This window comes from Lepidochelys kempii, chromosome 4, assembly GCF_965140285.1.
Source record: "Lepidochelys kempii isolate rLepKem1 chromosome 4, rLepKem1.hap1, whole genome shotgun sequence".
NCBI classification, from domain to species: Eukaryota; Metazoa; Chordata; order Testudines; family Cheloniidae; genus Lepidochelys; species Lepidochelys kempii.
The window spans coordinates 17,058,941-17,303,390 of record NC_136383.1 but is presented as its reverse complement, the minus strand read 5'-3'; the positions used below and the strand labels follow the sequence as shown (position 1 = coordinate 17,303,390).

General features: G+C 41.3%; 1 long non-coding RNA gene across 2 annotated transcripts; it reads right to left on the bottom strand.

Annotated features, from left to right (window-relative positions):
• Nucleotides 1–1,120: 1,120 nt before the first annotated feature.
• Nucleotides 1,121–150,773, bottom strand: LOC140909937 (uncharacterized). Of its 2 annotated transcripts, XR_012158385.2 has the most exons (5): nucleotides 150,667–150,773; nucleotides 145,868–145,982; nucleotides 48,931–49,072; nucleotides 32,698–32,815; nucleotides 1,121–1,515 (listed from the first exon to the last, which is right to left on the bottom strand). It is a non-coding gene; the product is annotated as an uncharacterized LOC140909937 (long non-coding RNA). The 2 variants fall into 2 exon arrangements; XR_012158386.1 differs by lacking the exons at nucleotides 1,121–1,515; nucleotides 32,698–32,815; nucleotides 48,931–49,072 and adding an exon at nucleotides 141,325–141,343.
• Between the last annotated feature and the right edge of the window lie 93,677 nt (nucleotides 150,774–244,450).

Genomic DNA, 244,450 nt, shown 5'->3' with positions numbered 1-244,450 from the left:
TAGATTGTAAATTCTACTTAGACTGTAAACTCTTTGGGGCAGGCAACAACTTTTAGTCATCTGTGTGTTCAGGACCTGGTATAAGCCCCATTGTGACTGCTATGCAGTTAAAAATAATAAGCAGATTGTTTGCTCTGGTCTGAAACATGAGGCTCTGGAAGCAAAATTTTGTGTGTTTGGAATAATATGCTCTTTATTTCAGGGGTATTATAAGGCTTAAAATTAGCATAAGCAATCTAGAGCACAGGGTATGTGTGTGTGTGTAAAGGTTTGCAGGGTGAGGAAGTGATTCTGAGAAAATCCACAAGCAGATGATGATGGCTATTACTTCTGAAAATGGCTCAGGGGTGTGTGTAGTCTTGTCAGATCATGGGTGCTGAATCAACTGCAGTTGGATCATGCCTCAGTTTGCCATTGCTTGAACTTCCTCATATGTGTTATTACTAAGGCTACATGTGGCATCACACATCTATTTGCGAAATGCAAATGCAAAGTCTAGTAGTAGGGCACAATAAACATGGAACCACCTACAGCCATTTTCACAGTGTCACTGACTGGGGCTGAATCACACTTTAAGGTCTTCATTCACCACAACATTACAATAGGTAAAACTGATATAACCTCTCTGACATCAATGGAATTTCACTGGTATGCAACTGGTGTAACAGAAGAGAAAATCAAATACTATGTATTTTTTTCTTCTAAAAGGATTAATATGGCCTTGAATATCCTCGCACCATGGAGAATTGAAAAAATGCACTATCAAAGAAATTCAGTCGTGGACCCAGTTCAAGTCCAAGTTAGAAGTGACTGAAAGTCATTACTAAGTGATGGCCCTTTGATGGGCCACATGTAATGACCTGGTGGCCTCATCTAAGGCTTTAACATCACAAAAATAGCTGTATCAATTTACATTAATTGGTCCCTCCAACTTGGACTGAAACTCTCTGTGCCATATTTGCTCTGTGGATAAACAGAGGACAAAGGTCTCTAGTATTGTCAAACCAGCATCTTTCATAAGCTCTAAATTTACATAAAATATTTAAGTGAATATTTTAATTTTTAGGTGGATTATTCAACTGATCTTTAAAAAAAATAAGCATCTTCTCACTGATAATCTGCTAAAGAAAAGCTTTTAAGAAACATCTGTACCGTTTTGACATTGGACCTTCATTTGGACAGCAGATATAATATGAACCAATATCTGTTGTATTGTATAATTTATATTGCAAATCAATTGGGATAGAGTCTGTGTCTTCCTTCATATATTGTGCAATGCTGAATGCACCAGTGGTGCTCAATAAATAATAAATCGTAGTGATTTGACCTTGAATATTAAATGGTGATCTAAACAATTCTTTGCCTGCCAAAGAGTTCAGAGTTCTGTTTTCCCCAGAAATGCTCCCACAATGGTTGAAATGCAGATATGATCAGAAACCTGGCTACATAAAAGTGGCACTTCTTACCTGATACATCTGTTCCATGTCTGTTTTTGAGTCATATCTGTTTTCTTTGCTGAAAAAAAAAATGTGTATTGAGTATTGCTGTTAGCCTTGAACAGCTATTGCAGTGGTAGGACACCAAGTGGATTCTTTGCTGTCTCCCAGCTCATCAACAGAATTGTCAGCTAAGTTCAGATTACAAAATCTTTGCTGGTAATGCTATAAAAGGCAGGAAACTCCCCCCACAACTTGATTTTCAGGTCCCAGGCTGGCCTCGCAGACTGAGCCTATTTGACTGAATGTGATGGTTTCTGGCCATGAGTTCAGCTTATCTAACTAAGCTACAGTATAACCCCCCAAATCTGGTACCTCCCCATCAATTACAAAGGAAGCAAGCCAACCTCTGGTGAGTCCAGGATCAAGTCTTCTTAACATTCTTGGAACAGGTTAGTTCATTATGACTGAGTATGAAATAATTTCTCTGTTGGTTAGAGAAAGAAAGTAATAAGATATAAAAACACTTTCTACTGAACACAGCTGTTTGACTGGGTGGCTACCTTTACTGAGGCTCGTTGAGAAGGCACAATCTATGATAGCCATATATAAATACTTAAACGTCAAGGAGGGAAAGGATTTATTTAAGGTGGTACCAAAGAATATCACTAGGTATTGACATTGAGCAAATACAATTAAACACTAAATATGAAGAAACTTCCTAAGTGAGACCTATTATACTGTGAAAAATCCTGCAGAAAGGAAGACCCAGTGCTTGAGTTATTTAAAACTAGAGTGGACATACACTCCTGCACCAAAAAAACCCAAGGACAAATCATACATTGGCAGGAGGATGGGTTAGGTGACATATTTTCCATCTTTGCTTTCATTTATTCATTATGCCTGTGTGAGCCCATTTTAACAGTTATGGAGGAGCGAAAAGGGAAGCATCCCTAATTCAGATGGAGACTAATACTGTGTCAGGTTCATAGGTATCAAAATCATAGATAAAGAAGTGAGGTTTTTTAATGCACGATAGTGTTTACCAAGTGATTAGTATGGTGATTAGAGCTGTGTCGAGAATAAAAATTCTGTTTCATGATGAATTTTGAGATTTTGGAATTTGTCTTCATTTCTATTAAGCACAAAAGCTGAAATTTTTGAAATTCTCCATGAAAGAAAATGAAAAAATAATTTTGGATCAATCGAAACATTTAGTTCCAAAAACACTAAAGAGTTTTGGTGCCATTCTGTCTTTTTAAATGTTTATTTTATATTATATCATATAATACAAAATAAAAACTAAATAAAAAAAGTCACTTCAAAATGAAAAATTGAAATGTTTCATTCTAAAAATGGCAACAGAGGATGTTTCAACAGTTTCTGAACTTTGGGGATTTTTTCTCCTAAATGGACTTGTGTCCAAACTGACATGGTATCACAAAGCATATCAAATGTGACATAATTGCATGCTCTGGTGGAAAATGGTACTGTCAAAGTTTTTCCGACCAGCTCTATTAGTGATATTTTCCTTCAGGTTAAAAATAAAAACCCTGCAGAAATGATCAGTGATTGCTGTGAATGTATATCATTTCAAAACTGCTCCGTCCATCATTTTTTTGGAGACATCATCTAAGGAGGGATGGAGTTAAGCAACTTGCACTGTACACAAAATGCTGGAGTTGCCTCAAGGGTTTTGAGAGCTGTACTAAAAGAGGCCAAAGGAAAAATGGAATACAGCATCCACAGAGCCATTATTAATTTTGCTTCACAACTCAGCTTATTGGAAAGTTTGTGACTGACTGAGCAGGCCTGTGTGGTCAGGCAGAAAACACAGCTGAGCAGCAGGGCTTTGCTACCCCTCCATCACTGTCAATAAGCGAAATGGAGAGCCCTTACATCATTTCATTTACTATTTCAATGATTACATAGCTCATTGCCTTCCCATTGTTTCAGTGATAGATTTAATTAACTTCCAATTAATCATAGAGGGTGATATTTAATGCTCAGCCCTTTGCTGAGCTCAGTGTCACAGACCAAAGAATATATTTTGAAGGCTTCAGTAATCAAGAGGTCATGGAAGATAGATGTTCTTCACCAAAAGAGAGAGAGAGAAGATAAATTTGTATGTCCACTCTGCTCTGGCTAACTGTTTTAGGATAATTGTTTTGCATCCAAATTATAACTTTCCAAATGGTCCATCCATGCACAGAGCCAGTTAAAGAGAGAGAAGGAGGCAGACAATAGGATTGTGTTACAGAGATTTCATATGGCTATAATTCCCATCTGAAGCTAGAGGTGACGAACTCATCATAGGATTGTTTGCAGTTATTAAAGCCCTACTCAATGAGCATAATGAAATTTCTTGTAAAGAAACCTTCACTTAGATAAAAAGACTTGGAAAAAAAAGACAAAAAGAGGATTTCACTGGTGGTGATTACAAATAACAGAGATTAAAGTAGAGACCTCAGGACCCAAATACTATCATATTTTGGCATGGGTATTATCAGTGTTTATATCATAAATGCAGTCCGGGACTTTTGGAAAAATGTCTGGCTAAATGTTCTTCTTGCACAATAATGTACCATGTCAATGGAATCTAGAAGTGGAGATCATGCCACTTGTGCCTGTGGGCAGGGACCAGACATCAACTTGGTGCTTGTGCTTCTGGCACACAAAGATCAGGAGAGTCTAGTGATGACAATGTTACTAAAAATCCCCTAATGGGTGAGACAAAAATGGGACCATGGCCCTGCCACTCTGCTGTGCCTCAGACAGCAGAGCTGGGCAATCACCAGTGTCAGAGTAATTGCTACAGCACAGACTTCCCCAGTGTTTCCAGAGGCATTGGGCCCACCTTCTATCTGTCAATATTGCCTTAATCACTTGGGAGTAGATTTTCCAACATCCCTAAAGAGCTGGGATCCTAATTCCCTTTGTGCCTTGGAAAATCTCCCCCTATGTCCGTACTATATGTAAATACATTAAGAAAGAAAATCCTGAATCTGTGTCCACTCATTTCTTTCTCTTCCAACAAGGATTGAATCTACTTCTGTAGTCCTAAACTTTTCTGACTATTCTGAGGCCATGACACTGAAACACACCTGTCTGTCTCACTGTCTCTCACACACATGCACAAGAGAGAGAGAGCTATAACAGAAAGCCTTCTAATGAAGGCAGAGTATAATTATTTCCTTTCCTTTGGCTAATCTGTGAGTGCTGAGTAATTATCTTTCCCATGACTTTAAATCTCTCTCTCTCTCTGGTATATTCTTGCCTTTCCAACACGTCTTTACAACGCCTTCAAATGGCACGCAGCTGGCATGTCTCATGGCAGATTCCTCTAAAGAGTGACTTAAAGTTGCTTTCCATCAATATAAAACCAATGGACAAGAGAGTCTGCATTGAACAAGAAACATCTTGACACACTGAAACTGTAAGCAACACACTTGGTCAGCTGCATACGAGAAAGGCACCCTGACTTAAAGCTTTCCAACTGTTCTCTTATAGCCACTTGCGAGAGCTCGAAGCCCAAAGAAGCTTGTTTAATATCACCTCTTTCCCAGGTGTCTCTTTTCAGAAACACTCTCCACCCTTCGTATAAGACTGTCCATCTTAAAACTCTGTCTCTCCTCCATTCCTCCCGCCCCCCTTTTTAAAAGATACATCCAGGATATACCCTGTAGGAATTTCAGGTCACAGAAAGAGCTGACTAGTTAGTTATTTATAGACTTTTCTGAGACACTCATCGTTACAGTATCTCAGTGCTCACAAATATCAATGGGCTTAATTCTGCTCTCAGTTATATCAGTGTAAATACAGAGTCACTCCATTAACGTCAGTGTAGTGACTCCATATTTACCTGAAACTCAGCGTTTCAGACTTATACTGGCATAACTGAGAGGAGAATTTGGCCCTACCTAATTTATCTTCATGATTCCCCTCTGAGGTAGAAAAGCCTGAGCATAATTGTTCCTTCAGGTCAACATTTTCAAACATGAGTATCTAAAATTAGACTCCTAAAGCCACATTCAGACATGTGAATATAATCAGCCTGCTTTTCAGAAATTATGAGCGAACACAAGTCCCTAAAGTCAACAGGAGCTTCAAGTGCTCAACACATTTGAAAATCAGGCCTAAATATGGATTAGGGGGTAGACTGAAAAGGCACAAATGGCACTGAGGCAGCTAACTCCCACTGAAGGTCATTGGGAGGTAAGCATCTAAGTGCTATTTCAGCCTTCGAAAATCCACCAGTTGGAGCGTAATTTTAGACATCCAAGTCTGAATATTTTGGCCAAAGTATATTCTCAGTACAAAGCTTTTTGGAACAGGGAGCAGCTTTTTGTTATGGGCTTGTACAGCACCTGGCATAATGGGGCTCAAGCTGCCAGGTGCTCCCACAATACAAAGAGCAAATAAGAGTATTGCCTGCAAAGAGGCTGACAAGCCCTAGAGTGATGGAACATGGTACATCATGCAAATCCCCATTAAAGAACCACTGACATAATCATGGACTGGCCATGTACATTTTTACATTTCCTTTCCAATCACTCCCGAGGATTAATTAAAAATAAACATTTTCTGCTTTGTAAGCCTCCTGCTCTTCTTGCATAATTCATTCACTGATGCCTCCAAAATCCACTGTTTGTAAGAAAAATAATAATAAATTTTATTTTATGATGCTTAAAGCACTCCAGGTGCTTCACAACAATAAAGTTAAAACCATTTAAACATAAAAAAGATAAAATCACATAAATAAGTTACTCTTAAATCACTGAGCCATGACAAAAGCATTCTCTGATGAAAAGTTCTTTATACCTCTTTGAAAATTAACCAAATCAAATTTCAAAATAAGGCAATCTGCAGACCTGAGGCACAGGGGTATAAAGATACAACCTTAGCTGGTAAAAATCAGAAAAACTCTATTAGGCAGCAGATGAAGATTTAGCCCATACACTGAATTAGTCTCTCCCTGCAAGCCCTAGGTACCAAAACTTCCTCTGTCTCCCATCTTAGAGGGTCAGAGATAGCACTCAGTGACATTTTTTGTGTGAAAATTTTTTTCAATGAAAAATGCAGATTGGGTCAAACAAAACAATTTGTGATTTCAGATCAATTTCAGCAAATTGCTTCAACATTAAAAAAAAAGCTTTGGAAAGCAATTTTTTTTGACATTTCACTTCAGAAAAAGTTTCATTTTGGAATTTCCCACAACTTTATTTAAAAAAAAGCATTTAAAATTAGTTTTTCAGGACTTTTAAAGTAAACATTTTATTTCGGTTGAAACTAAATGTTTTGTTTAACCCAAAATAATTTTTGTTTTTTATTTTTACATTTTCAGCTGGCCAGCGGAGCTCTAGTTAGATGGAATACTGGGCATCAGAGGCTTGAAAAGATATCTGGGACCTAATAAGGTACATTTGGGGGCTGTAAGTGTTAAAACTAAAATATTAACTTGATTTGCAAACAGCCAGCCAGCGCAGCATGCAAAGCAGCAGGCTGAGAGACTCCATCCCTGCCCAGACCTGCAGTAGTCAAGCTTTTGGATTCTACACCAGCTACAGGAGGCAGATCCCCTTCCGGAGTAGCCCACTAATACAGACCACATTGCAGAAGTCCAGGGGCTATGTTATTAGGGATATGCAAAAGATTTGATCCCTCTCAAAATTAAGGTGAGTTTGAGGTTGTATTGTGACCTCAAATTTTAGCCCAGATCCTCTAAAATCTGCTAGACCTGGGCTGCTGAAGTTTCCATAACCCATATCATCCCTACCCCTCCAGTCTCTAGATAACTCTTTTCCTCCCAGTTCCCCTGATTGTATTAATGGGGGGAAGGATTTGATAGACCGTCTCTCTTCCTGCTCCCTCCTGGAGTCCAAAGGCAACTCCCTCATCAGTATCTTTGGGTGGGGGTCACCAGGTAAGGGCCTCTACCTTCCAGATCCATGCATATCTTCAGGAGATGGGTAGTGTATGCGCCCCCCCCCCACCCTCAGGGCAGTGGGAAAGGTAAACATTCCATCTCTTACTGCAGCCACTGACTGTGCTGAGCAGGCAGCAGAGAGCAGTGATGCTAAATAACGTTTACATGGTCTGTTTCTCCCAAGGCATAGCATCTCAGCCTATGTACCAACCACAGAGGCAAAAGGCAAATGCTGAATGTGCATTTGTGCAAACCAGGAACACACAAGGAATCACAAAGTATAAGCCAAACCACAGCCTGCAATTATAAACAAACAAATATAAACCCCCTCACCATCTGACCTACTACCCCCCATTACAGAACAGTGAGACCATCCCTCCGAAAAAAAATCCCTCTCCCAATTGCTGACCAAACCTGCTTATATTTGGGGAAGAAGGGTTGTTATGTTGTATGTACATTGACTCTGTTTGGCTGAAATCTGGTACCGTGTCCTGAAATGGGAAGAAGATCCTGGGGCAGGAAATTACAGTCGTGCCATAAGGATCTAACTGAGCTTGGGGATCCATGATCCTAGATGCTGAATGATCAAATAGTGAGGGATGGACCCTGCCCCAAACAGCTTGCAGTCGAAATAAACAAGGAAGGCAAATGGTAGAAGGAAAAGCAGATACAAAGAGGAGAGATGTAGCTCACTAAAGGTCACACAGCAGGCCAGAGGGCATGCTGGGTATAGAGCCTAGGTCCCATGACTCCCAATTTAATATCCTGTTCCCTGGATCATGCACCATCCCAGACACTGAAGACATTAACAGCTTCTTGTATTAGAACCCAAACATACCTTCTGCACATCCCCATCAAACTGTGCCAGACATGAGCCCGACAAAACTTTACATTCTTACAAGGGAAAGCCTATTATGCACTGCTCTCCTGAAGAGCTGTGGTGCTGGACAACGCTAAAATATACAATATACCGTACCTGGTGTTATTATTATTTAGTTTTTGTATTAAAGTATTACCCAGAGACAGCAAATGATACTGGGTGCCCATTGTGTTTGACACTATACAGACACTTCCTGCCCTAAATAACACACTAAAGAGTGGAGGCGTGGGAGAAAAGCAGTATTATCTTCCCTTTTCTCTTTAAGCACAGGTGTGAAATTGAGTCACGGAGAGATTAAGTGACTTGCCTGAGATCACACAGAAAGTCTATAGTAGTACAGAAATAGAATGTCTATCTTTTGAGTCCCACTCCAGTACCTTACTCACAAGACCCATGTCTTTCAACAGGCAGAATCAGGAAACAATCATGCAGCTAATAACTTAAAAGGCACAATATGAATTCAAATTGAAACTGGATATCCATCCACCTTGCATAAAATGGTATATGGGGAATTGCGCTTAATATACTGCAAGGACATTAGAATGGGATGAATTTATTACAAATAACTGCTGAGGCCTGTGCTAAGGTTGAGTTAAATCATGTTTATTTCTTGATACTGACTAGGATTCTTCTCTGATTAACTTTCTCTTTTGCTGACCAAGAGACCAGAACAGTGTATAGGGATACATCCAGGTCATGCTGTCTGAAGCCAGATCAATATCTCAATCAGAAACAGGTAAAATCTGAGGAGTCTGACATTCATGTGGAATTTCTAAATAAAACTGGCATGTTTTCAGAATGATCAAAGCTAGCAAATCTCAGGAGTACTGTAAAGATGTGCAAAACAGACATTCATCTTTGCTCTCATTGCAGTCAAACTCATTTTGGCTAATATCTCTGAAAAGGGCTGAGACAGAAATTTAACATAGAATTATCTGGAATGGAATCCAGCTAAGTATCTGAGCAGATAGACTCTGACTCAATAGTTCTGCATGATTGTGCCCAACAGTACTTAAAAGTAATCCTGACAAGACATGTTGCTCTTTTTTCTCTTCCTAAGTGCACGGAGATATTTAGAAACATTTGATGTTTGAGGTTGGTGCCTGATGGTAGCTGGGGATAATTCATAGAGAGGGAGACGCTCATAGAAATGGTCATCATTCAAAGGTTACAAATAGGGATAAGTAACAATGGCAAAAGTCTATTCTCATTTACACTGGTGTAAATCAAGCATAACTCCACTGAAAGTCCTGCACCTCCCTCTGAAGCATCTAGTGCCAGCCACTCTTGGAGAGAGGAAGGTGGACCATAGGAATCCCTAGTCTGATTCAGTGTGGCAATCCCTAAATTCTACCATTTGTCTGTTCCTTCATTTATATTCAGAGGTTATAATACATCCAGGGGATGAGGAATTTGATTCTGGAATCTTCCAGTTCCAGACATAGACACACAGACTATGAGAGTTATAAAGAGAACTGAGGTTAATCTTAAGAAGCTGGTTAAATGGAACAGCACAAGTTGTGTGGTGTCCTAATTTGGCATTGGAAATGAAAGAAATGACACCTTTGCTAAAACTCAAACACTGGTGTTATTGGAAAAATGCGAGTGTCAGGAGAAGTCTGCTAAGATCAATTTCAGTCCAAGAATTTTGCTAGATATCAGTCCACACACCTTTAAAAATCTGGTGAAAGAGTGAATAGCACAAATAGAAGAAATCCTGTAACTGCAACTTATATTAGAACTATTTAACAACAACCATTAGAGTTCCACTTTAAATCTCTCTCTCTCTGTAGATCCTAGAAGTGCACAGAGGTAAGAGCACTATGTGTCCAAGGTGATTAGGCTCAGTCCATCCTCAAGGTACTGTTCATTATAAACTACAAATACAAGTCAAAAGGGGCCAAATCTTGGTGTCCATCATCAGTGTTGATTCCAGGGACTTCAACAGGAGTTTACCTGAATGAACACTGATTAAAAATTGAGCAAGAACATCATGGGTTAGCCCAGGGAGAAATTAAAACAAATTTATTCTAGCAGTTAAAAATGATCAACTAATTATATAACTATGAAAGAACAGAGAATAATACATGACCTTGAACTTTTTATAAAATGAAAAACATTTTCTATACACTGTGCATGAAAAAGTATTTCAGCATTAGTGACCCTGATCTAAACTAATTTCTACTGAAAGGATTGCCAACAGACTCATACGTATTCTTGGATCATCTAGATGTTCATTCAGTATCAAGACAGATAATCTGATGAAGCCCCAGTGCTCACCTCCTTTTCTCAGATAGCAGATGTTTCAGCCTCAGACTCCATCCTTCCTCTAAGGCACTTTATTCCCTCTCATATTTTCACAAACATACCTTCCACCATCCAAAGAATCAGGGCATACCAAAGACTTCTTTGTTCTGAAGTATAGTGCTTTGCTGACTTATGAAACAGAGCACTCCTTCTCCTCAGCTCCTCTGCCAGGTTTAGTGTCCAGACCGCACCTCAATTTCAAAGTTAGCCCATAAATACAAGATGCACATAGAATGTGCGTTTCTGTTGCCTTGGAGATGCCAGGAGGACACCTTTACAGGGTTCTACCCACCCAGCTGGAACTCTCTGACATCATCAGCTCCAGAGTTTAATTTCCTTGTGTTCTTAAGAGGGTGGAGTTCTGCTTGACTACATCATGCAACTCCAGTGAACTAGGACCTTTTATTATGGTGCACTTGTTATAACAAAAAAAGTAAATACATTTCTATATGTTTTTTGAACAACCCTCTTAGCAAATAACGAATAAGCAAAGAAGGCATCTGTCAACATGTGGATGGATTTTGTCTTGCAATCTCTGTGTTTCTGTCTCTGTCTGCATCAGCTCCTTTGGCCTAATTAACCTGCATTTGCCTTGCTCAACAGAAATCAGCACTATGAAACAGATGCTGCTTGCAGATTGTGAGAAAGGCTTTCATTGTGAAATATGAATGAGTATATGATCAAAGCCAGAACGAAACAGCCTAAGGAAAGTCCAAAATGGATTGGTTACAAATTAAAAGGGAATTTTTGAAGTATTTTTTTTCAGTTCACTCCAGTACTTAAATATAATTTGACTGCAGAAATCTGGTGAAGCGTTATCAATATTTGCATAAGGATCTCCCACAAAGATAAGGAGTACTTGTGGCACCTTAGAGACTAACCAATTTATTTGAGCATGAGCTTTCGTGAGCTACAGCTCACTTAGTCTCTAAGATGCCACAAGTACTCCTTTTCTTTTTGCGAATACAGACTAACACGGCTGTTACTCTGAATCCCACAAAGATGTCTCTTTTTACCCTCTGATGAACTTGGGAACTAGGGGTGTAGGTGTATGCAGAAAGGAGAGACTACAGTATGGAGCATTCCACAAGCAGAAGAGTTCTCACAACAGAAGTCTTTTTTTGAGCCCCAAGGATAAGTGATCTCTGGCAGGGATGATTTAGCAGTGGCCAGAGTGGGAGCTAAAGTACCCAACAGAGAAATCAATAGGACCTGTTCAGGCAATTCTAAGAAACCTGCAGCCAGATAAGACTCATGGTGGGTCACCAATGAAATGCTAATGTGATGTCTATTGATCATACTGTAGTATCACAAGGTGTGGAATATAAGGTGTTTAAGGCTGAATTAGTGATGCTTACTTGAATGCCCCAGATTCATGACGTTTCCCTGCAAGTTGGTGATGTAATCTGCTGATCCATCAGCAAACACTGATTGGTGTTACCTAACCCTGGATCAGTTGTGGATTTGTCTCTCTGCTGACACAACATAAGTCAGTGCAGAGTTTGGCCAAAGAGAGAAGTAAAGATGTCAGGAAAAGGCATTCCTCAAATACTTCATTGCTGTAAGGGCATTCCAAGGGAGACACTAAACACCGCAATCATAGAAGGACACCTCTTTTAATTAAGTTAAGTAAGAAACTGGGAATGTTGGTTTTCTAGTTAATGAACAAACTCTGATGCTCCAAGAATAGTTTCAGTTCCCTCAGTTGGGATGAGATGCTAATAGAGCTTACTTACAAAAATAGTCTGCAAAAGACCCAAATACGTGACTTACATTCAATCCAATGAAAGGGTAAGGATGATGCGGAAAAATCTCTGTGCTCCAAAGAAAACCTTCTGCTTCAGTATTTGTGGATTTAAGAATACTATCAGTATAAAAATCTTCACGGAGTCTCAGCTATCCAAAAAAATAAAAGAGCAAACTTGCTGAAAAAATTAATTTCCAGTGGTTCTGTTCTATTCCCCTGAGTCTTAAAAAATTTCAGATTGAAATGGATGAATATGCAAGTGCCACTTATTGATGGCCTCCCATAAGCAGTGAACTCCTTTGAAATCATTGTGGAGGTAATTGTAAAAGAAGTTATATGCATAAAATTACTTCTCTGGTGCAATAAGGATCATAAATCAGTTCACAATCAATTCATCTGCAACTCTTTCAGTCTAGTGGATTTCAAGTATTAAAAAAAGTTAAAGATGGGTAACTAAAGGGCATGTGATAGAGAGATGTATTTGTCTCTGACGCAATGCTGCATGTAGAAGCTACATACAGTATTTTCATATCCATTGTGTTTAATACACGATGAATATGAAAATACACACTGTCAGCCAATGAGTTTCATCCTTAATTAGCTGCACCATCAGTATAATGCAAATGCTTGGGCAACCTTAACTATAGCTGCTGCTAGTGAAAATCTGAGCCACACTGTTTAACAGGAGATACAAGGAATAGCCCAGATAGGTTTTGTAGGGGAGAGGGTTTACTCTTTGCAAGGGCTGAAAAGTCAAGAGGGGATCCCCATTATAGCAGTAGGGAGGTGCTTTCACTCTTCTCCCCAGCACAGGGAGAGGAGGGAATTTGGTACAGGGCAGATGGTAGAAGTACATGAGGTGCCCGACAAGTGGTGTCCTCTGCTCCACAATGGTCAACTCAGAGGAACCTTGGCAGGGTCTAAGTTGAGGTGCTAACAATTTTAGCCTAAAACCTCTGATCAGTGTACTAAGGGGTAAAACTGATCCATTAGGGATTTGTCTTCACTGCAAATAAAATGTGTTTTTTATACTGAGACAGCTAACTCAATATAAAACCCGAGTGGAGATAAGCCACACAGGTAATTTTTTAATACGTAATTGTAGTTGGTTGAGATCAACACTATACCCCATGCCCAAACTGAGATTTACCTCATCTAGCCACATCAATATAAAAATTACAGTGCCTTTTCTCAACTGGGATTTTACACTGAGATTGCTAACTAATGGAAAAACCGCAAGAGCTGTGCAAATAACTGATTTTCAGTTCACTTGCCAAATTGAAAAAAAAAATCTTTTTTTTTGTTTCAGGTTGAATGAAATATTTTACTTCATTTTTGGGGTTTTAAAAAATCTTTTGTTTTGAATAAAATTCTAAACAAAAAGTCGTTTCAAATTAAAAAAATTGAAATGTTTCAGAAATGTCAAGGAAAGTTTTGATTTTTTTTGGATTTTTTTCCCCAGCTGAAACAATTTGGCAAATCTGTCATAAATTCACAAAATGTTGAAGTCCACCTGAAGCTGCATTTTAGGGAAAAAAGTTTCATCTCAAAAATGTTGCCCAACACCAGTAAAAACACATTTTTGGAGTAAAGACTTTGCCTAGGAGAATAATAAATGAGAGCACTTCATTCTCCTTCAAATAAATTGCTTTTTCTGTTCAACAAACTAAAACATGTTTTAAAAAACCCAACAGAATAACCCTGACTGAAACAGACCTGGTATAGGGATGTTTCTGAAAGGGCAATGTGAATAGGCATTGAGCAGTTTCTACTGTGCTCAGATACTAAGAATAACAGTGGGTGAAATACACTATTAGTGCCTATTGATGTTGACTTATACACTTACCATGGGTAATGTTTATGACTAATGAGCCCCAGAGTAGGCTCATGTGACAAGAATTAACACCATTATAGTGGCAAAGCAGCAGTAGCCAGAATGAATGGGAGACTACAATATAAAGCTGGAAGTGGATCATGCTTACATTTTGTTTTTCTCCTTTAAAGAAATTTGTTTTTAAATAATAAATGAGGGCAGGAGCCTGTGACCTCAAAATGGAATGACCTCTTCATTTCTGAATCTTCTCTTAGTAAAGATTCTAGGGAAGAAATGTAATGAACTAATTCCAGTAATATTTTTGGAGGTGGGGGAAGGGGAGATAAGATGTGAACTCAGCGCCATGTCCATCAGTACAATTCTATGTCACCTTTTGCAAAATCAGTGTGGTGTTAATTCTGTCACCCTAGCTAAATTCCAATTTGGATGATTCCCTACCAGCCTACCTAAAATTCCCTTGGGCAGTTCCAAGTTATGGTGTCCTAGGTGCAATGAATGGGTAGTTTTGGGGTTTGTCATGGTAAAAGGGTTGACAATTTCTGTCCTATCCAGGTCATTACCATAATTTTCTCCTGAAATTAGGGTGGGGCATATGAAGACATGGTCTCAGACGATCACCATAAAAATGCGGGGGGGCAATTGTCTAAAAAAAAAAGTGTACAAAGCTTTTTTTAATTTTTGTCAACATTATGAAACTTTCCAATCAGGTTTTGTCATTAAGTACAAGTTTAAAATGCTCCTTAGGCAAACCAGACTTTGATTTTATTACTTTATAGGACTTTCCAGTTATACAAAGAAGAATCTAAGTGGTCAGATCAAAACTAACTAGAGGTGGGGAGAGGAAGAGCTCCTTAAACACTGAACAAGTATAGGCCACAATGGGATAGATATAACATGTTTCCTTCTCCACCACAAAGCCTATCTACAATTGGCCTTTTGTACCAGGCTCTCCATCAAAAGATTACCCCAATATGTTATATGGGGGCAACACACAGACTCCCAGTTTCAGTGATGAACGAGTGGTTTCAGAGCTTTGAGGTCAAAACTTGGAAAATAGTGAGGACATGTGCATGACTAGTTCTCTATTTCTCCTAACCAATCATCTCATTTCTCTCATCTGTCTTTCTCATTCCCACACACTATAGTATTCAGAATATATTTCTTTAATTGCTTCACACATATTACCTAAAAACATTTCATGCATCCATGGGGAGAAAGCAGGTTCAAAATGTATCTGATTTTATCATCATGAAAGAGATTGTGAATTTAAACAGCTGTAAGCATGACAATGAAATTAACAAGGCAAATTATATTAGCTCTTTCTATCATTTTGCTTTGATTGACAACACTACCCACCCACTTGCTATTCCCTTAATGGAGAAGAACAAAAACCTTGGGTTGCTTAAAAGTCTGTAATTAGTACAATTTAAGAATTATAAATTCAAGAATTGTTACACCACCCACCCAGTATGGTGGCTATTCACTGAATGAAAACAGGAAAGGCCTGGGATGTAAAACAGAGGATGTGTGATTGGAATGACCAAACTTTTTGTAAGAGCCGCATTGTACAGTTTGCTGGATATTTCTGTTGTCAAGTCTGGCTGGCTTCTTTATTTCCATTGATGTTCCCTTTAAAAAAGACATCGCCTTCTATGGTATGCACCTGATCGTCAATGGAGTTACTCATGTCAGTAAAGGTTTGCAAGACTGGGCTCTTAGCCCTCAACCACTCTGTTATCTGACAAAACTTTATAAAAATGAAATAAAGGCTGAGTACTGCTCAGTAACTTAAGGGCTAAAAAAATTACAGGGATGTTGTCATTATATCAACAACAAGCCATGCAAACCTAGGAATTTTGAAGTTAAGGTTACTCTTACCAGAAATCGAAACATGTTAAGCAGACGTGGTCAATAATTTCCCCTCCAAATTGGTTCTTGATGAAAAACTGGGTTTCTGACTAAACAAAAATGTTTGCAGAAAGTGTCTGCTTTCTGTGGAAGACTTTGATTTTGTCAAAAACCTGAAAATGTTTCAGTTTTTCAACTAAAAATAAAATTTTCTGTGGGGGAAAAATATAAATTCCAACCAGCTTTTACACATTTTGTAGTTTCAGATTCGATTAAATTGATTTTTAAAGACACAGGGCAGATTGTTGTAAATCAGCATGGCTCCCAATGAAGTAAGTAGAGCTATGCTGATCTACACTAGCCCAAGGATCTGGCCTACATGATTTTCCCCCCTGTTTTCTTTCTTCATGGTGTGATTAGAGAGCATTAGTCAGTTAAGATAACTTGGGACACAAAAAAAAAAAAGAAGAAGAAAAAAAAGATCTGACACCAGTGCTAAATTTCTTGAAGTATCCATTTTAAAAATTTTTTTGAAACTCAAACTAATGAATGGATGTACTTGTAAATTCTCAGAAAATTCATTCTCTACTCAAAGGGTAAGTGCTGTAGTTTTGGGGAGGGTACAATTCATCCTTCATACCTAAGAAAGGGTACATCTACATTGCAGTTGGGAGGTGTGATTCCCAGCAAGGGTAGACAGCTAGCATGCTAAAAAATAGTGGTGTCGATGTTGTGGCACGGGTGGTGGCTCGGGCTAGCCACCTGAGCTCAGATCTGGGAGTTAGGTGGGCTTGGATTCAGGCAGCTGGCTCAAGCAGCTGTCTGTGCTGCAGTGTTCACACTGCTATTTTTAATCACAGTAGCTGGAGCAGAATCACACCTCCAGGACGCAGCGTAGTCATACCCAAAGAGGTTGAGTCCCTACTTCAAGCACATAAGTCAACTTAAACTTAATTACAGAGTCATGTTCAGCTCCGCCATAATAATGGTCTGGACCAAAACTCCCCATCTGAGCAATCTTGGACTTCTGAAATCTAATTCTGCGTTTGAATATTTCGGCTGGGCCTGTCTCTTGTTCTCAGATGAAAGGCTCACTGTGCATTTAGAAACAGTGCATTTTGAAATAGGTCAAGATGTAGCTCATTGGCAAATAGGTTTATTTGTTTTGGGGTTTTTTACATGGCTAATATGGAGCCACAAAGATTTTGTAAAATAAACAAAACAAAAGATTTTTTCTTTTAAATAGAAGATTTTATAGTGACAATTAGCTGGCCATGGAACTTTTACTTTAAAAAGAGACACTAAAAAGGAAGTGTCTGTTTATCCAGTTCCTGGGAAAATAACTAAATGCTGCCTGGTATTTATTCAGCTGAGTTGTTAGAATAGTGCTTGCTGGTGTGGCTATATTTAAGGTTGTCTCAGCATTTCCATTATAAAACCTACCACTCATGGGTATCAACCCAGAAGCAAATTTGTTAATACATAAATAAAAATAACCTCAACAAACCAAATTAGGTTTTTAAAAATTATTGTCAGTAAAAAACACACTTTTAAATAATCTGACAACTCAAAAACAAATTTAAACAAAAGAACTTCGGTAGCCATCCATCCCAGAATAGCTTCAAATTGCTTCCAGTGGTTATAAATAAAAATTAAATGAAATGCCTAAAATATACAAGGATGAGAAGTGGTTACTGTTCTTGCTCTGTAAATACCAGATCTCTTGAAAAACAGGATAATTATTTCATGCATAAATTTTTGTCTGTTATGCAGGAACTTGAAATGGATCCATCTTCTGTTTTTCATGAAATTTTCAGCGATATTTTTTACAAACATTTTATCAACATTTTGTGTTTACTGAATAACTGCTTTTCATGAAGAAATTTTAGGAAATGGAATATTTTGAAAATGATTTTGGTAAAAATGTCAGACGTATTTAGATAACGTTGACACTGTTTTGTGAAAAGCGTTGTCTCAGAAAAGGCCATTTTTAACAACAGCCCTTTTTAAACAACAGGCCTTATTAAAAAAAATAGATTTTCAATCCTCATACCCAGATTCTCTAAGGACCCTATCCAGGAACCAGTGTATGTAATTGTATGCACATTACTAGTTCCATTGACTGCAGAGGAACTACTCATGTGTGAAAAGTTTTTTGCAAGACTGAGGCCTTAATTTATAAGATTGGATAACTGCAGACACTGCTACAAATTTAAGCTTTATAAATAGACTGGATCTCATTTTGAAAACTGCCCTCCCATTTTGTACCTGCAATTCTGCCGCTACAAAGAGGCACTGCGGGTGCAACCAATGGCAGTTAGGATGTCCTGGTTTGCTGGCACAGTCAGGCAGTTCATTTGTGCTTGTAATTAGTCCTACCTGCAACACTGCACTGGCAGTTACTTGCAGGAGCAAAATGGGAGGCTTGTTTTCGAAACAAGGCTCAGCATGTCCATTTGCACCTTGTGATTCAGCTGTGCCATGCAGTTATTGCAATACCAATGAATCTCAGTGATGGGGATTTTTTGGTTTTAGAACAAGGTCTACAAAGCAAAGTCAATAGTTAAATAAAAAATGTGCATGTCACCACTGAAAAAGGACATCCCAGTAAGTATTTTAATGAGGTAGGAAGATCTTATAGCAGAAGTGGTCATTGACAGACTCACCCTTCTAGTGGCTTGCCATTAAAGAAGTTCATTGTTTAAGGTGGTCTGCTCTGAGAGGGCCGAATGGGTCAGTGGATTGCTGAAGTAATAAGGAGCCTTTCATCTCTTTTGAATCCAGTTTGCACAGGCAATGAACGCAAAGTATCATCGGAGAGTTTTCCAGTGGTAGTATGTGACAGACCTTAAGGTCAGAAGAGACCATCGTGATCATGTAGTCTGACCTCCTGCACACTGCAGGCCACAGAACCTCACCCACTCTTGAACTAGACCCCTAACCTCTGGCTGAGTTACTGAAGTCCTCAGATAATGATTTAAAGACTTCAAGTTACAGAGAATCCACCATTTACAGTAGTTTAAACCTACAAGTGACCTGTGCCCCATGCTGCAGAGGAAGGTAACCCCCCACCCCAGGGACTCTGCCAGTCTGACCTGGGGCTACCTTCATTCCATGGGCATCCTTTCTCTCTTTGGGGTACACAGGTAGCAGCAGTCCCAGTAGCTCTGTGGCGTCCCTGTCGGCAGGCAGCTCTGGCAGCTCCTCCGAGTCCTCAGTGCTGCAGAGGTCCTCTTTGGGTTCCCGCTCCAGCGACAGGTGAGAGGCATCTGTGTCCTTCGCTGGTTCTGGCCCAGCTGAGCGGCAGGGCCTGCCTTTTATACTTCGTGTCCTGCCCCTCTGCTTCCAGTGGGGGTGTGTAGCTGTCCCAGCTCTGCCCACCAGGGGATGGGCGGTGGTTCCTCCCTGTCGGTCTCAGAGGGAGGCCACGCCCCCTCACTACACACTGTTGCATATGTGTGCTGTTATTACTGATAGCATGACTATATAGCTTAATGTAAGGTATATGCTCCTATTTCTAATAACATTTATATAAACATTCATGACATTGCTCCTGACATCCTTGAGATCATATTTAATGCGGGTGGGACCTAAAGTGACCCTTTGATACACGATCATGATGCTTTGCTGTTTATTTATTTATTCTTCCTTATTTCAAATGTGAAGATGATTAATGCACCTACCTTTACTGCACTGACCTCTGCTTTCTGGGGGATGTCCTTGAAGGATATCCATTTAAAAAAAAATGCTGATAAATCTAATCTCCTCTCTTCAGGGTATGCAAATGATGGTACTGTTGGAACCTGTGAATTCCTACTTCATAAATGTGAAAAGCAGCTGGGTATACTCCAACTGATGCAGCCTTTTTATAAGGGTGTATAAGTAACCCTTATAAAAAGAGTGCTCCTGTATTCCACAGTATTGATCTAAAACACTGCACCTTCCAACAATGATACTGCAGAATTCAGAGCAACTAATAGAATACCCCACTATGTACAAGGGAAAACCCTGGATTTTGGTAAACTGGCTTAAAAGGCAAAAGATAAGGGAAGTATTTCTGGAGAATATATAGAATGGATGGGGCAAAACATCCATGGGCATTTGCAATTGGTAGGGGTCACCATGTCTGACAGATGCTTCTTGAGAAAATGATTCTATAATGTCCATTAGATCTGGACAGATATTTCAAGGCAAATAATGTATTAGACCCTTTCACCATTCCCTGCACCAGCCCCAATTTGCAAACAGATTGCAATTTTGTTGAATATATTCATCATTCAAAATGATTCACCAAATAATTTCTGTGAATAATTCTTGATGTGTAGATCATTTGTGAGCAGCTCATTATAAGTATTCACTATTGGAACTCTGAGATGTGTGATCAGTCAATGCATGGCTCCTAGCATCAAGTTTCCTGTGTGAGCGCCCATGGAAAGTGCATTTGAAATTTGCCATCTGTAAACATTCTATCTATCTAAGGGGTTTTATACTTCTGCCCATCACCATAGTATTTGAGAAACTTCCATGTAAAATCATTAGCAACGGTGAAATCCCTAATGGAGTCTTTGGCACGTCTTTCTTTTCAGAGTCAAAACTCTGCATGGTTAGGGTTGGAGGGTTTTTTAAAAAGATTTTGTTAATTTACTTTTTTTTTTCATTATCAGGATTATATGTAAAAGGAGGTGTCAGTGTTGTGTAATTCTTACGGGGAAAAGGCTTTTTCGAAGAGGAAGGTTTTGTACCATTTCTTAAAGACTGGATTAATTGATCTCCTCTGGAAAACTACAGCATTTACTTACAGGTTAAGACTGTCACTTGCCCAGTTCACCCAAGCAGGGCAGCAAGGGTTGATTTAATCCAAATCAGTTCACCAACTTTAGATGTGGGTGGGGGAGCAAGGGAAAGATTTCCAGGAATGTTGCACAACATGGGGGCACCCCCCAGTGCATTAATAGTGTGCACTCAAATGTTCTGAAGTGATTGGGTTGAACCACTTGTGCCCAGCACAATGCACCTGAAATGGGTGTACTAGATGGGGGAGGGAGGAAGGGAATATATATATATATATATATATATATAGTATACTATATACATATTAGGGCTGTCAATTAATCGCAGCTAACTCACTTGATTAACTCAAAAAAATTTATCGCGATTAACACAAAAAAATTAATCGTGATTAATCACAGTTTTAATCGCACTGTTAAACAAAAGAATACCAGTTGAGATTTATTAAATATTTTGGATGTTTTTCTACATTTTCATATATATTGTATTCTGTTGTAATTGAAATCAAAGTGTATATTATTTTTAATTACAATTGTAAAAATGATAAACAAAAGAAATAGTATTTTTCAATTCACCTCATACAAATACTGTAGTGCAATCTCTTTATCGTGAAAGTGCAATTTACAAATGTAGATTTTTTTGTTACAGAACTGCACTCAAAAACAAAACAATGTAAAACTTCAGAGCCTATAAGTCCACGGCGTCCTACTTCTTGTTCAGCCAATGGCTAAGACAAACAAGTGGACTTGCAGGCTCTAAAATTTTACATTGGTTTAAATTTGAATGCAGGTTTTTTGTACATAATTCTACATTTGTAAGTTCAACTTTCATGACAAAGAGATTGCACTACAGTACTTGCATTAGGCAAATTGAAAAATACTATTTCTTTTGGTTTTTTTAGAGTGCAAATACTTGTAATCAAAAATAAATATAAAGTGAGCACTGTACACTTTGCATTCTGTTTTAATTGAAATCAATATATTTGAAAATGTAGAAAACATCCTAAAATATTTAAATAAATGGTGTTCTATTATTAACAGTATGATTAATCATGATTGCGATTATTTTTTTAAAATATATATAATAATATGTTATATATTATATAATATTATATATATTATAATAAAAGTTTTATTTGGTTTGAATAAAATTTTGGACAACAGATCTAGCCGGTCTATATAGAGAACAGTCTGGAATCCAATAGTCTGGAAACTGAATAGGAGATTTCACCAGTCAGGTTCTCCTGAAGAGCTAGTGCTACCTGGGGTTGACTATACTGGAAATACTATGACCAATACTATATAGACCAGCTAGATCTGTTGTCCAAACTTTTATTCAAACCAAATAAAAATTTTATTATAATATATATATTAGGGCTGTCAAGCGATTTAAAAAATTAATCACGATTTATAGCGCAATTCAATATATATATAGAGAGAGACAGACTAGCTAGATCTGCTGTCCAAAATTTTATTCAAACCAAATAAAACTTTAGTGGGGCTGGAAAGTTTGGTTAATTATATTATTAGTTTCTAAATTATATTATTTAGTTTCTACATGCCTCAACTCTTCCCAGCTTCAGCTGGAATTTAAGAGTTGAAACACTATAAGACAGATTCGCAAAAAGAAAAGGAGGACTTGTGGCACCTTAGAGACTAACCAATTTATTTGAGCATGAGCTTTCGTGAGCTACGGCTCACTTCATCGGATGCATGCCGTGGAAACTGCAGCAGACTTTATATATACACAGAGAATATGAAAAAATACCTCCTCCCACCCCACTGTCCAGCTGGTAATAGCTTATCTAAAGTGATCATCAGGTGGGCCATTTCCAGCACAAATCCAGGTTTTCTCACCCTCCACCCCCCCACACAAATTCACTCTCCTGCTGGTGATAGCCCATCCAAAGTGACAACTCTTTACACAATGTGCATGATAATAAAGTTGGGCCATTTCCTGCACAAATCCAGGTTCTCTCACCCCCTCACCCCCCTCCCAAAAACCACACACACAAACTCACTATCCTGCTGGTAATAGCTCATCCAAAGTGACCATTCTCCCTACAATGTGCATAATTAAGGTGGGCCATTTCCAGCACAAATCCAGGTTTTCTCACATCCCCCCCACCCCCATACACACACAAACTCACTCTCCTGCTGGTAATAGCTCATCCAAACTGACCACTCTCCAAGTTTAAATCCAAGTTAAACCAGAATATCTGGGGGGGGGGGGTAGGAAAAAACAAGAGGAAATAGGCTACCTTGTTTTTTCCTACCCCCCCCCCCAGATGTTCTGGGGGGGGTAGGAAAAAACAATTATTCTTATGACAATTTTCTAATAATAGAGGTATTTATTGAATTCATATGTGTGTTACTTGTTTTGGCCTTACATGGTAGGGTTCTTGGAGCAAGGACTTTCCTTTTTAAGTATTTGGAAAATACCTACCACGTAGTGGGTGCTACCACAAATTAATAAAATAAATAATAATAATGATGTGTGTGTTTTGTTAATTTTTGTCTGAGAATGTTTTTTGTTAAAGAGATATTGAAAGCAAAGGAAATAGTTACTTTTTAAAAATCTGTCTTATGGATAATTGCTGTACTTTGTACAAAACAAAATTATGATGTAGTAGCCCAACTGAAAACAAAGTCATTCAAGTACAATAAAGAAGGAAGAAGAAGCTTATATGAAAAGAGGCAATGTAGCAGTAGCTTACCTTTCACCATGCAGAAGTGTCCACTGCCTCCATTTCCCTCTCACTGGTTGAGTAGTTCAGTCCTACAGCTAAATATAAAACCTCACTCCTTCCAGGACAAAAGTTAGAAAATAAGCCAATCGTACACAGTCTCTCTCATGGCCCCAGTTCTTTCCCACTCTAGACTAGAATCTCTAGCTCTGGCGCCCCAAGAGAAAGAAGCAAGAACCTGGTCCGGTTATTAAAATTCCTCTTCACTGTCTTGCCCAGGGCCTCTTCCTCTGCTTGCTCTATCAGAACTCTCCTCACTGGAATACCGTATACTCTGCTTAAGGGTGCTACAATTACACCTTAAATTACAGTGTAGGCTTACATGGGGACTTAGGGTATGCCATCTTTTGACTTACATGGTGCACAGTTCTTGCGCTGGCCCTCTGCTTGGGGTGAATGTCACCTTTTATCTTTTGGGAATTTTGTCAAGGGTGCCTTAGCAGAATCTAGATTTAAATACTTTAACAACTGTTTTTTTAAAGATGTAGTTTTCTAGGAATGGACTTTACACGTTTGATGATTTACCTCGTTATTTGGAAAAATGAATTACCTTTCAGGGATGTGCCATATAGATTTTATCACCACAGAAGAACTATTTTTAAAATACTTCTAGATTATTAAAATTATCCTTCAAGAATACTTCAGAAATAATTTTTCTGCCCTTTAGCCTACTACGGAAATCTTTCCATCATGCCAGCATTATCCTCCAGGAATGTAGCTTTACTCACTTTACTGTCCGTTTCATTACTATTGAAATCCTTCCAGAATGCTAAAGTTAACCTTCAATAAGATGCCAGAATAACTTTCATGTTCTGGAAGGGTTTCAATAATGATTTAAATGATATCAAAAGGCTGTTTTATAGATAATTTTTGTTTTGGTTGCAATGGTGGTGAAAAAGATGTATATGTTGATATTGCATTTTGTTTTGTGTTTTTAAATAAATGTATAACTACTTAAGCTAGAGTGATAGTGGTCCTGGAACCTGCGGGAAGTTATTTTTTTAAAAGAGCTTTTAAAAATTGCCAAAGCATGAAGTGAGGGTTTTTTTAAATGGACCTACAAGCCAATTCTGCTGATCTTTGACATTGAAAGTTGAGGGGAGTGAGCCATCTGGCTGGATTCAAATAAGAAAGATCCCAAACCTTTGCCCCAAACTCTGATTGAACCCAAATTAAATCTATTTTGAGATTTGAAAAGTTCCATTGTTTTTATCACTCTGGAGCTCTGCCTTTCTGGATTCCAAGTAGGACCTCAAGGACAAGTGCTTAAATACATAAGCAAGGCAGTTCTTGTAGTATTTACAGCTTGAAAGGACCAGAAAATACCAGAAATACCATGTGACATTTCCAGCCCCAGTGATGTACACTCAATAAGTTCATATAGTCCAGATAATGACCCAACGCTTCAAAATGCATGAACTTCTAGCACTCATGAACTTCTAGGGCAATAGAGGGCACTCAGCTCCTCACAGGATCAGACCCAAGCTTTGGATAAGCATCCCAACTTTGAAACTGAACACCACTTCTGAATCCACTTGGACTATTATATTCCACCAATCAGGTCAAACAGAATCTTTGGGCCAAAATTCAGCCCTGATATAAAAGGACCAAAGTCTATTGAAATTAGTGGAATTGTGACAGGACTGAATTTCTCTCTTCCTCTAATATCTGTTTTCCCTTTATCTTATTCCAGTTCCAACTGAAAAATGGAACAAGCCACCTAAACATCCCCGTAAACCAGGGATGGGCAAATTTTTGGCCTGAAGGCCACATCTGGGAATAGAAATTGTATGGCAGGCCATGAATACTCACAAAATTGGGGTTGGGGTGTGGGAGGGGGTGTGGGAGGGGGTGAGGACTCTGGTTGTGGGTGCGGGCTACAGGGTGGGGTCAGAAATGAGGAGTTCAGGGTGCGGGAGGGGGCTCCAGGCTGGGGTCAGGGAGTGGAGTGCGGGGGTGGGGGGTGAGGGCTCCAGCTGGGGGTGTGGGCTTTGGGGTGGGGCTGGGGATGAGGAGTTTGGGGTATAAGAGGGTGCTATGGGCTGGGACTGAGGGGTTTGGAGAGCAGGAGGGAGATCATGGCTGGGGCAGGGGATTGGAGTGTGGGGAGAGGCTCAGGGGTACAGGCTCTGGGCGGTGCTTACCTCAAGCAGCTCCCAGAAGCAGCAGCATGTCCCTTCTTCAGCTCCTACATGGAGGCATGGCCAGGTGGCTCTGCGCACTGCCCCATCCACAGGCACTGCCTCTGTAGCTCTCATTGGAGCGCCGGAGGTCAGCCATGCTACGGCTTCTGGGAGCTGCGTGGAGCGGCCCCCAACCCTGTGCCTGCGCTGCAGCGCCAGAGGGGGGCCATGCGTCTGCTTCTGGGAGCTGCGTGGAGCGGTCCCCGACCCTGCTCCCCGGCTGGAGCTCTGGAACGGGGAAAGCCCCAGAGCCCGCTCCTCAGTGGGAACTCAAGGGCAGGTGTAAAACAGCTGGAGGGGTGGATCTGGCCTGTGGGCTGTAATTTGTCCACCACTGCTGTAAACTATATAATAATTCATGAAATTGTTCAGTTTGAATAAGAGACAGGAGAAGGGGAGATACTTATTTTTTGTTGATGCTTCTCCATATGCAGCAATTCTAAAAATACAAGCAATTTCAGAATGATACACACTACTTATAAAAAGTATGCATTTGTGGAGGTGGAGGGAGAGGAGACCTCACATGGGATAAATAATGCTAATTATTTTTTATTATTTCTAAAGCACACATCACCAAAGTATCTAGCTGTCACTACATGAATGCAGAAATTATTGGATGAGGTTCTTTGACCTGAGGTCAGACTAGATGATCACAATGTTCTCTTCAGGCATTAAAATATGACTCTACAAAATTAGAAAAACAAATTGATAGTGAGGAACAGAGCTCTTAGTTTCTCCCACTCAAAAATAAAACCATTACTTGACAGAATAATTCTGGTGATTTTTTGGCATTTAAGAATCCAGGGGTGAAACTGTTGCTCAGCTGACATCCAAAGTTGTGACCAAAATAAAACAAAACAACAACAACAACAAATGGTGAATGCCAGAGCCCTGACTATCTCAGGTTCTTTTCTTCTATCTCTTCAAAGATATTTCTGTCTATTGACTTTTCCTTTTTTCTATGCAATTAGATCCACAACCAGAGGAGATCAGCTATACCATCATTTGGACCATTAGGTCATCTGAGCTCCTCAGCAAGAAGGGTGAAGGGTTTTAATTTGAAACTGTCTGAATATCACATAAGAAATGTCATGTGTTTTTTGCAACATATAATTTTATAGTCATAAACATATAGCATAGACATTAGATATGACCAGCTAAAAGCTTTGAGAGATTGCTTCTTTCTTAAAGAAATTTCAGGAAATAGATTCAACACAAAACTTCTGAAAAGATCGGATACGTCAATAAAAAGTCTTATTAAAGTTTCATAAGACACTCACTGTGTGTTTTTAAAAGAGTCACCAGTGGAAGAAAGTAACAAAAGTAACATAAAAACACCATGATGTGCTTTTCTGGGGGGGAACATTTTAACGCGTATGTGCTGGTACAAGGCTTGGACCTACAACATTTGAGAAACATAATCACTTCTCCCTTTCACTGTCTTCTGTTACTGCTTAGTTAGAATGCTGATAGGTTTGATACATAAAATGAAGGCTATGTCTTCACTGCCCCAAAAGATGTGTTGTTACAACAAAATAACTAATTTGCATTAACTATCCCACTCTAAAATCCTACTGAATACAAGGTTCTGTAGTTTTTCCCTCTATGTAGCTAGGTGAGGTCAACCCCAGGTGTGGATGGGGTCTGGTGTTAATTTCACCTAACTACGTTTGAAGTAAAAAGTGTCTGTCATTCAGATCGCAAATGTTGCCACTAGTACTCCTTTTCTTTTTGCGAATACAGACTAACACGGCTGCTACTCTGAAATGTGTGTTAGTTATTTTGCTGTAAAAATCACACCTTTCTAGCAATGCAGTCATAGCCTAAGATAGATCCCTAGTAATTACTAGTGTTAGAAAACAGTAATCAAGGTTAGATGTTTCAGTATGATTAGGATACTGTTCCTGTAAAAACCACAAGCACATACCAGACTTCAAGCACATGAGTTAGCCCCATTGATTTCAAGGAAATACTCCCATTCTTAAAGTTACACATTCTTGTAAGTGCTTTGCAGGATTGGAGCCTCTAAAATAAATAGGGGTATATACCATGGGTTCTTCTGCCCAGAACATGAGAGTGAGTAGTTTATTGAAGGTGACCTCGCCATTGTCTAGTTAATTTCTTAAAGCACATTTCATTGTTGGAGGCATAAATATTAATGAATATTTGACTCAATTTTTTCCTTGCAGACTATTGAATCCCAGATATATACTTTTAGGGCTGCTGAGGGAAGCTTTAGTGTGAAGTAAAAGCAGCCTTGTGAGCCCCCCGATGGATTTACATCCTTTCCTGTGATTCCTGCACTGGGTGCCAGCTCTTAGTTGTCATACTGGGACCCTTATTACAAGAAAATAGTATTTTAAAGCTGTATTAACTGTAATTAGAAGTGATTGAGTGTTATCAGCTAACACAAACTGTGGGATTCAGACTTGGATTTCAGTTGGTATTTTAATTAAGTGTGCGTTAACAACACAAAATCTTCTGTCACTCTAGCAGCTGAGTTTCATATACAGACCTTTGATAGGGAGACCATGTGTTAACACTCAGATGCTTCAAACACATATGCTTGCACACTAGCACTTCACAGATCCATTACCCAGGCCAGTTTTCGCTCCCTCCCCCCTCAATGAATGAGGTAATGTGGTACAATGGCTTAAGATTTTTCATTGCTCATATCTCCCACTTTCTCATCACCCCTCCCCCTGCCCAGTACACCCTCAAAAACATGAGCTATAGGAAGGGTTCATATTGGGATCAGTACGGTTCCCATTGAACTTAAGAGAGTTTTACTACTGATTGCCCTGGATGGCAGGGTCATTCCCAATGCATGGGAGCTGGGAGGGGAACTATGCCTCTTTAGTTAAAATGAAGACTTTTACCCAGAGAGATAATGTAGAGAGGGAAACAGAGTTTCCCTTTGTTGAATGGTTACCGCTCAACCCCCAACATGTACCTTTTTGCAGTACATTTTCCTATTAAATTATTTGACTTCTGATTTAAAAGCATTTAAGCTGCCAAGTAAGAATCAATGGTGCCAAGTCTGATATTTCTTGAAGGGGGGCAAATTCTGGCCCACACCCTGCCACCCCTTCTGCTCCCTGCTCTTCCCTCCCCCACACAGCAGCCACCTCAGGTCTGCTTGGGCCAGGGAATCTCTTACCCACATTGTACATGATCTGTTTTCTCAGTTTAACAGTACAAGGCAGCAGAAGGAAAGTGGGGTTTTTTGAGGGCTGGCTGTAATCGTGGGACCCCTCAGTCAAATGACCCAAAATTTGGATCACTAACATTACCATGCACTTCAATGAGGCACACTATGTTTCAAAGTGATCTGAGTAACCATTTAGATTTTACAGCACTTACAAGAGTCAAGCTTTCGAGCACATAAAATGGTAGGAATGGAAACCCTCTAGCCATTTTTCAGTCTTGGCGCATGTGCACTGTAAAAATCTGTATTTTCTTAAGACCATTCTCAATTTGGTTTTCCCAAAGATGTAGTGCATGCCATGCACTATCTTGAATAAAACTTGATAGATTGAGATAATTTTTACTCACTTCACAGAAATAGTTTGATCACTAGCTCTGCCCAAAAACCAGCCCATTTAGAAACTTTTTGAAAAATTGATATTTTAGGGGGCTTATATTTCCACAACCAGTACATCAAATGACCCCAAATTTGTGTCACCAACCCTACCCTTCACCTCCTTCAGGCACACCAAATTTCAAAGGAACTTGTTTTAACATGTCCAGAGGACTTTTGAAATGTTGACTTTCAAACCGCAGTTGTGATGTAATCTTCTTAACTATAGTGGTGTTGCCGTCCAATATAATAATAAATCTAGTCTACTTTGTGTAGGCTACGGGTATTTTAGTATAATAATAAGGGCTACACTGAACTTCACTGCCATCTTATAGGCACCTTGATTGGGAAAAAAAAAAGTAGTTATAAGGAACAGCCTGGAACAGATACAGAAGAGTCTCCGTGACACTGTGCAAGGTTGGGGACCCCACAGAAAATGAGAGAACTTTGGGTTTTCTTGGAGATTTTGAAGGGAAATATCTGTAAAATTTTATGTTTAAAACTTTAAATTATAACAGTGATTTTAAATCCTTCCCATCACCTATCAAAACTATTTCATTTCTCTCTTTCAATTCATTTGGGAAAATCCATTACATGTATGATTATAAACATCTTTCTTTTTCACCTCTGGACCATGAAAGACTAATAAACCAGGACAGGAAGAGAAGAAAAGGTGAAATTCTATTTTCAAAATAAAAAGGGTTGTATAATTCCAGAGACATCAAAAACCAGAACTGAACAATGGAGAAAAAGGCTATTTGATTCTCAGAGTGCAGATGTAGTCCTTTGGCTTTAAACTTCTGTTTTATATCCAGCTAAACCTCATCTTGACACAGATCAGTAAAACCAAATAGACTATAGTTTTGATGAATATTAGGCTTTTCTTTTTAGACAGTTGACCAGAATGGATCCTGTGAGCTTGATATTGAAGATGAACTACGAAGTTCATTGGTACAACAATTTGATTAACTTTGAATTCATTATCTGTAGTATTGCTATTTAAATAATTACAAATTATGCCAGGAGAAGCAATATGACTTTGTTCAAGTTTAAGCTTTGCTCTTTATAGCTGTGAGCTTGGTGCTGAGGATGAGCTACTCAGTTGAATGCCACTGTAATCTGATTAGTTTAGAATATATGCCTGCCATATCTGCTTTCTGAGTAATTGTAAATGAGGCTAGGGAAAACCCCCTTTCATTTGTTTTGAAGTCTCGTGACCTATTCTGTTTTGTTCTAAGCCCCAGAGGTCTTTTTGTTACCTCTTCAGGGCCCTAAATAATTTTCTTGTACATGCTGTTAAAAGAAGTGTTTTTCCTTATGGACTTTGTTTCACTCATTGTTACGGAAGGATGTGTGATGAAATGATTAATAACACTTAAAATAAAGAAAGATGCAGGAGCTAGGGGCTGGCCGTCAGAGACCATTTAGAAATTGCCTCATTATCTGGCCCTGATGTCATGTCAAGTGAGATTCTGACATAGTCTCATTATGGATAAAACTGAAAATAGAGAAAAACCATTATTGCACAGTGATGTCTAAGTCTTCATAGACTTCTGTTTATCCCTATACTTTGCATCAGAAATCATGAAGGTGTCTCCGATCCCATCATATAGTAACTATGGTAAATGTTGACTCTCTGTCTCTCTACTTTTATAGTCCCCATCACCATAATATCAAAGCACCTGATAAACATTAATGAATTTAACCTCACCAGACCCCTGTGAGGAAGAGAAGTTCTATTATTATCATCCCTATTTCACAGATATGGAAATGAGACACGAACAGATTAAGTGACTTAACCAAGGTCATATAGGAAGTGAATGGCACAACCAGGAATTCAACTCAGGTTTCCTGAGACCCAATCCAGTGTTTTAACCAGAAGGCCATCCTTCCTCCACTTTTTTATGGTGATGACTGTAGAGAATACAAAATAACTGTTGTCTGAATTCAATGGCAACAAGCCTCCACAGCTGATTGGCTACGTCTTCATCCTCCATTTACAAAAAAGGGTGGCTTGGCTCTTGGAATGCTCATTGGTCAGCCCTGAACTGGGAAAACCCTTATGCCTTCTCACTAGGCAGGTTTCCTTCAGGCCCACTGAGCTCTATACAAAACAGCACTGTGATCTTGCTAAGTATTTTAGCCACAAAAGTGTGGATCATCAGGGTATCCATGAATTTTTTTTTTAAGAGGTAGCTGCTCAAAGTTAGTTGCGGGGAAAGAGGGGCTGAACTTTACAGACACATTTTTAGGTGCCTAAGTTGGTGCTCAGATACTATAGTGATGATAGATACACAAATACTTGATATGCACACATTTATATATATGCAAATACATTATTTGCATGTACACGAGATATTTGCACATGTGTAAACAAGGCACAGATCAATCTGTCAAATTTATTACACCTAACTATGAAAAGCTGATCGTTATCTGTTTATTTGCTGTGCAATGTCCATAAAAATGTCATTTGTGCTGCTAAATGGTCCAAAGGTGGCCAGAAAAAAATTACTTGCTGACAATATGCTGTTTATTTCTGTGCTTTTCATCCCACAGAGCAGGATACTTTCAGGGCTGCTTGCTTCTATTGACTGCCTCTATAATTTAACAGTCACCATGTTGCCACTGTAATTTAACTTAACCAGTCAGTTACCTGCTTTCCTGTCCATCTCGCATGATGCCTTTTAAATCTGTTTTCCGCTTCCTGCTCCAGGATTTTAAGTTTAGAAAAAACAGATAGCACTGAGATCACAGAGTAGCAAATATTTATAATGAATAGTTTAGTCAAAGAATTGTAGCTCTTTTTCCTATCTGAACAGAATTGTTATTTTCTTGAATTTATTTATTCAAAATTACTCAGTATCCTTGACTCTGTGGCTTGATATTCAAGCAGTGTTGGTTAGGTGTAATTGATTAAGGATATCACATTATTATTTCTGTTCCCTGATTGAATAAGTTTAACTCATAATCAAGTTCCAAGTGTGAATGCCTGCAGAAAGAGACTTGGGAAACCTGTTTTCTGTAAGAACAAAAATTCATGTTTATACTGGCAAAACTTGACTGCAGGAAGGCTCGCCATTGAGCTGCATTCTGGCCGTAAGGGGCCAGCTGAGAATTTCTATGGCAGGGACAGAGAGCTCTCAGATGGCATAAAGCTAACATTGTCCTAGCACCGCATCTGTCTTGGGTACCAATATGACCCCCCATTACCATACTATCTATGCAACCGATGCATCACCATACTATGACATGCATCCGATGAAGTGAGTTGTAGCTCACGAAAGCTTATGCTCAAATAAATTTGTTAGTCTCTAAGGTGCCACAAGTTCTCCTTTTCTTTTTGCGGATACAGACTAACATGGCTGCTACTCTGAAACCAGTATATTGTATATATCCACACACATATGTGTCTGCCTACTTACATATATTGAAATAGATCCTACTTTTTCCAATGCCTTGGACTCAAGCTCTGCGTTATCCAAAAGTCATACTGTTGCTGAATTCCTTTTAGAGGTTTCTGATTTCTCTTCCTCTTGGTCTCTGAAAAATAAGTCAATTTAATTCAATATGTGCAGTGTACTAAATGGATCATCAAGGGTTAAGTGCCCAAAGTTGTTACAGAAGGCAGACAAGATTTACACAGACCAATTCCTGCCAATAACAATGTACAGATATTTAGAGGACATATTCTTCCCTCAGGTAAATATGTGCAATTCCAGTAAGCATCAGTGGGAACTGTGCGCAGGCATTTCAGGGGAGACATTTGGACCTAGACTTGGGTCTATGCACTACTTCAAAAATACCTATCACAAATAGCTTAAGATAATGAAGTGACATTGTGTTTCCTATTACTGATGGGTGGCTAAATATTTAACAGATAATGCAAGACAGTTTCTGGGTTTACAAAATCCCCAGGTAATTATCCAATCAAATTTATCTTCTTATAGCAATTATAAAAGCACTGATCCAGCGACAGCTTCATACCTTTACGTCTTACAGGGATGCAGCCTCATGGAGTCATATTTTCAAAGATATGTAGGTGCTTAGTGATGCAAATAGGAGCCAAAGGGATTTACAAAAACTCCCAATGGGAGCTAGGCACCTAACCTGCTTAGGTGCTTTGGAAAAAAACACTAGGCAGCTGTCTGCATCTTTAAGTGTCTAAAAACCTTTGAAAAAAATCTGGCTCACAAAGTCCCACTTTTCCAGTTGAACCTTCCCCCCACCCAAACACTACAGTACCATACTCTCTTCCTGATAATCCATATTCCATTTGATTCTGGCACCAGCAAGTTAAATGTCCTAAAAAAAAAAGCCTGTCAGCTGCAAACCAGCTGAGTGGAGAACAGCAGAGAGGCTAACAGAGGGAGTTTGCCTGGGGAGAGCCCACTGAGGCTTACATCTTGCAGGCTTCTCTGAGTAGTTACTACAACTCCTGAGGAAGCTCGTAGAAGGAAGGTAATATGGATGGGGAGCATTCAGCTGTTGTGACCTGCACTGGATGTGCTATGTTTGTCTTTCTTCCACAGGACAGAAGCAACTTTGTCTGTACAAAGTGCAAGCTGGTCTCCATATTGGAAGAGAAGGTTCAAGATCTGGAGAAACAAGTATCAACCCTGTGTTGCATAAAAGAAACTGAAGATTTCCTGGACAGACATCAGGATATGCTTCTACGGACACAACATTCTGAAGATTCAGAGCAGGCTGCACTGCGGGGACAGAAGGATGGTGAAGAAATTTGACAACATGTGACCTCCAGAAGAAGAAAGGGGAAAGTCCATGTACCAGCAGTGCAGGTACAGGTAAGCAACCGTTTTCATGTTCTCTCCACAGGTACTAATGCGGAGAGTGGACTAGATGATACATCTGAGGGAAGGGAACAGAAAGAGACTCCGCCGATTGGAAGGCATGAGATGCACTGTCTTAGGGATGTGGGTTGCACGACCACCACTCCCGAGAGAAGGAGGCGGGTGGTGGTGGTTGGGGACTCTCTCCTCAGGGGGACTGAGTCATCTATCTGCTGCCCCGACCGGGAAAACCGAGAAGTCTGCTGCTTGCCAAGAGCTAGGATTCACGATGTGACGGAGAGACTGCCAAGACTCATCAAGCCCTCAGATCGCTACCCCTTCGTACTTCTCCACGTGAGCACCAATGATACTGCCAAGAATGATCTTGAGCGGATCACTGCAGACTACGTGGCTCTGGGAAGAAGAATAAAGGAGTTTGAGGCGCAAGTGGTGTTCTCGTCCATCCTTCCCATGGAAGGAAAAGGCCTGGGTAGAGACTGTTGAATCGTGGAAGTCAACGAATGGCTACGCAGGTGGTGTCGGAGAGAAGGCTTTGGATTCTTTGACCATGGGATGGTGTTCCAAGGAGGAGGAGTGCTAGGCAGAGACGAGCTCCACCTAACGAAGAGAGGGAAGAGCATCTTTGCAAGCAGGCTGGCTAACCTAGTGAGGAAGCTTTAAACTAGGTTCACCGGGGGAAGGAGACCAAAGCCCTGCGGTACGTGGGGATGTGGGATACGAGGAGGAAACAGGAGCAGGAAAACACAAGACGGGAGGGCTCCTGCATCATACTGAGAAAGAGGGACGATCAGCGAGTTATCTCAAGTGCCTATTCACAAATGCAGGAAGCCTGGGAAACAAGCAGGGAGAACTGGAAGTCCTGGCACAGTCAAGGAATTATGATGTGATTGGAATAACAGAGACTTGGTGGGATAACTCACATGACTGGAGTACTGTCATGGATGGATATAAACTGTTCAGGAAGGACAGGCAGGGCATAAAAGGTGGCGGAGTTGCATTGTATGTAAGAGAGCAGTATGACTGCTCAGAGCTCCGGTATGAAACTGCAGAAAAATCTGAGAGTCTCTGGATTAAGTTTAGAAGTGTGCGCAACAAGGGTGATGTCGTGGTGGGTGTCTGCTATAGATCACCGGACCAGGGGGATGAGGTGGACAAGGCTTTCTTCGGGCAACTAACGGAAGTTACTAGATTGCAGGCCCTGGTTCTCATGGGAGACTTCGATCACTCTGATATCTGCTGGGAGAGCAATACAGCGGCACACAGATAATCCAGGAAGGTTTTGGAAAGTGTAGGGGACAATTTCCTGGTGCAAGTGCTGGAGGAACCAACTAGGGGCAGAGCTCTTCTTGACCTGCTGCTCACAAACCAGGAAGAATTAGTAGGGGAAGCAAAAGTGGATGGGAACCTGGGAGGCAGTGACCATGAGATGGTCGAGTTCAGGATCCTGACACAAGGAAGAAAGGAGAGCAGCAGAATACGGACCCTGGACTTCAGAAAAGCAGACTTTGACTCCCTCAGGGAACTGATGGGCAGGATTCCCTGGGAGAATAACATGAGGGGGAAAGGAGTCCAGGAGAGCTGGCTGTATTTTAAAGAATCCTTATTGAGGTTACAGGGACAAACCACCCCGATGTGTAGAAAGAATAGTAAATATGGCAGGTGACCAGCTTGGCTTACCAGTGAAATCCTTGCTGATCTTAAACACAAAAAAGAAGCTTACAAGAAGTGGAAGATTGGACAAATGACCAGGGAAGAGTATAAAAATATTGCTCGGGCATTCAGGAGTGAAATTAGGAAGGTCAAATCACACTTGGAGTTGCAGCTAGCAAGAGATGTTAAGAGTAACAAGAAGGGTTTCTTCAGGTATGTTAGCAACAAGAAGAAAGTCAAGGAAAGTGTGGGCCCCTTACTGAATGAAGGAGTCAACCTAGTGACAGAGGATGTGGAAAAAGCTAATGTACTCAATGCTTTTTTTGCCTCTGTCTTCACGAACAAGGTCAGCTCCCAGACTACTCCCAGGCAGCACAGCATGGGGAGGAGGTGACCAGCCCTCTGTGGAGAAAGAAGTGGTTCGGGACTATTTAGAAAAGCTGGACGAGCACAAGTCCATGGGGCTGGATGCACTGCATCCGAGAGTGCTAAAGGAGTTGGCGGATGTGATTGCTAAGCCATTGGCAATTACCTTTGAAAACTCATGGCGATCGGGGGAGGTCCCGGACAACTGGAAAAAGGCTAATGGAGTGCCCATCTTTAAAAAAGGGAAGAAGGAGGATCCTGGGAACTACAGGCCAGTCAGTCTCACCTCAGTCCCTGGAAAAATCATGGAGCAGGTCCTCAAGGAATCAATTCTGAAGCACTTAGAGGAGAGGAAAGTGATCAGGAACAGTCAGCATGGATTCACGAAGGGCAAGTCATGCTTGACTAATTTAATTGCCTTCTATGACGAGATAACTGGCTCTGTGGATGAGGGGAAAGCAGTGGACATGTTATTCCTTGACTTTAGCAACGCTTTTGACATGGTCTCCCACAGTATTCTTGCCATCAAGTTAAAGAAGTATGGGCTGGATGAGTGGACTATAAGGTGGATAGAAAGCTGGCTAGATTGTCGGGCTCAACGGGTAGTGATCAATGGCTCCATATCTAGTTGGCAGCCGGTATCAAGCGGAGTGCCCCAAGGGTCGGTTTTGTTCAATATCTTCATTAATGATCTGGAGGATGGCGTGGATTGCACCCTCAGCAAGTTTGCAGATGACACTAAACTGGGAGGAGAGGTAGATACACTGGAGGGTAAGGATAGGATATAGAGGGACCTAGACAAATTAGAGGATTGGGCCAAAACAAATCTGATGAGGTTCAGCAAGGACACATGCAGAGTCCTGCACTTAGGACGGCAGAATCCCATGTACCGCTACAAACTAGGGACTGAGTGGCTAGGCAGCAAATCTGTAGAAAAGGACCTAGGGGTTACAGTGGACGAGAAGCTGGATATGAGTCAACAGTGTGCCCTTGTTGCCAAGAAGGTCAATGGCATTTTGGGATGTATAAGTAGGGGCATTGCCAGCAGATCGAGGGTTGTGATCGTTCCCCTCTATTCGACATTGGTGAGGCCTCATCTGGAGTACTGTGTCCAGTTTTGGGCCCCACACTACAAGAAGGATGTGAAAAAATTGGAAAACATCCAGCGGAGGGCAACAAAAATGATTAGGGGACTGGAACACATGACTTATGAGGAGAGGCTGAGGGAACTGGGATTGTTTAGTCTGTGGAAGAGAAAAATGAGGGGGGATTTGATAGCTGCTTTCAACTACCTGAAAGAGGGTTCCAAAGAGGATGGATCTAGACTGTTCTCAGTGGTAGCAGATGATAGAACGAGGAGAATAGTCTCAAGTTGCAGTGGGGGAGGTTTAGGATGGATATTAGAAAAATCTTTTTCACAAGGAGGGTGGTGAAGCACTGGAATGCGTTACCTAGGGAGGTGGTGGAATCTCCTTCCTTTGAAGTTTTTAAGGTCAGGCTTGACAAAGCCCTGGCTGGGATGATTTTGTTGGGGATTGGTCCCGCTTTGAGCAGGGGGTTGGACTAGATGACCTCCTGAGGTCCCTACCAACCCTAATATTCTATGAACTATCCTTCCCCAGCTTTGGAAGTCACATTTTAGCTCCAGCTTTTTGATCCATATTGGGAGTGCCCGAAGGTGTTCCCCTACCTCCCAGTCTCAGGCTTCACAAAGAAGTAAGGGGAAGGACAAAGCCAGGGTAAAACTATGGACAATATCCTCTAGTCTTTCTAAAACAACTGACTATATTTACTTTACTGTTAAAACAGCTAGGTTCTCCCAATAATGAATCTAACCAAAATGAAAGAAAATACACTTTGAAAAAATACCAGCCAAACAAACTAGTGGATGCACTTTGTAATCAGCTTCAGCCCACAAGAAATCTGGCACTTTATAGAAGCAAGAGGCTCAATTTTAAAATGTTTTGCTTTCGTGTAAAATAACAGCCATAACCAGAAAGAACATACATATAAAGAATCAAATTATTCTAAATGAGAAAATAACACCATTGAAAAAACAGATAAAGGCTCAAAGTAAATGAGAATCAAAAATGGATATTGAAAGGAATCCAAAGCTAATTTTAAAAATGAGTGAATTTTTTCAAAAGTAAAAATTAAAAACCCCACAAACAAACTACCAACCCAGAAAAGGACTCTTAAGATCAGAAGCCATTATATGTATGATAAAGCCTTTCTTTCCTTCAGAGAAGAAAATTCTCATTAAGGAAGAAAAATGCCCTGAAAATATGATGTAAGTGCAGAAAAGTGGTGTTTATCTTTGGCTTGTGATGCTAATATCAACAATGGGGCTCTCATGTTAACCCACTGCACTTATCAAAATAAACAGAAGGGCACTTTAATCATGTTGTTTCTACTTTTATCTGGGATTAGACCCTTTGCTTTGCTTTGTTTTCTCATTAATTGTAGTTCAACATGTGGAAATTAAGCAAGAATTATGAGTACTTTTTAAAGGACTAGAATTTTATGTAAATCTGAGTTTGGGCTATATGTCAAAACATGTCAAAGTGGCATGAAACCTTTCTGCCATTCCAGCTTTATTATAATGACTAGCTATTGCATTTAACAATAAAAAAATGTATTTATATTAAAAGTGTAACATATTGATGCTTTGATAGTTGGGGCTTTCCAGATTGAAGCTTTGATTCTATGCCATTGCACATAAATTTGTTCTTGGGACATTTTTCCCCTGGAGGTCAAGTGTACAGTAAATGTTATGTGAATAACAGCTAGATTTTCAAAAGAGCTCAGCACCTGACTCTGCTGAGCCCCCTGGAAAAATCTTCCCATGTAGGCCCCAACCCAGCACCTATAGAAGTCAATGGAAGTTTTGTCCCTAATTTCAAGGAGGTTTGATCAATTTGGTGCCTGAATCGTTACTCAACTTTTGAAAGTCTGGCCTGAAGTGTAAAATTCACCCTTTGGCAGAGGGCCAAAACAATGCGTACGCACTACTGAAGTCCAGTGTCAGTCCTTCTAATATGTCTTAAAGAGGACTTCAGCTGGAACTAGGCCCCTTTGTACAGGGCTGAATGTCACCCCAGCAGAATATGCCTGCATATGGCTATAAATTTTACAACTGAACAAGACACTGAGCAATTTTGAACATGGGCAATTAAACCGTTCCAACCCATACTGCATGCCCAGTCAGTTTGCAATCTTTTATAAGGATAAAAATGCCCTTTCTCAGGCAATGAAGATCAAGTAAAAGCCTAAAAGAGTCACTCGTTCACCACTCAGTCTCGAGGAGATTTCCATGCATCCAAATGTGGGAATCAACAGCAGAGATGAAGAATGAGTGGGAGAGTGTTCTGAAAGAGTTACAAACACCTCAGTTAGACCTGCACGAGCTAGTCACTATGAGCAATTTTCTTGTCACATGTAGCCCTTTTCCTGTTGGAGAACTGTCATAGTAGAGATCATTATTTCTGCTAACAGTCATAACAAGCCATCTGAGGATTCACCTTTTGAAAGGGGAATTCCTAGAAAGCCAGTCTATGCCACATACCCCACTCAACTCTTGACACCAGGGTGATCCAACACATGGAACAGAAGAGAATTTTGCCCTCAGTTTTTTTCTTATATGATATTCTTGAGTCTTGACACTGCAGACTGGCACTGGCCCCTCTGGTATTTCCTTTTGTTTTCTTTCACTACATCTGGCTGCTCCAATTATTTGTTCCTTTCTTTGAAATTCTCCATTGACTTTAAGCAAGGTTTCTGATGAAGTGGGCTTTTAAAAAGACAAAAATGAGCTGGTCCCCTCCAGCCTGTTTTCTTTAATCCTCTATTTTAAATATTTCATCCAAAAACCCTGAACCACAATGAGGACTGAAAGGTTAAGTGACTTAATCACTGGAATTTTACATGTAAAAGTATACACAGGATAAGTGGTTGCCATTCACTGATGGAGTTCTGCCAGTGTGCAGCTAGAGTTGTTTATGAATGGCAGAAAAGTCCCAAGAGTGAATTCAGCCACATATTCCTAATAGAATTAGTGTTATCTCCATTCAGACCAATGGAAAGTGACTCACTTTACTGGGCAAGTCAACAGAGCAGCTTCAGCCATCAGGACATCACCAGCAATGCAGCCGTGCTGGTGCAAACCCCTACTGTGGATGTGCTGCAAACTGGAGCAAGTGGACTGGCATAAGTCACTTTTTTTACACTGGAGCAGTGTGTCTACTGTAGGAGTTTGGCATGGTGCAGAACCTGTGCAACTAAGCCAGTGGCTAAAGCCTCAGTGTAGACAACTCTCTAGAGCACAGTGGGGTTCAATGACAACAACATGTGTTGAGGATAGGGGTGATTTGGTGGCTCCTTTCGAAAGAAAGGGACAGAACAAGGTGTTGTAGGCTAGTCACAGCCTTAATGTCAGTAACCCTCAGGTTTCAAGAGGCTGGTACAGTCTATCCATATATCAGACTATGGGCCAGATCTATCAGATATGGGCCAAGCTATCCATATATCAGATATGGGCCCGGCTATCCATATATCAGATATGGGCCATATATCGGATATGGGCCAGGCTAGTCACTGCCTTAATGTCAGTAACCCTTAGGTTTCAAGAGGTGGTACAGTCTATCCATATATCAGCCTATGGGCCAAGCTGCACCTACTGCAAGAATGGAGGGAGAGGGCAAAGCTGACCCGGAACTACCTTCACATTCCCTTGTCCCTGGGGCAGCCTTAGGGTAAATTGAAGAAGGCTCTGGTTTGCTCTACCTTATCCCTGGTTTGCTCATACTGCTAAGGGACTATGCTGGCAGTTCAGGGGTGCCTGGGGAGATAGACACCCCTGGGTAACACTCTCTGTGCTGGGAAGTGGGCTGGGAGACATAGGAATGACTGCTACAGCGGTTCTACATCCCCCAGTGATTTCCTTTTGTTAAACTGGCTTTAGCATTGCTTTGTGTCTCTGAAATAATACAACACAGCCAGAGCAGGGCTGAGGATCTGGCCCAAGATTTTTAGAAAACATTCCACACTGTGTTTTAGGAACCACTCCCCCTCCTCTACCCACCACACTGCTGTCCACATCCTGCTAAAACTGCAGTTTGTTCCTGAGAGCCTGATTTACTTACACAGCCTTAGACAATGTACAAAGATGTGCACAGCCTTAGACAATGTACAAGATGTGCCTGTACAAAGATGTGCTAATCCACAGATACACACCCTCTTTGTGAGGGTTTACTGTCAGTAACTTCCTGCTTGCTCTCCCCACCTTGCTGGAAACAGGTTAGGGCAGATAAAAGATGCGCTTTTTTCAAATGCTGGAAAGGTCTTTGAAGACAAAAGTATAGCAGTGAAAGAAGGTTTCATCTCCCATCAGCTAAAGCTCCTGCAGCTCATTGGAACTCTTCTTCCTATATGCTCAAGCGTCTCTTGAGGGTTCAGAAAGCTGTGCATGAATATGTAGGCATGCACAAGACAAGCAGGGCAGATGTTGCATTGATCTCTACTGGGGCATTTTAGATCACAGAAACTAACATATAGCATCTTTTCTGGCTGCCAATTTAATCCTCCCACCCCCTCCCAAAAATGTACAATTCTTTCTTTCTCTCACTGCAGTACAGAGCAGCTTGGTTACAGGCTGCTGTGCTCGGTGCATCCAGAGCAGGGCTGAGGGCAACCTCCGAAACGTTTTATTTAAAGTGGCCCCATCAGCTGCTGTGGGAAGTATATCGAAGGCATGACATGAGGTAGTACTAGCCGTGCTATCAGGCTGCATTGCAGGGTATTCAGAATAAAAAAATAAACGCCTCAGAACTCATGAGGGATGCCTGATTAACAGCACCGGTGATTGAAGTCCTCAGTTTATCCCTGAACAGGTACAGTATATGCAGCTGCTGTGGAAGCATGTCTATGCTGCACTGCCAACGTGCCTCAGGACTGACTGGGAGAATCTGCCTCTAGGACTCAGAGGAAGAGCTGGGTGAAGTTTTTCAAAGAAAAAGGCTGCTTTGGGTCAATGGAAATGTTTTGTGAATTCATGTCGAATTGACTGAATTGTTTCGGCCAACCCCCTCTCTCCGAAAACACAATTTTTTAAAAATAAAAGGTTTTGTTTCTAAGTTTCCATCAATTTTCAATGCAAAAAGAGACCCCAAATCAAAACCTTTCATTTTGGGGTGAACAATCTGTTCTGGGTCAGACCAAAATAATATATTTTTTTCCAGAACTGCCAGAAAACAAACAAACAAAAAAACTGGCGATTCTCACAGCTCTAGTTAGGAGAGTGATTAGTTCTGTGCCCACTGGATCCTGGGTTTATCAATGGGACTGCTAGTTAATGACACTTCCAGTCACTTATCTTCTGGGGTCCAGGCTGAGACTAGACTCATGTCATAACCATACAGCTAAGGGTAGCCTAGAATTCCTCCTTAGCTGTAAGTGGGTAAGAAGCTCAAATAACCTGGTTGGCACCTGACCAAAAGGACCAATGGGGAAAGAAGATACTTTCAAACCTTGGGGGAGGGGGAGGCTTTGTTTGTGTGTGTTCTCTTGGGAAGCAGAGAAGCATCAGGTCAGAAAACTCCTTCTCCTATAAACCATCCTAAAAGTCTCTCATATTACAAAAAGTGTAAGTAAAAGCCAGGCAAGGCATGTTAGATTATCTTTTGTTCTGCTTGTGAATTTTTCCTTTGCTGGAGGGAGGTTTATTCCTGTTTTTTTGTAACTTTGAAACTAAGCCTAGAGGAAGTTCTGCTGTGTTTTTGAATCTTTTGTTACCCTGTAAAGTTATTTTCCATCCTGATTTTACAGAGGTGATTTTTACCTTTTTTTAAAATAAAATCCTTCTTTTAAGAACCTGACTGATTTTTCTATTGTCCTAAGACCCAGGGGTTTGGGTCTGTGATCACTTTGTAACAAATTCATTAGGATATTATTCTCAAGCCTACCCAGGAAAGAGGGTGCAAGGGCTTGGGGGGATATTTTGGGGGAAGAGGAACTCGAAGTAGTCCTTTCCCTGATTCTTTGTTTAGAGTAGCAGCCGTGTTAGTCTGTATCTGCAAAAAGCAAAGAATTTGTGCCTTGGGGAAGTTTTAACCTAAGCTGGTAGAAATAAACTTAGGGGGTCTTTCATGCAGGTCCCCACATCTGTACCCTAGAATTCAGAGTGGGGAGGGAACCCTGACAACTCATTTCACACATGGCATACCAAACAGCCATCTAGTGTCAAGAATTTTCCACACTGAATCTGAATTGATGTTCTAGAGCTAAAAGGATCTATATCCTGCTACCACGTCCACCCCCATGGCCTCCACCCAACCCCATGGCAAACAAATTTCAGGAAGAAGCCATGCTGTCAAGGTTCCTTCCCCACTCTGAACTCTAGGGTACAGATGTGGAGACCTGCATGAAAGACCCCCCCTAAGCTTATTTGTACCAGCTTAGGTTAAAACTTCCCCAAGGTACAAAGTCTTTGCTCTTGGATTAGGTAAAACGCTGCCACCACCAAGTGTTTTAGACAAAGAACAGGGAAAGGACCACTTGGAGTTCCTATTTCCTCAAAAAAACCCAATCAGATTCTTAAAAATCAGAACTTTATTAGAAGAAGAACAACAACAAAAATAAGAGAAGAACTCTGTGAAATCAGAATGGAAGATAATCTCACAGGCAGTCAGACTCAGAACATAGAGAATCCCTCTAGACAAAACCTTAAGTTACAAAAAGACACAAAAACAGGAATACACATTCCCTCCAGCACAGTGAATTTACAAGCCAAAACAAAGAAAACTTAATGCATTTTCTAGCTAGATTACTTACTAACTTTACAGGAGTTGAAGGGCTTGCATCCTTGATCTGTTCCCGGCAAAGGTATCACACAGACAGACAAAAGTCTTTCCCCCCGCCTCCAGATTTGAAAGTATCTTGTCCCCTCATTGGTCATTTTGGGTCAGGTGCCAGTGAGGTTACCTTAGCTTCTTAACCCGTTACAGGTAAAAGGATTTTGCCTCTGGCCAGGAGGGATTTTATAGCACTGTATACAGAAAAGTGGTTACCCTTCCCTTTATACTTATGACACATGCCATTGTTGTTATAGGGCTCAAGGGTGGCCTTTAATTACTGGCACACGTACAGGAAAAGGTGCAGAATCACACTGCCCAGTGGGATGGCCTGGAGGGATTGTGCCTGAGGGTGGGGCTGCATAATCCATTCTGGAGCTCCTGAACATGCTGGAGAGCACACCCATTTCTACTCTTCTTTGGGTCCCTGTGCTGAACCTCCACTAACCTGCAGCAACCACGATGGTGTCCAGTTACTGTGTAGGCGGCACAAGGTGGAAAGACTTCTTCTACCATCTCATTCTCTTGCACATCTATGGAGCAGCCAGACACAATGTGGCTCACAGGGAGCATGAACAGTTCTCGCTGATGCATACCTTTCCCACAGAACTAAATGGGACAAAGACCTGCCTTCAGTGGGTTACCTTAATTGCTAGGTGTTGGTAAAGATGACGGTGAGTGGACATAAAACCTAAGTCTCTGCAAAAGAGCGGGAAGGATGAACGTTGCTGGTAATGGGAAAACCAACCCTTTTCATCTTCTGCCACCCTATTTAGAAACCACCTCCACATAAAGCAGACTGCAATGTCATCATAGCTTAGAAAGCACCATGGTTTTTAAGTACAATAGCTCCTCACAATATGATACATCCCTCTTGCCCTTTCCTATTCTCATCCCCAGTAATACAAACTATAGTATTTTCAACAAAACAAAAGGCATGCAGTACAGTAACCTACACAACGCAAGTGCCTAGTACTGTGTATGGGAATGCACCAAAAGGGTTGCATTAGGGATGCAGTGAGGATATAAGATTTTTAATAAAGCATACAAGCTGCTGGGGTTCTCCAATAGTCAAGAGCTTGCAGAGTTGCTAGACGAGAATGTCTCTTTGTTCTGGATGACATGTTGACAGATAGTGTGTCTTTGATAGCTCAGTGGCGGAAGAAGGTTTTATACTTCTATAATAAGGCCATAAAAGAATTTGACAATAGCTTGTACAAACAGTTGTGCTGATACCATTCTCTGTCCAATGATGACAATTAATGATAATGGTGAAAATTAAGCAAGGAGGATAAAATCAATTAGGGTGCAAGCGCAATTTAAAAACGAAACAATGACTTATACAGATTAGAGACTTTCATGAATCCTAGTATTTTGGGAAGACACTTATTTGCTAGAATAAGATTGAGATTTTCAAAGAAGCCTATGGGAATCAGGCACTTAGCTCCCTTTGTAGTTCAATGGGTGTTGAGTGCCTAACTCCTTTAGGCTCAGTTGAAAATCTTAACCTATATTCTCTCTTGTATTATTATTCATGACTGTTATTATGAACATTTATAACTTTCAGCTTTGGGTTTAGAAAAATCAAAGCAGTAAGTGGAACAAAATCACAAACTTGCAGTTTCCTGTCATGTCCATCTCCTGCTTATTCCTTTGCTATGGGCATTCTTGCCTGGTTAACAGCAGAGATAGCTAACCACACATAAATACATTGGCCAGTGTGTTTTGTCCCACTCCACTGACTGAATCATGCAAAAGGTTTATTAATCTGCTACTGTTGTTTAGCTCAAGTTGTACAGACTTATGTTTTAAGATCCAGAGGTCCCCGGTTCCTGGGGCAGGTTTTCATTTATACTAAGGGGTATTTTTCTGATTCAACCTTTTGCTTGTAAGCTTGTGTACTAGGCAGTTTACATACGTGACTTACATTGAAATTTGGAAATTAGCTGAGTGTTCAAGTGCTTTAATTTGAAGTAAATTTCTTGAATAAGAACATCACTAACATTATTTGTTGTCTTACTGGTGTGATCCTCCAGGTAACCTTTACCTTCTACAAAATGGTAGGAAAAAATATGGTTATTTAGAAGTTCCAGGGGTGACACCCTGACTCCACTGAACTCAAAGGTAAAACTCCTATGGGCTTCAATGGAGCCAGAATTGCAACCTTGGACATGAAAGCAACCACACTGGTAATTGCTTAAACCATGTTTTGTCTCAATCTCGAAAACAGAGCAAGAGCCACATACTAGAGTACTTTAAAACAAAACAAAACAAACAAAACAAACAAAACAAACGTAATTTGGCACATTTAAAATGACAGTACATCTTTTATATTTAGAGCATGAGAATAATAGTAACAAATAGGTTATGTTTTTTCGCCCTGGCTAAATCACAGCAGATAATTCCAGAAGCCAGCATTTTCTGACTCACTTAGCCCATCCTAGGCAGGCATAAACTATGTGCTAATGCAGCTGTTTGAAGGGGGGAAAGGCTGTATTTTCTCAGGGCTAGAACAAGGAAGTGACAGGCATTGAGATTTAAATGACAGTGTGTGACATTAGGAGCCACAATTAAAAGTCATTATGGGTTTCACAGTAACAAATTATCATTGCATGCCACTCATCAGGAAAGGATTAACAGACCAATAGATAGACCAGTGACTGGCAAGGGAACCTGGGCCCACCTTCTACTCTGGGTTCAGGGACCCTCTAACCAGCAGTCAAGGTCTGTTTCCTTAATCTAGACCTTACTGCCTTTCCCGGACCCCTGTCCTACCTTCCTGGCTTTCCCCTTCCCTGGGTTTGCCAGCCCTAACAAACCTCCCTTCTCCCAGGGAATGACTGTAGACTTTTCTAATAGCCTCCTTCTGCTGCCAATTTGTTGCCTTTATAGCTCCAGCCAAGCTCGTTCCTCCCTAATTGTACTTCCTCACTCAGTCCGGGAATTACTTCGCCACATGATTCCTCTCAGCTGTGGCCTGTTGAGTTACTTAGCCCTTTTCTTAGTCTTCATTAGCCCTTTCAGGACAAGTGTGGAGTGAACACCCCATCATCCCCCCGAGAACGATTATATGGGTGAAACCAGACAATCATTACACTCTCCAATGACCTCACATAAGAAAATAATGAAAGACAACACCACTATATCTTCTGTGGGTGAACACTTTTCACAAAGCAATCACTCTATAGCAGGGGCAGGCAAACTTTTTGGCCTGAGGGCGACATCAGGTTTCAGAGATTGTATGGAGGGCCAGTTAGGGGAGGCTGTGTCCCCCCAAACAGCCAGGCGTGGCCCGGCCCCTGCCTCCTATCCAACCCCGCCCCCTTTCTCACCCCAGGATTCCTGCCCCATCCACCACCCCCTGCTCCCTGTCCCCTGACCGCCCCCGGAACCCGTGCCCCTGACTGCTCCCTGATGCCCCACCCAACCCTGCCCCCCCGAGATTCCTGCCCCCTGTTCCCCACCCTCTAACCGCCCCGACCCCTATCCACACCCCTGCCCCCTGCCCACTGCCCCTGAACTCCTCTGCCCTGTATTCAACCTCCCCCACCCCCTTACCGCGCTGCCTGGAGCACTGGTGGCTGGCGGCACTACAGCCGTGCCGCCCAGAGCACCGGGTCAGGCCGTGGCTCTGCAACTGCGCTGCCCGGCCGCCCAGAATGTTGCGCTGGCGGCGTGGTGCACCGAGGCTGCAGGGGATGGGGAACAGCAGGGGAAGGGCTGGGGACTTGCCTCCTGGGCCAGGAGCTCAGGAGCTGGGCAGGAGGGTCTGGCACATCCGGCCCACGGGCCGTAGTTTGCCCACCTCTGCTCTATAGCTAACCTATCAGTTCTCCTCTTCAGAGGAAACCTCCACAACACCTTCAGAAGACAAGTTTGCGAGCTTAAATTCATTACTCTGCAAGACACTAAAAATTATGGTCTGAAAGACACGGTATTTATGGTTTATTACAACCCACTAACCCTCCATATTGTCTTATGGCCATAAGGGTATTAATAGGCCACTTCACCTTGACTGGTTCTTTAGAATCTGTGCTAACTACTTATGCTAAACTATCTATTTGATCTTGTATTTAACTGTGACACTCTTTAGTACCTTTTCAAGACCTGAAGAAGAGCTCTGTGAACTCAAAAGCTTGGTCTCTCTTACCAACAGAAGTTGGTCCAATAAAAAATATTACCTCACCCACCATGTCTCTCTAAAAGGTGAGAGGAGAAATATAGGGTATGTGAACATTGAGGGAAAAACAAAACAGTCGAGGAGGCAAGTCTCCGAACCTGACTCTGCAGACTTGGGCTCATAGGGCAACAAGAGCAATGTATGTAGAGGTTGCTGCTTGGGCTAGAGCTTAGGCTCTGAAGCCTGCCTCCCCCAGGTTTCAGAGATGGACGTCCAGCAACTACACTGCTGGTTTTGGTGCTGTAACACGAGACCTGTGAGCTCGAGTCTGTTGACCCAGAGACTTGTTGCTGTGGGGTTTTTTGTTTGTTTGTTTTTCAGTATAGGAGACCCACTATGTCTCATTGTGTGTCAGAATCTAATGTTATACGTCACACACTTAAGATAATCTCCATTTTATTACTGTATTTCACTTACATAGCATGCATGTTTGTCTTTGTGAAAATCTGAATATACGAGATATTAGGTTTAACATGTGTGATGCATTCCATGTCTGACTACTTATCTGCCTCTGAGAGATAGTGAGTTTGTGTATGTCCATATATGTGCACGGAAAAAGAACATGCCACCAGCTCTATGAATCTAGACACTCTGCTCATCAGTGGAATAAGAAGGCATGCGTTGCGCTTGAGAGCAGGGGAACAGAACATGCAAAGGCTAGCATGGTATGCAAGAAATGGATTTGAAAAATGGCTGGACAAGAATTTATAAATTGCTTTATTCTGCTACAGGATCCTGTAATCTGTGGGGATCTTGAAACCCTTCCCACCTCCTTTGTTGGCTGATTTGAAAAGGCACTCTTACCAGAATGTCTTATGAGACAGCAAAGTGTTTATGTTCTGGTTCATTGGTGAAATCTTTTCTGTTCTCCTATCCTGGGCAGCCCTCAAAGCACTCCAGTAAAACAAAGTTTGCAGATCACGGCAAGCATCCGGCTCACAAACATCTGGAGGGGGAAGGAAAAAAAAAGATTTTTTTTGAAAGCTGTTCCGTTCTCAGAAACCTGACGCTGGGCTTACATTCTTGTCTCTCTCTCCCTTCCCCCCTTGCTCGTCACACATTCACACCCCATGTATTATTCTTTTTTATCAGGCAAGACAGCAGCATTTGGAATAGTTCAAACTGGTATGTTAATCATCAAGAAACAACTTGTAATTTTTATGTGGTGGATCTGTACTTAACTGCTGAACACACATGCAAGATTCTAATATGAACAACAGACTATGAAACCACAACCAGCACATATAAGACTGGTATCACAGAGATAGCTGCTTAGCCTGAGACTCCTATGGCCTTTCCTTTTTATCTTTGTTTAAACCAGAGATGCTGAGACAGAATCCTTTCCTTAGAGACACTCAACACATCCTCAATCAGATGCCATGGGACATCAGTAATATTTAAAAATTACTTTTCAGCTATTCAGATGAATCTTTAAGCTATAATGTGGTGTATATTGCTATGTACATGTAAGGCTCTTTTCTATGGGCTTCACCTTTAAGCATATACTTTGCTCCTGTAACCTATCTGCAAGGGCATTCCCTTTGTGACACACCAAGATGGCGGCTTTGACATGGTGAATCACACAAACTGTGCTTTGTCATGGAGACAAATCTAAGTGATCCAGACTGAAAATACACACTTGATCTTTGTCTATGGAGAAACACAATATTGATCTGCAACAAATCAGGTTTCAGTGTGAATCTTATCAAACACGAAACCATAGATTTGCTCTCTGCAATAGTCGCAACTTCAAATCTGTATCTTTCAAGCTGCTATGATAGGAGTAACCTTCCTTAAAATGTATGCTTTTCAGCACAAAACAGGTGGTTTGATATAATATTTATGGGTTTCAGCCACTTGAATTATTACTGGTTGACATAAAACTCTAGAAAAAAGAAAAGGAGTACTTGTGGCACCTTAGAGACTAACCAATTTATTTGAGCATGAGCTTTCGTGAGCTACAGCTCACTTCATCGGATGAAAGCTCATGCTCAAATAAATTGGTTAATCTCTAAGGTGCCACAAGTACTCCTTTTCTTTTTTTGCGAATACAGACTAACATGGCTGTTACTCTGAAACCTGTCATAAAACTCTAGGTATATACAAGTTTGGTCAGCAAAACAAGTTTAAACATTAAACTATTATGGTCTGTGTTATGCAGGAGGTCAGACAAGGTGACTATAATGGTCCCTTCTGGGCTTAGAATCTAGGAATTTATGATTTTAGAAATAAGGGAGTAGAATATTACACAAATATTATACCCCAACCCCAGATTTTACACTAAATCTTTTCACATCTTAATGAGAAGTTGTGCAGCTGAGAGATGAAAGATTAAGTTGTCCTTGTTGGCTGTGGGATGTTTGCCAAACTCTCCTGAAATAATTGAGAGTAGATGGAAAAAATTGTCTCACATTCTGGTCATATGAGTGATGAACAAGAGCTTTTTCTGTTTCAGCTCATTAAAAATTAACAACTACAAAAACAATAATGATCAGGACACATAATGGTCTGAGTTACTAGCAAACAAGCAAAGGAACTAATGAAAAATACACAGATGACATATTTAATCATGTTGTTCCTAAGTCCTTCTGCTTCTTTGCTGCTAGCACTGGTGTTTTTCCAATTGCCAGTGTTCCACTGGAAGGTCAACAGGGATTGTACAAGAATTGGCCCTGAATGTGTATTTGGCATTATGTATTCATGCTTCCAAAGCCAAGTAATAATGCAAGGGACATTCTACGATGGTCCCTAAACTGGGACACTAAATAGGAGTGCTTATAGAAGACATATGGTGTATACCAACACACCAAGGCAGGTCAGGCGTTACTGTTTTTGACTGGCTGACTCAAGGCCTCTTGGGGACATGGATTTCTTAAGATAAATTAATTCCCTTGTCCCCATTCTCCTCCCGGGATCATGTCCCATCACACAAGATGATCCAATATGACCACAGGCCATCAATACTCATGAACACATACAACCATGAACCAGACTCTGTGAACTCCCCTTCCTACTGTGACTATGGGGTTTATGGTAGTTTAAAGATGGCTGGGGCAGTTTGACACTATGATTGCCTTTAGTCACTGTGATTACATACGTTTGGTCTGGGACCTTCAGAGAAGCTCCTTTCAGCCACCCACCCTCTCTATTTACTCAGGCCATAGCCCTTATTCTGACCGCGATTGTTAACTGTGCATAGCTGGTGCAATGCTCTCCACACAGTCAGGGCCAGCTCTAGGTTTTTTGCCCCCCAAAGCAAAAAAAAATTTGGCTGCTCCCCCTTCTTTTTTGGCTTTTACACATATTTGCACTTTGCAAGGTTTTGGTTTTTTTATTATTATTTTTTTTTTACTGTTTAAAATTTTAAAAAATGAAAACAGAGAATTTGTAGTTAGTGAAATAAAACAATTTCCTACTAGTGTATTCATTTAATTTTAACAAAATCACAATTACAAACAATTTGGGTTCAACTATACACTGTAATGAAAAACATTAGTGTCTTCCGGTGCCCCAGTTTTTCATAAATTAAAAGAATTTATATGAACTGAATTTTTCTGGTTTTTATACTTGCGTAGTCTTTCAATAATTCAGTGAAATCTAAATTTTTTTCATTGGTACTTTCAATTGAAATTAATGCGAGTCCTGACAAACGATTTTGAGACATAGCTGACCTCAAATAATTTTTTAGTAATTTCAGTTTTGAGAAACTGCTCTCACCAGAAGCCACTGATACTGGTAATGTTAAAAGAATGCATAATGCTATAGCAGTATTTGGAGTGCAGTGCTCGGGGCTGTACATCCCGCCCGTGGGCCCCCAGCCTGATCTCAGATGCGGACCCACCCTTGCAGAGGGGACAGTAACCGACAGAGCGGCTAGGGGGGTGGGTCCTTTTTTTCCCCCCGGTCCACTCAGTAAACCAATGAGCCCCTGCGTGGGGCGGGGTGGTGGGCTCAGCGCGGGGAAGGGGTGGACTGGGGCATCTGCCCAGCACCAAGCCGCCCGGGGCAGCAGGTCCCTTACCAGCCGCGGGTCCTGCCCTGATCCCGGGCTACACTCTGCTCAGCTCCGGCTCCTCTGCCGCTTGTGACATGTGTGGCGGGGCGGACGGGGGGGAGGAGCCGCATCGCCCCGCTCCCCTGGTGGTGAGGTCAGGACCGGCTCTAGGCACCAGCAAAGCAAGCACGTGCTTGGGGCGGCACATTTCCAGGGGAGGCATTCCAGCCATCCTTTTTTCCCCCCCGGCCCGCCTCAGTCAACCAATGAGCCCCTGTGTGGAGTGGGATGCTGGGCTCAGTGCAGGGGTCCCGGCCCGGGGGCGGTCCCTGCCCTGGCCCCGTGCCGCCGGGGGAGTGGGGCGATGCGGCTCCTCCCCCCCGACCGCCCCTGCCACACGTGTCACGAGTGGCAGAGAAGCTGGAGCCGGAGCCGAGCAGAGCCCAGAATTGAGGCAGGAACCGCGGCCGGTAAGGGACCCGCTGCCCCGGGTGGTTTGGTGCTGGGCGGGCGCCCCTGGTCCGCCCCCTCCCCACACTGAGCCCGCCGCCCTGCCCCACGCAGGGGCTCATTGGTTGACTGAGCGGGACCGGGGGGGAAAAAAAGTCTGGTGCCACCCCTGGAAATGTGTCGCCCCAAGCACATGCTTGCTTTGCTGGTGCCTAGAGCCGGTCCTGCCCACAGTACTGTGTTCAGAAGGAGGAGGGGGTGCATTATTGTGCTGACTGTTGAGTACTTTGGGCTCTTTGTAGGCACTGGTGTAAATTACACCCTTTTACTCTGCTGGGGGTGGGATAATCAGGTATTGAGTTCCTACTGATGGGCCAACATTTTGCATATGATAAATTCAAAGTGACAGTACTCTAATGCAGGTATGGTATCCAGTGAAGAAGCATGCACAGATCCAAATTCTGATCCTGGATCTTCCAAGGGTATGTCTACACTGCAATTAAACATCTGCAGCTGGCCCATGTCAGTTGAATCAGGTTTGTGGGGCTCGAGCTATGGGACTATTTAATTGCAGCGTAGACATTCAGGCTCAGGCTGGAGCCTGGGCACTGGGATCCCACAAGGTGGGAAGGTCCTGGAGACTGGGCTGCAGCCCGAGACAAAACACCTACACTGCAGTTAAACAGCCCTATAGCCCAAGCCCCATGAGCCCAAGTCATCTGACACAGGCCAGCTGCAGGTGTTTAACTGGAGTGTAGAATTGCCCTGAGTGGCTATAGCTCTGTGACACTCTGCAGTTTTGGTTCACAGGGGTTTGCTGAAACCTTTTCGTTCTTCATGGGGCATTTGCACCATGAGTTTTGCTTTAGTTTGGAGTTTGAATTTGAATGACCCACATTTTAAAAAATCCGCACTTGAAGTTTGGCTTGATTGAACTTGACTAATCTTTTGGCAAACCTCAACCAAATTTCTATTTTGTAACAAAATCTCAAACCAAGCAATGTGGCTTCACAAACCTCTGCAAAGTAGCCCCACTAGCACTCATATGAGCATCTGATGACAGAAGACCCAATCTCACCACCTTTGGGAAGCGACTCAACTTGTACGGTGCTTGGCTAAAAAACCATTCCCCACCCTTGAAGACATAAAACTATGTAGTCATAGTGCTCCCAAATCGAACCAGCCTGAAGTGCAAGCATCATTCACAAGTTCTTCAGTTCTCCTGGGCATGTGTGTTACAGTCACACACAACTAACTGAGCTGTCAAGCTGTCCAGAGTAGAGCTGCTTTTTAAATGGCTTTAAAGAGTATTGCCAAGAAGTATAGTAACATTATTTAAAGACTTTTTAAAAAGATCCCTTCCCCTTAGTACACTCTTGGCTTGTACTTTCATTTGGGGAAAAATGCTGCTATATTTCTTAATGACATTATTTAAAATCCTTTTAAGGAGCAGTTTCTCTTCTTTTACCCAAACGATTGATACCTGTGATAAGATTAACATTTCTGAGGTGGGGATGTGGAAGAAGACTGCTCCTTAAAAGGATCTTAAATAATAGGGCAGCAATATTTCATAACAGCATTGTCTAAAAGCCTTTTTCAAGCAGGAAAAACCAGTGGGTTCTCCTTTCCCCAGATGTACTTTCATGGCTTGTATATTCTTCCTGGTGTTTGTCCCACTAGCTTGGATGGCTACACATGGTCCCACTGCTGCACCTATAATTCAGACATAATGAAACTAATGGAATGGCACTGCAGCTTAAAGCTACATTTTAAAAAGCAGTAGGTGTGATTTAGCAATGTACAGTATATGGATTTACCTGTGCACAGGGATTTACAAAATGGTGCCTGGGGAGTTAGCTGCAGGACTTCCATTAGTTGCTTTGAAAAATGATCTTCAAGGACCACTCAGTAAAAAAGAAAACACCTGCAAAGCATAATTAAAAACAATATAGCAGGTCAATGGAGACTTTTACCTCTAGGGCACATGCTGAAGTTCTAGCCTAGAAGGGGTGGGCTAATCAGAAAAAAAATGTATTTTGGCTTTGAGTTACATGTGTACAAAGCAGAAGACTTCCTGCCAGATTTGTCAAGCAGGCACCTTTCATGGTACTGAAGTCACCTAACACCTCTCTGAACCACAATAAAAAACCAAGAGAGAAACTGTGGACACATTGAAATCAATGGCAAAGGAAGTCAACTATTGACTTCAGCGAGGTCATGATTTCGCCCCTCCTTTTTAGAAACTGTTATAGTAACAGTTCTCATGCTGCACAAAACTTACCAGGGACCATGTGTCAAATGAATTCACACAATAAAGGACACAATAGAAAAGAGTGAAGGAGGAAGCCTGAAATGATTTGAGATCATTTAAAATATATATAATGTGACTATTACAGTTTCATTATCCACTATTTCTTAAGCCAATTATTTAAGCAACAGAAAAATGGGAAAACAGGAGACCTGCATAGAATGAAGATAAATGTGGTTCTCTGCAATGAAGAAATCACTTGAAATAAGAAGCAACTGAACAGTATTGTCTATGCCCCTTTTGTGACATATGTGGTATGCTGTCATGAGCCAGCCATTTGTCAGCCACCTGTCTCAAGAGATGGCTATTTCTAGGAATATTGGTGCTGTGGCTAAGAACTCTTAAAACCTCTAAGTTATTATTATTATTATTAATTATAGTATTTCCATAGTGCCTAGGAGCCCCAGTCTTAGAATAGGACCCCACTGTGTGAGGTGTTGTACAAACACAGAACAACAAGATGGCCTACTGCCCAAAAGAGCTTATAATTGAAGTAAAGTTAACTGATTTGTTCAAGCCCCAAAGCAGCCTTTCCATTTGTCACTCTAGTTTTGCGTGTGCAAAATTTTGGCATAAAATCTCTCTTAGATTTGCATGCATGCAAATATCATTTGCATATACAGATTGGCAATACTTTTCTAAAACCGCCTCTGATGTTGAGGGGGTCTTCAGTTTTGCTTGCTTAGCTTTAAACACCTACGCCAAAATTTTCAAAATTGGGGGCCTGAAGTAAGGTAGCTTGAGTTAGGCATCTAAATAGGTGGCCTGATTTACTGAGGTTCTGGGTCACTGATATAAGTAAAAGCTATGGGTGCTGAGCAATTCTGAAAATCAGGCCAATTACTCACAGGCCAAAATATACTTTTAGGTGTCAAACCTTAGGCCTTGTCTTCACTGAAATTGCTGCTCCAGGCTGCTGTGGTGCCAGGGAAAGGAACTGAAAGCAGAGGGACTGTCTCTCCTGTGTCCTCAATGCTCACCCTGTTGTCAGCCAGGCGGCATGGAGAAGGAAACTGCCTGACTGGAATGCAGATGGGACAAAAGAGAGGTCTGGGAATATGGCAAAGGAAGTAGACTGGAAACTTGCAGCTGGGGAAGAGACAGATTGTAAGAGCCAGGGTGAGAGTGGGAGAACTGTGACTGACTAGACAAAGAGATTACTGGGACAAGAGGTGTGGGGGGAAGACTGGGACTGGGTAGGCAAGAAGACTAAGACTAGGATAAAAAGCCCAGTATAGTGGAGACTGAGGCTTCCTAGGCAAGTAGACTAAGATGAGGAGCTGGGGACAGTGAAAGAAAGAAGAGGACTGAGGCCAGGACAGGCTGGAGGGGACAGGTTTGAGAGAACAGGGCAGAAGATCTGTGGCCACAAGAGCACACTCCCTTCCAGAACCTGGAACTGAACTCTGAATTCCTGAGTCTCAGCATTCCTCTGCTGTCAGTAAAAGCTGTGAAGCCCATTGGCAAAGTCTCTCTCTCATTCCCCTCTAGAGCTGGTCACCATGGGGGATGACAACCTATTACTGCTACCAGAAAAATCTAGGAAGTCACACATAAAAAACTATGTTAAAAGAACATTTCAGTTGTTAAGTCAAGCACTCAAAAATGAGGAAATGCTAACATTAAGGCTGCCTGAGCAAATCAGACCCCTTGTGTGTTTCCACTGATACAGTCATTAATTATAGGATCCCTTACTATTTTTTTCCACAGGACTGCCTCATTCAGTGCACAGACTGGACCTGCTCTGTGGATCAATCAGGACTGCAAAGTGACAGAAGCTGTTGTCTGTAGGACCCCTGCCTCATTTGTCACAGAAGTTGGAAGACATGTAGTGAATGAGGCAAGGGATTGCAGGAAGAGAAAGAATGGACTCATAGTTAAGGCACTTGAATGTTGTCCAGAATAATTATATTCTACCTCTGCCACAGAATTCTTGTGTGATACTGGGAAAGTCACTTAAACCAACTTTTAGCAGGTAGTCACTAATTTCATGTTCCTCATTTTCTGGGTGCTGGACTTGAGATGCTGGGGTCTGATTTGTAGAAGCTCTGAGCACTCACAATTGCAATTGAAGTCACTGAGAGCTGTGCTTTGAACATATAAAGTGCTATATAATGCTAATTATATAAAAATCCGTCCTAGGTGTCTTGACACCCAGTATCAGTGGCCACTTTTGACCTTAATCTCTTTTTGCCTCCATTCCCCATTTGTAAAATGAGGATAATAATATATCAATATCCTGGCAAGGAAGTTGTGAAAATACATTAATTAATGTTTATTTCATTAATGTTTGAATAGTGTACAGTAAACATAGCATTTTGCACAGACAATTCCTGCATTTCCTAACTTTTGAATGTTTGACTTTGAAACCTTAACATTTTTAATGTAGTTTTTTATATGTAACAAACACACGATATAAAGGTTTTATAGGGCATGAGTTTTGAAATGACTGTGCATTAGCCACAAGAGAGAAGTTTCTTTTTTTCCCCTTTCTCTTTCTGCCTTCACCCCCCAAACAAACATTGCCATGTCACAGGAAAAGAGCAGGGCAGGGGAAAAAATGGATGAGGCAGTTGCTTCTCGGCTGGAATCATAAACCATGAACATAATCAGAAAGGGGAGAAACACTCAAAGTTATAGTAAGTCAGTCACATTTTCTGCCAGCTCCTGGCCCTCCCCTAAAGAATATGGTATAGGTTGTACATAATCTGGTTGGCAACACCCCTACAGCAGAAAAAAAGAGGCAAATCACTTGTGTTCAAATTTAAATGCACCCCACGCCACTGTATGATGGATTCTCCACTAATATCGTTAGCTGCACATGCTACTAATTGTAGCGGCTTCTAATCCATCTGAGCAGCCAAAATGATATTAGCTTTCAATAGGATTTACATATATTCAGTCTTGTGTCTGCATCAGCAAGCAATTAAAATTTAAACTGTTGAACATGCAGCTTGCTGTAGTCTAAGTAATATTTAATAGCATTAACAATGCACTCCCCAATCAGCCTACGAATCTCTTTACAGGCTCATCAATTCACTAGCACCTCTGTGTGGCACAACAGGCATTCACTCTTATCCTAACAGCTTCCAGAGGAGGGCACTGTCATGTGAAACATGATCTAAAAGCCAGCTACACTGTCTGTGCCAGCAGAGTACTCTCTGTCTCTCTCATATAAAAGGGAAGGCGGAGGAGTTGGCATTTCTATGCCAGAGCTCAATGGGCTCAACAAAAGTTATTTAGAATAAAACAGCCATGAGAGTATGAAGAAGAGGTGCAAACAGGTGCAAGTGGCCCATGTAGTTAGCTGGTGAACCACCTGCTTTGGGGAGTGTTAGATAGCGCCAGACTGCACAGCAGTCTCTGTCCCATTCTGTCCTAGCAAATCCAGTTGGATCTCAACCAGAGATGTGCTGATCAGTGGTTATCTGTTTGTCTCCACCAACTAGTGGAAAGCTTGAGGAGTACTGAAGTACTGAGTACTGAAGCCCGGTCAGATGAGATTCTCCTTAAAGAACCAGATGGATCTTTATCAGAAACATATTTATTTGTAGATTCAACTACACTGAAATATTTGCCAATTCGTATTGTGTTCGCTAATTGTTTTGGTCAAAAGAAAAACAAAAGCAAAACCAAACCAAACAGAAAACTCCCCAACATCAAAATGTTTGTTCTGACACTTTTGAAACCAAATGTTTCAATTTTTCTGTTCAAAACAACTCTTCATTTTGAAATTGTCTTCAATTAGATTTAAAACATTTTTAAAAGCTAGAAACCAAAATGAAGCATTTAGTTTAGGGTTGACCAAAATATTTGTTTTTTTACCTCAAACCATTTTTTCTCCCAACTTTTTGATTCTCTGAATGTTTCAAAAAACTTCAGTTTCAGGTCAGCTTGAAATTTTTTTTTTAATTTTTTTTTGCAAATGCCATAAAAGCAAAATCTTTTATTGCCTAGCTCTAATGGTGAGTAGAAAGGATTGGGCTGCAGGTATTTACACAGCAATGGCATTTCTATTAGTGACCTGTTTTTCCATTTTAATGGCAAATCCCAATGGACCTGCTGAGTGCGCGTGAAGCCCAGCCAGAGCTCTCAGGCTCAGCCAGGCTCCACCATAGCAGATTGTGAGGGGGAGGCCCCTCAGCAATGTTTACCGTGTTCATTTATGGTCAACCAGCCCCTTCTTGAGGTAGAATTCACATGTGAGATTCTCGCATCCAGCTCCTTTACACCAGGAAAAGGGGTAGGAACAGCAGAAAAGGGCTCTAAAAGTTTGGATCAAGAATTCACCTGGTGCAAACACTGCAGAAAACAGTCATAAGGCTACCTTCTGAGGATCCCCTTTGCATGCCTGGGTGTAGGGGATGTGTGAAGGGCAGGGCTGATGGCATGAGGAAGGGGCTTTCAGCAATGCAGTGTTAGTGCCATAATTTAGACAGGTCTTGGGGGCTGTTAAAATTATTCCAGGGGCTGCTTAAAACCACCATAGTCCATTTTGCTGCCCTGGACTATGTGTTTTATGGTGTACTACTCAGAGGCACAACGAGGAATCTCACTGAAGCTAGAACTGATTTCCCATCTGTGATGCTGTGTGATTGAATCCGACCATTTATATAATTGATATTGCCACTGTTATACAACTGCAACAAATCTTGTACAAACCTGTCTCTTCCATATATAACAGCAAAGGGGCAGAGTAGCCATGTTGGGTGAGAAATGATACCTCCCTCAACATTCCTAAGTGGCCAGTTGGCGAGATCATGATGGAACCAAGGATGACCACCAGAGATGTCTGATGCCTGCTGACAGCTTTATCTAGAACTTTGTTTAAATTCAGAAGTCGACAAATAAGGGATTGGAATATCATCTGGAGCTCGCTGAAGAAACTGCTCAAACCTGCTGTCATTGACATCAGTGGCAAAACTCCCGTTGTCTTCAATGGTAGCAAAAGTGAGTGGGACTTAAGTACAAGCTTAAAGATAAGCACAAGTGCTTGCCTGATTAAGGCTCCTTTCCTGAATCAGGGCCAGAATCAGGTTTCCAGTGCAAATATGATCATGAATTTGAAATGTGCTTTTTATGAATATTCTGCAAAATTTCTGTTCCCACAAACATTTGTATTGTAAACTCTGTGGCTAGAATATTCAGGGAGAGGAAACATAAAAGGGCACTCACTTAGTAGCAATGAAGTCATTAAAACTGAATGACTCAACTGAATCTGAATGAATATTTGCAAAATTCCTTTTATAGTATTCACTCTGCTCTATCAAATAGTAAATTTCATTACTGTAAGGGTCTAACACAGTTGCTCCCACAGTAACATATTCATCCATTATTATATCATTTGCTCTTCATTTTAATTGTCTTGGCAACAAAGATCAGGTCTCTCTTTAGTGTTTTATACTCTGATATATCAGCATTTAAAATGTTGGAAGAGGAAAAAAATGCCAACTCTAGGTGAGGGCTATTAGTGTTGCTTTTTTCAAGTCTCTTGCTATGTGATTTATTGTGTCAGTTAAACAAAACAGAGTTCATCTGACTTGAGACAAAGTAGTCTGTTAAGGAAACAGACACGTAACAGGAATATATTTTCTAAACATTAAACCAAACATATAGAGAAATTTGAGCAAGTCAAATATCTTTTAAAGGAATAAACCATTTCAAAAAGTTAAATTTCCACTGCAATAGAATAATAAATAATAACACTTAGTTCTCAACAGAGTACTTTTCATCAGTAGATCTCAAAGTACTTTGCTAAGAGAGGTAAAGTTATCTTGCTCCTTATTTTATAGTTGGGAAAACTAAAGCCCAGAAAGGTGAAGTGACTTACTCAAAGTCACACAGTAGGTCAATAGACTAGGTGGGAACAGAACCCAAGTTTCTTGCCTCTCAGATCAGCATCAGTGTGATGACAAAGATCATGAGCACTGTGGTCAAGCGGTTAGTGCACGGGGCTGTGATTCTGGAGAGATGGTTTAGATTCCCAGCTCTGCCACTGACTCATTCTGTGAGCTTGGACAAGTTACTTTGACTACGTGGGCTTCAGTTTCTGCATCTGTAAAATGGGGATAAAAATGTTTATTCATCTTTGTAAAACTCCTTCAAACTCTAAAATGAAAATGTTCCATCAGCAGAAAATATCATTATCATCATCAATGAAGGAGACCTGCATCTGGGAGCAATGCACACTGGGGACCTGGAGACTGACGGTCACAAACTGACATGTTTAGAAGTTAGTTGAGTTCTCGGATGCAGAATTTGACCATTGGCCTTCAGAAGGAAGATGTGAGGAAGGAAACAGACAAGAAAAAAGATGCTGGTTGCTTGTTTCCAGAGCATCTGTTACAGTATAAAATATCCAAATGTTGGTCTCACCTTCTGGAGGTTATTAGGGGGCAGAATGGGACCACCTGGTCTCTCTGCTACAATGGGAAGGCAGGGATCAGCTGTGAAAAGTCACACCTGTTGCTTGAGGGACATGGATTCATCCAATCACTAGGGCCTCATCTACACGAGGATTTATCAGATCTATGGTTCCCAGTGGGTTCAGCTCCAGCAATGATACCACCAGTGGAACCTATAAAGCAGACAAGTCTCTCAGGAACTCGGGCTCTAGATGATAAAATGGCAAAATCATATGATCTTTGTCTCAGCAGTAGTTTCCATTGCTGCTGCCCCCAATGAAGCTGCAACTGTTAAGAATTACAGCTAGAGCGGGATGAAATTTTTTTGACACCCAAGTTTTGTATTGAAAAAAAAAAAAAAGCATTATTTGGTTCCTGAAGCCTAGTCGTTGAATTCAGTGAAAGAGTCTAAAATCATTTAGTTTGGAAAGAGTTGGAACGTTTCATTTCGACTTTTCGATTTGAAATGATGTTTCAAATAAACATTGGCCAATTTAAAAAAAAAAAAAACACCAAAAAACACCCCAAATGGCTAATGTGAAATGACCCTCCTCCCGCCTCCAATCATTTTGAGTTGACTTGAAATGACTTTTTTTTTTTTTTTTTTTTTGGAGTTTTTGTTTCAATGAAATCTTTCAGGAAGAAATATTTTGGTTTGAATTGAAATGGATTATTTTCGGATTTTCGGTTCGGCCCCCACAAACCAAAAAAAAACCCCATTATTCATTCAGCTCTGATTACAGGTCCAGAAATAGCCACGGTCTGCTTCTTTCCTTCTGATCTGCACTCTGCTCCCTCGTAAGTTTCTCATGTTATTTTACAGCTATATGAATACAAAGGTAGGCATCTATAGTATTCATAGCAGCTTATAGAAGATTGTTCATAGAGAGACTATGTGGGGAAATACCGTAACCAACTGAAACGGATATCCATATTTTGACAGGCAGAATAAATGACCCATGTTGAAATTTGGTCAGACAACTGGACCAGAATCAACACCTACTCTTATGAAAGTGTCTTGGAATCTTTAATGACCCTTGGTGATCAGGACCTTGGCTTTATATCTCCTATTAAAACTGTACTGCAGCAGTTCAGTGGCACCTAACACCATGCTGAAACAAAGATTAATTACTGACTCAGTGGGGTGTGAGATTTTAGTAGATCCCTTCCAACGGAATCTCAGCTTTCTTGTCTGCACAGTATTTTTTATACTCTATAATTCCAGTGGGGAACTAAGACCTCTAACAACCCCACAGAATCACAACAAAATTATGAATGCTTCATTTTTAGTGTGTCTTTGACTTTCAGCAGCCCCTCTCCCCAACCATATCAAAACAGTATTAGATAGGTTAAGCAAATAATGAGTTTTTCAGTTCTGTTTGAACCAACACTGATTTTTTTTCATTTTTTCCTCACTAAAAGAAAGAAAGAAATTTCAAGTTGAATGAAACATGTTGTTCAACCCAAAAGAGATTTTATTTTGCTTTTCGTTTTGTTTCAGGTGTTTTTCACCCTTTTAAAAAATGAAATGAAACACCATATCAAAATGAACAGAAGTACTTGTGGCACCTTAGAAACTAAGAAATTTATTAGAGCATAAGCTTTCGTGGACTACAGCCCACTTCATTGGATGCACAGAATAGAACATATAGTAAGAAGAGATAGATATACATACATACAGAGGAGGTGGAAGTTGCCATACAAACTTCCAAAAGAGGTTTCAGAGTAACAGCCGTGTTAGTCTGTATTCGCAAAAAGAAAAGGAGGACTTGTGGCACCTTAGAGACTAACCAATTTATTAGAGCATAAGCTTTCGTGAGCTTCTTGTACTGTCTTCTTGTACTGTCTAAATGGGCCATCTTGATTATCACTACAAAAGTTTTTTTCTCCTGCTGATAATAGCTCATCTTAATTAATTACAGGTTTCAGAGTAGCAGCCCTGTTAGTCTGTATCCGCAAAAAGAAAAGGAGAACTTGTGGCACCTTAGAGACTAACAAATTTCTTTGAGCATAAGCTTTCGTGAGCTACAGCATCCGATGAAGTGAGCTGTAGCTCACGAAAGCTCATGCTCAAATAAATTGGTTAGTCTCTAAGGTGCCACAAGTACTCCTTTTCTTTTAGCCTCTTACAGTTTGTGTGGCAACTTCCACCTTCTTTGTACGTATATATATATATCTTCTTACTGTAAGTTCCATTCTATGCATCTGATGAAGTGGGCTGTAACCCAATGCGCTAATAAATTTGTTAGTCTCTAAGGTGCCACAAGTACTCCTGTTCTTTTTGTGGATACAGACTAAAATGGCTGCTACTCTGAAATCTGTCATTTCAAAATGAAATGTCAAAACATTTTGTTTCAGAAAAGTGAAAACAAAACATTTAAACATTTCCAAACAATTTTTCCACTTTTTCCAGCTGAAACTATTTGCTAAATTCACCCAGAATTTGTGAATAGCTTTGATGCTCTGAAAAAATGTGTTTTCCCACATATTTACTATTCACTGAATTTTTCCTCCCAGCTGTATTATCAGGGTCACATCCTTAGCTCAGGTAAATCAGAAGAGCTCCATTGAAGCAGATGTCCACACTGCAGCTGAGAGGTATGTTTCCCAGTGCAGGAAGACAGACTCCCGCTAGCACACTAATAATAGCAGTGTGAATGTTGCAGCATGGGTGGTGGCTCCAGTGAGCTACCCCAGCGCAAGCCCACCTGATGCCCCGGGTCCAAGTGTGGGTGGCTAGGCTGAAGTGCTGCCTGTGCCACAACATCCACACAGCTATTTTTAGTGAGCTTGCTCAAGCTGCGCTAGTGAGAGTCTGTCTGTCTGTCTGGGCCGGGAATCACAACCTCCCAGCTGCAGGGTAGACATACCTGAAGCTAGTTGCGCTAGCATACCCCAGACGAGGCTCTTAAAGTATAAATCTTCACTTCTGCTCTGTGCGCTTGTCTCTCTGGGTATATGGCTCCGAGTCAGGCTGGACACCGGACAATGTCAATTTATAAGCAAGATAAAAGGTAGATGAATGGTTTTCTCTACACTTCTTTTTGGCTAGATTAGTCAGGCTCCAGGAAAAGCTGAAACTTGTCATTTTGTCAGGACCGGCTCTGGGCTCCAGCGAAGCAAGCACATGCTTGGGGCGGCACGTTGGCAGGGGCGGCCTTCTGGCCGTCCTTTTTTTTCGGGGCACTTGCGCTCTCGGAGCTGCGCCACTTAGACGGGGCAAGGGTGCCGCGCCCCCAGCTGCAGCGGAAAGGGGAAGCCCCAGCCCCGGGAGGCTGAGCTGCCAGGGCCCAGCCTCTACCTGGGGAGGAGAGGGCGAGTCCTGCTGGGGCTGCACCGCCTCCTCTGCACACTGGCTGCTGCGCTGCCTTGTGCCACCCCTTATATGGGGGCTTCTCTGTGCGGCCGGGCGGGGGAGGAGGGTAAAGCCCCTGCAGGCGCTGGGAGAAGGTGACATCACTCCCTCCACTTCCCGCGCCGCCTGCAAGCTCCAGCCCCACCTGAGCTTGGGGGGGCAAATTTTTTGCTTGGGGTGTCAAAAAACCTAGAGCCGGCCCCGCATTTTGTACAAGATCACTTAATAAACTGATCGGCACCTTACTGCTGCCTCATAATCACTCTGCTTTTAGAGATGTCCAAACAGATTAAATATCAAAAACAAACCATGAAGGACAGCCTCGTGAGAAGTGGATTATGCTAACTGAAGATCAAAGAAAGCTAACTCACGGCTAGCCCTCGGGTTCATTTGAAGACATAGCAGAGAAAGGTAAGTTAGGAGACCCTAGCTGACCAAAATTTCTTTATTCATCAGAATGACTCAGGGGTGGTGGTGACACACAGCAAATCATAGTTCAGACAATACCGTTCTTATAACAAGATAATTCGCCTCTCGCCATATGAAGTGCCCTGCAATCGAGCGACCTGATGTTAACTTTATTAAGGAAATTTAAGGGTATGTCTGACAAAACTGTGAACAGAGGGGAAAAAAAGCACTGGAAAGTATGCATAAACCATGGGATATGAGAAAAAAAGACCATGGATCAATGTTCCATAAGATGACATGCAGTTTATTTCCCAAATCATTCTTGTGGAGCTCAGACACTATGTTGATAAGTGCCTTCTAAATGCAGTAAAAAATAAATAAAATGAGTAAATATAGTGCAAAAGAATATTCCAAACAACACCACTCTTTAGTATTTGGGACCTTCCCTGAAAACCTATTCTCCTGCCCATAGTCCCATTTAAGTCTATTCCAAATATGGTAGTCATAAAAATCTTCCTAAATTTTCATTTATATGAATTTAATAAACAGCTGTACTTTCAGTTCCTATTTTTTGTACTGGCAGATTATTATTATAGGTTAATGGGATTACTCATATAATTTCATTGGGATTACTAAAATGAGTCATGTTGGCACAACAGGACCGGGACCTTTGGCAGTTACAGGCTTGATCTTGCAAGATGTTGAGCATTCTGGTGCCAGTCCAGCAAAACACTTAACTTTAAGCAGTAGAGTTCTCCCATTAACTTTAGTAAGACTACTCGCATGCTTAACATTAAGCATGCATTTAAGTGCTTTGCTAGATCAGGGCCAGAGAGCTCAGAACCTTGGGTAGTCTGCCATTGACTTCGGTGACAGTTGTACTTGTCCAGCATTTTTGCAAATCAGCCCACTTAATTAGATGCCTAAGTGTATGCACCCACATTTAAGAATTTTGTCCTATGATTCTAGTCCTATGAGCCACTTACCTACTGGAGGACTTTAGGTAAGTCATGTGTTAATCCTTTGGGACTCAGTAAACCCAGCTGGTAAAATCCAAGGGCCTAACCCTGCTCCCATTAAAGACAATAGAAGCAGGATTGGGCCCTAAATCTTCACTGAAAACCAAATATTACAATCAAAGTTTTCCATGTAAATAAATTACTTTTTTAAAAAATCCCCTAAATCCAGCAATTTTACTTAAATCTGTATACCTTTTAGATGAACCACGTTAAAGCAGGTTTATAGACAAAATATGTATGCTAGGTCCTTTGTTGTATACAGATGAAACATTGTTAGTATCTATACCCACTTTTCTCTGCGTACAAACATAAAAGAAATAGACAGAAACAGACATTTTAATGGGAGATTCTATAACCAGGGTCATCAAAACAAGATGAGAATGGTAGTGGCCAGCTCAGGGTGTGCTATCCATTAGCTATATCAAAAAAACAGACAACAGGAGGGGTGTTAAACCATGGAATACTTACCTTCCTTGGACTTCGGAGTCTCAAAGCCTCACAAGAATTTCTCATCAAATCTTGGGGTAGATTGTGGTATATAATTCATTTGACTGGAGCCATATAAATTCTGGCATAGATTATTCACTGGACTGGAGGTCAATACATTTAGCATGGGACAAGAAATTTGTTCATTAAGGGTCTGATTCTAAGCCAATTGCAGTCAATGGAAAGACTCACATTGGCTTCTGTGGGCTTTGGATCAGGCCTTAAATAGACTGCCAGCTGTAAAGGCTGACCTTGTCTGTATGCATAACTTTTATCCTGCATAAAGCATGTGTTCTGAAAATGTTTTGGTATTTAATTTACAAACTCCCTTAGTAGAAAACTTGACTCTCATTCCTACAGCATTTTTAACACAAAAAGCTATAATCTTAGTTAATAATGAACACAGCAAAAAAATTAAGATAAATGCTGATTCATTTTTAAAAGCACATTGGGGAACACATGGTAAAATACTACAAATAAGCAGAACTCATATAGTAAGAACATGATTTTTTTAAAAATTAAATAATGACTATTGAAACAATCTATTGCAGGAAATCTCCTGACTTACGCTGGGAGAAAAAAGATTCATGTTATTTAGGATACCTTCACCTGATATTTATTGCAAAATTTACAGTAACACTTTGAACAGGGTTTATATGACAGGATGTGCTGGATGCTATAGAGCAAATTTGGCTTGAAAAAGTAGTGAGTTCAGTTTTTGAAAAAGCCATCCCGGGTCATCTGCCTTCCTGAGTTGTAAACCTTCTTGACCATTTGTCGATGTAGACACTGAACTGCTCCAGCAAGGTGACTGCATTGTACGTGGCTCTGAGACTCACATAAGTGCAGAAAACCATCAAGGGAATCCAAGGCTGCTTTTCACTTGGCAGCAGTTCAGTTAGTTTGTCATCATGTTACTGGGCACCTGTCTCATCTGATTCATTTTCTTTTTGCACAAAACCAACTCTCTATCTTCATCTCTGCAATCTGAAGAAGTTTCCATTTTGTCTCCTGCCTTCAGGTGCCTTTGACCTGTAGCAAGGCTGTACGCTACTGCAGCCATGGTGGTATAATGAAACTGCCACAAGAGGGCAGTGTTTCAGAACATCATTGTTACGTTCAGACATGCAGCTCTTTATATTCATTTTTCAGTGATCTTTCAGGATTTATATATATTTAAGCTCAGGCGTAGTTTATTGCTAAGGGAAGAAAAGCGCAAAAGAACTAGGATAAAGAAGGTGGGCAGCACCATTATCTGTTGTTATGTAAGGTCAATTCTTCATGTAAAATCACGTGCATTTGCCTCATATCTGCCCTTGACATTTCTCATCATAACAGACACTTCATTTTCATTCATCTCTTCTGCAGCATTAGTGTCAGGAAGCTTAATGTGAAACCATGTTACATTGCAAGAGTGTTTTAAATGATTGTGATGCTGTTCCCCCTAGATATCATTGTCAAAGCTGAACATTTTGATCCTTTTACAGTGAATGACAAAGCTTTTGTAAAAAAATATTTTTAAAACTATAAATAATCCCAAATAATTAACAGAACATGGGCCAACCCCATCCTTATCCAAGGGAGTGGAGAGGTGGGCAGCTGAGCTGTGTCAGCTATACATCTGGTATCAAAGCTATTCTGCAGTTGCATATCGGAACAGTTCAGGGTCAGCAAATACAATGGACCTGGGTCTCTCAAGAGCACTTGTTTCACACTGGTGTCACTCCACTGATCCCAGTGGAGTTACTCCTCATTTACACCACTGTAATGAAGAGATCAGTGCTTCTTACTGCTCCTCTGAATGAGCAAGTGCTCAACTAATTCATGGGAAAATTTCCAAGAAAGCCTGTCAGAAAATGCTGATTCACTGAAAGCAAAATGCTTCATAGAAACAAGTCAATTGTGATGAAATTTCACTTTGGGGGAAAATAAATTAAAACAAAGCATTTTTAAAATGTCAAAACATCCCATTGAAATATTTCTGGAATAAAACATATTAGTTTTTCATTTTGGAATGATTTTACATTTCAAAATTTATTTGATATAAAAACATTTAAAAACTCAAAATTCAGACTGAAACATTTCAGATTTACCTAAATGAAACATTTTGATCAACCTGAAACTATTTTATTTATTTATTGGAATTTTGTTCTGTGGGAAATATCAAAACTTGTTTTTGTACTCTTTCAGAATGAAAAAAATTACAAAATTGTAGAATTCCTTGCAAAAAGAAAAATCCAGTTCCCACACAGCAACAGTGCTAGCCCATGGGGAGGCTGGATGTGCCACCCCTTAGCTCAGCAAAATGCAAAGCAAACATACCATCAGTGTGAAAAGGGTATTTCAGTTTCAACAGTCTAGAGTGTTATTAGTAACACAGAGTATTTTTTTTTATTTATAGCTAGGAGTGTCCTTTTACTTTGTCATTTTATGGACAGATTTGGGAGCTCCTGGGTGCAGAGCTCCTTTGAAAATTGGGTTCCTTCACCTAAGTACCTAAATGGGATGTGAGCAATTTTGAAAATCTGACCCAAGTGGTTGGTGTTGAAAACATTTGCTAATCTGGCTCTTAAAGTCTACACTTATTCTGTTGAGGGCAGGTTTTGCTACCCTTAAAAGGGTTGAGGAGTACTTTCTCCACAAGAAGTCCCCTTGGAGAAAAGAGCATGGGACATTTGAGCAAAGTCAGATGTTTACAATTTAAAAGGTGAAATGCAAAGTTTTAAAAAACCATATGTGAGCTCTGAAATCATTAAGGGATTGAATCAACTCTTGTTAAAGTCAATGGAGAGACTCCCATCAATTTTAAAGAGCTCCGGATCAGGCCCTAGGTTCTACTTGCAGAATCTTTATTGTTGGTGATGTGTGAGCCAAAAAGAACACAGCTTGACTTTCAGCTTCCAGGCTGAGTGTGTGCTGCTGACAGGAAAACCATCTTATTACTTGTAACTAGTCAGATTTGATATGACGACACAGAGAGAAAAGCTATAGAAGCCCACGATGCAGTTTTTACAATCACATTTCAGAGTTAGACCAGCATTATAAAATACTCAGGACTCTGCTTTCCCATCACTACACTGGAGATGTAATCATATAAATCTTTTGTATTTTAATCAGAATGATGCTTTTTATAAAAATCACATTGTTTTCTTGTGCCAAGGAGGCCTGCTATTTGATGTCCCTGCAGTATTATTTATGGGTATTGAGAAATATAACTGGAAAATCACTCAGTATTCTAAAAATATCCCTTCATTATCATTAGCTCTGTAATGCCCTTTCATTAGTGTCTCTTTCTGGATCTTTCCTGTAGAAGTCATATGTAAACAGCACGATCAAGGCTCTTCTCCACCACCTGCTTTTCTATCAAGCTTTTTCTACTCACAGGCTTCTGGACATACTTTAGAAGTGCTGTTCCATGCTGCCTAGTTCTTTCATATAGTTCTGATTTGTTTCACAAAATGTATTACACCTCTATTAACCTCATGACAAATGCTTGGTGTACACATTCACCAAATATCAAATAGATCCCTTTCTATGGTATGTAAAATATAGGGAATAAAATCATGAATTTTCTATATAATTTTTGAATTAATTAAAAAAATATTTCCCCCCTATTTGAAATTTATGGGGCTGATGAAAACCAGAGGAGGGGGCTTATGGCATGGAACACTCAGTGAGGATTTCTTCCTTAGCACCCTTTGAGAGGGTGGTCTGGCTTTCCCTGATGAGAAGACCAAATGCCCCAAGACTGATACCAGAGATTTCATACTAGAGACCAGGGCCATCCACACAGAGATGCAGGGCCTCAGTTACTTGTGGTCCCACTAGCACATAATGACTTATGAGTTGAAGTCAAATTTCTGGACACGTGTCCACCCTCTGGATAACTGAGAGTGTTGATTAACTGGGGTTCAGGTAATCAAAGTTTGACTACACTGACAAACAGAAAAGACCAAGGAAAATAATAAAACATGGCCAAAGATAGACTGAGGGCCAAATGTTTGGTAACTCTGGTGTAACTCTGTAACTGAATTGGTGTAACTCTGTTGTAAATCCTCATATCAGCTGAGGAGTGGGGCCTAAAAACTTGCCCTAGGCAAACACGTTTAGATGTGAACTTATTGCTTACCTTGTCTGGTGCACTGAAACACAAAGGCCGAGGTTTTCAGGATTGCTCATGGACAAATGTACATGTTTGTAGTAAGCTACATGTGAGAAATTATACACGGGCATTTCTGGGTATCTGGGACAAAATATATAATTTAATACTGTGGTTCTCAACCTTTCCAGACTACTTTACCCCTTTCAGGAGTTGGATTTGTCTTGCGTACCCCTAAGTTTTACCTCACTTAAAAACTACTTGCTTACAAAATCAGACATAAAAATACAAAAGAGTCACTGCACATTATTACTGGAAAATTGCTTACTTTCTCATTTTGTCTGTATGAAATTTTAGTTTGTACTGACTTCTCTAGTGCTTTTTATGTAGCCTGTTGTTAAACTAGGCAACTATCTAGATGTGTTGATAAATACTCTGGACAATCTCTCTGTACCCCCAGGGGTACACATACCCCTGGTTGAGAACCACTGGTTTAATACAATGCACCTTGTTATTGTAACAAAGAGATGAAGTGGCCACAAGACCAAGCACTCTGACTAAACTGAGTTTATGGTTTTTCTTCTCAGCTGGTGCAGTAGGCAGCCAGATGAATGAAACACTTACCCTGGAGCACTTCCTTGGCATTTGAGAGAGAATTAGGGCCACGTTCCTCTGACAACTGGAACGATACAGACCACTTTGGCAGAAACATTTTCGCTTCCTGTCTGTCTCTTCTGTCCTTCATAAGAATGTGAGTACGTCTGTAGTTATATAGCTTTTTTGGAGTGATGCCGATTAGTTTTGGCTAACTCAAATATACGTTGAAATACATTACAATAGAGCACGCTTCCAAAGATACATTGAATCTCTCTCTACTCCATTCCAATTCATATAATTGCACGCACACACACACACACAGATTCTGCCCTCAAGTTCATGACCACAGCTCCTGTTCACTCCTATTGCACCCATGTAACTGAGGACAGAATTTGGTTGGATGGATAGGTAGATAATATTGGCTAGTGATTAGAGAAGGGGAATGCCAGTGTGCCCACCTGGGTTCTAATCCTGATTATCAGTCAGAATATGACAGTTGGGCAAAACATTTGGGCCTTATTGTGATCTGACTGATGCTGATCTTAGATTGTGGTAACTCCAGTGGAGTTACTTTGGATTCCTGGTCTGAGATCAGAATCAGGCCCTGAACCTTTATATGTGACAGCTCTTCGGTATCATTTCCCTATTTATAAATTGGGGATAATTATTACCTAACACAGTAAGTCATTTGGAGATCCTCAGATCAAAGGTGCTATTCAGACTGTGAGCTTCCATTCAACACCTCACACGACTCTTTTTGGGTAAATTCTATGAAAGCAGTGTATTAGGTTGAGTGAGTTTGTCAGGCAGATTGGACTGGCTGTTACAGAACAGTGAACTCTTTTCCAGTAGGCTTTGTGGAGTTTTTAGGATCACAGGCAGGCATCTTTTTTGTAATGTGGTTAGCACACTTTTGGCACTATGTAAATAATAATATCAGTTAAGTCTTAAACAGTGTTTATTGATACACACACAACTTTCCCCTATAGATGGTTCTATTTTGATGTCAATGGTCTGTTTCTTGCTAACATGGGTCTAGCACTTGCCTATCATTTGCTTTTCTCCAGTCTCCATTTTTCAAAATTCCCCCTTTGCTCAGCTTTTGAAAGCCAAACTCACATTTAGCAGCTGTCTGTCAAACTTCAGAGTCAAGCTTTCAGACACATACAATCTGATGACTGTGTATTGTTGGCGTCCAATGGATGTCATGTGTATCCATGTTTGCATACATACGTACACTTTATGGAAAGTGACATGCATTGGAATTTCTGTAAATAACCCTTTTTAATAGTTCATTCCTTTGCTTTGCATCTGTAGATGTTGACAGTGCAAAGACTGAGGGCACTAGGGAAATGAGTAGGATGATTAAAACAGAATGATCAAATGTGACCATGCAGAATGGGTTTTACTGCTTATTGTGGCGTTAGAAATGATGAAATTTTATTGCTATTAACCCAATCTTCACATTTGTGTTATGAGACTGAACCATATTCTTTCTACTCATGTCCTTTATCTGCAGAGTTGGAGATGTTGGGAAAGAGCAACTGTTTTTAATGAGCTCTTCATTCCAGCTCTTGACTGGGTCACAACATGGGTCTAGGGTGATCTTGATTGAATAGCAAAGTTGAGCATTTCTCATTGCTAGTCATATACTGTAACTCCTGCAATTTTCTTTGAATGACAGTTCTCAAACTATGGTCTGCAATGGTTTGGTTTATCAGATTAAGAATCCATTGAAACTGCACTGAATGAAATTACAATAACGGTATGCCAAGTACTTTTGAGTTTTAGATATGGTGTGCTTGGTCCTAAACTTTGAGAATCACTCTCTACATGGTGTTTATAAAAGCTGTATACAGTTTAACTATGCTACTACACTTAGTTTTCAGAAAACCACTCAGTAAGTAGCAAGATCCTTATTTGTGGCTGTGGGGTTTGTTTACATTTACACATTAAGAAGTCCATAACTGGAGATCTGAGGAATTCGTATGACTGGTTTAAAGATATTAGCAAACTTCAAAGTAAAATAAAATATATCCAACTCTCAAAAACAATGGGGTTTTTTTGGGGGAAAGATAACCTGAAAACTTTTTATTAGACAAAAGAGCAAAATGCTCTCTGAGGATTCACTGGATTGATTTATGCAAGAGCATATGAAAGGCTAGATAGAGAAAGTTTTTTAAAAAATCACCAGCAATTTAGAGATAAAATTCTGCTCTCAGATCTGACACTCAGCTCTCTCTACAGGTAAGAGATTTAAGTCAGTTAGGTTTTTAAATCAGGGCTTAAGTATGACTTAGGTGGAGCATAAGCCTAGTTTTGGACCCCTGTGGGAGAACGAATTTTGTCCTACATGCACAGAATTCCCATTTACACAAGTGAAAGGTTGCCTGTGTCTTGAGCCATAATGCAGATGTGGGAGAAGAATATTCCCCACGTGCAGAGGTAGTGCTGCTATTGAACAAAATAAGACAGATAAGTGTGCTTTGAGTGGACTGTTACTGTTTGGTTTTTTTCGAACTACTTCTGTGGTGCACCAGAAATCTTTATGAAATTACTTGCCATTCCCTGGGGATATCCCCTCCATTGAATAGCCAAATCAAAGGTTTTCCCCAGAGAATCCTTCTCACATTTTAAACTGAGCCCAGTGCATGCTGGGACAAGCCTTTGGGAATTTTGTCTATTCTGAGTGAATACTCACGCAGTACAGAGATGATAAAAAATGCTCATATTTAAACTTACATACTCACCCTTCTATTTCAGTGTTTTGATCTAAGGAGCTCTCTATAACCTGAGATGTAACATCATTTAAATAAAAAATCCAGAAGACTGAAATGTGTCAATATTAGGGTGAGTAAAAAATTTTCCAACAAAACTGTGTTTTGACAGAAAATTGGCTTTTTGACGAAACAACATTTTGTCATGAAGAGAATCTGCTTTCTGAGGAAAAATCAGGATTTTTCTTTGAAAAACTGAACACATGAAAACTGAAAAGCTTTCAGCCAAAACCTAAAATATTTCAATTCTAAAACGTCACCATGATATCTCATCGGTTTTGTAGTTTGGTGCCTCACATATGTCCCTGTTCTGTATGGGCCAAGATCCCCAGCTGGACTTCATATATCATGGTACACTACAGGCATGAAGCATCCCTCCTCCCCCTCACGATGGAGAGAAACCCAGCTACATCATGTAAAGTGTAGTCCAACGAGGAAGCCCAGCCTACAGAGGAGAATGGAAACATAGGGCTCCACAACTATAATGCCCATGAGGCATGACAGCAGCATTCAGAATTGAAATATTTCAGTTTTTGGCTAAAATATTTTGGATTTTGATTTTTCATCAATAACTCAAAATTTTACATGAAGTTTTTTTTCTGACCAGTTCTAGTCACAATGCATTTCCTCTTAGCAACATCTTCTGAAAACAGGGGACCAATATGTTTTTTCTTTATCATTTCCTAGTCACCTTGGCTTTTCTCACTTCCAGCCTTTTCTCATTCATTTGTGTTTACATTTATTCCTTCAGTAGATGATTTTCCAGCTTGCTTCAATATTTACACACAGGCTGATGCCTTTCTGCCATCAACCAGAAATAATGAGTATCTGACAGTATGAACGCCATGCCATTTATGAAGACTAGTTTCACTGGATAGCAGTGTATAGAAACATAATTTATAATCACGAACACATTAACATTCCAATAAAAAGTAGTGTTCTCTGTACTTCTGAAGTACACAGCAATAATATTATCATCATAATAGTTACAGCATTATCTAGGCCTACCAGAATCATTTGTTTACAATCTGCAATGCTACATTCAAATGCCCTTTTTATTCTAATATACTTTTCAGAGTAATTAGTTGTAATTTAGCACTGGGTTCATATTTGTAAATGGTTAATTCACATTCTGTTTTCTTCCCTCATCCTTCTGTTCTCTGGTGCATGGAGTTTCACCAACAGTAGAATCTTTGCTACTTTAAGACCTGATTCTGCAATTGAATCGGCAGGAGTTCATGCTAGTAGATCTAGTTGCATGATAGAGCCTGTGACACTCTGTACCTTGGGGTAACACCCCCATGTTTATCTTTATAAAATGATTGTGTGGTATCCAATGCAAAGTTTGTCATGTTGGGTGTCTCTGAAAGACTCATGATGCACTGAGCATAATTGTTACAGTGATGTTATAGTAATTGTTACAGTAATGTTACAGTAATGTTATAGTAAGGTTATAGGTTATAATTTCATGTATACAGTTATGAGGCTAAAAATGTAACCTCATGGCTTAAAGCAAGCCCATGCAAAAACTCTCCAGGAGCAGAGAGGCAGTTCACACCTCATCAGGGCATGGATGGGACAAACGCAGCCCAGCCTCACAGGAACAATGGACACTGGCTTAGGCAGCAAGAAAAGAATCTGTTAGATCTTTGAGGGAGTCACCCCCATTCCTTTGGTCAGTTTGGGACTGCAATGAGGTAATGCTCACCTGACTCTGAAGGGGGCGGGCAAAGCCAAAAGGAAAGAAAGGACATGATAAAAGGGAGAGACATTTTGCCATGCTCTCTCTATTCCACCTACATCTAAAGACGCCACCAAGCAACTGAAGCTCTGATCAAAGGGGAGACCCAGACTGAAAAGTAACCAGCCAGCTTGTGGTGAGAAACAGCTAAGTTTGTAAGAACATTGAAAGTGTTAAGATCATCTTAGAATGCATTTTGCTTTTATTTCATTTGACCAAATCTGACTTGTTATGCTTTGACTTATAGTCACTTAAAATCTGTGGTTACAGTTAATAAATTTGTTTGTTTATTCTACCTGAAGCAGTGCATTTGGTTTGCAGTGTGTCAGAGGCTTCCCTTGGGATAACAAGCCTGGTACATATAAATTTATTTGTTAAATTGTTGAACTTATATAAGCTTGCAGCATCCAGGGGGCATACCTGGACACTGCAAGACAGAGGTTCCTAGGGTTGTTTCTGGGACCAGAGATATTGGCTTGTGTCATTCACTTGCAAGTAGCTGGAAGCAGCTTACATGCCAGAGGCTGTGTGTGAATAGCCCAGGAGTGGGGGTGCTCACAGCAGAGCAGGATAAGGCTGGCTCCCTGAGTCAAGGATTGGAGTGGCCTAGCAGATCGCCAATCCAGATAACAGCAGAGGGGAACGTCACAGAGGTATTTGAATGTATCCAATCTATTTTGTCTAGCTATCATCTGTCTAGGTTCTTATGTACTGTGGTATCCGACCACCCCTTGGAAATGAAAAGACAACTTTAGTCCTGGTGTAAGTGGGCTCAACTCCATTAACTTTAATGATCTTGTTCCAGGGCTGGATGTGGCTCCCTGTGTCTATTGGATGACAATGAAATCTACGTGGCACTGCTCCCAGTTGTGAATTAAGACAGGATCAAATGGACCAGCTGATCTGGTTCTCATGGTCCAAAATAATTTCCCCAGGACCATCCACGATAAGCAGATTTACTGGGTGCACCCAACCTTATTGCTAGCGTTTCCTCCCCATTCCTACCCAGCAGCAGGTTTGCAACCCCATGTTATTAGCTTATCCAGGCCACATTTAGCTCTAAGGAATCCCTTGTGCCATGGACATGCTGCTGATTCAGGAGTTGTGTTGGTAGTATGGGGAAGGAGAGCAGCACATCTGCTGCACACTCCAATCCACTGCAGAGGAGACTACAGAGCTCCAATGACCCTCTTTCTCAACAGGTGTTGCTGGTGATAAATTTCAGTATGTTAAACAAAGAGATGGGTTTATGTTGGAGAAAGAGCAAAGGTAACTCAGTTTTTAAAAACCCTAGTACTGTAAAAACATTGCTGTCCTTTTAATTTAATAACGAGGAAGTCTTGTGATTAGGGCACATGCTGGGAGTCAGAATTCCTGAGTTCTATTTTCAGTTCCATCTGCGACCGTGGACTGGTCATTTCACCTATGACTCAGTTTCCCCATCTATAAAATGAAGATAATACAATACTGCCTCTCAGGACTGCTGTAAGGCTTACTTTTTAAAGAACATGCTTTGTGAGTATTAGGCAGTGATGAGAGGAAGCATGGTTGTGGAGTAAATGCCCTGGACTGGAAATCTGGGTCTGATTCCTGGCTCTGCCACATACCTCCTCTGTGTCCTTTGGTGAGTCACTTAATCTCTCTATGTCTCAGTTCCTAATCTATGAAGAGCAGATAATCATGCTTCCTTTCTCTCACCCTTTGCCTATCTTATCTATTTATATTCTAAACACTGTGGGGCAGCAACTGTCTCTTTTATTTAGCCCCTAGCCCGAAGGGGCTCAGAGATTGTTGGGGCCTTTAGATGCTAATATAATAATAGATAGAATGTACTGTATTAATGTACAGTATTGTTACTATACAGAACTCAATTGCTAGATTGGGGAAATTAGCTGGGTAGAAGTATCATAAATAAGTGAAATGTGGAAACATGAAACACTTAGTGCAGATGTGTGAAACTTCCCTCCCCACACCCCCCCATGACAGCAAAACAACCCTTGAGATTTTTTTAGTCTTTCCCACCCAACATTAAAGAGAGAAAAACACATGGCATTTAAAACACATTTAAATGTTTGTTTTTTAAATATATGTGGATTCTCTCACCCCCCACCAACGCAGAAGCTGTATGGCCACAAGTTTCCAGAATAATTGGGTAACAGACTCTGAGGCAAATATCTCAAATGATATGCATACCAAAGGCAACAATCCCAATCCAAGTAATGTCTTCAGGAAAAAGACACGGTAAATACTGCCTAAAATAACCTGGAGAGTTGGCAGACCTTGGCCCCTATGAATATTCTAGGCAATTTCATATTTATTTATCTTCTATCCAATGTCATTTATTCATCAGGAGCTTAAGGGACAACTTTTCCAAGGGAAACCTGAAATTTAGCCTTGGTCTACACTTGTATAATTGATTGGTTTAATTACGTTGGTCAGGGCTGTGAAAAAGCTACATCCTTGAGTGGCGTTGTTAAGCCGACCTAAGTCCCCATGTAGACAGCGCTAGGTCAATGGAAGAATTCTTCTGTCAACCTAGCTACTGCCTCTTGGGGACGTGGATTGCCTACACCAACAGGAGAACCCCTCCCTTTGGGATAGGTAGAGTCCACATAAATGTAGACAAGCTGTTAGTCATACACAATTGCTTTAACAATCATGAAGTTGCAAGGTACCCCCTGGGTACTGAGTGTCCTGAACTCCCATGGCCTGAAGGTGCTCAGTGTGTGGAGTAGCTGTCATTGTTGTGTAATGTGGTAGGGTGTGACTGCAAAGACCATAACATACCATCTCGCAGGATTCAGCCCTGAGCGAGTAACCTTACTAGGACTGTATTAAAGCAGTGCAAGGTCCTAGACACCCCCACATATGGGGACTCTCCTAGTTTGGTGACAGGGCCATGCCCCTCCTTAGATGATAATGGAATGGCCTCTCCTCTCAAGAACCATCTTCTGGGATGAATGAGGGCCCACCACCACTCCTCTTTGGGCAGGCTGGGCATCCCTCCTGCCCGAATCACTGCTCCTTGACTTCAGATGGGCTGAGGTCAACCTCAAAGAACGGAGGACTCAGGCTCCACCCACTTGAGCAAAGGATTCCGTGTGTGAGTTTCCCTCCCTATAGAATCATGGAGAAGTGGCAGCAGCAAGGGCCCTCACCCACAGAGTCCGCTGCTGGTGTAGTGTCACTGAGGGTCCTTGAACAGAGAGTTAACAACCCATGAAGATGAAAAGGGCAGTTTACACTTCAAAGCTATTTTTCCAGGCTTTCTGCGGACTCAGGCAGAGACTGATACATCAGTTACGCTTGGAGCATGGTTTGAGGTTTTCTTTGCAAACATGAGGGTTAGAAGCATTTAAAAAAAGCTGAGATTCTTTCATAATCAATTGACTCCAAGAGCTAGGGCAGCAGGCACGTGTCAGTAATATCTATGCCACAAGCTGCCCTGTTTTTAAATGTTACTAAACTTTCCTCAAGAGTTTTCTGTAGCAATGAGTTCTAGAGGTAACTTGTACAGAGAGTATCATAAAAAAGTGTTTCCTTTAAACCGTTTTATTGTAACTAGCATGCTAGTGGACCATTATTTTCAAAGCAGGCAAAGGGATTCCATTATAACTGCTTGTTCTCTGTTGCTTGTAGTTTTTCGTAAGTTTCACCTTCAGGCTGAAATTTTTCATTCCTGGGTGAATTTTTTGGAAAGTCGGAGAGATTGTCTTTTCAGTTCAGTGGTAGAATTTTAAGAAGGATCTCTCTCAAGTCCCCTGCCATAACACATGACTAACCCTTTCTCACCAAAACTAAGGCCAACAAGTATTCAAGCACCTATTATTAGGACAAAGATATGGAAACAGGGCAAAGGAATTATTTAACCAACTGTAGCCTCAATAAGATATTAGATGCACTAGGCTAAATTCATGCCTGGTGTGACACTGGCAGACCAGATGCTAGCTCATGCCAATGGCCCTAGATCTCAACTGAACACTGATATATACATAGCTGGAGCCAGTCTGGCTCACCTGTGTGTTAGTGTTGTTACAATAGGTATTAGAATTATAAGACTGTGTTCAGACTCTATGAAATGCTTGTAAGTTGCTGCATGCATTAATCTCACTTATAACATCTGTATCCCATGTTATAAAGTAATATTTAAGTATGACTGTAAATCACCAGACAGGAGAGAAGCATTAACCAACATGAAACACTAGTTTCCAACAGGAGGTGTTATCTCTTGTCCCCAAAAAGGTGGCCCATCAACACCACACAAACTATTGTGGAACATCAGAGGACAAAAGACTTTGTTGATTGCTATTCCCTCCTCCCCTCTCCATGAAGAGTAGACATGCAACTGAATTCGTCCCAGGAGATGAATGTACAACTCGAAGCAGAAGGGGGGGAAGAAATAAAAAGCCCTAACAAGGAGGAACTCTATCTTTTATGCTGCTTGGACTCTGACGGTCAAAAGAGCCCCAGTGCTTGGCCTGAATTAACCCTAAAGGACATATAGCGTTTGCTTATTATAGAAGCTTCTATTATTTTTTGAAACTTAAGATTGGAGTTCATTTGTGTGTACATAGGTTTACCTGCTTCAATCTTGTAAATAACTCTTATATCCTTTTCCGAGTTGAAAAATCTTTAATTTGTTATAGGATTGGCTACAAAACACAGTCTTTGGTGTGAGTTCTAAGGTGCGATTAACTGCAACTAAGTGCCTGGGAGTAACCTGAATATTGCTGTGCTCTTTGGTGTAAGGATCATCTGTCACAAAGGTAAGCTCACCTGGGTGGCAAGATAGATCGGAGTGCCCCAGGGGACTGTCTGTGCCTCCCTGTTAAAGCTATCATCGTTCTTGAGGAGTTTACACTTGAAAATTGGTTGCTGAAATTTATGTATAGAACATGCAATCAATTGGGGGTTTGTGTCCTGCTTCTTAGCAGTCTACCCTGAGGTTGGGACTCACGATCTTGAGCCACTGCAGGACAGCTTGACAACTGGTGTAAGCCGCTGTAACGCCACTGAAGTTAATGGGGTGTCACCAACTTACACCAAGGCTGAGTGCAGCCCACATGCTTCCTATCACTGAGCACGTCAGACTTTTCCTCATTGCTCAGTGTTATTTAAAGAATTTTTTTTTTATCGCTGGCAGAATTTCCCCTTTGAAGCATTCCATCCACGGAGAGTTCCCCTACGGAGAGTTCAGAATGTTTTAGTGCCACACAGACTGCCATCCCTCCAAACAGGGTGTTAGGCTTCCATGAATACTCTCTCACACACACATATGTATGTCTCTGTTCAGCTCTAATCGCTGTTGTTTCTGCATTCATTACACAGCCCCTGGCAGAGTTGCTGTCAGCAGCTCAGAAAAGAAAGTGGGAGCTGGGGTGGTGATGGGGGGGCAATATAAATACTGTATGGAAAACAAATGGAGATAAAGGGAGAATGAAAGGGCAAAACGGAGACACCGTCCTCAGCAGAGCAGAGAAAACTGTGAAGCAATAAGATGGGTGAGTGAGAGGCAAGAGACATAGGTAAAGCAGAAGCATCGGAAACAAGACATGAGCAGGCAGAGTTGTGTCAAAGGTCTATCTAGAACTGGGCGCGCACCTGAAACCAGAGAGGGTTTGATGTTTGTGGCTGTGTAAGAACACCAGTCATGTTCCACAAAAATAAGTACACCTGAGGTGACAGAGATCACACAGCCAGATATCCGCCCCTTTCCAGCCAGGCCTTCAGCCCCCACACCTCTTCTCTTAAGTCCTGGTACTCTCTACTTACCAGTTGTCTTCAAGGGGGCTTGGCAGCCTTACCTCCCCCATTCTGCTGCCTTGTACAGTAGCCCCAGTGGTTAAAATAGACTGAAATAGGATTGGGAGCTCTTAACACACCAGCCAAGGAGCAGCATTGTGGTAGCTCTCCCCCACCCTCGAGACAGAGAGAGGGATGAGGAACTCTCTGCTTTCAGCAGCGGATGGGGAGTTGTGCTGCTCTTGCTCACTGTTATTTAACTACTGTTTCTGGTGTCTTCTGGGGGACACTGTTTGGCTACCTGCATATTTACTTCTGTGGAAGGGAGGGGTGGTTTATGGCAAATCCCCAAATCCACCAAGGCCATGATTCGCAATTGAGAGGAAGTGATTTTCATCTTGCCACTGACTATGGGGGTGTTAGGCTACTTCCTTTACCTGAAATAATGAGGGTGGCAGTAGCCTTCGCTGGTTCTACTCCCTCTGGAGATAGGGAGGAGTCTATACCTTCATTCCCCCCACACCTCCTGTGCTTCTCTGAACTGAACCCAGATTCCATAAGTGTTGGATTTTGAATCCAAAACTTGGAATAGGTACAACTGGCTAATAATACTTATCACTTATCTCGGCCTTTTCATCAAAGTGCTTGTCAAAAGTCAGTTAGCATTAACATTGCCATGTTACAGATGAGGACACTGAGGCAGAGAGAGATTCAGGGTATGCCTACACTACAATCAGCGGTGTGTTTGCCGCATGGGTAGACATATCAAAGCTAGCTTTAGTCCACCTAGTCTGAGTACCAATAGCAGTGAATCGGCAATAGCATGGGCTGTACAAGCCTCTCCGGGAACCTAGGTAATTACCTGGGTGGCTAGTCTGTGCTGAAGTCATTGTTGTCGGTACCCAAGGTAACTAGATTAACACTAACTCAGGTTAAGTCTACACAAGAGGCAATCACACCCTGTGACTGCAGTATAAACATACCTTATGTGACTTGCTTAAAATTTCACAGCAAGAGGGAAGAAGAGCTAGGATACCCAGACTCTCAGTTTGGTACTCTACCCACTGGCTCACAAAACAGATATAATGTTATAGGGCAAGGAAACAGGGTAATATGATGGCAACCCAGTAGCCATGCAAGACTATGGAGGCCAGATTGAAAGGATTTAGAGCCTAATCCAAACCTCAATGAAATTAATGGGAATCTTTTCCTTCACTTCAGTGGGTTTTGGATCAGGCACTCTATGCATTTGCACTTTATAAGCATCTTAACTATACTCCAAAGGGACTCCCCCATGTTTAGAGATTAGTGTATACAGAAAAAGAATCCCGAAGGAAACACATGAGCTACCTGTTTCCCCAGGTCAACAGGAGTGAATTTTGGGCCTTGCTTTTTTGATCATCTGTGGCTGCATTTAGCTGTGATCTATCCCTCCATGTGGGTGAAGAAAAGGGGAAAATGAGGAGTAATGGTGTAGAAAAATCTAGCATGCGACAATTCACTATCCACTTTATCCCAGACTCAGTTAATTGGGTACATGGAATTAATTGTGAGAGGAAGGTGTGTAAAGGAAAACTCTATTTTCCTAATGACTAAGGGCTTGATTCTGGTCTCATGTAAGGATAAATCGGGAGTAATCAAAATGTAAAACCAGTATGAGTGAGATCAGAATAAAACCCTCTGGCCCTGATCCTGCACTCTTCACTCAAGCACTGAAGGCAATGGGAGTTGTGCTAAAGAAAGATTGCAGATCATATCCTAAAAACCAGGAAGAAGAAAAAAAAAATCTTTTGAACAATGGCGTCCTTAAAATGAGCTTAAAAAATTCCTTTGAACATTTTAGTACTCCTAGGAGGAAAAGGAGTATTCTGAACTCTTGCAAGCCTCAGCAGCCACCAGCTGACATTAGAAAGGAACTGCAGCAATGTGACAGCACAGTGAAACGGGAAAGGGAAATTCAACTACATTGGAGTTTAAGGACTTTTTCCAATCACATGATGAATACATAGCATGGAGCAGCTGAACTCGAAACACTGGGGATTGGGTCAGTGCCCCACAGTGAGAGTGTGTGTGTGAGCTGAAGGATGTGAACCAAACAGCAAGAGCCACATCAATCCAGAGAGACTTTATTGGCAACAACAAGCTAAACCAGTGCTGCCAATATGTAAGACAGAGGCAGAACCTTTGAGCATCTGTAAGAAGTAGGCAAGATCCACCTACAGTGGGGCTAGATATAGTGTTTGGGGCTTGACTGGGACTTCATTTGTTGGTAGTGCCTGTTCCTGCTACAGGTCAGGTTGCTATGCAGTGCAATGCCACCATTGCCTTCTCTAGCTCTTGTCACAATTTTTCCTTGTTGCTTTTTGCCCAGAAGCCTTTTATGATTCCTGATAATGTGAAGAAATGTCTCTCCCATGCTCCCTTGTATTTCAGATGTGAGAGTAGAAAGGGCCTCTCTTTCAGTCTTGCCTCTGTCACAATGGCTGCACGATTGGTCTTTGCTGGATTCAAACGGTGCTTTGTGTCTTTTCATTTCTACCTCTAGTGTATGGTCACTGATGCTAAATTTGGTGAGAGTGTGCCTTAATTTGCACATTTCACTAAACAATCTGCTAGTATGATAGTTCAGTGTAGAGACCTGCATCAGTCTAGCTTGATGCTCTTTTTGATTTGTTCTTTAGTGACTTGTTTATTGGTATTTTACATACTGGTCTAGCATCCTGAATAATTTTTGCTTTTGTGTATGTGTGTGTGAGGAATTGACTGCTGTGTTGGTCAGGAAGTGAGAATTGTGGGATAGCTCAGGGGTTTGAGCATTGGCCTGCTTAACCCAGGGTTGTGAGTTCAATCCTTGAGGGGGACATTTAGGGAACTGGGGCAAAAATTGGGGATTGGCCCTGCTTTGAGCAGGGGGTTGAACTAGATGACCTCCTGAGGTCCCTTCCAACTCATATTCTATTAATTATGAATTGTGGAGCCTGGGGGTAATATTGATATACAGATGTATCATGTTGGCATTTGGATTGAACTGTTGATCCTACTGCTTTTCAGTGGAGGGAGCATTTGCTGCTTTGACGAAAATAACGCAGAAATTGAATATTCTGTTCTGTATTTGATAAGCAGAGGGAACTGGTTCAATTCTGCTCTGTAGCCATGTGCCAGCAATGCCCCTCTGCCATGTACATTGGTCAAACTGGACAATCTCTACGTAAAAGAATAAATGGACACAAATCAGATGTCAAGAATTATAACATTCATAAACCAGTCGGAGAACACTTCAATCTCTCTGGTCACGCGATTACAGACATGAAAGTTGCGATATTACAACAAAAAAACTTCAAAACCAGACTCCAGTGAGAGACTGTTGAATTGGAATTCATTTGTGAATTGGATATAATTAACTTGGTCTTGAATAGAGACTGGGAGTGGCTAAGTCATTATGCAAGGTAACCTATTTCCCCTTGTTTTTTCCTCCCCCCCCCCCGACATTCTTGTTAAACCTTGGATTTGTGCTGGAAATGGCCCATCTTGATTATCATACACATTGTAAGGAGAGTGATCACTTTAGATAAGCTATAACCAACAGGAGAGTGGGTTTGTGCTGGGGGGGAGAAAACCTGGATTTGTGCTGGAAATGGCCCAACTTGATTATCATACACATTATAAGGAGAGTGATCACTTTAGATAAGCTATTACCAGTAGAAGAGTGAGGTGGGGGGAGGTATTTTTTCATGCTTTGTGTGTATAAAAAGATCTTCTACACTTTCCACAGCATGCATCCGATGAAGTGAGCTGTAGCTCACAAAAGCTTATGCTCAAATAAATTGGTTAGTCTCTAAGGTGCCACAAGTACTCCTTTTCTTTCTGTAGCCATTGTTGTAGTTCTTGTGTACATGTGAACTGTCAATGCAAGTTTTCTCTTGGGGTTTACCTTCATCCGTGTAATCTATTGTTAAAATCCAAACATCCAGAACTTTGGCAAAATTTGGATTCAGTGTAGAAATTTGTAGCCTTATGTCAAAAATGGTCTGAGTGAACATACCAGATCAAAATACATCTAACCTTTGTGAACGTCTAGATCTGAACCCCTCCTCCCCGACACCCCCAGGGGTTTCACACCATAGCAAATTCACACACACACCCCCAAGGGGTTTCACACCATAGCAAATTCCCCTCAGGTAGATTATTCTTATACGATAGATTTTTCATATTTCTGGATGAGAAGCCAACCATGATCAAACAAATGCCATGGGTTCATAAACATTGGTGTGCTTCTCCATAGCCTGAGTACTTTTTTGTCACTTTGTACATTCTAATCCTGCCCTTGGTTACTTCAGTTGACTTCAATGGGAGATGCATCACTATACTTGAATGAAATTTGGGACTGCTAGGAGTATTTTAAGGTTCACTACTTCAGACCATTAATACTTGTTATGATAATTTTGTGCTAAATACCATCCATCTCAGTCTGGCCACACCGAACTCTCTTTCCAATCAGAGAGACCACCTTTAATATTTGCTGTTGGACATGTTGTTAAATTCATGTCATGAATACTGTATTATTTGCTTTCCAAGTGTGCTCAGCAGTTTGTGAATTGAGATGTTGTAGGGTTCAAATGTCTGGGTTTGGAAATTCCTGGCATCTTTCTCTGTGATCAGACCATAGGACCACTCTCTCTCCCCTTCTGAAATATTAGTTTACAATAAAGATCCTTAACTACAGGGATGTAAGCAAGCAACACAAACATATGCAGTCTCTTCCCCAAATTTAAGGAAGAAAGAGAATATTTAAAAGGGTTCTTCTATCCTTTTTCCTCCTGCTCACTTGACAACCTTTCAGAAGAATACTGTATGGAACATTAACTTGAAAGAAACTCAGACAGATGCTTTGCCTAAAGAGGCTCTGCTGATCCTGAACCTGGGAACATTTGAGTTAATGGGAAGTAGTTAACACTTACTCTTGATGAAGTGAATGTGGCAGTTTATGCTGCCAGTTTAAAGGAAGCTTGTGCAGTCTCTGAGACAGTTATGCTGCTATCAAGGTAGAATAACGTATGGTCTCAGACGGCAATACCTGAATGGAAGGAAATCCTGATTATATCCAGAACAGTAAGCGCAAAAGCCTAAACAGCTTTTGATTAGTAGTAGAATCTGCCCTTGACTTACAACTGAGCTTCCTTTAACTATTTGTTGTCAGTTAAAACACTTAGCACACCGGAAAGAAATGTAGACTAGCACATAGAGTAAGGGACAGCAAGTCAAGAATATTGATGTTCCAGTCCTAACACTAACACTGACCTGTTGTGCAACCTCCAACAGGACAAGTGACATCTTTATGCCTCATTTGTCAAGCTGTAAAACAGATATCAGAATAAACTGAGAGGGTCTCATGAGGCTTAATTAAAGTGTGTAAAATGCTTTGGAAATATCTGTCTAAAATTCCTATACACTTGCAATTTTTTTTTTATTTGACCACCAACCACCCCATCAAAATGAAAAAAAAATTATTGCTACTTATATTTCTTCCATTTAAAATTCATGTTGTAAAGTGAGATGTCTGAACTTGCCTGTGATGATGTAGTAAAGAACTGATAAATGCATTCAATTTGTGAAGAAAGAGAGATTTGTTGCCACTGCAAGACCTAAGAGCAAAGAACTATTTGTATGTGTAAGTGGGCTAAATTCTGCAGACCAGTGCAACTCCATTGATTTAACAGAAATTGATCCAGTAGCTATAAAAACTGTGAAGTAGGCAGGGGATCTTACTGGCTCTTCAAAGCATAATTTCATTATTGGTGTTTTCAGAAATGCAGTGATACCTTATAATGACACATGCAGAATCTTAGAAAATACAAGCCTTTTATAGGGTTGATGGAAGACTCTACGGGCCCTGATTTAGCACAGCACTTCAGCTCCTGTTAAACTTTCAGCACTTTAGCAGTCCCATGGAAATCCATAACCAGAAATAGATCTGATTCTTTTTCAAGAGTTTCCCTGATTAGAAATAAAAGGCAAAAGTATTTGGAAAGTGAACAAATATTCACTGGATGCAGTAGCTGCGCTCCCAAATGTGTTACTAGTTTAGTATCATATCAAGATCATTTTGCAGCTTGAGTGGCAAGTTCAGGCAAATCATTTCTGTGACACTGTCAAGACAAGAATTGTAACTACAACAATGATGTGATGCCGTGATGCTCTTCCCTGACTTATTTTGCTATGGAAATCCTCAGTAATTGGAACAGTGCTAAAAAAAAGGGGAGTCCTCTTTAGCTGGTGAACAATGCCAGTAGAGGCCTTGCTCATTCTTCTTGCTTAGAGATACCGGATTGGTTGGTAACTAAAACAGGACAATTCTGAGCGGCTGAGTCAGCCAAGTAATGGAACTCTCTCTGACCTCAGTGCTGAGCCATAAGATAATAAGACGTATTTACTTTTCAGAGGATGTTAGATTCAATGAGCCACAAGCTCTGGTCTGGTTTGGTGCAGAACTAGAGACAGCAGCAAAGGTGGAATTAGGACCCCTTTGTGGGTCCCCTGATACTAAGGCCTGTTGGCTACGGGATCAGCCCACAATATAAATGAAGCAATCCTAGGGTTGCTCAACTTTACAGCAGTTGGCCACAGCCCCAAAGGGGTGCTCTGGTAGCTTGAGGTGGTGGGGGCCCAGGGGTGCTCTAGCAATACTCCATGTTTCCTTTCTCTTGGCCATGCTTCTCTGCTGGGGGCAGGGAGGATGAACAATGGCATGGAAGCTGCTACGTGTGAGCCGTTTTCAGAGTAGCAGCCCTGTTAGTCTGTCTTCGCAAAAAGAAAAGGAGGACTTGTGGCACCTTAGAGACTAACCAATTTATTTGAGCATGAGCTTTCGTGAGCTACAGCCCACTTCATCGGATTCATTCTGTGGAAACTGCAGAAGACATTATATACACACAGAGACCATGAAACAATACCTCCTCCCACCCCACTCTCCTGCTGGTAATAGCTTATCTAAAGTGATCATCAAGTTGGGCCATTTCCAGCACAAATCCAGGTTTTCTCACCCCCCGCCACACACTCACTCTCCTGCTGGTAATAGCCCATCCAAAGTGACCACTCTCTTTAAAATGTGTATGATAATCAAGGTGGGCCATTTCCAGCACAAATCCAGGTTTTCTCACCCCCCCACCCCCTCCAAACCCCCCCCACACAAACTCACTCTCCTGCTGGTAATAGCTCATCCAAACTGACCACTCTCCCTACAATGTGCATGATAATCAAGGTGGGCCATTTCCAGCACAAATCCAGGTTTTCTCACCCCCCCCCACACAAACTCACTCTCCTGCTGGCAATAGCTCATCCAAACTGACCACTCTCCTTACAATGTGCATGATAATCAAGGTGGGCCATTTCCAGCATAAATCCAAGTTTAACCAGAATGTCAGGGGGGGGGTAAGAAAAAAACAAGGGGAAATAGGCTACCTTGCATAATGACTTAGCCACTCCCAGTCTCTATTTAAGCCTAAATTAATAGTATCCAATTTGCAAATGAATTCCAATTCAGCAGTTTCTCGCTGGAGTCTGGATTTGAAGTTTTTTTGTTGTAAGATAGCGACCTTCATGTCTGTGATTGCGTGACCAGAGAGATTGAAGTGTTCTCCGACTGGTTTATGAATGTTATAATTCTTGACATCTGATTTGTGTCCATTTATTCTTTTACGTAGAGATTGTCCAGTTTGACCAATGTACATGGCAGAGGGGCATTGCTGGCACATGATGGCATATATCACATTGGTGGATGTGCAGGTGAACGAGCCTCTGATAGTGTGACTGATGTTATTAGGCCCTTTGATGGTGTCCCCTGAATAGATATGTGGGCACAGTTGGCAATGGGCTTTGTTGCAAGGATAGGTTCCTGGGTTAGTGGTTCTGTTGTGTGGTATGTGGCTGTTGGTGAGTATTTGCTTCAGGTTGGGGGGCTGTCTGTAGGCAAGGACTGGCCTGTCTCCCAAGATTTGTGAGAGTGTTGGGTCATCCTTCAGGATAGGTTGTAGATCCTTAATAATGCATTGGAGGGGTTTTAGTTGGGGGCTGAAGGTGACGGCTAGTGGTGTTCTGTTATTTTCTTTGTTAGGCCTGTCCTGTAGTAGGTGACTTCTGGGAACTCTTCTGGCTTTATCAATCTGTTTCTTCACTTCCGCAGGTGGGTATTGTAGTTATAAGAATGCTTGATAGCGATCTTGTAGGTGTTTGTCTCTGTCTGAGGGGTTGGAGCAAATGCGGTTGTATCGCAGAGCTTGGCTGTAGACGATGGATCGTGTGGTGTGGTCAGGGTGAAAGCTGGAGGCATGCAGGTAGGAATAGCAGTCAGTAGGTTTCCGGTATAGGGTGGTGTTTATGTGACCATTGTTTATTAGCATTGTAGTGTCCAGGAAGTGGATCTCTTGTGTGGACTGGACCAGGCTGAGGTTGATGGTGGGATGGAAATTGTTGAAATCATGGTGGAATTCCTCAAGGGCTTCTTTTCCATGGGTCCAGATGATGAAGATGTCATCAATATAGCGCAAGTAGAGTAGGGGTGTTAGGGGACGAGAGCTGAGGAAGCGTTGTTCTAAGTCAGCCATAAAAATGTTGGCATACTGTGGGGCCATGCGGCTACCCATAGCAGTGCCGCTGATCTGAAGGTATACATTGTCCCCAAATGTAAAATAGTTATGGGTAAGGATAAAGTCACAAAGTTCAGCCACCAGGTTAGCCGTGACATTATCGGGCTAATCAAAGGGCCTAATAACATCAGCCACACTATCAGAGGCTCGTTCACCTGCACATCCACCAATGTGATATATGCCATCATGTGCCAGCAATGCCCCTCTGCCATGTACATTGGTCAAACTGGACAATCTCTACGTAAAAGAATAAATAGACACAAATCAGATGTCAAGAATTATAACATTCATAAACCAGTCGGAGAACACTTCAATCTCTCTGGTCACGCAATCACAGACATGAAGGTCGCTATCTTACAACAAAAAAACTTCAAATCCAGACTCCAGCGAGAAACTGCTGAATTGGAATTCATTTGCAAATTGGATACTATTAATTTAGGCTTAAATAGAGACTGGGAGTGGCTAAGTCATTATGCAAGGTAGCCTATTTCCCCTTGTTTTTTTCTTACCCCCCCCCCCAACATTCTGGTTAAACTTGGATTTATGCTGGAAATGGCCCACCTTGATTATCATGCACATTGTAAGGAGAGTGGTCAGTTTGGATGAGCTATTTCCAGCAGGAGAGTGAGTTTGTGTGTGTGTGTGGGGGGGGGGGTAAGAAAACCTGGATTTGTGCTGGAAATGGCCCACCTTGATTATCATGCAGATTGCAGGGAGAGTGGTCGCTTTGGATGAGCTATTACCAGCAGGAGAGTGAGTTTGTGTGTGGGGGTTTTGGAGGGGGTGCGGGGGTGAGAAAACCTGGATTTGTGCTGGAAATGGCCCACCTTGATTATCATACACATTTTAAAGAGAGTGGTCACTTTGGATGGGCTATTACCAGCAGGAGAGTGAGTGTGTGGCGGGGGGTGAGAAAACCTGGATTTGTGCTGGAAATGGCCCAACTTGTTGATCACTTTAGATAAGCTATTACCAGCAGGAGAGTGGGGTGGGAGGAGGTATTGTTTCATGGTCTCTGTGTATATAATGTCTTCTGCAGTTTCCACAGTATGCATCCGATGAAGTGAGCTGTAGCTCACGAAAGCTCATGCTCAAATAAATTGGTTAGTCTCTAAGGTGCCACAAGTACTCCTTTTCTTTATGTGTGAGCCCTACACTACTAGAGGATTCTCCTAGACAAAAACAATCCTCCACTGGACACTTAAACTGGCTTTAAGGCCGCTTTGTGCTGCTTTATGTGACACAAATAAACAAAAATTAACCACTGTCTTATAGTAATAATTCTTTTGTTCGCCTCAAACTACCTAAGACACAGATAAAGATACAAAAAAAGCAAATAAACATAAAACGAATCCCAAGCAATTTTCCCTCTTTTGGTATTGACACCTCCTCATCAATTATTGGGAGTGGACCACATCCACCCTGACTAAATTGGCCTTCAACAATGGTTCTCCACTTGTAAGGTTACTCCCTTCTTTTCATGTGCCAATATATATTTATGCCTGTATCTGTAATTTTCACTCCATGCATCTGAAGAAGTGAATTTTTTACCCACAAAAGCTTATGTCCAAATAAATCTGTTAGTCTTTAAGGTGCCACCACACTCCTTGTTGTTTTTGTGGATACAGAGTAACATGGCTACCCCTCTGATACTTTTTATCTATGTGACTTTGAAAGCAGATAATCAGACCTCTGATTCACTTTCTTGCTTGTCATAACTAAAGATAGGATGTTGACCCACTTGTGAGTTTCTATATTGCAAGAGTTATAATCACACATTCATATACAAATAAAATTAAACAAATGCACCAGTCTTTTAATCTTTTCACCATTCCATCCCTTTTTCTTTCTCTTTAAAAATACAAAACAAGGAGCTTAAATGCAAGAACTCCATCCACAGGATGTTAAGTTTGAAAATTTAAGCCTAAAAACTCAGGACAATTTTAACTCAGTAACATTGGATTCAAATCATGGAACATTTTGAACAACATATTCAGTCATAAAAATAGGTTTCAGAGTAACAGCCGTGTTAGTCTGTATTCGCAAAAAGAAAAGGAGTACTTGTGGCACCTTAGAGACTAACCAATTTATTTGAGCATGAGCTTTCGTGAGCTACAGCTCACTTCATCGGATGAATCATCATCCGATGAAGTGAGCTGTAGCTCACGAAAGCTCATGCTCAAATAAATTGGTTAGTCTCTAAGGTGCCACAAGTACTCCTTTTCTTTTAGTCATAAAAATGTTACAGAAACACAAGGGAAGGTAGCTAGTAATGTTGATGTGAGAGCTTTCACTTTAGAGGGCTAAATTCTGCTGGCAAAACTCCACCGAGTTCAGAGAAACTGGCTCAGGTTGTTCTGCTTATTGTGCATTTCAATTGTCAATCTTAATATTGCATTGACATATATTTGTTACTGATATTTGTTATAATATCTTCTCTTGGTCTGATGCAGGTACTGAATGAGAATTAAACTAATTCATATATTTGTCATGCTGCTAATTCTATGTTTTAAAGCCAAAATTGTGACAATTAACCAGGTCATATAGTTTTTCTTTTCAATTTTCAAAATACAACAAAAATGTTTAGTCTACTGATTTTTATTAACTGCCTGCACAATTGTATTTTTCAAAACATTCTGGTTTAGTTTTAAAAGCATTTGAAATTGCCTGTCAATTGCAATTTTGGATCTTCCATAAGGACTGACGCTATTTGTGTTTGTCTCCACAGCCTACGCCTTCAGATTTGGAATCAGTTTAGGGTTCACCTCTACTATAAAGCAAGGACAGAAGAACTGTTTGGTTTCATGCAGCTGAAGAACTCCTGACTCAAATGCACAAGGCATAGTAACCAGTCGCCGTATCTGGGGGTCCTGTCAGCGTTAACGAAACCCAAACCCTTTCAGATATTTGGTACAATAGCAAGCTATGTAAACCCCAAGCTCAAAGTTAAGGATGGTAAGCACTATCCCTAGGCTCTAGCCCTTGGTGAGTTCACTGTAAATGCTCCCCAAACACACACCTACTAATAAAGGATTCACTAGGGCTGGGAGAAAATAAGGGTGGAAATGCCCTAGGTGCAAGTATTAGTGATTACTTTTACAAAGAAAAGACCAATAGAAGGATACAAGGCAATCTTTGTCCCTCTAAGCTTGTTCAACCCCACACTTCTTTTGGAAGGAGGAAAATTCTTAGGCTTTTGGTATCTCAGGGCTTGTTTCTGGCTCCACTGTTCTGTACATAATTTGGTCATTGCAATGAGAGACTTTCTATATTTCCCTCTACCCACCTATCTATCTGCTTATATGACTTCACTCACCATATTATGTCAACCTTTTGTTGGTTCACTGCTTAATCACATTGGTGGTCCACATCCTCCACTTAATAGCATCTCTTCCTGTGGTAGGAGCTATCTAGAGCAGTGGTTCCCAAACTTGTTCCGCCGCTTGTTCAGGGAAAGCCCCTGCCAGGCCGGGCTCCCACTGGCCGCGGTTCACTGCTCCAGGCCAATGGGAGCTGCTGGAAGCAGCGGCCAGTATGTCCCTCAACCCGCGCCGCTGCCAGCAGCTCCCATTGGCCTGGAGCAGCCAATCGCGGCCAGTGGGAGCCGCGATCGGCCGAACCTGCAGACGTGACGGGAAACAAACCGGCCCGGCCCAGCAGGGGCTTTCCCTGCACAAGCGACGGAACAAGTTTGGGAAGCACTGATCTAGAGGGAGGTGGCGTCTCTGGCATGGGGAAGAATCAGAGCCAAGAGAGGGTATTCTGCAGGTCATATCCCAAATTCAGAGCAACAGCACCTGGAGACGTGGACAGTTATGCCCTCACCAGAATGGGTCAGTTATGCAGGCAGCTCTGCCAAGATGCCAATGAAGCTGGCAATGACAGATTACTCCTCAAGTCCTTCAGAAAGAGAGTGAACAGGAAATGTGAACTTTACAGAGACTGAGATGTTTTGTACATGAAAGGAGTAGCATCATCAGCCTATGGTGTCATGAGAGACAATAAGACTCCCTACGGGTACACAAAGAACCGTCCACTGAAGGTGGAAAGACCTGTTTCATAAACCTGGTGCCCCTTCCTCCATCTGCCTAAAGATGCGCAGTTTAGGGGAGAGTGGAGAGAGATGAGGAAGAGTTGGGTAGAGCTCATAGATCCCCCCACTGCTGGGCTAGTTCTCCCATCCATATGCCCCATGCCCTTGCAAAGAGGTCATTATAGCCAATTGCCACAGCATCTCTTCCCAGACAGAAGGGTAAGGACAAATTTCAACTGAAACATTTTAAAGTGCAAGTTGACCTGTGTTATAGAATGAAACCTACAGTCAGTGAGATTGGTCTCTCAAGAGCTAGAGTAAAAGGCTGTGTTACAAAAGAGAAAGTTAAGTTCATCCTTGGAAATTTCAAGGAATCAGCTACATTTAGTGAGAGATTCAGTTGGCCCTTGCAGATTTCTTTACACTGTAGCAGGTTGTGAAATATTATGCCTGGGATGGTGCAGAGAAAACAGCAGTTGCCTTTAAATTTGTCCTGTGGGCATTTAGGGAAAAACGTCTGCAGGCTGCAAGAGAAGCTGACATTGCCTCTTGCAGGGGAGAAATGAAAGATAGTGTGAGGGCACTGTAGTTCTTATAGTGTATTATTATTATTTTTACTTTAGATAGCCCAGGTCACCATTAGGCTGTATCTCTTTGTCATTCTGTCATTTGACCATTTACAGATCACTCTCCTGCTCCAGCAACTTATTCCTCACAGTGCCAGCGGAAACATCCATGAGATACTTTCTCTCCATTGTTATGACACCTGTTTGGGCTTTCGCACATGCCAGTGAACAATTAGGCCACATAGATGTAATATATGCAATTCAAATAATCAGAAACAAAAGGGAAAATAGGACTCGGCCATGCAAAAATTATTTTGACTTCTAAAGGAATAGGATGACTGTTGATCAGCCACCTAAAGGTTATAGGCAGGAGAAGGCAAGGTAATTGTTTTTGAATTAAAGTTCTATAATGAAGTATTTTATATTTTCCAAGTTTCTCCTGAAATAATATTTTCTTTTCAATAATTCTTGTCCTGTGTCTAGGACTACAAGGGCATCAAAACAAAAACATGCACAACCCAGCATTACTATAGCAAAGTTATGTGAGTCCCTCCAGACCCAATCAAATTAAACCGCATGCCATGAACAAGCCTCCTCACAGCAATACTATACAAAAGAAAGTACTTAGTAAACCAGCCTTTGACTGGAAGAATCTCTAGTCTAGCATATAAGTTTACCAGTGTGAGAGCCTATAAAGGTTTGAATAAGCAGTCAAATGTTTGAATGCTTATCAAATGTATGGGACCACCTAGGCCCCATAGCTTCCTGTCTCTACACCCAGTGTTCATGCCCCAACACATCCTGCTGCACAGCCCTCTGCTAACAATCTTCATTCCCTCTATCTGGCATTGTCATACTGGTGTCTTCCTGCTACCCATGTCTGACACCTTTGGTGGATGGAAGACTTTGTTCCTCTTCTGGCGCCTTTCGCTGACATCTCTTTTCCCTCTCCTCAAAACAGACCATCAAAACCAGAATGGCTTCTGCTGACTCTCCTGAGTAAACGAAGTAGGCTCAGCCAACCAGCAATACCACAAACACCATGTGACTTCCGCCACAGCATAAAACCCAATCGATGCAGCTTGAAGTTTGACAATACAGAATGTAAAGCTGGACTGAAATTTTCACTGATCTAGATTATGCCCAACTGCAATGAAATATTTGTTAATGTGAACTGTGGAGTGCTTGACTTTGCAACCTTGTTCTTTGCTATAATGTTTTATTGTTGTAGGCTGTTTGTATGTAATACCATATGTGCAGTATGAATAACAGCAGTACTTGAAAAATAATATGAACCAAAAGTGTGTATATAGTCCCAATTGACAGAGAGACAATGACAGATTCTGATGATCAAGAATTGATTATGGAGGCTTTGCATAAACTCATAAACTGCAGTGATAAAGTTTGTCCCACAATAACAGAGAGTTCCAAGAGGCTGCCAAAGGTGACAGTTTAACAGTAACATCACAAAGCATTATGAGTTAATCTATGCAAATTGCTATAAAGGCTAAGGCAGCAAGGCTCTTTTTACAGCAATAGGTGCCAGCTCTTCTCTGTAATGTAATATAATCAAATCATGCCTTATAACAAGTTAGGTTTACAATACTCAGTGTCTATGCAATTTATCACTGTGTAAGTCCATCCAAACAGATTTCAGAGTAGCAGCCGTGTTAGTCTGTGTCTGCAAAAAGAAAGGGAGTACTTTTCCAACACACCTCTGAACAACATACTAACCCACAGAGACCTTCCTACCAACACTACAAAAAGAAGGATTCTGGGTGGACTCCTCCTGAAGGTCGAAACAACAGACTGGACTTCTACATAGAGTGCTTCCGCCGACGTGCACAGGCTGAAATTGTGGAAAAGCAGCATCACTTGCCCCATAACCTCAGCCGTGTGGAACACAATGCCATCCACAGCCTCAGAATCAACTCTGACATCATAATTAAAAAAGCTGACAAAGGAGGTTCTGTTGTCATCATGAATAGGTCAGAATATGAACAAGAGGCTGCTAGGCAACTCTCCAGCACCATATTCTACAAGCCATTACCCTCTGATTCCACTGAGGGTTACCAAAAGAAACTACACCATCTGCTCAAGAAACTCCCTGAAAAAGCACAAGAACAAATCCGCACAGACACACCCCTAGGACCCCAACCAGGGGTATTCTATCTGCTACCCAAGATCCATAAACCTGGAAATCCTGGATGCCCCATCATCTCAGGCATTGGCACCCTGGCAGCAGGATTGTCTGGCTATGTAGACTCCCTCCTCAGGCCCTAGACTACCAGCACTCCCAGCTATCTTCGAGACACCACTGACTTCCTGAGGAAACTACAATCCATCGGTGATCTTCCTGAAAACACCATCCTGGCCACTATGCATGTAGAAGCCCTCTACACCAACATTCCACACAAAGATGGACTACAAACCGTCAGGAACAGTATCCCCGATAATGTCACGGCAAACCTGGTGGCTGAACTTTGTGGCTTTGTCCTCACCCGTAACTATTTCACATTTGGGGACAATGTATACCTTCAGATCAGTGGCACTGCTATGGGTACCCGCATGGCCCCACAGTATGCCAACATTTTTATGGCTGACTTAGAACAACGCTTCCTCAGCTCTCGTCCCCTAATGCCCCTACTCTACTTGCGCTACATTGATGACATCTTCATCATCTGGACCCACGGAAAAGAAGCCCTTGAGGAATTCCACCATGATTTCAACAATTTCCATCCCACCATCAACCTCAGCCTGGACCAGTCCACACAAGAGATCCACTTCCTGGACACTACGGTGCTAATAAGCGATGGTCACATAAACACCACCCTATACTGGAAACCTACTGACCGCTATACTTACCTACATGCCTCCAGCTTTCATCCAGACCACACCACCTGACCCATTGTCAATAGCCAAGCTCTGCGATACAACCGCATTTGCTCCAACCCCTCAGACAGAGACAAACACCTACAAGATCTCTATCAAGCATTCTTACAACTACAGTACGCACCTGCTGAAATGAAGAAACAGATGGACAGAGCCAAAAGAGTACCCAGAAGTTACCTACTACAGGACAGGCCCAAAAAGAAAATAACAGAACGCCACTAGCTGTCACCTTCAGCCCCCAACTAAAACCTCTCCAACGCATCATCAAGGATCTACAATATATCCTGAAGGACGACCCATCACTCTCACAGATCTTGGGAGTCAGGCCAGTCCTTGCTTACAGACAGCCCCCCAACCTGAACCAAATACTCACCAGCAACCACACACCACACAACAAAACCACTAACCCAGGAACCTATCCTTGCAACAAAGCCCGTTGTCCACATATCTATTCAGGGGACACAATCATAGGGCCTAATCACATCAGCCACACTATCAGAGGCTCGTTCACCTGCACGTCTACCAATGTGATATATGCCATCATGTGCCAGCAATGCCCCTCTGCCATGTACATTGGTCAAACTAGACAGTCTATACGGAAAAGAATAAATGGACACAAATCAGACATCAAGAATTATAACATTCAAAAACCAGTCGGAGAACACTTCAATCTCTCTAGTTACTCGATTGCAGACCTAAAACTGGCAATTCTTCAACAAAAAAACTTCAAAAACAGACTCCAACGAGAGACTGCTGAATTGGAATTAATTTGCAAACTGGACACCATTAACTTGGGTTTGAATAGAGACTGGGAGTGGATGTGTCATTTCCCCATGTTTATTCCCCCCCCTCCTAACTGCTGGAAATGGCCCACCTTGATTATCACTACAAAAGGTGTGTTGTTTTTTTCTCTCCTGCTGGTAATTGCTCACCTTACCTGATCACTCTCATTACAGTGTGTATGGTAACACCCATTGTTTCATGTTCTCTGTGTATATAAAATCTCCCCACTGTATTTTCCACTGCATGAATCTGATGAAGTGAGCTGTAGCTCACAAAAACTTATGCTCAGATAAATTTGTTAGTCTCTAAGGTGCCACAAGTACTCCTTTTCTTTTTCCATCTAAACAGAATCTTAGGATACATACCTGCCTTTTCTTTCTCTCTCTTTCACAGAGCATTGACGCAGGTGAACATTTTACAGGTTAGGTAGCTCCACCTTTCCCCATCTGTTCACTACCTCAGTTTACACTCATCAGCAGGCACACAAAGGGCCCAATTCTCAGTTACTCTGGTCTGATCTCTATGTTTGGGATAGAGATAGAAGGAACAGACAGGGGTGGATTTAAGCCATCTGCATTCTCCCCATATTCTGGCACTGAGCAAGGCTTTTCTGGCCACCGATGTAAATTAGAGCAACTTCAGGGTTATTCTAACTTATGCTCTGCTCCCATGTCCTCCTAGAGGTCATTGGAAAATGAGAATAACCATAGGACTGTGTATCCCAGCCACGTCAGACAACAGGGCCCCTCCACAAGGGCCATGACTAATACAATCATAGAATATTAGGGTTGGAAGAGACCTCAGGAGATCATCTAGTCCAACCTCCTGCTCAAAGCAGGACTAACACCAACTGGAACCCTTTCCACCAGTTCTGCACTGGCTGCAGAAGCTCTCTATGCCGAGCATATTCTGAGCAGGCACTTTCCACCCACTTTGAGGGGTCACCAGACTGGCATAAAAGGGCCTTAGTGTGACCCATAAAATCCAGAATAGGAAAGCACAACCAAGAAAGAACCCCATTTGTCTATCAATCTTAGAATAATGCACTAAGTTGCCTGAAACAATAAAACATCACCCATGCAATCCCCCAAATTGGGATGAATCTATAAGACTCTTCAAATGTGTCATCACTGTAAATGAACACCTAGAGAACTCATGAGGGCTGTTCCCTGTTTGTCAGAGGTCAGTAATTATTTGTATGGCTGTTGATGTACTAAGCACAGAGGGGGAGACTGACTGCATGAATCCCCTGCTGCCATCTCTGGCAGTTTCATGGAATTGAGCTGTTGTGTCTCGTGAGGCTGTGCTGACGAGTCACATTACTAAATAAATGATAAATTAAGAAAATCCTCTTTAATGGATTAAAAAAAAAGGGGCCATTTCAGGCACCTAAAGCTGTTAATAATGACAAGAAAAGAAGGGATTTCTGGTTAATCAACATTAAGGTCACAGTCTTGTGGAATAAATTTCATATACAGTGAATAACTCACACAGGGCGATGGCATGTTTAGCATCAAATCTTGGCAAAGATTTGTTTGCTTAATGACTTTTCTCCTTTTTTCAGGCCAGCCACCTTTGACTGGAGAGAGCTTGTTAAAAGAGCTAAATGTCACCGAAAATGTGCTGTTAATCCTACTCATCAACAGATGTTAACCATGAAGCGATAATAAAGAGAAAAAAGAAAAGATGCAGCTCCAATCAGGATTATTCTTGGTAAGCGCAGGGACCCCCCATGACTGCAACAGACGGCTCTCATACTGTTTCTCCAAATATATGTCACCATCTCTGCATTCTGTGGAGGCACTTTGATGTTCATTTGCAGACGGATACACTGTACTTTTCCTTTTGCTTGTTCAAACAAAGCAAGACATTTTGGTTTTCTCGGCAAATATTGTCAGATGTTTTATGTGCAGCAATGAAAATTAAGTACATCTTTGATATTACACATCTTTCTTGCTTGAAATGAGTTGGGCTCAGCTACTAATGGACGTAAGTAAAAAAAATAACATAAAATTGTTCTAGACGAAGATAGAGGGCCAGGTTTTCAAAAAGATCTCAGCATCCACAGCCATAAATGTCTCAGTAGAAGCTGTTGGGTGCTAAGCGGTTTTGAAAATCTGGCCCCAGTTGTAGGTGCTGAGCTTTTGAAAAATTGGCCTGAGCTCTTTTGAAAATCTGGCTCATACTGTACACTATCCCCTTCGCCTTTGTTATTCTTTTTTGTTTGGTTGTGTGTGTTGTATTTATACAAAGGGAAAATATTTAGGGGTAACCTTTATTCATTTAAAAACACGTCATGTTTCTCAAAGTGACATAATTTTAAGCACAAGTAATACCATTCTTGGATATGGCTGAAAATTACTGACATTCTGCAAAGATTCACTTACATTTAGTATGAATTAAAGCCCTATATAGATCTTTCCCAGATCTGAAGAAGAGTTCTGTATATCTGGGAAGCTTGTCTCTTTCACCAACAGAAATTGGTTCAGTTAAAGATATTCCCTCACCCACTTTGTCTAGCCCTACATAGAAGTGATCTGAAACAACCAGGCCAATTGTAAAATGTGACAGGGTCTGGTTTTATCTGTCTGTCTTATTACTAGATGTATTATCGTAGCAACTACAGAGTTCTGGACACTCTATATATACATAGTAAGTAATAATTCCTGCCCTGGAGAGTTATAATCCAAATAGGCAAGACTCAGAAAAGATAGAAGAAAGCAAATACACCTTCCCAACCCATATCAGAAGTTTGGACTGACCACAGGGAAAAAAGGAAAGGTTCCAGACAATATTACAAATGTGGACTGCAGACGATGAATTGGGTAGCAGTGGTTGTGGTTGTTGGCCTCTACTGGGAGGGTACACTGGAGATAGAGGGATGGGGAGGGGGCATTGGTAGAGTCAAGGTTCGCTGGGCAGCAGGGTGCGAGCATCTCTGATCCATGTGGTAGGTGTGGGGACAAAAAAAAACATTTTATTGGAATTTTACCTGAAAATTTCCCAATATTTTTAACATTTGGTAATATTTAAATTCTCAGCTACAACATTGAGGAAAATTTAGTTTTTGTAGCAGGAATTCTTTTGATTCATAAAAATTTAGCTGGGGAAGGTCTATTTTTAGAAAAGTTTCTCCCACTTATTTAACAGGGTAGCTAAGTGTATCGAAAAGACGGTTACCTACCTTTCGTAACTGTTGTTCTTCGAGATGTGTTGCTCATGTCCATTCCAATAGGTGTGTGGGCACACCGCGTGCATGATCGTTGGAAGATTTTACCCCAGTGGTGCCCATCGGGTCGGCTGTGGAACCCCCTGGAGTGGCGCCTTTATGGCGATTTATATAGGTCCTTGCCAACCCACTGCCTGCTCAGTTCTTTCTTGCTGGAATACCTTGACAGAGGTGAGGCAGGTGGTATTTGGAATGGCCATGATCAACACATCTCGAAGAACAACAGTTATGAAAGGTAGGTAACCATCTTTTCTTCTTCGAGTGATTGCTCATGTCCATTCCAATAGGTGATTCCCAAGTAGTTTAGATGGGGCAGGGGTCAGAGTTCACCGCATTGCAGATTGCAGTACTGTCCTGCTGAGGGCCGCATTGTCCCTCACCTGTTGGGTGATGGTGTAGTGCAATGTAAAGGTGTGGACGGAAGACCACGTTGCTGCCTTGCATATGTCTTGGATAGGGACCTGTGCAACGAATGCGGTGGATGACATCCGTGCTCTTGTGGAGTGCGCCGTTAACGGCGGGGCTGGAATTTTAGCTAGGTCATAGCGCGTTCTGATGCAGGAGGTGATCCATGATGAAATATGCTGGGACAAGACAGGGAGCCCTTTCATCCTCTCAGCGACTGCAATGAAGAGGATGAAAGAGCTGTGGTGACTTATGAAATGGCTTAGTGTGATCAGGATAGAAGGCTGCGGCATGCCTGACATCAAGGGAATGGAGTACTTGCTCTTTGTTGCTGGCATGAGGCTTAGGAAAGAACACTGGTAGAAATATGTCTTGATTCACATGAAAATGCGAGACTACCTTGGATAGGAACGCTGGGTGTGGGCATAGCTGCATCTTGTTTTTGTAAAAGACCATGTAGGGGAGCTTGGAAGTAAGTGCTCTGAGCTCGGAGACCCTTCTGGCCGAGGATATGGCCACCAGAAAAGCCACCTTCCAGGAGAGGTAGGATAAGGGGCAGGTCACCAGTGGCTTGAAAGGGGGGCCCATAAGTCTGGAAAGAACAAGGTTAAGGTCCCACTGGGGAACATGCTGCCTCACCTGGGGATAAAGCCTATCTAAGCCCTTAAGGAACCGGCCCACCATAGGATTGCCAAAGACTGACCTGTCACCCACGCCCAGATGGAAGGCTCAGATGGCTTGCAGGTTCACCTTAACAGAAGATATAGCCAACCCCTGTTGCTTCAGGCACAAGAGGTAGTCAAGCACAAAAGGAATAGAGGCTTGTTGTGTGTGTGTGTGGGGGGGTACCTTTCTGTAGGGACCAAATGGAGAAACACTCCCACTTTGCCAGGTACATTGTGCAAGTGGAGGCTTTCCTGCTTCCTGACAGAACTTCCCTAGCAGAGTCCGAGCACTGCAGTTCAAGCGGGTTCTGCCACAGAGTTTCCATGCCATGAGGGGGAGGGACTCCAGGCTGGGGTGTTGTAGTCTGCCGTGATCCTGCGTGATGAGGTCCGGAAGCATGGGGAGGGCCACTGGCCTGTCCACTGATAGGTTCAGCAGCATGGTGAACCAGTGCTGTTGTGGCCACGCAGGTGCTATGAGGATGACTGATGCCCTGTCCTGCCAGATCTTGAGGAGGACTTTGTGGAGGAGTGGGAAGTGCGGGAATGCACAGAGCAGGTGAGTCGTCCATGATAGGTGAAAGGCGTCAGCTATGGAGCCATAGCTGTGCTTCTGAAAGGAGCAGAACAGGTGGCGCTTCCTCCTGCTCTGTGTCGCGAACAGATCCATGTGGGGATAGCCCCACCTGCGGACGATGGAAAGGGCGATGTCTGCTCTGAGTGACCACACGTGAGTGTTGAACGAGCGGCTGAGGTGGTCTGCTAATTTGTTCTGTGCCCCCAGTAGATACGAGGCTTGTAGCTGGATGCCATGTGCAATGCAGAAGTCCCACAGACAGAGAGCTTCCTGGCACAAGGGAGAGGAGTGAGCACCTCCCTGTTTGTCTATATAGAACATCGCTGAGGTGTTGTCCATCAGAACTGAGACACACTTGCCCTGCAGGTGGGTCTGGAACATCTGGCAAGCCAGGTGAATCGCTCTCAGCTCCCTGACGTTGATGTGTAGCAATAGTTCTGGTTGTGACCACAGACCTTCAGTCCTGATACTGCCCAGATGCGCTCCCAGGTCTGTCTCTGATGCATCCATGACCAGCAACAGCGAGGGCTGAGGTTTGGAGAATGGCACTCCCGTACAGCCACCTGAGGTTGTAGCCTCCAGCTGAAGGACTCAAGAATCTTGGGCAGGAGGGTAATCAGTCTGTCCAGAGAGTCCCAGCTGGGTCTGTATACACTCGCCAACCAAGCCTGGAGGGGGCAAAGGCACAATCTGGTGTGTTGCACTACATATGTGCAGGCTGCCATGTGCCCCAGAAGCTTCATGCAGTTTCTGGCAGTGGTGGTTGTCGATGATGCCCTTGATGCTTTGGAACTAGGACTCAGGTAGGGAGGCTCTGGCCTGAGTGGAGTCCAGGAGAGCCTGGATGAACTCTATTTTCTGGGTTGGTAAACTTGGGCACATTCAGAATGAGCCCTAGCCTGCTGAAAGTGGTTCGTGTGAGGGTCACGTGCTCCAGCTCTTGCACTCGGGAGTTGCCCTCGATGAACCAGTCGTCCAGGTACGGGAAGACCTGTATCAGTCGTTTGCGCAGGAAGGCTGCCATGACTGCCATGCTGGGGACTGTGCCATCATGGCAGTTAAGTTCTGTGCGGCCTCAAAAGTATCTGGTGTGGAGGGGAGGTCCAGGTCCTCCTCTAACACTTCCCGGACCGGGGAGTCCATGAACACCAGACTCAATGGACCTGCCCTTGATGCCAGAGTTGACGGTGCCAGGACTGACGGGCCAGCCTTCTGGTGTCCTGAGTCCTGCCTACTACTTTGGGCATGAGAGCATCCCCGCTCTGCCTTCTTCTTCTTCTTGTGCAGCACTGGGGATTGTGAACAGTTCAGCACCGACGAACTGGCCTTCCATGCTGGGGAGCAGTGTCGATGCTCCTTATGTGAGTCCTTCTTCAGGGCTGATGTGTCCCACATCGAGACTGGTGTGTTATGCACTGAGGCTGCCAGTGCCGACTCTTGAGCTGGTTGGGGCCGAAGCGCGGACTCTGTTAAGAGGAGCTTGAGGCAATAGTCTCTCTCTCTCTCTCTTAGTTCTGGGCTTGAATCCTCTGCAAATGGTGCACTTTTCTTGTAAATGGCCTTCTTCTAAGCACTTCAGACAAGCAGCATGCGGATCCCCTTTGAGCATAGGCTTACTGTGCCTCTCGCTCGGCTTAAACCCCTGGAGCTGCAGGGTTTAAGCTAACAATCTAGTGAAAAGTAATAACGATATGCATGGAAAAACACTAGGAAACACTTGCAAAGCAAGAGACCAGTTGCTCCAACAACCGCCAGTGGCAGTAAGAAGGAACTGAGCAGGCAGCGGGTCGGCAGGGACCTATATACACCGCCATAAAGGCGCCACTCCAGGGGGATCCACTAGGATACCGCCAGGGTAAAACCTTCCGACCATCATGCACACGGCGCGTGCACACCCACCTATTGGAATGGACATGAGCAATCACTCGAAGAAGAACGTATGTGTCTTTAATTTGAATCTGTTTAGAGTCTGAAGGTTGCTCTTGCAGTTTATCTGTGCTTTTCTAAGGTTTATAAGACTAGGACCATTTTAAAATGCTTTTTTTGGCCTTTTCCTTTAGTTTTGAGCATCTTGGCTTCTTAATATTTTGGGGTCTGAAGCTAATGACAGAGTGTAGCTATGTTTTCACATCTGCAGTGTTGTAGCTGTATTGTTCCTGGGATATGTGAGAGACAAGGTAGGTGAGGTAATATCTTTAATTGGACCCGCTTCTGTTGGTGAAAGAGACAAGCTTTTGTGCTCTCTTTCACCAAGAGAAGTTGGTCCAATTCTAGATATGTTTTCATAGGCTTTTAAACTTTTGTTTTGTTTTATCTGAATTGAAGTCATTGAGAGACCTTTCTTGGTATAATAATATTGTCATCCTCCCCATTTTAATAACAGTAACTTCTGGTTATGACAGTAATCACAATAGCAATGTTAAAGTAAAAGCTGTCATTTGTTTCCAGAAAACTGGGATAACTTTAATATTCACCTTCAGAATCTTCTTGGGAAAATATTCACAGGATATGTGAGCTATATTAAATTTTGTCATTCAGATTATTTAACATATGAAGCAGTGTCACCTATAAACATGAGGTACGCCCTCGTAGGACCTGTAAAATCCTGCCACACCAGCTTGTGGCTTCCCCATAACAGCTTTGCTCTCAATTTTTTTTTAATACAGGCAATGTCTTTTAAAAGGCAGTTTTAATCCAGAGGATCTCTCGGGAGATTACAAATGAGATAGATATTTACCTCTGTGTCACCAGTTCAAATGTACATCAGGCTGGCAATGACAAAATTTGTTACCACCTGATGGTTTGTTTGAAATTAGGTAGTGGACTCAATCCAGTTCCTACTGGACAAATGTCCACATCATAACTGACACTATTTGAAGTTAATTATGTCTAGGAATCAAGGCACAGACCCTGAAAAGTCCAACTGTTAGAATTACAGCAACCTGTCTGGCTTAGCAATTCAGGTCCCTAGGAATACATCCACCTGGAGCTCTGCTCTTCACATTGTCTCCCAAGTGAGTCCAGATATTTATAGGCCTTCATGGAATTGGACCTGCTACCTTAGAGATGGTCTCTCACTGTGTCGGCATAGCCTCCCCTCAACAGTTACGATTTACTGGAACCATTACACTACTGACCAATAGCGCAAGCCTCATGAGTGTGGGAGACAGAACTCTCTCAGAAGCTGGACCACTGTCAGGACATGGGCAGCCTGCCTAAGGGTTAGCATCAGGCATGGAACGAGGGTCCAGCTGCCAGTTATCAGGAATCAGGTTGGGCTGGAACAGCAGAAGTTCAGAATCATGAGAGAAACTAGTGAGCAGAGATCAAGAGTCAGTTACTAAGAGACAGGCCAAGTCAGCATACCAGTAGGTTAGGATCAGAAGGCAGGAACAGGAAAACACCTGACCAGCGATCTATGGCAGAGTGAACCCCACTTGTATGGACAACTTCCAATTTCCTTCTCTGGAAATAAATAGGGGCTGAAGCCCAATCAGGAGCCTTATCTCTCTCTCAATCAAAACGTAGGGGCAAGGCTTCTGCCCTAGATGGCCTTCATGGACTTTGGTCCCAGCAGCTGTCTGTAAGCTGCCAGGTGGGGGATTAGTGTGTGATGACTGCCACGGACCCAGGTTTGAGACCTGAGAGGCCTGACAACCTTACACTACAGAAACCACTCCTGCAAGAGATAAGAATGACCACAGACCTGACCTCTTTCAGGCTTTATCTACACTTTGAGCCAGAGGTGATATTCCCCTACTTGCATAGTCACACTAGCATGAGTATAAATAGCAGTGTAGACATGGTTGTGGCGGCATGGCTTTGCTGTGCCAAGTACGTACCCACCAGTTTCAGGTGGTTTTGTAGTAAGCACAATGGCTGCTGCTTGTGGCAACCCTATTATTTATACTCACACTAGCTCTATGAGAGCTACAGCAAGTGTGTACACACAAGCTGGGGAATCACCCCCCTAACTCAAAACGTAAATGTAAAAAACCACACTAAGTTCTACATACACACACACACACGCTCACACACACAAACATAAACAGGCAGACTAATCAAGCTATTTCTCCTACAGGCTGGGGGTGGAGGGGGGGGAGGGAGAAGAGAGATTGTTATTTCTACTTTTAAATTCTTAGTTACTATAGTGATGGGGCCCATACAAATATCTACCCAGATAGGTGGATAATCTCAAGAGGAGGACGAAGGATTGACTAGGTATGGAATCTGAACTATCCCTACAGGGGGCTTTTCCAGAGCAGGGTTGAGGCCCAATCTCAGTGAGGTTCAATCTTGCACTTCTGGTAAAGCTACTGGATCTTATCTGCGGAGGTTAACAAAATGTAAGTGATACACTTCAAATTGTTCAGTCTTCTCCAAATGAGAGAATAAGCAGTTTAATGATATTGTTGACTGTGAAAATAAATTCAGATGCTATTAGAAGCAACAACCCTCAACTGAAATGATGAGTAGCTCAGACTAAATGAAAGTGAGGGAATCTCTAATATAGAATTATACAGATCCTATTTCAAAAGAGAATGATAGTCTTTTTAATTGTCAGTTGTTGTATATGATTTAAGATGTGAAGCCTATGGAACCTAATTCAAGACAGAATCCAAAACTCTTGAAAATTTAACAATTATCTCATTTTCGTCTCGCATAGTGTCTCTCTCTCTCTCTCTCTTTCTCTCTCGTGTGAGTGTGAGAGACAGCGTGAAAGAGATATGTGTATGCACATATTGTTTTATATTTAAATACATATTGCTTTTAAATTTTAAATGTAGATCTGACCGAGAGGCTCTGTGGCAGGAGAGAAATTCAGATTGTGAAGTCAAGTGAGAAAGCCAGGAAATATTAAAGCAGTTTTTGTTCCCCAAGGGGCCACAGTTTGATCTCAGCTATTCCAGTGTAAATCCAGAGTAACTCTATTGAAGCCACTGGAGTTACCCAGGTGAAAATAGGGAATAACTAAGACTGGAATGTGATATCACATCAAGTCTCATTCTGCTAGAAACCAGACTTAGTCAAACAAAATTCTCAAGTGTGGTGGCCCTATTTTCAATGGTGCTGAGCACTGGCAGCTCCCATTGATTTCAGGAGGATTGATGGTGTTCAGCGTCTCTGAAAATCAGGCCACAGCGATCTGAAGTGGGACACCTTAATCCATATTTTAGCACCTATGTAAATGACCTGATTTCAATGAGTGCTAAGCACCCTTGGCTCCCATTGAAGTCAATGACCGTTGCAATCTGCTCAGCACTTTTGAAAATCAGGCCACTTATTTAGGTGCCTAAATATGGACTTAGAAGCCTAACTTTAGGCACCCAAAATTTGAAAATTTTAGTCTCAGTGTCCAACTTGATAACAGAACACTACAGTAATCCCTGTAAAATCAGGGGGAAGGTTAACGGTCTGCTCCATCCAATAGGCATGGAGCAAATTACTCCCCTTCTTCACCAGTCCAACTCTGGGCCTGTGCAGAGAGAGGGTGCTGTCATAGTCCTGCATCCTCTTTGCCTCTCCTTTGGCACCCTGCCTCCCAGGTGAGGGAAGCACAGATAGGCAGCATGTAGTATTTGAAAACTGAGTTAGAACTGTTGACTGTCACTTTAATTTGGAAGGACTTTCCTGGTCCTGACTGCAAACTAGGCAACTCTGTAGGAAAGCATGTGATAAAGAGTAAGCTTGCAGACAGAGAGCCTAGTGGGGTGAGTTGTGCCTTTGTTTTAGGGAGCAGCCTGTTTTCTTTCTGTGTTTTGTTCTTGTGTGTTATCATTCTGAATTCTAAGAAATAAAATAGTGTGACATTGCAACCTTACAGGAAGAGTATTTATGTTTTTATCTAACTTCTCTGAGTGTATGCCATAAACATAACAGGCAGACCTGCCCTCTATATAGCACTGAGACTGCTATTGTGTATGGCTCTTGTGCAGCAGAATGAGAATGGGGTGGGGAGGAGACATTTCTTGCTTGCCCCTCCATCCTTGCGTGACCTTACAGAGACTGCACACAGTCTGGCCCTTAGCTTGATTTTTTAAGGGTCAGAGAAATCTATGAAGTGAAATGTAAAGAAAATCCATCCTAAACAAGTACCCATCTTCTATCTTGCTGTGCTTGCTGTGTCGCCTCACACTGACACCAATTGTCTGCTGAAACCCATGTATATCTAAGTCAGCCCGCACACAGACCTTCCCTACACAAACACTGCCGACAACAGATACACATAGGAGACAGAGCTTCGCTTGCACATGCTACCTGACCTGTGAGTGTGCAATCATACAAACTTGGTATATTTTAAAAATAGTTTCATCTATATCTATATACTGTGCAGTATCAAATTATTCAATTATTCCTCACTTTCCTCCTGTTGCCAGCATTAGCTATGATCTGCTTGCAACGTACCTCAGAAACTCATAGAACCTAGAGAGTAAATTGCCATTTGAAATTAGGGAATAGCAATCATTATATGACAAGGCTGGTTCACACCACAACATAGAGCTACAGAGGGATTTGCACTCCAGCCACCCGCCACAACAACAGGACTCAAAGGGCTTTGCTCTGTTGCTCTCACTGCCCTTCGTATCGTTAAATCAAACTTTCTTGTAAGGTATTTTGGACCTGCTTGCCAGATTGCAAAGGTAGCTGTTGTTTTTGGCTCTCCCCACACAACTGATCCCTGAAGTAAAGCCAAGACCTGTAATCATTTGCCTTGGCTGAAACTAAAATAAACATATCCTGTACTGTACACACTTCTGAGGTAATTACAGCTATTAGATCATAGCCTGGAAATGAATTTTAAACCACACAAGGAAACTGAATACAAAAAACCTATGTTAAAATAATGTTAAAGGTCTAATTACGACCTGCCTAAGGAAAGAAAGTCCAAGTGAAGGATGGAACTTCAGCTTCAGCCTTTCACATTGGGTCCAGACATTGCAACCCATATGGCACTAAAATCATCCAGTGGTGGGAGATGATATGCAGTATTACAGAGGCTCAATGGGATTCATTTAGTTTCCATTTTTGTGGTAATATTTCTTTTAAAACAAGTAAAAAACAGAAGAGGTGCTATTATAAAGTTCCCCTGAAACCACCTTCATATCTTCTAACTAGCTAATGTTAAGTGATTCTATATAATAATTTATCATGCACTGATGTATATTTTATTTCTATTTATTTCAAATGCACCTGTCAGTAGCTCTAGGTTCATGTATCAAACTGTTTATAAAATGCATACAAAATTCAAAAAGGTCCAGTGACCACAGCTGAACTCCACCCAGAAAAAATCAAAACTCTCCTCATCTCACTCATTTAACAAACTTACCACTATTGACATCCTGGGGAAGAAAGATCTGCTTCAGAACGAGACCTGAAAAGTCAACACATTCAAACCATGCTGGACAAAGGAGCAGAGTGAATTCTAAGAGTCAAGAACTCCTCGTTATGATACCATGTTATTCTCCCATCTAAACCTGGAGTTGTTGGCTTGAATTACTCAGCTGTCCGCAGCTGCTTTGATATCACATGGAGGAGAGAGAAGATACTTGAGGTAGCCAGGACTTAAATAATTAACAGATTTTTAGATGAAAATCAAGACCTTCCTCTCATGCAGAGTGCCCTGCAGTATTGCAATCTGGAGGTAGAAAAGATATGGAAAGATCTGGCAAGTCCATATCTAAGAGGAAAGGTCATAACCTCCTGGATAAGTGCAGACTGAAATAAGAATTCTCAGCCTCTGATGCTATCTGCACATCTACAAGCACATCAAAAGGCAGGCAAACACCCTCAGTCTAGGGGGCAGATATCATCACCACTAGTTCCTTCAGTTGCTTCCTCTTACTAACATCACAGTACTCCTAATTTGGTTGCCGCTCAAGTAGCTATCCCTCATTCAAACTCCTACTAGACACTAGCTGACCAGCCATGCTCTCTGGGTGATATAGACGCATGTGGGCATACATATGGGAGGAACCACAGCCAGTACTGCTCCAGTATCTCCCTTAATAATCATACATTCACATTCAACAAGAAGAGTGATAGAACAGACCTCTGTCAAGGCCCATGACAGAACAGTTGGTGTTAGGATGCAATTATCCATTATTGTCTCTAGGTTCTCTCAGAGTAAAATGAGTGGAGCCACTTGAAAGCAGCTCCATCTATCCCTGCTAAGATCTGCAAGTTTGCCAACAATACAATAGCCAATAGGATTAAGGCAGCTGACAGATCTAATAAAACTGGTGTGGCCATTTAATCTTTGTCCATTGCCAGGGGGAGGTCATTGATCAATGAGATCAGAGCATACCCAGGCCTAAAACCAAAACAGGCAAGACCAGTCAAGTTAGTCTGAGGACTTCAGGTTTTGCCATAAGTGCATTGCCACAACCTTATCAGGGATGTTCTCCTTAAAAAAGGGAGACTGAAGACAGGATAATAATTGGCAAGATTATCAGCACCAAGAGATGGCTGCTTGAGCAAGTGTCAAAAAATAAAAGGAGTACTTGTGGCACCTTAGAGACTAACCAATTTATTTGAGCCTGAGCTTTCGTGAGCTACAGCTCACTTCATCGGATGCATCGAATGCATCCGATGAAGTGAGCTGTAGCTCACGAAAGCTTAGGCTCAAATAAATTGGTTAGTCTCCAAGGTGCCACAAGTCCTCCTTTTCTTTTTGCGAATACAGACTAACACGCTGCTACTCTGAAACCTGAGATTTTTCTGGTAATTAATGACTGGCTGGAAGAGTCTAAGAACCAAGGTGAAGACGAAGGCCCTTAAGCTAATCAGTCATTATATACCAGGCAATGCCTCAACTGAAGGTCATCATATCAATTATGTACCATGAAAATAATATCTAAAGAAAAAAATTGCCTCTTTATGTGTTAAAAATTGAATTGCATATTGTCAAGGAATTGGTGTTCTGCTTACAGCATTGGTTTCCAAACATTTAAAGGGCTAGGTCCAAGTTCTGCAGGACCTCAGTGTGTGGTACTCCCACTGAAGTCACCGGGAGCTCTGTGTATTAAAGGCTTGTGAGTCTGGGTCTGTCATAAATATAAAAGGAAGGGTAACCACCTTTAAATACTTCCTGGCCAGAGGCAAAACCCTTTCACCTGTAAAGGGTTAAGAAGCTAAGATAACCTTGCTGGCACCTGACCAAAATGACCAATGGGGAGACAAGATACTTTCAAAGCTGGGGTGGGGGAGGAGGGGGGGACAAAGGGTCTGTCTGTCTTTGTGATGCTTTTGCCTGGAACAGATCAGGAATGCAGCTCAGAACTCCTGTAAAAAGTTAGTAAGCAATCTAGCTAGAAATGCGTTAGATTTCTTTTGTTTAATGGCTGGTAAAATAGCTGTGTTGAATGGAATGTATATTCCTGTTTTTGTGTCTTTTTGTAACTTAAGGTTTTGCAGAGAGGGATTCTCTATGTTTCTAATCTGATTACTCTGTAAGGTATTTACCATCCTGATTTTACAAAGGTGATTCTTTTATCTTTTCTTTAATTAAAATTCTTCTTTTAAGAACCTGATTGTTTTTTCATTGTTCTTAAGATCCAAGGGTTTGAGTCTGTACTCACCTGTACAAATTGGTGAGGATTTTTATGAAGCCTTCCCCAGGAAAGGGGGAGTAGGACTTGGGGGGATATTTTGGGGGAAGACATCTCCAAGTGGGCTCTTTCCCTGTTCTTTGTTTAAAACGCTTGGTGGCGGCAGCATAGGGTTCAAGGACAAGGGAAAGTTTGTACCTTGAGGAAGTTTTTAACCAAAGCTGGTAAGAATAAGCTTAGGGGGTCTTTCAGGCAGGTCCCCACATCTGAACCCTAGAGTTCAGAGTGGGGAAGGAACCTTGACAGGGCCACAGGACAGTAACCACTCTTGTATCAGGATTTCAGTCTAAACATTCTATCGGGTTTGTAACACAGCAATAGCACAGCAAGTTTCTCCTAGGTGAGCTATTGGTGCACTCCTCGAGTGTGTTGGGAGGTTCTGGCTTGTTGATTTTACATTTAATTTTTAAAACAATACTGTACAAAAAAATCTATTTTGGAGGTTTCAAGTAACAGATGCTTCGACGATATAAGAACTGAGACATGCTTATTAATCGCCATGAGTCCACCATAAAGCGAGTCTTTTCTTATACTATAGGCTTGCCTCACATAGCCTGCTTGGCTATGTTGGTGAGGCCATGACACCGTTAGCCATCTTTGACTCTTTGCTGACCTCGCTATCTTGTTTGAAACTGCCAGAGACTGTTGCTCCCAATGACGTCAAGGTCCTTTGTTAGATTTACTGCCATTGACTCAGTGACAATGACATGATGTCTTGAACTTCTGATTCAGAAAGCAGTCAGTCATTCAAATAATGAAAGCACTGACAGCCCATTAACGATAGCAGAGATTGTTGTTGCTGCTACATTTTAGAAAGGCACCTATTTAAAAATAGATTAGAGTCTTGGAAAACACTCCAGCCTGCTCTTCTGTTGTTTTCTTCCTACAAGACAGCTTACTTTGTCTTTTCCTAGAAGACAAAACAAATCTGGCATTTGCTTCTTCTGTGATCTAGTTTCTACTTCATTATAACAATATTGGCCAGCAGTGAGTTACATATTAAATAAATGCCATTTAACTTTAAATGTTTCTGCTTGGATAGTTGGTTTTGACTACACAGATACAGAGAGAAGGGAGTGGGCTGGGACCTTCCAGTCCATTTTCCTCCTGGTAGGGAGGGGTTACACAATCCTTTATTTGGTCCATCTCACTCCAGCTGGCTGGGGTTGCCTCTTCTGCCTCTTTGCTGAATTGATGGAAGAACTGGTGCAGTTTGTTTAAACAAAGTATCAGTTATCTATGAAACAGGCAGTCCTTGTGCATTTGTATTAATTGTACAACTAAAGCTGAGTGCACTTTTACAGAGACAACAGAAAGGCACCTCCCACTTCCTGCCCCTCCTTGTTCTTCCCCAACCCAGTTGCTCAAGGGAGTAAGAAGGTGTGCTGTGCCTTCCTACTTCTGAAAGCCCAAATTCAAGGTTCCAGGTAGCATGTGCAGGGGTATAAAGGGAGTGGCATAGTCTGACCCCCCACCCCACTCTCTTGCTTGGGGGCATATTGTCCAAGTCAGTCTGGCCCATAGTATTTTCTGTTTCCTGTTTTGTGGCTGTTTCTAAACATCTATCTTATGTATCCCTTCTAAGTGTTTTCAATATATATACACCATAAAATGTACATCCATATGGGAGGAGAGGTAGATATGCTGGAGGATAGGGATAAGATACAGAGGGACCTAGACAAATTAGAGGATTGGGCCAAAAGAAATCTGATGAGGTTCAACAAGGACAAGTGCAGAGTCCTGCACTTAGGACGGAAGAATCCCATGCACCACTACAGACTAGGGACCGAATGGCTAGGCAGCAGTTCTGCAGAAAAGGACCTAGGGGTTACAGCGGACGAGAAGCTGGATATGAGTCAACAGAGTTGCCAAGAAGGCCAATGGCATTTTGGGATGTATACATAGGGGCACTGCCAGCAGATCGAGGGATGTGATCGTTCCCCTCTATTCAACATTGGTGAGGCCTCATCCAGAGTACTGTGTCCAGTTTTGGGCCCCACACTACAAGAAGGATGTGGAAAAATTGGAAAACATCCAGCAGAGGGCAACAAAAATTATTAGGGGACTGGAACACATGACTTATGAGGAGAGGCTGAGGGAACTGGGATTGTTTAGTCTGCGGAAGAGAAGAATGAGGGGGGATTTGATAGCTTCTTTCAACTACCTGAAAGGGGGTTCCAAAGAGGATGGATCTAGACTGTTCTCAGTGGTAGCTGATGACAGAACAAGGAGTAATGGTCTCAAGTTGCAGTGGGGGAGGTTTAGGTTGGATATTAGGAAAAACTTTTTCACTAGGAGGGTGGTGAAACACTGGAATGCGTTACCTAGAGAGGTGGTGGAATCACCTTCCTTAGATATTTTTAAGGTCAGGCTTGACAAAGCCCTGGCTGGGATGATTTAGTTGGGGATTGGTCCTGCTTTGAGCAGGGGGTTGGACTAGATGGCCTCCTGAGGTCCCTTCCAATCCTGATATTCTATGATTCTATGATGTGCGATGGGACTGAAACCATATTGCAATATAAATTCCAAGCTTTATATTTCCTGATTTGTAAAAAACTCAATTTCAGTGAAAAATGGATAAAAATTCATGAAAAGCTGTGCGGCCTTAATACAGAGACAAGTGGGGAGAGGTACTATCTTTTATTGGAAGTTGGTCCAATAAAAGACAGTACCTCACCAGCTTTGTCTCTCTAATATCCTGGGACCAACATGACTACAATTACACTGCATACGACCTTAATACACATTACTAGCATAAATCAGCATACCTACATTGCTGTCAGTGGGGCTACACTGGTTTACACCATGAACCCGATCCAAAGCTTGTTAGAGTCAATGGAAAGTCTTCCACTGATTTCAGTGGGCTTTGGATCAGATCTGGCTGAGGATCTAACCCTAAGATTTTGTCCCTAATTCACTAAAGCCACTTTACACTGCTCTAGCAGTGTAAAGGGCCTTCAAGTAAGTATAAATATAAATTATGCCCACTTGACGGCCCCTTTACACTGCCTTAGCTACGCCATGTAGCTTTGTGTAAATGAGAATCCAGCCCATTTTTTGCTAGTGTCTTGGCTATTGCCTGTGATAATTAGATAGTCATATTGCTGCACACCAATGATAAAATAATCAGTCAAAAGAAATGTATCATGCCCACAAAGCATTGCACATCAGAATACAGATCACTGCACCCCACTGGGTATGTCTCAGGATGTTCTTGTGCACAATTACAATATTGTAGATGTAATTTTAGTGGTGTCCATCTTACTTTTTCTCAAATATAGTTTCTCTGTCTAAAGGATCATAGGACTTCTTGCCTTAGTCAGTTACATAGTCCAAATGAGGGTGTTTCCAATGGCTGATGCCATTCACAGATCTGTCAAATCTGTGAGCCATTATCAGCCCAAAACATTTTTGCAGAACTTCAAAGATACCAAAAAATACAGTTTTTATATTTGAGAAGGGTCATTTGAGATGGTCTTGTGTTCACTTTGATGTACATCCCTCTTTAATGATGTAATACTTCAAGTCCATTTCCTGCCCTGGGAATTTTGCAGAGATAGATGTATTATTATAAGAATGTTTACTTACCATTTAACCTCACTTTTAACCAAACCTATAGTGAGTTTTTTTCCCCCTACAAAAAGAAATTGCTAAACAACAACCTTTATTATAGCTCAACAATAAACCCTTTAAAACAAACTTCAGCAACAGACTTGTATTTGTCAATTCATTCATTGGGTTTTTCTTCTTTGCTTCTTTGGGTGAAGAGATAAAAGACTCAGTTTCACTATCACAGCTCATTGCTTTGCAACCAAGGTCTGTGTGAAGGAAACATTCCTCTGCTTTTTAAAAAGTTTTTGTTTCCTCATTTTTCCTCTGTTGCTTTATCCTCTTTTTTCCCTGTCTGTAAAATACTAGAAAGCCATTGTATAGGCAGGTCAAAGAGAAACCAAATTAAAAACTAACAACTTTTGCATTTCAGCTGCCAGACAAAATTAATGTTGACTAAGGACCAAAAAAAAAAAAAAAAAAAAAAGTGGCCCTATGGAAAGAAAAGCCCAGCTGAGGGATTTGGAGGACGGCAGGCTCTGAAGAAGCAAAGCTGCTTCGTTTGATGTGGGAGGTCTGAGAGTAACCTGCTGGGACACTCCCTGGGACATCTCATTAACCGTGTCATCAAAGCCCCCCAAGGTCCAGCGAATCATAACATTATCTCTGACATTACCACACAGATACAAGGTTCCTTAGGCAGTCTATAAACATGCCTGTACTAACCAATTCATCGTGGCTTGACACCCCTGCAAGGGCTGGATGCCCTTTAGTGAGCTGCGTGAATTGCCCCAGTCATTCATCAAAGTTTCTCCAAGTGCATTTCACACAGCATTAAATTTAATTAAAGCAACATTGACTGTATTGTAATCCTCTGGAGGGTCTTTGTCAGAAGGAGCTGGAACACTTTCTGCTTAAATATCTATTGTTTTGGTGGGACCTTTTTTTTTTTTTTTAAAGTTCTCTTGTCTGATCCTGAATGATTTACTGCCTTTCCCCATTTTTTATTTTATAAACTCATAAGCCATGAGAGAATTCTGTCTGATGCAATATCAAGAGGAAATGCCAAAAGTATCATGGCCTCACAAATAACCACACACATCTCCATATGTTTGTCTCCAGGCCCTAGGGAAATATTAAAACTGTTTTTAAAAAACAGGATGCATATGGTAAAAGCAATTCATGTGTTTGTAAATGTTGCAACTCCTGTCCTTTTGTTACCTTTCCAGGCTATTGTCCACCATCACTTCTCGCCTGTGCTAGGTTGAATTTAACCTCTGATCCGGAAAACTGTTCTATGCAGATGGATCCCTGCAACCCTGTAGAGACCCCTTGGTTTCACTGGGACTCCATGTGAGTGCAGGATTCTGGCAATGTGGAACAATTTTCAGGGGGAAAAAGGGGCAACAGTAGTATCTTCCTGGGAAAGCAGTCCCACTGATGTTGATGCAAGGGTAAGAGATTTGGGTCCCTTACAGGAATGTCTGGAGGACTGACCATCAGGGACAACCTGATACATTCAGAAAAGGAAAAGAAACAGGAATAAAACAGCATGGCAAGGATGAAGCAAGATATTGCAAAGAAGATGATAAACTTCACCAGAGACCCAGGATATCACCTTTTCAGTCCCAGTTTATCTGTAATAAGGCCTTTGAGCCAAATCATTGCTTTTCTTTGCTGCTCTTTCCCTCAAAATAAATAACTAGGGGTAGGTCTTTGTTTTTTACTGTCAAATAACTTTGGGTACATCCTACTTGCCTTATGCACACACATAACCCCGCTGAGGTCAATGTGGTTATTACTAGTCCAGTGATTTAGGAGCTTGAGCTCTCCCTATTTTATTAGTCTGTTTTGATGAGGAAAATAAAACAGTGTGCTCAGACGGTCATATTTAGGTAAGCTAGAGGAAAAAGAAATCAACTCCATCTTTGTATTTCTCTAGATCAGAGTGAGTAAGAAGGGGCCTATACTGCCCATAATAGGAGCTGTTCAGTCCTTGAAGTTGCAAAGACTCAGACATGGGGGTCCTTGGAGAGACCTAACATTACTCAGTCAATTTTGTTTCCTCCCCAAGGTCAAATGTAATTGTTTATCTCAGTGGCGTCGTTATTTCCAATTCTCAGCATTTCCCAGAACTTCTCATCTGGGATTCTTCAGTGCCTTGGGTAGTCATGGAAATGGCCACATGAGGTTCAAGGTGGTGAACAATCAGACACTTACTGTGTAAGTTGCTCCCACTTGTCAATGTGTTATATACTGTACAGCACAATGTATTCCACATCTGTATTCAGCGCAGTATCTATTAACTTGCCAACATTCAAATATGAGAGATGAAAGAGCCAAAATATGAGACACAACATAAAAAAAAGGAAGCTTAAAATGGTATGTGATTAATTCTTTTATCATAAACATTTTCTGCTACAGTTTCATCAGTCAGCATTTTAGTGGAAATAATTCTTCATAGCAACATTATAAAAACACTAGAGGCCAAATCTTCCAGTCTTTACTCACTCCATTTGACACAAATGGGAGTTTTACTGGAGTCCCATTAAATCACCTCATATAAATAAGAGGCTACAGATCAGCCCTTTTAAGAGGACTACAGGATTTGGCTCTAAGTTTGCATGGAATGGCACTGGGGATCCATTTGGGCCATCCTTTAAAATGAGGGACAGTTGAGAAGTGTGCTGAGCCAAGAATTTATGTGTGGTACAGAGACATGGGTGAATTTAAGAGTCAGAGTACACTGTCTTTGTATCAAGGATAGCTCTATATCAGAGAGAAGCTTATGGCAACAACAGTTCATTCCTTTTCTAGTTGGAAATGCAACACTGCCTTAAACTGCAGCAGAAATGGAGGTGGTAGGTCCACCAAAAACTATAGCAAACAGCATCATTTTGTATCCATTGTCTTTGCCAAACAGACTGTGATCATTTTTACAAACACTTTGCTACAGTTCAAATCATATACAATCAATATATGCCATGTTATTTATACTGTGGCATTCAGACTTCATTTATTTATCTTTTAATCCATTCATATGGGTACAGGTAACACCAGTTCAAAAGCAGGAATGCATTTCTTTAAGTAGTGTGCAGTGGGTGTACTCTCTCTAGATCTTCAGCTGGAGTAAACTGACAAAGCGCCACTGAAGTTAATGGAACCACGATGATTTTATACTAATTGAAGGTCTGACTCTCTCTCTCTCTCTCTCTCACACACACACACACACACACACATGTTTTATAACAAGAGTAGCACACTGTCACGGTTCCTCCCCCACTCTGAACTCTAGGGTACAGATGTGGGGACCTGCATGAAAGCCTCCTAAGCTTATCTTTACCAGCTTAGGTCAAAACTTCCCCAAGGTACAAAATATTACACCTTGGACTGGCCGCTACCACCACCAAACTAATCCTGGTTACTGGGGAAGAGCTGTTTGGACGCGTCCTTCCCCCCAAAATACTTCCCAAAACCTTGCACCCCACTTCCTGGACAAGGTTTGGTAAAAAGCCTCACCAATTTGCCTAGGTGACTACAGACCCAGACCCTTGGATCTTAAGAACACTGAACAATCCTCCCAACACTTGCACCCCCCCTTTCCTGGGAAATGTTGGATAAAAAGCCTCACCAATTTGCATAGGTGACCACAGACCCAAACCCTTGGATCTGAGAACAATGAAAAAGCATTCAGTGTTTTACAAGAAGACTTTTAATAAAAAATAGGAGTAAATAGAAATAAAGAAATCCCCCCTGTAAAATCAGGATGGTAGATATCTTACAGGGTAATTAGATTCAAAAACATAGAGAACCCCTCTAGGCAAAACCTTAAGTTACAAAAAAGATACACAGACAGAAATAGTTATTCTATTCAGCACAATTCTTTTCTCAGCCATTTAAAGAAATCATAATCTAACACATACCTAGCTAGATTACTTACTAAAAGTTCTAAGACTCCATTCCTGTTCTGTCCCCGGCCAAGACGACTACAGACAGACACAGACCCTTTGTTTCTCTCCCTCCTCCCAGCTTTTGAAAGTATCTTGTCTCCTCATTGGTCATTTTGGTCAGGTGCCAGCGAGGTTACCTTTAGCTTCTTAACCCTTTACAGGTGAGAGGAGCTTTCCCCTGGCCAGGAGGGATTTCAAAGGGGTTTACCCTTCCCTTTATATTTATGACATGCCCCCCAAATCTCAGCTAGGGTGAAACACTGGCTGGGATTTCTTCCTGGAGCTCTAGGAAAACAGAGTTAATAAGACACATGCATCTCTAAATATACTACCAAGTACATAAAGACTAACAATATTTTCCACATCTCAAGGACGATTTTAACCAGTTGATTCTGGGAAACTTTCACGGGAGAGTGCATCAGCCACTTTATTAGAAGCTCCTGAGATGTGTTGGATGTCGAAATCAAAATCTTGGAGAGCTAAACTCCACCGAAGAAGTTTTTTGTTAGTTTCTTTGACGGTGTGAAGCCACTTTAGTGCAGCATGGTCGGTTTGCAGGTGGAAACGCCGTCCCCAAACATATGGGCGTAGCTTTTCCAGAGCGTAGACAATGGCATAACATTCTTTTTCAGTGACTGCCCAGTTGCTTTCCCTCTCAGACAGTTTTTTGCTGAGAAACACTACAGGGTGGAATTCTTGATCAGGTCCTTTCTGCATTAAAACTGCTCCCACACCACGCTCGGATGCATCTGTGGTTACTAGGAACGGTTTGTCAAAGTCTGGGGCCCTTAGAACAGGGTCAGACATGAGTGTCGCTTTAAGCTTGTTAAAGGCCTTCTGACACTTTCCGGTCCACTGAACAGCATTTGGCTGTTTCTTTTTGGTTAGGTCTGTCAGTGGGGCAGCGATTTGGCTGTAATGCGGTACAAATCGTCTGTAATAACCAGCCAAGCCTAAGAAGGATTGAACCTGTTTCTTTGACTTTGGGACAGGCCACTTTTGGATAGCATCCACTTTGGCCTGTAGGGGGCTGATAGTTCCTTGACCCACCTGGTGTCCAAGGTAAGTCACTCTGTTTAGGCCTATTTGACACTTCTTAGCCTTAACAGTTAGTCCTGCCTCCCTTATGCGCTCAAGGACTTTTTGTAGATGTTCCAGGTGGTCTGCCCAGGAATCCGAAAATATGGCCACATCGTCAAGGTAGGCGACTGCATATTCTCCTAATCCCGCTAGGAGACCATCTACAAGTCTTTGGAAAGTGGCGGGTGCATTTCGCAGCCCGAAAGGGAGTACATTAAATTCATACAGCCCAAGATGTGTGATGAAGGCTGACCTTTCCTTGGCAGATTCATCTAGCGGTACCTGCCAGTACCCCTTGGTTAAGTCCAAGGTAGAGATGAACTGGGCCCGTCCCAGTTTCTCTAATAGTTCATCTGTGCGTGGCATGGGATAGTTGTCTGGGCGAGTTACAGCATTTAGCTTACGGTAGTCCACGCAAAAACGTATTTCCCCATCTGGTTTGGGAACTAGAACCACTGGAGATGCCCATGCACTTTCAGAGGGGCGGATTACACCCATCTGTAACATATCCTGGATCTCCCGTTCTATAGCAGTTTTAGCTTGAGGAGACACCCGGTAAGGTTGGACCCTAATTGGGTGAGCATTACCTGTGTCAATGGAGTGGTATGCCCGTTCAGTCAGTCCTGGGGTGGCTGAGAACGTTGGCGCGTAGCTAGTGCACAGCTCCTGGATCTGCTGTCGCTGCATACGCCCAAGGGTCATGGAGAGGTTCACCTCTTCCACACCACCAGCACATTTCCCTTCGTAGTAAACACCTTCAGGCCACTCAGCGTCGTCTCCTCCCTGGGCTGTAAACTGACAAACCTTTAATTCTCTGGAATAAAAGGGCTTTAGAGAATTAATATGGTACACCTTAGGCTTTCGGTTGGAGGTGGGGAATGCTATGAGATAATTAACAGCTCCCAGGAGCTCCTGGACCGTGAATGGCCCTTCCCACGATGCTTCCATTTTATGGGCCTGGAGCGCCTTTAAGACCATGACCTGGTCTCTTACTTTGAAGGAACGCTCTCTGGCATGTTTATCATACCAGGCTTTTTGCTCTTTTTGAGCATCCTGTAAGTTTTCTCTAGCAAGGGCTAAAGAGGTCCGGAGGGTGTTTTGTAGGTTGGTTACAAAGTCCAGAATGTTAGTTCCTGGAGAAGGTGTAAATCCCTCCCATTGCTGCTTCACCAACTGCAATGGCCCCTTAACCTCACGGCCATATACAAGTTCAAATGGGGAAAACCCTAAACTGGGATGTGATACAGCTCTGTAGGCAAAGAGCAACTGCTGCAATACTAGGTCCCAATCATTGGAGTGCTCATTTACGAATTTACGTATCATGGCCCCCAAAGTTCCATTAAACTTCTCCACCATGCCATTTGTTTGATGGTGGTAAGGAGTGGCAACCAAGTGATTTACCCCATGAGCTTCCCAAAGGTTTTTCATAGTTCCTGCCAGGAAATTAGTCCCTGCATCTGTGAGGATGTCGGAGGGCCAACCTACCCTGGCAAAAATGTCTGCTAGTGCCTGGCACACACTTTTAGCCCTGGTGTTGCTTAGAACTACTGCTTCCGGCCATCGGGTGGCAAAATCCATGAAAGTCAGTATGTACTGCTTTCCTCTGGGTGTCTTTTTCGGAAAAGGACCCAGAATATCCACAGCTACTCGCTGAAATGGAACTTCAATGATGGGGAGTGGCTGGAGAGGGGCTTTGACGTGGTCTTGGGGTTTTCCTACTCTTTGGCACACCTCACAAGACTGGACATAGGTAGAAACATCCTTGCCCATTCCCTCCCAGTGGAATGATCCCCCCAAACGGTCTTTGGTCCTGTTCACCCCAGCATGGCCACTAGGGTGATCATGGGCTAAGCTCAAGAGCTTGGCCCGGTATTTAGTTGGAACTACCAACTGTCTCTGAGGATGCCAGTCTTCCTGGTGTCCCCCAGAAAGAGTTTCCTTGTATAAAAGTCCTCTTTCTACAACAAACCTGGATCGATTAGAAGAGCTGAGAGGCGGTGGGTTGCTCCGTGCCGCCGTCCACGCTCTCTGGAGGCTTTCATCTGCTTCCTGTTCGGTCTGGAACTGTTCCCTTGATGCTGGAGACATCCGTTCCTCATTGGATTGGGGACATAGGCTTGGTCCCTCTGGAAGCAATATAGGGGATGGAGCTGTTTCTGTTGACTGTAAACCGCTCTCCGCTGGTGCACTATGTTGGGATTCAGGCTCCGGCTGAGCCTCTTGTGTAGGGTTATCGGCTGCTGCCAGTTCAGGTTCGGTGGGGCCCTCTGGTGTTGAGGTTGCAAGTACTGGATTCAGTGCTGGCACGGGGTCTGGTGTTGGTTGTTTGGCTGGTTCCGGTTCTGGGACTGGTTCCGTCTGGGTCTCTGGGACTGGATCCACTACTGCTGTTGCAGACATTGGCCTGGGGTCCAGGTCCATCACCTCTGACTGGGTCCTGATAGAAGTTTCCGGAACAGAGCTAGGCCTCACGGCTTGTTTAGCCTGGCTGCGGGTGACCATTCCCACCCTCTTGGCCTGCTTCACATGATTGGCCAAGTCTTCCCCCAACAGCATGGGGATGGGATAATCATCATAGACTGCAAAAGTCCACATTCCTGACCAGCCCTTGTACTGGACAGGCAACTTGGCTGTAGGCAAATTGAAAGAGTTGGACTTGAAGGGTTGAATCGTCACTTGGATCTCTGGGTTGATTAAATTGGGGTCCACTAAGGAAGCATGGATAGCTGACACTTGTGCTCCGGTGTCCCTCCACGCGGTGGCCTTCTTCCCGCCCACACTCACAGTTTCCCTCCGCTCCAAGGGTATCTGGGAGGTATCTGGGCCTGTGGACCTCTGGTGTGATTCCGGTGCAATGAACTGTAATCTGTTGGGGTTCTTGGGGCAGTTGGCCTTTACATGCCCCAGCTCGTTACATTTAAAACATCGTCCAGCTGACGGGTTACCGGGGCGAGGTGGGTTGCTGGAGAACGGGGTGGTGGGACGATAAGGGGTCTGGAGGGTTCTTTGGGAGGTAGGTGGGGCTTTGGGCGGCCCCCGGTAATAGGGTGTGGTCTGGGGTGGTCCCTTCTGGTCTCCGCTCCAACTGCGACCAGTTTTCTTCTTCTCTGCCACCTCCACCCATCTGGCTCCAATCTCTCCTGCCTCGATTACAGTTTTGGGTTTCCCATCTAGGATGTATCTTTCTATTTCCTCAGGAACACCCTCTAAGAATTGTTCCATTTGCATTAGGAAGGGCAAATTTACTGGAGATTCAACACTTGCTCCTGATATCCAGGCATCCCAATGTTTCACAATGTGGTAGGCATGTCGGGTAAATGACATGTCTGGTTTCCACCTTAGGGCTCGGAACCTCCAACGAGACTGCTCGGGTGTTATCCCCATTCTGACTCTCGCCTTGGATTTAAACAGTTCATACTTGTTCATATGTTCTTTAGGCATTTCAGCTGCCACCTCAGCTAAGGGTCCACTGAGCTGCGGCCTCAGCTCTACCATGTATTGGTCAGTAGAGATGTTGTACCCAAGGCAGGCCCTTTCGAAGTTTTCTAAGAAGGCCTCAGTATCATCACCTGCCTTGTAGGTGGGGAACTTTCTGGGATGGGAAGTGGTACCTGGAGAAGGATTGCTAGGGTTTGTTGGTATATTCTGCTGGGCCTTTATCCTCTCCATCTCCTCCACATGCTTCCTTGCCTCCATTTCCCTCTTGTGGGCAGCCTCCTGTACCTCCTTCTCCAGCCGCATGAGTTCTATCTGTCTTTCATGTTCCCTTTGTTTTTCCTCAGCCTGAAATTTGGCTAATTCCAGCTGTAGTCGAGCCGAGGATTTGGCCATTCTAACCTCTCTGTTTTTAACTAACTTTACACCCGAGGTTTAGAAATAAACAAACAAAACTTGGCTGTAAAATTTTGCTGTGCTGGAATAGAATACCTATTCTCTGATAGTGATTGTCAGCCTACAGAAAAAGACAATTCCCTTGTCTCTGCTCTGGGCCCAAATTAAAGCAAAAAACCTCCAACTACTTGGAAACCTGCTTACCCAGCCCAAAGAAAAAAAAAATTTCTTTTCAAACCTGTGCTCCTTGTAAAACAAAAAAAGATCAAAATCCTAAAAAAAAAACCCTGCCACTTTTGTCTCCAGGCAAATGGGTAGAGCACACACCCCCTATTTACTTTTAGGAAGAAAAGAAAAAAAAAACCTCTGGGTTGGAAGACTGTGAATTTCCCTGCAGGAGTTAAGTACCCTGCCTCCAGGCAAAGAAAACCTGCAATTCACAAGATAATCCCCTTTTGTCTCTGCTTGGCCACAAAGCAGAGAGAAACCAAGCTGCTTTCAGTTTCAAAGCTGCTTCCTGGACTTCCTAAAAATTCCTTTTTAAAATCTGTATTTCTAGTTCAAAAAATCTCAACTGGATCTCAAAATGATTTCAGGTTAATCCCACCACTGTGCCACCATGTCACGGTTCCTCCCCCACTCTGAACTCTAGGGTACAGATGTGGGGACCTGCATGAAAACCTCCTAAGCTTATCTTTACCAGCTTAGGTCAAAACTTCCCCAAGGTACAAAATATTACACCTTGGACTGGCCGCTACCACCACCAAACTAATCCTGGTTACTGGGGAAGAGCTGTTTGGACGCGTCCTTCCCCCCAAAATACTTCCCAAAACCTTGCACCCCACTTCCTGGACAAGGTTTGGTAAAAAGCCTCACCAATTTGCCTAGGTGACTACAGACCCAGACCCTTGGATCTTAAGAACACTGAACAATCCTCCCAACACTTGCACCCCCCCTTTCCTGGGAAATGTTGGATAAAAAGCCTCACCAATTTGCATAGGTGACCACAGACCCAAACCCTTGGATCTGAGAACAATGAAAAAGCATTCAGTGTTTTACAAGAAGACTTTTAATAAAAAATAGGAGTAAATAGAAATAAAGAAATCCCCCCTGTAAAATCAGGATGGTAGATATCTTACAGGGTAATTAGATTCAAAAACATAGAGAACCCCTCTAGGCAAAACCTTAAGTTACAAAAAAGATACACAGACAGAAATAGTTATTCTATTCAGCACAATTCTTTTCTCAGCCATTTAAAGAAATCATAATCTAACACATACCTAGCTAGATTACTTACTAAAAGTTCTAAGACTCCATTCCTGTTCTGTCCCCGGCCAAGACGACTACAGACAGACACAGACCCTTTGTTTCTCTCCCTCCTCCCAGCTTTTGAAAGTATCTTGTCTCCTCATTGGTCATTTTGGTCAGGTGCCAGCGAGGTTACCTTTAGCTTCTTAACCCTTTACAGGTGAGAGGAGCTTTCCCCTGGCCAGGAGGGATTTCAAAGGGGTTTACCCTTCCCTTTATATTTATGACACACACTAATGTTGCATATTTCTAATGCCTTCAAAGAAATTGTGTTTTTAAAAAAGCACAAGTACTCCTTTTCTTTTTCCAAAAACCTAGTGCTTCTTCCTTTACAGGACAGAGCAGAAGAGGAATATCCTGCCCTGCTCAAGTCATCAGAGCTGCTCCTTATCTCTATGTTGTACAAGCTTGTTTTGCTTTTCAGTATTTTGTTCTACTGAGTTGAATACTGACCTGAGCTAAAGCTATTAGTCTTCAAAACATCAAACATACACATCAGCCCATAATATAGATGTTAATGCTGCACTGGGATTCTACCATCTGTGGAGTGCCAAATTAATTATGCATAGAACAGTGACTTTATGACTGTAATTGCACACGCACACAAACCCCGGCCCTAAAGCTACAAGTTGTGCATAACATTATACTTTAGACGACCTCCTGCTGGTTTAGAAGGAAAAACTCCAACTTTATTCCATTCTCCCTTGGTATTTACTTCAATTTCCTTTTCAAGCGCCTCAAACACACAATAAGCTTTTGATTATCAGGATTCAAGTGCTCCCCTGGACACCCAGTGTGTATTTATGAATGGAATTAATAAAGAAGCAATCTGACTCCATCAAGGGAGCATTTGTAGTTACTGTTAAGTATCACTGAGTGACCAAAGTGGAAATTGAAAAGAGCTGGTAGTAGTTGGCCTTAATTTTTATATTTGTTTAGTGCCACCCAATAAAATCCATAGAGCTGTGAATTTGTCCTTTTGGGGGGTCTCTGTGTAGTTTATTTATTCAATTGATCCAAATTAGGGGATATGTCCGGAAAAAAAGGCAAACTATAAAACTACTTGCCATATTAAAATAATGTCAACTATCAGTCATGCCATTATTATTAATTAGTAAAATTATTTTGTTTTCTCTCTTGTATCTTTTCAAACTGGATGAATCATAGTTTTTGTTGTGATCCACTCCAAATTTTAGTGGAAAGATACTTTGAGCCAGATTACTGAACCCTAATTCACTTAGGTGAGGACTTACTGGAGGATTTCAAAAGGAGGCTGGATAGCCATCTGTCTTGGATGGTTTAGACACAACAAATCCTGCATCTTGGCAGGGAGTTAGATTAGATACCCCTTGTGGTCCCTTATAAGCCTATGGTTTTACGATTCTCTGATTCTCCTCATACGAATAGACCCACTGAAAAAAATACAAGTTCTGAGTCCAACAAAGCAGTTAAGCATGAGGCTTTTCCCTTTGAAGTCCATGGGACCACTCATGCACTCATGCACTACTTGAGCACATGTCTAAGGACTTTGCTGAACTGGGGACCTGAGTGGGTAAGTTCCTCTGTACAGCACTACTTCCTGTGATCATGGTCACAGCCAGTGCTCTACAGAGAAGCTGAGTGAAGTGCCAGAAATCAGGACAGCAGGAGGAGCGGAATGTACTAGCAGAGGTCAAGAGAACACGTGGCATGGCAGGTCCTACCCAGCAATCCAGGGCCCTCTAGACAAACATAAAATCTGCAAAGAAAGATTTCCCACCCAAGATGAGAGAGAGCGTGCAATATAATCCTTCAGTGGAGCTACTCGTATTCTTTAAGGTAGGCATATGCTTAGGATGCATTCCAGAAGTGGGGATTATATCCTTCACTGTTTTTCTACTGGTTAGGCTACGTGCACTTTCCTCCATAAACCATGGTGGATATCTTAAGAGGTCTGCAGCCTTCCAGGTTTTGGGCTGAGTAGGAAGTATGCAGAATGTAAAACGACTAATTCATTAATTTCTACAGTACCTACCACTATGGCAATGAGGCGTTCAAAATCAGATAATAAGATATAAAGATCAAAAACACAACAAAACTGCTTATTCCAAACTAAATACAAATATCTCAGCTGATGGTCACTGAAATGGACTTCTAAAGAAGGTGTATTTTTTTTCTATTAACATTTTATGGGAGTGAATTGTAAAGCTGGGAAATCACTCAATTGAAAAGTCCTGCTATTACTAAACATGAACTTGAATTCTGATCACAAGCACTTCCCAGCTGACTCTAATTGCCACAATGGCAATCACATAACTAGAGCCCAGGTCATTTAGGACTACATCCTGACTTGTCAGCTACTGATAATTCATGTCTTGAACCTGCAGAGCAGACAGGGACAGGAAGACAGAGTTAAGATTTTAACTCTGAATTTCCTGGAATTCAGATATTTGCATATTTTAACCCTAAATAACTAATACCCACCCCCAATAAATTATTTGGCCAAATTTTTTGGACTTAGATGTCTACAATTAGGAACTTACATCCATATCTAGCCACCTAAATAAGTGGTCTGATTTTATCTATAACTCCCACTGAAATCAGCATGTCTGACAATCAGGACACCTAGTTAGCTGTCTAATTTAAGGCATCCAGTTTTGAAAACTTTGGCCTTAATATGGTTTTACAACTTTAACTCCAGTTTAACAAAGATTTTTGTCTGAGAATATCTATCTAAAAAGAGATAGACATATAATGAATGAGTGCATAAGAGTTATGGGGTTTATAGGAACAAATGCAGTGTACTAAAAATGCAGTAGATTTCTTATCAATATATTTGGGCTGAGGGGAAGTTCTTCCCTACAGGGAAAAAGTACGGACCCATCCTTAGTTTTGCAAGTTAAGGAGCCTGTCTTTAATTTGCCAAGCGTACTTTGTCCAGAAAAATAAAGTTTATCCAACCAGAACATCCTTCTGCATCAAAGCCATTATAAAATGTTAAACACTCTCCCCAACAAACCCCCATGCTATGCAGCTCCAGCAGCGCCGCTCCATCCCAGCTTATTGTAAGTGCCCAGACTAGGCAAACAGGAAGACGAATGGTTATTCAGGCAAATTTGGGCCACCACGATGGGAAAGGTGCAGAGGGAAAACATTATGGCCAGAGCTCCTTTGAAACAACCTGACAGTTGACAGATGAGCATCCATAAAATGACAAAGACTCCCTGTGTAAAGCCCCTTGCTACCAACGCCTTCTCCCTGGGAAACTAATTACCCTGAACTGTCAGTGAAAATATTATTTTTCCGGTAATTATTTTTCCTTTTCCAATGACAAAGTGACCATGAAAAACTCTATTCCCTCCCCCCATTTTTGTTAAAACTCAGGAGTTAAAAATGTTGTTCTGTTGATCAAATGATTTTAACTAGCTGAGAAGGGAGTATATCTGAGTGAAACTGACTTGCAGTTGCAGTTTGTGCTGTGTGTGTGTGTACTGAGGGAGATATCAGTGAATACCAAGTCTTCCCTATAGTTGATGTAGTGGTAGACAAAGAGTAATGGTGGCGGGATGGAAAGTTGCTGGAGGTAATGGGATGTCTACTAAAATGTATTTACATGAACTGCTCATTTTACTGCAATAGGGAAAAAAACGTATCATTCTCTCTCAGTTGTTGCGTCCAATTTCTATTTGGTCAAACTTCCATGTTATCTGTGTACCTCTGCAACATGTGAATAACAAAGTACAGAGTGTCCCAACCCATACATCATACTTAAACAACCCTGAACTTTGGGAGACTTAGGGTGACCAGACAGCAAATGTGAAAAATCGTGACAGGGGGGTAATAGGAGCTTATATAAGAAAAAGACCCAAAAATCAGGACTGTCCCTATACAATTGGGACATCTGGTCACCCTAGGGAGACTCAAAGCCCAGAGCAGGGTTAGAATTACATAGCTGGCTCCCAGTTTATAGTTTGAACCAAACCCCTAGATCTGTACACACTGAGCTTTGGGATGTTGAATTTTGCCACTCTGGCATATCTCTGAAAAAGATCCTTATTTCTTGTTACAGGGCTTTATTTAATGGAGGACAAAGGGAAAAGTGTGGGGGGCACGGGTTTTATTTTTTCTTCTTTGCTTTATGTATTTCCATTTCTGTAAAGTATTGTGTATGCCTGCACAACTATGGAAATAAATGATCATTATAATCATAGAAAGTGCTGAAATTAAATAATCAAGGAGGTTTACATTCAGTATTGCTAGCAGAAGAAGAAGATGATGATGATATGGTTCCTCATCAAAGTAAACAAACCAATAAAAATGTACGCCACCCACAACTCCACCTGCTATAAGTAAAAGTTGTGTCTCATACTTTGCTAATAATAGCCTGAAGAAAGATGGGTTAATGTGCTAGCCCTGGATTTAGAGGTGATCTAAGTTCAGTATCCAATAAACATGTTCTGATAAAAAATGGGGACGATGATACATACCTCCCTGGAGAATTGTGAAGATTAACATTTATGCACAGTTATGTAATCTCATGTTTAAAATGAATAGTTTATGCAATCTGTGAAGTGGTATCTAAGTAGGAGGAGAACAGGACTATTGGGCATTTCTGTTGCTCCACAGCATCTGCCTGCACAGCCACATATAGCTTTTGCCACTGCTCTAGCCATCCAAGGCGAAAGAAAGAAAGAAAGAAAGAAAGAAAGAAAGAAAGAAAGAAAGAAAGAAAGAAAGAAAGAAAGAAAGAAAGAAAGAAAGAAAGAAAGAAAGAAAGAAAGAACAGATGCTTGCAGAGTCATGCTTATTGGCCATTGACAATTAAACTACAAATGTTAGCAGGCAGTCCTTGCCAGTTAGAAACAGTCGAGGTCAAAGGGAAACTTCTGATGACCCAATTAAAATACAAAGTCTAGTTCTCTTAAACAGCATGACCGAGGCTTTCATGTCACCAGCTTGATGTGACAGTCTACAGTCTCCTGATGGTTGCATTTCATGTTTAAGTTGTTGTCAGCTTCCCCTGGGTAACATTATCTTCTCTAGTAAATATTTTCACATGATCTACTGGAGACAAAAGCCTCTGCTTTCCTGTCTAATTCGAGCTATATTGGAGAGTACTTTGGTGATTTTTCAATGTTACAACCTATGAAAAAGATCCTTATTTCTTGCTGTAGGACTTTATTCAATTGGGGACAAAAAGGCAGAGAGAGAGAGAGAGAGAGAGAGAGGAAAAAAAAAGACGCTTTCAGTGGGTTCCTTCTGAGACGTCTCTGTGCAAGCTGGGACGCAAATTAGCACACTAGCCAATACAAGACATTTGTACATCAAGGCATCAAACAGGTGAAATAAGCAAATTCAATGCATAAAGGAAACCGAGACAATGTTTGTGGAAAGATTTATTTTTAATGGAAAGAAGGTTTGCTGTTCAGACATCCCATGAGATGCTATTCATTTACGCATAAGGAGTTATTCTTAAACTGTCCTATCTCAAAAGAAGCTATACTAGTTGCCACAAAGACACTTTATTAAGCCTATAAAGATCTCTGTTTGTCATTTAAACCATTCACATTTCCTTCCACAAATACGATTTGCCAATCCTTTCCAGTTAAAGATTTTATTTAAAAGAGAGGAAATAAAATCTGATCCAAAATATCTCACATGTAAAAGTAAATTTGGAAAGAGAACATATTAGTCTAGTAAATATGTGCCACAATATCTGCAAAATCAGCCCTATTAGAAAGGAGCACATGTTTAAATGGTCATGTCAAACAAGACTTTAATTAAGACTAATTTGATTTCCTTGCTTCAAATCAGAGCTTTGCATATGAGGAACCAAATTAGCCCACTAATCCTCGTAATATGGCTATTTTTATAGGTAATACATCTTTATGTGGCTGAACTGTTCTTTATCTAACTACTTCTTAAATTTGTGAAATGTTTTGCATCAGTTGGCAATTCTTTTGCTTTAAAAGCCGATTAATTTATTATCTCATTGATGGAAAAAGTTAATAAATATTTTATTGAAAAATGTAACTTAGTTTGCTACATTTGAAAAATAATACATATATTGCAGACAATGGACACGATTCTCTTTTCACACCAATGTAAATCAGGAGGTTCTCCATTGAAGCCACTGAATTGCACTGGTATAGAACTGGTATAAAATGTGAGGAGAATTAGGCCAGATGCGTCTTTTATTCTACACATTCATTGAGCTGCATGCTGTTTTACTGCATTGTTTAGTAAGCACTCAGAAATTATGATTTTCAGGAGAGAAGGCAAAATACTCTTACTAACTCGCATTCAACTCATTCTGATTCAGCTCAGACTTCTGGAAACTCGTATAGCCTGATTCTCCATTTCTCTGCGTCACGTATAGCTATTTATTTCAGTGCAAAGGAAGTGCAAAGTGGGTGTATGATCAGAATGGCACAGGTGCAAATAGCTACACAAGGTGCTGGACAATGGAGAATCAAGCCTTGAAGATCTCACTGGGCATGCTCACTCTCCTACTAGCATTGTATCATGTAACCCTCTCCCACTCAGTCCAATATCTACAAGGGAGAAGGGCCTAATGCACCATTGCGCTGCACCAGCTGCAGTCATTTATATCAGTCCAAAGTGAGTATAAAAATGCTACCAGACAAGAATAGCTGCATTTACACCCACTTCCCCTCATCTTGCACTCATGTAAATGGCCTACTCAAGGTGTCCACAATGATTCTGCTGGCATTCATAGAGCATCTCTTATTTGTTCTTTGAGGTTCTTGTGTTCTTTTCCTCCTGCAGTACTGAAAATGAATTAGGGCTGTCAATTAATCACAGTTAACTCACGCGATTAACTAAAAAAAAAATTAATCGTGATTAATCGCACTGTTAAACAATAGAATACCAACTGAAATTTATTAAATAGTTTTTGATATTTTCTACATTTTCAAATATATCGATTTCAATTACAACATAGACTACAAAGTGCCCAGTGCTCACTTTATATTTTTTATAACAAATATTTGCACTGTAAAAATAACAGAAGAAATAGTATTTTTCAGTTCACCTCAGACAAGTACTGTAGTGCAATCTCTTGATCATGAAAGTGCAACTTACAAATGTAGTTTTTTTGTTACATAACTGCATTAAAAAACAAAACAATATAAAACTTTAGCACCTACAAGTCCACTCAGTCCTACTTCTTGTTCAGCCAATCACTAAGAGAAACAAGTTTGTTTACATTTATGGTTGATAATGCTGCCCACTTCTTAATTGTAATGTCACCTGCAAGTGAGAACATTTGCATGGCACTGTTGTAGCTGGTGTCGCAAGATATTTATGCGCCAGATGCGCTAAAGATTCATATGCCTCTTCATGCTTCGGCCATCATTCCAGAGGGCTTCCACGCTGATGACGTTCATTAAAAAAAATGCATTCATTAAATTTGTGACTGAACTCCTTGAAGGGAGAACTGTACATCTTCTGCTCTGTTTTACGCACATTCCGCCATATATTTCATGTTCTAGCAGTCTCGGATGGTGACCCAGCACATGTTGTTCGTTTTAAGAATACTTTCACTGAAAATTTGACAAAATGCAAAGAAGATACCAATGTGAAATTTCTAAAGATAGCTACAGCACTCGACCCAACGTTTAAGAACCTGAAGTGCCTTCCAAAATCTGAGAGGAATGAGGTATGGAACATGCTTTCAGAAGTCTTAAAAGAGCAACACTAATGCAGAAACTACAGAACCCAAACCACCAAAAAAGAAAATCAACCTTCTGCTGGTGACATCTGACACAGATGATGAAAATGAACATGTGTTGGTCTGCACTACTTCGGATCATTATCAAGAAGAATCCATCATCAGCATGGACGCATATCCTCTGGAATGGTGGTTGAAGCATCAAAGGACATATGAATCTTTAGCGCATCTGGCATGTAAATATCTTGCGACGCTGGTTACAACAGTGCCAAAAGAATGCCTGTTCTCACTTTCAGGTGACAATGTAAACAAGAAGCATGCAGCATTATCTTCTACAAATGTAAACAAACTTGTTTGTTTGAGCGATTGGCTGAACAAGAAGTAGCACTGATTGGACTTGTAGACTCTAAAGTTTTACACTGTTTTATTTATGAATGCAGGGGGTTTTTTGTACATAATTCTACATTTTTAAGTTCAACTTTCATGATAAAGAGATTGTACTACAGCACTTGTATTAGATGCATTGAAAAATAAAATTTGTTTTGTTTTTTATAGTGCAAATATTTGTAATAAAAATAAATATAAAGTGAGCACTGTACACTTTGTATTCTGTGTTGTACTTGAATATATTTGAAAATGTAGGAAACATCCAAAAATATTTAAACAAATGGTATTCTATTATTTAATCGTGTGATTAATCGTGATTATTTTTTAATCGTGCGATTAATCGTGATTACTTTTTTTAATCGCTTAACAGCCCTATTTTAATATCAAGTCTCAAATTGCATTCTTTCCTTCCTTAGTGAACCTGCGCTAGGGCCAGGCATAATCTGACCCTTCATTTTGGTCAAAATTCGTCCTCTGCAATGTGAGTTTGCTACACTTCGCCATAAACTTCATTAAACTTCAAAAGGAAATCAACAGAAACTTTTCTCTGTGATGTGGACTGAAGCAAGGGTGTCCTTTGTTGTTTGCCATCTTAGTAGAACCACTAGCAATTGCTATCTGCAAACAGCTAGTTATAATTGGAATTAAGATCAATGAAAAAGAGAACAAGATAGACCCCTTTTTGCAGACAACATTGTACGCCAGTTAAGTAATGCTGAAGACTCGCTTAAATCACTAGATGCATTTCTTCAAGAACATGGTATTACCTCAGGCTTCTATATCAACATAAATAAATCAGAACCAATGCCACTGAATGAAAACCATGCTTAATTACTGGTACCTTGCTTATTATTATTTATTATTTTCATTGCAGTAGCATCTAAAGATCAGGGCACTCTTGTGCAAGGCACTGTACAGATATATAACAGAGATGAAGCCCTGCCCTGAAGCGCTCGTAGTCTAAGTAGTAATGACTGATGATTTAAATATCTGGGAATGGAACTGTCCCAAAAACATGGGCAAATTGATTTCATTCCATTTCACACCACGTCTGCAAACATTTGTGAATCCACGATGAAAAACTCTATGCAGATCTTAATAACTATTCACTAGATTCTGCCACCTTTACTTTCTTTACTCTATGGATAGCCCCTTTTATTTCAACAAAGTTATTCCTGGGATAAGGTGATACTCTACGTGAGTATGAGTGGCAGAATATAGTTCTATACTTGCCAATTAAATACTATATCTGCAACCTACCTATTCCATAGATATATAGGAAGTTTTCAAGAAATAGCACAACCTACCCCTCTCTCTCTCTTTTTGGAAGAGCTAGGTTAATCAAAATACATTTCACATGGACACTATATTTCTTTCAAATTTTACCCACGCTTATCCCAACTGATGCAATAAAGAAAAATGTACATAGAGCTTGACTGTCAGTGACAAAAGGACAGATCAGATTCATGAAAATGCAATGGAAAATGAAACTGCAGGGATTCATTTACCAAACTGGAAATTTAACAGCTAGGCAGTATACTTCTGTGCTAGGTTATGCTCTCAGGAAACTCCAGCAAATAAACTTTTCTGGCAGAATACCAAGGAAAATAACTGTAAAACTCTGGATCTTGATAATCTGATACATAATAACAATCCCAAAACACCTATATACATTTGTACAATTCCAGTTACATGGACAACTATCCTAGTACAGCAGGAAATAACTGAAGGGCTGATCCATTTCCCCTCAAAGTCAAATGCCTAGATATACTTTCAACTGGGTGGTGGGATTTATTCCAAGATAAAATGACCCTCATTTTAAAAAATGTAATCTGAAAGACTAGGCAGAAATTATAAATGTATTCCTAAAAGGGGTCATATCAAGACTAGAAAACTAAATATAATCTCTGACATAGATATTTCTATAGGTATCTCCAAAGCAGACATTTCTTTTATGTGCTAAATGCAACAGAAAATACTTTGTTAAGCAAATCTTTACTTGAGATCTCCCTTCTGAACTAGCACAGGTCAAAATATCATCCATGTGGAGTGTGCCACATACTGATTGCTATACAATTCTTCAAAAGATCAAGCTGCTAAGGAACCTTACATGTTAGACTTACTTATCCTGGATGAAAAGCAATGGGAAAAAAGTTGGGATTGAAACTCCTATACAGGACAGGGAAGTGTCCCCACCAATTGTATGTAAATTCATGGGCCAATTTGTGACTCTTTTATTCACACTGGTCATCAGTTACTCACATGATTAGTCCCTCTGACTACAGTGCATTGAGTAATTGCTCACCAATGTGGGGTAGGTGTTCTCTGTCTGTCACACGGTAAATAAAACAGTAACAAAAGCTCCAATGACAGGTTTCAGAGGGGTAGCCGTGTTAGTCTGTATCAGCAAAAACAACGAGGAGTCCTTGTGACACCTTAGAGACTAACGAATTTATTTGGGAATAAGCTTTCGTGGGCTATAACCCACTTCATCGGATGCATGGAGTGGAAAATACAGTAGATAGGTATAAATACACAGAACATGAAAAGATGGCAGTTGCCTTACCGAGTGGGGGGTCAGTGCTAATGAGGCTGATTCAATTAGGGTGGATTTGACCCATTTCCAACAGTTGACAAGAAGGGGTGAATATCAACAGAGGGAAAATTACTTTTCGTAGTGATAAGTTTTTATAACTCATGTTTTTCATCAATATCTCAGCCTGATCCTGGATCCTCCTTGACTTACCTTAGTAGTCCTTAGTCATTCACTGGAACCCTCAAGTTGACCCCCAACACCCTGGCTGCCTGTGCTGTCGCTCATGGCTCCCCTACCCATTCGCCACAATCCTCCGGGAACTCCCGTGAATTGAGGAACACGAATGTCTCCCCATACAACAGGATCTCAGCAATATCCCTCACCACCGCTTGAAGTCACACAAGCACTTTTGGACCTATGCACTTAACCTTCGACAATGTGACTTCAACCCTGATGAAGCTTGGAAGGCCGAATGGAGTTCACAAAGAGTCACAAACAAAACACCTTGTGAAAGACCTAATGCAGAAGATCCCTGGCTTCTATCTTCCATGACACTTATGGGCAACTCTAAACCACATCCACAGAAACCAAGGCAGATGTGAGTACTTGATGCACAAATGGAAAATTAAAGACTCTCCAGTATGCAACTGTGGTCACCCAGAACAGACCCTGGAACATTTAAAGACTCAATGCCCAATTCACAAATATGAAGGTGGCATCACGGCAATACAGTCCTCTACTCCTGACACAATTATCTGGCTTAACCACCTAAAGGTAAAATTACAGTTGTTGCTCTACATCTGCATCAGCCATACGAAGAAGTCGTCATACAAATATTGACTTTAGCAAGACTAGTTATGCAAGTAAAGTGTTAGAGAATCAGGCCCCTGGAGCTCTCCTTAAAAGGGTATGGATTCATAACCCCTATGAATACTGTGTTTCAGGCATCATAGCTAATATAAACTACTCTGACAAGATGACAGTTCGTAATGGTCATGAAGCAGCTATTTTATACCCCTAACTATTATAAACTCCACAAAGGAGTCAACAGAGTTTATAGTATTTATGAATGGGCTATTTCTGGATTTACAGCTATTACAATCCCCATAGTGAAACAGAGAGAGATTATATTATGAAGTCCATGAACTACTGTAGCAATTGCTGGGAAGACAGATATTACAAACACCATGGAGACGCCAACAGAGTATATAATGGCGATGATCTGGTATTCTCAGAAAGTCGTATTGTTAATTTCCAATATTTCTGCTAGTATTAATTATTTTCAAATAGCAACTGGCAATATTTCAATAACAACCAACGTATCATAGCAACTGTTTCAGAAGAATCTAACTATGGAGTCATTGCCTGTGCTCCATAACGTATGCTTACACATTTCAAATACATTTCTATTTTTAAGCAAAATATCTGAATCAGTTTCCTCTGCATTACCTGCCAAGAGCTAAGGTTTCATGATCCCCTGCTAAAGTTAAGGACATCACAGCCATCCAATATAGTGGAAGGACTGCAGCTTTGGCTGCTCTTGACATCATCAGTGTTCAGAGGAGAAAACTGGAACCCTGAACTCAGATCTTGATAGGTAAATAGGAAGGATACCCTGATTTTCAAATACAGTTGAGTCCATGTAATTTTGACATGCTTAATGGAAAATCCGACTCCATGATAACATTTTTTCTATACACCAAATTTTGCGTGCACTAATTCATTAATGGCATTATGCCTAAGAGGTGACATAGTGGCTAAGCTCCCCAAGAGCTCCAGAAGACATTAGGGCTTCTGCAGGGCCTGTATAGCTCCACAGAACCTCTTAACATGGATCTGTGCCTGATAGGCACAATCTAGCCCTGTATCTTTGAAATATCACAAAACTAACTGTGTTGCAAACTGTACTATGCTATGTAATCATGTGCAGTTGTCTGTGCTGTGTCTTTAGTTTTTGTCTACACAGGAGAAGGGAGGGTGATTCCCAGCATGGGTAGACAGACACTCACTAGCTCTGCTTGAGCTGGTGTGCTAAAATAGCAGTGTGACCATGATATGACCATGATCACGTAAACTGCTTAAGTACGAACTCACCTGATCCCCTAAGTATATACTTGGGCGGCTAGCCTGAGCCACTGTGGCCACATTACTATAAATAAAATTAATGGAATGATTGGACGTTGAATAGCTCAGAAGAAAAGAAATAAGAATATGGAGTATAGAATCTGGTCAGGTCAAAAGTGATTATTGTCTCATGCTTGTTCAACTGCCCATATGACACGAGTGAAGTTGGTTGAAAACCCCATTTTTTCCTGTGACAAACTTAGAATGAAAATAGTTCATTAGAAATGCTTCATTTGAAATGTTCTGATTTTTCATGGAAATAATTCTGAAAATAAAAATGGTTTCATTTATGTCAATTTGAATCCAATTTTTTGTTTTAACTTATTTGACATTGAAATTTTAATTTAATTTTGGCTTTCAAAATTTTGAATCTTTTTATTTTCTGCTCCCCCTCTTTTTTCTCTATATTTCTTTGCCACTGAATGCAGTGGAATGAATAATGCTTGGGGTTTTCCCTCCCCATGCTTTCTTCTTTCTTTTTCAACTTTTCTCAATCTGTAACTTTTCAACAGAAAATGAAAATCAGAAAAATGGAAATGTGAAAAAAACCCTCAGCATCATTCATCTCTTTCATTCAGTGGCGACTAGGGAAAAAGGGAGAGAAAAAGGAAAAAAATAAAAATCCACAAATTCATTTAACTGAGAAATTTCCCATTGAAAAAAATATCGAGAAAAATTATCAAAACATTTTCCCATAAATATTTTAGTTTTGACAAAATCCTATTTTCCATCAGAAAAAAAATTCAGTTAAAAAATTTCAATCAATGCTAAGTGTGGTGGTCTCACTCTATTTGCTACTGAGCAGGTGTCTGAATCATAAAACCTACCAACACAACTGGAATTAATTGGAATCTCGTTAAACAGAGAGGCTAAAGACTGAATAAATCAGCATGGAATCAGTACTATTATTTTACCCCTAGCAGTGATCCTTCCCAGTCAGGCATATTGGCAAGTCCTGTTCTGTAGACTTTACAGTGATAGTAACTTAAGAAATGACCAAGCAGAGTAGATAGGATGGTCAGTCTCCCCAGCTGTCAAGCTGACAGAATTAACATTTAACAGAATTAAATTCAAGTACAGAATATATAGCATTGTACCATGTACACTAAATCTCATCAAAATTGGTGAATTTTGTAGGGTTTAAAATGATTACATGCACACGCTTGCAAATAATTGACATCCAATGAGCCATTCTGCATTGACTTACTTCTCATAAAACTCCATTGTCTTCAAAGGGAATTTATAAGGTGCATGTCAACACAGGATTTGGCACCATGTAGAATATGCCTTATGGAGCATGTGGTATATGCAGCATTTTTTCCCCAGTATATACTGTGGGGAATCATCAAGCAGAACAAAGGGCATGATGTGACCTTAATAGAGAAGGCAAAAGGAGCAGAACCTACTCTTTGTGAATAAGAAAGTAAATCCAGGCCCACCATGATCAGAATCTTTACATGGTTTGCAAATATGTGTTTTCAGTTTGCAGGACCCCCAAAACCCAATTACCTGGTGAATGACTGCATCTAAGACTCAAATCAGGACCACCGTGGTCGTTAGAGATTCTCCCAGGTGATCTCAAAAGGAACCTCTTTTGCATACCCTTCTCTCCACTTCATCTTAGCCAATAGGAATTGTGCTAAGCTTGTCTCAGCAGCTCTTTGAACCTCTCACAGTTTGTACTCTCTCACCTATTCAATATTCTGTCATTTTCAACATTTCCATTGCAAAAATGAAATTTCACATGGAAAATAAATTTGTTAGTCTCTAAGGTGCCACAAGTGCTCCTTTTCTTTTTGCAAACCTTAGTGCTGTTTTTTTTTCAAAAATTAAAGAGAAAAGGAAGGAGATTAACAGTGATTAAAAGAGTTGAGGCTGAAAAGAACCTGGGGTATTATGAAATTCCCCTCTGTACCCATCATACCTTCCCTCTCCATCCTCCCCGGAAAAACGAAAAAGGCATCTTGAAATCTGAGAGAAATGCCGGTGGATGTCAAACACTGAAAGGCAAAGATCACAGGCTGCAGTGGAGATGGCAGGGCTCTGAGCAGTGCCAAGAGCAAGTGATGCATAAAATCATTAAATGTGAAGGGCTGGGCAACAGTGCCTAGACTTATCTGGAAGTTTAATCAGAGAGAAGAATTGCAAAAGAAAAGAATAGAGACGGCTGAAAGCTGCAAAGTTATGTGTTTGACCTTTTTATAACAAACTCCCCCTGACCGGGAGGAAGATTAAAAAAAAAAAAAAAAAGTGCCAAGGCAATCTCAGTGCATCATCATTGCTATTTTCAAATGAGTATACACTTATGTCTCTCTCTCTCTCTTTTGTTTTTTCAGGAATGCAGATGAAGTCAGAAGGCCTGCTGGAAGTTAACCTAACATGATTTCCTATAGAGGTGACTGGCTTCCCCTTATAGCTCAGAAAAACTGCAGAAAGCTTACAAGGAGTGTTTAGGCCAAGCAACACAATGACACATATGTAAGAGCAACAAGCATAACTGGGTGGGCATTGGGGGTATGCTTTAAATGTTGTTGTGTGGATCAGTGGGTTGGCTTCTTGCTAGTGGTTCCCAATTTGGCTCAATGACTCCTTGAAAATAGACCAAGTCACAGACAGACACCAAATTCTATTCAGAAATACTTGAAGGGTTAGATAGGCACATCCCTTGCTAGGGGGGCACGAGAAACTACACCTACAGGGGACCTCAGGGAAGGCGTGTCTGTTAAGTAAGCATAAACCCTCTCTGCACTCCCCAGTGTGTGTGGCAGGGGGAGGGAGGGCAGGCAGGGTGGGCATTCTGCACCATTTTTTAAGTGCGGAGATGCCATGGCTCTCCCTTCTCCCAAACTCCTTTGGGGCAGTATAGGACTTAGCGGTTCAGTGAGGAAGCAGGCTTATCCTCCTCCAAGGACAGGGAATGCAATGGTCCCTGGAGCTATTAGCATTTAATACCAGATTTGGATCTGACCTGGAAATAAAAACCCAGCTGCTCATACAGTATGTCAGTGGGTTCCAAATCAGAGAACCCATGTACGTTTAGCAATCTCTCTCTTTACTTCAGAGGCCATCCTGAATGACACATATGCTGATGATAATAATACCACCCATGGCTTCGCTACCTCTAGCCAATAATGGGCAGCTTTTCAAAAGAGCTCATCTCCCAGCAGCTTCTATTGTTCTCAGTGGGAATGCAGGGCACTTTTGAAAATCAGGCCACTTCATTTAGGTGCCTAAATGGGAGTTGAGCTCTTTTGGAAATCTGGCCATAAAATCAGTCGTGCTCCTGCCGAAGTCGATGGTACAACTCCCGCTGACTGTAGTGAGAGCAAGCCCAGGACCAAACAATATGTTTTTATTGGGATAGTCTTCCTCATGCTTCACCCCCCCCCCCCCCACACACACACACCCACTGTCCTGAAGGCGGAGATGGAGGCAATAGATGGGGGATTCAGAAGCAGCTGAGGAATTTCAAGGGATCTGGAGATGTTACAACATTGCAATAAACCTGAGTGCATCCAGCAGAGCATAAGGGTATATCTATACTGCAAATAAACACCCATGACTGGCCCATGTCAGGGGGCTCAGGCTGCAGGGCTGTGGCAGAGACCCCGTAGATCCCCTTCCTTACAGAAGAGGGGTGATCAGTGTGTGGAAGACCCCACCATGTGTGAATTCCCTGGGGCACAAGGTAGGCCAGCATTAACTTGATTGAATGAGGAGTGTTCAGAAATCAGAAAGAGGGCAACGAAGGAAGGCATTCAGCCCTGGTTCTGACCTTCCTCTGTTTGTAGAAAGCAGCTCCATAAAGCTGTGGACAATCAGCTCATCCAAATTTGCCCTAACATTTATACAAAGCAAAAACATACCCCATGTCAACTCAGAGTTGACCACATTCTTCCACAAGCACAACACAGCTACAGAAATCATGTAAGCAGAAGAATGGCATAAATGTCAGGTTTAAATCTAGCATAATGAAAAACCTCAATATCCCATTTAAAATGCTAGCATCTGGCCAGAGAGCCTGGCCTCCAATTCTGCCAGTTGATATTAGTGATGACATTGAAACCACACAGACTGTTTAACTTTCCTAGAGCCATGACAAGATCTGCTGGGGCCTTACAAATGGCGGCAAAGGGAAGGAGGAGAAAAAGACTTACTCCGCACAACAGAACTACGCTTTAATAATGCGATTTGATCAATGGAAAGGTACAGTAAGGGTGCACCAGTCACAGGAAGGAAAATCTTTTGCTGCACAAACTCTTTTGGAGCCAAAAACAACTGGGAGGCAAGGGGTCTTCTTCAGACTCTTCCCACATCACCAGTTGTAAAGCAGAACACAAGGGGACGAGTTGGAATTTCCTGGCATGTGTATTGACACCTTTTGATATTATACTAGATTACTGAAGAAGTCACAGAAAATAGAATAAAATAGGTTGGAGCACAATCCCAGATTTGGGTGGGAATCTACTATGCCAGCTTCCTCATCTTCCAAATTAAAAAAACAATCTGACAAAACCTCATTAGAATTCTACAGCTCTTTGTGAAATGAAACTGAATTATCACATTGATACATTTCACAGGGTCTGCAGTGACGAACAATGGTAAACAGAATGACTTAATCTCCCCTTCCTCCCCAAATGATGAAGGACTCCATTTTCAAAAATTACTAGTGGTTTTGGGTACCTCTGTTTTTCGGTGCCCAGTTTGAGACACTCTAAAGACGCTTAGTTTTCAGAGCATTGGTGTGTTCAGCACCTTTTGAAAACCAGGCCCTTTGAAGGTCTGAAACTGACAGCAAATAATTGAGGCATCTTAGTCACTAGTCATTTTGGAAAAGTTAGCATGAACAACAGCTGGATCTAACTCATGCCCATGACAGCATGTGCAAAACTGTGACCAGATGGAAGTCGGTTATGCAACAAGCAAAGGAAAGTTCACCACCACCCACTAGTCATCTAAAATAAAAAAAAATTAAAAATGGTTATAATGAGAAGAAACAGTAGGTCACACACAACTGGCCAGCGTGATATCCATGCAATCCAAGTGGCAGAATACCAAAGAGCATCCATTCTCAGGGCAAAATAAGGCCTGTGGGGTTCTTGTGAAGTTATGATGATATCTAACTGAAGTTTGAATGTGAAAGTACAGTCCAAGGTGATGTCACAGCCTTTTCTAAATCTCTGCTAATTGGATTGTAATAGTAGTATTCACTTTTGTTTTCATAACACCACCACGTGGTCTCTGCACCCACCGGGGTTCACAATGTTAATTTTTCTGACTCTTTGTCAAATTGCGTCAGGTGTAGCCTACTAGTAAGTTACCAAAACAGCACCACACAATGATTAAAGTGAACAGCAACTGTGCTGAAATGTTTGAAACTATACAATTATCACCTGCTGATGACACAAGAAAGTATAAGGCGAGGAAGATCTCTTTCTTTCTCCCTTCTCCTTTTATAGGTTTGCTGATGAAACATGAACCTGCAGTTTCATGCGTTTACTTATCATTCTAGTTACGGAGAGAACCCACAGAGCAAGTGTGTTTTCTTTGAACTTTACTGTCCTCAAATCTGACCATAGTATCAAAGCTCTCAATGCACATGACACAGTGGGTTCTGTTTGGCCACTGGCTCTCCTTGCAGCTGTGCTGAGTGCTCAGTGGGGAACATGTCTGTTCCCACAAAGAATTTAACAAATTAACTATGAACAAAGTAGCCTGGAAATGACATAGATTGACACATGCTGTGTCATGCCAAGAAGCAGCTTATTAGTTTGTTGTTTTCACAAATACAAAAGGAAAATTCCCAGGACCATCTAAATATATGGAAATGTTTCCATGTTTAGAAAAGAATGCAGTTGTTGGAGGGGGGATATGGGAAGTACAATAGTATAGATGAAAAGATAGATGGTGTCTGACAAGAATCCTAGAAAACAATGACATTTGCAGTAAAAATAGGAAAAACTACCTCCTTGATATGATGACGGAGGAGGGGAATTTATGTTATTTGGGTTTATTTCATACCCAAGGAAGACGTTAAAGATGAAAGTGGGAAAAGTCTTCTACAGTTTTTGTTTGAAAGGTGCACGGAAAAGAATCCCATACACTCAAGGACATCTATGTCTTTCAGTTTGTTCCTAGCACTGCTGTGAAGTAGCTATGTGCTAGGAGTTCATTCTTGTTAGTGACATGCAAATGAGCATTCCTACTTCGCTTCCATAATTCCATTATCCAACACCATACCTGCATGGGACTTAAGCACATCGTTAAGTGCTTCAATAACTAGGGATGGGACTTAGTACTTTGCTGTATCATGGCCTAAATCCTTAAACAAAAAAAAAAAAACAACAACAACAAAGTCGTATGTATTGGTATTTTCTGAAACTTCCTACATTTTATATAGGACAATTAGTACAATGTCACATAAAATTAGCTTGTTTATAAGCGGTCATTAAAAGTGATTAGCCGCTAGTAGAAATCAGTAAAAATAGTATTTAAGATAAAGCATAACAAATCATGCGACTAACCTGGACATCATTCAGGAATGTGAAAGGTTTGTTTGGTGATCACACATTGTTACAGAACAGCTGAGTGGCGTACAGTTTCAAAGTGGTGATGTAGATGTATTAATAGTAGAACTACCTGAATACAGAAAAAAAAGGTTTCAGAGTAGCAGCCGTGTTAGTCTGTATTCGCAAAAAGAAAAGGAGGACTTGTGGCACCTTAGAGACTAACCAATTTATTTGAGCATGAGCTTTCGTGAGCTACAGAAAGCTCACGCTCAAATAAATTGGTTAGTCTCTAAGGTGCCACAAGTCCTCCTTTTCTTTTTACAGAAAAAAAAGTTATTCTTATATAAATTATTTGACAAAAGGCCAAATTAAGAGCAATTGGGAGGCACAATCGGCCCAAGGCTTCTAATGTTCACTTCCTTGTTTGTGCTGGTACTAGCAGAGCAAAGAATGCTGACTGCGGGGAAACATTTGCTGTTTATCCAGCTGCAGGGAGCATAATAGTGTAAAACACTGTTTTTGTCTAGGCCCTACAGAAACATTGGTTGTTGTTTTTTTAATTTCTCAGCAACAGAGTAGTACATTTAATTTTATTTTAAATGCTTCCCATAAATGTAAGACATTCCTCATCAGTTTCTAAGTATTTTAGGGCCATACAGATTGTTATGACAAAAAATGCTCATTCTACTGTTGTCTTTCTAGCCTGACAGCCAATCCATTTTTTCCACTTGTTGCATCTTCTCATAAGCTTAAATTGTGAGCACTCTGGGGTGGGAACTGCCTATGTACTTGTACAGTGCCTAGCACATGAGATCCCTTTAATATCATTTTATTATTCCTACTGTGGCAGTTCCTAGGAATTCCAGAGATCAGGGTCTCATTGTTCTTGGCACTGTACTAACTATCTAGGATTTAGATAATATGCAACAGGTGAATAAAATAGACATGTAAGTAAGACGGGGAGACAAAACAACAACAGGGGTAGGATCTTGCAGCACATGTTATTTGTCACAGTAGTTGTCACACGAAACAAGATCTGTGATCGGGGCCAAAAGGCACTATCATAGTACAAATAAACAACAGGAATAATAGTAGGCCCATAAGGCCCAAAATACAGTGAAAATGCCACGCCATCGTGGTGTAGGGAGCGATTGCAGAGAGCCTTATGCACTGGTAGCACAGCCGGGCTGTCTTGCCAGCGAACTGCCACTCCTTGCCAGGTATGGGGCTGGCACAGGGTATGTCCTTCCTGGAATGGAGGGAAACCAGGAGGGTTGTGATTCAGTCGCAATCTGCTTCCGAGGCTACTCCTGGGGCAGTGCAGCTACAGGCTGCTCCATACATGGGACAAGCCATAACTGAGACATACAAAGCCGTAAGACACACAAAATCAAATTATTTATAAACTATAAAACTTGGAATTTTATGGAATTAATTTTTAATCCATTTCCCCATTGTAATCTGTATATCTATATCACTCAGCACAAAAGGATGGATATTTCCGAATCCAAGGTTCTTATTCCAATGGAACATTCAACCTCCTGCAATCCTTTCTTGTACACGTAAGTAATCTAGTTGAAGTAAGTGGAATTATTCACAGGAGTAGGGATTATCCTGTGAGTAAGGACTGTAGGATTTGGCTCCATATTACTGTAATATATATTTTGTACATATTTGTATATATTTACAGTATATTTTGGCTGATGAACATGCCGGTGTATTGTATTTTAAGGTACAAAGAATGAATGTTTTCCAATGTACATTTTATATAGGGTGAAAAAATATTTTTGGTTGACATGACCTGGATTTATTTATTGACTGATTGCTAAATATATTCTGTGAATGAAAAAGCAAAAATTATCCAAGACTCTACTTTGCTCTGGTGTCCCCCTGAACTTATTTCTTTGTTTTCATTATGAAAGAGGTAAGGCAGAGATAGAGCTCAACAGTTAAGGAGAGGTCATTTTGATGCATTCTCTAATAACAACTCCTACCCTCGTTGCAGCTGTAGAGGTAACACATTCTGTCTTATGGGGAGGGGTAGCCAACAAATTGTTACAGCTTAATCTTTTCTTGTCAAATCTAGACCATATTTTATTTCACAGAATCAGAAACAATATCTCAGAACACTTGCTAGAGGTTGAGGGCTTCCAGGTTTGAGGAAAACAGGGCAATTTCACAGGACATTTCAATCCAACTATAGATTTGGACTATTAATGGAGAAGTTAATGAAAACAAGGCCTAAAAAAATCAGAACTAGCTATGAGTCAGCATTGTAGATATTCTGAGGCTGAATAATTTATTGTTTTCATCAGCCGGTAGGCAAAGGAGAGCACTCTACAGTACCCTTTAGAAAACAAAATGCATTTCCCCCAGAAGATGAATATTTAAAAATACAGGCATGGAAAAAATAAGATTTAGCCATTTGGAAAGGAGAAGGGGAGGGTAAATTAAAATTTCATCAATTGGGTAATGAATTGCACATGACACACATAACTATTAGACTATTTCCAAATATAATTTGAGTTGTTTACACATGGCCAGCTAGCAGAGAAGGTCAAATGATTTGTTACAAGTAATATTAATTACAAATGTAGACCCTTTTTTCCATTTTCAGAATGTTCATTAACTGATCTTGGCTTCTATACGTGAATTTATTATTCATAACTATTTGCTGGATAATTTGCACAAACAGCTTCCAGACCCTTTGAAAGCTAGGCAGTGTAAACACATCAGAATTTTTTTTTTAAAATGGCCAAAAAGGATCCATTTGAGTTTAACAGGAAGTTCCTCATGGGTTCTTATTTTATTTGAATCAATTCATCCATCCACACAGATAACACACATTCTTCTTTGTAGGACAAGGCACAAAGCCACTTCAAGGAGCAGCTTTGGTCCCTTATTATCTTGGCTTCAATACCATGTTGGTAATGGGCAGCCACATGGGAAAGGAGACATGGGAAGAAAGCTCCTAGAGAGTAGAAATGGGCAGCAAAGACTGACATGGGACAGAGATGTGGAGAGAAGGTGAAGTCTATGTTTTAATGCCTGCAGTCATTGTATTCTTGTTAACAATAACAATAATAATAGTTAACAGAGCTGCTTTTAAAATGATGAGACTAATGCCCTGCAACATCTATGACTGAGAGTTCTGGAGACCTGACTCCCCTGTGATGACTTGCTGCCGAGGAAGCAGCATTGCGAGCTTCCCCATACCATCCTGGCAATGTTCCTCAACCGTGACTAGACCTATCCTGACCTAACTCACCTCTACAGATCAGAGGGCACAACCATTCAATCCCTGACATATCTGCTGCAACATCAGGCAAGGATGTTACTTAGAGTCAATTACCATGGTGATTTTTACAATGTGGACACTATACTTAGAACACCAAACTCACCTCAGATAGACTATTGAACACTCAGCAGAAGGGAATAACTTTCTATTGCTATTAGTCTGGGATGTATTTGAACTGGTGACCAAGAGCTACACAGGAACAGGGATTGACATGTTGGATCAGACCAGTGGTCCATGTAATCCAGCATCCTGTCACTGACAGTGACCAGTACCAGATGCATCAGAGGAAGGTGCAAGAAACCCCGCAGAAAGCAGTTATGGAGTAACATACCTTAGGGAAAATTTCCTCCTAAACTCCCAATAGTAAGAGATTGGGTTATCCCTCAAAATATCTCACAACCCCAATCACACTCCTCCCCTCAATACCGTGCTCCTTTCAGCTCTTACATTGTTATTAGAGATAAAAAGAAAAGTGGAACTGCTGTATTGCTCTCAAATGGCTCTTAGGATAGCAATAAAAACAACAGGTCAAATCCTTCAGTCCTTGTTCAACAAGAACCATGGGATTTAGCTCTACATGATCTATTTTTTCCAGTGGAGTCTTCAGACAGACAGACACTACATATGTGTCTATAACAATACATAGTAATAGCACACAGTAGGGTCTACTAAACGAAATCCTCAGCTGGTGTAAATCACCACACACCTCCACTGACTTCGGTGAAACTGCACCAATTTACACCAGGTGAGAATCTAGCCTAATGTACCTTTCAACCAGTTATCATTGCACATTTTGTATCTAATTTGCCACTGTATTAACTCCAGCTCTATGTCAGTGTAACTCCTCAGAAGTGAAACTGGAGTCACACTGTGGTTAAACAAGCCCCTTCCCTTTTGCTAAACAAAGGTAGATTTCAAGAGATGCTCCGAGTATGGACTGCCCTGTTGTAATTTGTATTTGCTTTAAACAAAATGATCTGGGCATTTTTGTAAGAAGAACAGTTGCACATCTGTATTTATCCATTGCATAGTTATCTGAATGTGTTTGGAATCAGATTTATTAGAACCTTATCCGTCCCTTTTTTGTCCAGGATGGGCTTGAAACATACATATAACAAGGCAGAGAGAGAAAAGGAACAAAGAATGCTTGGAGGGATGATTAAGTGCCTCTGAATTTACACAGTGAAATATGGACAGTTTAAATGTCTCAGCTATTTGCTTCTTTTCAGCTTGTGAGCAGTTTCGAACACCCCATGCTGCTCTAAGATTAATTGAGTCCTACATGCTTTTAGCCTGCTTGGGGTACCAAGGAGAAAGGATTGCCACAGAACCTGTATTTGCCAAAGAAAAGAGACTCTCTCATTAATGTATGATTAATAGCCATTTGTGAAACGATTAATTAGTCATTTTGTCAGTAAACTTAGCCAACGTACATGCCTTTGCCAGGCTACAAGTTTGCCTTTAAAAAAAAAAAAGAAAAAGAAGAAAAAATAAGTTTCCCTCCTCTCACACCTACAAAAAAGTCTTTGCATATTCTGGTCTTGTCTGATTTCATCTGGCCTGTCTTTAAGAACAACATCTCCGGAATGGAGGCTCTCCAGCATGATTGATGGCTTCTCTTTCTATCTGCAAGTTGAAAATTTAGAAAAGAAAAAAAAAGGTATTTTTCATAGGTTTTGCTGCTTATTGGTATAAGAGTTATTTCCACTTTGCTGCAGAATTGATTTGCAACATTGGCATATGAGTTTGTATATTTTTTGCACTGGCCCATCACAAAGTATAAGTCAGCAAATCTTCTGTAGCATGATAGATTGTGGAAATGAGAGGCTCATGACATTGTTTACCATCAAAGGCAGAAATAATTGTCATTCATTTTAGAAAATAGAGGAGTATATGCATTCATGATCTGGATGTCTACATTGTACAAACCACATTACACACCAGATGTACAAAGCACACATAGCCATGTTAATTTAGTTTTCTGATTATTTCATCCTAAATTCAGAGAGTGTGATCTAACGGTTAAAGTAAAGACCAGAACAGTAGGCTCTCTGGGCTCAATTTCGAGCTCTGCTCCTGACTTACTAAGAGAACTTTGTCAAGTCACTGAACTCTCTGTGCCCCAGTTAATCTGCCTGTAAAATAGGTGTGACAGCATTTATCTGCCTCCCATAAATTAACCTTAATGGGAAAATTAACCTTCATAAACAGCATTTTGATGTCGTTGGCTGAAATGTGCCACGGAGAGAAAAGTAATATCATAACTTCTTAAAATGATCTATAAATAATATGTAAATATTATGACAATAAAAATCAACTAAATGTTTTTTTAAAAAAGCTATATTGATCCAAAGCTCACTGAAGTCAATGGAAAGACTCTCACTAATTTAATTAGGTGTTGGATCAGACAGACCCTTGGAGCGTAAGGCCCCGATTCATTAAAGCATTTAAGCACGTGCTTAACTCCCATTGAAGTCAATGAGATTTAAGCATGTGCCTAAAGTTAAGCATATGTGCCTAAAGTTAATTATTTTGCTGAATATATGTCTGAAATGCCTAGCACGCTTGTGGGTGCTAGAAAATAATAACGAATGGATATCTGTACTTGTCCCTGCAAAGGAAGGCTTCATCTGAAAACAACTCATCCAGGGCTAGGAAAGCAGACAAACTGACACGATATGTGCTAATAAATCAGATGAGTTCTGAGTAGCTGATCAAGACAAAGTGCACAATAATATATAGTCCACTAAAGTTTGCCTTTTTAACATGTTATATCCTCTCCCACCATTGGATACGCCCTGGCACAAATACAAATGTAAATTCTGTTTAAATCTTTCTTGTTTTTGTTCTTCTTTCAAGTAGCTTTTCTCCAAGGCAAATGTGCCTGATGATCAAGTTACAGTTTTTCAAAAGCACATTTTCATAGGGTACACATTCAGCTAGGCAATAGCACAATGAAAGCAGAACAATATTTGGAGTGTTTAAAAGATAAAATATTTATCACAGTTGGCAATCCTTTGGAGAGTACTCGGGTTGTTATATTCCTTTTTATAAACCATTCACTACAAATATTGGATTTCCATATCATAACATAAAATAAATCCTGGAGAGCCCAAGCACAAAATGAAAACAAGCAATTACAGTTAATAGAATCATAGAAGTTACAGATAGCAAAGACCCATTATGTCACCGAGTTTATCCACCTATCAATTGTTCCCTACAGCATATTCTACTGTGATTTGGTCAGTCCAGTTTTAAATGTCTCCAATGTCTATTTCATTCCCCTTGGGAGACTTTTCCATAGTCTCAAAGATCTCTCTAGACATTGTTACAACAGAAAGGAGGGTAGAAGCACAGTATCCTAGATGGAGGAACCGTGCAGAATGGAAAGGTATATGCAAGGCATGCTTTCCCAACAAGCATTGACCAATAATGCACATTTAGGTAAGCATGGACAGCACACAGTTAAAGAGGAACTATTTGCTGACTGAATGTACTATTCCTGGGGAATTTTGCACCACTGTGCAGGTGCAGAATTTATGTCCCTTGCAGATTTCTTTGCTTCCCCGCAGAAAAATGACTTTTTTTGGGGGTGGGTGGGAGGGATAGCTCAGGGGTTTGAGCATTGGCCTGCTAAACCCAGGGTTGTGAGTTCAATCCTTAAGGGGGCCATTTGGGATCTGGGGCAAAAATTGGGGATTGGTCCTGCTTTGAGCAGGGGGTTGGACTAGATGACCTCCTGAGGTCCCTTCCACCTCTGATATTCTATTATTCTAAGCAAAGGGAAGCCACAAGAGCGCTCATGTGACCCTCCCCAGCAGTATGTTTCGGGTGCCCAGGGTAGCTAGCAGAAAGGTAAATCATTGTGGGGCAAAAGGCAGGACTGGGGAAGACCCAGCTGGTGGCTCCTACCCTGCACCGGGCTCAGCTGCTAGTCACAGCTGGGCTGGGGAGGATGGGACTTCCTCTTCCCCTGCATGGCACTGGGTCAGACCCACACCCAGATTTCTCCCCTGGCTGCAGGAAGCTCTGCAAACTCCCCCCACCCCCCAACCCCTGCTTCCTGCATTCATCGCGCCTCAGCTGCAGGGGGAGGGATTCCTGTACAGGGAGCTGCTCTTCTATCCATCTAACCCCCATGCATCTAGACTCCCTCATACCCAGACCCTTCTGCTGAGCCTCACCCCCCATACTCAGAACCCCTCCAATGAGCCCCACTCCCCCTGCAACTGGACCACCCCAACGAGCCACCCGCACCCAGATCCCCATCCCACCAAGCCCCAACCAGTTGCACCTGGATTCCCACCCCATTGAGCCCCACTCTACCAGCATCTGGACCTCCCACTGAGCCCCCTACACCCAGACCCTCCTGCCAAGCTCTATCCCCCCCAAACCCAGACCCCCCCCGCTGAGCCCCAACCACCTTCACCTGTACTCCCCTGCAGAGTCCCCATTACTGTTGCACCCAGGACCCCCAAAAAGCACCAGTGCATCCAGATCACCCTCACCCAGATCCCTCACTGAGCCACCCAGACCCAGATTGCCCCACACAGAATCCTCTCAACCCTAACCTGGATCCCCCCACATTAAGCCCCTCTACACTTAGATCCTGCCTTGCTGAGCCTGCCTGCCCACACAGAGGGGCAGGGCCCTTGGGTGTTTCTGGGGCAGGCCAGGTCCTTCCACTGTGTCAGGGTTGGGTGCAGCCTCACCACTGAGTCCGTGTTCCGGGGGTGGGTGAGGGGGGAGCTGCAAAGTGATCTCCCACCTCTGTGCAGCCAGTGGTCTGTGCTCCCCAATGCTATGCTGGAGCCTCCACATTTATTTGACAAATAAAATTTGCAGAATTTTGCAGAATTTTAAAATGTGCGCAGAATTTTTTAATTGTTTGGTGCAGAATGCCCTCAGGAGTACCCTATAATGAAGGAAGAGGAGTTGGGGAGTAAAACATCAGTGTATTACTGTACAGAAATTCATGATGGTTCATTCAATGTTACTTTCTTCCATACACCATCGCTCTGTTACGAGAGGAGAGCCATTGGTATCACAGCAGTGCAGAAGGCCATGCTGCTGCATGAGAGTTTGGATCTGTGTAGAGTGTCCACCTTGTGCATTTAGGATGGAGTTTCCACAGATTTCTGACCCACATGTTTGATCAGTCATGCCCCTTGACATTTCCCTGCCCCGATACAGCCCATTCGCAATACACAGAAGCCAGTGGAGTTTTCGGCATAGTCACCTCCAGAAGGAGGGCAACATACAGGTCACTGTTAGGAAGTATCTCCTGAAAGCAATTATAAAGCAATGCTAACTCTTAACAAGCCTTTGGAGAATACAACTAATTAAATTCCATGTCCTTATTTTCCAAGACCATGCAGTATACCTTATGTGAATCGGTAGGCATTTGCAGTGCCACTTGGCAACTTATATTACAAAATTCACTAAATTAAATTATGTTTACCTTTTAAAAAATAGCCAATTAGCAGATGTCTTTTCATACTATTCCCTAGAAGCAGTAAGTAAGTTCTGAAGGGATTTTTTGCATTAAATATTTGAAACACTAGTTATTTTTACTGTAGCTTAAATACCTGACAATTTTTATTATGTTTTTATTGCTTATTTTATGTATTTATTTCAATTTAAATAGTGGTAATAAAATAAATGCCTATACAAGGTCTTACATGCCCAAACACACAATTAATATAACATTCATGCTACACAGCTTAAAAACTGGGATTTTTAAAGGAGCCTCATGAAATTCAATGACAGCTGGGTGCCTAACTCTCTTAGGTTCATTTAAATATTCCAGCCAAATTGTTTTCCTGCAAACTATGAATTTCTTAATCTGAAGAGAGCATTGCTCAGACTTTTTAAAATAAGACCATTGGGTTTAAGCATATGCTTAAAGTTAACCCATACTTAGGGAGAGACTTAAACGTGTTTGTATGGGTGCTTTCCTGATTTGAGGCTCAGGTTGGTAGTGATTGAAAATTATTACCATGAGGTAACCATTCAGGGATCTATGGAAGAGGAGACAGTGGTATTAATCCAGCCCCAATGGTACACATGTCACAAAACCCACCAGCAGGAACTGCTGTCTTTCTTAGCAGAAGCCCAAGTATGAAAGTACACTGATGCACCCTTTCGTGCCCTGGGTTGGTTTTTCCATGGCAAGGTTCAGGCACATTAAGGACCAGATCCAGTTCATTGAAATAAATTGGCATCTTTCCACTGACTTCAACAGGCTGTGGAACAGGCCATTAGTGAAGAATCTTGCACTGTTGCCCATGCTCTACCTGTTCTGTGGATTAAACAAGGGTTCTCAGTCCCCAGGGTTTTTGATCTGACACCTCTCACCAACACTAAATTTCCTCAGAAACTAACACACAAGTATTTCACTTCAACCAGCCCTATTATCTGAAAAAATGTTACCCTCTCTCATGAGCATCAGCACTATACTAAGCGTAAGATTTCTTTGCATTGCAAACAGGTGCATTTTAAAACAAATACTGGTGGCAAAATATAATTCGAGACAAAAAGCTGGGGGACAGAAGAGGAAGTCAGCTCGCTTACCATCGAAATTCCTGCCCCAGTGTCTTAAGGGATTCCATTGAAACAGGACTGGTAGAAGCTTATAATAGCAAACTGTCAGTTAGGGAGAGAGGATATACTGGGACACATGGAGAGACATTTGAGCTGGAACTCAAGAGCTGGGCTAATATAGAGAGAGACATCTGAACCTGAACTCTTATGAGCTGTCTGATTACTTCTGCAATAACTTGAAGGATATAAGAGAATCCATGCTCAGCTAGAGAGATTCCTAAATAAAACCAGCAAGTACTAGCACTATATAAATGGAATAGCATTATAAAACGACAGATATCTGCACCTACACATATTAATGATGTGTTAACATTCTGGGGTGGTCTAGAATATATAATGAGCATCCTTGGCTGTGCCAATGCCACAGTGGTATAGTAGAGTAGATACACAAATTCACACTTCAAAAATTAACCAGAACCTTTAACCACTAACCCACATTGTGGCAAATCAACACATAAATAAATATATTTTGTTTCATTGTTTACATTTCATGCAGTTTTAACTTTCCTGTCTAGTTCTCCATCTGTGAATTTCAGTGTGACAGTCTGTCTGCAACTGACTACAGATTCACCAGTTCAGGTAGGACAGATTGAGCTAGAGCCTCGGTTTATGTTTACTGGCACAGCTCTAGTGACTTCAGTGAACCCATGCCAAATTACAGCAGCCAAGGAACTGCCTCATAGTCTTTCTTCAGTACTCTCTAGGTTAAATTCACTCCTGTGCAGAAGGCCAGCAAAAGGTCTATGAACCCCTTAAATCCCACATAAACCCTCACAACAGCTCTCTGTATGTATATTAAGTGGTCAGCCAGCCCAGTACTCAGCCTCTTTCAGATAGCAGTCCAAAGGTCTGTTATAGACGTAAATCTGGCTCGGAGGAAAATTTTACCCTCATGTCCTCCAAATAGCCAAAGAACTCTACAAGCTCCAGTGTCTGCAGAGCACTCACCGCCACCCCCAAAAGAGAATAAACCTACAATGAGGAGTTTTGTTGCTCTCTCTACTCTTGCATTTGGTAGGCCCCAGGAAGTTCCCTGGGGGTCAAGTGCTGTTGTGTGCTTTGAGGGGGATGATTATAAATGCTAGGCAGCTGCTGACTTAGGGCTTGTCCTGAGCACACAATAGTCAATGAGAAAGCTCCCAGAGAGCCTCTTAGCTGCAGGATCAGGCCTTTAGACATCACCTCAGGCTACTTTAACACTTCAGGGTGCCTTGGGCATAGATGCTAAGTAGGATTTGGGGATGGCAGGAAGCCCCCTTACGGATGGATCGGTTTCTCCTTGTAAAGGTTTTGGCTGCTTGTTTAAATTCAGGTGTTGTGTAGTATTTCAAGCCAAAATCCCCTTTCCACTGCAGATCTGGATTTGACGAGTATTTGGGACTCAAGACAAAGCAATTAAAGTTAACTTCTACAAGCTTAAAAGGAGTGGGGGAAAGAAAATTGGTATGACGTTCATAGTCGGAGCAGAATACAAAGCATAGCCTTAATATGTACTAAGATGAGGAAAAGAAAGAAATGAGAACAGAGATAGAGGTAGGAGTAAATTTTGCAGTTTTGAGGATGGGGACCCTTATGGAAAAATTCTATGGAATTAAATAAAAAATAAAAACCTTTCTATAGCTTTTTAAAAATAATCTAATAGATTTTAATAGAGAATTAGATCCTTGCAATGAGATTCTTATAAGGTAGTTCAAAAAACTTATAGGAAGGATATTTTGTTATACTCAATAAATTTTTAGATTAATTTCTATGGAACCCTTTTACATTTCTGTAGAACCCTACTGAATTCCCTATTCAATTCTATAGGACCTTTCCCAAAGGAATTAACTTAACACAGGAAGTTTGGACAGCCTTAGTCTGTGAAGTGTGTCTGCCTAACTAGGTGCTGAACACATAAGAAGAAGATGAAAAGGATGGAAAGGTCTACTAATGTCTGCCTCTCACCACCTCCGGGAACAGACCTTACGGTAGAGCCTGACCTTTGGAAATGATCTGTAATTCCTGTCTGGAACACATAACATCACACCATAATCAGAAGAAGTCTTTACTTCCTCTCACCACTGTAATTCACCCAGAATGCAATTCAGCAAGGTGCCTAATATTAAGTATGCAAGTCCTACCAAAGACAATGGGGCTACAAGCGTGCACTTCAGTACCACGCTGAATGGGGACACAAATCACCACTAGATTATGAAGCTTTGAGAAAAATCACCGCATCCTCATCATGCCTCTAATTATCTTCACAAGACAGAATGGCATATATGATTGTGACAGTGTTCAGCTTCAGGGAAATGACATACAGTTCCATGCACATTTAAGACCCTCAAAATTTTCATACAAAATTCAGGCTTACCATTTAAGATTGGCTTCCAAATGTTTAAAAAAAAAAAAAATCAGATCTGGAACGGGCTTTTGAACATACGGTAAAATTCTGCACCATAGGGGTAACTATAAAATATTCAGTGTTCAAAGGCAGTTTCCTGCAACCTTTGTAAGGGCTCTTCATGCTACATATGAGGGAAAATGCCTTCTCATTGAAAGACTGATTCTGGAAACATGCAACGTTTAGGGTTCCCCCACCCTATTACACTAGCCCTGAAACATTCAATGATCACAGTGATTCTTTCTAAAGAATGAAGACTTCAAGAGGACAAGTTGGCTGCTGTTTCCTATTAACTCTTAGAGAACTGAGAACAAGTCTTCACAAACAAGGGCACAGCTCGATAGGATCCAAAAAAAAAAAAAGGATCAGATATTCATATGGGCAGTGAGAGCCCCCATAGTTATTACATAGGGAAAAAAACAGACATTCTTTTAAGAAGGGATATAAACCCTTTCCCTTCAGGATGGAAGACATCCACTGTCTAATTGGAGCCAGGAAGAAACTCCACCATTAGGCAGATTAATCCATAATTATTCACTCCTGGGTCTTGCATCTTACTCTGAGGTGTCTGGTACTGGGAGAGGCACTTGGCTGCAATTATCCTGCCTCAGTGCCAGAGATGGGGCACTGGACTAGATGCTCTGATCTGGTATGGCAATTCCTGTGTTTGCATCCTCCCTTTCCCCTCAGCCACAACAGATACCTAGCTCTTCATTGTAAATCTTATTCTCTCTCCCCCTAAAAGCTCCTTCCACCCTCCAACCCCCTAGGCAATACCCCCTTCTCCACAGAGTATCCCACCCACCCTGACTGCCTCTACATGCCAATCCCTTCCCTCTTCCAGCCCACATGGACTGCTGGTCCACTTCTCTCAGATTTGCTCCAGATCTAGGCCGGGTTCCTCCCTGATCCTCCTAGTCATAGGTTCCCTGCTGACCTGCTTCCCCCTGCTTAAGTCTGGCCTGAAGCTAAGGTTGGAATTGCATGCACACAGTGGAGATCCGGGAGGGTTGTCAACGTCAGGCAGGCTAGTTGGGTTATACTGCATCTTGCGCTAGGATGAGGCTTGCCTCAACTCCGCAGAGCTAGAAACTTCTCATAATATTGGGCATACAAAGTACATACAGTGAAAGTACAGGAAAGACCAGAAAACATTCAGCCATCTGGTGTTACTTATACAGGGAAACTAGTCAGTCCCGTAAGATTCAATTAATGTTAGTGCGTTTCATTTGTTTCAAAAATAATTCCAACCAAGTGATGTATCTTAAGGAAAGGGACTTTTTAAAAATGTACGTGTAGGTGTAGCAGTTCCATTGCTAGATGGCTGAGATTTCAATAATTAAAAACAACATTTGTTCACTTAAGCAATGTACTAGAATACATTTACATAATATAGATGGAAAGTGTTCACTATGGCCCTGATTTAGCCAAGCATATAAGCACACACCTAAATTTAAGCTTTAACTTTAGTGGGACTGAAAGGTATCCACAAGCTTTAATGCTGTGATGAATCTGCGCGACACAAAGTTAAACATTTGTTGAAGATAACATTTATTAAGTCACCACTCAGAAGTGTCCCCAAAGAATTTCACAATGTTAAAATACCTGAATTAAATGACCAGAGATCACCCAGCAGTCATGCCAGGGTCAGCTGCACCATCTCCTAGGAGAGTGGCTTAATTGTTTTGGACATCAGTGCCCACAAGATACACAGGGTGAAATTCAGGTGTATATACCACTTTAATCCTCAAAATAGGGCTTAAGTGGGACTATAAACCCTGTGCTGGCTCTTTGGATTTCACCTACAGTGCACGCATATGGGAGACTGTACAGGAGACAGCACCCTGCAGTCACATAGTTCTGTGTGCTGTTTAAGATTTTTAGACTGGAACATCAGGCAGCAGTTATATATAATAAATTTGATTGATGTTATTTCACCTATGTCTAGGGAAATTGGCAGACAGATCAATGCTCTGGCTACAAGTGACCTTTTCTATATTTAAACATCTGTTCCTAATAGCATTTGTATTTCAATTGTTTTATAAAAATAAAAGGATTTGTATTTAAGTTATTAGTAATTGAAGTGTAAGCAATCAAATAACTTTTGGAAACAAATAAGTATGACTGAATTATTTTATGTCATTCCTTTTAGCCTTTTCAAGTTTCATCCAGCTTTATTAAAAAATCATCACGCTTAAGAGACTGCTGTTTGTCAATCCTCTGAGAAACTACTTTCAATACATTTTCACTATTATTATTATGATTACTGCTCTATGATGTTGGAATTCAAGCTATCTTACAATTAAGGGCCACTTTCTGGCACCCTTGTTCATGTTGCTCTAGGCACAGTAATTGTAATTAACGGAATTACTTACAGAATAATATACTACCCAGTGTGAGTAAGGGTAGCAGACTGTGGCCCTAAGAGACTTATCTAAGGTCACACAGTGACTCAATAGCAAAGCTGAGCTCAGGTGATAAGATACTCCTGTGATGGGCATAGTATGGGGCGGAGGGGGGAGGTAGAGAAAGAGAGCGAGAGAGCAAGTTCTGGGAATTGAACACAGGAGTCCTGGAGTTCATCTTCATTCAGAAAATATTATTCTCTTAATTTGGAACAGTTTCAGTTTAGTTTGCCACTGAATTTATGAAACCTAAAAGAATTCTGGAAAGCCGTGATTTTCATCTGCAGCACATATATAGCTGAGCCCCACAAAGCCCTGCATTGTATTCCTGAAAAAAAACTGTTGATAAATTATTTTAAAAAGTCATAATAAACCTTATATGCAAATGTGAGTGATTAAGAAACCACAAAAACCCATTGTAGAGCTTGTCTATATTATAAATACCCTCACGTCAGGAGATCCAGTTACAACATGGTTAAAACATTGTTGAGTCTTGCAGTGTAGATAGGCCTTATTTACTGAATTTTAACCATGTTCCCAAACTGTCCTAAAGCCCTGGACATGTCCAATAAACTTCCCAGTAGAAGAAAAAGAATCCCCAATAGATAGGCATAAAAACCTGGCAACCTTAGATTGCATGCATCACCACAACATCAGCAGCTGCTTCCTTGTTCAGATGGCAAGACAGTAAATCTAGGGGGGCCGCTGTACACATATAGTGCGGATGGGAGGAAGACAGAAAGGAACAGAAGCCTCTGGGTGAAAAATGAGATGCTGACCAGCAGAAGGTTACTGTCCACCTAAAAAAGCTACAGCATTATAATCATTCCTTCCCTTCTTGTAAAAGGAATTCAATAACTAGTTAGCCTACTGTGTTTACATTCTGTGCAACGGTCTTGAGTTTACTGCTCATTCACTGTAAGTTACTATAACATCTTCAAAGAGGAATTTTCATACTGGCATTCAGGCAAATAAAAAAAATGGGTATTGCAGTTGTTTATTGGAATGTTTCTTGCATGTGTTCTAATAATCACAATTATACATGTTTAAACAAAAAATTTGCTCATGAAAGGTGAGATTCATCCCATGCAGAAAGCCAACATGGGGTCCATGAATCTTGTAAGCCTTCAAAAGTAAAACATAAAATTGCACAGACCTTGTGCTGACTCTCTGCATGAGATGAATTTCATCTCTTGGTCTAATGTGGTAATATGTTACAGATGAATGATGCACTCACTTCTCAAATGAAGTGCAGGGACTGGCTGCAATGGCAGCAAAATCATGCTAAAGCAGAATCAAGACATTTGTTACAGTATGGATCCTTGAGCTCATTCTAAAATTTTGGACCAATACACAATTTTAAATTCATGAAGATTTCAGGTCCTAAAGGTCTGTTACTCAGTAGCTGATCTAATGAAAACAATCATATGATATATTTTGTCAAATGAAGTGTGTTTTTTATTGGTACCCTTGCCACCATCTTATGTGCCCTCTGCACGGCAAGTGTCAGCACCAATGTAAACCAGAGCCCACAAGTACAAGCTATACTGGTACAAATTTATATATGGTTTGTGACTAATGTCTGTGAAAAGCACAAGGACACCTTCCAAGTCTGATAATATTTTACATTTGCATTATATTTCTTTTCAGATAAAATTATTTCTACAAATGAGAAATAAACCCTGGCATACTCGGTAGCCATATCAAAGGAATGATAAAGGTGAAAACAACACTAGATTAGAAAGAGCTGAATTATTGTTGTAATTATTATTAATATATGATCCTATTGCAGAAGCATCATGACAGCTGGCCCCGTCAGGATCAAGACCCTATCGTGCTAAGCACTGTGCAAACACACTGGAAAATATGCCCTTGGCCTGGAGAATAGACAATATTAGGAATTCCTTAGATCAGTGTATGGTGCATGATGCAATCCCTCTCCTATATAACTGTAATTCCTTTTAGTCAATATAATTACATAGCCTGTAAATAACTAATCATACAGTCAAATACACTGGAGAAGGAATTAATCATAAGATAAAAATAGTTTTAATTATAACAATAGTTATAACTATTTTTCTGACACTTATATGTCTCACAGTGGTCCTGATTCAACAAAGCACTTAAACATATGCTTAAGTACTTTGGTGAACAGGAAAGGGCGTACACATATGGTTATAGTTCAGCAGGGTTTTGAGGCCTCTACCTAAATGTAGGCTTGTGAGTAATCCTATTGACTCTACTAGGGCTACTCCAGCCACTGCCAACTCTTGCAATTTTATCATGAGTCTTGCAGTACTGGATATTTTCCTTAAAGTCCTGGGTCTTGGAGCCATGGGAATCTCAGCTTTCAATTTAAAATAAATAAATAAATTTTAAAAGGACATTTCTAGCCTTTATGGTTAAACCAAAAACCAAAGAAGCTTGTTAATGTGACCCAAATGGACCCTTTGAAGGCTCAAAAACCAGAAGATAAATACAAAAAACCCTGAATTTATTATTTTTTTAAAAAATTCTTATATTTTTAAGTCAACCTCGTGACGCTTTGGAGCCTGACTCATGAATTTTGAATATTTGGGGCTGGCGATACTGCTACTTAAATACTTAAAGTTAGACCTATGTTTAAATACCTTGCTGAATTAGGGGCAAAGAGCTTTTCTAAATCAGGGTCAATGAGAAGTATCTGACTTCCAGGGATTTTACTGGAACTATTTGCAGTGTAAGGTTGTATCCAAAATGAGGAAAGGGTAGCAGATCATGGTCTAGGGAAGAACTTTTTTTTTTTTTTTTTTAACCAAGGGACTCCTCTGCCAAGGTGTTTGTCGGTGCTATACAGGGAGTTAAGCTGTTAAAAAATCATAGAAATTTGACATGTAAAAGAAAATCTGTTAGCTCATCTAGTTCTTCCCCTGGCTAGAGCAAAATAGTTTCCTAAAGGTTAGTATCCTCAGTCTTGCTCTGGGCTGCTTTGAGCTGCTCTGGCAGCCAAAGGATGACATAAAGTTGACTGACTCTCTTGGAGAATCTTGTAGCAGTGCAGAGCTCTCATAGGGACTCTTGCCTCATCCCTTTCCCTGAGCAGGAACAGTGTCCATGAAAACATGGACTCCGCCAGGGATTACTCCCCCGCAATTCCTAGCTGCCACAAGGATCACTGAAAATGAAGGCCAGCCCTGATGGACACCAGGATTTGGAAGATGCGTATGTGGCCAAAAATTACCTTTGCATCCACTGTCTCAGCCAGGTCTTTCACCAACCACAGCTTGGGCACCCCAGATCATCTGGTCATTCTTCTTTAATTACGCTAGTTAAACATGGGCATTCAGTGTTTTATTTTATTCTTTATCTGTGTTCAAGTCTTCAACTTACAGGATGTTCCTTTGGTTAGGGGGCTCTCCCAGGACTTGGGTGACCCAGATCCAATTTCCTGCTCTGCTGCAGACTCCCTGTGTGACCAGATGCATCACTTATTCTCTGTATCAGAGGGGTAGCCATGTTAGTCTGTATCCACAAAAACAACGAGGAATCCGGTGGCATCTTAAAGACTAACAAATTTATTTGGGCATAAGCTTTCGTGGGTCAAAAACCCACTTCTTCAGATAACGCACTTCTTCAGATGCATCTGAAGAAGTGGGGGTTTTTACCCATGAAAGCTTATGCCCAAATAAATTTGTTAGTCTCACTTATTCTCTCCGTGCCTCAATTTCTCATGCGTTAAATGTGGATAACAGCAATTCCCTATCACATAGAAGTGTTAAGAGGATAAATACTTTGAGGACTGTGAGCTGCTCAGATATAACAGTGATAGGAGTCATAAGTATTAAAAATAGATAATATTTAACCACATAATATGAACCAATTCACATCAGATAGATGCCTTTCCTATGTGGAGATTTACATTGTGAGAAAGATCATGGGATGTAGAAGTGAATAATAGCTATTGTGGGGAAATTTTTCAAAAGCACAAGTGCCATTGCTACTAAATGTTGCAAAAGACTCTAGATTTCTTGCGAAATGTGATGGGGAATAAATTTATAAAATAGAGAAATAATTCAAGGCAGAATAAGTAGTTAACTATAGCCTGGCATGACACCTCCTAAATTTAAAACATGAGATGAAAAAAACCTGGATTATTATTTCTCCAAGACTTGTAAGGAACTTGGCACATTACAGTTCTGTTAGAATAAAAATCTTATTCTACTGCTCCCTGTCACATAGTCACAGACAGATTCGTTCTGTGTTGTAGTGACATATGTGTTTCCAGATGTTAATGTTTTATCATGCCCTTTTCTGCTGTTTTATCAGGGTACATTTGCACAAACTGTACCATAAATCCTCCCTCACTTCACATACTATATCTTAGAAGATGCCCTTATAAACATACATATACATTAAGCCTAGTAACTGTAATAGGAGATTTACCACACTACTTGTATGGATGTGCTATTATTCTTAATCTTGTGATTAATATGGACTGGCACTACTGTACAGATTTATTATTGACCATATGTTCTTTAATTGTCATTGCTTCCCCAAGCTACCACCCTTGCACATCTGCAGCGTGCTCCCTGCTTTTGCCTCAGAAGGTTCTGAGAGCAGTTTCTCAGCTGGACAACATGACAAAGTGACAGCTCCAGCAACAGTGTCTCTGAAGAGTGATTAAAATAAAATAAAATTTTTAAAAAAACAAATGGAGGAGGGAAAAAAACCTCACTGTCAATGATGTTCCTCATCTGCTCAGGCTCAGATTAGCTGGAATGTTTTTTAATTGTAGGCAGCTAATGCGTTGCCTCAAAAAGCCAGCTGTTGCTATAGCAAATGGACTCAGGGCAGAGACTCTCTCATCCAAGAATGGATGAGCTTGCAGAGGATGTAGAAACACTAACACAGCTCTCAGATCAAGACAAGCCTTACTGATTTAAGATCTTTCTGACTGTAAAACTTGGGCAAGCCATAATTCAGTGTGGACTTTGATTCATTTTGAAAAGATTTACACTATAGTTTTCAATGAAGCTTGAGTTAATATAGCATCTTCCTACATTACAATAAGACAGTTCCTTTAAGCTATTTCTCTCCCTGTGAACTTCAAACATTTTTTGTCTGTTACCAGTTAATAATAAACACCAAGTGTGTGCTCATGAGATGATTCCAGAGGTGCTTCCAGGCTATTGCACTGGCAATAAAACTTTCTTATTTAAACTTTCTTCTTGAGCTAGAGAAATAGATATTTAAAAAACAAACAAATAACCCCTCACGTATTTTCTCTTTAATACCTGTTTAATTATAATAATGTTTGGAAAACCTTCCCTAATCGAGAATTCTCAGTGCCAATGAGTGCCATAATTTTATATGCAAATCAGATTAATAAATTAAAGAAATTTGCCTGCATATAAATGAGAAAGCAGTCAATTTATATGCCTAATAATAACTTCGAGCCTTCTCAGTGTGCAAACTTTGCTAGGAATATTTTTCATGTAGACAGATTTACCCCAAAAAGCCTGTTTAAAAAAAAGATGCTTTTAATATCTGTCATTAAATTATTTATAAACTTTGTCTCTAAAGTGTCATCTTTTTATATGGTCCATGACTGGAGGGTAGAAAGTGACTGGAGTGGGGGAGGATAGTATATAACAATTTGCAGCTGTATTTGTTTAGTGTACTAAGAGTGGTGGGGCTGTGATGGCAACTAGTCTTCCCAAGGCAACATGAAGGGAGAGGCAAAATCTGATCAAATGGCTGGATAATTTGGTGGCAAGAGTTATTGTATTTTAACACATGTATTGATATAATGAAAGCAGCATCAGATAAAAAGATACAGAAACCCAAAAAGGGAAAGGGGGCAGGTGTATTTGTAGAGAAACCTCCTTAACTATTTGAATTCCCAGCTCTCCCCCCGCAAAAAAAGTTTACCCACTAAATTTGGCGTCAAGATGATCTTGTGTTTTGTTTTGTTTTTTTAAGTACCAGATGTGCCCTTTTCTTTTTAAAATATTTTTCTTACGGAAGTGAGTTTAACGCTAATGAAAGGTGGAGGTGACATATTAGTAGGCTATGAAATCTATATCCTCTACATATTCAAAGAGGCACAGCATGGGCAGTGGCATGTAGATATCATGGTGGCATTTAGGTCACCTTGGAAAAAAGGAGATAGATTAGACGCAAGTTTCTACACCCAATCCAATTGTTGCACCTGTTCTACAGGGTCTAAGCCACCTCTAAGGTTTATAAGGTAGTTCAGTCTACATGTTCATCCAATCCTTTCCTGCTCTCATAAGCGTGCCGACAAAGCTGGCAGCAAGTACCATCTGCAAGGATGGTTTTATGGTGGAGAGAGCTGTCTACTATAGCACAAGATTAAAAAACCACCAATGTATTTTGCCTTGCCCACCAAACACTCCTAAAATAGTAACAACTTTTGGACACTACCTGCCACTTGGGTCAAATTCAAACAAGTAACCCAGAGGTAAAAGGCAGCAAAACCTATTATCAGTCCCCACTCTGCTGTGCATATTTCACGCTCTCTGAAGTATTATGAAGAATTTATCAACATAGAGGTCCAGTCAAATCAATTACTGCTATGAGACCTTTAGACCTGGGATGAACTTGGTTCATACAGCATCTCTCTATGTACGTACACTTATCTATAACAAATCTATATATATCAATACTGTACCTCTATGTCCAATCTTATCTATATATATTCTTTCCCTCTCTGCTTTCTTCTTGGTATTCCTCTTCTTTCTTTTTCAATTTCAGCCTCCCTAAGTCTATTTCACTGTTCATTCTCTACTTTTAAAATTGTTGAGTTTATTTTTCTCTAAAGTTAATCCTCTTTCATCTCTCTTCTTTCTTCCAGACATAGGTCCTCTCTGATTTTTCCTCTCTCATCATCAACTTCTTATTCACTCTTTAAACTTCCTCCATATTCCCTCTTCTTTTCTGATCATCCCAGGCTCTTTCTCCTCCCCAATGTTCCCTTTCAATCTAGCCTTTCTTCCCTATTTGCTTGCTCCCATTCTCTAGCTCCATGATGTTTTCTTCTTCCTAGCCACAATCACTAAATCTCGTCAATTGACCCAGATCCCATCCCCAGTCTGAAGAGAGAGGACAGATTCCACAATTCTCTGCTCCCTGTAGCAGGCAGCAGGGCCTGAGGTAAACTAGGCCTAATGCCTCTGGTATGACTACAAGGGGATAAAAAACGCACAGCTGGCCCAGATCCACTGAGTCAGGCTTGCAGGGTTCAGGCTCTGGGGCTGTGTAGACGTTTGGGCTGGGGGGTGGAGGGTCCCAGAGTTTGGGGTCCAGCCTGAATCTGAACATCGACACAGCAATTTTTAGCCCCGCAGCTTGAGCCCTATGAAGCCAAGTCAGCTGACCTGGGCCAGCCATAACCGTGCCAGGGGGCTTTTATCCTTGTGTAGGTATACCCTCACAGTGCATCAGTGCTGCAGTGTGACAATCACAGCTTATGCCTTAACTACTGAAGAGCAAAGATGGGGGTCCTACCGTATCTCCATGGTAACATGGCCACTGCCTCAATTTCCCTTGATAGTTTAGTTCTCAAACACAACCCAAACATCACCCTCTCCATGGTAACAAAACTCCAAGGAAACAAAAGCCGAAGCAGAAGTCCACACTTTCACCCATACTCACTCTCTCTGGGTCACAACCCTCCACCAAGGATCTGAATCAATAATCTTCAACCAGTCTCATCCTCTCTGGATACAACTAAAACATCTGCTGGTCCTTCAGAGGTGAAGTGAAGCTCTCACCTCCTTCTTCCAAAGGCTCCTGCCTTGTGCTCTAGACAATGAAGCAGGTGTCAGGTATGATCCTGACCCCTCCTCACTCCTCTCCCCTCAGCAACATCCCTCTCCTAAATCAGCACCGGGTGGCCAACAACAATGATCTATGATGCATTCTCATTGCTTCCTAGAGTGGAAGGCCCCCTCTCAGCCTGGATTGCAGATTTTAGTGCTCAGAGGATCCAGGCTTGACCTACCACCATAAGTAGTTTCAAATGTGGAGAGTAATTTGTAAATGAGAATCTCATGAATAGAGATGGACCCAACTGCGAAATCTGGACCCAGATTCAGGTCCAAATTTTCCAAGTTTGGGATTTTGAAGCCAAATTTTCAGGAAAAAAAAGAGATACAATTAGTGCTGGTCAAAATTTTTGCAACGGAATGTTTTTCATTAAAAAATGTTGATTTGTCGAAATAAAAAATGTTTCATGGGAACATGTCAATTTTGACAAAACTTTATTTCGCAAAAAATCAAAACAAAGCATTTCAATAAAGTCATAATAGGATGTTTCAAATCTTCATTTTCAAATGACTTCATTTCAAAATCTATTTTATAAAATAAAAAAGTATAAATAAAAATTAAAAAATATAAACAAAGTCAAATTTGAAAGAGAATGTTTCAACTGACCTAAAACAATTTTCATTGGAAATTTTGATTTTCTTTTATTTCATTCCAATTCAGAACAAAAATAAATGTTGAAATATTGCAATTTCTCACATACCGGAAATTCCTAGTTTTGACCAGTTCTGGATACAAATATGAGAGAGATCATGCTAATGAGATAGCGTAACAGCAGAATGTGGTGACACCTGTTTTAAGCCTCTGAGCATGCCCAGTGTGAGTCAGACGTCTGAGCAGACTTAGTCCGAGTTGAATGTTTGTACAGTTAGAAGTGTTGTGCCATCTCTCCTGATAAACCTGAGAGCTCCCTAAATGTTTAGGGCCTAAACATTACTCAATCCTTTACAGAAGTAGGGGCCTACTGCAAAGTTAAGATAAAAGATAAAAGTTAAGATACAAACTTTCCCAAAATTGGGAGTCCAGTCCTAATCATAATCTGCATACTGTTCCTGACGGTTATTACAGAAGATTTTGCCATAGTGAATCCAATACTAATCTTAATTTAATTTACAATGCAGATTATGATCTCGGTCATTGTCCCTGTTATCTCTACTGGCCACGCATGGGCCTGAGTTCACTTCCTGAGTTGCAACTGCGAATTCCAGCCGGAAGTGTAATCTCGAAACTGGGTGGTGTGTCCAAGGAGACCAGAGCTGGAACAACCAGCAGATGGGTTGATTCAGGACCTCTTGCAACCCTGGCTGACTCCTGTGGATCTCTGGGCAGATTTTGAAGCTGCCTTTTGCTGGCAGTACTACTATCACCACCCACCCTCCCAAGGAGTGTATGTTCCTTCCAAGGCAGCTACTAACTTTGTGACTGCAAGAGTGAATCTGGCCATGGGTATGCCCCACTCCTGGCCTGTAGAGAACAATAACTGAAAGGGCTTCAGACTACAGTCCATACAGATAAGTAGAATTTTCATTATATGCCCTTCACCAGACTGGTTCTCACTAGAGAGCTGGCCTACACCAGGGGTTCTCAAACTGGGGGTCGGGACCCTGCAGGGGGTCGCAAGGTTATTACATGGGGGGTTGCGAGCGGTCAGCCTCCACCCCAAACCCTGTTTTGCCTCTAGCATTTATAATGGTGTTAAATATATTTAAAATTGTTTTTAATTTAGGGCGGGGGGGTCCTACTCAGAGGCTTACTATGTGAAAGGGATCACCAGTATAAAAGTTTGAGAACCACTGGCCTACACCATAGCTCTCTACACAACAATGAAATCAATGAAATACTTGATGTAGAGTCAAACTACAGTGTGCCAATTAATACAAGTCAGTGATTCTTCATTGACTTCAGTGGAGCTACGCCAATTTACACCAGCTGAGGATCTGGCCAAATATCCCTCAAATTAATGAAAAAATATTCAATATTTGCTATGAATTTTGGCTATTTAAAGCCTAAAGAACACTCAGAAAGACTTAATTTTATATAGCTTTGGAAATATGCATGTAAAGGCATGTATTACTTAGATTACCTGGATTGGAAAATGTTTACCCTAAATGGGAGCAAGGGTATATTTACTTTCAGAACTGTTTATTATTAGTACCAGTAAGGGCATATATTTCTCCACTGGCTGCTGAAGGATTAACTATTTTAAATTGTTTGCAATAACATCATTTATCTAAATATTTCTTTCCCCCTGGTTTGGGGAGAATTATAGTGCAGACAACTCTAAAAAATAATAAACAGTTCTAGAGACAAATACTGCTGTCTTCACACGTGCAAAACTCCTATTCAAGGCACAGAAAATTTTGCCTACATAAAAACTAAATAAGACTGTAAAACTTGGTCCAAATAGTACATATGCTGGTACAGTGTACTTGAGTTTGCACAAATCGCCTTCCTGAATAAATCCACAGAGGAAGGATGATCTTGTGAATAAGGCACTGGATTGGGATTCAGGGCATATAGGTTCTGTTCCTGGTTCTGCCATAGACTTCCTGTGTGACTTTGGGCAAGTCACTTCATTATTATGTGCCTCAGTTTCCCAATCTGTAAAATGGGGATAATTTTTTTTCTTACCCTGTCTTCTCTACATAGGATATGCCTACATTGCAACTGGATATGTGACTGCACCTTGTGAGAGCATACCCACATTAGCTTTAATCTAACTAGCCTCCTAAAAATAGCAGCAAAGACATAGCAGAACAGACGTTAGCACAGACTAGCAAAGCGAGTACATATACATACAGCCCATGCCAAATCCCAGCTACCTGCTCTTTACTGCTATTTTTAGCCACACTAGCTAGATTAAAACTAGTGCAGGTATGGCTACTTGAACTTCAATCACACCTTTGATTGCAGTGTAGACATATCTGTAGAGTATAAGATCTTTAGGGCGTGGAATGTCTTTTACTACGTATATGTTCAGCACCTGGCTCAATAGGACCTTGTTCAAAGAAATCTTTGGGAGGGGATCGGAAAACTCTGCAAGAGTTGCCTCATGTTGCATGGTGGGGTTGTTGGAGGACTACAGTTTGCTGGGTGATGAAGTCTTCCAACCCTATGGTTCCGAAGAATCAGTGCAGAAAATACCTCACAGATTTTTTCAGGAATGGTTGCTCATTGGTCCCACACCCCATCTGTGCATGATTCCTGTAGAAGTCATACTACCATTGACCTTGTCCCCTCAGAAATCAGTGTGGGGGCCTCTGTGGGTATTCCAAGATCCACCCATCTGTATGCTAAGCAGGCTAAATTTGTTGCCATGTAATGGCTCGAATCCTGCCCTAATAATGGGATAGTCTGGAAAACACTATGAGCAGAAACTCACCTGTCTTGGTCTGTTTGGTTTTTTTGATCCCATGTGTGCGTTTTCTCATAAAGAGGATGATCCATCAGATCATCATGTGTTTAGAAGCCCCCTTTCTGCCAAGCAGTTTACATTGAGTGGTCAGTCACCACCCACTTTCTATGGACACTGGAGCTTTGTGGGCAAGGAATTGCAAAAGCTGCCTTTTGACTGTGGAATATTCGTGCTGGATGGTGCCCAGATTGCTGATGAACCATTTGGCACAAGTCTTCAAAATAACAGATTAATGGGCTTCCTCCCCCACCTCAGCACACCCCTCCCTCTTAGTGCTTTTAATATCCTGTCCTTAATGACTTCAACGCTCACTTCATATTATGTGATTGTCTTAAAATGTGATATGGCTAGGCTGGATATTCCCTGCCCAACCCCTTTGGCATTTTTTGTCTTGTGATGATTTCTGCATTTAAAACAGTATTCTCTGAGTGAATGCAATGTTCAGTTTACTATGCAACATAAATTGAAACACTAACTTAAGGCAGCCTCTCTGCAGCAACAAATGGGCTATTTCAAGCCTAGAATGTCCGAGGTGCTCAGCACTATGCCCATCTTTCCCTCCTGCCCGCAACATGCCCATCCTCTGTGGCACCTTTCCTAAGCCATGAACTGCAGGGGGAGGGGGACTTGCAGCCTTAAACTGTACAATGGCTCTACACAGTTCCTTTCCAGGTGACTTCCCCTTTGGGCTTTTACAACTCTTCTGGGTCCTCTATGTGCTGACAAAGCAGCATTTAGGGTTCAGAGTAGGGTCCCAGATGTTTTCTTTGCAGAGTGTCTTACAACCTCAGATTGTGAGAACTTCCACCTAAGACAGAAAAATGAAAATCTGAGATATATTGGTTCAAAGGGGTCTTCTTCTGCACATTGGAACAAAAAGATAAGAATTTATGTTCCAAAATGAAACTTAAATATATCTTTATCACAGTATGGTTGGAGCAGAGGACTAGATTCCAGGCTTATGGGATCTGTACTCATCATTGACTTATTACAAAAATTGCTCAGAGGTTCATCGTAAAAAAAGCAGGATCTCAGCGTCACATATAAAAAAGTGTGTGCAATTGTGCACCTCAGCCCGGACTTAGTAACCCATGCCTATCCATCACAGCACATAAAGCACATGCTTAACTTTTGGCACATCACCAAGTTCCACAGAACTTTAATGGAAATGTAAAGCGTGTCCTTAAGTCTATCTCTAAGCAAAGGATTGAGGTGTTTGGCTGAATTAGGGTCCAATATGCACATGCGGTTACTGTGATTGTGTGTGTGTAAATTACCATGGAACCTTGTGGGTGTCCATTTGTTCATGAAAATACTAAATTTGCATGTTCAACTGTGGTAAATATATTAACATGTTAAGCATATAATTTCATCACATGTTTAGCATGTATTATATTGCTTGTATTACCATAGCACCTAGAAGTCCCAGTCATGGGCCAGGCCATCATTGTGCTAGGTTCTGTACAAACCCAGAACAAAAAGATAGACTACATGCTCCTTGGGACAGGGACTAATTATAAGACAAGAGACAACAGAGGGACTCAGACAGGGGAGCACAAATGAACAATGTGACAATATCGGTCAGCATATCAATATGCAGATAGCCCAGCCTTCCAAGTTTTTGAAAATCTGGTTGTGAGCTTCTGTTCCTTAGTTTAACCTCTTGTAAAAGGGTGATAATGTTTATTTACAGTAATTCAATAGGCGTATAGTCAGGCTTGATTAAGATTTATACAGAACTTTAAGATTTTTGGATTAAAAGTATTATAAAATGCAAATTGTTATTATTAGTAGCAGTAGTATTTTGGTTTTGTCCTTGAAACAAAAGAAGTAGTCATCTGGGTTAAGCAGATGATCAACTCAAAGTACAGATGAGCCAATTTCAAAAGTCTTAGCGATTTGGTTTATATAAGCACCCAAACATTCAGATACTTATTTGAAGATGAAAAAATCTCTTCGGTCTGGACAGGAGCCTTGGAAAGCATCATGCTCTCATGAAATTTCAGGTACTTCCTAATTTACTATGGCTTGAAATAATAGAATAAAATCCAAACCAAACAATTCTTAATTTGTCCATGGATTCTATGGTGATGAGCATTGTAAAGATGAATGATACACTTGAAGTGAACTGCACCTAAATCTTTACTGAGGTCCGAGAAAGTTCAGTTGACAAACAGTAGTATGAGCTTCTGCATTATTTTAAAATTGAAAGTGGAAGTATCGCTATTCCTGCAATAAAGGACATTTCACCCTTTTAAAAAATGTAAGGCCCATTCTTTTCAACTCACTTATGTTGAGTAGAACCTTACTCCTTAAACCCAATGAGAACAATTAAACATTATCCTTTACCTTGTGGAAGTGGAGCTAAATGTTGCTGATCCAGTTCTTGGTTCAACTCCAGGCAGTCATGCACAATTATGACAATGCATTGTAACCCACACCCAGCCAGCTCCCATCTTAACATCAATGAAGTTCCTCAATCTAGAGAAGCAGGTTAGTTAAACAACAGAGCCCCATCGCTGAACCCTTATGGATGCCGGATAGGTAGGGCTAATGGATTGATATCTGAAAACGTGATTCTCCACAGCCTTGTATCTTGTGTAATAATAGCACCAATTCAAAGTGAGAGCAAATAGCCAACATAAATGAGTGGTAAATTCTGTTTTCATTGCTTTTCACATTCTCTTTGCACATTTGTAAATGACCACCACATAAGAGGCAATGCAGTGGGGAAGCAGGTCTTTCATAGTTTGATGGTACCATAAGACAATAGAAAGTTCAATTCTGGCCCGTCTCTATTTTAAAAGCTAATAAAAATGAGCAGATGAGATAGTGATTCCATGCAGGCACAAAGTCCACATGTAAGAAGAGGAACAGATTATCTCACAATGGAAGGATGCATGATGGAGTGACATGGACAGTTATACTCAATGAAACTATGACAAAGTCATACCAATTATTTTAATTTCCTAAACTCTTTGAGATCTGAAAGGCTCTTAAAACTTCAAACACTTTCACATTTGTCAGACACTATTATCTTGCACAAAGCTCTCACCTTAGTGCTACCCAAAGAGACTTCAATACAAAACCAGTGAGATCTAATCAGAGTTTATTGCTTCTGATATAAACACTGCCACATTTTTATCTTTTTTATTAAATTTACAAACTTGAGCACCCAGATTTGGGATCAAAAGGTGATTGCCTTGCCCCATTGCTGGAATGTTAAAGGCTGTATTTCTCATACAGTAGAAAGGCTTTTCTTTTAATTTGTTGGGGAAATAGGTGACTTTTCATTACTGAAGCAGGGCAAAGTAACTTTTCCTTAGATTATATTCAGAGTTGATAATCTCTTTAAACAGAAAAGGGTGAGTCTGCACACCTGGACCTCTACCACAGACATATTGCAATTGCACTGTCTTTAGCTGAGTAATCCCATCATTCTCACAGAGGACAGTGCTAAAATTGTCTACTCAGGAAAAATCTAAAGTTTGGGGAATTTTATTTTGCAGCACTAAATGAGAGATGTGTCATGCATGCTGTATTGCTGGATAAACTGAGATATTGTAGATCTGATTCTTCTTTCACAGCACTTTTACTCTATCCTAGCTCCACTGAGTTCAGTGGAGTTCCCTCTGATTTACACCAGAGTAAGAGAGAGGAGAAACAGGCCCAAAAGCTGCACTTTGTCTCTAATCAACAGGATGTAACAAGGAACATGGCAAGCAACAATGGTACTCAGCATGCTTTGGAATCTGGACTGATTTTCTCTTTGCCTGTAAGTGAAAGTCTCGATGAAGATAAAAGACAAAGCAACATGGAGTTTGGACAATATGGACAGCAGAAACAGTATTTTAAAATCAGGCTGGTTTTAAAAAAAAAAGCCTATGGGAGTTAGGTACTTAAATCCCCTTGAAACTCAATAGCAGCTGTTACCTGTCAGCACTGTGTTCTTGGGCACAGTATCCAGCCTGTCTGACTCACAAAGGACACCTCCCACCCCCCAGCCAAAACCAATCAGAAGAAAGACTTACAAAAAGCAATGAAAAGGCGGTGGGAGACACACCTAAACCCCTCTGAACAAGGGTGACAGGACTAAGGCAACTCCCCTAGCCTCATTTGAATTGGAGATGGGACAGGGAGGCATCTCCATTAGTATACTGAATGGAGAACAGAGATTCCAAGGCAAGAACTGCACTGAACTCTGGGACCAAAAAAGCAGGGAAGTACTGCATGATGGGGGAATCTCTGCTCCAGATGTTAATGAACCCACGCCTGCACACACCCAGCTCAGTAGTTATCAGAACAATTCTAGTAATAAATCCTTTATTGGTATCCAAAATACTGAAGCTGCCTAATTACACTGTAAGCTCCCTTAAAGGAACACCGCCCATGGCCAGAAATGATCATTTTCTATTGTCTAGCCTGAACAAAAACAACTTTGGTATACTCCCTTGAACCATCACAGTTTACCCATAAACAAATCTAGTGTTCTTCCTTGAACTGTTGTTTCCCTACAAAAAACTACTACACATGCTCAAGTAAATGTTCTGATGCCCAGATCCAAAATCTGTATCAGTTTCATTGGGCCTTCATCTTCTCCTGACTGCTGGTGCTGGGGGCTCTCCCTGTTTACAGCACTCCGGACCTCAGCTACCACCACCTGGGAACCCCGACCGGCTTCACGGAGTGGTGAGAACACAACAGTCTCTCTCTCTCTGTTTTTTTTATTACTCTAGGTATAGCTTTTCTAACCCCGACCCTGTGTGAGCAGTTAGTTTTCTAAACCTGACTTTTGTACTCAGATTCAAGCTAGATGTAAAATTGTAATTGTTTTGTTTGTTTGGCTCTCTTTGTATGGTTATTACCTGGCAGTAAATAACATTTATGGTTAAGCTGGTTGCTTCCCTCGCTCTCTTTTTTGTGTTTTTGGCTTCCCCATTTGCTCTGCAGCAACGCTCTAAGCTAAAAGTCCCTGTGGCGCCAAAAATCCTGTGGGGTTTGCTTATCAAGTGGGTTACTACCAGAACAATTGCAACGTGAAAGTGGGGATAGGGACGTGCTGAATCTGGGGCATAGGAGGGTGGCAGCTTGGAAGTGCTGTTCGACCCAGCCTGTCAGACGTACTCTGTTCCAGTGTAGTGCCCGTGGTGTAGGAGGGTGGCAGCGTGGAAGTGCTGCTTGACCCAGCCTGCTGAGTCCCAGGATATATAAGGGGTCAGCTTGAGAGTGCTGACTGACCTGGTCCACTCAGACGTGCTCTGTTAACGTGTGCGCACGTGTGTGTGTGCGTGGGCGCATCTGATTCTGGGGCTGGAGGAAACCAGCCCTGGGGAACCTAAGTCCTGCAGGATAGCTCCACTGGGAGGGAACTTGCAGAAAGGAAAAGTAGAGCTCCATATGAAAATACAAGTGACACAAGTAGTACATTGATAGAATTACAGAAACCTCCCCCTCTAGAAGAGTAACCCTAATAAATGAGTGTATCCCAAAGTACCGGGCAAATCTGGTAACACAGCTGACCTCTTAGCTCCCACAGGCTCCTCTGAAAACACCAGCCTTAATATTAAGAAAAATACAAAAATAATGCCATTGTGTGATTCACCAGATAATCTCTGATCAGGTCTCCCTTGACTCCAGAACCTCTGTCTTTAAATACATGACCTGAAGAGCACTTGTACTTCTCTGGTTGAAGCACAGATTTTATATGCTGGAAGAGGGCAAGAGGGTCTTCACTAAAGGGTCTTGAAGTCAAATCAGCAAATAATATCCTGTTTGTAAGGCAATGTAATAAATTCTAGGGATGCAATCAGCATCTGGATGTACACATGGTTTTCATTAACTTCAATGGGAGCAGCACACACACACCCAAGAACAGAACTTTATAGTGAATCTGCTGCTGCACAGAGCCCTTGTTCCTTCCTATTCGGGGGTAGGGAGGACCACACAAAGACCTTCAGAGTCTTATAGCCATAGGGTCAGTACCACCCCCTCCCAACACACACTCCTCCCTCCCTCTATGATTGCTCTGTAGCCTTGGGGAGGGGAGAAGAATTCCTATCCTCCACCCATCCATACATCTTCACAGCACCTAATCTGGCTAATGGGGCTGCATTTAGGAATTGGGCCTAGAATTATGTATGCTGCACTGACAATAGCTGGGAAGATTCTGAGAAGTTTATGGCTTAGCAAGGTTTCCTCTGTTGCAGCTGGCAAAAGTGTGGCACCCATTCCTAATGGAAGGCCTGGGGATAGAGAGGGAAAACATGATGCTAGGCAAAGTTTAGCTTTCAGCATGGACCTCACGTCAAGAGAATCAGCCGGGATGACAAATACTTTTGAGCTTGATATCTGTTTGGGTAGACCAGTTTTGGGGATTGCAATCGCTTTATGGTTTCACACATCCAATGGTGAATTGACATTTTATATGAAAAGTACTTGTACGTTACAGTTAACTTTTTTGTTTTGTTTTTGTCTTTACATCCTCAGATTTATACAACAGTGAACTTACCTGGGGGGTGGAGAAGGTCTTTTAAGTAACAGAAATATTACCAAAAAAAAAAAAAAGACCAAAAACCTAGCCTAAATGGTGGCTGGAATATTAAGTGGGGCACTATATAATTAATGGTGAGGGAGCCAAAAAAGGAGATAAGAGGTGCTTTTACATTGAAAAAATACACTTGTCCCTACAACCTCGCATACATACAGGCACATTTATCTCCTCTATATGCTAAAAGTAGATCCAGTGATCAGTTAAAATGCCTGGGGCATTTCTAAGATTACATTTTATTTTGGTGGCAAGAAAAGAAAAAAGCAACTTAATGATTAAAATAAATTAACTTTCACTTTTAAAATTAGTGACTATAACCAAATTTACCTTCAAGTTTTACAATAAAAATTAATGAACCACATATCAATTACACTGATATTTTCTAAATATTTCCCAAACTTCCCAGATTCTGTCGTCCTTACTCGGGCAAAATTCCCATTTTATTCAATAAATAATGAATACACATGTAGGCCAAGGGTTTCAAAAGTGACTAATGATAATTTGGTGGCCCTCCATTTTGGGGAATCTAATTTGAGATACTTTAAAGGGGCCTGATTTTCTGGCCTTTCACCTGTATGTTACTTGGTCACATCTAAAGTATCAGCCTTTTACAGATGATGGTGTCTACTTAGTCATAGTGAAAGTGACCTACAGCTTATCCTTTACAGCTTCTCAGCGGCAACTAAACAATTTGGATTCATCATCAGCCTGGCAAAACCTGAAGACTTCCTTCAACCAGCTCCATTGACCACTACCACTGAGCCAAACTTCACCACTGAAGTTTCAAAATTATAGAATGTCAATATCTGTGTATACCTTGGCAGTACCATTTCAAGTGATGGCTCACTGGGTCAAGAATGATCAAACAGAATACAAAAGGCAAGCCAGGCTTTTGGAAGACTTTGCCATAGGATATTGAGCCAGCATATCAACAGACTGTCAACAAAACGAATTATATACAATGCAGCACTGGTAGCATCCCTTTTATAAAGTAAACAGAGAATTTACCACAGACATATCAAGTAACTTCAGACATTTCACATGTTCTATCTCTATTTAATTCTTAAGGTCCGCTGGCAAGACAAAGTGTCAAACATTGACATCCTTGAAAGAGCAAAAAAACCATCATTGAGGCAATGATTGTCAAAGCTCATCTTAGATAGACAAGTCTTGTTATCAGAATGTGTGATGATAAGCTCCCAAAAAAAGTTCTCTACGGTGAACTGAAACTTGGAAAGTGCAAGCAAGGTGATCAACATAAGAGCTTCAAGGATACCCATGAGCAGAATCTGAACGCATGCAGCATAAATATTGATAACTTTGAAGACACAGTCAAGGACAGACCTGATGGAGAGCAACTATCAATAAAAATTGGAAACACTTTGAGAAAAACAGACAAAAAAAACCTGATTGAAAAGAGACCAAAGCATCATGCCAAGTCTTAAGTGGGAGCCCTACACATTCCTCTGACATCTGTTCACGACTTTGCTCTTTGCAAATTGAACTGTAAAGTCACAAGACACCCTGACGTCATTGTCGGATATGACAGACCACCATTCATAGTATTGCCAACCCAACTGGCTCGCAAATCATGAGTCAGGCCCCCAAAATCGTGAGATTGGCTTAAAAATCATGAGGGTTTTTTAAAAAAAATAATCCATTCAGAGTTCTTTTTATTTGCCTCATTGTTTTTTAAGTCTTCAGGGTGAAGTTAGGTCCTGTTTTCAAGCTTTCCTTGAGAGCAACCATGAGAGCTAGAAACTTGCTTTAAAAAAGAAAAAGAAAGCCAAGATCCTCGTTAAATACTGAGTCCAGGAGCTGAGGCTTAAAGAAAGACACCAAATATTCTAAGCTGGCAACATTGTGTTCTGATTGCTAGTCATGAAACGTTGTTTCAGTGCCATCTGCTGGAAGCAGGGTGGCCTGCCTAATATGAGTTGATGGTGTCACTGCAGTTGCTTCTGCACCAGCGTCCATACCACAAAAGCCACCAACACACGCGGATACATTAACCATGATAATTGCATTGTGACTTTGTCTTTCTCTCCCCACCCCCATTAGTTTGTTGTATCCACGTGTTTCTTATTATATGTGGACATTGTAAGGTCTTTGGGGCAGGGACTGTCTTCTCTGTTACATGAACGTACAGTACCTCGCAAACGGGGGACTTGCTCCCTGACTGGGGCCTCTCAGTGCTACTGCAAGACACATAACAATGATAATGATTAGCACACTTGATGACAGACTTGGCTGACAAGGTATTGAACGGAATGAGCCTTGGTTCCTGAACAACTCTCTCACACAGAAGTGAAAGGGGTGAGGCACGGAGGGGATGGGAAGCTTATACTGCTTGTGCTGTGCCTGTACTATGGATAAAGAATCATAGAATCATAGAATATCAGGGTTGGAAGGGACCTCAGGAGGTCATCTAGTCCAACCCCCTGCTCAAAGCAGGACCCATACCCAATTAAATCATCCCAGTCAGGGCTTTGTCAAGTCTGACCTTAAAAACTTCTAAGGAAGGAGATTCTACCACCTCCCTAGGTAATGCATTCCAGTGTTTCACCACCCTCCTAGTGAAGAAGTTTTTCCTAATATCCAACCTAAACCTCCCCCACTGCAACTTGAGACCATTACTCCTTGTCCTGTCCTCTTCTACCACTGAGAATAGTCTAGAACCATCCTCTCTGGAACTACCTCTCAGGTAGTTGAAAGCAGCTATCAAATCCCCTCTCATTCTTCCTCTTCTGCAGACTAAACAATCCCAGTTCCCTCAGCCTCTCCTCATAACTCATGTGTTCCAGACCCCTAATCATTTTTGTTGCCCTTCGCTGGACTCTCTCCAATTTATCCACATCCTTCTTGTAGTGCGGGGCCCAAAACTGGACACAGTACTCCAGATGAGGCCTCACCAATGTCGAATAGAGGGGAACGATCACGTCCCTCGATCTGCTCGCTATGCCCCTACTTATACATCCCAAAATGCCATTGGCCTTCTTGACAACAAGGGCACACTGCTGACTCATATCCAGCTTCTCATCCACTGTCACCCCTAGGTCCTTTTCCGCAGAACTGCTGCCTAGCCATTCGGTCCCTAGTCTGTAGCTGTGCATTGGGTTCTTCCGTCCTAAGTGCAGGACCCTGCACTTATCCTTATTGAACCTCATCAGATTTCTTTTGGCCCAATCCTCCAATTTGTCTAGGTCCCTCTGTATCCTATCCCTGCCCTCCAGCATATCAACCACTCCTCCCAGTTTAGTATCATCCGCAAATTTGCTGAGAGTGCAATCCACACCATCCTCCAGATCATTTATGAAGATATTGAACAAAACTGGCCCCAGGACCAACCCCTGGGGCACTCCACTTGACACCGGCTGCCAACTAGACATGGAGCCATTGATCACTACCCGTGATCAATGGAGGAAGGAAAATCAGACTTCAGGGTTCTCGATACTTCGGGGTTCTCGATACAACACCTTTTGGACCTGATCCAAACCTCATTCAAGTCAGCAGAAAGACTCCTATTTACTTCACTGGGCTTTGGATCAGGCCTTTTATCAGCACTAAAATTAATTATTATTAATTATTATTATGAAATAAACTATGTACGGAAAGGGATTCACTAAAATCCTTTGAAAACAGATTTCTTAATGTTCTGAGATAATATGGAAGTGGGCCTTGATTTGAACTTACACACAGTTCTTAACCATGCAATTCCTGAATATTTTGAAAAGGCCAGGGGTAAAAAGTTACAGAGCCATCAAAAAGGAGAGAGAGAGAGAGAGAGAGAGAAAGACAAAAGATCAGACTTCGCTGATACCACACTTAAGGTCTCTCCAAAGTGGCTGTCATCCCATAATGTACATTTAGACAAGTAGTGGAAGTCCAGATGCATTATGGGATGATAAAACTCACCTTGGAGGGACTTAATGCTTAATTAAAAGGACGAGCACTGCAATAAATGCACTAATGAGATAAAATCCCACTAATTCCTAAATCTTACGGAGCTAAAGTGTCGGGCTGAGTTTTAATTAATAGAGTTCTGTATGGGATTCTCAGAAATAATAATAAAACATAAAAGAAATAAACCATGTCTCGGAGCAGAAAATCCATCACGTATTTATTTCAAATCCTACAACATTTGTATGGTTAATGTTATTCAGGATTTTGTAATTGCATATTTCTAAAGAAAAAGCCTATCCTTTTAAAGAGGTTTGGTTTTGTTTTCTGTGTTTTTGTTTTCATGCCATGTGACAATTTTGAAATATCTATTTATCTTTTTATTTCATAATCAGGCATTTTTGTATGGTCAATTACTGACAATTACTGAATTTTTATATTTAAAAACCCCAGTATTTCTTACTCCTCTTTCCTCAGCACCAGAAATGGTCCTCTGAAGGAAGATGCCAATTCAGCAGTCAATGGGACTTAACACATGTTTAAGTTCTTTGCTGAATAAGGATTCACTTAAGCATGTTTAAATGCAAGGACCTAGAAGAAAAAGCTTCAGGAAAAAGAAAAAGCTTTGTATGAATATTTTAATTTTTAATTGGTGTACTACAGCTTTAAAAATTTTACATAATACTTTTGGAGTGCATGGGTAACAAAAACAACATGAAGGGGGAAAATTATGGCAGAAAAGGCAATGTGTTCTCACAGTATTTATTTATTTAGAAACTGGACACACTAAATATTCCATAATCTGAGAAAATAAACTAGATTTTTAAATAAACAAATGTTATACATATCACAGGATTTTCAAAATCTCTGACGCACGTTCTTTATATTCAATCTCTCTGGGCATAAACAACAACATTGAATATCTGAAAGAAAGCCCATCAAAAACAAACAAACAAAAAATCCTCCCTGAATATCTGCACGTGTTCAGTTCCAGGCATTTGCACCACTAACGCGCATGAGGTGAGGTACAGCTTTAAACTGCAGCTGGGCTCCATAGGATTCCTGCTCCCGGAGACTGTCTGGGGACATCACCCAATACAATTGATATTAAGTCAATTGGGACATGATCATTTACTTCAGTATGAGTCTGATTAAGCCCTGATCCAGCACATACCTCAGCTGCCTAAACCATGCCCCATTTATAAGTAGTGCCATACATTGGGGCATTGCTTCCCACCTCAGGCCCCTACAACAGAACAGAGGTTGAGGGAATGACATCCCTGCAATCTCGTTCAGGGAGACTGACTGTCACTGCTGATCTTGTGCCCTGAGATACACTGGTGGAAACCCAGAGTTGAACCAAGCCTATATGATGGAATGAGGGTTCTTGATCATCTGGAATAGCAAATTTGCAGGTTTTATACCTGGCATTTGTATGTCTGTGTATCAGACAGATTGCTAGAGAGAAACAAGTCTAAATGAGGTTTTACACCCAAGTCCTGCACAGGGAAGGTAGCAGTGCCTAGATGGATATGTTTCTAAAGCAAGACACATTTTGCAGGGCAGGATGTCTCCTGCTGGGCTGTTAAATATCATGTTGTTAAACTGCACCTCTCTGCAGGAGCATTGAGCATGTCGTCATTGCTGCCAGTTACTGCTTGTTGTGCTTACTCACTTGTCGGACTGTGAGGCAGCCATGCTCTGTTGGACACGGAGCAGTGCCTATCACATTTGGCACACCAACTTGTGTGCCATGGCAGAATGCCGTCTGCTCACCCATGTTATAGTCTGGATTTAAAACCCAATGAAGTCAATGGGTTGCCTTTCCACTGCGTTCAATTACTTTGGATCAGGTCAATGCTGTTAGTGCACTGGATTCAGAATTTTGAGCATCCTTTCCATCACTCCCATGTAACCACTTGTCCAACAGCAAGATTGAGCACCTAATGTGTATTTCTGGTAGATATTTCCTAAGTGGATTAATCTGTGCTGTGTTGTGCTTTACCATCCTTGCAGGTAGGCGTATAGTTCTGCATGTATCTTTGTCCCTGTCTAGTGGCTTGGCCTCATGAAGACGTTTATGAGTCTGCTATTATCTTTGTGCTAATGGACCCGGACCCAAACCCAACCTTTTATCTCAGATGGTTGAGGTTCATGCTTTTAGATCCACAGGTTTCAACCCCACCAATTGCCTGACCAGCAGATTTGTTACTAAGTGTTGGCCAGTATGAGGATTTGCACTGCCATAGACCTCTGACACTCAAGACAAGTTTCTCCAGCCAGGGCAGTGTGTAATGCACATTAACCCAGCATTGGTCTTTTTCACCCTCTAGCAAGCCATGTAAGGAGGTTTATGTGCCTCTCTTTTAAGACAAGCAGTAGAGGCTTATGATTTTCGAACTAAAGATTCCAGGTTCAATTCCCAAAAATGACCCAACGCAGAGCATTGTTACTTTTGTGCATCTATTTCCCATCCATTTTAACACCTTATCATTTTTAATTTTTTTTTTTAAAGGGCTAGAAAGCAGCACTAAGGAAATACTAAAAATGTGTCAACACACACTCTTGGTGGCTACAGGAATACGCATGCATTAAACTTTTATGTATGTATTTATGTATTGCACTTATACAAGTCAGCAAATCTATAGTAATTTCCAAAATATATAAATTAATATTAATATACTTATTGCACATGTTCAAGGAGATTACAACGCATTTTTTGCCTATTGGTACACAAAACGTGCAGCACTGCACATTATTTTATGCCCTGAAATATATTAAAGATGGGTTAGGGCTCTAGGATAAATGGTAGGGGAATAAAAAATTGTTTTTGTTTTTATAATACAAATGAATTTAACTTTTCCCAGTGTAGTTTTTCTCTATTTTCTGCTTTTTAATGTATTTCAATCCATCTACAGCAAGATTTTAAAAGGGTATTTAGGAGCCTAAAGATTCAGATAGTTGCTGAGGGGGATTTTCAAAAGCACCTAGACATCTAACCCTAGGCATTTGAAAATTCTTCTATGTGCCTAAATACCTCTAAAAATCTGACCCCACATTCTTTAATATATCTAGCAACAGCTACTATCTGATGCTTCAAAGGAAGGGGGAAACCGTCCCCATAAAACAACCATATTTTACCTAGGGCCAAATACTGCAGTGTTGGGTAAATGGGTGTTGTGCAGGGGATTTTTTTGGGGGGTGGGGGGGAATATAATCCATCCTTTCTGAGGGCGTGCAGGCCGTATGCTACACACATAGGCCTAGGACTTGGGTGGCACGTTATCATAGTCATGGTCTGACTTTTGACCCCCCTGCGTATTCCCTGAAGCACATCATCATGATCATAAGACAGCAGAAATGGAAATGACCTGCAATCTCAATGAGTGCAGGATTGTTCCCTGCTGTATACTTGACCAATGTTTTGGAGTAGGGTCATGCTGTGAACATTTATTAAAGGATATAAAATTATTCTGCCATTTAAAATAGATTTCCAATCACGAAATAAACACATTGCTCATCAGGGGTTTTGTTTGTACCTTCCAAGTCAGTGTTTCTCAACGACTGATCCGTGGACTGGCGCCAGTCCCTGAGATCTTCCTGACACAGTTTAGGAAGGCAGCAAGCCAGTCCCTGGTATCAAAAAGGTTGAGAAACGCTGTTCTAGATAATTGTAAAGCTTGTGTTACTAAATTACAACCCCTTGGCACCTTTGACCATTTAAGATATCACTTATAACTGCCATGGAAACTATTGTTTGATGCTTCTGTAAATACAACCACTGCGCTGCCATATCTATGGGCACTACTTGTACATAGGGAGGCCTCCTGTGAAATCTTTTACCTCTCTTTCATGATCAGTGATTAGCAAAATGTGATCTGGTTAAAGCAGTAGATTGGGAATCAAGATACCCAGGATCCACAGTATTCCTAGCTTTGCTGAAAGTCCCACTGGCTCAGCAGTAAGTTATAACCTCTCTGAGCCTCAGTTTCCCCAGATGGAACATGATGGGGGTGATAATACTTACATAATGCAGATGTTGAAGGATGAATGTTTTTAAAGTGCTTTGGTGAACCTGGCTGAAAGCTGCTATACAAGTGCAAAATATTTTTTTCTTGAAAATATGAACAAAAATGAAAATAATCAGAGACAAAGAGCAAAGCTAATTAATGTACTAGTGTTCATTCATTGTTAATCACCTGCAGAGACAAGACAAAACTAGAACCCTCCTTCCCTTACAGTGTTGATTCCAGCTGTAATCCTAAACTGCATGAGGTGCACTTTCTGATTCAGATTATTATTAATTTGTACTGGGATAGCACCTGTAGGCTCCACTCAGTGGTCAGAATCCCAATGCTAACAAATATAATACAAAATGACAGACCCTGCCCTAAATAATTTACAATCTAGGTATGGAGAAATTATTTTAGGAGATTCTCAAAAATGTCCGATGTTCAGCCTGGCAGAGGTGTCACGGAATTAGGTGATTTCACCAGATTTCTTTCCATCTTAGTCTGTTATATATACTGAAAGTAGCTTTAGCCTACAGGCCTTCAAATCTGAACCTTAGCCCTGTTCCAACATCCAACTCCAAAATGAAACAGGATCTCAACACTAACCCTTCAACCCATCTCTATCCCTAAATAAATACACAAATATTCTCACACTGCTCACTACCTGTGCAGCACTATGAATGTTATCAGTGCCTTGATATGTCCATTGAATAAGCCCAGAAAACAACATGTGACAGCTAAGTGCTATCTAGCTAACTCCAAGTGTTTTCTATCAAATGGGAAATAAGTGAATGAACATGTTAAAATGTAGCATTGGTGCAGTTAATTAATATAGGAAAAGCCCTGCCCTTTCCTTTCCTTTTTCTCTTCACTTGCTGTCTCTCGCTCTGTGCACGGTGAGGCAGCCCTCAGTCACTTATGGTTGTCATGATGAGGCAGACACTTACAGCAAAGCCAAATCAGATGCACAGCCACTGCTTCCTCAGATGTCTATATTTCATTTAAACTGGGATAAAGCAAAGAAACTGGAATATTGTCTCATCATGCATTCTAAATCAGGCCCGGTAGAAAATAATGGGGAGTTAATCAGATCACTGAAACTCTAATTCACTTGGTATTGATCGGGCAGATTCCTAATGGGACGGCAGACCAATTTCAAATTACAGTAAACTGACTTATCCTGGAATACCAATGACCAGTCTCAAACAGGGGCCTGGGCAGATCATGAGCTCTGCTCTCATTATGGCACAGCCTCAACAGAATGCATGAATGTTTAATATGATGCAGCATTTAGCTAATTAATAGAAGATTGATGAAAGGTGCAGTTTTGAAAGCAGCAATCTCACTTGAATCAACGTGGGATGAAAGCCCCATTGGGGATTAGGTATAGAAGGCCTTAAAAAAAATACAGTGAAAGCTAATGGAGGGTAATGCAATTAAACCAGGCTTTTAATTATATTAATCAGAGGCTTCATCACTGGAATCTAATGTGCGCAGCATTTAACTCTTTCACAGTCTAAATGTTTTCTAAAGACGTTTTTTAGGCCTTACAGTTCTTATAATCATGCAGCAAAATATGTGTATTGAACTGGCTGGTTGTGATGGTGGGAGTGCGGGGCAAAATTTACACACATTTATTCTAGGTACTTCACTGCTGGATCAGAACCATTTCTGGAAATAAATTGTCTTGTATTCAGAGTACCAGCCGTGTTAGTTTGTATTCGCAAATTGAAAATAAACAAGGGGACATAGTTTTACAATGGAATTAATTTGCAAACTGGATACAATTAACTTAGGCTTGAATAGAGACTGGGAGTGGATGGGTCATTACACAAAGTAAAACTATGTCCCCTTGTTTATCCCCCCCACCCCCCCGCACTGTTCCTCTTGTCAACTGCTGGAAATGGTCCACCTTGATTATCACTACAAAAGGTCCCCGCCCTGCTCTCCTGCTGGTAATCGCTCACCTTAAGTGATCGCTCTCGTTACTGTGTGTATGGTGACACCCATTGTTTCATGTTCTGTATGTATATAAATCTCCCCACTGTATTTTCCACTGAATGCATCCGATGAAGTGAGCTGTAGCTCATGAAAGTTTATGTTCAAATAAATTTGTTAGTCTCTAAGGTGCCACAAGTACTCCTTTTCTTTTTGTCTTGTATTGTTTCCCTCTATCTTCGGCAGGAACTGTGTCTTTGTTATATGTTTGTAAGAGTGGCTATCACAAAAGGGCTGTGGCTTCTAGGCATACACAGTGGTAGTTACTTCCAGTCTTCCTCACAATAAATACATATATAGACTATGGGAGGAGCATTATATATTATTCACCTACACAAAACTGTGGCACCAGCTGACAATTCTTTCCACTATAGCTTAAGACTGCATCAGCACTGTATTTTTCAGGGGCAAGGATGTGTAAGGATTAGAGCTTCCTGAATAGTAAAAGTCCTATGCCCCAAGGCTGCACTGTGATCCATACAGATGGACTGTTACTCCTGCTCAGAGCCCCATTGAAATCATGAGTGTGTCTGCCTGCCTGATCACAATACTAGATCAAGGACCCTACTTTGCAATTATATTGCAATTAAATGCAGAGTTCTGTTTGCTATGATTAGCAGGGTCAAATAATTCACTGTAGGCAGAATTCATCCCTGTGAAGGAGAGGCCCTGATCACCACTTAAGTCACACTAAACCCTATTTTGAGGCTTAGGGTTTGTCTACTCTAGAAAGTTCTATTTCTTTAACTATATCAATATAGTCGAAGTGGTATAACTCTTCTAGTGTGGATGCAGTTATAGCAGTATAACATTGATTTGTACCAGTATAGCTATTTCCATACAGGAGGGGAATTTCTATCTTGGTATACATCACCTTTAGATGGTATAATTACATCCACACTAGCAAGACCGGATTATCTCTCCTGTGGGCCAAGAGCTATTAGATTTAGTAGGGCCCCTGGGGGGGTTGGAGTGTGAGAGTGGGCTCAGGCCTGGGGTAGGGGATTGGGGTGTGGGAGGGGTGCAGCTCCAGCTGGGAGGGGTGGGGCCAGGATGGGACAGGAGATTGGGGTGCAGCAGGAGGTTCGAGGTGTGGGCTCTGCATGGGAGTTTAGGTGCGGGAGGGGGCTCTGGGCTGGGACAGGGGGTTGGGGTGCAGGTGCGGGGTCTGGGTGGGAGTTTGGCTGCAGGTGGGGGCTCCGGGCTGGGGTAGAGGGTTGGGGTGCAGGCTCTGGCTGGGAGGCACTTACCTTGGGTGACTCCTGGTCGGCAGCACAGCGGGGCTAAGGCAGGATCCCTAACTGCCTTGGCTCCCCACTGCTCTGCTCCCCGAGGTGGCTGGCATGTCCAGCCCCTAGGCGGAGGGGCCAGGCCACTCTGTGTGGTGTACACTGCCCATGCCCACAGGCTCTGCCCCTACAGCTCCCACTGGCCTCGGTTCCCAGCCAATGGGAGCTGCGGAGCCGGTGCTGGGGGCAGGGGCAGCGCGCAGTGATTCCCTGAATGCCCCTTGCTTCTTTCAGTCAAAGAAACACAAATGCCAAAGAGTGAACTAACAATTTTTCGGCCTAATAACCATTCAGGCTAAAATTCACAAAACTGTTGGAAATCCCAAACATTTTCTGTTGTGCGATGGCTCTCAAAGAGCATAAAACTCATCCCTGTGCAGAGAGGCAGCACAAGGCCTATGGTACCACTTAAGTGAATAACACCACTTCAAACTCCTAATCCAGAGCTGAGAATGTCCTTCCCTCCCTCGCCCACCAAATCAAGCACCACTGACAAGGGAGCACAGTAAATCCTGGGTTGGGAAATGAGTTGTGTCAGCCCTCTAGACAGTTTGTACTTCAACATGAGGCTTTGGAGGCCCTAGAGACATTGTGTGTTCCCTGTCCCTTTCAAAACTGATTGTAATTTGGTGATCTGCTCTGTGCACAGGGAAATGGATGTCACAGACAGGTAGAGATCTGCAGAAGTGTTGGGGGAAGTAAAGGGCATGGTAGCTGGTGTGGCTGGAGTTAAAGTTGCAATTAATTTCCATTTTAATCCTCTATTTTACTTGCTCATAACTTTCTATTTGTCTCCTTTTGGACTCAAACTTTCCACATTTCGTCTAGAGAAAAGATTACTTGTTTTAGCAAAACGGCGGGAAATCTTTTCAGCCATACTACAGAACAAAAGCTCATCTCTAACTGAAGGGGGCTAGGAAGAAACTACTTACTGCAAGATTTCTTGTACCATCCTGTGAAACAGCTGGTACAGGCCACTGTCTGACACAGGATACTAGACTATATGGCCCACTCATGTGGTCCGATATGGCAACTTTTGTGTTTGAGTTACCCAAGTTGAAAAAAATGTATTTTTCCTGGTAGCTGTATTTTTACTTGGCTGGTTTTTTGTTTTTGTTATTTTTTTAAGTTCACAATACTTTTTGTAATGATCTTGTGACATACAGTCGGAAATTAGATCAGGACAAAATGCCCAGGCATCAGTCAGGGTTAAAGAACAGGTTAATACCCCTCTTACATGACAAGGTTCAATATCTACTGACTCGAATGGCTGCTCAGAGTGCTCAAGCAGCCTTTCTTGCACAGGGGCAACCTAATTGCGATCCCTGGTGCTGTCCTGAACACAGGGATTACTCCTAACTAGCACCCTCTGAAGCACAAGTCGTCTTCCCCCACCCCCCCAAAAAAAGGGTGGGTAGGAAAGCCCCAGCTCATTCCTCCCCACCACCCCATACTGACCAGTGTTACGGACAGTGGACACAGAACTCTCCTGGATAGTGATATAGTGGGCATGTTTCCCTCGCAAATTGAGGAGTTCCAAGAGGTACTCTGTCTCCCTAAGGCACATTCCCTCCCCCTGTACTCCTGTTTGGCTGACAACTCCACAACAGCCTCAACCTGGAGCAATAACTAACTGCTGCAATCTGGTCCCTAATGTCACATCAAGGAATGATTTGTTTTGAATTTAATTGCATACAGCTTAGTCCTGCAACAAAGTAAATGGCATCAGACAGGGAGACTGCTACAACAGAACAAGAGCAAAGAGCACAGGTAATGTTGTGTTACAGTAGGTTTCCTATGAAGCACAGACAGAAGAAACTTCACAACTGTTTGTCTACACAGAGAACAGATCTGATTGTTTCTGGCAGATGCCAAGTACACTCGTGAAACCATGTTAATGGTGCAGTTCTCTCCACAATATATATAGCATAAAGGGGTTAAATTATGTGAATCAGTCGGATGGTGAACCATTAGGAAACAATGGTTTGCATTTAACATAATGCATTGCAAGATCTCATGAAATCACCATCAGTGTACTGGGTACTATTTGGGATGGCTAGCCCATGCTGCCCCTCCCTGCTGCCTATGCTAACCTGTCTGCACTGCTATTTTTAGCACGCTAGCTCTAGGAGCGCTAGCCTGAGTACCACTGCATGAGCTGGGAATCAGACTTCCACCTCCAAGTGTAGACATACTCAGGGCGTGTATGAGATAGAGTGGAGTATGGATATGGAGGCAGATTGAAGGTAGGAGTGGGGGGAAGGTGGAGGCTGGACAGAACAGGAGGGAAGACTTAAGATTTGTGTTGGTACCTTCACTGTGCATTTCCTGAGTTTCTAGAGCAGTTTTGGATTTTGAAAAAACTGCTATATTCTATTTCTGTGCTTTTAAAGAAGAACTTATTTTCTACTTATTGTAACGGAGGGTTGTGGTTTTTTGTTTGTTTGTTTGTTTGTAAATCTGAGGATTTCCTTAGATTGGAAAAGATAATTTAAGGTATTTCTGTCTTTCTAATTTACCTATCTAAATATCAATAGGGCATTGGACTAGGAGTCAGGAGATCTGGGTTCTGTTCCTGCCTCTTTGTCTTGCTGCAGGAGTCAAAAATGGCTGAGCCCCGATTCTGCAATCTGATCAAGTGAGTGGATCCCTGCAGAGCTCCATGGATCTCAATGAGATACTGTGCAGGTGTAAGTGTTTTCCTGCGCGGAGTCCCATTAATGTTAATGAGTGCTCTGCATGGATGCAGGGGTCTGTGCTTGCACAGCTGACACCGCAGGATTGGATCCTTTGATCATAACTTCATTGCAACCTATATTTCATCAGTGATATATGTGCATGACAAGATCCATTGTTCATGCAGGTAGAGTTTACACCTTCCAGGCAGCCACAAACATGGGTCTTAGGGAGCATGAGTAGAAGCAGACTCAAGATCTCAAGGAGCAATTTGGATGCAATCATCTAAAAAGAGACATCCATAGGTAGAGCATATGCAGGTCACACCAGGCTAAACTTTTCAGGCCTGCTACCCTTTAAAGGGATGACATTGTACCTGCTTTTCTGGGCTCGATTCGTTCTCTGTCAGCTCGATGCAGCTGCGGATCGCCAGTGGCTATAAATCTGCCTAGAGCAAGAATACAATGACAGAAGCTGCCAGAAATCCCTGCTCTGCTGGAAAAGGGTTTCAGGGATGGAAGGGGGAGCCCCCCAGATGACCGGAGTTTACTCAGGAGGGATTCCTCTCTTATGCTGATTCTAGCAGCAAGGCTCTTCTGCGTACGTTTTCTATAAAGAAATGATATTTTGCCAAAATAAACACCCTTCCCCCCACAACAGCAGGAGACCTAGAAAAACTTTGACTGAAAACAGACTTTTACCTACAGCAAAGCTGAGCTTATTAGTCTATAACTGATGGGATAGAAGAAAGGTTGGGGAGAATGCCACTGCATCTTTGAGGGTATCATGGCATCCTCAGACTTAACTGAGGATATTGATCGCACATCGCAGGGCTATGGGAAGCCTTAGTGGACAAACATTGTTAGACTTTCGCAGATTCTCTCTTTCACAAAGCCATGTCTCAGCCAGAAATTGTTATTGATAAATGTTTTAGCAAAGTAATGGTGTTATCAAAACGACACGACTGGAGAAAACACACGGTCATTCCTGAACAGAAAGACCAAGGAACTGCTGCCAGCCCTCTGCTGCTCATATTCATGAGCAGTGAATACCAGGAACAAAGGGAATAAATGTACTGAGGAAGAGTGGTGGGAAAAGGCTTTCTTATTGCTAACTGGTAGGCGCAAGGAAGGGAAGCATTTTACTTCCTTATCGTGTTTGCTCTGAAGGTACAGAGGCTGGGAGCTGTGCATGAATCACAGGCATCTTCCTTAGGAATGAAGCCTAGCAAATAATTCACAGGAGATCATTAAACTGGTAAATCTTGACCATTTTTCTGTTCACAAATTATCCACATAGGTCCTGGGGAGAGCTGCTTGACAATATTTTAAAAATGTAAACAAAAAACAAAACAAGTCAAAATTTTCAAATTTCAACCAAGAAAAAAGTCAGGGTGAAATATTTTGTTTTTCAACCAAATCTAGTTGTGAGTTTTCATTTGTTGGCTCCTTGTTATTCTTGAAAGAATTGTTTGGGAAAGTAAGGAGACAGTGTGCAAGTAGGAGACAATCGGGCATAGGAATTTCCTGTCCTATATTGTACATGTGCACTCATTATTATAACTGGCTGCATATGTGGAACCCAGATTTTTTAAAAGCTGGGTTCATTTCCAACTGAGTGAGACAAAGGGCCTTGATTTTCTTCTCACTTACACTGGTGCCAAAGAGGAATAATTCTATTGAAGTCAATGGAGTCACATCAGCGTGAGAGGAGAATCAGAGCTAAAGCATTTATTGGGTAGTTCGCACACTTTCTTTTTAGTTTTAAACACCACCACCCCCCCCAACATAGAATAATCTCACTCATTGCTATTGACAAAAGGTGCAGCCTCTTGCATCTCTTTGCATGGGACTGCAGGAACTGCTCCAACCCTACTCCTCCCCAAGAAGGGCGCCTCAGATGCAAAGGGAACAAGGCCAGGGGGAGATGGAGCCATTACTCTGCCTCGGCTCCACACCAAGCTATGGAGTGGCAACAACATGCATGGAAGAGCAGCTTACACTCCTCCATAAAGGAGCAATGGTAGCCAGCATGCATGCTGGGAGGAGAGGGAAAGATTTTCTCTCTGAGTCAGGATGGCTCCCAGAGCTCCCAGCTGTGGCATGGCAGTTTCACACCACCTCTGACACCAGACTGTGCCTACACATTATAATTTACGGAGCCAGGTGACAAATTTTGGCCTAAACGTTTTTTTCACCCAAAAATACATATTTAGGTTAATGGAAACATTTCCCAAAATCGGGCCAGTTTCAGCAAATTGTTTGAGTAAAAACATTTTTTTTAAAGTATCAAAACAGTTTATTTCCAAAATGATTTGATTTTTCAGGCAAGATTCACAAAACAAAATGTTTCATTTGACACAATTTTTTTTTTTAATTAGAGAACTGCTAGCGACCCCAAAGAATTGGTTATACACAGCTCTAATGATCTAGCGCTAAGCGATGGACACCATAGGCAAGCAAAGTTGTAACGTACGCTAGAAACAAGAAGCAAGGGGAAGAAGGAGATGGGTTAGACTATGGAGATAAGCATGCCTGTCTTACTGCTTCAGGTGCTGGAGATGGGGTAGTCTGTTTTTTAAAAGCTGGTGCCTTTAAACATCGCTGACCAGGCTGATTATACAGAATGGCTGAGAAATGGCTCAGCTGTTCTGTCCTACATACTTTAGCTTTGATGCTTTTTATTATAAATTTTGAAATCATCAATGAAGATTTTAAAGAAGTAAATAGCTGAAGGTACAATTTTTAGGAAAGGGCTGCTACCCTCCTCCGTCTCCTAGGAATTGCTTTACTGCGTACAACTGTCTGGTTACCTCATCCTTTCTTCACCCCTTCCATCATCTGTTTCATTCACCTGTTACGACTTGTCCGAAACAATTGGACCCTTTTTGCTGCCAAAGGCTGCCTTTGTTCTTCATGCCTGTATGGTACCTAGTGTTAGGGGGCTTATTCCTTCACCCACTTACTTCCCTGGTCCTTCTCGCATGAACAGAGAGCAACAATACCCGAAGTCCAAAGGTGCAAGCAATTCGATGTTTACTGGGGTGAACTTCCAACAAGCATGATTCCAGTTTCCTTCCTTAGTGTCCCCCTTCCCAGCTCTGACACCACAGAGCCTTACACCTGTTCCCATTCCTGAACATGATTCCAATTTCCCCACCCCCATTCCCTGTTCCCATTTCCCCCTTTAGCAAAACATGATTCCAATTTCCCCCACCCACCCACTTCCTGATTGGCTGCAGACTATATAGTAAAACTTAAGTTCTGCTTAGCTATACCTTAACCAATCATTTTACTAAAAAGAAAAGGAGTACTTGTGGCACCTTAGAGACTAACCAATTTATTTGAGCATAAGCTTTTGTGAGCTACAGCTCACTTCATTGAAATTTAACTAACCAATCCTAACATATTGTAACATGATTATGTAACCAATTATATCCCACACCTTAATTAGTTTACCCCCAGCAAAATTAAGTATACAGCAGACAGAAACAATCACAGAAGCAGACAGAGATTATACAGATAAACAATGGGGAAATGGGGACTACAGTGATAGAACAAACACAGAAATGAGGATTTAATTGGGGATTGGTCCTGCTTTGAGCAGGTGGTTGGACTAGATGACCTCCTGATGTCCCTTCCAACCCTGATATTCTATGATTTCACATCCCAGCTATTGATAAGTGAGTTCTTGCCAGACAGGATGCTATCAAACTAAGTTTCCTTTTTCATCTTCTAGGCACTTCCCTTTCTCTGGAGGCGATGGGCATTATCAGGACAGGATTGTATTCCTAACAGCCCAATAGCACCTTATTTCAATGTGACTAGTTTGGAATGTGAGGATGTGACCGGTTGCTTCCCAGCTTATGGCTGCCTCTGTTGCTTAGCCAAAGGCCTTAGCATAAGAACAGGGCCTCAGACTGTCACTGTAAGAGAAGGACCTTACACTGGCAGACAGTGATTTTGATTCTTTTATACCACTATAACTAGCCAAGTGATAAGAATACACCTAAATTCTTAGAGTATAGGCCTTTACAGACAGGCCTGAATATCTATATCCTAACACCTACTGCAATGGGAGCTCTCATGCTTGCTTTGGGCCTCCGGGCGCTAGTATAATGGTGTGGCCAACTCTTACAATTTTATCTCAGGTCTCACGCTATCTAATGCTTTTCTTAAAGTCCCAGCTCCTGGAGTCATGCAATTAGGTAAGAATCTCAGCTTTCATTTCTTTTTTAAAAAGTAGGTTTTGAGCCATCATGGTTGTGGAGAACAGTTTCAAAAAGTGACTAAGGTCTCTGAAACTTGAAGGCAAATTTAAAAAAAAAAATCCCAACATTTTAAATAAAAAAAACCTCATGGTTTTTTTGGGACCTGATTCATGATTTTTGAACATTTGGAGTTGGTAATACTGCTATGATACAAATAAAATGAAAGAGGTGCTGCTCTCATTGAAGTTAATGGTAACACTTCTCTTACTCCTTGGAACAAGGCCCCAATCTGACAAACATGTGTGAAACATTAAGCCTGTGAGTACCCACATTGAAATCAACGGGACAAGCTTAAAGCTAAGCATGTGAGCAAGTGTTTGCAGGAACAGTGCCTAACATGATGCAATTTTTTAAAAGGGATTATGCTTCCTGGATCATTTTATACAAGCAAACAGAAGAGATGCAGCTCTCTTCCACTTAAGCCGAGTGCATTTTACTTGTGACCACAGAGTTCAGTGTGTTAAGGAACCCTCCTAATCTGTGTAAAATGCACAGATACATCAATTGCCACTGCCTCCCAGTACCTAGATACACATACACATACATCTAAGTATTGATTTCCAGAATTTCTCCAAGGAATGCCAAAAATAATAAACAATAAATAAATCAAAATCAAAAGCCTCTTTCCATTATATATTAAACATCTTTCCATGAAGTTAGAACAAATAGGAGATGTATACAGAATGCAATGGAGACATAAATCTAGGGTCGTAGTAATCGATTGCTGCCTTGTTCTTTTATTTCCAGTAAATAATGGTCTTGAGATATTTCATGGTGGCCCTACTATAAAGTCTGCTAAGGGAACACAGTCAGTGTTTCATCTTTGATATAGCCAACAATACCGCCACTCTAAAATCATTACACTAACTTATTTCCTGTAGCAGAGTGGTAACAACATTTAGTAGGATCAAAGGAAATTTACAGAGGGTATTCCCTCCAGTAACCTCCATCCAATCATGTATATGATCAATAACACATTTTGTATTGTTCAGCAGCAAGCAGAAGATATGATTTCTGAAGAAAATGATGCAGCTGTACATTTCTATTCAGCCTTTGTGAAGCCAGAAAAGATTAGAAACTAGAAACAGCAGACATGCCTGATTAATTAAGTTATACATAAGAAGGGGCATCTTTGAATATAATTGAAATTGAAGAAACTTACCTAAATAGAATATTGTTTTTAAACACAAAGTTATTCAAGTGTGAATTAGAAGTGCTACTACTATGCAAAACATTAGTGCTATTTTCTGTATTCAGTGTTTATTGAGGGAGGTGCACAATCAAATGAGTTGTTAAACCCTTACCTTGCAAATGAACAAATTAAATACTCAGCATAGGTTACCAGCCATTTATATTTTTCAAAACAACACAATAACTGATACATCTGTAAAAGCACCAAAAATAAATCCAAATTCCTTTTGAGTCAGTATCAGAGCAAGCAGAATCTGTAAGAGATTTTTTATAATCAACAATAATTCCTTCAGATTCATAGATTTTAAGGCCAGAAGGAACCACTGTGACCATCTAGTCTGATCTCCAAGATGCAGACAGCCATTTACAAACATTAAATAGGGGATATTCATACAGATGGGTGGTAAACTAAAGCAAAGAAAAGATAACTAACTTGCCCAAGGTCTGACTGTATGACCACTCAGTGGAAGAGCTGGAAGTAGAATGCAGTCCTCTACTCTAACCAATAGATAATACACTCTGTTAAACTCTGTCTAGGAGTAGTACAATGGAGTTGCATCGTACGCGCATTTAACTTACTCGAATTCAACTATACGCGCTCGGCAAAAAAAAAGAAAAATAACAATAACTTGCCGTGTTATTGGAGTACTGTACAGGAGTCAACGGAAGAGTGCTCGGGGGTTGATCAGGTGAGCATGTCGCCGCGCTGAGTGTGATTCTAGTGTTTAAAGATACATATTTTTCATACAATATGGCCCCTAAATGCAAGCCAACTACTTCATCTGGTGCTCAATCGAAGAAACAGCGATCTGTTCCAACACTGGAGGAAAAACTGGCTGTGTTGGACTGATTGAGAGACGGTATGTCGGTCTCCAACGGTGGCGCGTAAATATGGCCACAGCTAATCTAGCATTCATGCCATTAAGATTTGAGAGAGAGAAATTCGTCAAGCCATGGCATCAAGTGCTCCAATAACTGCTAAGGTGATGAGCCAGGTGTGTGATAAGACTTTAGTGAAGACTGAAAAGGCATTAAACTTATGGCTGGAAGACATGAACCGTAAACGTGTGTCTATCGATGGCAAAACATCGTGAGAAAAGGCTCTTAGCCTCTACACGCTGTTCAAACCTCTCGCTGAAGAGGGACAGCCTTCTGATGGGAAGGAATTCTAAGCCAGCCAAGGTTGGCTTAACAGTTTTAGGAACCGCTTCAACCTCAAAAACATGCAGACGTCTGATGAAGCTGCATCTGCCAATGAAGAGGCAGCAAAAGCCTACCCCGAACAATTAAAGAAAATCATAGAAGAAAAGGGCTATCTTCCGGAACAAGATTTAATGCTGACGAGACTAGGCTCTTCTGGAAAAAATGCCCAACCGCACTTACACTTTGAAATCAGAAAGACAAGCCCCTGGCTTCAAAGCTGCTAAAGATCGTGTGACTGTGTTGTTTTGTGGCAATGTGGCTGTGCATTTAATAAAGCCAGGCTTGCTCTACAGGGCTGCAAATCCCCGTGCCCTGAAAGGCAAGAACAAAAAATCTCCTGCCTATGTTCTGGCAATCAAATAAAAAGGCTTGGGTGACGGCAGCATTATTTCTGGATTGGTTCCACAAGTGTTTCATTCCGGAGGTCAAGCGGCACCTCGAAGAGAAGAGACTTGACTTTTGTTACGAATTACACCTGGTAGGACACGCACACAACTGCTGCGAATTACACCTGGTAGGACATGCACAGTTCGAATCTAGGCTGAGGCACATAAACAAAGTCCACAACTGCAGAGTTCCCAAAAAACACCAAGTTTATTACGTTTGAGCGTGGTGCCCTCCTGCTAGCCAGGAGGGGACCCCAAATACAGATTATACAAAGGTTATATACTTTTTAGCAAAGCATGTTGTCCTCGTGCATCGGAAACCTTAGCCAATAAACAAACCCTTTTCTTATCTACCACCTATCCCTGCTTGGTGCATTCCTCGTGCTAAACTAGTATGTTAATTACACAGCATGGTCCTAAAGTCATGCATCAGTAACTTTTATCATCAGGATGGGAGGCCTCACATCAAAGGCCAGGAGATAGGGAGTTAGAGACTGACAAAAAACAGATACAGGGAGTCAAGGCAGGCTGGAGACAAGAAGGAGGATTTTCACAGGGATGCAGTGTCTAAGGAACACTCCTCCTGGTGCATGATGTGCTTGCTTTTAGATTATGGTGGGCCCCAAACCAAAATGGAGTCACATGTGCTAACTTTTCCTTAACACTTTAAAGTGTTGCTGATCGTAGACAATGCTCCTGGCCACCCTGCAGCACTCCGGTTTGCGCATAACGATGTTGAAGTCATTTTTCTCCCTTTTTTTATTCTTTCATTCTTCCATCTCTCTCTCTTTTTGACTATACGCAATTTTTGCCTTACGCGCGGACTTTAGAACCTAACCCCCGTGTAAGATGTGACTCAACTGTATTCTAGTGACCTATCATTCCTTACCTGGCTATGTAAATACTCAGAGCCTGATTCATTCACCATTACAGCACACCAGCTTTATGCCCATGTGATTCCATTGATTTCAATAGACTGACTCACTCTGTGTTGTAACAAAATATAAATAATCAAAATAAAAGTTTAAAAAAGAGCAAACTCCAGATTTTACTAGGAAATAAAAAGCTTTACAACTAGACAGCTCTGTTGAGAAGCGATAGTATGTATAGCAAGGATTGCAGAGCTGAGTTTTGCAGTCACTGTATGCTCCCATCCTACCCAACCTTTAGCATTATGAAACCCAGGGATATTTAAAACTCCACTTCAAGACAACTGAATAGAATGAAAGGAGGTTCTTTAAGACAAGCAATGTGCAGACAATGCCTTACACATTATTCACACCCCACCAGCATTGTATTGAATCCATTTGTGTGATTATGAATTAATAGGTTTGTTCTGTAATTTCTCAGAGTGTTGCTACTGTGCATTCCATGATGGAATCATGATTTTTTTTTTTTTTTAGCTAACCGAACAATGGTCTCACGAAAGAAGATGACATCAGTGACAATTCAATTTGCTTCTCCAAGAATTTGCAAATATGGGCAACAGTAACTGGTAATGATGCACATCGTAAGCAACTTTTAAATTAAGGGAAAGTGAGTTATATTAGATTAGCATTGTAGAGACAGAACCACTAAAAACAAAGAGTGCTATGTTAGCTAATCATTACTCTGACAATAATTGTCACAAACAGAATTTATTTATAGATTTTGTATGTTTTTTCTGAAACAAAAAGGTCTCAAGATGCTTAGCAATCCTGAGCTAAAAGGATTTAAAAATTTAATCTTAAAGAGATGTTCCTGAGTTCCAGGCTAAAACAGTTTATAAAGGTCATAAAAAATTAACTTATCTTGCTGACTGAAGCCTTTTTAATGCACTCTAAGTTACAAAGGAATCACAGCTGGAGCCTTTAGGCCAATGGTCTACTATATTTTTCTCTCATTAGTAGGGACAGCAAATATCTACATTTGGATTTTACCACTGCAATCGTCTGATTCATTATTCTTCATGATTGAATATAAAGGAGAGCATGGAGCCAGCTGGGTAAGAATATTTTGCACTTATTTCATTGAGTAGCTTTACAGTTAGGTTTGGTGCAGGATCCACTGAGGAAGAAAATAGGGTTATTACCTGAAGTAGACCAAATGAGGCAAAAACCATTGTTGGATCCAGGCCAAGTTCCTTATCTGCTGTAAAGTGAACTAGTATTTTCATTTTAAGGGTCCAATGATGCTTTTAGAAAGTGGGGAGAACAAAGCTGAGCAAGTGCCCCCAACAAACAATTAGGAGATCAGGCTTCATTTCACATACAGGCTCTGATCCAGCAAGCTGCTCCATACAGGCAGGCCCTTGCACCTGCAGAGCCCTATGGGGCTCTTCATGGAAGAGGTTGCAGAATCAGGGCCAGTCTTCCTTTTCCAGGGATCCCAGCTTGCAGGAAATTTATCAGAGCTGGGTACTACACTAAACTACTTTTCATATCAGAAAATTTGAAAGTGAGTCAGGCCTTCCAAGGATGTTATTAAAGGTGTTCTTTGAAGTAAATTGCATTTTTCCCAGTTGTATTAAGAACGAGATCCTTTGATACGTTTAAGATATTACATTACTGGGTAGTAGTTAAAACACTGGATTTTTACGTTACCTTTTTAAGTTGCAATTTCTCCCCCCACGCCCTTGATTTGAATAGGTTCCCACCATTCTCATTATTTATTACAGATTCAATCAAGACAGGGGTCACCCTTCATGTCCTCTCTTAATCATGATGATGACAATACAAATTTGACATGGTGCTGATCTCGATCAACTGCATTACAGAGTCCTTGATCAAGCTTTAATTTCCAGACAACTGAAAATTTTAATCTCTGCCTCATATGGGTCAGATTCTGATCTCTGACATGGGAGGGGTGTCAGATCTCAGCTTGTCAAAGTCCAATTGTGCAGCTTTGGCCTTTAAAATGCATGGAAAAGACCTAGAATAGAGGACACAAGGCAAATTAAGAGAAGGAGTTAGGTGTATAATTCATTTCTGTAATATGTGTAAAGCTTTTCACAACCTCAATCTCTAGTATCCAAGTATTTCTGATGTCTATAATTTTCCAGACAGATAGTGAGATAACATATCTGTGTGGGTCAGTGTCACATTTTGGTGACATACCTCATAATGAGATATCGATCCATGTATGACGGCTCCACATACTACCCTATACGCATGCTAAATAACCAAGTATATTCCAAGTGTCTGAGATCAGAATTGGGCCACACGTAAAAAATAAAATAATATTACCTATTACTTACTAATACCCCCTGCCCCAAAGAACCCTAGGCACCTAGTGCAATAGGATTCAAACAGACTTTATTAAAAATACATCGTGACTTTCTTTTTCAGAGTGCTGAACCAACAGACTGACTGACTAATCCTCATGAGGCCCTTATGAGGGAAGTGTTACTACCCTGATTCTGTGAGCGGTGGGGAAAGTGAAACAGAGCGGCTAAGGGAGTTGCCCAGCATTAGAAAGGGGATCACATCAGCAAGCTCAGAGTTGGCCCTATGTGATCCTGAGAACATCACTAGCTCAGAGCTCCAGCTTGACAATCCGTGATGGGCCCTAGTGCTCTTCACGATAATTTCACAGCTGTTTTAAGAAAAAAGGGAACTTTCTCTACCAAGTTGCAGAATACACGGGTATGAACTTGCAGTCTAGATAGCTTCATGATGGAATGGATAGGATGGAATGGCTGCCATGTTTTTCTGGGTAATTAAGGACAACAAGACACAGATACTGTGTGGACAGATACCCAAAAAATCTTGATGAATTTTCCTATCAGAGAAAGTAGATAGTGATCATCTTAAATTATTTTTTCTGTCACTCTAGAGGGCCGACTAATTCTCTGGGGGCAAAATCCGGGCCCCATTGAAATCTATGGAAGTTTTGCCATTGACTTGGAGCTGAATGGAGCCAGGATTTCACCCAATGAAAATCAGTCCCTCCAGTCCCACTGTGAATACTTTTGGAAAGGCAGCTTTCCAAAAAGTGGTCAGAATGCTCTTGCTGTTTTCTAAGAACTGTCATTATTTAGTGATCACCCTTGGGAATATAGTGATTGCCTCAGATACTATCTGAGGATCCAACCCTGCATACTTATGCAACTGCTTAGCTTTATCCCCATGAATAGTTCCACTGACTTCAGTGGGACTACTTCTATGCATGGAGTTAAGCACATGTATAAGTGTGTGCAGGATCCAGGCCTTAAATAGCTACATAACTTTACCTCAGTATCTGCAGCATTCAAGGTAATTCTTATAGTAAGCATAAGGAACAACACAGAAATCCAGAGATATTTGAGGAAAATTTATTTATCTATCTAAGGTAAAATTGGCAAGTTTTTAAGGATGACTGAAGGGACTGCTTTGCTTGGGATAGGGATAGGAAATGGGGCCCAGCTGGACCCACCCTCCTCCTAGCACCCTTTCAGACGTAGAACAATGCAGGGGAAACCCCATCATTCTGGAGAAATTAGGCCCCGGGTGGTGTTTCTCCTCCATCCCACAATGTGGCCTTGGGGAAAACTGAGTGGAGCCAGCCAGATTCAAGGAAGGAGGAGCAGATGCAGAAGCAGCCAAAGCAGGGACCTCTGGATATTCAGAGAATTTACTACAGTTTTGACTGGACTTTCTCTGCCCTGTGCTTATTGGCAGTTATCTTCAGCTAACCCTTCCCCTCCCTCTCAGGCTCTTCACCTGCCTTGAGACCTGCCCCTCATACCTTTAGCTCCTCCTGTCTCCTTTTCTTTCAATGTCCCCTCTCTCTTCCCTTTTCTTTCCAGCTAGCTGATCCTCTCCTATCTAATCCCCAGCCCTCAAAAATACACGGAACTGGCATGACATTTGCTGCCATCACATTGTTAACTCTACTTCTGTGTTCTGCTCCTTCTCTCACGCCATGATGGTCTTGTCTGCTTAGGGCTGGTCTACACTGGGCACTTACATTGCAATAGCAATGTCTCTAGGAGTGTGAAAAATTGACACCCCTGAGAGACATTGCTATATCAACTGAAGCTCCAGTGTAGACAATACTAGGTCTATGGAAGAATTCTTCTGTCCACCTAGCTACTGCCTGTCATGGAGATGGATTACCTGTGCCAACAGGAAGGGTTCTCCCGTTGGCGTAGGTAGTGTCTACACTGAAGCTCTACAGCAGCACAGCTCTTCAGGGCAGGAACTGTCTACTCCTCTGTTTGTACACCACCTAGCACAAGAGGCCCCACTCTTGGTTGGTCCTTAAGCACTACAGAAATAAACAAGTTTAATGCTGTAATAAAAAGTGTCTGTGAAGCCACATGAGGAGCTTTGCATTACTGTAGAACGCTGAAAGGAAGAGATAGAGATTTTTGTACAAGAATTGTAAATTTGGCTGGTTTCCAGATTATACATCTTTCCTGGTATTAAGAGGAAAGAAGTTTTATAACCAGGAGAAGTCTGGGCTTGGAACCAACCCTACTATATCCAGCACTCAGCGATAGCCCTCAATGAATTTGGCAGCTAATTCATAGCATGCTTTTAGACCTCTGTGGAAGTGACAAGTGTCCATGGACACTAATATCATTAATATATAACATCTACATTAAAATATTAATTTTAATATAGAATGAATTGAATTACCAAGTACCCTTTTACTATTTATATTAAAATAACACTTTAAGGCCCCAATATTTAAACAGTAAGAGAGTCACCACCCAAAGAACTTAAAATTTAAATAGAGAAGAAAGGTGACAGAAGGGACGTATTCTACAGATGGGGACTTGAGGCAGCGGGCGATTGCATATATAGCCCAAGAGGGCACACAGGAAGTCTGTGGCAGAATTGTATGCAGTCTTTCCATATTTCCAATCCAGTGTTTAAACCACAAAAACATCCTTCCTTTGTGATACAGAGGATGATAATTCGTTTTATAACACTATGGCCACAAATTCAAAATTCTCGAAGAGCTCAGTAAAGACACAAGTAAAAGGAAAGGTCACTTAGTCACTATTCAACCCCTTTTAGCCCTAGAAGAGACGGTATAGCGTATATCCCACATCACAAAGGTGGAAACCACCAAGACAAGTCATTAAATTGTATTTCTCACAGTCATGTCATTTTCATTGTATAAACAAACAAAACAACAGTCATTAAAAGCTTTTAAGTTGCTAAGAACTGACTGCATAGTCATAGCATAACAGTATCTCTTTAATCATAACCAAACCCCATTGTAAGGCAACTTTCCACTGATGTGAAAGGACAGACCCTTGTATTCTTCTGCTGTTCTCCATATTTCACATGCATCCTGGCACAGAAGTTTTCAAACCTTTTTGTAGCATGAGCTGTATATTAATATAGCAATTGTCCCACATCTCTTCTGAATCCCCAATTGCACAGACCAGTTCCCTTCCTATTTACAAGCACATAGCATCCCAGTGGCAGCTACAGCAATTGCTAATACTGTACTAGGAAAAAATTAAGGTATTTTTAATATGATCTTAGCAGCTGGAAAAAAGGAGGAGAGTTAACACCATATAATCAGCCTGCACTCTGCAGATTGCCCCAAGAAAGTTTGAAAACCTCTGGTTAGCATCGTAACTTCTGTCATTGAGTATTACAGTTAAATACAGTAGGATGTCTAAGATGTGATTCAGCAGAGCATAAAAGCATGTGTTTAATTTGCAGAATGCACTTAAGTTCATCCCTACCCACCACACAATTAAGCATGGACTTAACTTAAGCAAATGCTTACTTCCCATTGACTCTGAAATAAATCAAAGTAAGTAATTTAAGTCAATGGGAGTTAATCAGGTGCTTAAGTGATTTATTGAATCAGAATCTAAGCATTGAAACTGACCTTTGAAAATAATACTTTCAGTAAATTTTACATAGAGAAATATAAAGACAAAATGCTGCCTGAAAAAGGGGAAAATAAAACAGATGGTTAATAATAAATGATACTTTGTAGTCACACTGCAGCGTTCATCTGAGGATCCCAAAGTCCTTTACAAATATCAGTGAATTAAGGCTCACAACACCCTAAGGGGTAAGGAAGTATTATTATCTCCATCTTACAGATTGGGAAACTGAAACATAGGAAGGTTAAATGACTTGACAACCCACTATCCAATAAGTTATAATTATAATTACACTGTAAGCCAGATCCAATCTGAACAATTCTCATTTTATAATAACTTGTGTATGTTCCATGCTCTACCTAATGGGATTAATCTGCAGGGAGATTTAGGTTAGACATTAGGAAAAACTTTGTAACTGAAAGGGTAATTAAGATCTGGAATAGGCTTCCAAGAGAGGTTGTGGAATCCCCATCACCGGAGGTTTTTAGAACAGGTTAGACAAACATCTGTCAGGGATGGTCTAGGTTTACTTCGTCCTGCCTCAGTGCAAGGAGCTGAATTGGACGACCTCTCAATGTCTCTTCCAGTCCTACATTTCTATGATTCTACCGAGGACTGAGTTTCATTTTATTCTTGTTTAACGATTAATGCCTCATGCTAGTAATATGCTTTTTATGGTACTGTGAATAAGAATTTATTTTGCTTACCAAGAGCCCAGTCCTACAGTCCTTACTCAGGCAAAACTACCATTAGCTCCAATGGGGATTGTGCCCGAGAGAGAAGCACAGGGTCTGGCATATATAATGTCTGTCTACAAAAATATCCTGTGCATTTTATGACAAAATAAATACTGTTTAAAAGGCTACAAATGGGGTTTTTCCAGAGTACGCAGTATTGGCCTAACTCTGCTTTCAACAACACCTTAAAAACATATATGACAGGTTTCAGAATAGCAGCTGTGTTAGAAAAAGAAACGAAGGACTTGTGGCACCTTAGAGACTAACAAATTTATTTGAGCATAAGCTTTCATGAGTGATGAAGTGAGCTGTAGCTCATGAAAGCTTATGCTCAAATAAATTTGTTAGTCTCTAAGGTGCCACAAGTCCTCCTTTTTTAAAAACATATAGGAACCAAGAATAATTTAGACCAGTTTAAAGCCATAAAGTTAATATGCTGCTAATTTAAAAGAGGGCTTGCTCCTTGGTCCTCAGACTGAAGGGGAAGGACATTTCACTGCAATGGGGACACAGAGGCAAATGATAAAAGTAGTATCATCTTTGCTCTTGTATATCCCAAATTCCAGCAGCCCAATTCCCCAAAGAATATAAAGGAGGCAGAAGCTCCCTTCTGAAGAGGGCATGACACTGATGCCTGAGTTTGGCTGCAGCTAAGCAGTTATATTGCCCATCCACACTTTTCAGTGCAGTACCTGTGCCCTGCTTCATCAAAGCTTTCAAGCATACAGACCAGTAAATATTATTGAATGGCCGACAGCCTTCCTCAGACCTCTCGAAAGAGGCATAGGAAATGAGAACAATTATGTGGTTCTTTTTGCAGCCCAAATGGGGAAATAAACTGGATCTCTCTCTTACAATAACGTCTCAACTTCCGCATTTTTGTGAATGAGAAACATACCAAACTAATACCAGCTTCAGAAAACTAGAGGGATCTGAACTTGGGCTCTTGTGGAAAGACGCATCTGGCACAGTGGCAATGCAGCAGGAGGAGAACTGGATTCTGGAAGTTTGAAATGGGCCTGCATTGCACAGCTCAGATTTGAATCTAAACTTCTTTAAAATTTGGGGGAGTTTGGACCCAAGATTTTTAAGTCAATTACAGAGATGGAAACTGTAAGGTTTAGGGTCTAGAACTGGACATGAACTTCTCCAAAATTCAGAGGTGTTTGGATACAGAATTTTCTGCTGCATTCCTACTGGAAATCAATCACAACTTTAAGGGACTAATCTCATCTGTGATTACACCTGTCCTCTGTCTTCATCTGTTTTGTTCTTTCAGATTGCAAACTCTTCTTTAGGACAGACACTGTCTCTTGCTATGAGTCTGTACAGCACCTAACCATACAGTCCCCTGATCTCATTTGAGGGCCTCCAGTTAATAATGAGTAATAAGAACTTCAAACTCGATAAGGACAAGAGTCATGTAACAATGGGCCATTGGTACTTCTATTATAAGCAACTAATTTGCACAGAAGTGCAAGTACAGGTATACAGATGAGGATTATTCATTAAAGAGTTCATACATTCAGATTCAAAGTGTGAATTAGCGATTTAAATCTGATATATTTGAGTCTTATACATTTAAATTGACTTATGTGTTTTTACTCCTTGTGTCTTCACTTCCTGTGAATATCTTAGCAAATGAGCTCCCCTGCTTGAGTGTCCACACAAACAGCAATAGTTAAGCTAACTTTGCAGAATATCAATGGAGATGAAATCTTGAGTTTGTAAACATAAGTATTCACCCCTGAGACCTAATGTCTCAGGTGATTATGCAAACAGGGAATTGAAACATAACATGTGATCTGCAACCCCTAGTAAAACAGTTCAAATTTCTACTTACAGCTATCTGCTTGCAGTCGACCTGCAGAGCCAGCTTTACTCTCCAAAATTATTCAGCAAATTATTTTGAACAAGTCAGAAAATTGTGATGTGCTTGAGGGCAATTTGCAAAGAGACAAAACTCATCAAATAAATGAGTTATGACTTATTTGCCCTGTTTTAAGATTTGATAAGGCAATTATTTACAAGTTAACAAGATAATAACTTTATTCTGAACAAAATCATATCACAAAGGTCAGAGTTACTGATTGCAAAGAAGCCTATTTGATAGAACTAAATGAATGTGGCTTTAATAATTCTTTAGCATTAGTATTAAAGTAACATGCTGTAACTGCTATTATGAAATTTGAGAGACAAGGTGTGTGAGGTAATATTTTTTATTGGATCAACTTCTGTAATGAAAGAGACAAGCTGAAAAGCTGAAAAGCTTGTCTCTCACCAACAGAAGTTGGTCTACTAAAAGATATTACCTCACCCACCTTGCATCTTTTATATTCTGGGACCAACATGGCTACAACATAGTTATATCTATATCTGTCTATCTATCTCAATAAAATTTTCATAGAATATACATTATTAAACTTGAATTAAAAGTTGAGAATGTATGTCTATAATTTAAAAGTAAAAATAAAACACTTAAGAAACAACAATTATAAAACCAGGAAATTCTGAGTTAGGATTAAACTGAAAAGAAACCACATCTTCCATTTATGGTAAATTAGAACCTTTGAGACCTAGGAGTCAGACCCTCACCTGATGTAAAAAAGCATAGCTCCATTAAATTTAAAGCTCCCAGTTTATAACAGTTGAAGATCTGGGGTGAAATCTAAGCCCTGTTGAAGTAAATGGGCTCAGGATTTCACCCCTGGCTCCTAGATGCTAATCCGCTCAAAGCTACAAATAAAAATGTACCAAAATATACAACAAACATACAGTTACAATGGTGGAAGCCCACAGGATGGAGATCAAACTATCACTGAACTGCTCACAGGCAAATTTTCACTTGACTATGTGATCTGGGAAGCTGTGCTCTGTTGGGAAGATACCAGATTGCCATAGAAATTACTAGTAAACTATAGAGCCAGTTACAAAGTAACAGAATAATTATTACCGTGAAGTTCATACATTTATAACACAAGTACATGGCAGAATTGTACAGTATATGATGACCTGGTAGAATTAGAGAGACCGACAGATGCATATACAGATGAACTTTTACTGAACTGGGCACATATTCTGCATCTAAACAGAAGTTAATTTCCCTTTATTTATTGCCTTCAAGTAAATTTTTTAACTTAGTTGCCCTGTGCCAGCTTTGAGCATTCACATAGGAACACAGCCTCTAGTGGAACAAGTCACACAGCCACCTAACCTTTATTTATGAATTTTTATTCCATGATCATCGGCTTTGCCTTACTATCCCTATATCCATGTTAGGTTTACTGCTTACCAAGGAAAAAACAATTCTCTCTCTCAGATTCCCCTAGCTAACACCAGTTTATAAATAGTACTGGTGTATACTGGTTTTTTCAGAATACAAGAAGGTCAGAAAAAACATTTTCTTTTGAAATGAAAAAAGGAGGCAAAAACAAGCATTTTAATAACAGGCTTGACATGAGAGCAGCATAATACCAGCATGAATTACACTTGGTAGCAGACTTTTATTGGAAGCCCTAGATTGCTTTGTTCCTGTCCCTGACATAATATTCAAGGCTGGGTTTATGTTTATATTTGCACAGAATGGGGTTGTTCACTAGAGTCCATGCAAATCAAACACTTGATTTATGCACCGTTCCACTGGAGGGTGTAACATTAAATTTAATTTTGTGAGGAAAGCCTGAGGCGCCTCAATGCCTGTGGCTGACATTGTGAACTAGGCAGAAAGGTGCACAAGAATTCATTACTGTTTCCAATATGCGAAATGCAGCATTTGAATGAAACATTTGTCTCTTGTCAAAAGGGAGCAATGTCTGTTCCCTATAAAAATATCCCCGCACTCCCACTTTGATTTTATCACCAATTCAGCATACTGGACCCTGGGGTCATAGATGTAGCTGGCTTTTTGGGGGTGCGGGGGGAAAAAAAAAATCACATGATCTTCATTGGAATGTTGAAGCATTGCCCAAGTTGGAGTGCTGCTACAAAGTACAAATATTGATATATATAAGTTCAATGCTTCACAGCAGCAGACTCCATTGATGTCCAAAGATGAGCATTTGATAGTTTCATGTGATATAATGGAACATTTTAAATTATTGCTGTTGGCCTTCCCTTTTATCTTTTATTTCAGTGGTCCTTAGATGCTCAAGCAAAAGGTCTTAAAGTTTGTCCAACTGACTAGACCCATATATAGTAGTGCTGGCTCAAAGATGAAACATCCATGCTTTATCCCAAGACAAAGACTTGGGACTTTAGATTGTCTAAATGGGGTCTTCGGATTTTCACTCTCGTTTCCTCCTGAGTTGTGACAGAGGAGCGTCAAAGATTGGCTGTTCCATTTAGAGGATAAAAAGATCCAAACCACCTGAACACCTTCGATCTGCAAAACTGGCTTGGAAATCTCAGCTAAATATGCTTTCTTACAAAACTTCTGATGCTTCCTGTTTCAAGTTGGGCTAGGCATAAAGCAAGAGACATTTTTATGGTATTCTGAAACTAGAAATTGCACAGAAGTGAAAGATGATGATACAAAGAAAGTTAGCCTAATGTTTTGACTACTGCTAAAAACTTTGGTTTTGGTTCACCTGGAGAAAAGGCCTATGTGGGGCAAGGAAGCTTTTATTTATCCATATGTGTTCTCCCATCCCTAAGGTGGCAGCCTGCAATGCCATTGGGCTGAGAATCTCTTCCACACATGCCCTCTCCATACATCACTAGCTACATAAACAGCTATACCCTTTTGACTGAGGCAATCTCCTCTCACCACGCTGGACACTGCTACCATATTGGGGTGCAAAAAGGAGTAAAGTAAAGTAGACTTCACCATCCCATTGGAGATTATGAGTGCTTCCTCCATGACATTCCCTGCCCCTGCCATCTTGAGAAATTTGAGATTCAAGATCACTCCAAAGCCCAGGTCTCCCACGGGGCAGTGCTTCTGAATGAGTCATTTGGCTTGCCAAACCTTGACAGACTTTTGTTTTGAAATTCTGAAACTATTCTCTTTGTTCAGCTAATGAACAGTATGGTGAGGAATACACATAAAACAAAATTGATCCACTTCATTCATCATTTGTACATATGTATGGCTTTAAGGCCTTATAAATGGAGTCTGAGATTAAACACTTATAACTACACTCACAAACTGCTCAAAAATACTTCACTATTGGAAGTTTTGTCCCTTGATTATTTTCAATTAAAAGACTGACTAATGTCTAGAGTTTGCAGCTCTTTAGAAAGGGGTCTCCTGAGCGGGCCCTGTGGGGACACCATGGCCATGACTATAACAGGATTAAAGTTAAGTTCATGGAGGAAAGGTCCATCAATGGCTATTAGCCAGGATGGGCAGGGATGCAAAACCATGCTCTGAAGTGTCCCTAACCTCTGTTTTCCAGAAGCTAGGAAATGGGCAACAAGGGATGGATCACTTGATGATTACCTGTTCTGTTCGTTCCCTCTGAAGCACCTGTCATTGGCCACTGTCAGAGACAGGATACTGGGCTAAATGGACCATTGGTCTGACCCAGTATGACCGTTCTTATGCTCTTCTGTTCTAAAAGAATGGCTCAGACACTGTCAAACACCAGTTGCACAATAAGCTCTGGCAGCAGAAATCCATCCCACTCAATATGAATGAGAACTGGGGAAGCAGGGACTACGAGCAACTGGATGTTTTGCCCATTACCTTACTTTGAAATAACACTTTTTTCACGAGAAAACTAGTGAAAGCAATCAAGATGACAAAACAGGAGGAAGAAGAAAAGAGAACAAGGAGGGTTATATAAGGCATAGATACATGAATCTTCAAAGCATTGGAGTGCAGTTCGAATAAGGATTCAAAAGTGTAGACAGATACTTATCCAGATCTCTTGGCTGTGCCTATTTTAAGAGCTAGGTGGAATATGGCTTCCAATCCTGGGAGAAACTGTAAGATTTTGAAAAATGTTCCTGTCCCAAATTGGGACAAAGTCAAAAATTCTAAAAGCTTCACAAACGAACAAAAACAAAAAATCATATCAGATCAATTGAAATATTTCATTTGATCATTTGAAATGCTTTATTATGATTTCAACCTTCTTTACTCCTCCCTTTTCTTTAAAATGATAAATTAAGCTAAATTTCAAAACAAAATCATTGCCAACCAAAAAATGGAACTTTTTATTTCAAAAATGTTGAAAACAGGATATTTTGATAATATTGAAAAGTTTTGAGATGTACTCAAAATAGGAAAAAAAAAAATTTGTCAAAGCTGGCCCTTTCCCATGAAAAGCTTTGGTTTCAACAAATAGCATCTTCCTCTGACATTTAAAAAAAATAAAATACCCTACCAGTTCTAATTACTGTTATTATTTTATTGTGATGGCATCCAGAGGCTCCAGATGAGATCAGAATCCCATTGTGCTAGACACTATGCACGCATAGTAACAGATAATCCCTGTCCTAATGATCTAACAGGCCAGAACAGACAAGGAAGGGAAAACAGAGGCAAAGTAACTTGCCCAGGGTCATGCAGTAGATCAGTGGCAAAGCAAGATATTGATCTCAGGTCTCCTTTCTTTCAGTCCAGTACCCAATCCACAACTGGATCCATGCAGCTGACCTGTAAGGGTGTGTCTATACAGCCCACAGAAGCAAGCCTGCCAGCCTGGATCAACAGACTTGGGCTCCTGGGGCTACTGCACTAAAAATAGCCCTGTGTAGATGGTGCAGTTCAGGCTGGTGCTCAGGTTCTGAAGCCTAGCGGGGGTAGTATGTTGCAGCACCCCAGCTCCAGCCCAAGCTGCAACTTCAAAATGCTTTCTACACAGTTATATTTAGCGCAATAGCACTAGCGTTGCCAAGTTTCCACTTTTCAACCAGAATGCCCAGTCGAAAAGGGACCCTGGCGGCTGCAGTCATTAAAAGTCATAAAAAAGCGGTGCTGCAGGGCTAAGGCAGGCTAGTCCCAACATGTCCTGGCACTGCAGTGCACCCCGGAAGTGGCCAGCAGGTCCGGTTCCTAGGCGTAGGGGCCATGGGGCTCCACACGCAGCCCCCGTCCCGAGCACCGGCTCTGCACTCCCACTGGCTGTGAACTGTGACCAATGGGAGCTGGGGTGGGGCGGGCAGTGCCTGTGTGTGACAACAGTGCGTGGAGCCTCCTGTCCCTCCCACCCAGGAGCCAGACCTGCCGGCTGCTTCCGGGGTGCAGCATGGAGCCAGGACAGACAGGGAGCCTCCCTTAGCCCTGCTGCACTGCTGACCAGGAGCCGGCCGAGGTAAGCCTGCACCCCAACCTCGAGCCCCAACTCCCTGCACCAGCCGAGCCCCCACAAAACCAGAACCCCCTCCTGCACCCCAACCCCCGCCTGAACCCACAGCCCCCTCCCACATTCCAAAACCCTCAGCCTCACCCCCTAGCCTGGAGCTCCCTCCTGCTGCAACCCAAACCCCGGACCCCGCCCACACCCCAACTCCCTGCCCCAGCCTGGAGTCCCCTCCCACACCCCAACCCCTGGCACCAGCCCAGTAAAAGTGAGCGATGGTGGGGGACAGCAGGCCACTGAGGGAGGGGTGTCTAGTTGGCAGCCGGTGTCAAGTGGAGTGCCCCAGGGGGCGGTTCTGGGGCCGGTTTTGTTCAATATCTTCATAAATGATCTGGAGGATGGTGTGGATTGCACTCTCAGCAAATTTGCGGATGATACTAAACTGGGAGGAGTGGTAGATACGCTGGAGGGCAGGGATAGGATACAGAGGGACCTAGACAAATTGGAGGATTGTGCCAAAAAGAAATCTGATGAGGTTCAATAAGGATAAGTGCAGGGTCCTGCACTTAGGACGGAAGAACCCAATGCACAGCTACAGACTAGGGACCGAATGGCTAGGCAGCAGTTCTGCGGAAAAGGACCTAGGGGTGACAGTGGACGAGAAGCTGGATATGTGCCAGCAGTGTGCCCTTGTTGCCAAGAAGGCCAATGGCATTTTGGGATGTATAAGTAGGGGCATAGCGAGCAGATCGAGGGACGTGATCGTCCCCCTCTATTCGACATTGGTGAGGCCTCATCTGGAGTACTGTGTCCAGTTTTGGGCCCCGCACTACAAGAAGGATGTGGATAAATTGGAGAGAGTCCAGCGAAGGGCAACAAAAATGATTAGGGGTCTGGAACACATGAGTTATGAGGAGAGGCTGAGGGAACTGGGATTGTTTAGTCTGCAGAAGAGAAGAATGAGGGGGGATTTGATAGCTGCTTTCAACTACCTGAGAGGTAGTTCCAGAGAGGATGGTTCTAGACTATTCTCAGTGGTGGAAGAGGACAGGACAAGGAGTAATGGTCTCAAGTTGCAGTGGAGGAGGTTTAGGTTGGATATTAGGAAAAACTTCTTCACTAGGAGGGTGGTGAAACACTGGAATGCGTTACCTAGGGAGGTGGTGGAATCTCCTTCCTTAGAAGTTTTTAAGGTCAGGCTTGACAAAGCCTTGGCTGGGATGATTTAATTGGGTATGGGTCCTGCTTTTGAGCAGGGGGTTGGACTAGATGACCTCCTGAGGTCCCTTCCAACCCTGATATTCTATGATTCTATGAGGGGGAATGTAGTGAGCGGAGGGCGGGCCTCGGGGAAGGGGCAGGGCTAGGGTGTTCAGTTCTGTGCAGTTAGAACATTGGCAACCCTAGGTAACAAGAGCTCCACAGCTGCCAACTCAGACTGGAAGGCTCGCTTCCACAGGCTGTGTAGACATATCCCAACACCTGCGTGAAATCCCACTGCAATCAATGAACTCTGTGTAGGAGCAGGAAGGAGTCTGGATTCAAGGGGAGGGAAGGGCCTGAGGCTGGATTTCCTGAGAGAACAGCCTCTCTCATGGAACAGCCAGGACTACTTTCTTACTAGAAGTTTGTGAAATATGAGAGTTTTTGCACATTGCACTTATGAATGATAAAATTGTCATGTAGATGGTTAGGTTAAGGTTGATCTGAAACCTGTCACCCTTCAGGTCAAAGCCTCAACTGGTGCAAATCTGCTCCACTGAAGTAAATGAAACTACACCGATTTACACTCACAGAGGTTCTAGCGTATAGTCTCCTTAAATGTGTCCTCATTAACAAATCTGGGGGAAGCGGGACACAGGATATAAATATTAGTGGGATTGCTGAAAATTTCCCAGTAAAGCTAAATTTAATATCTCTGAGATATAAGATATTTAAGTCAAAACAGTCACGTTTCCATATCAAGCATCAGGATTACCAGCATACTTGATGAAAGTTAAAAAGCCTTTCCATGCTTTAATTCAATTGCAGAAACTTATCATTTCCTTATTATGCACGTGGCATTTGGCCCACTGCTAAGCAGGAAGAGGCAGTTAATCCCTGCAGTTTAAAGTTTGTTAAAAATGCACATCACTGAACATTCTGAAACCCTGAAATATTTCATCTTCCGATGTTTGAAACATAGAAATAGGTGCACGTTCATAAAAGACTTCATCCCTTGCTCTTTCATAGACAACAGACTCAAGATTTATCTTCAAAAGAACTTGAGGGAGATGATGTCACTGAATAGAACAGGGCTTTGTAACTGAGAACATAAATGTCCTCAGCTCCCACTGAAATCAATGGGACCTGAGGGCATGCAGCACTTCACTGGATCAGGGCATCAATGTAAACAAAAAAAATAAAGACACATGATACAGTATTTGTAACATTTGAGACTCTATATACATTCCCGTGCACACCTATGCCTTCCTTTGGGATTAATGGTGGTTAATGAACACTTCAAGAGGTAAACTGAACCCTCTGAGTTTTTGTTTCTTTTGCCCCACAAATAACTGATCATACAGGATGCACAGCTCCATAGGCTGGAGTTCCTACAATGCAGCTCCTCCAACAAATCAAAGGTTAGGCCAGGCTACTTTGTCCCTGAGATGCTCCCTGCACTGACTTGAGAGACTAAACCATGCTTGGCAGTCATTGATCCAAAGAGGATCGAGAGAATGGGCAAGGGCTGATAGAGGCTGCTGCATAGATCATAGTCCTTGGAGGTCAGCTTTCAGCTGCTTCGGTGCCAAAGGGGCCAGGCAGTGCAGGAGTTAGACTAATTCAGATCCACACCAACAACCTGTGACTTGAGCAAGGCATTTAGTGGACATGCTAAAAAATGTTTATTCAGCAACTACAATCTCCTTGGAACATTGAACTAGCTCACTACTTGCTTTCAGAGGATGAAGGGCTACCATTTTTCAGCAGTGTGACAATTTATTCAAATGTATGAACAACTCTTATCACAAGTCTGCATAGAGCTGGTTTCCACTCATTTCTTAGCAGGAAGATATTATACGACATGCATCTCAAGTAAAGTAATTTCTGTTTTGCACAGTCTAGCACATTAGACTTTGGGTAAAATTTTCAAAAGTGCCTCGGTTACTTAAGAGTTTCAATCCTACTGAAGGTAAATGTGACTTATGCTCCTAAACAACTTAAGCATTTTTGAAAATGGGACTTAATAGAAAATTTACAAGTAATCTAAGAGCTTTAGGAGCCTAATTCCCATTAGGCTTCATTTCTGGATGAAGGCTGAACTGCACCACTCCTGCAGAAATGAGGGGAAATATAAAACCATAGCAAGGAGTTTGAAACTTACCCAGCAATGGAATGGAAAGCCAACAAACTCACTGGCCCTTCCCAGTGTAAATATGCTGGAACGTTAGAGCACAACCAGAATTTGTGTCTACTGAACTCTCTTACACACAAACCAAAACTATAATGAAAATGTAGGCATCTTCCCCATGCATTTAGCTGGCAAACAACAAGAGAGTTGAGCTGATACTTTCAGATTTATGACAGAGCTGTCTGCCTTCTACATGCATTTTATAGGCATTCACAATAAATTAACTACTAAAGGTCCGCTCCATAGACATAGCATTACGCACCGTCAAGTAGGAAACTTGGATATGAATTCCAGGTTTGGTCATCTCACTCTCTAAACCAGTAAAGGTTAGGAGCACCCCCAACTCCTGAATGACTCAAGAGCGGCAACATCTGTAAGCCCATGAGCTACTTTAATGAAGCTCTGAAGGGAGTTCCATCCATTAGCAGCCAGAGGAAAGTGGGAGTGATCGTGCATAGCCCAGTGATGGCATTTCACTTGAGGACATTAGATGGGTTTCACAGAGAATCCCATTCAATCTCCCTTGGCCAGAAGAATGGTTGTGGCACTACAGGGTGTTTAGCATGTGGTGTAAATTGGAAAATAACACAATTCTTAGGTTTCTGACAAGACAGAGGAATCCTGCTCCCCTACTCAATATTCCCTACCCCACCCTAACTGCATCTGCATAGCAGCATGAAACATTAGAGCTGGGTGGGAATTGGATCTTTCATTTTGCAAGGAATATTTTACGTTTGGGGAAAAAATTCCATTCCAAAACAAAATGAAAGCAAAGAAAATTTGAAGTTTCCCATAAAACAAAAGTCCTCAAAAAAGCTTAGTTTCAGGTCAGTTGAAAATTTCTGTTTAGATAAAATATGAGTCTTTCTTTCCGATTTTGACTTTATTTTATATTATATAAAGTAAAAATAAAAAACCAAAAAAGCAGTTTCAAAATGGAAAAATCAAAATGTTCTATTCTGAAGAGGTTGAAACATAACATTTCAACCTCATCAAAATGTCTTTTTTTTTTTTTAATTTCTTTCAAAAACTTTTCTGCAAAATGTTTAGCTTTTGATGAATTGGCATTTTCTGTTAGAAAAATGTTATGTGGGAAAATTACAAGCGTAATATTGAGGAAGGGTGAAAAAAGGTGGCATCTATTTTTCCCCCCTTTGCACTCTATGGGAGAACTCCAATCTCCACACAAGCCAACTAAGACCTCAAACCATTTTAATACACAATACTGGAGGCCCGTAAAAATAAAATCCCAACAGTGACCTGCATTAGTGCAATGATATTTTTAAAGTGCTGGTCAGAATCAGCACTTCATTCTCTATAATGTGCAATGATCGTCACTATGTTTTTAAATCATCTCTGATGCAAGGGCCAAAGAATAATTGGGTCAGAGAAAGAGGAGAAAGGAAAGAGTGCTGGAGAGAGGTCAGAATAGGACCTGAGAAGATTCTGAGCCCAAACTCTAAAAACAAAGATAAGCCCCTAAAGCCAAATTCTGCAGTCCTTTCACAGGCAAAAGCATTAACAAATAGGAATTTTGCCCAAGCAGTAAGACTTCCAGGATTTGGCCCATCTCTTATGCAGTGTTTCATTTCACATGCAGTCTGAACAACTGCACATACCTTATCACATCATCCATGTTTTATAAGCATAGTTTTGATTCCCGGTCCCACACATGGCAAGGATTCATGATTAAATTATCTCTAAGCCCAACAGAACAGCAGTTTCAGAAAAAGAGGATGGCTGGGTTTGGATAAGGTGATAAAAGAAATAAAACTCTTTTAATGGAGTTATTGTTTCCTTTACTATATTACAGCAGCATCCAGAAATTGTCCTTATGATAAGCTGTCGAACATTACATGAACCTTCTACTATATTTAGTCTTTCTGCCTTTCCTTATTCATCCAGTCTTTTCTTAGTGGGTTTTTTTTTTTTTTAATCCCCTTGTATTGGCCTCCAGAGCCTGTTTGGAGCAATATTGTGAAGCAAATGACCAGACATAATGACTTTCCAAGGTCCTTGTGATTCCTTATTAACATTCAGTTAGCATAAGTCCTGACTTTATTATTGACTACATTGAATACACAATACACTGACCTCTGCCATCTGCAACTAAATCTCTTCCTGCAGATCTATCAAAGTGATTTCATACACAGAGGAAGTGGAAGAAAACAAAAGCAGCAGCTACTTGTCTTTTCCGTCCCAAGAAACTTTAACACTCGGGGGGGGGGGGGGGGGGAGCTGCCTTTCCTAATGTTCTTTTAGAGTAATTAGTATCCCATGCCTTCATCACTACTAAATATTGGAGCATATTCTCAAGGGGAAAAAACATGCCATACTAAAAAAACAAAAATCTTGGTAGAACCAAAGTAAGGATGGACAGCAATATTATGGACTAAATTCTACTCAGTTACACAGCAGTACTATGGGAGGCACAATCCTGCCCCCAAACTATCTGGGATACGGATTAGACAGCCTGGGCCACCCTTTAGGATGTGCACACACCTAGTCTATACTTCAACTTCCTATTTTTTTTTTTATTGCCCGCACCTTCCCACTCAGTTCTGTCCTTTTTACACTGTAAGATCTTTGGAGCAGGGACTGTCATTTATTATATAAAGTGCCTACCCAATTCCTGCAGCCCCCATTGGCCTGGAACGGCGAACCACGGCCAGTGAGAGCTGCGATCGGCTGAACCTGCGGACGCTGCAGTAAACAAACCGGCCCGGCCCGCCAGCGGATTTCCCTGACGGGCCGCATGCCAAAGGCTGCTGATCCCTGGCCTAGCACAATGCTGCTTTAATCTAAGGGCTTGTCTGCACTAGAAATGCTACAGCGGCACAGCTGCTCCGTTGCAGTGCTTCAATGTAGACACAACTTATGCCAATAGGAAGGGTTCTCCCATCCATGTAGGTAATCTACCTCTCTGAGAGGCAGTAGGTGGATCAAAGGAAGAATCCTTCCATCCAACTAGTGCTATCTATCATGGGGTTAGGTCGGCTTAACTATGTCGCTCATGGGTGTGCATTTTTCACACCCCTGAGCAACATAGTTAGGCTGACCTAGTTTTCCAGAGTAGGCCAGGACTAGATGTTAAATAATAGTAATTTACTAAAAATCTGTACATCACCTTGCTCAAAAACAAAGGGGGGGAGCCATGACTTGATTAAGGCTTCTAAACACTACTGCAATATAAATAAGTAATAGTAATGACAAATAAGAGAACTAGACACAACTGGAAAGCCTCATGAGGCTTTTCTTTTCATATATGACTATGCAGTCCATCAACAAAATTAGCAAGGCTGTGACTTTCATGGGACCCAGGTCTCATACCCCAGGTTTACTCTGCTGTAACAATTACTCCACTGGACCAAATTATGCTTTTGTGTATCCTGATGAATATCTAAAATAACACCATTGATTTCAATTGAGTTGTTCCACATTTACATGAAAGCACAATTTGGTGCAATTGGTTTTGATTCACACTGGAGTAAGCTAGATCAGAGCTTTTATTGTTGATTTTGCAGTAGCACCTAGGAGTCCAGCCATGGACAAAGACCCCAAAGTACTAAGTGCTGTACAAACACAGGACAACAAGATAGTCCCTGTCCCAAGGAACTTACAATACAACTTCTAGATTCCTTGACCCCCTTCACTGGAGCCATAGGCAGTGCTAGCCAACAGCCACCTGCAAGTTAAAAGCAGTGGACCTGCCTCAGAGTAGTGTGGTGTCATATATTGTCTAATGGTATTCTTCACTAGGATCATCAGAAATACGCAAGTGGATACCAACATGCAGGCATGGTAAAAACACCTTAGCCTGGACTATACTAATCTTTCCACTGTTGCTAGCACCGGTGACTAACAACTTTAAGATCTTTCTTAAAGTTAAGCATGTGCTGCTTTGCTGAATCAAGACCTTGGAGCCTGACTTCAGCATGCCTTAACATAGCATCTTTCACAGTTACCAGGGTATGGTAACACAGATAGCTTGTTGGCACAAAGGCAGGCACAATCTTCTCTAACAATAGTCAAATATTAATGGAAATGACAAGCAGGGGTATAAATACAAAGCTAATACTCCAAACACACATAATGGGGTAGAGGTGTTATGAGTTCAGTGTTAACGGTAACATTTTTAACCCAATTCTCACGTTCAGAGGCAAAATGGTGAGTGTAGAGGAGCAACAACTGGGGTGGGAGCAGTAATAAATTAATGGTGAAATTAATTCACCCTAATGCAAAGTCCATGCAACTATAGTGGTATTACATTGTTGTCAGTGCCAGGGAAAGTTTTTGCTTCCTTGTTAATGTCTTGAATCAACAATGCACTTCAAGACAAAGGCCAGGATACTCAGGTCAGCTTTAGACCTAGTCATTGCACTGGTGACCAGATATTTACCTTGACACAGCTTTTTGAGAAGATGGCTGAATTTAATAAGCTGTGCACATCACTTTTTAATAGATTTCTGTAAGGCTTCTGACTCAGTGCATTGAGCAAGTTTGTGCAATGTAATGAGGTGACTCACTGTACCTGGAAAGATAGAGTCATTGATAAAAGAGGTCTTTCATGGAATGGAAAGCTGTGTTCAAGTCAACAGCAGATACATGGCATGGTTTCTTATCTCCACAGAAGTTTGGTAAGTCTGCCTTCTGTCACCATTATTGTCCAGTGTTTGGTTGATGGATAAGCTTGAGGAGGCAGCTGTGAGTGGCATTGAACTGAACACGAGTCCGCTTCAAGATCTTGAATATGCTGATGACCTTGTCTTGTTGGTACAGCCTGGTGAATCACTGTAGCCGATGACCAGTCTGGATGGGCAAGATACAGCGCACATTGATCTGGGTATTAATCCAGACAAAAGTAAGTCCATGGGCCTTTACTATCAAGCAGCCTCCAGGCTTCAGATTACAACCAGCTCAGTATTAACTTGTCAGGACGGGACACTGAGCAGGTGACAAATATCAAATATTTGGATGGCACTGTACATAGTGCTGGAGAATGCTCGAAAGATGTGGACCCTTGTATTGCAGTAACAGTTATTGCCATGTTTTGGGTCATTCTGTGGGCACATTATAATATAAAGCTTGCTACGAAGCTGCAGATATATAGAACCACGGATATACCAACTCTATGGTACAGAAGTAAAACATGGGCACTGAGGAAGCCTGAAGGACATTGGATTGACATTTTCAATTCATCATCTTCATCAACTACTCCATATCAAGTGGCAGGATAAGATCAGAAATAAGGGTATTTGAAGCTGAATCCAGCAACTGCCTCTGTCAGCACTGATTTGGTTTTGGCGGGTTCCTTGGTATAGATATATTAGAGTGAAAGACCAATGAATTCAAAGCACAAGTTCCAAGGAATGCCACTACATAGCCAGCAATTATGTGGGCTACAAAAGCCTTGGTAGTAGGACAAGACTGTCCGTGATGGACATAAACTGAATATCCAGACAGACAGAGAGACTTTTCACACTCCATAGCCTGGTGGGTTAGGACACAGGCCCGGGATGTGGGAGACCCCCATCGTAAGCTGATTCAGAGTAATCTGGGATGAAAAAATGCACTAAATCAGCCAGAGTAGAGACTGGAATCTTCCACATCCCAGGCTGATGCCCTAACAACCAGGCTAGGCCCCGCACCCAAAAATAAATAAATAAAAATAATAATGGGGGAAAAAAAGCTCTGTGATTTCAATAAAAGAAGTTTTGAATCATTCTAATGTGAAACGAAAGTTAATTTTGAAGCCTTGAAAGCTGCTGCAAAACAGAATTGTTCTCCCCCAGCCAGCTGTACATGATATGCAATAATGCCAAACAAAACACCCCAAAAAACCAGCATCAGGAACAAAGGGTGGGAAATGCCTGCCTTCCACCAAAATCCATGCAGAAGCTGCTCCATTGGGCCTCTGCAACAGGAACTGCAAAGTTCATTCCTGAGATGTGCCCTCCAGGTAAGAGTATAGTCAGCATAGACTTTGCCAGTGCGCTAACATACAGTCTCCTGGGCCCATTATGTGTGCCCCTTGCAATGCACAATTAATATCCTGGCTGGCAACAGCCCCATGCATTTGCAGCAGAAACCTGTGGCTGTTTTGGTCTCAGCTGCATGTTTGTTGAGAGTGTGGACCTATCACAGCTGTCAAGCCACAGAGTGAATTCAAGTTGTAGCTACAAATACTCTCAAATCAAAAGGAATTTTAAAAACAAACCCCCAGAAGATGTGGCACGTGAAAGTCAAAATGAGAGTCACATGACCTCATTTTATTACCTGTCTTTTTCTACCTGTTTCCCATCCACGTTGTTCTGTATGGTGTCATGCTTCTTCCCCTCTCATTTTGTGGTATAATTCTGTCTATTTAGGTTCTTAGATGGCCTTTCATAAGAGCACCTCCCACGTATTTACAGATTTACCCTCACAACATCGTTAAGAGATATGGAAAAAAATATTACATCCATTTTACCACACAGGACACTGAGGTTCAGAGAGACATGCATGACAAAGCCAGAAGCACAAAGGAGGTTTGTAACAGAGCTAGGAATAGAACCCCAATCTCCTAAATCCCAGTCCAGAGTCTTCGCTACAAAATCATGCCTTCCTTTTGCCACTCCTTTTTCATTTAATCGTCAGTAGTGAATGCACACTGTTGTGTTCCAATTCTGAATTGGCACTTCAGATATGCAGACATGCCAATTCATCTCTGTGCAGAAATACTGGTGACCTTGCATTATCCTTCAACTATAGCACATTTCAAATGATCAGTTCTCCAGAAAGTATAGAATCACCACATAAACAACTCTAACAACCAGAGAATTCACTAACACATTATCTCTCTGATTTTCCTACATCCAAATTATAAGGATTTTGTTTTTAAAAAAAGACATTGCTCCACTAGAAGTCACAGAAACTAACAAAAACCCAAATCATTTGGATTTCATCTTTCTTTGTGTGTCAGTAACAGGGCAAACCTGAATATATTAATGGAGAAATGAACATGTGAATTTGTATATGGATCCCAAGATTTGCTGTCTACTCTCCCTGCTACTAAGAATTTAAAAAATCTAAAACCCTTTACAAATCCCCATTAACTATCATAGAGGAGGAACTTGTATTTCATTGACTGTAGTTTATGCAAATGGAATCAGAGGAATTAACATATTGGAAGGAGCTGACATTTGTCCTGATATATTGAATCGTTAGCATGACAGAATCACTTAAGCTGGATCTACTAACATCAGGTTTCCTCTCATTATTGACCCCTGCAGAGTAGGCCTGACAAGTGGTACTGCTGCAAAGTTCATTAATAATGTGGAATAAATCAATTGTTCGGGAAATACTGAAAACAGATGACACTGAACTCACACTTTTTGCAAATTCAGCACAAACCAGTTTCCATCAAGGACACCTGCTGTAACAATGTCCTTTTCTGACCTATTTTCAGGGACTACACTTCTTCACCACTGCCCTTTTTAGGCAACTCTTGGGGTGCACAGTATTGTTCTCAGTATGGGAATAGCTCATTTGCTATTAAATAAAAGCAGTATTATCTAGTATACAGTAGAACCCATGGACAGAGGCATTTTGGCTCAACAATGGGCATACCTGATGCGAATTATGGACAGAAATCATGATCCATGACCCAGTTTTACTTTCATCCATGAAGAACATGAAAACAATATGGGTAGGCCTAACTGGTTCAAGTTAAAGGAACACTGGCAAAGCTGGAAGAATCACACTTTAACTTATTTCTTTACTTACATTTGTTTGTAGTGTCCATGTAACTCCCTATGCCTTCATTTTCAAAATAATGTTCGAAGGAACAAAGTCAAGATAAAAAGAACCAGATTCAAAATCAAATTCCCTTGCTTGTGGTACTAACAACATGTAAGGGTCCAAATTCTGCAATACATATTAGAGCTCAAAGCAAAATATTGATTGTTTAATGTTGTATTTTGCTGCTCACAGAATGTCCATGAGCAAATTGTGATTTCCATTAATGTACTTATTATTCAAATTTACTCCAGTTTGGGGAAATGTTGTTTCTTTATGGATAGGTTTCAGAGTAGCAGCCGTATCAGTTTGTATCCACAAGAAGAACAGGAGTACTTGTGGCACCTTAGAGACTAACGAATTTATTATGCTCTAATAAATTTGTTAGTCTCTAAGTTGCCACAAGTACTCTTCTTCTTTATGGATAGATCTTACATTTTTGTTTTGTGGTCTGAAAATAATTCTCTGTGAGTATTTGACACATCCTAATTGCATCTTAGTCTCTGTTTGAAAGCTATGATTGGTCATATAGTATTACTCCCATTTCCTGGTTGGATGAACATAATTCTTACATAATCAGGAGGAAAGCTTGAAGAAACCTGAGCTTCAAAGAGTACAGATCTTTGTTTGCCATGTTTAATTGCTTCTGTGGCAGAGCTCTAGCAAAGGCTTTTGGGAATTTAGGCCTCTGCTGTGTGCCCCTCCCATACTATTCTAGTGTGAATACTTGAGTTTAAGCTTGAACAGTCTATAATCTTGGCATAGAGAATTTTAAAGTTTCCACAAGCATTTTAGCCAGTAATACCTGATTGCTCAAATGTTCACAAGAGTCAAATTCAAATGAGGTGAGAGGACAACATGTGAAATTACATTTTACATTTGAGAGAATACTCACTGAAAAGTACAGTATTAGTTCAGCCTTAGTCTCTTCTTAGGCAGAATTCCCAATAATAGCAATGGGAATTTTGCCTTAATAAGGACAGAGTAAGAACTGAAGGATTTGGCCCTTCTTTATTAAATGTAAAAGAATTTTAAAAACAGTTTTCTTTAAAAACAGTATGTTCTTTATTTACTTCATGCATTTTGCTCATGCGGATAGGGAAACCTGACTAGCCAGTTCCATGTGTTAATGCATGACCACTAACATACAATGCAGTTGTGTTTACGTTTCCAATATTTGTGGGAATGTTTACATTTATTAAAGATATAGGCCTGGTTCCTGCTCCCATGCAAAATCAATTGCAGGATCAGGCCAATACAGTTAAAAAAATTTTTAATGCAACATAAACAATCTATTTTGTAGCAGCTTTGTAACTATTTTTAAACAAAAAAAAAAATCTATGTTTTTGGTCTATACTACTTGACAGTGCCACTTCTCTCCTTTACCAACTCCCCACCCCAATAGTAATAAGGCAAGGCATGGAATACAACAACAAAATTGGTAAAGCATCAGATTTTCCTCCCTTAGTAAACAGGCTTTGCACAGGAGTCACTGTTTGGGAGGAGCAGAGAAACTTTCCCCCAACTTGGGTCATAGGATTCAATGAAGTCAGGATTATACGGGGTGTGAAGACCCAATCCTTCCTGGCACTTAGAGTCCATGACAGTGCTGAACACCCACGACTACCCTCAACTTCAGGGGGAATTGAGGCACTCAGCACCTTGTAGGACTCTCAAAGCCCTAAGAATTTGGCCCATTACATAAATATCTTTTAAAACTGAATCCTTGAAACAGGCCCAGAAGTGCAAAAATGTTGAATGCTTGATACTTCTGCAATTTGTAATTAGAAACAAATCAGCCATAAGTGATTTCTTTATTTGATGTGAGCCTTGATTTGGCTTTACTCAAAACACCCAAAGGTTTCTTCCCGCCCGCTTCCTATTACAAATGTCTATTTAATAATTGCTCCATACTATGGGTTGACTCAATAAAGGAGCCAAATACTGATTTACATAAAATACTGTTATGATCCCACAGGAAATCTGTGGCCTCACACCCCAAATCAGTTATCCTGTTTGGTTTTGGGTGGCTCTGCTTGTTCCTAAGTAATTCTTCACTGATGGATTTTGCTGCTTTTGAAGACAAGACAATTGCATAAATACGCATGGAAAAACCCACCCCAAGAAACAAACAGTGGTATTACAACCTGAGATCTATCTAGTGAAGTGCACAGATCCATTAGCAAACAAAAACTACAAGTAGTGACAGTTATAGGTTGCAGCAGGACACAGCCCACCCAGCCACAACTTTAAAGGAATGGTAATAAGTTAAGGGGAAATACTTGTGCATTGCTTTCCACTTTCAAGTTGCCTACAACACTTGATATAACACACCAACTCAAACTTGCACTCTAGTGCAAAACCTTAAGTGACCTCATATTTTTTACATCAATTATATTAACAGAGCAGCACATCTCACTGTCATTCCTCCCGTGCACTGGGAAGTTAATTTGCTTTAACACTGCTTGAGTTGCACTGGTACCACTACCCTGTTGTAAACCGCAAGTATACTACACATTTCATTTCATTTCGAATTGCAATTTTAATTTTGTTTTTCAAAAATATGTGGGTTTGATTTTTGACTTAAAAAACACTCGTCCCCCTTTTGCGGGAAAAGTAAAAAAGGGATAGAAAAGGAGTTAAAATCTCTGAATATCTGAAAACTAAAACCCAAAGATTTTCTATTTTCCAAAAAGAAAACTTCAATTTGAAATGAACGTTTTCATTTTATTTAGACTTTTTTCACCACACTCTAATTGTTTATGCAATTTTTTTTATTTAAAAAAAACAACACAATTTTTGTAGGAAAAATCAGTTCAGTTGAAAAATTTCTAGTTCTGTTCGGATTCTTATACCATGTCCATCCCCCAGATATCTGAGCACGTGGAGTACCACTGAGATAAAGCTGACCAACATCAAATGATATCAAGGGCAACTGCATTAGAGAGAGCTCAAGACAAGATTTCAAAAGGCATTATAGGTCAAGGAAAGCGCCTTGAAGCTAATATGGAATTTCACTGGCAACCAGTGTGTGATTGAGACAGAACTAGAATTATGTGTTCGCTCCATCTGGTGCCAGTCAGAATCCCAGCAGCCACATTTTGTACCAGCTGCAGTCTGTTAATTGTGTGTTCAGGGAGACCAGCAAAAAGGGCATACAATGGTTCAAACTGAATGAAACAAAAGCAGGAACAAATACCTCTGCTTCAGTAAGGGTGAGGTGATGACACAGTCTGGCAGTATTCCTAAAGTGATAGAAGGCAGATTTCGCCACAAGAGAGTTTCAGCTGCACATCATGCATTTCAAATGTGAGAGCAGAGTCAATGATAGTCTCCTAACCCTCCTGACCAGCAGAGAAAATTGCAGACACACTAAAAAAAAAAAATAGAGTTTAAAGTCTGAAGCCATACAATACTTCTGTTTGGGTTTTCAAAGAATGCTTTTAGACATCGAAGCCCGGATTTTGATCAGGCAAGCAGACATCTCCGATGGGGCAGAGGGACTAATTCAATAACAAATCAGTGGCCTGACCATATGAAGGCAACATCAAGTTGGTAGTTTAAAATGACTTGGGGATGAACATGTAAAAACAGGCCTCTAGGAAAAGAACCCAGTGTGTCAATAGCCAGTGTAGGCAATATAAATGTAAAGGGTCTGATTCTCATCTTGCGTATACAAGTGTAAAATTAGGAGTTATGCGGATATAAAATCAGTGTGAGAACAGAATCAAGAAAAAATGGCCCAATTTTGCATTTCTTCTGTGCACAAAACTCTCACATACTTATCCAGAATTAAAAAGTGATCAAAATTAGGCCTAAACTGAATTAGGGCCATTTTTTCCCCTAAATAAGTGTGTCCACACAGGGACTTAATACAGTTTAACAAATCCATTTTAAATTCACATCCTTAGTTAATTCAGACGAACTTTCTTTCATATCCCCATGCAAACAAGCCCTTAGTGAGCTCACAACAGGGGCTGGTCCAAAAAACAAAGCTATGATCCAAATTTGATTCAGACCTTTCTAAAATTTGGGGACTAGTCAGATTCAGTAAACAAGGTGGGGGGGCTAAAAACACAAGAAATTCTTAAATTTAGATATGAGCATGTAAGTAACAGATGATATACCCCCAAAACACCAGCAGAGCAATAAGACACAAGTTTTAGCTGGACCGTACCATCTTGCACATCACAAGGGATATAAGATATTTCAGTGCACACTGTATCATACATTGACAAAGCTTATGCACTTAGCTGAACACTCAATGTACCTTCCTGGAACTCTTTGCCTTTCAAATCTGCAAGCAAACAGCTGACTCTGCATTGCAGTGTTTGTTCTACCTATCCTCATCAGGTCTCTAGGATCTGGAGGAAAGATGTTGACAAACGTAATCAATAAATTAAAGAATGATGAACCAATGAAAAGAGTGACTGAGGGGCCACCGCAGAGACCACAACCATCATGACAGAATCATCATAATCCGGAGATGGGGTGGGTGGTAAATTAAAGTGAAAACAGGATCAACATTTTAAAGCTAGTGCAGTGTAAGGTTACAAAAAAAAAAGATGAGAAACAGCAATAGCTGTTTTGCACAAGAGAACTAACTGGGATCATGTTTTCTATTTAATATTTATAGTCTCATTTTTTTCCTCTCTTTGGTAATGAACTCTCAGGCCTGTTTGCAAACTCTCTTTCCAACACTCATTTTGGTGAATTGGGATGTGGGAGCAGAGAGTGGGGAAGGGTCCAGGGAAGTGGGGATCCTAGGTTCTATTCCTAACTGGTACTGACCTCCGTTTGTAATGTAGGACAAGCCTCTTTACTTCTCAGTGATATCCTTGCATGAAATGTATTATGGAAGTACAAAAACTAATTAAAAGAATCATGTTTCAGAATGATGCCAGAATAGCAGAAGTGATATTTACTCGCTTCAGGTATGTGTTTGCAAATCTCTTCATGTTAACAGAAGGCACACATATGTACCCAGAGCCAGAAGATGGCCCACTGCCCACAAAGCTCATGAAACAAAACAGTAGAGATGTCAATTATGGATGAGGAAAATTGTTCTACTTCATTTCAAACCCACTGGAACAGTCTGGACACAAAAGTTCAGCTTGAATGCAAAGGATTTGGGGATCAGGATTTCATTCAGGAGAGACTGAAAAATAGAGCAGAGGGAGGAAGAGAGGAAAAAAAATCAGAAAAAAAAAAAAAAAGAAGTGGAATGTAGTTCAGAGTGAAGAGTGAAAAGCAAATGGTGAGACTGGGACTAAAGCTAGCCGGAAAAGGAAATCCCTTCCTGTGAAATACTTCACAGTTTAAACACTTTTTTGGCTCAGCCTGGGACAAAAAGTTAAAAAACCAAAAACCCTAAACTCAAGTTTCAGCTTCTGCCACCCTTTGGGGTTCCCAGAGTGCAAGGCTCTTGTGCCAGACACATGCAACATCACCATGTGGTGACATAATGGCACAACATGCTGATGCTAACTTCTACTAGTTGTCTGACAAAGTGAATATGCAAAGATCAGGCTGGCTTTGGTGGACTTAAAACACAGCCAGTTTGGAGGAGCACCAAATGTGTCCAAAACAGACATTAACAGCATTATTATAAGTACCATGGCAGCACCTACAGGCCCCAAACATGACCCCTTTATGCTCGGCACCAAACACACGCATGAGAAAATGGTCCCTGCCCCAAAGAGCTTACGATCTCAGCATCAGATGAGAGATCAGGTGAACACAAGAAACAGACAGGGAGAGCATACAATAACAGTGAGACCACCATAATTAGCAGAATAAGTAGTGATCATAGCACAGAGTCCTGACCTTTAATACAAACAATATCTTGCTTTTAAATAGCTAACTTACTTTGTCACTAAATCTCAAGTCAATTTACAAAGGAGGTCAGCATCATCATCACTATTTTACAGTTGGGGAAACTGAGGCACAGGAAGGGGAAGTGATCCAAGGTGATCCATCAATTCAGTACTCTGTCCACTAGCCCTTGCTGCCTCCATTGTCATCATGTGTTTTGTAGGCATATGTGAGTTTTAAAGAGAGATCTGAAGGAGGCTGATATAGTGGCTTTGAAGATGTGTATACTTTTGTACATACACAGTGTAAAAACATAGGACAATTTTGTGGTATGAAATCAAGCAAACTCCCCTTGGCTTCATTGAAAATTGGGTCCAATTAAGATCTACAGAATTAAGGCTGTGCTTTCTTTTTTAATGTTATGAAGACAAAATGGCAGATGCAATTGGAACAGCTGTCTGAATATTTTAATAATGAAAAAAACATTCAAAACAACCAGCTCGGGTCAAGGCTGGCACTCAAGACAATCAGTGGCTCCCTGCAGCTTACACTATTTTAATTCACATAGTAATTAAAATGACAACTATCACCTAGTGGCTAACTAATAGGATTTAAAAGCACCTACATATTTCAACACTGAAGCAGCCTCACCAGGGTCAAATCTGTGTTGCCAATTGCATCCTGAAAGTCAGCATTATCCCTAGTGAGTTGTTTCTGAGTTTACAAAAAGAAAAGGAGTACTTGTGGCACCTTAGAGACTAACAAATTTATTTTAGCATAAGGTTTCATGAGCTACAGCTCACTTCATCATACTTCTGAGTTTGTAGTTCAGATGTTGAATGCCAGTACATTTGATATAGGTTCTCTACCTACACCTTATATTAGTCATGTCTATTACTTAACTTGGTTGTTTTTACAATGAGTTTGTTTCAGATATATATTAATATTGAGTGGAAATTGGTTTTGATGATCACTGTTTGTAATGGTCATTTGGCCCTACACATACAATCATATATACGTGTGGAAAGTTTACAGTATCTCCCATTTTTGCACCTCATTCATACTTTTCAAAGATAGGAAAGAATTTTCCACATTTATTAAAACTTGCCTAATGGTGATACCAGTAGTAGAGTTAGTGATAATCAGGTAGATGTGTCTTTACACAATAAGCCAAGTTCTGTGTGGATTGCATAGGTTTATGTCCATACAAATAGTGTCCCATTATGTTTGGGGAGTTTTAATCATCATTTATTATTTGTAAAAGCAATATAGTCTACTCAGTGCAGCACAGCCTGAATCTTACCATATGCTCCACATAGCTAGACCCCCCGGCACTCAAGCAGGGTCCCATTGATCTCCCTGGAACTCTGTACAAGGCTAAGGCTATTTTACATTGAAAACACTACTGCAGCACTTGCTACAGTGTCAAGAGGGGTTCAGATTTACACCAGTGCAACTGCTTAATTTGTCCCAAATGTCTTTTTACTGTCCATTTCATTATCCATTTTGCTAACATCAACTTTTCCAAACATTTGACTTTAATCAACATGCAGTCCAGACGTTTATAGCGCACCTCAGACTCACTTTAGAGCAACTTCTTTTCTGAGCCTCACATAAGTTTGCTTTTCACACACAAGCAGCTACCAGTGTATTTTTAGCTGGCAGACTTTACTATCAGCACAACTCAAAATGACAAATTCATCCTTTGTGCTGATACAATTGACTTGTCTCATAAGTTTACAGCTAATTAGCTCTTTAGTAAACTATGGCTGGTGTCACAGGTCATCTGATAGCTGATCCCGCTAAATTGACCGTAAATATTTCCTTCCGTTTGTATCTGATTGTTGCTTGCAACTACCATGCCTTCTCAATTAAAATTAAGTGTTTAAACTATTCCTTATTATTCAGAGGGGAAAGTGTTACAGCTTTGATTCCAAAATGAAGGTTTCATACTGATCAAATATCAGAAGATGACTGTTTTGTACTTAAGGCCTGATCCAGTGTTTGCTGCGGTCATCCCAGTCTTTCCTGGACTTCAGTTGACATTGGGTCAGGCCCCTATATAGCACTTTGGGGCCAAATTCTCTGATGTTTATTACAGTTATTAAAAATATTTGTATTGCGGTAACACCGGAGGCCCCAATCCCATTGAGCCAGGTGCTTTATAGACATAACAAATGGTTGGTCCCTGCCCCAAACAATTTCCAAGGCAACACTCCACTGAAGTCAATAGATCTGCACCCATTAATACCCCTAGAGAATTTTGCTCTTTATCTGTAAATTTCAAAGTCTTTAACAAAGGGTAATAAACATTATTATGCCCATTTCATAAGTGAGGTACTGGAGGGAAAGGAGTTAAGTGATTTGCTTGAAGCCACATAGCCAGTCTAGGAATACAGTTGGGAATAGAACCCAGGAGCTTAATATTCCACTGCTTTGCATCTTGTGTAGTCAATTACACCTGGGCACAGTGGATGTTAAATGTCTCCATGCTGATTGTCTCCCATGTTGCACTGTTTTACACCCACAGTGCAACATGGAAGCCAGGGGATTCGAGTCCATATTCTCCTAATTCCCTGTGCTCACTCCACTGGATATATATTCTTACTTAAGAGAAATCAGCAAACAGATCAGATCAATGATCATTCCTTGTATTCGTCTCTTTAATCCAGAAGCATGTCCGATGCAGGGGTAGGTCTTCCTTGCCAGAAAACAGCTGTGTTTTTACATCGAGATCATTTTCTCAGAGTAAAATCCCAGTGGAGAGACGGTACAGGAAAACCACAGGAGAAGGCTCCTTACCCCAAGCATCACTACATTTAATATCAGAGTTTTCTACTTTACAGGCTCCCCCGCCCCCCCAGTACTTCAAAACAAAATAGGCTGGGCCAAACCACCTTCCCATCAGCAAAATGGAAATTGACGCACTCCATGGGAAAATCCACAGGCAAGAGGCACTTACCCTGTAGAAGAGAACGTATGGTGATGCTCTCTCTCCATTTTCTCAGCCTTCCAAAAGGGTAGTCACGAGGCTTTGGTAGCATTCTAAAAACAAACAAACAAACCAGAATTGTCAGAGAGTTCAACATCATTTGAAGTCATAGAAAAGAAGCTCTGTTTCACACCTACGTTAGTGCTGCAGGTTTAAAATGATAATATGAACTTCATTTAAAGTCTTTATTTAAATCATTTTGAAAAAAGATATTGCACTCTTGGACTTGAGTCTGAGTTTGAACTGTATGGCCTATGTCCAATTCAGGCGCCGATTCAGCAGAGAACTTCAAGTTCAGAACACAATGGTTCACATGCTTAGGTCGCCCTGACTCCCCTATGTTTGTATAGATCTGAGCACAGCAATGATACTCAATAAATAATGTAGACAAGAAAAATCTCCAGGTACTTTTCAAAACTTTTGTTGCTTTCATCATTCCTGAGTTAATAGAGATGTATGATGACATCCCTCAACCTAAGTCTTGCTCAAAGAAAAGCTTTCCTCCTGCTGAGTCAGTCAGGGGTAACTAAAAATGTGGGGCTGGTGATTGTGTTGTGGATCCACAAGCTGTGCTGAGCAGAAGCTTCTATTTAATCAAATGTTGCTATCCTCTCCAGAAGCCACAATCACAGCTGAGGCCTGTAAGGAACACAGGTACTCTTGGGATCACTTTGCTGATGCTGTGTGCTTCAGTGAGAACATCAGAATATTTGTCTGGGTTATTTGCCAAGGGGTTGGTATTGTACCTGAAGTCTTAGCAAGCTGAAAGACAGACTCTGCCAAGGAAGAGAGACACTGCTGACTAAATAATATTGAGACCCTGAAATATTTAACTTAAAGATTTTCCAGGTGGTACAGATTATTTGAAAACATGGTTTCAGACTAATCAAAAGTAAGAGTGAGGATTTAAAGGGAGAAGCAAGGAATAAAAATATTAATCACAGTTCTAGAGAGAAATGTGGAGATGATATCCATGTGGCACATTGCACAGGCATCTAGGCTGCTATTTTCAAGTAAGCTTAAGAAAGTCAGGGAACCAACTTCCACTGAAACCTCTATTTTCCTTTTGAAAAAACCTTCAGGCCTTTCTTATGCCTCATAAAGAGACTTTAAAAGAGGCAAAACCCCATTTTAAAATCCTCCTCAGCAGTGCACAATTTGTGCCAGGGGCTGAGCCCCAGCACCTTTAGGCTTGGCAGTTCATAGCCCTGGCACCTCTGCACCTGCCACATAGTTATTAAAGTAAAAAACTTGCTTGAGCCCCAGCACCTCTTCCATTACAAATTAAGCTCTACTCCTCAGTAAAATAATGGTAATAAGTTAAATCATCTTTCCCTATTTGCTACAGACTTAGCAACATCATAGCTGCTGTGTTGCATGAAAACTGTGCTCCCTGTAATTCTGCCTTAATATATGCTATTTTTAATGATTTATGGCTTGACTTTAATGCTTCAGGTGGTGTTGACTTCTGCCTCTTTGACTGAGTTGATTGTACCAGACGTGTTTGGGTGTGTCTATACAGAAGTGGTTGTGATTACAACATAAAGACAATTCTCAGACCTTTCTTGGACTTGTAACAAAGACCAGGAGGAAGGATGATCTTGTGGTCAAGACACTGAATTATAACTCAGTCTTCCTGAGTGACTGTGGGCAAATCACTGTGCCACAGCTTCCCTTCTGTAAAATGGGGATAGTACTTCTTTTGTCTGCCATATTTACTTAGATTCTTAACTCCTTGGGGGCAAGGACTGTCAATTATCATGTGTTTGTGCAGACTTAGAACAATGGGGGTCCAATACTGACTTAGTTACTCTAAAACACTGGAATTGGGCTGATATTGGATTACTCACTCTAAGTGCTACTGTAACACAAACAATAAAGAACAAGTTACACTGTTTTCAGAGGGAGCTGAAGGAGTATCTTTATCATCCCAAGCACAGAGTACATACAGGCAATAATTTACCTTCTCTTTGTCAGTAAAGAAGACCAACATCATGCAGCCTGAAAACTCCTTAATTCTAGGTAGGCACCTGTTTAATGCCTGAGGCTTCTGGCATTCCCCGTTAAGTTGTTTGCAATGGTGAATTCTTAAAACTCCTTTAGCTATTTTCTGCCCATGGCTTTAACCAATCAATGTCTCTTTTTACCATTTATCTGTTCAAATCTCCTCCCAATTTATCATCATCTGTAAATTTCATTGATGTGCTTACTGTCTCTTCCAGAGCATTAAAGAATAAAGGTAAATAAAATCTAAACCACCTCCTTAGCATTTCGCCCCTTAAGGCTGTTTGGTATATAAATGAATAAGATACTCCTTACCATGTTTCAAGTGAGGGGAGCAATCACCGATCACCTCCTCTGATTGTTTTTGAGGACAAGATTTTATTTAAAAGTGATTTTTTTTATTTTAAATAATAAGCTGTGCTCTAGCCACAAAGTCCTTCTGCTTGCTTTTTCAAGCACAAATGGCTATAGGATTCTACCAGCTGGAGGAGGTACTGTTTTACTGAAGACTCAGGTGTTCTACTACTATGGCAATCAGGTAAAGAGGCAATGGAACCCATGAATGGGCTAATCTCCCCAGACCACAAACCCCTTTCTCAGCATCCTACCTTTGATCTCCTCTGCCTTAATAATTTGTCTAAGAAGAAGGGGCTCATTTTTCCCCCATCACACCTACCAAGCTACCACACATCCACTCCCACCCTCACTTACCTACCCACATCATCACGTCCACCTCCCTTACATACATCACACTCACCTACTGGCTGAACCATATCAGACTTACTAATTTGTCTGTTGGTTCCCTCTGCCAGCTGAGCTAGTGGATCTGTCTCTTTACGTCAGCAGTTAACGGTGGTGATTCGTATGTGATGTACTGGCCTGTATGTGCATGCTTCCATGCCTGTACTGTATAGCTATTGTTTTCATCGATTAGAGATTTTTCATTTTTGCATCATAATACCGTGCATTGATTCTGAACTGCACCGATGCCAAAGTCATTTCTACTTATTTTGCGTTCACCATATTGCTCTCTAAAGTCAAGTTCATGAAGCTCTAGTTTTGAATGCAATCCTAATTCAAGAAAAACTTCTGACTGACTTCAGTGAGGGTTTTGCTTAATTAAGGACTGGAAAAATCTGACTTTAAATTAGTAGTGATTCTCTGACAGAGGATGAGATGCCGATTCAGTCAGCAATTAATATGCTATCATAATTTAGCATTAATAGACTACATCAACATAAATGGTGTTATCTGTGCAGACTAAGAACAGATTTCATTTAACTACATTTACAAATTACAGTATCCACTTAGTCTTTCTCCTTCCCTCCCCACATACACTTCCTTTGTGTTGTTCCTCTCTGAAATCTGTCCACTCTAGCCCACTGGCATAGTTTATTGTACCATGCTGGGCAGTGATTTCACAACATAAGGCCAAGAGTCAGCATCATACACATGCATAAGTGTTTTGCTCAACTGCTCCTTGGGGCAGGGCTGGGTTTTTTTCCCCCTGTGTTTTTACATAGGACATAAACCAGTGCTCCTAGGTGCTTCAATAATAAATAAATCTTGGGCCTAAGAGGTGTCATGTACAGTGAGTATTGGGATGATAGAACATCAGTGAATCAGATTTTCTGCAACCAAAGAATACCCCTTGAAGAACTATCTGGTGTCAGCATTGAAAAGCAGCCTGAGGGGGAGGGAAGTCTCCTTACTGAATAACATTAATGTTCCATTCTCATTTGCTCCCTAAAGCTATTCTACAATCTTTGTTTTTATTCGGTAGTTCTTTGCTCTCATGCTACATTCTGTTGCTCAGTTAACGGGAAAAGTAGGAACCCTCTTCCGCTAAATAAACTTTAGCCATTCCTCAGACACAGAGAATGAGGAGTGACCACTGAAATGCATCTTATCAATATGACGATCAGTGGAAGATGCTCTTTCAGGTGCAGGTGAGGGAGAGTTATTACAGGCACAAACTGTTGGAGGTGCATGGGACTGAACCACAAGGCTTGCTCTGGTCTGGATGATTAAGCTACAGATTGAAGTCTCATCCTCTACACCAGAATTTAGGCTCATTGCCACTGCTGATGACTGCAAGAAAGCACAATTTAGAGCAGGTCAAAATATTCAGTATAGGTAAGTGCAAAGGACTACACTTAGGAAGGAAAAAATGAAATGCACAACTATTGTAGCCCTCGTATTAAAAAAGTCATTTCACAATAAATGGAAGTTCAATGCAATGCACTGAAACAGTTTAGGACTTACATGCTATTTCACCATCACTAGAGATACACTATTATCCAAGTTAATTCTGAATAGACTGGATTCTACTGTACAGATGAAAATCTGGATAGTTATGCTAAGCCTTTTCAATACAGAATGTCCACTGTTTGCCTTTCACTACAGCTTCCACTGTCTATGGTGACACCACTGTAGTGAGACCAAAAGACACTGGAGGCTTCTGTGGGTCTAAATTTATCCAAATAGCTGGTCAAGACCCCAGCATCTATCTTATTGTTTAGCTCCATTTGGAACTTTTTTGGTTCAGCCTTCAACCTCTCTCCACCCCAGGCACTCTAATAAGCAAACAACAAAATGGAATAGATCTGGGGGAAAGAGCCTTTACCTCAGTAATATACCTGCCCCTGCACTCTACTATGGAGATGACACCATCTTTTAAGTAGGGACGACGGGCTGCTGTTAGCAGATTTCCTCTTTGGAGAAAGCCCCAAATGCCAATGTCAAATGCCAAACTTGAAATCTTGTCCTGTTCCCCCACATCTGATGTAGGCAAGGGGGAGGGGGTTGGACCGTGGGTATAATAGGAAGAGACCAGCTCAGAATGACACATTGTACTTGTTACACCATTTTTACAGCTATGGCAAATCAATGCCAACCAAATATCATCCAGCTGAAACAGACTCCAGTCAATGTCATTTGAACTTGAGCTAAGGTCTCTGGAAGCAGTGGGTGAGAGAGCCTAGTATATTCAATGCTTAGAGAAACTTAGAATGATGTGTTACAGCAGACAGATTTACTCTGAGACTGTTCTAGCTACTCCCTAGCAGCTTCTTCTGAACAGTGGTTGCTGAGCAACCAGGTAGCTGTTTCTTTCAACCATAGGACATTAGTCTCTGATTCTGAATAGCTGTTATGCCTAGGTGTAACTAGTTACCCTGAATTATTTATTTTTGCTGGTTTTTTAAGCAATATAGTAGAATGAGTTACGCTTACCTCATGTCACAGGCCTCCTGGACTGATTTTGTATGCACAGAAAAAGAAGCTTCTGGCATTTTTCACAAGTCAACCAGCAGTGGCTTGGCTGTGCTATCAAAGCAGGCCTGGCAGATACACAGAATGGAGCGTCCAAGACCCACCACAGATGCTGCCTGCACAAATGAACTAATAGCACAGATACTGCTGGGCCACAGCAAGGAGGCCAGGGGAAAAATAAAATCCCATGGAGACAGGGGTAGGCCATGGCTATAAAGAATCAGCTTTTCTTAGCAGGTGCTTTAAGTTCCAACATCTGCCGGCCATATAAATCAAAGTGGCTGCTACAACCATTTACGCAAATGAATGATGTGAACATATAAATACATGGTAAGGATTTTTCCCTGTTACTATTCTTGGCATTGAACATATATAGAAGGTTCAGTAACTTTTTTTTCCAGCGAACTAAAGAGGTAAATTTAGGAGAGAAGGAGGAAAAATTTAACAATTTAGTTTCTAATCTGTGCTTTTTAAATATGCTGTGTACTCTATAAAGCCTTTAAAAATCAAAATACATCTAATAATTTAAGTTAGGAGCCCCTTTAACTAATTTGTTTATTCAATTTCTGGGATGAAATCCTGGCATTGTCCAAGTCAAATAGGAGCTTTGCTATTGACTTCACCTCTCAAATAGGTGGAACATGCCAAAGATAAAGGGTGAGATGTCCACAGGTTCCTCGGGGGAGTTAAGGACCCAACTCCAATTAAATTCCAATGGGTGGAGCGTGCCTGACTGTCCTAGGCATCTTTGAAAAGCTCACCAAAACCTAGGAAACAAGTAAACTCCTTATATGAACAAAACTGATGTGTGGTGGTGTAGATAATGGCTAGGGAAAGTCCTCCACGGTTTCGCAAATTGTTTCCCTTCTAATATATCTAGTTTATAGCATAGTGAAAATAAAAACTGAGAATTGCCACACATTGCATGGAATACTATTATACGCAGTGGTCAACAATAGATAGCTCTGAGAGGAGGGCTGTTGAGCCAGCTGGAAATAGATACTTGGGAGGTCCATGCATTTTATCCTCATTTCATTTAGGTTCCCAGAGGAATTTGGCACCAATGCAAGTGTCATTTACCAGGGAAGAGGATGCAATCAGATGTGGTAGCTTGGGCAAAAGGTTCCAACTCTGAAGCAAGATCCATGTGGATGACCCTTTGTCCACTCTCACCTCACCCCACTCCCACACACAGGGGCTGGCATACCCCCATGTGTCTCTCTCCTTACATGGCAGGAGTCCTAAATAGAATGATTTACAATGGATCACGATTGATTACTCTGGATCAAAAATCAGGGACTCCCCACTCACCCATCCCTTGTAATGTGGGAAGCAGCCCTGTATATTGAATTTAAATTTGTTCTGTTTCTACATAGAACCTTGCAGTAGCATGAAGGGTCCTGGCACTGTGTGCAGTGCTAGAAACCACAATGCCTAATGAAAACTTGCCTGCATAAATCCTGCATCCTTTTTGGATCAAAACTCCATGGGATTTTTGCACTCTGAAATGCAGCTATGTGATATGCGTAAATATGTAAATGTATTCATTAATTGCTTTGAATATTAATTATGTACAACAATCTCCTCACATAATTATTTTTGCAGTAAATTTTGAGTGGTAGTTACACAGCTTACGTACCTCATCTACCCTCTCTCTGCTGACACGGCTTAGGGTAAAAAGCTTTCCAGTCATCTTTGGCACCCACTGCCGGAATGCCTGCTTGAGCCCTGGCACTAAAGGTGTCTTCCCCCATCTGACATTCACATAACCATCATACCAACTCCATTTTGCACTGGGCTTGTTTTGCTGAGACATGAGGCTCTGTAGACAACGTGCCTCAAACTGAAAGCTGCAGTGAGCTATTCACTACAGGTTTCAGAGTAGCAGCCGTATTAGTCTGTATCTGCAAAAAGAAAAGGAGTATTTGTGGCACCTTAGAGACTAACAAATTTATTTGAGCATAAGCTTTCGTGAACTATAGCTCACTTCATCGGATGCCATGAGCTGTAGCTCACAAAAGCTTATGCTCAAATAAATTTGTTAGTCTCTAAGGTGCCACAAGTACTCCTTTTCTATTCACTACAGTTTCAGATTCGGGCCAACAAGCTCCTCCAAGCTCACAGACTCCCCCTGCTGTTGGCTCTTACGCTATTATGTCCAGCAGAGAGATTGCTTCTGCTGCAAATGTTAAGCACTTGGGTCTGGTTCTGCTGCTCTCAAGCCAAAGTAATTGGATGAAATCAGCACAAAGGATGAGAGGTCAGTTTAAGCATCAAATGCCTGATCCTGCTTTCATTGAAGTCAATGGTAAAAATTAAGAGTGGGGACCTGATTCTGATCTTGATAAGCTCCAAGGTTTTTGTTGGGTTTTTAAATACATATACAAAATATGGGCCTGATCCTACAACCCTTACTGACATGCGTAGTTCCACTGAGTCCAGCTCTGCCACCCTTATTCACATTGGATAGTACCTTGGTAGGCAAATGGCCCCATTAAAGTCCCAAAAGGTCCAACACGCCACAGCTGTGATGCAGAGGCTCCAACCACTTCTCCAGCCCTGGCTGCAGCCCATTGCCCAGGCCACAGGTTAAGATTGTTTCTTTAATTTCCCCACTGCACCTGCACTTCACCCACACAGAGCCAAATGCTTAGGCTTTAGGTGAATGAAATAAATTTCACCCTCACTGAAGAGGCAGTGTCCTCTAAGCACAGGGTTAAGAAGCAAGCTTTCCTGTGTCTCTGTCCTGGTTCTCAGACTAACTTGCTTTCTGGTCTTGGGTAAATCATTTAATCTCTACATGCCTCAATTCCCCCCCTCATCTCCCCAAGTCAGATTGGAGCAGTGCAAAGCAGCCCAAATGCCAGCTTCACCAGCTACTTGAGAATGTCATCTTCTTAGGAGAATACTTGGGTGTAATACAGCCATGGTAGCAGCTCCAGCATCACCACCTTTCAGTCACATCTGCAGGGGACTAAGCCAGAGGAAAGGAGGTGTGCCGCAGTGGCCACGCCTACCTCCCAGCAATCCCTCGATGCTGGCATGTCCTCTTGGAAACAGAGGCAGTTGGATAGCTCTAGGATCAGGCATTGCAAAGGTGCTTTGCTTATTATCATCATTGTATCCCAGCATTGAATGCATTTAATATCTGTGGCCACAGGGGTGACATAAGAAACTACAACAGGACAGGTTTTGATTGACTGTGCTGTCAGAATGCCAGGTGGGTTTGGGAATGACAATGGTGTGCCATGATCTACACTGGCTGTTCCAAACTTGGTGAGTTGAAAAGACAGACAATAGAAAGGATCCCATAATACAACTTATGGATCTCTCTCTTAAGTAGTTAGAGTGCTACTTTCCATAGACCAAGATTTTAAAATGTGGCTAGTGGATTTTTAGTGCTTCCATTTAGTGCCCAATTTGAGATATCATAAAGGGGCTTGATCTTCAGCATTTTCTGAAAAGGTGTCTCTTTAAAGTGTCTCGGGTTGGGGCCCCAAAAACTGAGGTACCCCAAATCACTCGTCACACTTGAAAATCTTGGCCAAGTTATCTAGTGGCAACCAGTCCAACCTCATCATGGATGTGTTCAAAACAGACTGAATTTGACTGGAGCAAAATTCAACCATATGAAAAAGAAAATTGCACAGAATGATTAATGTATCACAGAGGAAAGTATCCTTACCATTGATGGTGGCTTTATGATCAATGATATTTGCCTACCTAATCTTGAGCCATCCTAGATAATAGCTATGGACCTGATTCCGCCACATTGACTCATACTGAATAGTACCTCACTCTGCAAGTAATCCCATTAGAAAAAAAATAACAATGGAGGAAGGCATTACTCACGGAGAATAAAGATGACCAAATCTATCCCTAAAAGACTGATTCCCTTACATCTCTGGTTTCAGTTGGATTTCATTGAAATACCTTTGCACAATAAGTTAAACAAAAAAATCATGATTGAAATTGAATGATTATTTTCTGGGGTGTAAAACAGATTATTTTGCAATATATCAGAGCAAAAACTGCTATAAGAAGGTGACAAGTATTTAAGTGGTATGTGATATCTTTATAAAGCAACTGATGGATTTAAAAAAAAAAAAGGTAGATCCTTGCAGACACTAATAAGCTACTAGCTGCACAGAGGTTCTCAAAATGGCAATATGGTATCATTAGGTTATTCCTATGACAGCTGAATCACTAATACACAGCAAGTAGTGAATGTGAAGAGTGGAATTCTATGTTGTCATTAACTCCTGCTTTAGGCCCTGAAATACCTGAACTCAGCCTTCAGCTGGCAAGAAAGATAGCCATACTGCACGTGAAGTTACTTAAAGAGATTCTGTGTTGGATGGGACTGGCTGAAGTGGCTGGAAATCTTATGGGCAATAATAAATATCTTGTCCATGCTGAGAATTCCTCAGGCACTTACTCATTTAAGCAAATGCAGCGTGCAATTCATGGTACTGCACCTGGGGAAAAACCCACCATCATCCACTACCTATATCACATTGGCACCATTGCTTGGGAGAAGGAGGAGATAGTCAACCAGTCTGGTATGACTGTCTCCTGCTGAAAATGATCTGAAGTGAGCGAGTTATCAGAGCTGCATGCTGATAGTGTGATGTTTTGCTGGATGCTGCTGCCACCAAAACTAATGGCCACTCACACATGTGCAATGCATAGTTTGGTTCACATATCCATCTTACCCTCAGAGCTGGCCAATGCACTCTGTAATGCAGCCCATACTGTTCTGAAATACTGTGGGACAGTTTTAGTCTCACTTTCTTCTTGATTTGGCTCCTGCTACAGTGGAGCTGCAACTGGAAGGGACTAAGCATCACGGTGATCGATGCAATATAAGTACCTCAACAGAACTGCTGTCAGCTTCCAGGTGTTCTCTTCCTCCCCTTCTGTGAGGATGGGAAGACAATAAGTCAAGCGCCAGCACATCAGCTGCCATGGCAGTCATTCCAAAGCCACCTCAGTCATGCACTTGTTCCCAAAACAGGAACAACTGATATGCTGGGGGAGTGGTGCTGATGCTCTGACTTCTGAGTAATGCAAGAGCCTACTGTAAACCTGACAAAATATGTACAGAAAAGGTGTACCTCCCCTCCACCTAACATTCTAT